Here is a 288329-nt window from a genome sequence, read left to right as displayed (position 1 = left end):
CCGTGAGCGCTCGCTCAGCTCACTACCCCTCCCCTAGTTCACGGCCACTAAAGCAACCAAAAACGTCATGAGGGAGGTTATTTTTTGCTTTTTTTTGTAAATGCGAATTTCTAGAAATGAAAAGTTTGAGTTACTAGGTTCAGTGCGCTCAGGTTCGGTGCAAATTAAAAACCAGTAAAAAAAGTCTTTGCAGGGTACAGACAAAGTAGTGACCTGTCAAAGTTGACCAAAAATCGACCTGAAAGACGAGTTTGACATTTTATTTAGGAAACAATACAATTTCTGAGAATATTTGAATACGTCAAGGTATCTTTATACTTATTAAATGAGGAGAAAAAGTTAAAAGAGTGTAGAAAAAACACTAGCGTCAGCAGAGGGTGTCAAACACGCGACCTGCGACGGCAGGCAAAAACACTAGTTTCTGCCACTGCGGCTTCTACGCTTCGTAACTCGAGAACAAAAAATCTGGGGAACATGCGGTTTGTGCCCTCCTTCATTTGAGAAATGCCCCCAAAACATTTTTTTTTCGTCAAAATTATAAATTAGACCCTTTTAGCCAGCCCGATTTGAGATGAAAACACCCATATATAGTATGTACTAAGTACTGAAATATGATCTGCAGCAATGTACCAATTAAGTATTAATCTATTTATTGTAAAAGTTTTAAGCAAACACAGAGCGGTTCTGTTGTGGAAATTTTTTCTTTAAAACGTCAACAACCTACATGTATTGCGCTCTGGCACCTCTTACTAATAAACCCCCCAATTTTTTTAAATTTTTTTTTTTTGCCAGGCAATTTATTATGGTGCCAGAAGACCACCCAGTAATTATTTTGGTACAGCGAGTCAACCCAACTGCTCAAAACCGAAACGGAAACTCAGCTGGGGAGGAAGAAATGTAGGGGAATCGCGTAACTACACCCGATCGCGTTTTTTTTTTTTTTTTTTTTTTTTTGCTGTGGTAAGCAGACAAAACACGTGCACGTCGCATTTTTTAAGCTCTTACCAATTCGTGCTTGTAATAGCGAGTTCGTTTCACACGCACTGGCACCGTTCGAGTTCTCTCCCAGAATGCATCGCACTCACAGAGTGTTGCACGGAAAACTGGACTCAAACGAACTCGCCAAATGCACCGAGTGCAGAAGACTGATACTGCCGCCATCTATGTCGTAGAAAAGGTACCGACTTCAAACCGAAACTAGCGCCTTTGTTCCGAGTGATGCGTGGGAATGCGAGAATGCAGTCGGCTACCAACGTTTATCTACAAATGTTGGCAACTGCAACTTGTAGTTTATAGTTGCGATGTCTTCAAGCAGCTCGGCTGCCGTAGAGATAGTTACAGACAGCGTAAATTTCCGCAACCAGCTGTCTACAAAGCAGCTGGTTGCGATCTTTCAATCCTTATAACCGTTTACACTGAAGAAAACTGATGATGCTGTCCGAGCAGAAGCTTGATCCGTTTGAGCATGGTATTATGCGTGAACCACTGTAAGGGTACGGCTTAAAACTAGCCTGTTGGAATATCCAGCAAAACTGGGACTTTCGATTTATTAGATATTAGCCTTGGTGAGGGCGTCGAGCCCTTGGGTAAAGTCACCATCTTTAGCTTTCTCTGATGCTTATTGGGCAGTCAGAGGTGTCTGCTAGGGGAGTTTTATCTACGAATGTTAAATTTTTCACCCGCACACGGATGGTGATAGACATCTCGGGGGCCGCTGTTGCGTTTGTTCTGAGCATTTCTTTACACACTGGTATGTTTCAGCGTTTGTACGGCAACAGAGCGATGTAAAACCTGCAAATAAATCACGGGTTGTCAATTGCTTCCTTCGTGAATTAGCAGACGCTCACAAATCAAGCTCGCGTTTTTTTTTTTTTTTGGTTCCGCGACACATCGTAGCAGACGAACCATCGTCTGCTCCCGCTCCTCGCCGGCCCCGCCGGGGCGAGGCATGACGGGATTGCATTTTGGCGCACTCCCGATTTTCTCGGTGCAGCGAGTGCATGCACGCGTGGGGTGCCAGCGCTGAAACGAACTCGGAGAGTGCAACCACTCGTGGAGCGCCGGCCGAAATGAACCAGTTCCACGCTGCGAGTGGGCACGCGTGGGCACGAGTGCCGTGAAACGAACTCGCTATAAGGCTAGCAATGTCTTCGAGTACAGTCAGGGCTCACATGCAGCGATTTTGGCCCTAGAGCGGCGCGATTTCTGCCGTCGCGGCGCTCGTGCCGCTCAACCTCTGGTGCTAGCCAGAGTGCCGCGACGGCAGAAATCGCGCCGCTCTAGGGCCGAAACCGCTGCATGTGAACCACATTTTAGACTAGGGGTGTCGCGAACCGGTCGCTGTTCGAGTTCGACCAGGTTCGACTTTTTCGAACTTTTAGTGAAAAGTTCGACGAACCTTGTATTGAGGTTCGACTCGTGTGCGCATGCGCGACAGGCTGGCCAGTTGGCTTCGGATTGGATGGTAATGGCTAAGAGATGAATTAAGTGCAGCGCTGATTGGCTATTTCAGTCAATACAGTACTAAAAATTAAGTTATTAACTTCTTCGGTGATTAGAATTAGTTTCTTTTAATTGCAGCTGTTCACAAAATAAAATAACCCCTTGCATAAAAAAAAAAATTCTCCAAACCTAGACATGCTTGTATTAAGGTCTGGCCACACTGTCTATAAAGTCGAACCGGTCGAATTTGGTGAAAATTTCGAAGGTTCGTCGAACCGGTTCGACTCAGTCGAACCCCGGAAGTTCGACCAAAAAATTTGGTTCGACAAAAGTTCGCGACACCCCTACTTTAGAGCAGTAAGCGCCCGGGGCAAACTGTGGCTGTGGCGCCCCCCCCCCCCCCCTGCAACAGCACGTTGTAAGTAAACATGCCAGAGTGACCCAGCGCGAATGGTTGCGACTTCTTTCGTTGCCAGTCGAGAACCACATCCTAAAAACAAACGACGTTCGCGAGTATTGAGTTTTATAGGCACCGTGATCAAATGGTTCAAAATACATTTATTTCTCAGATTAACCAAATTTCAGCTGTGGGTCTCCCATATAGCAAGCTAACGTCTGATAGAAGGAGAAAACAAAAACAAGTTAACCATGTCAAATACCCTAGAAAGCAACCGTCCGAGCCTTCAACATCGCAAATTGGGCTACGGCTTGCGACATATCCAGGCTAGACGCTATCCCGTTGTCAATGGACAAAATTGCCAGTGACGATAACCTGTCATCTTCCATGGTTGATCTTAGGTATGTCTTAATAAGCTTTAATTTTGAGAAACTCCTCTCAGCGGTGGCCACTGAATTAAAATTAACTGTTGGGCTAGTTGGTTACAGATCGTAATTACAAAAGCGCAAAGTAAGGTGGCCACTGACACTGGCAAAGTGAGGAGGATCTTCAATGACACCCACGTATAAGTTAAGTCACGTAGATGGCTGAGCAGAATGAACTGGAGGATGTCCTGGGGATCACTGCATCCAGTGGGTAGCAGGCTGCATGGGTGGAGCAGCTCTTTGCAGAGATCTGTACTGTCGATATCTGCACTTTCTAGGTGTCTCAGTGCATGGTCAAAGCCTTGGCACAGCTTAAGAAGTTCTGCTTTGTCGGGAAGTAGGGTGAGGTCCTAAAGGGACCTCCAGAGGCTCACGTGCTGCTCCATCTGCGTGAAGCGTTCTTCAGTCAATATCTTTACGGAGCCAATCATCTCGTAGAACTCTCGCTTGAATTTTATCTCGACATCATCAACCTCATATTGGCGGTTTTTTCGCTGCAGTCGAGGGGCCGGTTTCATCACTCTGTCAACACCCATGCTCTCGGCAAGATCGTTCGCAGTTGCCAGTGCAGTTTCGTACCCGACTTCGCGATAATTGTCGATGTAATCACTGCATGCTTTCAGCAGCTGGGTGGTTGCTACGTAAGGTCCGCGAGCTGCCCTGCAAGAGTTCGAGCTTCATGTCAGATGCCAGGGTCTGCCTGCGGTGATTCGGCCACTGCTTTGCAACATCATAAATTTAGCGGTTTTCGGGATTCTTGTTTCTGAATTTTGAGTTGGCAACACTAATCGGCATTGGGAGTCCGGAGTCGTCACTGGTCGCTCACACACAAGAAAGAAAGAGCTGCGGATCCAAAGTTCTTTACACAAATTTTTGGTCGGGTTGAAGCCTCTGGGCACAGAGGCTCACTAGATGCTGAGGAGGCATTGGTTTGTTTAGCCTACTTCTAGAGACTCCAGAGTGAGTGTTGCCCAAAGCGCAGCTCGAATGCCGGGAGAAATCGGGTTCAATTTATCCCCGGTCAGACCTCCTGAGCGAAGGAATGCTTCAGCTCAGAATAACTTGGCAAAGGGGCGAAGCTTACATTTTCTGTGAGCCAAGCAGAGCCTCTGAGCGAAGCACATGGTAACTAAGAGGGAAAATCCGTTCCAATAGTATTTTGTCACGTGACACGCGACGTAATTGGCCCTCAAAATGAGGGCCAATTACGGCCCTCATTTTTGAAATATTTTATATTGGATTAAACCTGTTATACTGTCAGGTGGTGCAGGTAGAGAGAAAGTTTATTTCCTTTTTTTTTAGCTTTCACTTAGAAATTTAGTATTTTGTCACATGACTCGCTCCGACACACTGATTTGCTCGCCGATGAGCTTGGCGCCACCGTTTGGTAAGTATCGCTAAGAGTGCGGCATGCTGACTCCATCGCTTTTTGCGGGTCAGGTTTTGCTCCGCTCGTAATTTGAGAGCTGTGCGGAGGTGATCGTTTGCCTAGTCGTTTATGATTCATTCCATGACGCTTGAATCTCAGGGAGGAGAGGTTCTCTATAGTAAAACATCCGCAGGTGGCTGCGAGTCGATGGACGCAAGTTATAACAATAGCCTACACTTGGTTGCAGCTGTAGCTTAGGTCCGAGCGTAGCCGGTGTTATGAGCCGAAGGTTCAATCAAAGAGCGCAAAAAGTGCAACGTCATGGCATTCTCCGCTCTTGATAGGACGAGCCGGCAGAAGAGCACGATCTGAAAGACCGCGAACACCACTGGTCCTATCAACTGCGGAGAGCACGCCATGACGGTGTGCCTTTTTCGACGTTAGATTGGCCCTTCGGCTCGTAACATCGGCCACGCTCGAACCTAAGGTGAAACAAAGTATAGTCGCTGGTTTTGCGGCCGAAATGCCAAAGAGCGAGCGCCATCAACTTTTTCTACATGTAGGGGGTCCCTCAGGAATCCGATTGTTTTTTGTTTTTATCCCCTCGAGATACACGAGTCCTGCATGAGCTGGCGGCCCTTTCGGCGTCCCCCTATGACCTGTGCGGCTGCACAGGTCGCCCACCCCAAAGGCCGGCCCCGAGACAGTGTTCTATCTTCGAGCGACGACTCAGCGACGTCTTTGTGCATATCAGCTTTGTAGTCGGGCGTGTCGTACGGAATAAATCCGTATGTTTTGATCGGTAAAATATTTCCCTTTCGTAGCTAGACAGATTCGCCGGTATCAGCTTTCATCGCCCGAAGATACTATTGAGGTTAAAGAGAGCATGGGCAATCAAACTAAGGATGGGAAAGGCACCGTCAACGTCGGCCGTTGTGTGCCGTAAGCACTTGGAGGAACAAGACCTTGTTTACCCAGTGTACAACAGACTGGGTTAGGCCGATACCGACATGCTTCCGCACCTTCTCCAAGCGTGTTTGTCACTTCTACCTTTATAATTAGGTCACAAATCCCGAAAGCTATTGGGGAGGGGTCTGTGAAGCGGTGGCGTAAGTGTTTCCGAAGCTGGTATTCTGTTCCTCGCATGTTGATGAGGTATGTGAATAATACATCCCGCTTTGTGGGCATTTCAAATGGCATTTATATCAAAGGCCTCTGGGCGGTCGGCAAATTAGCTCGCGACCCCGACTCTGCGAGTGCCACTCTGCACGAGCTGGTTGGCAGATGTTTCAGAGGTCACGGGTCTGAAGGCCCTTGAAGTGCTCGTGGAACAGGGTTGTTTTCCATAAATATAGCTTCTTCGTGAACTAACAATATCGTTCATACACGTCTGCAGGCATGATTTATTTTTTAAAAGACAAACAATTACTGCAAATTAGTTTCTATGGTAGTAGGAAAAACGGCCGAATCGCCCCCAGTTGCCTGTACGAGTTGTATTGCACTGTCCAAAATATGCTAACAATAGTGCACTAATTTGGAATGTTTATACTTTTCCCTCTCTCTCAAAAGCGGCGTATCGTGCCAAATGCACTGTTGCCCCAAAGGCGTCTTCGACGTCCTACTGGGACGAGCGTTCTAGGGACTCCAGGCAAGGGCGTCGACAAACGAGGGATGAAATCCAAAACTTTATTAGTCTCTGGGATAGAAAGGGTGCCCTCAGGCGGTCTTGGCGCGGATGGCAGCGCGCTTCCCGGTCACGGCCTGGAAGCCAGACTTGATGCTCACCACCGAGCACCTCGAGCCGCACTTCTCGCACTGGAGGAAGAAGAGCCGCGTGTCCTTCTGCAGAATCGTGTCCGGCGACCGGCAAGTGTGGCAGGTCACATACTCCTCTGCAGAATGAGAAGGAAGAGGTCACAGAGCACTCGGTAACAGTCGTGTTTTGCCCTAGCACCCCAAGCGAATTTTGGAGTAAAAAAAAAAAAAAATGAACTTAAAAAAAAAAGAAAATTTATATGGGCTCGATTGTGCTGACAAAGACCACAAACAATGTGTCCTGCACAAACCACACTCAGTCTGTCGTTTGCGCTAGATTTGACATTATTTTTATTAACTATTTTTTTTCTTTTATTTATTTTTATGTCTCTCATCCAGAACTGTGCTGTTGCCGCACTTTTGCATTGAAATAAAAAGATTGACCCCTCCAGACTGACTGCGCTAGTAGATACAATAGTAAGGGTGCAGGTGAGCTGGTGGATGTTAACCATGTTGAATATACCTGAGACTGGGGTAGAAAAGAACATAAAAGTGGAAGAAACAGAACGGGACAGGACGACGTCTCAAACTCAGCTCAGAGCCGAGTTTGAGACTTCGTCCTGTCCCGTTCTGTTTCTTCGACTTTTATGTTCTTTTCTACCCCAGTCTCAGGTATATTCAACATGGTTTGCGCTAGTAGCTCAGTGGCTGTGGTATCCAACTGTCAAAGCACAACCCAGGTTCGAGACCCGCTGAGGGCTCAAACTTTATATAGGGTGTTTGAAGTCACCAGGTTCGATCTAAAATAAGCCATAAAAATCAACTTCTGCACGAAGCAATTTAAGCTCGCTTTCTGTAAGAAATAAGGCCAAAAAAGGTGTCGGGGTCATTGGCGGGCAGTGACGCAGACAACCCGAGCCCAGCGGCAGCGCGCGTTTGGCACACATGCTGATAGATGGCGCTACCTCCTTATCGAGACTGCTCGCGACGACCCCAATTTAGTAAAATTAACATAATCTTTTTGTAGTGCACCTTTGGTTTAAAAATAAATGCAAACAATAAAAACAAAACAATGTTAAAACCTTTCAGCCTTTCCACTCTGGTGAAGAAGGAAGACCAGTAGAGCTATACAAGTGAAAGGAATGGCCCGCCGCAAGTCGGCAAGCAAGAGTGGAAAGGCTGCCGCCGTCTATGAGCGACGGCGGCAACCAGATACATGGCTTGCCGCCGTCGCTCATAGATGGCGGCAGGTGTCAAGAGTTCGGTGTCTTCATTTCTTTGCGGGGGACACAATCCTGGGGATTGTGTACCCTGCTGATGCATTTCGTCTTCGTGTCGTCTGCTTTCTTTCGCTGGTCGGTTACACCTTCCGATGCTGCTCCCAACGCCATCCATCAATACGCACACCAAACGCGCCCCGCCACTCCACTCGGTCGTCTGCTTCGCTGCCCGCCGTTGATTCCGGCAAGTTTTTTGGCCCTAGTTTTTACAGAGAGCCAGCTACACTGCTTTAATTTTACAAAAAAACAAAGAAAAAAAATGGACTCGTGAAATACACTTTCGACAAAAAAATTTAATGGCTTCCTGCAGGCGTCGATTTTTATGGTCCATTTTAGATGGAGCCTGGCGACTTCAGACACCCTATATATTACTTTTATATATCACCTTAAAGGGGCCCTGCAATCATATTTAAGCGTCTACCTTTTTTGCGGTTTCCAAGTCTCTTGGGGTTCGGGCAAGCCAGCGGGCACGGAGAGAGTAACTAAATATCAGTGAGTCATATTTTAACCGGATGACGCGGAAACCTCCTCCACCTACAAGGGCGACCCGCGCTGTCGAAAGTGCGCGATATGTGACGTCTTTGGTCCTGGGCTTATTACTGGTCAAAGCCGCTAAAAGCTTTTTTTTTAGTCGAGATACAAAATACAAGTGTCGCGAACCGTTTCAATTATGTATGAAAGCAGTTTTTGTTTAGTATTTTAGATCAGAAAAGAAACAAATGCAGTTCATAAAGTACGAAAACAAGAAAAGACCTGTCAACAAACCCGCCACCAAGCAGCGGAAAAAACGGCGCATACTAAAAAGGGCTAGTGGGATGAGGCTCCATGGAACGGCGAGCGTAGAAAGGTCCCGGATGTATGCGGCGGCGCTGCGGTCGTATACCGGCTCGAGGATCCGACCGGTTCAGAGCGTTCCGAAGGCTTTCGGCGCGGGATTGGCTCGCGATTTGGCCATTTGGCGGTATGGTTGCACGAAATGGCTCCCGTTCTGAACTGATCTTTACCCCGTGTTTGCTGTCGTTTGTGGCCAATGAGTGTTATGCCGAATTAGTCTTTAATCGCGCAGCAAATGCAATCCGAGCCACCCTAGCCACCCGCTTCATACAGCCTATCCAACACGTGCTTTAGCGGCGCCCTCTCGAGCCGTCGACACGGAGTGCGGCAGCCGTGAGCGCTCAATGAGCTCACTACTGCTCCTCTAGTTCACGGCCACTCAAGCCAGAACCTATGACGTCATGAAGGAGGTTATTTTTTGCTTGTTTTTGTAATTCTAATTCGCCTAGAACTTATAAAATAAAGCGAAATTCGAGAAAAGAAAAGGTTCTTTAAGTTACTACGTTCAGTGCACTCAGGTTCGGTGCAAATTAAAAACCAGTCAAAAAGTTGTTGCAGGGCCCCTTTAAAGGACCCCTGAAAAAAACAGAAAGTTTTTTTAAAACAATCTGGGTGGGAGACGTGGAGACACGCATGTCCAAAAAATAATTTTATGCAAAAATTTTTTTTAGAGCAACACTTGCGGTGCAGGATTTATTTTAAATTCTGCGCGCAAAGTCTATGACGTCACAGAATGGTCATACAGTCTTTTCACCTGAACAAGATGGTCATACACTCTCTCCACCTTAACGTGATGGCCGAGCCGATCCACCTCTCCTCCACGCGCCCGAAATGCCGAGAGAGAGAACAAGTGGAAAGGAGGTGACTACCGACTAAATCGCGTCTCGCGCCGTCAATATTGCTCTAAAAAAACTTTTTTCTTGTAAAATTAATTTTTTTTTTTACACGCATGTCCCAGCCAAATTGTTTAAAAAAAGAACACTCTTATTCTTTTTAGGGGCTTTTTAATGTAAGTAAGGCTCCCGGCATGCCACTCGTTCGTTACGCTCGTTATAATGCTTGTTTGTGACAATTTTCTCATCGAAAATGACCCATAAAACGATCACCCGTCAAAATATTTTTTGAGGGCTTGGATAGGTGCTTCTGTCTTGCAAAATAAATTTTCCCAGAAAAAAAAGTTTTGCCACAATATTTTTGTTGCATAATGGGTACCACAACAAAAGTATAGTGCTTTATTTTGGGGCCGATGTCTCTGAATAAAAGCATGCTTTGAAATTGTTCCTAACTCAAAATGGAAGGGAAAGTTATTTTTTTTACATACTGTATTTAATCGCATAATAAATGCACCCCCCCTCCCTCCCACCCCAACGGGCATAAATATTTGGTAATTTTTTTTCCCCTCGCGCAATGCATGCACCTTCGATTTTGTGCTCCGCGAGTCTCGAACTGCATCCAACTTAGCTAGCCGCCAAGCCCACCAAGCCAATTTTCTTTTGCCGCTAAGCGGCCAGGCCAAGCCAAGCCACTCTCATAATCGCTGCAAGTGCGCGGTTGCGGGACGGATCAACCGAGAAACCAAGCGTCGCGCACACCTAACGAAGAAGTGGGGTCAAGCAACTGCCCAGCCCCGGACACGCTTCGCCCATTACATGAATTGATGTCAGCAAACATGCCGTCGTCTGTGGTTCGCTTTCAAACAGTAAAATCATGCAGGGTTGGGCAGAAATACTAAAAAATGTATTTGGAAATACAAATACTGGGATACATGAAAATAGCACCTAAAATACTGATACTCAAATACATCTGTAAAAATGTATCGCGATACGTATCAGAAATACATTTTAAAAAGAGGCAAAAAGTCTTTGGAAATACAAATACTACAGGAATACATTTTAGTGGGGGCAGAAATACAAATACTGAAATACTGATACTGCAATACAATACAAGTTACATTCCCGCAGGCTTGGCACTTCGCCTTGAAGGTAGTGGTTCCGGACAAAGAGGAGTTTTCGATGGGCTCAAAGAACGTTCCACCAAGGATTGACTGCGGCCTCTTCCCTGACTTTCTGTCTGTCTGACGAGTGATGCGAAAGGCTTCGACCTCTAAATAAATTCCATGTCACCCTAAATCCCATCAAAACGGCACCACGCTCGTGTCCAATAAGGGCACCCCTGTCAAAAGTGATCACGTGATATCACAGTGGAATGAACTGGTATTCTTGTATCTGTAGGTGTGGCCTTGAACAGTGAGCTGACAGAACTCGCTCCTCACAAATGTGGAGCGCTAGGCAAGCGCTCCATCTGTAGTCACTCGTCGCATTTCTGTTTCAATATTTTACGCTACCGTTTCCGCCACAGTCACGACTGCTACACCGCCTATTTCTTCGGAGGTACCTCACGACGGAAAGTTACAGCAATAGCATCGGATGAATGTGGCATTGTTGCAAGCCAACGGACGAGCTGTTCGACGATCGAAGCGGTACAGACACCCACATTCCCGCCGACGGTTGCAATCGTTGCGAGAGCAGCGCTCGCGCTTTGTACGTGGGCGTGCTTCATTATTGTTCTATAGTAAGGGTACGGCAATTTATTGCTTTGGCAGTGAATTAAAAACTGCACATTTCTGCCTCGATCGAGAAGGCTTTTGCATCAATCGCAGGGCCAGAGAGGCCACTCGGGAGGCGTTTGCTATAGCGAGTCCGAGTTACTCTAGCGGGTCGTGTCTCGTGTCGTTACAAATAGAGAAACGCCAGCTGTGGGTAGACTTCACCCCACCCGCATCCACGAGGTTGAGTAAATTTTAGTCGTTACTGTGTCAGTGCCAGAAGCGTATGTTTGCGTATTCGCAGTTCCAAGATAGAAACGTGACTGACAGTTGCTCTTCGACAACTCAAGCAAGCACTTTGAGTGTGTAGATCTAAAGCGATAAAAAATGAATAATTTTTTTTTTTTTGTTTCTGCAGTTTTTTTTGTTTCCGTCTATGTGACACGTTTTCCTTGTAGCGTCCGGTCGTTGTTGGCTACTGATGCCAACCGCGGTGGGCGACGTGGTGAGCATCGCCTCCGATGTTTGCTGTGCGAAGGAACTTTTTCACACTTCATTTCCTGCGTAGCGTGCGGCCACGAAACACACAGGCAAAGTATGCAAACCTACTAAAAGGAAGTGCTCCGAACGATCGTAAATACGGCGAAAAGCGAGGCGGAGTTGACAAAGCGCAAGAGTATAAGCAAGCGGCTGCAGCGGACGATGCGAGCTGCACGAGCCCGTGGTAGCCACGGCAAAGGAGGAAGAACAAGCGTCGTGGCCAACGGTGGTTGAAGCACGCGCTTTGGCCAATCGCGAGGCGGAAAGACGCCGATCACGCCGACACTACGTGGCAAACACCACTTTGAAGGGTGGCAAAAAGAAGAAGTCGCTTCAAAACAAGACCAAGACGGCGGCCGTCTGCCAAGTTGAACGCGGATGGCAATTACACAGTCCGGATCGAGTTTGTGGCTTGAGTGAGATTCGGAAACCGCCAAGATCTCGTAAATATATATACAGGGGTGGGCAGTATTTCAAATACAAGTATTTAAAATACGTATTTTATACACTTTGTGTATTTTGCATTTGTATTTAATTACAAATTGGGTAATGTATTTGAAGTGCATATTTAAATACTAAAACGTGGGTATTTCAAATACAATTGTAATTAAATACAATTTTGTGGGCGAAAATACATCCCTCAAATTTACTGTCACTGTACAGAGCATGAAGAAAACTATGTTCTGCACCGAATGCAGTGTCTCAATCAAGCACAAGCGTTTAGTGACTTTGTGATTACGGTGCTAGTCCAGGGCAAGAATAGTGACGAAATCGACATTCACAGGCAGACTGGCTCAATAAGTGCCTGTGACAACTTGTGATGCTTTCCAGCCTGATTTCCATCCATATTTTTGCCTGGAACATTCTAAATGCGCGGGTCGTCCAGATTTTCGTAACTGGTGCGAGTTGCAACAATAAAAAAATTTTCTAGCTAGTGCTGCGCGTCTTGGTCGTCTCGGTTCTTTGTTGGTTTATACAAAAATGTAATCGACAAAAAAGCTGCTTGAAGCTCAGTACTTTTTTTTACCTATTACGCCCAAGCTGATTACATCTTTTAGTGATTATATTTCTATTACATTACTACATTACTAGTGATTACATTATTACATTACATCGCACACTAACTCCCGAGTGTGCGATGCAAAATTAAAATGAGATACCCAGAAACCCTTTGCAGGTGCCCTGAAGTCGCTGACGCAAATTTTGAGGAATGTACTTGGAAAAGTATTTGGAGGAGACCAAATGCATTTCGTTGTATTTGTATCTTGTACTTAAATGCTTTTTGGAAATGTAATTAGATTTGTAATTAAATACATTTTTGACGAAGTATTTTGTATTTGTATTTCGATACATATTTGCATGTATTTTGCCCATACCTGGTATGGAGTATACATCCCAAAAAAGTGGTTTCCCAAAAATTGACTTTTCTTTGATTCTTCATTTACAGTCTCCAACCGATTTTTCGGACGCTGAAATTTTGGACTTGCTCGTTATTTTGGACATCAACGAAGAATTGTGACTCACCCAATCGAAATAGTACATATTAACGACCAATTTTTCGGACAGTTTGCAGTCCGAAAGTGCCATTCTTCACACTAAGATAGTTACGAGTGGCAGCCGCAAGAGAGGCTGCCATCTTGGATTTTTCACTGGCTTGGTTCTAGGGATGTCACGAACCACCCTAAATTTGATTTCGAAAGGTTTCGATATTTGCGTAGCGAACTGAGGTTCGATTTCGAAAAATTTCGATATTTTCGTACCGACCGAGGTTCGAATTCGAAAAATTCACAACTTTCGATCGCAGTGGAGTTTCGAATTCGAAAGGTTCGAAGCTTTCACGGTTTCTAAAATTTCGGATTCGAATAATTCGAATATATTTTTTTTACTTCAGGTTCGATAAATTCGAAGATTTCGAAATTCTTTGGAAATAAAATTCAAAAACTTCGAAAGCTTCGAATTTTTATAGACATGAAGTTCGAACAATTTGAAGATTTCAAATTTCTTTCTGCATAAAGTTCGAAAAGTTCAAATGTTTCGATTCTCTTTTAACGTTACAAAAAAAAAAAAACTTAGAAGATTTTGAATTCTTTTCTAGTCCAAGTTTTCAAAGTTTGAAGTCCGGTTTTCAAGTTCCTCCACCAGTTTCAGTTTCAAATAATGTTTTCACGACTCACTGGTTTTCACAAAATCAAGTTTAGAAAAGCTATAAGGGTGTGATATCTAAATTCTGCAAAGTTGGTCAGGCAATTAAATGAGACGACGAGTGTCCCGGATGTGCTGGAATATTTGCCAGTGCAGAGTGACGTGTGACCATAGATCACTAATTGTGACCGCCAGCCCGGGGGGGGAGGGGTCTTTAACCTGCATCACGCAGTAGTGATCACACGAACACACTGTTTGACAAGACTCATCCAGTTCGAAACGGCCAGGGGCAAGCAGGAGGTTGAGGCTCAGAAAAACATTGAAGCGACCTGGCAAACTACCTCGCCACCCCTTGCACGCTGGTAGTAATCCGATCGAACGCCGCCCGAGTGACGCTGGCATATATTAAGTTTGTAATTGTCCTGGAGGTTTATTTTCTGAGATGGAGGAATCGCCTCGCAAAAAGCCGACACAACTCGAGGTCGAGGAGCGTTCTACCATACAAGTGGCATCAGAAGAGGAAAAACGGGGGGAAAGAGGGTAGCGGGAGGAGGGGGGGGGGGGGGCGGGGGGGGCTTCAGCTTCCTCTTACCCCTTCCAGATATTTCAGACTGTTAAAGAAAACAATACGGGGAAAGAGGGCATGATCGAGCTTATTTTAATCTGAAATTATTTATGCATATGTATAGCTACTGTCGCTCTTCACTGCATAAAAGATTGCGTAGATGGTCATTGTTAGAAACTCGTTGTTAGAAGGCACTACTTGTCACATGCTTAGTGGTTCGGAAGTTCAAAGCTATGTCTTTTCGACCTAAATACCTGTGCCAATAGTAACAAAAAAAAAAAAAAAGAATAAATGTGGGGATAAAAAGCTGGAGAAAAAAAAAACTATGAAGAATTCGCCGGAAGTGTTGTATTCTTGCATATTCAGAGGTTCAGAACTTCGAAACAAGTTTCTTTTACCAAAATGTGTACAGGGTTCATAGTTATGTAATTAAAAAGAGCATTTATAGTGCTACAGTTTGATATAGTCCAGGGGTGGCCAAGCTGTGGCTCTTAGCGCATTGAAGTGCGGCTCGCGGCTTTCTCCCCCTCCAACTCTCGTCGGTCACACGAGCACTTCCCCAAAAAGAGAAATGGACTGTGTTTTAAATTGGAAGACAGGTTGCGGTTTGGTAGTCTTGTGCTGCGGCACCTTTACATAGTCTTCTTTTGACTCGGATAGATTGAAAGTAGTTAAAGTTTCGTTTATTGCTAGATGGACAAAAATTTGCCCCCCCCCCCCCCTCTTTTTGCGGCTCTTGGAAGTATCGTGGCTTTGTTTTCGGCTCTTATGCCGGCTCAGCCTGGCCACCCCTGATATGGTCCAACAAAATTTAGAAGCATATGTTTAAAAAAAAAAATAAGAACACAGACTTTTTATAAATGGTCAGTTTTCCCATGGTAAGGAAAGAGTTAAGTTTGGATTATACAAATTCCCGGACAACAAGTTTTTTTGTTTTTTTTCACACTTTTTTTTTTTAAACATGTTCATGAGGTTCTACTGTACTGTTCGATTAATACCTCTCAATTTTTTTTTTTAATATAAAACCCGGAAACAAGGAGTTTTATGTCTAAATTATCGAAATTAAGCATAAAACGTAAAAAAATTCAACATGAACCAGGAAAAGTTATCTGGATGGGGATTCAAACCCGTGTTTTCTAAGCCGGAGTAAACTGAAACACATTCAACCACCTGCTCACAAATTTCTTATTTTTTTAAACACAAAGCCCATGCACAAAGATGGGGTAGCAGTAATTTTGAGATCTCAATATTTTCCGGACTATACCAAGATTTTTTTTTTGTTGTTTTAAGATAGTTTATTACGACGAAAGGAGGCAGATTTTGCGAAGGACAGTTTCTTTACGATAATCTGCGAGCTAATTAAGCTTTATTTCTGTGAAGGGTGATTTATGGTAGCACAAGCTTCTGTGTGTTCCAATAAACCAGGCACTTTTCAAGGTGTGCTGTGTATGAGAATCTTTTCAGGTTCGGACCATATACCGATGCAGACTACAGTCCAGAAAATGTATCTGTTTAGAAGAAGTATTCTTGGGTCGTGGCGGTTTTTAAAATTTACTTGTGGCTCTCCAACTACGACAACCTCAAAAGTTAATTTTCGTTCCCGACATTGCTTCCCGCACCTTCCGTCCCCCTTCCTTTCGCTCGATCACAAAATAAATGAACGACTCTGAGAGGAATGAAGTGTATAGACCAGTTGTTAGCAAACCCCAGCCCGCGGGCTGCATGCGGCTCCCGGCATGACCCCAGAAAACGAACCCCCCCCCTCTGCAGCTTTCTCACGCAGATCCAAGAACCACACGGCACAGTTAGGACCTCGCATGGGGTTAGCAGAAACAAGGACCGCTCCCAATTGGCATTGTCCGGCATCACCATGCTTGGGCAGAGAATGTCTTCATTTCCTTCTTGCATTTGTTTTGTCACCCCCTTCCCCCCCCCTCCCCCCCACCGCCTTCCTCTACGCGACTTGCTGTCCGGCCCTCTGTGTCGACTTCATGACAACTCAGCCCACCGCTGCGAACGGTTGACGACCCCTGGTATCGACCATTGCAATAATCGTCCTCCGCATGCTGCCATCTTTGTCCGCCGACCGTGGAACGCACTCCGAGCATGCACAGTAGCTCTCGTGAGTCTAATACTCCACGCTGCACATGCGAACACAACTTGGGGACGCGTCGACTTTTGCTTGGGTGACAGATGCTGGAAATGGCCCCTGTTCCTCCCCCCTTAACGAGTTCCAAAATCTGTACTTGGCACGCTCGGACAGCCAATTGACAGTCTTCCTATGCCAAGTCTAAGCAATGAAAAGGGCAAGCTATTTTTCTGCAATGGCACGGAGGTCTCGGCGGTCGAAAACGGTAGTAACGACACCACCTAGATAGAAAACCATAGTGCCGAATGATGATGCGTGACGCAGCACTCGCGTCCAATATGCGACCCGCGCTAGTTCTCACTATCACAGAAGAGTCAGCACTATGGCTTCTTCATCTAGGCAGCGTTTGTGATAAGCGCTCCGACCGATTTTTCGGACTTCGTGGGGGCCTAAAAAGCGACCGAACAATAGAACAGTCCGAAAAATCTGCAGACTACAAAACTTAATAGTCTGCAGACTGAGCCTAAGCGGGATTTAAAAAGTCGCTCAAGAGTACCTCGTGTCCTGTTACGCTCACGGGCGATCGTGTCCGCTTGCGTTTGTGTCGACGTCATGTCCTCACCCGGCGGAAGTGTAAGAAGAGGCCATGGGCTCCAAAGCACGTGTCGACGCAGAACCAAGTGACAAAATCGCGAGACATTTAGGGGCGAAGTTTAGAAGCTGTCAACAGCGCACTCCACACTTATCGGATGGCAACTGGCACATAAACAGAACAAAAAGCTGGTTGGAGATGCAAAATCGACCGAAGAAAAAAATTAAGACGACGAAGATGGTGCATAAAAATACAAAAGGCGCAGCATAGCACGCCTAGTGGCTCGTTTCGCAGCGCTAAAATAGTGCTGCCAAACTTACAAAACTCATCTAAAACATCGAGCCGAGCCAATGGTCAAGCCAGCAAAAAATCCAAAATGACAGGCAGCCGCCGCCACTCGTAACCATTTTAGTCCGAAAAATCAACCTTTCAGACTGCAAACTGTTTGAAAAATTGGTTGTTAATATGTACTTTTTCACTTGGGTGAATCACGGTTCCTCGTGTATATCCGAAATAACGAAAAAGTTTGAATTTACGGCGGCCATAAAATCGGTTGGGGACTGCATGATCAAAGTCGGTTCGGAGAGTGGGCGGGGGTTGCACTCACTGATGTAACGCCTGAGGACGTTCTCTATCTGCTTCTGCTGGAACCTGCCCTTGATGATGAGCTGGTTGTTGGCGTCCACAGAGCCACTGCAGAGGCAAGAGAGAGAGAGAGAGGTCAGAGGGGTGCCCCCTTTCCCCTTTAGGGAGACCACTTACCTGGTGCCCAACTCGGCCAGCAGGAATGCCTGTACGTGCTTGGGCTGCCTGTGCAACCTGAAATATACAAGGCACGCATGGGTCACTTTTAGAACACAGCTTTTAGGCGCCTGTTTCCGGGTTTCGCGGCGTCGGCGTAACCACGCTAAATTCAGCAGGAAAATTGGTGTCACGTGACCTCAACACCAACTCGATTCTTCGCTAGATTCAACAGACAAATTCAGTTTCTCTGCTAGATTCAGCGGGGAAATAGACGTTATGGGACATCATTTTCCCCGCTAAATTTAGTGGGGAAACTGAATTGGTGTTGAGGTGACGAGGCATCAGTTTTTCAGCTAAATTTAGTAAGGAAACTGTGGGAGGAGGAGGAGGGAGGGTACAGAGGAAGAGGAGGGGCACACCCTCCCCTCTGTACCTCCTCCTCCTCCTCAAGAGCTGCATTCTAATTTCACATTAGAGATTTGTAAACGTCTCATTTTTTCTTTTCTTTTTATTACTTTGGCTAACTGAGGTGTGCGGTGGACCCCTGACGTTGACAAAGCTTAAAATAGGTTTAGGTATTAAACTCTTTTCACACAGAATAGACGCAGAGCGACACGTGGCTTGTTGACGTGACACGACAACGAATTAAGGTGTCGCAAGACGTCCTGCAGCACCGCGAGTCTGTGAAATACAGTGTAGACCGCATATAACGTATGTCGCGGGAGTCGCGAAAATCCCCACTATAAGCGGTACCGCGCTATAACCAAAACATCAATTTTTCAGGCCAAAATACATGCCATGAGACAACTTACCTTTGTAAAAGAATTTATTTTATGTTAGATGAAAAAGAAAGCTTAGTTTGAGGAAAGTCTTTATTTCACCAGACTAGTACAGTTCTGTCTCAAGTGTGTCACACATTTTGAAAGAAATGAGCGGCTTTTGCCTGGCGCAGCCTTTGAAAGGCGTCGCGGGTTGCGGACGGACGTTGCGAGCGTTCAGTATTGGTAACCCTAATCACTTTTCTCCGGAGATGAAAACGCGTGAAAATTCGCATCCTTCATACAGTACGCGCCAGTAATACCTTGAACTTGAGCACACGCATAAAATGCGCCAAATAAGAAATCCGGGCGATGTTCGAGGACATAAATGCTTAGAAATCACCACTGTAGTCGAAGTAAACAAACACGACGACACGGGCGTTTCTGCTGTCTTGAGAGCGCCGCCACGACATCGCCGCACGAGTAGATGGATCTTCCCTTCTAGTGTGTGCTGGGTTATCATAGCGACACACAACGAAAATTCACAGTCAAGGATAGCGCTTTTACGCGGAACGATGAGATGAACGCCGTCTACGACGACGATCACAACCGACGCCATGTTTGCAGATAGAAGCAGCTGGCCCGCGACCGGCATGCAACGCGCGCGAACACTTCTCCTCGGCCTGCGATTGGTCTGTCGTTGCAGTTTGTTTCCAACGCAGCGGAGTGACGCACGCACGTGAACGACACGCGCGTGCGTCCCTCCGTCACTATGGCAACTGAAGCCTCTCTCTTCGCTTCTCCCCGCTCCTCCGAGCAACCTCCTTGCCCCGCGAGTGCCGCTTGCGCCGTCGGCGCTGTTATCTAGTGTCGCACAGGGGAGCGTGCTCGCTGCTCCGGTCGTCGGCGCGATCGGCGGTCTGTACCAGAAACCGCACTATAACCGGTATTTCCCTTCGCGCGCCTGCATTTTAAGCGGTATGTAATTACATGGAGTTCTATGGGAGGCGAACTCGTGGTTTAAAAAAAGCGCGTTATACCCGGTCCTGCACTATAAGCGGTTACGTTGTAAGTGGTCTATACTGTACAGTTCAATATAGAGTGGAATCTCGTGAATTCAAACTTGCTGATAGTAGTTCAAAGTACCATGCAGGTCCCGTCCTATATGTTTCTAGGAAGAAAACTCTTGGTAATTCAAACTTTGCATTGTTCAAACAAAGTTCTGGTCCCCCTTGGGTTCAAATTAATGAGATTCCACTCTAGTACAGTCAAATTCAATATTTAGCTAATTATGACATACAATAATTTTTCCACAGAAAACACACGCAGCACAGATCAAAGCACTTAGGACCGTTGGCATATTCACACAGGGTTTAACCCCAATGATGCCGGTGATGACAATGAGCAGTAAATATGACACGCAACTATATCAGCAGGAGCAGACTCAAAACAGATACCAAGCGTTCCAGCGCCGTTTCTTTACTACCGCTTATTTTTGCACCAGTAGCAGCAGACCCGCTGGAAAGCGCCGCGGACTGGCAAGAAGGCAAGCCGGATCCGGCGTGTGGGCCGAGGTCTGCGACCTTCCGGTCCAGAACGTGGGTTCCTAAACTGGGTTCCTTGGAACTTGGTGGGTTCCCCCAAAAACCCCTCAAAGCCTTCCCCGAACTCCCTATTTTCCCCGACCGCAGTGTCTGAATGTCCTGCCAGTTCAAGCCCCATTTGATGTGATCCGGGTCATCTATCAAGGTTTGCACTTGTCTTTCTGGGGTTCATAGCTTTCTGCGGTGCTTTATTGTGCCAATGTCGGACCAGAAGGAGTTCCTTAGCTGCCATCTGAGAGAGGTTGCGTTCCTCAAGATCAAGAAGTCCGAGAATTCACAATCTTCACCGTGTCACTCCGATTGACTCACAGGGGCCGTAGCGCTTTCCCTTTGCCAGGCTGCGGTAAAGCAAAGTGTAGAAAACAACGAGGAAGTGTGGTCGTGCGTAAGGCGGGAAGGCGTGTACTTACATCTTGCAGATCTCGAGGAAGTTGGCGAAGGAGGACTTCTTGGTGCCCACCTTGAGGACCTGCGGTGGCCTCATGACCAGCTTCTTCTTCTCCCCGGCCACCATGTCCGGGTTCTTCTCCCGCATCACGTTGAACACCCGCTGTAACAACTGCACAAAGAAGTCTCAGTCAGCCTTAGTAGTACGTAATCGAGCCTTTGATTGTGCTCTGACCTAAAATGAAATAACTAGACTTAGTACAAACTATTTAAAATTGCATATTTTTACCATTTCGCTTTCCTCCTACTTCTCTAAATATTAGAGTGGACTAATAATAAAATATATTAATTTTTTTGCTTTGCTTAAGCCTGTTTTGGTACAGGTGTGACACAATTCTTAGCAAAAAAGGCACTTCGGCGCAAGATGTATAGAACTCGTTCATGGCACAAATGGCACAGTTCTTCCATCACTGCAAATTACAGTTACACGCTTAGGATTGAAACTCGGTAAAGTTATTAGAAAATGTAACTTAATGACAGTCACTTAGATAATCTAATTAGTTATTTCACAGCTCTGGATGACACCAGCCTAAGCGGTAAACTTTGTTACCGGGAGATTTTTCCCATCGATAGTATGACTGCATAAAATGGTCAGAACTTGTACGTAACACAGGCAGTCCGGGAGACTTGGCAAGTATGCTGGTACGACATGAGACCGCAACGCTACAAAGTGACACAACGCAACAAGTGGACGATGCACCGCCGTCCGCCAAGCTTAGAGGGAAAATATCATCTACCGCTTTAGCCCCTCGGTCTGCATTCGCATAGTTTTTACTTTTCTTTATCGGGATTTCAAGAAAGACTGCCTCGCCCGAAGCAGGCCGGCCCGGGTTTTTCCACAAAGGCCCCCACCTCATCGTATGTGTAGTCCCGGTCGCTGCCAGACCATGTGCTGGAACCCGTGGTGATGCTCGACTTGGGGTCTGCGTCGTCCGCTGCAAACCAAAGTCACCACTCAGCCGCAGAAAAGGTGCCGCAAACTTTCCTTCGACGGTTCCAAGCAATTTCAGTAAATGGGTTTCTTTCCACTGGGTCAAACAACCTCGTCTGGACACTAGAAGTTTCGACAACGTTCCTGAACGCAGTCAGAAAGCGTCCGGTAGCGTTGCACATATTGTGTAAGTGCTAGAGTGCCAACGGCATTCTTCAAAAGTATCATTTCAGCGTTCCAAGCTTACCTCTTCATGTACTTGTGGCCTTTGCTGACAGCAATTAGTACTCCTTTCGAACTCGGACCTTAACCGAGTCAATATTCTTCAACTCGGCCTTCCAAAGTTTGCAACGTGCAAACAAACCTTTGGGAGGCTCACGGTATCCAATACAATAAAAATACTTATCAGTGTCTCAGAAACAATCTCCACCCTATCAGCACCTGAATGCATGTACATACAAGATACAAGTACTCTTCAATTCTGCCTCACTGCATCCATGTCTTTACTATACTGGTTTTTATTATCCAGGGCAGCAGTTCTCAAACTGTGGTCTGCCAGACCCCAGATGTCCTCAAGAGCATTTATGGGGGTCCGTGCCAAACCAAAAAAAAAAAAAAAAAAAACGCCCTAAAAAGAAAAGAAGAAAAGCTTTTTTATGTTGTTGCACAAAACCTCCGATGCTGAAGGCATGGGGATCCAACGGCCTCAGAATGGATCGGGGTGTCCATGGCAGCCAAAAGTTAGAGAGCCGCCGATGTACAGGTTCCACTCTGTACCCTAACACCCGAAATTTTCCACATTCAGATTGGATCGATGGAAAGGTTTGAAAAAAATAGCACATCTCCTAACTCTCCCGAAATCAGAGTTGTGATCTGTGTCCAGCACAGGGGCAGATCCAAGGGGGGGCGGGGGGCGATGGGGGCAGCAACTTTCCCAAACAAAGTCGACCCCCTCCCCACTTCTCGGAGGGCAATTTGCCATGGGTGGACCCCTGGTGTACAAGAAAGAGTGAGAGAATAGTATCCTTACAAATCCCCCCCCCCAAACGGAGTTCTGGATCCGCCCCTAGTCCAGCAGTGCTCTGTATCTGTTCTCGTGTGATTCTATTCGCAGGACTGGCTCAAAGCTCGAATTCTATTGTTTCCGCAATAAAAGTGGCAAACGTGGGGATAGAAGCCACATACTTCGTGTATCTGTGCTGGAATATGCCTCCATGACATGCCTGCATGTTCATTGGTCTGGTAACTAGTACCGGACGACATTTTGCCAGTGCCAGCAATTGATCAAATCTGCAGAAGTGTTTCTCACTCTTCTTTTTATAAATTGTTCTTCGCTCACTGGCAGATCGAGCAGGTTCATCAGGAATGAGGTGATTATGGCTGCTCAGCGCCATGAAGGGGATCCGTGTTTTCCGTTTCCATATATGGCGTCATTGAAGTTAGCGCCGACCGTGGCACGGAAAGTTTTTATATGCAGGCGCAAGTTCGTCTGTTCCTTTTGCAGGGGTTGTGGTGACATCAGAACGCTGAGCTCTGATCGGCTCTGATTGAAGGATAGTGGGTAGACGCCATGGCAGCTTGCTTTGAGGTCTACCCACTATCCATCAATCAGAGTCAATCAGAGATCGGCGTTCTGAAGTCACCACAACCCCTGCAAAAGAAGCAGACAAACTTGCGCTCCGCAAGGCACAGTGCTAGCGTAAGCCGACATTGGTTAGAAACTACGGTCGGCTGCCACACGCGACGTGCGGCAAAATGCTTCTGCTAGGAGCAACTCGGTGGTGCACGCTTACCGTGCGATAGCACATTTCTGGCTCGTCGCTCAAATTCCCTTGTACATGTAACTATCCCTCGCCCTCTATATTTTTCTCTGTCTTCTTTGTCCAATCTCCACCTCCCCATGCCTCCATTCAAGAGGGCTACAGTCAAGCGACATGACGGATCCTTTCGGCTTCATGTAAATAAGCATGTTTCAACAACAACCACATGATAAGGGTTTGCCAGACTGAAACAAATTTGGAACCCCACTTGAAACACACTTTTGATATCCGCATGCACTTGACCGATCGGTATGGCCTGTTAAAGTTAAGAAAAGCATGGCAAGCTCCTCTCGCAATGCCCTCCATGCCTTTCCACTTTGGCAGAGGGAACACCGGAGAGGAGGCAGGTCCCTCCTCGCCTCGTCTCACCACCTCTCTGGCATTTGCTCTGCTGAGCGGAGAGTGGAAGGAATTTGCGGGAGGAACTTGTCCGGCTTTTCTTAACCTGCAACAGGGTATAATAATTGGCCAAGTATACGGCTATCAAGGTCAAAGGAAGGCAAGTAGGGAGGGGTGCTGCTCACTGAAAGTGGTGTCGTCGTCGCCCTCGGCGTCCCCGTCTGCGTCCACGAGGCCGAAGGTGATCTTCTTCTTCTTCTTTTTCTTCTTGGGCAGGTTGAAATCCAGGTCGTCATCGGCACCACCCTCCTCTTCCTCGTCGCCCACAAGCTCCTCCTTCAGCTCTGCCTCCTGGGTGGCCATGGGCGGCAGCGGCGTCAATTCACGAACCTCGCATGCAACAGTCAAGTTAAGGCCTCGACCCTTTGGCGGTCGTCGCCGTTCGCGTACAGCGCAGATTACGCATTTGAGAGTGCCCGCCTAATTGCAAAACTGCACTCCCTCATTGCGTGAAGTGCTACTATTTGTTACGTCTTTGGCAAATGATAAGCGTTATATTTGCACTGTGTTTTGCTTTGCTGGGGCTATTTGTGGTTATGAAATGGGACACTCCACGCACGCGATATGTGCGAGATGGACGCTTCGCGTGTCGGCTGTTCTGACGGTAGTGGCAGTTGGAGTGCCGGTTCTTCTGATTTGGGACTGTTAACGCTCCTTAAAATTTAATTCAGAGGACGAGAGTTCACTAACCAATGGAGAAGCTTCGTTAAGTAACTCGGGTTCGGAATTCGAAATCGTCAAAATGTCACGGACACACCAAAATGACACTGAATGGAAGAAAGGTGACACCTTTTTGCCTTCACTATTTCCATTTGATGTTTCTAAACCTGAAAAGCTTGCAAGCACTGTTGCCCCGTTAGATAATTAAGAAAAAGACTGTTGACCTTTTCTTTACTCTGTTCTTTTAGAAACAAAACCTGAACACTGGGAAATATCTTGTGAGAAAAAAAGCTAGACTGTCAAAGGGTTAAAGGTACAAACAGTGTAACGACTTGGACAGAGTAAAAGAAGACTGACAAACAACAACACTGCCATCCAAATAAACTTTATTGGTACTGACATCGAGCATGTCAGTGCTGTCAATAAATTTTAGTATGTCAATAAAGTTTAGTTGTAAGTCAGCAGTGTTTTCTGTCATCCTCCCTTTTTGCTCTGTCGGTGTAATCACGCTGTTTGAGCTTTTAAGAATAAACCAATCTGGAAAAAAGTAGTGTTCTTTTCAAAATAAAATAAATCTAATTTATTTGATTCAAGTTAGTGTAGCGAGAAAATAGATTTTTTTACCTCTAGATATATTTCTCATAACAAATTGATATATCAATTCATTCAATCACTGATAACAATGTGGAAAAAACAATTACCATATCTTCCGGGCTATAGTCCGCAAACTATACGTGTTTAAAAGTTTAAATCTTACCCGATCGGGCCTATCTACACGTGCGGATTATACAACGATTTGTTTTTTTCCTAGGTCGTTCATTGCTACAAGACGTAAAGGATTTTATGGATAACGGAGTATATTAATGTTTATTTATATATGATACAAGCTTCTTCGTGAGCTAATACAGCAGGCATTTGTCAAGGTGTGCTGTGCATGATAATTTTTACGTTCAGATTAGGCGCCAAGTGGGCACTATGCACCGGGTGTGGACTATCTATGCAAACACTTATTTTTTATCCCAAACTTGCGCCTGCCGATTATAGCCCCATGAAAACACGGTAGTTGGAATGTAAACTACAGTTTAATTAACAATGTTTTATTTCTGTTTCTCCAACTACAACAAAAGCCGCTTAGTTTTTTAGTTATTTATAAAACTTTCATTTTTCCTTAGAGTTCTGATTTAATTGCAGTGAAACATCACTTTTATAAATTTAATTTTTTTCTGCATTCCAATTTTGATGCATTAGGAAATTATGTAGCTGACAAAAAAAAGTGTACATTAGAAATCAAGCTCAATGCTCCAATCTGTTTAAAAGAGCACTTCTTTTTGCTTGTGTTCAGTTTTGTAAACATTTCTTGCTTGATGACAGTTTGAGTTGAAGACAAAACAGATGCACAGCCTCCTGGGAAGCCGTAACAGCTACACTAGTGCAGTCTGTGCAGGGGAGTTAGTTATACAGCCCGGGAGACTTAATATAGAGGAATAATCGTCGCGATATGCCAGTTAATTAACTATGTTTCTTAAATTACTTTTTTGGTTGGTTAAGATAAAAACATTGTTCCAATTACGAACTTTCTGAGCATCATTGAAAACCAGAAAAAAGTAAGTTATTTAGAAAAATTTGAGGTATGTTGAAGTGCGGTGGTGCACTAACATAACCACCTGTGCAAGAGGCACAAGACAAGTGGTGCAAAAACATGCTCGCACAGTTTTCCTGCCTCTTATTATCAGCATTCTTGCACCGCCAGCCTTGCACCCGTTGCACGAGTGGCGACTTGAGCGCAACACCGGACTTCCCACTCACTTCAAATCTTTCTAAACTTTACTTATTTACTAGAGGTTTTCCATAACACTCAGCAAGTTTCTAATTGAAACAAGATGTTTACTGTCACTAATAGACCATTCTCTAAATTACCTACGCATCAAAGAGATTGCTGAAAACATAGGTACATGCACTGCACATTCTTGCCTTCCTCTTGAAAAAGATTCGAAGTAAATAACCACAAACTAAAGCGTCCTTGGAACGTGCGTGCGAAGGTGCCATTTGTTTTCGATTTTTGCTTTCAGACAATTAGAGCTGAAGACGCCAGCACGCGCGGAGCGTGTACCCACGTTCCCAGCATTCTTTTTGATGGTCGGGTAATTCGGCAAAAGGTCTATTCCTCGTCTTCTAGGTAGGTCTTCTAGAACAAAAAGGGCGCCCAAGAAACAGTACCGGCACTCCTGCGTCCAGTTCCTCGAGGCTGAAGGGCTTCTTCTTCTTCTTTTTCTTCTTGAGGCCAGAGAAGTCGTCCAGGTCCAAGGCCGCATCTGGGTAACGTCCGAGCGGGACACCATTTTAAAAGCTGAATGCTTTCACGGGCTGGTTTCCAAGTCTAGAGTACCGCGAACGGTCATAGCGAAAACACGGGCGTACAACCATCACATGGCCACGTGACATGACGTGACATCAGGCTGTCGTGCAACAGAGTAAAGGCCTGTTCCGAACAGGACACTTCAGAAATCGTGAGGCGATACGACTCCTTCAAAAATCGTGGAAGTTGAGGCGTCCGGCAGTCCTATGTCTGTCTGACTGCTACTAAGCAAACGTCACGATTTTCCTCCTCCCTTCCTCCGCTTTTCGTTGACCTTAATTGACCTTAGAGGAAAAGGGGAGTCTCAAAATAGCCCGGTCAAAGCTGGGGTGCGTGACCGCAAGAAGAGCCAACTTCACATTCTGCTCTCGCTCGGGCACTGGCTTTGGCAGGGCTTCCTTTCAGAAACGCTACGCAGAAATGTTCGTGCCGTCGAGGCACAAAATCCGTACAAGGTTCTTCTGTGAAAGATTACAAGGAAAAGTGTGACAAAGACAGCGTTACCACTGTCTTTGTCACGATAATTTCGTTCTTGATGGGTTCGACTTGTCGAGCACACAGAACCCAGAGGAGTTCTTGTCCGAATCGCCCACAGAACAGCCCTCTAACCAGTTATGGGTCCATTTGCTTTCTTGTTACGAGTATATGCCTTCCTGCTAATAAAACTAATTCAATTGAAACTTGAGGTGTCTACGTGCCAAACCAACGAAGGGCACCACTGAAGATTAGTTTCGACCACCTGGGGACCTTTCGACGTGCAACTGAAAGTTTGGTTGCTTCCTCTGCAATAAGCCTCCGTCAGATTCTGGGTGCCTGGGCCTGGATTCGAACCCACCACCTGGGGATCAGTAACTAAATAATAATGATGGGTCGAACTTTCGCCGAATCTTGGGATTCGGCAAAGCCAAACTTTTCTAAAGGTTCAGCAACAATACATTGTTGCCAGACTTAACGTTGATGTTTAGTTTTTTCTGGCAAAAAAAGGTCTTACGTTGTTTTTCTTTTTAACTTAAATAAAACGTAATGCATATTGACACGGGTGGTTCCCGATTCAACCCATTCCCAATTCAACCTTCCCATTTCGACCCGGCTCACAACGACCTCCTCGTTTCATCCTTTCCCATTTCGCCCTATCCCAAAACAACCTTCCCGATTCGGCCATCGTTTGTTATTAGTTGGGTGTGGGCCAGGGGGCACAAGTGGGTCAGCAAGGACCGCAAACTATGAGAACTGGAGTGTCGCCTTCGTGATAGCACGATTTCCCTGTTTGCCTTTAGCCCCTATCCTAAGCCCTAAAATTTGGTGCCTGCTAATACCATTTCGAAATAAAATCTTAAAAAAGCTAAAAGGTCGTCTTTGCAGTAACAATGTCGCAGAGTGTACATAAACCGTTTCGCGGTTGCACGTTATGGGGATTATCTTAAAATAACTACAAAACAAAAACACTTTAAGTGGTTGAAGTAAGAATAATATATTACTTCGAAGCTTGCCTGAAAGAGTGCATATTTTTAAAATGCATTATTGGCATGAGAAAATACTTCAGAACATATATTTTAAAGACATACTTCAACGAAATTTGAAATATACCCGTCGTGTTCACAGATAGGCTGAATATGATCCACCATATCCGTAAATGACAATCGCAGGTTTGTATTTTGAGCCCGATAACTATCTTTCGTAATAAACGGCCCATTCTGGCAAGTGCTCGGAGAACAGCCAGCGGAGAGCACGTCACATCCGCCGCAATCGTCACGTGGTTTGTCTCGGGACCTTACGTCCGGACGCACCGGACGCTCCGAGTTATCTTAGCCGATCCCGCTCTGCGGACGTAGCCCGTGATACGCTTTCCGCACGTCGTTGTGCCCCCTCTCCAAAGTCGCGGGACATTCGCATGGCCTTGGATAGGCCCCGATGGCTCGTAGCATCCGCTGAAAGCAGCCGAAGCACTCCAGCGATCGGACCACCGCAAGTAATCCCGAAGCTGTAGTTGAACGAATTTTGAGTGACGGGTTAATCTTCTATAATCTTGTACAGGGAGAATAGCGACTTCTGGGTCACACACAAGAGAGTCTCGGGTAGAGGGGAGTTCCTCCTTCAGCTCTTCTCTCGTCGTGGCCAGAGGTGAGACAGTTATCGTCACTACCTGTCAAGGTTCCTAGACGGGCATTACAAACGAGGCGTAAGCGACATCCACCAGGTGCTCTTTGCTAATCGTTTGATTTGTTTTAAAATTCCTTTTCGTGTTTTTTTTCAACGAGAGATTGGTGTGTCTGATGTGATGATGCTCCCTAGAACACGAATAGGCCAAGAAATAAGCAGACCAAGGTTAGAACAATTTGACTTTTTGCGAAGAGGTTGTGATGCGCAGGGTCTTATACAAATGGGTTGAAAAAGGGTGGGTTAAAATGCAAAAGGTCCTTCGGGTATCGGTTGAAACCGGACGGGTTCAAATGAGAAGGCTGTTACGGGAATGGGACGAAACGGGACGGGTTCAAACGGGAATGTCGTTTGGAGAATGGGTCGAAACGGGACGGGTTCAAACGGGAAGGTCCATTCGGGAATGGGTCGAAATGGGACGGGTTCAAACCGGAATGGGTTGTTTCGGGCTACACCCATTGACACAGTTATTACTAAATAAGGTGATATTCTACAACATAATTGTATCGGTGCAGTTTTTGTCTGTTTAATCGCAATTTTACAGTGACTTCTTGCAGAAATGACGTGACAACAAGGTTGGGTAGTAGCAGGCAGTCACGAATTATGCTATGAGAGTTTCAGTTTTGAGGCCGCATCTGCGTAAGCCTGCAAGTATATGTATGTTGTTAAAATAAGGCAATAGCGCTGCATTCTTACTTTCAATGGAAGTCACTGTTTCGTGCGCAAAAACGAATGCAACGGTTCCTGAGCCTTCACCAGAAGGGAAAACAATATTATTGTAAACATCTATGTTTTTTTATTTGGGTCACTTGACGTCAGCTTTGCACGAAAGTGTTCGTCCCATTTTCGCAACGTCTCGTTTTTAACCTTTAAAATGCCGGCTTCAGATGTGAGGACACACACGGACGTTTAGGAAGATGTGGAGAGTTAGGAATGTCGGATGTGCAACGTCCAGCGTGATAGTTCTGTGTTTAGTTTTATGCAGATACATGAAAACCTTGAAATAACGCTAATTAAAAAGCAATATTATTTTATTTTGGCACAAACTATACTTGTGAGCTGAAAACAGGATTGCTATAATTGCGAGAAGTGCTTTAAAATAGTTGTCAGCCAATGCTTCAACTTCCTCGTTGCATCACTGGAAAGATCAAACTGCATGACCACACAGCGTCCATTTGCAATCCGTGGCCCTGTCACATTCTCGCGCATGCACAGACGTTTGCCGAATTTTTGTTAAATCTTTGCCGAACTTTCCTTCAAAAGTTTGGCATGTGCCAAACTTGCCGAATCTAAAGTTCAGCAGATTCGGTCCATCACTACTAATTAATTAGAATGGAATTGAAGTCACCCACCCTCATCCCTGTCATCGCGGTTCTCCTTTTCGGCGTCCTCCTTCTCCTGTCCGTCCTGGGACGCATCCTCCAGGGCGCTCGGGTCAAAGGGGGTCTTCTTCTTTTTCTTCTTCTTCTTCAGCGACGGGTCGAAGATCTGCACATGCAAAATAACATTTGTCACGATTAGGGCCCGTCCACACCTACGGCGCAGCGCCAACTCAGAACTATAGACACAGCATTGACTTTGCACTAATTCAGTGCTTTATCAGCCCTCCGCCGCATGGGACATGGCCTTTTCTAGTTGACACACACAATGCAGTGCTAACTTAATGCTGGCTAACTGCTATCTCAATGCCATGCTACATGTGTGAACTGACATTTATGTGGCCTTGAAATGGGCTGTTGCACACTATAGTCGGTTACAAGTCAAGAAGGTAGGAGAAGCTCCTCCCACAAGTGTGATGCGCCCGTTTCAAATCTCTCTGCAGTCGAAAAAAGAGTTCACTGGAAGCTCCTTGTTCCGCTTCAATGGATTCCCACTTGTCTCCGATCCCACTTTTTAAGAAAGCGACCTTTGTATTCATCGGAGAGGGAACCGAGCCCCTGAAAGCAGCCTTTGTATCCATCGGGAGGGGAAGCTAATCCCCGAGAGTCGTATTTGTTTCCGTCGGTGGGGAGAACTCTAATCTCCCTCTCGTGGCTTCCACAATGCTAAGTCAAAGTCGAAAGATAAAGCAAATATGTACAGAAAGGCAAGACCCTCCTCGCGCGTTGCCCGCGACGTCACGGAAACGGTGGGACGCTATTGGATGCAAAGGTGGTGGAGGGATATCTGATTCCCTTTGAGGGGCATTTGCCGCTACCTTCTTAAAGGGACCATGAAATGATTTTAAAATCGAGTTTCATCCACCGCACGTCGTAAAAGGTGTGAAAAGAAACACAAAAACACAAAAATAGGGAGCCCCAAAAAATTATTTGCTATAGAACTTTTAAAAGAAAACTGGACTCTTTTGCGCCTTCCTTCCTTCGCCTGTTCACTACGATGCATACGCGGAAATGGAGCACGTCAGCCAAATCCAGGTCGCCTATTGGGTAAGAGCCTACCTCACCAGCACCGCGATCGTAAACAATAAATAGCCGGCGAATGTTTCCTAAAAGTTTTGTTAAATAATATTCAGATCCACATTTTGTAGCATAATTAGAAATGTGTGGCGAAAATTGCCAAATTTGATAATGCTGAGAGCCAAGCGCCATCTATCGTGTGGTAAACGAAGCAACTACTGCGCGTGCGCAGTAGGGCAGGGCCGCCAGTTACTTGGGTGACGGCGACCGACGAACATTTATTTTCTTTGTTTTCCTTCCTCTCAAAACTCTGACTGACTGAACGTTTATTTTTCTACGTGTTCTTCCCGCGCGTGCCGACTTCAAGCAGCAAGAAAACAGTACTTAAAACAGATCACGACGAACAAGAACGCTGGATTCACCGACTCCGACGAAGCGTATAGGCCTAGCAGGCATTCCGACTCGGCGCTGCGTTGCTTCGTCGCAAGACCGTCTGCCTACGACCGGCTGGCGTGCTAAATGGAATATGCCCGCGCGACCCTTGTGGACCCTTCCCGTATTATAGTTTGATCACTGACCTCAATTCTAGATTAAGAGGTGAGGAGGTCAATCTCTTCCCCTTGTTTTCCGAGGCAGTGTTGACGAACACTCGTCGAAAAGGGACTCTCGTCGATTCTATCTTCTTGTTTTGTGTGATATAGAGCTGAAATAAACGCCGTATGGATTGCCTTCGTAACACGGTATGTACACTTTGTTATTGGTATGCCATTTTTATTCTGACAGACTGCACGTCACTGTCGACCCCGGTCCAACCTTTCTTTGCCGAGTGTCGCGTCAGTATCGAGTTGCAATCGTAAAAGAACGGTCCCGAAGCGCTTACCAACAGCGCGAATACAAGACTTCCATCAAGCGCGCGCGTCCGCTCCGAGTGTAAACAGGTATTTACGTGGCTCTTGCTGACACTCGTAGTTCAAACGTATCTTTTTTAACGTCGGCTCGCTCCTGCATCTCCGAGGCCGCGAAAAACGCCATCTACGTCGCTTTGCAAACGACTGACACGGGCCGGCCCTTCTGCCAACAATGACGGGGTGGTTGACAAGACTCGCTGCACTTCCCAACAGGCATACCGGCGTATGGGACTAGTCCCATGCTGTCGCTGTAGCGCAACATATCTCATTGAATTTCGCTCAGCTGCGATGCGGCGATGAGAGGCGCCGATTCAGGAAATACGTCGGTGACATCAGCGCAGTAAAACCTACCGGCGCACCCCAACTCGTTGCCGCTAACACTCCCATCCTCCTACTGCCGAGAGAACTTCCGGTTCCGGAAACGGTTACGTCACGGCTTCTTTTGCGGTCAGTTGGAGAGAATGAAAAAGTCGATATTTCAATAATTTTTTGTGTAAAAGTTAATAAACCGAGACGAAAACGGATGCCTGTTCGGCATTCAGTGAACATTGACGGTTTAATGTAAACGTTATCTGGAAAAAGTAAAAAGGTCATTTCATGGTCCCTTTAAAGGGATACTGAACCGAAATTTGGATTTTGTAAAATAAGGTGGCAGAAGCGTTGAACGGGACGCTACGAACTCCAACACATCGCTCGCACAGCGATATCTCAAACGGATGGCCGTACTTTTGGAGAAGAAGAGCGCGATCGAGCGAGTTCTTTGACGTAACTGTCCTCCGAAAGAATTTGAGAACGAGGGGAAGCGGCCTCGCTTCTCTCCTCCTCGCTTCGGTTCACCAGCCCGACGGGACGTAGCGAGGAGGAGAGGGAATGGGGAATCGTGACGTCGCATGCCTCGTTGGCCGTATTCAATCGCGCACTTATTTTCCAAAATACGGCGATCCGTTCGAGATATCGCTGTATGAGTGATGTTTTTGGGTGGTACACCGTCCCGCCTATCCGTCGAGCCTTGCTTTGTGAGCTCGAAATTTCGGTTCAGTATCCCTTTAACCTGTAACTTACTATAGTTGTGTTCGTTTTTTAAGTGCTGTGGCCAATCAATTCGCCCAAACCCAATGCACTTACCGTTGTGCGAGAAATTTAAGTTGCACAGGCGTGGAAAGTTTTTTAAAAATCCGAAGTTAAAATTATCAGCAGACCCACACGAAATATAGCTGCCACTTCATCAGCATTTTGTTACAATAGAACTTTTGTCAAATTATCCAAGAACCAAGGCCTATCAGCATCAAAGCTTCTAAGTAAATAACTAAAATAATATGTTTGCAAACGTTTGTGCAAAGTGCCATTTGTTTTAGGTTTTGGCTTCAGACCAGTTATTGCTGCAGATGTCAGCATGTGCACAGCGTAACACTTGCAGTATGCTTCGTGACAATTGGATAATTTAGCAATGGCTTCATACAAGACAGGACAATCCCCTTTTTGATGCGTCAGTAGCTGTCACAATGACATGGAGAACAACAAAGCCCCTCTGATGTGTCAGTAGTTATCCCAAAAAAATCGGCTGGATGACCAAAACAAACAAAACAAAATTCCTCTTTGAAAACTGATACAATCACTTATGTCCAACACGTGGACATGAGAGACTAGAAGTTAGAAGCTAAAGTCACAAGGCCGGCAACCTGGCAGAGGGCCACAATCTATGACAATTAACATAGAAGTTTGGGCTAGTTTGTATGCAGACATAATTAAAAACAAAACAGCGCAAAGACGAGGACAAAGTAAAAGGTAACCGACAGGACACAGCGCCGTGTCTGGTCAGTTACCTTTTGCTTTGTTACATACTAATATCTTCTTTCAGCTTAGTTGCAAAAAGAAACTAGTTTAGAAGCATATGGTTGATGAAACACTTAAGTGCCCAATAAGTTGAAAATATTCATATCTCACTTCACGAAGGGCATGAAAACCTATGCAAACTAAAAATTCACAAAGGAGGTCCAGATTTATTAGTTATTTAAGATTGCATTCGTTTTAGCACAAAGGCTGGTCTACAAACAGTGTAGTCGGCGAGGCTCCAAATGATACGTTCGATTAATTACGACGAATCGGACAAACCACATCCTTCACTCGCATTAGCAGACGCACCATCTACGAACGCTATCTTTGCTCGCTTCATGAGGCAAATTACATCATGCTCTCGTGACCGAAATTGGACCCCTGGAGTGTGACCGACTACATTGAAACCACTCATAACTGCTTATAACGAGAGAACACACTGTAAGGTAGCTCTGGAACTCTGCTGATCTGCATTTAACTGGTCTGAAAGATTTTCTCTATCTGCAAGATCAAATCTATGCACTATTGTGAGAAATGGTCGCTTCTAACATGACCAGGATAAGTTCCAAACTCATGGCGGGAGAATCGTGCGTAAAATGCACTATTGGTGACGAGACGTTTCGGCGGCTTCCTCTTACAGTTCTTACCTGGGACGTCACGACCGCGATTATGATTGCCAAAAACAATTTTGACGGCGCGTGTAAAACATCAGCAGGAAGCTTGGAGTCGTCATCTCCTTAAAGCAACACCATCAAGGTTGACAGCTTTGCATTGCTCTTACCTCCATCAATAAAAACAGAATTTGTCGTACACGAGACATCATGGTGAGCGTTTGACTAATCGTGGAAGGCAGACCACAGCAATGCTTTTGGTCGCGCACATCACCATTTCGGATGGGAAGTGTTTTCAGGGCTACACAATAGGTGGCGGCAGTACATTCTCTCGTCAGTGTTCGCAGACATTTGCGATGCAATCTATCGCACTCAAATGTGAATGCACAAACCAACCGCAGGTGTGCGACTGAAGAGTAGTATTTGTAGACGGTCGGTTTGCAGAGGTGCTAGCACAGCTGTGATTTCTGAGAGGAAGCTTACCATGTACTAAAGCAACGAAGCTGGCTCAACGAGTGTGGTGCGTTACCGACTAAGTCTCAGAATCCCACGAAACTGTCACCTTGGCGGGACACTGAGGATTAACTCTGACCACCTGGGGATCTTTTCACGTGCAACCAAAAGCTCGGTTGCACAATGCCTCCTCCGCAAAAGCCTACGTTAAATTGTGGGAGCCTCGGCCGCGATTCTAAATTGCCAACTGGGGATCTCTAGAGAGCTGGCAGCGTTGAGGCCAAGAGCTTTGGCTGCACGTGCAGTCAGGGTGGAAATACAGGCAGCGTTGCGCTTAATCTGGCAATAATTACCCGACTTCAACGCGACGTAACAGCGGCTGTGTTCACGACCTTCCGAGCACAAGAACGCAAAGATTTCACTTCCCTCATACTTTTGGAAGTTCCTCTTTGAGCCCTTTTCTAAATTCACCTCGATAAAACAATTTCCCTACCACTCTAGAATGTGAGCACCCTCCCCGTATTGAAGATCACATTTGTTACAGAATGTTTGAGACTGTCATTAGACCATTGTTTTCACGAGGGGTCTCTAGGAAGCTAGACTCTGTAACAACTTTCAGCGGCAATGAGGAAAATGCAATCGGAGCCCGTGCGTGAGCTCACAGTGAGCGCCGATCAAAGCTGTGCACGCGCACTCTTGAATGCCACAGCAGGTTGTTCCGGTGTATATTATGTCAATCGGCGAAATGATATTTTCTCGACCGATGGGGTTTCCGGTAGTATAGACCAACACACTGTTTACAAACAAGCCCGCGTTTGCCCACACCAGGTGTGGGCACTGCGCAAGCGCATGAACCAGATTCGCGAGAGGTGAAGCTTCTGCGCATGCGCAGTGGCGACAACAGCGCCACCGCAGAGATGTGACGTCAAAGCCGCGTGTTGGTGTATAGAGATACTGATCTAAGCGTAACATCCGCTGGACAATACCGGCACCGCCAGGAAGATTCGAGGGTTTTTAGTTGTCATTTCTCTCCGCCAGCATAGACTGGTCAAGAGCAAGCATTCGTGCCAGTAGCTCGCCTTCGGGATCCGAGTGGAAACCCACTTCGAGCGATTGTTAGAGCTTGGCAATGCGACCTTAAGTGCAGCCGGTGTAATTCCTTGCCGAAAATTGCATCAGCCACTGGTCAAACGGCCGAGTGGCCGAAGACTGGCCCCATACGGCGAGGTTCCGTCAAGACCCCTTTGGGCCCCACGTTAGCGAGCCGGCGATCGAAAAGACATGGACTCCGCAAGTGAGGGACTCCTTGAAAACCCGTACGGGATAAAATGCTTCTCGAAACAGAGTAGCGTGCACAGATGGTGGTTGCATGGAGTTGCCGGCCATGAACGTTGAGCGGGCAGCGGTGCAACGCGTGGGAACGGAGATGTTTTTTTTCTCGGGGTGCTTACGTTCTCGTCGTCCGCCATGATCTGAGTCCGTCGACGATGAAAGCGTGGTTGATCAGGGGCTTGTCTTTAGTCCACAACGTCCGTGTGAAGGTCCGACACTCCGTGAACTCGGTCGGTTGGTCACGGCTAGGCCAAGCTTTTTCGCAAAAAGAGAAAAAAGACAAGCGAGGATCGACTCAGTGACGTCACAGCCGCGAAGAATTCTGGGATTTCCGTGTTTGTTCTCGTGCTTGAGCGAGCTCTTTTTCGCTTTCATACTCGGGAAAAATCAGTGCACTGAGATTAGTTAAAGTGATTAAATCGGATTAAATTGGCGTGCACATCATTTATCGTAGAGCAAAGCATGCGCAATGCACCAAGGATACTACGTGGCTAAGTGACGCTAGGTGGCGCAAGCCATCGACCAACCCATGATTGACTCGAAATAAAGTCACCATGTATCCATTTATTTATTTATCAACGTCTGCGTCTACCTCTGGATCGCGCTTGCCGCTCCCGCAAGTGAAGCCACCGGGCCTCACTCGCTTGGGATACGATTTGCCGTTTTCGCTAGCCTTTGCTGCGGTTTTCCAGCGTGCTGACGACACGTTTTCTACTCGTTCGTCGTCATTCGCCGAAGAAGTTTTTTGAAGACTCTGTGTATTGTTGAGACTTGCCGTTGTGAACACGTGGAAAAGTTTACGAAAGTGCAGTGTCGCAGGAAAAAGGCACAACGCGTCGAAAGGAAGGGCTGGCGGCGTGTTCAAAGCATCCTTGGCACGCCGAAGTGCCGTGTCTCTGTGCCTTCGCGCGCTTGGATACCGACCAAGAACCGACGCCGTGTGAATGTGTTTAGCGAGTGCAATGTGCGTGAAGCCGTGTCAAAAGGTACAACTCGTCGAAAACGTGTCGCCGGTGTCGCGGCGTGATCAAAGCTTCCTTGGCACGCCGAGTGATGCATCTTTGTGCCTTCGCACGCTTGGATACCGGTCAAGAATTGACGCCGCGCCAAAGTTCTGAACGTGTGTCGCGCGTAGATGCCTTTAGATCATTTATATATATCGGCCACGGAGTTCTGGATCGTCCAGCTGTTCCGGTGAGTTGCTATCAATAAAAGGGGGAGATCTGTACGTGTTCTTATGTACTATATTAACCATGGCTATGTCCCAAATCTACTCTAATAGATTCCGTGGGAGCACGAATAGGGCAACGTTGTGGAGCCAGGGGGGTTTTCGAAAGCAAAAGTACAAGACGACGAGAATGAAAATCTTTGAAGCCCGTGTGCAATCTGTTGACCAATTACAATTAGGCGAGCCGCGCTCAAACGTCAAGTGCAATTAAGTGGGTTGATAATAAGCCAGCACTGATCAGTGATGAGGAGCTGTTGTGCACGGTATTGTGGAAATCGTCTAAGGACGAAAAAAAGACGTACCTTCTCCCCATCTTCCGTCGCTAGTGGACGCTGGATTAAGCTCGTTCCTAAACCGCGAGAGGAAAAGACGCTGATCCAGAGGCATGAACAGCTTCACGCACATTGCACTCGCTGAACACATACACACGGCGTCGGTTCTTGGTCGGTATCCAAGCGTGCGAAGGCACAGAGACACGGCACTTCGGCGTGCTAAGGATGCTTTGAACACGCCGCCAGCCCTTCCTTTCGACGCGTTGTGCCTTTTTCCTGCGACACTGCACTTTCGTAAACTTTTCCACGTGTTCACAACGGCAAGTCTCAACAATACACAGAGTCTTCAAAAAACTTCTTCGGCGAATGACGACGAACGAGTAGAAAACGTGTCGTCAGCACGCTGGAAAACCGCAGCAAAGGCTAGCAAAAACGGCAAATCGTATCCCAAGCGAGTGAAGCCCGGTGGCTTCACATGCGCTGCAGCGAACAAGCGGGGAAGCGCGATCCAGCAATTGTCATAGAGATCAGTGGTCTACCTGGTCTACCTCGGCTCTGGTCTACCTCAGAGGCTCTGGTCTACCTCACTGATCTCTATATCGCGCTTGCCGCTCCCGCAAGTGAAGCCACCGGACCTCACTCGCTTGGGATACGATTTGCCGTTTTTGCTAGCCTTTGCTGCGGTTTTCCAGCGTGCTGTAGACACGTTTTCTACTCGCTCGTCGTCGTTCGCCGAAGAAGTTTTTTGAGACTCTGTGTATTGTTGAGACTTGCCGTTGTGAACAAGTGGAAAATTTTACGAAAGCGCAGTGTCGCAGGAAAAAGGCACAACTCGTCGAAAGGAAGGGCTGGCGGAAAGCAGGGTCTGGCGGCGTGTTCAAAGCTTCCTTGGCACGCCGAAGCGTGCGCCGAAGTGCCGTGTCTCTGTGCCTTCGCGCGCTTGGATACCGACGAAGAATCGACGCCGTGTGGATATGTTTTGCGAGTGCAATGTGCGCGGAGCCGTATGTGAAGGCACAACTCGTCGTTTGCAGGTGTCGCCGGTCTCGCGGACTGATCAAGGCTTCCTTGGCACTCCGAAGTGCTACGTCTCTGTGCCTTCGCATGCTTGGATACCTATCAAGATTCGTTTCGGCGCCGTGTGGATCTGTATTGCGAGTGCTATGTGCTTGAAGCCTTATGTAAAGGCACAACTCGTCGAAAGCAAGTGTCGCCGGTCTCGCGGCCTCAATAAAACTTCCTTGGCACTCCGAAGTGCTACGTCTCTGTGCCTTCGCACGCTTGGATATCTATCAAGGTTCGTTTCGGCGCCGTGTGGATGTGTTTTGCGAGAGGGATGTGCGTGAAGTCGTACGCACGTACCTCTGGAGCAGCGTTTTACTTTTACTCTGTCTACTGTATTTGCAACTTGCGGCACTCGCAGTTCAGAAACCGAGCTTGATCCAGTGTCCAGTGGCGACGGAAGAGGGGGAGGGGGGGGGGGGGGGGGGGTGAAGTGGGCGGCATGAGCGGCGTTTTTTGTGTTTTGTTTACTAGACGCTTATGGCAATCAAATCAGTACTGCAACATCTACATTTCTGTGCAACCTCTCTCTCCCCTCCCCCCCCCCCCCCCCCCCCCCCCCCTTCCCCTATTTTTCCAACCAAACACCTCCGATGCCCGTGGCTCCATTGTTTTAAAAGTGGCAATGTGATCTTGCCCTTGCGATCTTGGTTTCATGAAGTGGTGATCGATTTGCTAAGAGTTGAAAGGAGGCTTTCTTGTGTGATATACGCCAAAGGCACGAATAAACACCGACCGAAGTGATCGAATTCTCAAGTAATTGCATGAGGCTACAATAGAGTAGTTCACTGGAACTATTAAATTATTTTAATAAACAAAACAAAGTGTCCAAGCCATAAGACATTCAGCAGTTCGAATAAAAGCAGCGCAGTAACTTCATGCATGCTTATTGTTATAAAAATGAAGCACAGAAAACATTACTCGGAGTCACTTTTCACTGACCCAGAAAAATAACAGTACGCATATTATTGGACCTTATGTTTGGACCCACACTCTGTTCTGTAAATCGGCGTGCCTGGTGGTGCAGCCTGATCTTCGAGTAGCAGGAAGCTGTGAGCTTGGTTAGTTCAACGACATGGTTATTCTGGGGTTCAGTATCGAACATGTGTTCATGTATGCCTCGGAAGAGTTCAGCCTGGTCCTCGGCGAGGTCATGCAGAGTAGCGCACACAATGGCAGCTTGTAGGTTCGGTCGCTGGATTAGCTTTCTGCAAGTGCTGTTACTGGCCTCGAGCCTCCTAAGGCATTTTTCAGTACTTTTGCATATAACCACCACACTTGACGAGGGAACAAGTAGCCCGCCCCGGTTCTTTCGCCTAAGAAGCAGGCCACCACTTCCTTCTTGCTCTTGCAAGGCTGCCATGCAGTCTGGGCAGGTTATCTTCCTTTGCAGCATGCGGACCACATAACCGGCGATGTAATCTACCACATTCTCCACGTACAGGGACAGAGTTGTGGTGTTTGGAACATCCGCATAGTCATGGTCCTCTGCTCTGGGGGAGGCGATCATGCCAAAGCGGCGGGCTGCTGCATGGTCATCCAATGGAGCATCGTGGGCCACGTCTTCATGGTGGTTGGCCCTCCTGGTCACGTGCAGGATGCTAGTCTGGTCTTGCATTGAACAGTTCCCTTTGGTCTGTTGCACCTCGTGACGCACAAGGAGCCTCTTGTAAGCAGCCATAAACTGCAGAGCCGTCGGATTGTTATTCCAGCCACCCCTGCTTCTGATGGCGCCAAAGAAGAGCTCAAGATGATCCTGGCTGCACTTGTAGGTGAGCAGGTACCTCATCAGAGGTTCTTGACCACCCAACAGGTCTTCGCAGAGGCCCTCAAAGCTCTTTATGGCCATAAAAAATCCCAGAAAAGCAGTCTTCCTTCTAGTTAGGTAGAGTGGCATGCCAGTGACGTCCTTCAAGCCGAGAATGTAGCTGGCTGCTTCTTCAAAGAAGGGCTTCCATAGGTGATGTGTGCTCATTCTTAAGGGTGCTTTGAAGTTCTTGGCTACAGGGTTCCTTGAGTTCATCATGTCGAACAGCTTGTCGAAGATCCTGATGAGCTTCACTGTGGCCTCGCTGTCGGCAAAGGTCCTGTCCTTAAGGTCAATGTTGCAAAATTCCAAAGCATCGGCGACGCTTGAGCTGATCGCTTGAGCTGCTAGGTTCACTTTCATCTTTTGACGCCTCCACTCCACATGTGCCGGTCGCAGTTTGTTGCCTGCCCTGAGACCTTCTTTTTCTTGAAGCTTGTTTAGCTCCTGAATGTAGAGCCACCTGACGGAACATCCGTCGGGATCCTTGATCACCTGCAGAGACGAGAGAGCATTGCGCAATAACTTGAGCATGTGGCAAATGTCAAATAAAATGAAAACTCTCTGGTTAGAGTTGGCTGGATGAGGGAACCAGGGCTTCATTCCTTGGGGTAAGACAGTGAGGTCAACCCCAAGCGCTTCAATCATGGTCCAGTTCGATTGGAGCCCGTCGCATGTTATGGAACAGACAACAACACCAACGTCGTGTACCTTCATTAGACACATGTTCACCAGGTTGGCCTTCTCTGCACCACTCATGCCGTGGATCAAGAAGTACCCACAGGGCAGCTTCCAGTGGTCGTTGAGAGCTACGAGCATGAAGACTAACGCTTCGGTGCCAAGCGGTTGACTGTCATCGTCCACTGCAGTTCCAAGATCGATAAGTCCTCTGAACCTCTTCCCATCCCGCTCGGCGTGCTTTCAAACGCTCATTTCGTCCATGAGCAAGGCACAGAGGACTTTTTTCCCCTGCTTCGCATTTGCTTCAACAGTAAGTTGCAGGGAGTGAAATGCCTCGGAGGTGAACCCAGGCTCGCCGTCAATCGAGCGGTACCATGCCCGCAGTGACGACACATGGGGCAGTGCTAAGTTGAATGTGCTTCTTACGTATTCATAAGCTTTAGTCGAATAGAACTGAAGTGTTAGAGCAAAAGCCCTTAACTCTGGTGGATATTGCTCTCTCGTTATGTTTCCTTTCGTGTTTTTCATTGCTCGAAGACAGACTTCCAGCGGCGTGCCAGAAAGTGACTTACTAAGAACAGAGGCAGCATCACTGCTAATGAGTTGCTTTTGCTTGAGGTCCTTGAGGATATCTTGCATGTTAGAAACCTTTCCTTTTAGCCGCCTTGTAGCCTGCTGTGTGTATTTCAGCTTCTTTCTCACTGCTTCTATGTGGCTCACCGCATTGTTCATTTTACGCTTCTGGGTCCGAGGGCTTTGTAGGGTGTATGTGTGGTCCAGTGTTGCTGACGTGGATGGCTGTGCATCAAGGGTGTCACTTGTAGGATTAGTAGTGCCAGCGCTGCTGCCACGGTCTCTTGGAGGCCTTCTTGTCTTGGGTTGCTGAGAGAATGCCAAAAATGAACATAGACACACATGTGTCCCTACACTGAGGAAGAAATAAACATATAGACACACATGTGTCCCTACACTGAGGAAGAAAACAAATTCTAGGTTTCTTTTACTGTTTCTGGCAAAGTTACAGGCCGAGGCCAGCAACGTAACATCTACAAAAACACATTGTGTCTTTCTGCCTATCGGTTTTGAGAATTTTGTCTTCAATTTGGATAGTGAATAGTGGGCGAGTATTCCATGTCTCACAACCAATCAAGCCTTATTGGGAGCTCAAGATGCTTTGGACATGTACTTTCTGAATCATTTGCGGTTTAAGTAAACATTCAATGAGATGGGAGGAATACCGAAAAAATAGCACAATTCAGGGTTCACAATTCTGCCACTAACCAGCTTGCCTGCCCTCTGTCTGTCAAGTAGCCAGGGTTCAGAAAGACATAACAATATCTGATTACTAAACAAGGGTGTGCAAAATATAAAATTTCAGCTCGAATTGAATAGTGCCAAATAGTTACCAAAAACTTGTATACCAACTATTTTATAATGTGCAGAAACTAAGCAAAAACAGCTCAAGCATTGTTAATGCTTGGTAAATTTATGAAATAGACCGAAAAAAAAAAGTAGAGTATATAGACTGCGCTTAAAAAAAGTAAGGTCCAGCCCATTACCTTGACAAGGTGTTTAGGAAACTTGAAGAGAGTTGGGATGGCATCTTCTCTTAAGCGTACAGTTTGACTTGTTTTCTTGAAGCACGCCTCTTCAAAGTGGTCCGAGCAAATACGACTTTCTTTGGATGGCTGCCAATTTTGCCTTCGGATGTTGCGCACCCATTCTTTACAAATTTCTGGCCGACTTTGTGGAAACCTTGAACCGAAACAAGTATTGTTACAGGTCGCACTCCAGTGAGACGTTCTTCTCAAAGCAATATGTGATACTTACCGATGGTACGTCCTTTTGTCGTCCTTAGACGTTTCACAGAACACCGCACAACAGCTCCTCATGACTGATCAGTAATCTGGCTCATTATCCTCAATTCCACGTGACATCAAGTTTGAGCGCGGCTCGCCTAATTGTGATTGGTCAACAGACGCACACGCCGGAACAGCGGGACGATCGAGAACATCTGCGCGCGATACACCTTCAAAACTTTGCCGCACAGTCGATTCTTGATAGGTATCCAAGCGTGCGAAGGCACAGAAACGCAAACCTTCGGCGTGCCAAGGAAGCTTTATTGACGCCGCGAGACCGCGGCGACACTTACTTTCGATGAGTTGTGCCTTTACATAAGGCTTCAAGCACATAGCACTCGCAAAACACATCCACACGGCGCCGAAACGAATCTTGATAGGTATCCAAGCGTGCCAAGGCACAGAGACGCAGACCTTCGGCGTGCCGAGGAAGCCTTGTTGAGGCCGCGAGACCGGCGACACTTGCTTTCGACGAGTTGTGCCTTTACATAAGGCTTCAAGCACATAGCCCTCGCAAAACACATCCACACGGCGCCGAAACGAATCTTGATCGGTATCCAAGCGTGCGAAGGCACAGAGACGTAGCACTTCGGAGTGCCAAGGAAACCTTGATCAGTCCGCGAGACCGGCGACACCTGCAAACGACGAGTTGTGCCTTCACATACGGCTCCGCGCACATTGCACTCGCAAAACATATCCACACGGCGTCGATTCTTCGTCGGTATCCAAGCGCGCGAAGGCACAGAGACACGGCACTTCGGCGCACGCTTCGGCGTGCCAAGGAAGCTTTGAACACGCCGCCAGACCCTGCTTTCCGCCAGCCCTTCCTTTCGACGAGTTGTGCCTTTTTCCTGCGACACTGCGCTTTCGTAAAATTTTCCACTTGTTCACAACGGCAAGTCTCAACAATACACAGAGTCTCAAAAAACTTCTTCGGCGAACGACGACGAGCGAGTAGAAAACGTGTCTACAGCACGCTGGAAAACCGCAGCAAAGGCTAGCAAAAACGGCAAATCGTATCCCAAGCGAGTGAGGTCCGGTGGCTTCACTTGCGCTGCAGCGAACAAGCGGGGAAGCGCGATCCAGCAATTGTCATTGAGATCAGTGACCTCGTTGATCAACGTTGTTATTTGTTTACGATGTTTACTCTTGTTTGTACGAAAATAAATTAAAAAAAATAACCTTGAATTGTTACAAATGACTACTACGAGTGTGACCACTTTCTTGTCTTGTTTGTGTGTTTTCTAAATATTTGGAGGCCGGCTAGCAGGCGCACATGCGTAAGTTGTAACTCTTGTGCTTAACCACGCACGCTGCCATCACTGGCTGTCATCAGAGCCGGTTGTCATGTACACACAATATCCTATCAAGATAAATTACAATTGCAATTACAACTTGCAGTCGTCCTGTGATAGAACCACTGATAGAACTCACTGGGTGGAAAAACAGAAAACCGAAACCATACCAATCCGTATTATGAGAAGCCTTTCATCTGCTGTAGCCATAAACTAATAATATTTTAATCAATTACGCATTTTTATAGAATAATTACAGGTTATTGGATATGATTCGGTTTCATTTGTGTTACTTTAAAGCAACTCCTCCAAATTTGGGGACTCAAGATGCTTCGCGCGTACCGCTGTCTGCAAACTCTGTACTCGGATTGTTTTGGTTTTGGTGCTCTTTTCTTGCGGAAACAGATTTTTCCTGTCCGTGCGTGTCATACCCCCGTGCGTCCGACCAAGCTTTGCCCTGTGTGCCGTCGCCGTGTGTTTCAGCGCCTGATAATCCCCGATGTTGGTCACTGTCCCCAGGTCGCTACCGTTCCAAAGGTAAGCTGACGGACGGCTGAGCCCTCCGGGGGTCACTCCGCCATCTGCGAGTTAGGCGACTCAAAAGAAACAAAAAAACCTTGAACTATTACCTGTGCTACATTGCGCCCTTCCACGGCTATTTGCGTTCATATTATCACCGAGGTGTTCTTCGTTAGCCCCTTTTCATTACTTGGATTGTTCTTGTAAAAGAAGAAAAATAATCGGCCGAACGTGCGGTCACTTTTGTTGGCCGGAAGTTAAGCCGAAATGTATGTCATCACTCTTATTTTCTTTTTATTTATTTTTATTTTAGTAATACCTGTTGTTTTTGCTTCTCCTGTGGTGTTGTCTGCGCCCATCGGGTTCCCACCCTAGCCCACCGTGCTGCGAGCACGTGCAGCTCGTGATTCAACTCAATCCACGTCCGCTACGTGCGGTGGCGGTTTCCGTTCCGTACTCTCGCTAAGCCTCGTTATACGACCTCGACTTCTTGAATGGGCGCTGGCTGCCTCAATGAAAGCTGACGCGCTTCGTTTGCTTTCGGCGCCGTCCGTGTCGATGTAGCCTATCTCGTCACGGCGCTTGAGGCGTGTACGGGGGGTTTGGGCCGCTGATAACGGTCTTCAGCGACCGCGGGGGAAAATGGACGGAGAATTCCCCTCAGTGGGCAGCTTTCCTCAAGTCGTCTCCAAGCAGCTTTCACAGTGGCAACGCGCCAAAACCTCCTACTCAGAGGACAACGAAAGCGTCTGGGGGAACTCGCTCGGTGGATTGGCAACGCTTGGGCGATGTGTTTTCGTTTCTGGGTTGTTCGTCAATTGCAGAAGTAACTGGATTGGATTCGACACATTGGCACTGCTTAAGGCGAAGTGTTTTGTTTCTGGAGTGTTTGCCAACCGCTCTTTGCAGAAGTAGCTGTGGAAACCGTGCTCACAACCCCTGTAGCTCCGGACCTTGCAGGTTCATTATAAAAGCATCGATTTTCTTGCATCTGACAATGGCATTGCGATGGGTAGAAGTGGATGGGTTGCTTTCCAATTTGCATTCGAGTGACCACCCTATGGTTGAATAGTATCCCCGCTTGCAGGCATTCCCAACACCCATTGGATTGCAAAGGAACCAACTATACTTCGTTTCATGTTAAGTCGAGACGCAGCCGATGCTACGAGCTGATGGGACCAGTGAGATGGCATCAAAAGTGCACCATCATAGTGTTTGTCATGTTTCTGTCATCGCTGTACCAATCATAAATAGAAAAGGCTTAGTGGCGTGCACTTTTGAGGCTCTTTGGTTGGCTGATTGGCTGAATCTGGACACTAGCAGAAACAAAGTATGTATTGTTTTCTGTCTGAAAAGTAGTTACTGAAAAGTTCCTATATTTTTTTTTTTTTTGAAAGCGGTAATCCTCTACCTTATTCAATAAAATAGCATGGTTAACTCAATCAAAGGCTTTACTTATATCTAAATGAATGACCGTAGCAATCTTGTTGTCAACTAGAGCTTGACTGAGAGACTCAATTAAATCTACAACTGAGGAGAAAATGGATCTTTTTAATCTGAATCTGCCTTGTTTAGGGCAAAAAATTCCACACTTGGTTATAAATTCCCGTACTATGCAATTGCAAAGTATCTTCACGGAGACTGGGTTAATTACACTTAAAGGGACACTGACAGGGTATTTATGCTCGCCGAGGTTTTTAGTTGTATGTGACATACGAGAGCCCAAGTACCCATAACAGAATTCGCAATTGAAATTCGGGTTCTGTCCTCCCGAAAATCGCCGGTTAAGAAGTGGCCGGTTTGAGTCGCACTCACTCCACTCTCTTTTTGTGGTCACGGGCTGTTTTCTAAGGTTTAGACACAACCACCAAATTTAATCAAAATTGTTGGTCATTGAAGGCACACACTGAATATTGAAAATAGAAAAGAAATATGAAACCTATTTTTTGTGGCCTCTAAAAAGCTGCAAATAGGTTGATTGAAAACAAAGTTGCACAGAGAACCGGAAACATTCTTTGCGTTCTCTGCACAATTCTCAACATGGCGTCGTTTCGCGTATCGTCGGACTTGAGGGTACGGTGATGGCAGCGGACGACGGGCATGGAACGTCCATTACAGAACTGTCGTTCGCGGCACCAGCAAGTTCTGTCTTCATTTGAAAGATAAATTTTGAGCCAATCAAAAGAATTGGTATTCATCCTGTACGACACGCCCGGCCACCAAGCCAATTTGCACGAAGACTTCGCCGAGCCATCGTTACCTTCTCGTGGCTGAAGACATCGCTCGCGCAAACGTCAAGCACAAAGTTCGTACTTCGAGGGGAATATGCACGCTTACGATTTCTTTACTAGGTGCGAATGTGGCCAATGCGTGGTGCTCACCAACTTCGAGCCGGGAGTGCATGTCCTAAAGGGAAATCGGCAGCAAACTTTCCGACCTACAAGCGACCGCCTGCATTACTAAGGACAAAAGAGTTCTCCCAGTAGCTCAGTGGGAAGACGTCCGCTTCACACGCAGCGGGCGCGGGTTCAATTCCTAGTGTAGATGACTATTTTTTTTTGCGTCAAACATTTTGCGATGTTTACATTCCTTTTTTTACAATTGTCACTGAAAAAAAAAAAAACAATTGTTGTGGATGATACGTTGCTGAACTAAATGGTATGGAATTCCCTTTTTGACACCTGCAAACTCAATGTACTAGTCACTTTCCACAAAATGCAAGGAGTGTATGAATCGGGTAGCATCTGCTTTTTGAGGTGCCCGTAACTGTTCTACAGGAATTGCAGCCATTGGTCCCGATCCCGTCGATCTTTCGGAAACGTGTGCAGACTCTGCCGCACAGTGCCACTTTCAGTTGCAGGACATGTGAGGCAGCTCTTCACGCCATCAGTGAATTCACCACGGGCACTCATTACTAATTTCTGACATTTAAATGTACAAACAAACTCATCTTGAAGTACAGAACAGCAAGCGGAACAAATATAACTGCAAAGGAATCACCATGCCAAACAATTCCTGCAACACATTTCGTCTGCTGCGTGCAAAAAAAAAATTAAAGCGTACGGTTGGGTGTAGTTATTACAAGCAGTTGCGTTTCTTGGCTTTATTAAAAATATATGTGACTCTATAGCAAAATATTAATTGGGTAGTCTTTCGACACCATAATGAATCGCCTGGCAAAAAACGAAAAAACATTTTCACGGGTGTCAGTATCCTTTTAAAATTTATTTTTGCCTATGACTAGACGACCACAGTGGAGTCCCCATCCTTTAAGATTGGCACCATTTTAGATATTGTTAGAGTGAGTAGGCAAATTTGGTGAACCATGTTTCTAGAAAAAAAACATATCCACTAAAAGGAGGCTCATTGATATTTTCTCTAAACTGAATCTCTCTATAGGAAGGATTCAGTAAAGAGAACTAGCTAATAGTATTAACAATAATAATAATTTTATTCATAACAGTTTATAAAGAATCTTGGCCCACAAAGGCAAGGACCATTAATTAAAATTTTAACACTATCCAGGTGCTTTCACCACACTGCATAACCATAACATATCTAACACAAGCACTTGATGGTTGAACACCTGCTGAATAATGCAAAAGAATTCAATACAAAGCATTTAAAGATTGAATGCAGAAGACAGAAGGTTCATACAAATTCATATTATATTGTTTTCCTCACTTTTTTTTTATCAGTTTTTTTTTTTTATGGAGAATAACCCAACAAAGTCATCTGATCATTTATTAGAGGGAGGAACATCGGTGTGTTTTATTTTTTGCCCTAGTTACGTAGTCAATATGCTAGGTACAATGTGTCTTTTGTTATGTCCCAGGTTTCTCTTTCTAACCTCTGTATTTAAGCCTTTATCATACATAATGGTGCATTAACGAGGAAAGCAACGACGCTTCAGTTACTTTCCCTACTTTTTTTTTTTTTTTTTTTTTTTAGGAATTATGATTGCAATAAACTGTACAAGTGGACATCCTTTCTGAAACGTGTGTCACCGCATTGTTAGAGTGTATTCTGGCCAGGTGAGCCAAGGATTCAGTTGACACATGTGATCCAATGCCCAACAAGAGTATGCATTAAAGATACTGGACAGTCAGCATCAAGGAAAAAACACGACTGACAGGGCAGACGAAACACTATCAACAAGATAGGGGGTTCGGTGGATGAGCGCATTAACTCACCACAGCTGTGAGCACACTGAGCAAAGGCTCGCGCTGCAGAATCAAGGGATCCCAGATTCAATCCCCATCTCTGCTTTTTTTTTTATCTAAATGGGGATTGTACCGATGTGCAGTCATGCATTGCTACTCCATGATGCTCATTAAAATGCCAGGCTGGTTATGGTACTACACTGGCTAAATTTCTCATCTGTAGCAGAAACAGCAGGCGCCCATTGGTGCTAACTTTTCACCGTCTAAATGAACACACAATGTGGTTATTGCTGACAACTAGGTCCACTGATGAAGATGACCACGCTTCTTTCCTTCAGTTTCCCTTTCTCTACCTGATCCAAAAAAGAGTCGTTGCCTCAAAACTTTCCCAGTGATCAAGCATGTGTTTGTGTGACAAGTCATTTCACCAAGTGCAGCTGTCAGACGCTTGTTCAGCAAAGTTGTGGGTGTATTGGGGGGATCGGTGGCCGAGTGGTCTAGCGCACACCAGCTCGGAGCACGTGAAGCGAAAGCTCGCGCTGCAGAACCCAGATATCCTGGGTTCGAGCCCCACCCCTGCCCGTTTCGATCTGGATGAGCATCGTACCGGCGTGCGGTCGTGTATCACTACTGCGTGATGCACGTTAAAGACCCCAGGCTAGCGGCTGTACCGCACTGGCTAAATTTCTCATCTACAGCTGGGAGACTCGTCGCCCCTGTGAGGCAGACCAAGTTCTAGGCTGTATAAACACACACACAACCCAATTTTTTTGTGGGTGTATTCGCCATCAAGTGAGGGAAGCTGTAGGATAAAGATGAAAGGAAAAAGCGGCTACTGACAGATCAGCCAAAAGCATTGCTGGAAGGCAAAGAGACGTAGGACGACGTTCACCGACCTCTGTCTATCTTCCAGTGATGTTCTGTTGTTCTTGGAGCGCGAGTGCCGCTCAAAACACCTCGCTCGACTCGACGTGCTACTTTGTTGCTATGATCCTTCCGAATCATTCCAAAGGTCCACTCCAGATCTGCAGAGTTTGACGCAGAAATAATGCCCGCTCTTTGCTTTGGTTTGCGGATCATGCTGTAGTCGCCGATGTGCTCGTGCATGGGTTCACAGAACAGTGCCCTTTCTCATAATGACACAGGAAGGCGAAGATGTAGTTGCATTATTTTTTGGGAGGGGCTTTAACTGTAATGTGTTTCTTATCATTTTGCTAACTCACTGTGTTTTCTGGACTATAGTCTGGAGACTACATGTCTAAAGGTTGCTATTCTGTGCTGTGCAGATCGTCTACAGGTGCAGACTATGCAAGAAATTATTTTACAAGATGGTTGTGGTTTGAACACACAGGTGAAGTGTGATTGTTACGATCACAGTTTTATGCTGGGAATTACTCATCATCAGAAGGTTAAACAGCATGCGCATTTCCTCTTAATGCCCCCCCCCCCCCCCCCCCCCTCTACCCCCCTCCCATTTCCTTCCTCTGGTTGGCATTCAAAGTATAAATGCTTTGCAGCACCTGTGCATGGGCGCTGCCATAACCGACCTTTATCCTTTGTTTTCTCTTATTACGTTTACTTCACTTCATCATTACCAATGCAGAGGAGGTTATTGCCATTTTAGATTCTCCTGTGTCCCTCTCCTGAGCATTGCCCTTTGTGGAGGCTCATCAACGCCCGCTTTAGTGGATGGGCGTCTGGGTAAGACATGCGAAAGTCAACAATGGTGTCTGTAATCTGGCGTGTGTGCGCAAAGCGCCTATACCATAGCTTTCTGTCGAAGTTGCACCTCCCTATGAATGTCAGTTTTTTTTAATGCCGCTATATAAGTTGTATCTTTGTACAAATCACACTTATTTGTATGGACAGCACTGCAAAACTGTATTAGAAAAACTTGTATTAATGTATTGTGACCATAATTATGTGCGCAAGCGGGAGCAACCATTTCCAATAATCTAGCCAACAAATTGAACGGGAAATGTGACCCCCGTGGTTATATTAAATCGCAGCTCATCCTGTGGTTACTTGAACAAAACATCAATATGGGTATACTAAATTATTATATTTTAACATTACTTCAGTGGAATACACTATTTGCTTTATCCTTTGTTCTGTACCGAAAATAACTACACACTGCAGTTGATACTGTCATTCATCCGTCAGCATCTTGTTGCAGTGTTTTTGCCTCTATGCAACTGAGCACTGTGCAACTGATGCTAACGAAAGGTTTCACAAAAGTGGGAAGGCAAAGTAGACACTGTCTTTCAGTTTGACGGGCCAACACACGAATCTTGACATAAAATTTGCAGTGGTGTGGAGAAAAATGGAGTCTGTGCTTATGCTTCAAATGTCTTTTTTCTGCTCCAATATGGACTTTTGGCTGCTCCAGAGATGCTCCAAAATGACTCCAGCCAATCAGATCACTGCATTCCTCGTTCTATTTGGCTCATTTCTCAATGGCCGCAAAGTGGGTTTGGTTCGGAGCTTGAAGTTGCGCAGCACGTATTGCACATTGAAGCCAACAGCCTCTAAAAACCACTTCAGCAGTTCAACAGACAAGGTAACCACGAAATATTAGTGAAGTTACTGTGGCTATTATCTTAAGCATTCAATTTCCTGAACTACTCAAATAAGTTTTTCTCTTAGCCCTTCCACTGTACCTTGTTGCCTACTTTTTCGACTGTTGTTTCCGTTAAAAGGGCACTAAAGTGGGATAGTGGGATTTTGAGGTCGTATTTTTATGGCACAAACTCCATCTAACTGCCCTAAGTATAATAGAAAACCCAAAATTACAATCACACATATTCTTTTTTTCTCTTCAAAAGGCAACCAAACACTGCAACATGTCCTTTTTTCTGAGATATCTCAGAAAAGGGAGTGTGTTGCGGTGTTTGGTCTCGTTTTAATGCTGAAAAGTGCCGCACGTGATTGTAATTTTGGGTTTTCTAAGGATTGTTAGGGTGCATAGATTTAGTTTGCACCGTAAAGATATTAATTTAAAATTCACTTTAGTGCCCTTTAAACCCTTTGACAGTATTTTTTTTTTCCAAATGATGTTTCTAAGGGTTTCAGTTTTGTTTCCAAAGGAATAATATCAAAAAGGGTCAACGCACATGATGTTTTTCTTAATTATCTAGTGGGAGGAATAATATTGCTTGCTAGCTGTTTAGCGTGAGAAGCATCAAATGAAAATATGGAAGGCGAAACGTCACCTTTCATCCACTCGGTTTGATTTTGGCACGTCCTCATCCACTACATTCCAGTGGCTTCCAATTCCTAACCGAAGGCACTTTACAGCGCTTCTCTGTCGGACGATGAGCTCTTGTTTTCTGAATTTAATTCCAAAAAGCGTTGAAGTTTTGAATCGGGAGAGCCAGTGCTCCCTTTGGCACGACTGCCAGAGCGGCCGGTATGCGAAGTGAGCGTCACGTGCGTGGAGTGTCTAACTTTAATACTGCAAAAAGCCCAACAAAGCAAAACACTGCATGAATAAAACTTTTATGGCTCTCCAAAGAAACGACAAATAGCAATACCTCTCGCGGTGTGCGCAGTTTTGCATTTAGACGGGACGGGATACTTTCAAATCGGTCATCACCTCCGTACATATACTGCGACGACTGTGAAAGGGTTACTATGTGAGTGAACGCTTGCAAACTACAATTTTGTCACACCCTGTTTAGCGGCATCATGCAGGTGTCGAACATATATGTGTCTTGTTCATTCCGTGGCCCCTGCAGCAACTCTTTCTGCGAAGGCATTCTGGGCTAAAAGGGCATGTTGGGGTAGAGTCTGGGTCAAGCAAATATTGTCTGACGCTGTACATTTTCCAGCTCATTTCCAATTGGACTATGATTAGGCCGTAGACTGCTGTGTTTTTTGTTTTTTTTTTTGAGGAAAATGGGTTGATGCTTTTTTGTGTTTATTATTTTTTCGAAAATCTGCACATTTAAGTGATTTGTTTTGGACGGATGTTGAAAACTGATTATCGGTGAAAAAATTTAAATGAAAAACTAAGAATTCAGGAGAAGGTTTCGACAAAAGCAGTCCTAGTTGGAAAGAAAATTTCTAAAAATTTGTATTTTTTTTGTTTTAACCAACAATTGTTTATCATTTTTTGTTTAAAATTAAACAAAACATTGGTGTTTTTTGGTTAAAACCGGAAAGCCTAACTATGATGGATCTTGGAAAGATCAAAGAAATAGTCTGGAGCTCATGCAACCTTTTGTATTAGGCAGAGTTAGCCAGAATATTAATTGGCATACACATCTTTAATAAAAGAATTTGGAAAGAAAAATTCCTCATTGGTGCTCTTTTTTTTTAAAAAAAAAAACATGCTTGTACCTCAAGTCTTTTCGGCAAATATTGTTGTGCAGCAGTACAAGTGGCAAAGTTACCATACTCGGCATGGACTACTTTGTGCTACGTTGTAAAGGCTAGCTTAGCTTTCAAAGTGCTATGCATCTCCTTTGCACGAAGGCGAGCGCAATTAAGACTCAAGACAAGGCAACATGCTCTTATAGTAGTGCGGAGCTGCAGCACTGTGGAAGCCGCGAAGGCCCCAGCATCACAGCACAGAAGAGTTGTTGCCGAGTGTAATGTACACAATAATAAATGGAACTGAAAATACCGGATACTTTGCGTGGCACCGTGGCAGCACTTTTTGCAGAGTTTCCAATCACAGACCCATTCAGTCTCAGTCGTGCATGTGACCTTTTCTTGTTGCAGATGATGCAGCCTCCCCTTGGCACGTGGCACTTTCGTCCCACAGCAACGGCTCAGAGACGGTGACGCAAGATTGTTGGCAGGAGCCCCGGAGCGCCATGTCGGACACGGAACGGACGGCCGCGGACGCGCCAGGTGCCAGAGGCGAGGTCGCCTCCGCGGAGCGTGACGGCTCCCCATCGTCCTCGTCGTCCACGGCTACGCAGACCGAAGAGAAGGGCGTCCGCCAGAAGCTGAAGACAATGACATTCGGACGCCGGCGCAAGGCCGCCACCACTGCGCCGAAGGATGCAGCGTCCTCGCGGGACACGCCCAAACCCCGCCGGAACGCGTGGGGCCTGCGGCTGGGCGGACGCAGGGAACCCGCCGAACCGCCCACCGGCTGTGCCAGCTGCATCTGCACCGGCTACCGGCGCACCGAGGAGAAGGCGCCGGCCGCGGATGCCAAGAAAGAAGAGTACCAGGTGGACGACTGGGACGAACGTGCTCGGAAGGAACGCGCCCGCGAGATTGAGGAAGGCGTGGACCCGCCGCCGGGGTTCCGATTGGACGACGTCCCTGTGGCGCCGGAGCCTGTCGTTGCGGCTCCGGCGGCGGAGGTGGCGGCGATAGTGCCGACGTGGCCGCCGTGCCCGCAACCCTGGGAGTGGGAGCCGCCCGTCCACACGCAGGTGGACTACATGCACTGCCTGGTGCCCGACCTGCTGGGCATCACGGCGTGCGGCTTCTACTGGGGCAAGATGGACCGCTACGAGGCGGAGCGGCTGCTGGAAGGGCGTCCCGAGGGCAGCTTCCTGCTCCGCGACTCGGCCCAGGAAGAGTACCTGTTCTCGGTGAGCTTCCGGCGCTACGGCCGCTCGTTGCACGCCCGGGTGGAGCAGTGGAACCACCGATTCAGCTTCGACTCGCATGACCCCGGCGTGTTCTCGTCGCGCACGGTCTGCGGCCTGGTGGAGCACTACAAGGACCCCGCCTGCTGCATGTACTTCGAGCCGATGCTGACGCGGCCCCTGCACCGCACCTTCGCCTTTTCGCTGCAGCACTTGGCGAGGGCCGCCATCTGCGCTCGCATCGCGTACGACGGCGCGTCGCGGCTGCCGCTGCCGCGTAGCCTGAGGGCGTACCTGCGCGAGTACCACTACAAGCAGCGAGTGCGGGTGCGCCAGATCGACGACCTCGGGGGCTATGCCGTGCTTGCGGACCGGCCCTGACCCGGTTGGGACGTCCCGTTCGGGGAACGGGGGCTGTGTTGGCACCCTCGCGCTCCTCGAAGCCTTCCGGGTGGTGAGACCCGAAGAACTTTGAAGGGTGGGCACGTGAACGAGGAAGTGCGCAACCACCTTGGCTTCGACTTCAGTCGCCACCGAAGAAGCATAGGTCGACGCGCTCTGCAGTGAGGAAAGACAATGTGTACAACGACGGGAAGCACCACCGCACGCAGAGTGGAGTTTTCGGGCGCCCTAAACGAAATCAACCTCTAAGTGTGCGGCAAAGACTCAAATGCGCTATTTGTGAGGGTTTCGGATTGCATCAATCCACGGGGATGCGAACATTGAACAGAAATCACTCTTTCTCAGTTCTGCAACGGTAGTAGAGGAAGCCGTGCCGGCAAGGTGCATGCAATATCGTCGCAAGAGAGATTCCGCAGCCTACTGACTTCCTAGGTCTGGACCTGTGTGTGGTAAAGTGCGCGCATATTTTGATCAAACCGGACAAGAACTTGCGTGGGAAAATATCTGCCGTTCGTTTCCTTGCCACTCGCAACTGAAGTTGACTGGGTTGCAGCTTTGTTGGCTGCCCCTCTCGCAGTCTCTAAAGTGGCCGTAAGCTGTGCTGACCAGCAGGCTGCGTGGGGGAAGAGTTTCATGCATCCGTTTCGTGCATTTGTCTTGATTTCTTAAGGTGCATTGTCTTGTCGTTGTTCGCGTGATGTGCCGCAACGGTGCAAGCATCTGGGTTCTCACCACCCCTCAATTGTGCTACGATATCCCTGTCTGTTTGGTGTCCAACGCCATTTTGATTTCTTTCGAATTATTAACTTCTTTGCCAGCTGGTCTAGGATGTCAGCTGAAACAAATGTGGGGTTGTCGGGGAATTTGTTGCAGGACATCCTGAGAGTTTGCGAAGATCTTCAAAAAACCGTTATTTTGAATTGCACGCTCCCTTTTACTTGTATGTTTGGGAGACCCAGTCACGTTTCATTCGTGTCCAGGCACTCTTATCAATGCGTCTAGGCTTGCGCCAAGTTCTATGTCAATCAAAATGCAAAATAGAAATATCTAATGGAGTGAAATGGCACCACTGGTCAGCATGCGCTGGCAAGTGTGGAAGCTCCGGAGAAACACTGCTTCGCGGAAGGAACAGCTAGTGAAAGCTTATATTAGGTTTGGCAGGCATAAAAATGTCACAGTGGTGACACATTACGCACTCTGAAACACTCACGTTTCATTCTCTAGTCTCGGAGGAAAAAAGTTTCAATTAGGTTTAAACTTCCCACTCGTGGAAACATTTAAACTTCCCACTCATGGAAAAATCCGCTCGAAGGTCATAAATCTTGCAAGTCGCAAACGTTGTGGTAGCCCGTAGAAGACAACAACTTGGCTGCATTTTTTGTGGGTTCTCACCTGAGCCGCCTTTTGCGAGGAGAAATTCCTGGCGAGGTTTTTAGAGGTTTGTACTGCAGACCGTTCAGTCTGCAGTAGCCTTTTTCCCAAAGGGACTCGCTGCAACTGCAGTCGGTAACGGGTTAGAACTGCAGGAAGGTCCTTAACCAGTGCCGCCTTCCGCATCACCTTCCTACCTCCGATAATGCCTAGGCGTCGCGCGAGCCCCAAACGTGCACGCGAGGCCAACGCACACCGGAAGGCAATGAGCGCACGCCGCAGGTCAAGCGTCCGAAAGAGATGCCCCGCCGTTTTGGTCCTGCTGGCGACTGGTAAAGAACACCACGAGTGCGGCTCCGGCAGGACTTGCTGAGGGAGCATTGCTCAAGCTTTGGCGCGCTCTCCTTTGCCACATCTCTAACACGCCTTGCGGGCCGAGCCATTCGGACACCATTGTGATAACAGATTCGTCCTTGCGAGTCTCGCAGACTTTCGTGCCCTGGGTTGCACATGTCGGCGCGAGTGAAGCTTGTACATTGGGACTTCCGACTCGAGCATCAACACTTGATAAGCTCTTTTCAGAACCTCCTCGAGCAGCATTGGTGGTCGATACTTTTGAGGCATGAAGCACGCGATTCGATCCGAACGTTGGTGTGACACGGGCTCAGCCGAGTTCACACCGATTGTTGACATAGCCCTCGTTTCCAATGCATGCTCGGAGTTTGTGCCCAAATAATGATGGACTTGGATATGAAAGGCCGTCTGGCAGGCACCTCCATCCTGTAGCCCAGTAGAGCGAGCATAATTGGCAACAGTTTCAACGTGAAAATGCCACTTCCTGCGCTTTGAATGCAGTGCGAGGAAGCTTGGGTGATTATGTCTTACCATGTCGCAGACTGTTTTCAACGTTCCTTGAGGACGGAGCAATGCTTCTTACGATTTCAACATTTCTTGAGGACGGAACAATGCTTCCTACGATTTCAGATAAAGCTTCGGGTAAATGGCAGCAACGATTTTAGGCAATGAGATGGCTAAAATGTCGCGACTCTGATGCGTAGATTATTCGATGGCCTCGAGACAACCAGTTCACGAGTAACTGCATCAATTTCGAGTCCGGGTCGCACGTAAATCGCAGCACTAATTCGACGCTATGAACAGCGCTGGTTGATCCAGGGGCCCTAACCTTAACAAACACAAAGTTGAGGCCAAAGTTGACAGAGCACACCTATTGGCGTATCATGGCGATGACTTTACGCTTTCTTCGCCGACGTCCAATCAGCTTGCTGCGTGAACTTTCGGCTCCAGCTTTGTGTGTGACGAGGTTAGGGATCCTGGATCACCCAATTGGCACGAAGTCTGTGCTACATCAGCAAGGTCAACGCTATTTTCAACACTGAGGTAGTAGTATGTGTGAACGAGCCTTTGATCACTTCTAGACAGGAGAGGATCTGTGTGATTGGGCGGCTGTTTTTTGGCTCCACTCTTGCTCCAGCCTTCGACGTAACAGAATGTCTGCTTTGTCCATGTCGCCGAACGTTGCACGTGCGAGTGCCCGGCGGGAGGTTGAATGCCGGTCAGCGTTGCAGACATACCCAAATATGTTAGATTCGGTTTAGGTGCATCCGGCATTGTGGCTCGAAAGTGGGCCTCGACGCTGGCACGAAGGTGAACGCCGTGGAGGTTCCGTCATGGGCGAAGGAAAGGCGAGGGACGGAGTGGCAGCCGCAGTGTATCTGCAGAGCGCACCGGCAGCGAATGCCCAACATTCGCTCCTCACAACCTGTGGAAAATTAATCGCTTGAAATTGACTCTTGTCCTTTTGAATGGGGACGTCTAAACTGAACTTTCTTTGAGTGAGAAGCACTGTAGTCTGTTGCAGGTTTAGAATAGGAGAGCGAGCCTCTCCCACACTGCTTTGCACTCCTGATGATTGGGGGTTTTCTCCACTCCAGCATTCGCTCCGATACGGTGAGAAGAGCAGAGGGTTTGGTTGGAAGAGCTTGTCCTGCTATTCGAAACCTGCCACATACTACAAATGCAGTTTAAAACAAAACGGGCAGTCAATAACCGATTAGTCGGGTTGGTGTAGTTACTGGGTCTGCAGATTCCTTTGCGCTACCGCTCCATCGTTTGTGAATTTTAATGTTTCACAGGCAGACCTGTTGTCTGCAAGCTAATACGAACTCTGGCTGTTGCTCAAGTATACAAACAACTGCCTCCCACATTTGGAGACTCGATTTGAGGCGAGTGGTGTTTTGAGCTCCTCTTGTCTTTTTTCCAAGTTTTCTCTATCCGTGGTTTTGTACAGAACACTTATTTATGGTCTAGTATTTATCGTTCCAAACATTATGCCCCAGGCACCTAGAACTGTATATATGTAAGTATGTATAACCTCTTTCCTAAGAAATGCGTGTAGGCATGTTTCGGTAAAGTTGATGTAACTGCAGAGTGTGCACCCTTCCCTGTTTTTATTGCCTTGTACAGAATAAATACTTCTAGGAAGTGCTACCAATTCGTAATATGTTCCTGTATTTTTTACCTGTGACACTTCTGTGTGCTTGTATGAGGGAAAGTCAATACGCAAATGCGTGTCTGCACCGACTAAAAATAATTCAGCTCCAATTTCTTGCCCCTAGATAGCAGCACCAGTAGCTGAAAAATCGGACCCTTTGTTATATACCGGCATGCCACTGTTGCTCAACTGCAGCCAGTTGAAAATGGTGGGTACGTTGCCGGTGTGTGTAAGAACAACACCGTGGAGTTGCACGTTTCCTGTGGGAAATGGAAACGGAGGAAGTGCATAAAAAAATCCTTGGAAGTGTATGACAAGAAAAGCCACGCAAAATTGGTTGAACAGTCACCACGGGGGGGTGGGGGGAATCGTGGTTGTCCCACGCAGGTTGCAACCAAGGCCACGGTGTGGCGTGCGGAGTCTATCTGTGCCGACCGACTTGCGTTGACACACGTAACCGGTGTAGTCTAGCACCGCCCACAGAGCCCTCCACTTCAGCAGAGCGAATCCTTCCACCATTTGCTTTGCTAAGGTGGAAAAAATGTGTCTTTGTGGGAGGTGCTTGTCCTGCCCTTAACCTGCGACGGAGTGTACTGCAAGTTGCTCTCGTGGAACTGCCTACACTAGTGTGCGCGACTGGCTGAAAATTCTGCGAAGTTATATTTTACATCTCGCTTTGCGACATACATTGACCTCATCCCTCGTATTCTCTACGCAACAACACTTCTCGAGCAGGATTGGTGCCGTGCGGAGGAGGTGTGGTGCAACTAGGATCGCCACCCTACGCTTGCCCCTCCTTCGTTGGACGACGCGACTGCACGGAGAGCAAGTCGTCTGCTTCTTGTGCAGGAGTTGTGGCGACGTCAGAACGACGCCGAGTTCTGATCGGCTCTGACTGGAAGGATAGTGGGTAGACCTCGGTGCTAGGTACCTTGAGGTCCACATACTATTTTTTTTAATCGGCCAATGAGAGCTTGGCGTTCTGACACCATTGCAACACCCCCGCAAGGCGCGGACAAACTTGCGCTCAGCATAGCTACTGACAAAGTCAGAATGGCAGGGAGGAGTTTCAGTTGTCCCGCTTCCAGCGGGAGCTTCCTGCCTTCGGCAACGCCCCTGCGTCTTGAGCGCATGGGCGCAACATAAGCTCGTCGACAGGCGCTGAGCGCATGTTGGAGGACAGGCGTTCGAAAGACTCGCCTTGCAGTTTCTGTTCTATCGGCGACTACAATGAATGTGGCGCTTTTAAAGGCCTGAAACCGGGGAGAACAAAAACTCTGAGTTTGACGATAGGATTGCCCTTTTCCCGAAGGATGGTCAAGAAGCTCTTGCACACAAACGAGGGATAAATTTGTTGGCTGCCTCTGCAGCAACTGTAGCCAGCTGCATACTGTGCCTGCGAGCCATCGAGCGCAATTTTAAGACGTATGCCGATGCCCCGCTCGACTCGTTGGTTGGTGGCAGGCCATACGGGCTGCTCCCTGCATCGGTTGTGGTGCATGTGCAGTGCACGGTTGCCACGGCGACCTGCGGTTGCCCGGGTTGCAGTGCCTGCGCCTGCACGCTCTTGTCTGAAAAGCATTTGTAATATAGAAGTTTGCAAGTAGAACCTCTGGGTGCCGCATTCTTGCTGCTGGTGGGGGTAGATCGTCCGGTGGTCGAGCATTGTGGAGTCATACCCACAGCCTCAACAATGCTCAACTATCGGACTATCTACCTACACCGGTGGCAAGATGGCGGCATCCAGAGGCTGTACTTGCAAACGTCTATACGCTACGAAATGCGACATATTCTGCATCTTCTTCCACATTATCGTGGTTCTTAGAAAGAGCAAGGTGGTCCCCCTTCCTCTCAGTTTCTTTGCGCACTTCATTCCGTACCTGCCTAAAAGCTACAGGTAGAGAGAAAAGTTTAAAACCAACCATTCATCTAATCGTTTCTCGTGGCATTTCGGCTCCGACTTCTTTTAATGACTAGGTGCCACATGGACATAGTTATTATGCCTCGGACTGCGGTTCATGGTCGACGAAGACCTCTGCCTTCTCCGCGAGGTTCGAGCTGTAAACCCTTTTGTATCACCCGAAGGCTGGACTCTTGTGTATGCACGAGTCCAGCTGGGGTAGGCCAGAGGCCGCAGCATAATGCAGAGTGCCTCGTCACACAACAACACCTTGCACCGAGGTGAAAGACTCGGGGACCTCGAGTGCCACAGAAGGGCACCCAGGTCTGCTTTCTCAAAGCAGAATCGCCTCCGAAAATCCTCTTCTCTCATGTGGAGGATGTCAAGCAGCCCGTGCCTTGATTGAAGATCACCGCGCTTCTTCGCATTTCTCAAACAAACCAAATCTACTTCTCTCCATTTTGACTGGCACAGCAGAAGTCTTTTCTGAAACGTACTTCGCCGCTTCATTGCCTTGGTTCTTTGTACGTAATAGTCATGACACGGAGGAGGAGGAAGACAGCAAGCTTGGCAGCCATCAGCTTCGGCTTGCCTTGCCTACGGAAGCATCATACCTGGCCAGCAATCTCAGGTTTTCTAACTCGCTTTCTAGGTGGCGTTCCAGCTCTGCTTTGTGGAACACACAGTTACGAAACTAAAATCTAGATGGCCCTTCAAACGACGGGAGGCAGATTGAAGTGAGTGGGGGGGGGTACCCCCTTTCGCAGAAGTTTCACAACTGACCTAATCTAGCAACGTTGGCTCTAGCTGCCATTAAGGTTGCTAGCAGCGGTATGTGGTGCGTGGAAAGCGGTCTACTAAAACTCGTCTTGGAAGCTCAGCTCTGCACCCCTGCATAGCAGTTCACGCATGCGCAGTTTGACATGCTCGGAACGGAGGGAGAAATAAAAACGGTCTACCGAACTTGCTATTATCACGTGCTATAATCGCAGAGCAGGATTGGCCAAGATGGCTCGTAGCGTCTGGCGCTAGTGTGCTATTGCAAATGAAGTCCCTTGATAAAAGACGAATGCAAACACAGCCAGACGAAAGTTGAGTTTTGGTAATGTATTCCTATGAAAAAAAGCAAATGCATTTTTTTTTCTGCACTTATGTTATGAATAGTTAAGCGGTAAATAGTTTGGAAAATTTCTCAATCATGTAAATCAAAAACTTTGGTCAGTTAGTGTTTTCCTAACAAATTTGTCATTGAACAGTGCTAAAAGAGCTTCATACAAGTATTTATGTGCACTGTCGGGCACCATTAACGCGAGCACAGCGTCGACGATTTTCTGCGTGGAGGATTTATATAGGTAGTACCGAGCGAACGAAGGACGTGGAAAGCCAAGAGACAGCAAGAACTATGCAGCAACACTGGATCAGCCACTCCCTGTATGTCTAGACAAAATAAAATGAAGGCCATGTTGATATGGTCCGATTTGCAATAAATATTGCTTTATTCTCTCTGCCCATGCTTATGTGCAAAGATTCTTGTTCTGCATTCAAAACATCACCCGTATGCTCAAACTCTTTGAAAATAGGGAGAAGCCAGAAAACAGGTGCCTGATAAAAGCTGTTTGTCATGAAAAATGATAAACACGGACACCTCTCATAGCCCACACATAGTTTATTGTTTGCACTTCAAATGCTCTTAACCGCTCAAAAAGGTGCACAACAGGGTCATTTTCATATCTTGTGACAGGGCTGATTCACTTCACTTACATAAGGGGTGAGGTGTACAAAATAAACAATTGGAAAAAGTGCAACATGAATTCACTGTGATAGATTAATGGTGACATTTTCTATGAAGCTTGGTGGGCAGGTGATGGCAGTGATGTTGTAGGAAAGGTTGTTCCCGTCTTTGGCTGCGCGGGAAAAAAGGGAGGAAGAAAAGGTGACAGTGTGGGACTGTGGGCGGGCGACCTGGAGCAGATGACGGGTGCACTGGGACCTGCGCGTTGGGGGTACAATGTAAGGTCTGGCACCAAGTGGAAGGGAGAGGCTGGAAATGCGGCAATGACAAGAGTTAAACATGATTTAGCTTTTAGGGACGATACACTGACATTGTATGAGCATGAAGCATTAGTGAATCTGGTGGCACGATTATGAAGTGCGTTGATAAGATATACTTGGTGTGGACTCCAGATTGGAAGTATATTAACAACAACAGACTGGATGCAGTTTTTAAGGAATTCGTGAATCCAGCTTAAGATGTCTATAATCAGGTTCAACTGTGCTGGTTTATACATCAAGCACTTATGAGGTACTTTATCAAATGCTCTTGCAAAGTCTAAAAATATGGTGTCATTTTGTATGTTATGGTCAAGATTAGTATGCAGATCATGAAGGAACAGAATCCCGGAGAAAAGCTCACCGGAGAAAAACTTGCTACAAAACCGGCAGGTGTGGAGAAAAGCTCACCAGCCTTCAAGCAGATGCGAAGAAAAGCTCACTAGAATGTCGGATCGTGCATTCCATAATTAGAAGTAGTCGCTACTAAGTTAAATTAAAATAATTAAATTGATTAATTAAGCTTTGGAATGTGATGGACGCTACTCTTCAAGGCGAGGGCAACACCAACAGCGCATGCGAGGGGTAGAATGACGCATTCAAGCACCTTGTTGAACATTGCCATCCCAGTGTTCTACAACATTGCTGGCAAGTCAATCGAGAAGAGCCACCCACCAAGAAGACAAGGAGAGGGACCAACCACCCGCAGAACCGACTATGAAACCTCTGCAATGATTATCTGCTGCACGAGCAGCTTCCTGCACTTCTTGGAACAGTTGGCGACTGCATTCGCTTTTGAGGCAAAATGAAACAAGCTCTTGTGATATCAAAGCTGTCAGTAATATTTTTGTCATTTTTACGGTTGCAACGTGAGGGTGATTGCTCATTTGAGAGCAATATGCTTAATAAGCAAAAAATGACAAATTAATTTTAATAGTCCGACTCATTCTAATTATGGGACACATGATCCGACAGCCTAGGTATGAGATGATAAAGTTTTCAGTGAGCTTTTCTCTGCACCTGAAGGTTTTGGGGTCCCTATAGTTTCTTCGAAACACGTTTCGTGGATGTATGTTTTGAGGACAACTTTTCATGGACACAAGTTTCGTCAACACGAACGTTTCATCGGCATTCGTTACGCGAATTGCGCGCTATAGGGACATTTCTTCATGCGTTTATCACTAGAGTGCATGTTAACCAACCCCCCCGTGGATTCATGCCGCTTGACGGCGACAATTTGTGGCGGCTGATTACAAAAATGTTAACCCACCTGACCCTACAGAAAGAAGCTAATCTGAGCTGTCGATAAAACAATCTGTCGATGAAACAGTCCGTTGATGAAACGTCGTTCGATGAACCGATTGCTATCTCCGGTTTTGCAGTGAGCTTTTCTCCACTGCCCGTTGGGCATAAGGCGAGTTGTGCTTCACAAGAGAAGCCCTTGCAAAATCCGTGTTGCGAGGAATTGAAGAAATCGTTCGAGTTCCAAGAAATGTATGATCTGGGAGTAGATGACATGTTCTATGATTTTGCAGGGCACGCTTATTAAAGGGCAACTCCGCTTCATTTCTGGTTTTGAAAAAACAATGCAGTCCTCTTCAGTATCGCCTAGGAAGACCACACGTGAAATCTTACGACGCAGTTCTGTCTAAATGTTTCTTAGACGGTCCGGCAAACTTTGCAACTCGCCAAGTTGCCGAAATCGGCTGACTTGAGCGGGCGAATTCAGGCGCAACCAACAGCGCAGTCAAGGCTACGGCATGGGCGGAGCCAACATTGAGCTAAACGCCATCTACATGGCCCCCTTTTGCTTGTTTTCACTTCTCCGGGCGAGCGTAGCGCATGACGTCAGCAACGTTGCCTCTCGGCGCTCAGCAGTGTCCACGTGATTGGCGTAACGCGCCTGCGCAGCGCGTTTCTTGGGAGCCGCCCGGCCGCCCGCCGTGGTCCCGCCGTTACCGCCGTCTTCCGCGTCACAACGGCCGTCGTCATCTCATTGATTGTGATTATTGTCTCTCGGAGTTTCGTCCACACTACGGACACCACGTGCGCGCACACTTATGCCGCAGTTGTGCAGACGTCGTCGAATGCCGTAGACACCAAAACGTGGCGAAGAATGCGGTGCAGACGACACTCGCGCCTGCCACACGCCCGCCCCAATCCCGCCAGTCGTTGGGCCAAGGATCACGTGACATCTCGTACCACGTGATGGCCATGTACTTGGCGACCCGAGGCCAATGTTGCCGGGTGGAGCCGAAGTTTCGGTTTCGATTTCCGCTCGCGTTTAAAATCAGATTTAAAAATATATATCCCATTCTTCACGAAGTAAACGACGTAGTCTGTTTTACTAGGGCTTTTTAATTCGAAATCAATCATTATCCCGAAATCTTCGGAATTGAGCGGAGTTTCCCTTTAAAGAGATAGGGCGGTAATTTAATGGGGAATCTTTGGCACCCGGTTTGTAGATTGGAACGACCTTTCCTGCTTTCCAATCTTCCGGCACTGCCTGTAAGGAGAGGGACTGCGAGAAGAGCAAAGCCCAATATTGTGAAAATATGAGTAAAATTTAAAGAATATTATGTAATTAAAGCAAGTACACTCTTACAATGAAAATACTATTCGGTACATCAGAAATAAGTGATCCACATTATTTTGCGTTGAAGAGACAAAATGCGTGTGCGTTTAACCACAGGAATGCACAGGAGCACCGCAAAAGTAGACTGGTTACTGTTTGCCTCAATCTTCAATTTACATCCCGGAGGTTGCGTAGACACCATAGTCCGTTGCAACTCAAGAATGTAGGGCGAGGGAAAGAAAGCCCGGGGAGCAGGAAACAGACGAAACGCTAAAGAGAGGAGGAGGTTTTCCCTCCCTTCTCCAGCGTTCCATCTGCTTCCTCCTCCCCGGCCTTCCTTTCACTCGCCCTACCTTCTTGAGAATAGGGGGCCCCAAAGAAATGCGGAGAGGAAGTTGTCTGCTTCTTGCGCAGGAGTTGCGGTGACGTCAGAACGACGCCGAACTCTTATTGGCTGACTGAAGAAAATAGCGGGTGGACCTGAATAGTGGGTAGACCTACTTTTGTTCAATCGGGCAATAAGAGCTCGGCGTCGTTCTGACGTCACCTTAACTCCTGCGCACGAAGCAGACAACTTGGTCTGCGCATACGTGCCCACCCCTGCGCATGCGCCGAACCCAAACTGCATCTTGGGTTGGGGCTGGTGCGGTGCGCTTTCCGTTCGCTCCGGAGTAACTTCGTCATGGTTGCTACACTATTAGTATGGTGCCTGGAGCGCATCTCCAACTGGTCTGTTAAGCGTCCTATCCCGCCCATACATCAAAAGTGGTCCCAAAGTGGCCACAAATGATGTCGAAGAAGCCGGAGTGTCACGTTGTCGGATGTCGCCATCCTGGCGGTTGGTCGTAGAAATGCTGGCGAAAAGCACGAGCGAACGCGAGTGTCGCTGTCGTCACAACGTCCCAACTTCATGCTGCTGTAGCTTCTGTGGACTGTCGAAGTGAAGAGCGACCTGCAGCAGAAGAGGCGTCTGCCACATCCACCACAGCTGCTGAGACACCGCCAGGGTCGCGACCGACGACAGCATGACACTTGTACGACGTCATTAGGCGTTTGTCCCTCTCGTTCTAGCTGACCATTTACTTAAAGGGATACTTCAACGAAATTTGAAATATTCCCATCGTGTTCTAAAATAGGTTGAATATGATCCACAGCATCCGTAGATGACAATCGCATGTTTGTATTTTGATCCTGGAGGCTGTATTTTTCGTTATAAACGGCCCACTCTGGCAAGCGCTCGGAGAAGGCCCAGCTTAGAGCACGTGACATCCAACGCAATCGTGACGTAGGTCGTCTCAAGACGAGCAAAGCTACGGCGAGGCTGACATCGAGAGGATGGCCTAGTCGTTCCAGCCACCGAAGCGGCTGCTTTTGTACGAATTTTGAGTGACGGGTTAATCTTCTATAATCTTCTAGGGGGAAAATAGCGACTTCTGCGACACACAAAAGGGATTCTCGGGAAGAGGGGAGTTCCTCCTTCCCCCCTTCTCTCGTCGTGGCCGGAGACGAGAGAACCTCCGTCACTAGCTGTCAAGGTTCCTAGACAAGCATTACAAACGAGGCGTTAGCGACATCCACCAGGTGCTCTTTGCTACTCGTTTAATTCGTTTTAAAATTCTTTTTCGAGACTTTTTTAACAAGATATTGGTATGTTCCATGTGACACTGCTCTTTTGAACACATATAGACCAAAAAATGAGCGCCGAAATTTCGTTGTAGTATCCCTTTAAACCGAAGGATATCGAGGGTCCACTTTTTTGGACGCGGTAAACACACCAGTCGGAGACGCGTTCCAGGCACCATAGTATTATATTCTACGGTGGCAGCGCAGAGAAACAATGACACACCAGATACTCAGAGTATCTGGTGTGTGATTGTCTCTCTGCGCTACCGTAGAATATGGTTCGCCAACTCGCCCAAGCATCCATCCTACCATAGTATTAGCCACGTTCATTACCAGTGAATGGTGCAGACGGCTTTCGCTTTGCTTTATCTCGCTCATGTCACAAAGAACGAGCGGTGGGCTCGCCCCATTTGAAAGATCGTCTCTGATTCTGGCCGTTCCCAAGTCTAAAGAGACGCGGAAACCGTTGACATGGCAACGTATCGCTACTCCGAGGCTCTGAGTGGATTTCGCTCGTGGCACGATACCTGTAGCTTAAGAATAAGTCTTCCAAAGCTTCAAAGTCGCTCCAGCTTAGACATAAATAAAGCTACTGCTCGCAGAGTATGGTCGCCTGCGTTCGTCTCAGTTTCGGCTTAGTTGAAGGACACGGCGATACGCACACGAACGGCAAAAAATACGAGGACGAGCGCCAAATCTACGGATTGGATTGTGTACAATCCAGACGCAGCCGATGCTACAAGGCCGAAAATTTCGTTTTTTCCTGCGATTTCACATACTTATACGTTTTACGTTCTAAATTTTTTTTAGCATAGCTATGTTCCCAAGATGTCTAAGTAAAATGAGGACATTGTCCAAATTTTGAAAATTTCGAAAAATTTTAAAAGCTTGCTGTCAATTCATGTCTGCCAACTATGTGCTTTCTCCTTTCTAGTTTTGTCTCTCTCTCTCCCCCATTCTTTATACATTTTCCCAGAGGAGTGCAACTTCCTATACCGCCCATGGAACGCAAATTGAAAAACCCTGGGAGGCTGCAGCGCCATTTGAATCCCCTGGTATCTGGTGGCTGTACTAAAATCAACATGGCGGCACAGCGAAACCAAAACCGAAACTGCACGGCAGCGCCATTGTGTTTGGATGGACGGGCGGTAGCTTGCGCCACCTAGAGTTAAAAGTATATATATATATTGTAGCTTTTTTTTTTTTTTTGCCCGGTTTGCGCGTTGCTTTGCTAGGCTTCTGCTGCTTTGCGGCTGGTTTTCGCATTTCAATGCTGGTTAATGTGCGTTGAAACGCACACAAGCCAGCACTGAAAAGCGAGACCAGCAGCAAAGCAGCAGAAACCTAGCAAAGCAACGAAAGTGACACATACACAAGAAATATGCAATGCTTGTCCTTTTGCGTTCATTTTTATTCAACAGACAGTAGAAAATACAGACGAAATTTCTCACTGTTTTGCACACGAGAAACAAAGAAATGAACAACAAAAAAGGATAAAACGTTAAGGTTACGTGCGACGAAGGTGATGATATGCGTCCTTGCAAATTTGATTATATAAGCAAGCATATAAGTAAAGACCGACGACGGTGTCTTAATTGCAACTAAAGGAAACTAAGCAATGAGTACCAAGAAAAACAGCTCAGCTCTTTGGTATTGAGTCTTTATCGAGAACCTGCCCATTCGTTTTTAATATTATCACTTAAATTTAGGAGTGGGTCACTGCTAAACGAAACGGGAAACCAGAGCGGATCGCTCCATCGCTCATCCTCAGTTAATCGAAAAATATTTAGGCTCATATTTTCACTCCTCGCGAACAGACGCGTGAATCGCTGACAACAGAAACAGCTCACAGCAAAAAGTTTGCCATCTTTTAAAGTTAGCATATGTGCTCGATCTTGATATGAAAGAGTCTACCCAGAAGTCTCCAGTAATTTGACAATGACATATTTCTCACGGCGAGTAGAGCAATCCTGAACAATGATAGGATTTGGTTTTGTGATTGGAAACCATTGTACCTATTGCCAAAATCAAACAATACTCACTACCACTGCGACAGTTAGGTTTTGTTGCAAACATCTAATCAGAAACTTAAGCAAGAGAAGACCAAAAGAGCGTACCGCACGTCCATTAGAACTCGAAACCATTGATATCCCGGCTTTCGGCAGTCATTGTCTCCCCACTTGGCACATCAGTGGTGTGTTGATGACGAAAATCCATGCTTGACCACATTACACCAACAGCAAGTTCCTACGAAAAAGAAAAGATAGCCGCGCGCGCACGAACGCGGGACGAATCTCGCGCGGCGACGCACTCCCAGAAGCGAAGCAACTCACCGGCTCGCGTCCCTCGCGCGTTCTAACGGTCCATCGACTTCCCGGCGCCAGCGGCCAGCGCATCTCGAGGCGCGAGGCGCGGGTTCGGAGAGAGAGAAAGCGCGCCCAGACACGTTGAAAGTGTGAAAGAGAAAGTTACGATAACAAGCTTTAAACCCATTCACACCTTCAAAACAACTTCACCTTTATTTCGCTTCATTAAATATATGAATCATATTTATTTAAAATAAAATAACAAGTGCCAACAGCCGCTGGGAGCGCGGCAATCGGGAGCAGTTCGCCGGACCGGACAAACGTCATAAGTATACGCGGCGGGACGGAAGTAGCCGAGAGCTTCACCCCACTGATTTTCCCGCGTTCTCCCGCACCGGCTTCATTCCTTCGATTGTCGTCGTGTGATTCCTTTGGGCGAAGCGAAGCACCCTTCTAGACATGTCTGGCCGTGGCAAAGGAGGCAAGGCGAAGGCCAAGGGAAAGTCTCGTTCGTCCCGCGCCGGCCTGCAGTTCCCTGTCGGCCGAATCCACCGCCTGCTCCGTAAGGGCAACTACAGCGAGCGCGTCGGCGCCGGGGCCCCCGTCTACCTGGCGGCCGTTCTCGAGTACTTAGCCGCCGAGGTGCTCGAGTTGGCGGGCAACGCGGCCCGGGACAACAAGAAGACGCGCATCATCCCCCGGCACCTGCAGCTGGCCATTCGTAATGACGAGGAGCTGAACAAGCTGCTGTCCGGAGTCACCATCTCACAGGGAGGCGTCCTGCCCAACATCCAGGCCGTCCTCCTGCCAAAGAAGACCGGGCAGACCAGCACAGCCGGCAAGCCGGGCAAGAAAGGTGGTGCCAGCCAGGAGTTCTGAGCAGCCAGGCCATCTCAAGAAACACCCTCCTTCATTCCCTGCGCAAGCCTTCATCCCTTCCACATCAAGGCCCGTGTCCCTTTAGGCCTAGCGTCCCCTTCTTTCTCTTCCACCGCGGGTTTCCCGAAGTGGTCAGAAGACAACCGCATCCCGCCTGAAATGACTTTTTGTTCGCTTTCCTCCCTTCATGTCCACCGTTCCTCGCCCTCAGCCACCCCAAAGGTACATCAGTGATTGTAAATGAACACGGCTGCTGTTCGAATAAACGCTTTGGGATTGTGTAAATGTGCGCTCGAGTTTCCCGCTTTTTTCTTTGATACGTTTGCGCGCCCACCCTGTTGTGGTTGCGCGGTTACAGTCCACTCCTGAGTCGGAGCATCTGCGTCCGCGAGCGTATTTAGCTTTTACAATTCACTTTCAGCCTGTATACCACACAAGCTGAAATTTGCCGTAAGTGCCATAACTTAGTTTCGTGGGCGCGTAATTTTTTTATTTTGTATTTCCGCTGGTAACTGATGGCGTGATGGTTCAACAGGCCTTTCGGTGGTTTGGGCCGCTACAGTCCGTCTCGCTGCCGCGTTTATGTCAACTGATGAGTTGCCGCGGGCACGTTGGGACCAACATTCTTTGTTTATCTTTAGTCTGTTACAAGTTAGGAGCAAAGCTGGCAAAGCGGTAGGAATGATGCTCGCGAGACTTTCGAGGGACGTTGGAGAAGTCCAGTTATCAGCATGGGTTATGAATAATTGTAGATTTCAGAGATGTCTGAGCCTAGAAAAAAGGGAAATCCTTCCTTTATCGTAAGGAACAGGTGATATTACCAATATTACGTTTACAGGCAATATTATGAGTTTCGTTGTCTTAAGCATCCGGGCTAGATGGCGCAACCTACGGTCCTTACGCTAATGCTCTTCAGTCATCCGTCTATTGTCATTTGCAGCCGTTTGCAGCTAAAAAATAAGATGGCGGACCACGATGAGCTTCTTCAAGCCCACAGGAACGAGAGAAGAGAGCTGCAAGGTAAGCTTCTATTCGGCCCGTCCTCGCGAGCATCGGGGGAGCGAATTGGGAGACCGCCTCAGCGTGGCACTTGGGTGGCCTCTTCCTGCCCTATGCCTGTGACTCGAGGTGTGTTCAATAGCAGCGGGATGCGATCTCGGGGATGATTGATGCACAACGCTGTCGCCGGTGGCTGGGCCGCGGCCGTCAAGAAAAGCAAGTATGCGAGCGGGCTAAACTCTGGAGCGTCTGAAGGCAGAGCACAACATGACCACGCAACGTTTAAACTGTTGTTGTAGCTTCGTGCTACAAACAGGCAACTTTTTGGCCTTGTTTGGTGCTTTGTGCCTGTGTTTGTGTTGTACAGTGCTCCCCAAATTAAACGCCGCCACTGGGTTCCCAAACATTGAGCTGGTGTCGGCTACTTACTGTTAAATGTAAATGTGTCACCAAAACGTCCGGGATGCCTTCCCAGGATGGGATAGAAATCGGGAACCCAAACATTCGGCCGCTGCAGGGACTGTCAGAAACGGCAAATGCCGTGGCGGCGTTAAGTTTGAGGTGCATTGTATATAACTCCCTGTGCTCGAAGAAACGAGGAGGACTTTCAGATAGTGGTTCAACAGTTCAATAACGCGTAAAGCAAAAAAAAAAAAAAAAAGAGAAAAAAGTCTAAAGTGTTTTTGTTTGCAGCACTGACTATATTCCAGGACGGACGTTGCTTTGCTTTCAGTGTGGCTCCTTTGACGGAGTGAGTTCCGCCTTGTTACCGTCATTGGGCGCCGGAATGGGACTGTAAACGGGCAGGCTGCCTATCGCACCTTTAGCTCACGGGTTAACGTGCCCACATGTTCCGGCTGCACTTTTGGTTTTCTGTCAACCATCGGTGTGACCCCAGCCGCCCACACTTCACATGGTTGTTCTTCCGTTGCTTTGTTTGCTCCGCTCGTGTGTGTATGTAACATTTTACGTATTCTTGATCTAGTAGTTGTATATGTGCAGCTCACCAGAGGATGCTTAAACAGGAAGGAGCCAGCATGACGTCGCTTACGGTGGGCCAGGAAGAGCTCTGGATCTTTCCTCTTGCTCCTTTGTTCACGCTGTGACTCGCCCTCCACTCCCATTTTTGTTGCTTCCATGCCACTTGCCGCTACTGCCGCGGAACAAGTGCCATTGACCCGTCGGATCATAGTATCGCAAGATCTGCCGATTTCTCCTTTCGACCAATGCCATCCTTTTCTCTCAAGAGAGGCTGCTTCCAGCAGACTCTGCTGTTGGTAGGGGATGGACATATTCCCTCTTCTAATCTGACCTTTGTGGGATCAAGTCCAGCCTGCGTTTGCGATGGTGTCGACATGACTGTCTGCTAAGAGTGACTCGACGATGTGTATGTGGTTATTTCTCAATTATATCTGCAGTTAGGGGGAGTATTTACTGGTGGCCATAGCTGTGTCCAGAACTGCTGAGCGCGTTCTGATGGCGAGCTTCCACAGTTCTTTGCAACATGGATTCCACACTATCAAGATTGCCAGTCTTAAGCAGCCTATTAATGTGAGCTTGTTCTGAGCATGCATTCTAAACAGCACACTCCACTATCGCATCTAATGAATAGTGACAACTGCCCTATAGTGACAACTGCCACAATCTTTTGTAAATGTGGGGAGTCACTTAACACTGATGCAGCAGTGGCTCAGACTAGTACTCTCAAGTCATTTCGCCAGCAGAAGGGTAAAGAGAGCCGAGTTAGTATGACTGCAAGCTGAATGATGCAACGGGCCTGCGGTGAAAGCCTTAGTTACGTGGGAAGACTCACTTTTGAAGCCAAGATCTATACAGCAAGCCCCCGAATCTTTTGGAATTGTTAATACTGAGCAGATATGCAAGAGTGGACCTGTTTGAGCCGATAAGCATGCTTGCCATCCACACCTGTTTCAGAAAGTCCTAGCCTTTTGATTAGCAACCATCCTGACGTCTTTCGGAGAGCCACTCGGTTGGCGGACATGGAGTGTTTCGTCGTGCAATTAGCAGTGACCGCTGCTATCATGATCTTTTAGGGGCATCTCCTTAATGATAGCACAAATCTTTGTGCTGTAGTATGGCTCATGGATGTCCGTGCAAATGTCTTTGACCTAGTGCAGTAGCGAACACTAAAAGCGCCGAATAGCCAGCAGTGGCCACCAGCCGGCGTCTGATTACATGCACGGGGGGTCATTGTGCCAAGGCAGTCCCTTTATTGTGTTAGTTTTACGCCATAGGGAGAAATGACCTGCTGCATCGCAGAATATTGCTCTGTACCCTCAACATATGCTTGGGGATGGTGCAGATGACTGTGCATTGCCATTAAACCAAGTGTCAGTTAGGTTTCACTATTGTGAGCGAGACATGGTGACAGCCCAATTTAATTTTGTTCCAGCATAACACAAGCACCCTGCCAGCAAGAAGACAGCATTTTTGGTTCACAAACTTGCCTGTGCTCTATAAGGTGTAGCTCATATGTAAAAAGAATTCATGAACTTGAATTTCAAGATACGGCTGCATTTGAAGAAGGGCTCGTTCGGTGGCACGACGTCCTATCGCCCATCCGGGTGAGAGAATGCGGAATAGGAGAGTCCGAAGAGGGTGAGCGTTGCCCGGCAGCGCAGTGGTCTGACGAATGGTGCGGCCGCCATCGCACCGCGAGACGAGGCTCGCCCTGCTAAGAAGGCACCCCGGGAAAGGAGAGGGGGAGAGGAGCTCACCCAGGTGGCAGCAAATGGGGTCGGGCCCAATCAATGCCTCCTCCATAACCAGGCCGTAGTGCCAGATTTTCTACACTGGCCGCCGGAGACCAGCGTGGGAAACAGACTGGACACGGGCACTGCGTTGGCATTCAGACTCGCCTTCGGTCGGTGGATGCAAGTCCCGGCCAAATGCCGACGTAGCACTTGCATCCAATTCGTTTCCCCCACGCTGTCTTCCGGTAGGCGACGTGACAAGATCTGACGCTAAGGCCTTGTCATCGGGGAGGCGCCGGGGCAGGCCCAATGCGAGCACTCCCCGGTAAAGTCCTGACGCTCTCCCCCTCTCCCCCCGCAGGCCGAGCCGCCCCCCAACGGCCAACAACCGCCCAGTTCGAGGCGTGCTTCCGGCGCCTGCAGTCGGTGCCCTTCCCAGCCAACAACATTGCGTCGCTGCACCTGCACGAGTTCCTGGCCGGCTGCGCGGGTCGCCATGGCCTGGCCGAGGACGCCCTGCTCCTGAGCCTTGCCACGTGCGCCGCACACCTGATGGCGCTTTCAGACTCGGCGCTGCACCTGTCAGCTGCCTGGCGTGAGCGCCCTGTGCTCTGGTCGGCTGTGCTCGTGCCGCGCGCCCACACCTGCCGCAACTTTGCCTGGACCCTCCAGGGGCTTCTCTGCCGTCTGCACGGCGAACTCTCGGCCCCCGGGCCACCTCCGCTCGTCGTAGATGCCCTCGCGTCGCACGAGTTCCCCCGCCTTATCAAGCGTGGCGGCCCCGTGGCCGGGATGCACACATCGCTGGAACCGGTACGGACACTGTACTCCGCCGTCGGAAGCTCCGTCTTCTCGCAGGTGGCGCTCGGCGTCCCCGTGCTATCACCACCTCCAGCAGACGGGAAGAGCCAGAGCGTGGCGGACATTCGATACAACGTCTGTTGCGTCGCCGAGCCTGCGAGCTTCCATGCGGCAGTCTCGCCGAAGCTCGGAGACGGTGGCTCGTTCGAGGAGTGCCTGTGGCCCGTCCTACTGCTCTGTTGTTGCCGCGAGAGGACGGTCGACCTCTCGACGCTCGACGACGCAGCCGACGACAAGCTTGAGCAGCTCCTCCGCACCATCGCGAACGCCCACCGCCGTCCGGTGACTTACCGACTGTCCGCAGATGCGAGATCGGTGCTGCCGCAGATCTTGGCCAAGTTCAAGAGGCTGTCGTCGACGTGGAACTGCAAGATCGCGCTCTTCCGTGCTGCCTCGAGCCAGGTCCTCCGACTGGCCGTGGCGCTGTTTGTCCTGGACGGATGCCTCAGCTACGCGGTGCGGTCGGAGACAAGGGAGTACGAGATCCCGGCGGCGCACCTCTGGGAAGCCCACGACGTCGTGATGCACTCGCTCCGGCTGAAGGCGGAGCTTCTGGAGCGACCTCTCCGCGACGATGTCTTTGGCAGCTGCGTGAGGAGCATCGCAGGGCACGGCGGAGCACAGCACATGTCCATCTCGGCGGACGGCACCAATGGCGTCGACCTGGGCGTGGCGCAGGTATTGCGGCTGCCGCAACACGAGATGGACTACGACCGTGCGCCGGTGCAGCTTCCCCGCGAGATCTCGGTGTCGCTCGTGCGATCGCCGGCGCGTGACAGTCGCGATAATGACGGGCACGACAGCTTGCCTGCAGACAGTCTGGTCGCATTAAGCAGCATCGTGCCCGAGTCGGAAGAGGAGTTTGTGGACAAGTTCCGCTACAAGATCAGGCGCCTGCTAATCAGTGGCAAGGCACTGCTAACACCGACGCTGGTGGCACAGATGAAGTATGTGTCGGTGCCAGACGCCACAGGCAAGCCGCGCTATCCAACCCAAGCAGCAGCCCTCTTCCTAGAGCGCGTGGCGGCGCTGGGCTTTGGCACCATGCTGACGCGGCACGACAGCCACTCCAAGAAGCTGCTCTTCCGGAAGACGGAGCATCCACAGCTGGGGCCCAGGCAACTCCAGCTGCTCCAGGGGCTTCGGGTCACGCGGGAGCAGTACACCCAGGGATGCCAGCGGCACCAGGCCATCCCCCACTGGGAGACGGGTGCAGGATTGCGTGTCCACCTGGCACCTGTGGTCCCCGTGGCACCTGCTGCACCCACCCCAACTGTCAAGCAGCAGGTGGCGGGGAGCTCTGAGTGACGAAGATCGAAGCTTCTAAGGTCCACCCGGCACCTGCAGTCTCTGGGGCACTTGCCTCGAGCAGGAGGTGTCAAGCCTCAGGTGACTCACCGATGCATGTTCCTGTGGGACGAAGATAAAAGCTTCGAAGAGGTTACAAGAGGCTAACCAGAGGAGCTTGGTCCTGTTACGGTATGGATAGAAGGACTCCACAGCCTGTTGGGTCCCTTTGTGGTTATGGCCCTTAGGACGGAAATCAAAGCTTCCAAGAAGTCTCAGCTTGCTAACCGGAAGGGCCCAGTCTAATGCGGTACAAGTATAAGGATACTTTGTCCTGCAAGGTCCCGTGTGGTCTTTCAGGTCGTGGCTCCTCAAGGGTGTGGTCTTTGAGGTCCTGATGCCTCGAGGATGTGACCCCCGGTGGTCCATCCATGTTTTCCATCAAGAGTCGCCTGCTGCCTCTGCTCGGCATCGATGATGTCGATTGAAATGCGTTTTGGGTGGTCCACAAATAGTGCCTCCAGGTCACACAGAAGGCCATCAACCTTTACAGACATTTTCAACGGGTCGGCACTCCTCTACTCAAAGTGCTGTCCAAGTTCCTATGCCCGAATACTCTGCGAGTGGCTTTGGCGCTCTTTGAACCTCTGCTGTGGTCCAACGAGCACGTGAGCCTTTTCACGTGGAGCGAGATCAAAGAGCGCGATGTTGTGCCGTTTTCGGGCGTTTATCGTCGTCGTCTTTTCTTTACGCTCCAGTCGTATGATGCTCTTTTGAATACATACCTTTGTCGGGCTTTTAGACAAACTGCTTAATTGGCTTTTCTAAAGTAGAATTGTAGCAGTAAAAGCTAGTTTTGTGCTTTCAAGGTAGAGAGCAATATTTTAGAGCTGAATGTAGGAACAAACCTATAGCCATTTTCAGCCATCTCTGGTATCGTTTTGGAGATTCGAGGCATTTCTTTCGGAGTTACCTGCACGAAATAAAAGGGCAGGGTATTTTAACCTTTTACTTGATGACATTGAGACATTTTCAACCCCAAATATTTGTCTCTTCACTGCAGCTTGCTGCAGTTTGGGCACAGCTCTTTAAAGACTCCTGTGTGCACTCTGTCCAATAGTCCAACAACTTGTTGGTTTCCTTTAGCAAGGCCGGTCCTTGGGGATGCGCCACATTACAAGATTGTGTCCGATTCTGTTTGTTTTGTTTTTTTGTGAAAATATTGTTTAATATTCGGTTTGGTGGTGTATTAATCAAGCCAGCTGTTGCAGTACCATTAGCTATGTATGTTTGCATGTACGTTGATTTTAATGCTTTGCCCTATTTATGAGCATTTTTCACGCATCTAGCAAAGGCCGCGTGGCGGAAGGGCACTTGGCAGCCAAAGCAATTGTCTCATCACGTGCATGTTCCATGGCAAGAGTTACAATTTGTGAGGTCAGTGCTGAAGTGTGAGCATCTGGCGCTCTTGTGTTTCCCGGTGGTATGATCACGCTCGCTGCCATCTGGTACGAGGTGGTCTAGAGATGAGCCTGAAAGCTGAACCTCTAAAAAAAGAATTTTCTCTAAGTGCCCGGATAAGGCAACTATGTCACAAAATAAACGTTCACAAAAAAAAAAAAAAAAAAATGTTTCAGTACGATATCTACGTTGTGAGATTAATTTAGCTGAGTGGTTCCGAAACACGCTTCTACTTCTGGGTCAATGTCTCAAAGCAGAAGCAGGTTTCAGAGTTGCTCCGAACTCAGAACACGTCTTGCGTCATACCGTATTTTCCGGACTAGAGCCCGTGCTCGAAGCAGGCCGCCTCGGTGGCTCCGAGGCGAGAGCGCCGGCCTACGGATCCCCAGGTGGCGGGTTCGAATCCCGACCGAGGTGCCCGCAATATGACGGAGGCTTATTGTGGAGAAGGCGCTGTGTAACCGAGCTTTCGGTTGCACGTCAAAAGATTCCCAGGTGGTTGAAATTAATCCTCAGTCCTCCGCTGGCACGTGCCAGATGCCCGTTGTAGGTTTGGCACGTAAAACCCCCAAATTTGACTTTTGACTTTTGTGCTCAAAGCAAACCAAAGAGAAGCACATTTTATTTGAAAAAAAAAAAAAGTCGGGAGAAGCAAATTTTAGTTGAAAAAAGGTTTTTCCTTTGATAATTTGCACCTGTTGCATAGTCCGTACCTTGTGCCTAGCCTGCACGTAAGAAATGTTCAAACGTCATGCCTTGACAAACGCCTGCTTTATTAAGAAGCCTGTATCATACATAACCGTTACTAACATACTCTAGCATTTACAAAATCTGCCACATCTCATCACAGTGAATGATCGTGGAAAAGCCAAACCTTGTATAGTCTGCACCGCATAAAATTTCAACTTTTAGACATTTGCCATTTTCCAAAAAAATTTAAATGTTCCGCAAAAACAAATATTTTTGAAGGGAAGTAAATTTTTGTGCCATGTCCTTTCCAGGCACTAAAAAAATATTTTTAAGGGTTCAGGGCTCCTTTAAGAGACATCAAATGAAGTTTTTACACATCCGTTCAATGCCGGAATGCGTGAGGTCATTTGTTTGAATGTCGCCTAGAGGATTCCCGACGTTTGCCCTGGAATTTGTGAAGCTGGGCTTTCAGCATTATCAATAAAGTAAGCAGGATGTTGTGGTTCTTTGCCAGACAGCAGCGGGGTAGTGGCACACTCAACGCTTTGCCGTGTGGCAAATTGACGAAAAAGTACTATACTCCGTTCCACCTTCAGTCTGAGCGCAGTGGACGCCACAGGCCATCCCAGCCGATCCAGCGCCGGGAGAAAATCGCGTGACCTGCCGGTTGGGAAGAGGGACACAGGGAGCTCAAGGTCACATGACACTCTCCCCACGCTGGATTGGCTGGGATTACTCCTAGCGTCCGCTGCGCTCGGACTGAAGGTGAAACGGAGTATAGGAAGGGGAATAAGTACGGAAATTACATACCTGAGATTTTTTAATTTTTTTATTTATTTATTTATACTGTTAACCCGTAGGGGCTGTTACAGGAGTGTAACAGATAGACAAAATAGAACACTAAGTAGTACATATGAAGGCACATTTTTGAACACTAAAAACTCACGAAAGACAAGAGTACACTATTTTGGTAAATCACACTGAATACACAACAAAAACATTTTTACGTATAATATCTTCTCAGTGCTAAAACTTACAAGAGCGTACGCTGCTGAGCGCGCAAAAACAACATCGAACAAAGGCTGATAAAAAAAACAACAACAAGAACACATGAGCAGATAATAAATGGAGTCACGGAAGTCCCAATCCATTTAAGTATCAAAAACATAGAATCTAAATTATCCAGTGCCAGAGGGAAAGGTTCGTTAGTATTGATTATACAATTTAGAAATGCATGTTTCAAAAGAAGCTAGGGTATCACTTAATACTATTTCTTTGGGGAGGTTATTCCACTCTGATATAGTTCTTGGAAAGAAAGAATACTTATAGGTATCATTATTTGGTTTCTCTAAATTTATTTGACATGGATGAGTACTTCTTAGATGCCTAGATACACGGGGCGTTATATAGTTACTTGTATTAAGGTTAAACATTTGATTTCTCAACAGGAATAGGAATTTTAAACGAGCTATTTTCCGGCGATCAGAAAGGAGGGGAAGACTTAACTGTTTAAGCATTTCATTTACTGATTCAGTTCTTCGATACTTCGACACTACAAACCTAGCATACATTCTTTGCACCCTTTCTAATTTGCTTATTTGGTAACTTCTAAAAGTAACTTCTAAAAGATACTACCGTAGTTGTCTTCAAGATGACATTGAACGGCTATATGAAAGGTTTGCATTGGCAGCCAGAGTCCAGTGACGTATGTTTCAAGATGCAGAGCGAGTGATGTAGAGGATGACTTATATGAAGCTATACCAAAATGTTTTTCGGTCTCGTCGTATCTCACTTTTGTTTTTTGCCGAGTAAAAACTCTTAAGCCAATGTTGAATTGGGGAGCAAGGATGCTAGGTCGCTGACAAAGCTGAGGTGCACTGAATGTGATGAGACGTATAGTAGGATAACCCAAATTGGTGTATAATAATTCATTCTAATTTTCTAAGTTTAGTGGGGAAGTTATCTGTTGCACTTTTGCAATACACTTTTTTCAGTGCAGTTTTGTTTGCAAAACCCTAGCCTTAAACACATTTCATGTAGCATGCTGTTCGTTCAGAAGAGGTGGCACAGAAAAGTGAAGTGATTGTCGTGATATACAATTACTATAATATGCAGTCGTGTGTACGCTTAGAAGTACTTTTTTTATGAAAGTACCGCAATGTTTGTTACATTCACATGTTCGGCAGAAACATGCCCGACAAATCAATTCCGGAGTGTATAAATTGTGAACTTGTACTTCATTCTGCCTCGAGCTTCATGTATAAATGATGGCGGGGGTCTCGCTATGTAAAGAACAACCAAATCTCGTTTGTCGTTCCTGCAAATGAACATGCTGCAATCAATTTTGATTTTTTTTTTTCTTTTTTTGTGTGGTCACTTGTGTTTTATGTTATCATTGTGCAGAAAGCACTGCATGGGTTGGAAAGACAACATTATTTTCTTTTTGACAAGCACCAGAGGTGCCGTTGTGAAAGGGTGTTGTGTATAGTAGGACGGTTTCACTAGAGTCACTCTCCAAGGCAATCTGACACTTTTTCCCGTGACAACTTACCACGGTCGTTCAGAAAGGATCCTATGCCTTATGGGAACCGTCCAGGCTGTCTCGGTTTCCATGGCAACGGGCGCCACCGAGGATTGCTCGTTGAGATTTGGGCGTCGTCTGCTCTCCAGCGATGCCTCTAGGAGAGCCCCTTTCGGCTCGCAATGCTTGCAGCAAAGTTTATCGCCAAATTGCTTCCCCACCGAAGTTCGACACTCCAGGCCTCTGTTGACATTATCACATCATGTGCCAACTACTACAATTGTGCTCAAACAAACTAGGCAATCAGAGTTGTAGAATAGCTGCTAGGGTCTGCAAGTTGCCGTGGTAATTTTTGAGGTAGAAATGGAGTCAGTCATTGTTATTTCTGACGTCCTGCTTCTAGCATCTTTGCCCAGTATCATTACTCTGGCAGCTGGGACTTCCATGGGTGGTGGCCGTAGCATGTGCGGTAGGCAATGTGAGTGAAGGCAGAAGACATTTTTGTTTTGGTGTGTAACCCACCAGTGCTTGAAAAAGACCCACACTCTTTCAAATAAATAAATAAACCAGTTTGCAGGAAACGAAAATGCAATGAGCACAAAGCTCCAAATATTCACACCCTGGGTGTATTTTGTTGCAGTTAGAATACTGGTAAAATTTTTGCCCGTGGATTTTCTAAAGATCTTGTAATACAAGAGGCATACTATAGCATAGTTCAGATGTTATAAATGATTTTCTGAAAATGTCAATGGGAAAATGGTGGCTAATGGAGCTCTCGAATACATGGTGCCCTATGGCACCAGAAACTGAAAACGGGCGAAAATGGGCCCCATTTTGCCATTGAAATATTTAAAAAAATCTCACAACTTCTGAATAAAATATATTGGTTTGTGCTGAAACTTTGGCATCTGGTTGGGACCTCTAACGCTACCTTTGGGCGGAGAATGAGCGTTCGGCCACGCATAGCTTAGTTTTCTGGTGAAAAAAAACCCTGTACATTTTTTTATGGAACACCCTTATGTCTTTTTAGAGTGCAGCTCCTAGGCGCCCATTTCCGGCTTGAGCGGCGTCACCATTGGCGTAATTGTGAGGTGATGTGACCCCCGTGAGGTTACGTGACCCCGGTGACGTCAATTGACCCTCGGGAGGTTACGTGAACTCACAGTTACGCCGACTGCGACACCGCTCGGAGGGAGGAGGGGCATACCTTCCCTTTTCCTCAAGAGCTGCACTCTAATTCGGCGTTACAAGAGTTGTAATTGGCTTTCATTTTAGAGCGCAGCTCTTAGGGCTCATTCACACTGGAAGCGGATCCGCGTTCGCAAAGCGGTTGCGAACGCGGTTGTATAAGGATTCAGTACAATTGCACGCGCATTTGATGTCATCGAGTGCGCGTGCAATTGCACTGGATCTTTATACAACCGCGTTCGCAACCGCTTCGCGAACGCGGATCCGCTTCCAGTGTGAATGGGGGGTTAGGGGCCCGTTCCCGGCTTGAGCGGCGTCGGCGTAACCAAGGTCACCCCAAGGCCACGCGACCCCCAAGGTCATCCCAAGGTCACGTGACCCCTTCCCAGAGGTCACGTGACCCCCCTGAGGTCACGTGACCCCCCGAAGTCACGTGACCCCCCCCCCCCCCCCCCCCCCCCGAGGTCACGTGACTACCCCCCAGGGTCACGTGACCCCCGCGAGGTCACGTGACCTCCCAGATGACGTCACCGGCATCGTCATCGTCATCATCGCTGATGACGTCATCAGTGACATCACTTATGACCTCACCGGCATCCGCATCGTCATCGTCACTGATGACGTCGACGGCATCCGCATCGTCATTGTCATCATCACGGATGACGTCATCAGTGACATCACTGATGACGTCACCGACATCCGCATCGTCATCGTCATCATCACTGATGACGTCATCGGAATCCGCATCGTCATCGTCACTGATGACGTCATCAGTGACGTCACTAATGACATCATCGGCATCGTCACGTGACCCCTCAAGGTCACGTGACCCCCCCAGGTCACTTCACCCCCCCCCCCCCCCAGTACCCTTCCCTCCTCCTCCTCAAGAGCTGCGCTCTAATTCGGCGTTACAGGGAGTTGTAAACGGCTTTCACTTTTTTTTTAATAAAAAAAGAAGAAAATTCATCTTGGGGGTAAGTATGCTGCACATTCAAAGATTCATAAATTTTTATGCCTTGTTTAAACAGTTGCATTGGCTGCATCCAAGGCTGGCTCACACATTTGCAACAGGTTAACCAAAACGACAGCAACGACTGGGACACCGACAACCTCAAATCATGATTTCTTCATGAAGCTACTGCTTGCGTTGCTTGCCACATTTTGTGCAGCGAACAGTTACCCTGGTGATTTTGCTGTTGCTGTCTGTTTGGTTAAAGCCCCTTGTTGTGTGTGGCCCTTGGAAGCAAATGATGGCACGGCTCTGAAGTAAGCGGCCTTAGGAGGCGAATGGTGGCAGGGCACCTGCTCGTGGCACGTGTCTTGCACGTTCGCAGGACAATGGTTGGCAGTACTTGCAAGAAGCTCGATGCGTTAATGTTATTAAGGGGCTTCGTTTTGGTTGCTCTGTGACGACCCTTGTGAGGTGCACAAACAGTTATTTGGACTCGTTGAAGTAGCAACTAGTGCAACTGTGTCTTGAAAACTAAGTTACTCGGTTCTTGGAACAATTAGTCTTGTCAATAGAGAACAGTTCTTTTGGAAGGTATGTAGGAAAGAGTGCATTGATAAAGGCTATAAACCGGGTTATCATTTCTTTCATCATGGTATGTTTTTCCTTGTGAACCAGGGCTCTTGGTGAGATAGATACGTGGGTAGGGTTCTGTGTTTTTGGATAAATAAAAAAAAACTCCATAAAACTCTTGCCGGTCTAATTTTCCCAAAACTCAGTTTTGAGGTCATGATGGCAAAACAAAAAGCAAAAAAAGATGGTATTATACAAATAAATTTTATAAGAGCACAGAGTCAGTGGGCCCGAGGAAAGGCCACTCCATTTTCCTTCAACTCGACAAGTTACAAACAGGACAACGGTTCATTGTACAACTGGGCCATGACAAAAGCCATTGTTTAGGTTTCTAGTTTTGACCATACAATTTGTGTGCTTCTTAGAGGAAGGAAGGGTAGTGTTTTAACTACTGCGATAGCTATGAAGTTTGAACCTATATATTTAAATAGAGGGGAGGGCAGCTAAGCTTCCATGCCTCCCAGCGGCTACGTCCAGGACTTTCTCTCGTTTTGATTGCTGTGAAACCAGTATGGCACAAATGTGTGAATCGGGCTTGAGCCAGAAAAGTAGAATGGGTTAAGGCCCGTTCACACACTTGCATTTGCTTTGGAGCGAGTTCTCGCGATCGCTGATGACGAAAGAACACACTGGCGCCATCTATGAGGTGACCCTGGAACTGCACTTCACTAGAGTGAAAGTTTTGAAGTATTTTGTGAGATCAAATGTACATACTATCCACGAGAAATGGTCGATTATGACATTGTCAAAAGTTTTTCAAGTCAAAAAAGAAAGAATGATGTGAGAAAAAAGATAGGAAATATGCGGAAATGCAAAGTGTTTCATAGCTACCCGATTTGAAAGGCACAAATGGTCGTAAACAGTCGCAAGTGTGTAAACCAGCTTTTACACTAAAGTCCGTTTTTCCTGCAAAAACTAGGAACCAAATTTTTCTCCACGATATGAGAAAGATACGATATCCTCAAACATTGAGCTCCGTATGTCTCCATTACTTGTGTGTCGTATCGCTTCTCCACAAGCCCTTCGTTGCCCGTGTTGCAGCCAAGATCCAGAACCTGAAGCACTCCGTGCCCAAGGGCGACAAGAAGAAGAAGCGCGAAGTCATGGCCGAGGTGGCCATGTTGGAGGCGCAGCTTGAGGAGAAGCAGAACAAAGAGCTGGAGGACCTGGCTTCCCAAAAGGACCTGGCCAATGGCAGGACGCAGGTGACGACAGTGTGGTGCAGCTTTTTAAGCCACCCAAACTAGACATATTTTGCGGAATACCCAGGCTTTACTTTTCAAGGCACACAATTTGTTATCTCTAAAATCGAAATAGCTGTCGAGAAAATGGAAAATGAAGGTTATGCCGAAACTAACGTTCAAATTTTCCTGCGCTTTCCAGTGGGGTGATGTCATACGTGTAATTTGTAAGACGAACAGGCAGTCTTGAAAACACAACATTTTGTGTGTTTCTTGTTTGCAGGCGTGAGCTTTTAATGTGAAAGCATTAACTGTCCCATGGAGCGGGCAGATGTCATCAGCTTTGAAGCCGTGCCAAACGGCACCTTAAATCCTTTCTCCAAGTGAAGCCGTCTCCCAACTATGAAACCATGCAAAAAGCTTAGCCAAACGGCACCCAGTTTCCCTGATTCCTAAGGAGCTTCGTGGTAAAGCTGATGGTTTTCGGCTTCAATCCCATTGGCTGGTGCACGTCGACGAGGCTCCCATTGGCCACTGCGCGTCAGTTTCAATTACCGCCACCCCATGGCGCTGCATGTCCGCAAGGCAGCGGCTCCACCGCTCCTGCCCCAGGTCAGCGCGCCGAGGAGAGCTAGCACGCATGCTCGTCTGTCGACGCAAGTACGCCGCAGACAAAAGAAGAAAGCGGAACAGCGGCGTGCATGCTTTTGCATTCACAACTCATAAGAAGTGCTTAGGTGTACCTCAAGCCTTTTTTTTTTGGCATTCATGTTGTACCATCAAACTTTAGACCCGTCGGGAACAAGCTGTAGCGCTCCCATATTACAACATTTGACGTCGCATTTTTGGTGTGGCCAGTAAAACCTCTCAGCCTTTCAGACTAGATTTAAAAATTCAGTAACTTCTATAAAAAAAAAGTTGTTGTGACTTGTAGCTTGTGATACTATACTCCGTGTCACTACTTGCGTGCAGTGTACGCTAAGGCAACGCCAGGCCAAAGGAGAAAGGGCAAGCACTAAGAAGGCTGGGAACGAGGAGAGAAACCTTCTCTCCTCTCTAACCTTCCTAGTGCTCTTTCGTTCTCCGCTCGCCCTCCATTGGCCTCCTCTCTCATTCCGCCTTCGTAGTGCTCGCCCTTTCTGTCTTCGCCTGGCGCTGCCTATGACTGCACTGCACACAACTTTTGACGCGGAGCATAGTTAAGATCTGTCTACTAATGTGTTGAACTTATTTTGAAGCAACTAAAAAATATAGGAATTTTTTCGGGCTCGCCTTTGAAATGGGCATGCCACGAAAATTAAATGGTTAGATTATTTTTGAAGTGGAATGCTCATAGGCTACTTATCATATATGCTGCTGTGATCAGTGTCAAAGACTGCGACGAAGAGGTTGTGCGCGGCACCGATATTTCATGTACAGTATGAAGAAAGTGTTTTGTTGCAAAGATATGTGCTTGAATGGGTAGAGAAGTTGAAAGGAGGATGCACACGCGTCAGTTATGAAAAATGTCCATGTCCATGACCAATGACAACATTGAGCGTGCACATGAACTGCCTCTGTTCGATACACGAATGACAGTGGTTGATGTGGAAAATCATTTTCAAATCAGCCAAGGCTCTGCCTATACAATAATCCATGACAGACTTGGGTTTCGAAAAGTTTTTGCGAGATGCGTGCTCATATGTTTATGCGGATAATTTTTAATCATCCTCCCACATTAACATTATGTTGCAGGTGGATGCAGTCACTGAGTCGCTGGAGGACATTGCCCTTGTTGAAGGGGGCCTTCCTAAGCAGAGCCGAACAAGCAAGGCCGAGAAACGCAGGGTGAGCAGGCACACCGCAATATCGCCAGGCATTGCTGAGTTCAGCCTAGGTCATGTTTATGCCGGCCTCTTAGAGCTGGATAGGGTTCTGCACACTTGGAGAATTTTTTGTGCTCTGTAAACAAGGTATGAAATTCTGACTCAGGTCCTCCATCTATGTTTTGGGGAACGAAATGGGGATGGGTAGTTAGAAGTGAAAAAGATAAGACAAATTTATACTTTAAGGGGAGCTCCAACCAAATTTTGATGAAGCATGTAATATTGGGTCGTTCGCATTTCAGTCCACACTTGGGGTATAGCTTGCTAAAGCAAATTTTGGCTAAAGAAAACTTGTTTTCTTTAGCCAACATCCATGCAGTGGGCCTACAAAAAGTAGGTCCACTGCATAGACCTACTTTTTGAGGCCCGACCCAACTTGCGCCCGTTGACTATAAGGCCGTGGTCCCAAATTGACTCTATCTTACTCCAGAGTAAGGGTTTTGTACCTTTGCGTTCGAAAACCTGCCCGCGTCCAGCATCGCTCTATCCGTGTGTCACGTGACACGACCTGCCAGAGTTACTCTGATCTATTTAGGTAATCTATCGAACACAGCCTAAGTCTAATCCGACCTGGGCCCGACCTGATGGGATGCATAGCTCGTCTGGCCCAGCCCCACTGGATGGCCGGGCCAGGATGGGACTGGCCCATCCAGCTAAGCCGGTATGGATGGCCCAGCCCCACCCATCCTGCTTAAAGGGCAACTCCGGTCCGTACTTTCGATATTGGGATTATGACTGTTTTTAGCGCAGTCAGCATCCCTGAATTGCAAGGTGTAATTTTTTTCTCGTTATTGTGCTTAGTTTTAAAGATATCGACGCCTCAAAATTTTGTTTGGGGCGCGGCCAACAAAACCAAAACTAGCCGCTCGAGGCCCCGGCAACACTGGAAATCATCCGCTATGTGAACTTGACGTCAGGATCGTTCTCGTTCAACGAGTAAGCAGGCCGAGCGGCACCTACCTGTTGCGCTAGCCGTCTAAAGATAGGAGGTAAGCTGATTTTGTTTTAATTCTGTATACGTGGTAGTTATCCAGCATATGTAGCAAGAGTTAGTGCGTATACCCAAAAGCTAGCGACTGGAAAACCCGTGAACTCGTACGGTGCCATACTCGGCATCCACCGCCGTGCGTGCGCTATGCCGTGCTCATCGCTTGATTACCCAAAAGCTAGCGACTGGAAAACGAGCGAACTTGTTCAGTGCCGTACTCAGTGGCTGTCGCCGTGCGTGCGGTCTTCTGTACTCGTCGCTAGGCCTAAATTGTCATTACGGCTCCGTGGATGGAGCGGCGTTGCTCTACGCCGCACTGCCGGTGACGTACAGTACTGGGTGCCCTCTCGCTTTCGCGCTGCGGGTCAGTCTCAGACAAGAAGCTTTGGGGCTCTCCGGAGTGGGCCGCGGTGCTTGAACACGTGTGTGCTGGGCTCTACACATCAGTTTTTTTATTATTTTTTCCTCGGGCGCGTAAAAGCTGAAGTCCAAAGTCCACTCGTTGAACAGTGTTCACCCACACCTTCTCCAATTTCCGGTCCGTTGGAAACTTGTGAAAAAGCACCTCTGGGTTGCGTAGCGGGTTGTTTGAGCAGCCCACAGCGCTACAAGTTGTACTCGACATCTTTCGAGGAACAGCTGGGCAGTCTTGGGCGCACCGAGTTGCTCTCTAAAACAAGTCGTGGAGTCCTCACAAGCAAATGAGCAAAAGGCTATACCGAAGCTACATGGGCTACAGATAAAAGCAACGGCTAAACACGCCAATCACAAGCCGAAGTAGTGGTTGTGGCGGCTCAAAGAAGCGCACTCCACCCAACGCCCGGACCGGAGGAAGAAAAGAGAATGATACTGACGTCACGGCCCAATGTTGCGTTAGCGATCGGCAACCCGTTGGCCTCCCGCTAAGGAGCAGCGGCTTGCGGCGGGCCGCAGTTTTATGATCGGCATTAGTTGAGAATGCGGCGTCCCCCAGACGTAATATTTTGGCTGGGGTCGTATTTTGTGTCACTACAGCGATGCCAATAATTTATTTCATTTTGAGTTTTGGCCGGAGTTGCCCTTTAAGGGGGAACACTGGTCTTGGAGCTTTTTTTATAGCGGAGCTCTTAAGGGCTAGTTTCCCCAGGATCATGTCCGGTACCAAACAAATGTCAACACCCGTGGTCGACACAACACTCTGGTTGCTGCCGTCGCTCATAGATGGCGGTAGCTGTCCAGAGTGTTGTGTTTGCCGGTTGTCTGCTTGCCGCCGTCACTCATAGATTGCGGCAACCTCTCCAGCCTCAGCCACCAAATAACTGGCTGCTGCCGTTGCTCATAGATTGCGGCAACATTTCTTTGAAGGAAAAAGAGCAGGAAAGGAACAAGCGGCAATGTGCGCAGCAGCGCGAATGGTTCCGCAACTGCCGCGAGGCCGCTGTCACCACAAAGTTCCACTGTGTCGAGCGCTTCAGATTCTCTTGCGAAAGAAGAGCAGATCGCTCACCTGGAAAGAAAACTGCCGAGAACAGAAGCTACAGCTCTGCTGCTCTTTCTTCACCAGAGTGGAAAGGCAGAAAGTTTTTTTCTTATTTTATGACCAAACCCAATAAAACTGCACAAGCTTATTCAGCTTTTTGTGCTGATTTCAAATATCTGGTAATTTCCTCAGTCAGTAGAAGTTTCCTCAAGCTAATTAAAACTCACCTACCTTTGTTTGGAGCAACAATAGGGGGTACACTACTCAACAGAATATTCTCTTTAGCTGATGGCTAGATACTATGAAGTGTAGAGAATACAATGTTGGAATTGGTAGCGGCGTGTACGAGTAAATCAGGTGAGTTAACATTTTTGTAATGAGCCACCGCAGACTGCCGCCGCGAAGCGGTGAGAGTGCAGGGGGGGCATGGCTTAACACACGCACCAGTGATACACGCGAAAAGTAGGAAAGCCTTTTTTTAAAAAGCGTCTTCTTTTCGATAAAGGGCGTTTCTCTAAACTGAGGCTCTGCTTTCTCTAAACCGTGCTTCGATAAAACGTGCCCATTCTCTAAAATGTGCTTCGATGAAATGGCATTTGATCAACCGTAGTAAACCCTTTTGGAATCACTTTTAAGATTAACCCAGTTTTAGTGATTTTATCACACATTGAAGTTCAGTGCCCAATGTGTGACTTACAAATAACAAAACAAAAGATCAATTAAAGCATTTCTTAAACCTATATTAAGAAATCTGCTCTCAACATTGTATGCTTCACACATTAGTGCCACATATAGGGGGTGTTTGTGCTATCAGAATAAAGCTTGACTCTCATTATTCTCCTCTTGGGTAGAGACAACCTTGCACATTACTCATTAAGACATCAAGGACAAAAGCAACACTGATTAATGTAGAGTGTTTAACAGCATGATCTCAAAAATCACTCTGGGCAATGACTGCACTGATAACAACCGATTTTGAAGAATATCTTTGTATAGTTTGCTTCTGTAGACAGTCTGCGCAGCATGGACTATCAAATTTTGAACATAGTCTGTGTATCCGAAAAATATGGTACACAAACCAATCGCCTAACACTCCTTCCGCACTGAACGGCGGGGAACCTTTCGGCACGCAGGAGAAGAAGAGGCAGATGGACGCCCAGCGCGAGAAGGAGATTGCAGAGCAGGAGGTGAAGAACCAGTTCCTTCCGCGCGCAGTTGAGGACCGGGCCTTCAAGACCCTGCTAGCTCAGCAGAGGCTGGCCATCCACGAGGTGGGCATCCATCGTCATACCCTGGATGCTCTCATCCATTCAGTGTGCCGCGTTGATGTATGGCACTGGCAGTGTGGGCTGGTATTGCCGCATGCATGGCCGAGGGAGCAGCACGCGCGACTCCTGCGCGGATGAATTTGGTTTGAATCTCACCGTCCATTTCGCATTTTGCCTTTCGTTGCTTCACTGGAAAATTCAAATGCATTCTCAATATTTTTGGTCTCCTGGATAAGAAGCTTCATGAACGTAGGCCGTGCGTAAAAACGGCCGTAGCACGCTGCATGAAATCTGTTTTTTGGCAGTGCTTGATCCTTCCGCTAAGCGAACGTAAATGCCCGCAACGCTTCTTTATTGTATCTTTTGTTTTGGCACGAGTTTGTCACGTCAAACCCTTAGTTTCTTTAATTATTCGTTGTTTAGTCGTTTGTCGTCCATGGTGACTGGGAAGAGTGAGCTGACCTTGCGTTATCTAGGTGCTGTTATGGTGCTTGTTAGAGACAGTGAAAGAATGAATAAGTGATTGAGAAAAGACAAGAGCAAAAATAAAAGGCAAAATCACTCTAAGAAACAACAATATGAACAGAAGAGATCCAGTGTATGTTCCTGGCTAATCTGTGCGACAGGAGCTCACCAAATGATAGTAATGACATGGCCGCCTGACCCGAAACGCAGAAGTATGGCCTGCCAGTTGCGTCGCAAACGGCAAGACGCGCCTAGTACCCCGGTCGACCACGGCGGCACTTTCGGTCGATGACAGCTAAATAATGACAGTGGTCCATCACCGGCACTGGTTGGTCTGTTCCGTTGTATCTCTTCGCTGATCATTATCTCTCCGCTGCTGCTCAGCTGCGCGCAACCCCCGGAATTGCCCGGTGCGTACCTGACCACCAGTGCTAACGCAGCCAGCAGTGTAAACTGATCAATCTTGCCTTTGCCTACGAGCGGCGGCGCGACGTGGCGGGCCGTACCTTGTTTTTTTATGGAGCGGCTGTGGTAATAATGATGCGTGTAAATATGTTTTATTGTATTAATCATACCCTGCAAAGCACTGGAAACATCCACCAGTGGTCATTCATTAATTAGTGTATCCAGTGCTAAATGCGAGTAGTATCATGTCCCATCTGGTCTCAATGGCAAAAAGGCATCCACCCCTTTTGCCACTGAGACCACAAGGTCATAGGGGCATGATAGTCATCACTCTTTTCGTTGGCTCAGCTCAGCAAAGCAAGATAAACTATGGTCTTTCTAGAGCATAGCGGGCTAGGCGACTCCTCGGTGTGCAGGAGGAGCGTATTCTTTTATAGTAGTATGGTGTCTGAAACGCGTCACCGTTTGATCTGTTTACCGCATCCCCATTTGTGGTCCCTCAATGTCTGCTTGATGGCGTGGTGGAAGTGTCATGCTGTTGCCCCAAAGCCCTCAAAAGGGGAGCCTTTGAACACATGTGCATGACTTAAAAGCTTTTCTTTTCACAGGTGGCGATAGAAACCTTTTTTTTACGGTTAAGTTTCATCTAGCTTTTCTTGTCTCACTCAGGCATTATACAGAGAATGGTCTTATTTAGTATAATTTCATCCTCAGTCCATTTGACAGCCTAACCTATGCCCGACAACTGACTGCAAAGGTTAAGCATCGAAACTTGTTTTAAAAATCTTATTTATGAAACTTCTTGTCTCGTTTTCTTTACAGGTCCCTTCGGACGGAAATTGGTAAGCAAGCGTTTTTTTGCTGGTGCCTGCCGATTCTTTTTCTTATTTTCTCCCATATGGCACTGTCGATGATGAGGGTCAGCACATACTTCATTTTAAAGATACGTTGGGAGTGGGTTTTTTTCTCGAGCAATTAAGCAATAAAATGGAGGAGTACACAGGCACGACTGCAAAACACGACGGCAGCGCAAGCTGGTGGTAGGAGGTATCCAAACAGAATGTATATCTTACCAGCTTTTCACCAGAATACTCTGAAGGAATGAATGGGAACTTCATTGTTTTCTTTTCCTCGATATTTAGGTTTACGTACAGGGCACAAGTTAGCTTCGTCAAAAGCAGAATTGCCAGCGTTGGGCATTCCCGTGTCGCTTCAAACTTGGCAATGGATGTGGCTCCGATTCTCTTAGTGTAACGTAGGCCGTTGATTCGAGATTCCCCTGGAGATTCTCTTTTTACCTGCGAGGTATTACCACAGAACATGCCTTGCAAATTCTGCTGGAACGTTTCATTCACTTGCACCAAGATGTCTCTGCCAGCTGGTGCATCTGTGGTAATACTGTAGGATTACGACTAAAAAACCTCTTGTAATTTACAGTGCACAAGAACAATTCACACTCAAATACGCACTCCAGTAAAAGTGAATCACTCATTCAGGGCTGACTATCAACCAATGTTACTAGTACCAACTCAGTTGGGAAACTGCCATAGGAGCCTGCTTTGAAAAAGTGTCTCCAATCTGTACTTGAGACCCGAACTAGACGCGATTGCAACGCCGCCGTTTCTCCAGCTGCGGACACTCCAGGAACTGCACTGCACGGCTGGCACGGCTGCACGTATCGGTCCAGTAGAGTCCCACGAGTGCGGTAGTGCTAGAGTTACTGTATAGACTCCCTACAGGAGCCAGAGTTGTGCGTTCAGCCTTCTTAAAATCCTAAGTTATGCGAAAAAACTACTCCTCGTGGGTGTAGAAGCCGTGCTCCATCGATTGCGGCCGGTCACGTGACTGAATTCGACGAATAGCGGCGCACTGTGCGCCGCCGCACATGGAAAACAGGAAGGGAAGAGAGAGGCAAAAGCAGGGGAACATACGCCGGGGCGTGTGCAACGTCGGCGAAGCAACCGTATCAGTAACTTTCCTGCACGGCATAGGATTCTTTGCTCCTCATGTGATCGATCTTTGCGGTTAGCGGTGCGGCAGCACGTGGAAAACAAATGTGCAACTCTGGCTTCTGTGGGGAGCCTATACAGGAATAAAGCACTGAATGAATTTTATAAACAAGTACCGCCAAGCTTGTGCATGCTGGGACACACTTGAGACAAAAATGGAGGAGTGTCGATGCCAGTCAGGTTTGGCGCGGCGCCGACATCTACAATGAGACCAATAGGAGCGTGTTTGCAAACATCGCCACCTCACCGGCAGCCACAGCAAACAAATAGGAGCGTGCGTGTCTGGATGTGGAGTGCTCCATGAGCCGAAAAAATCATGAGCCATTCCACTCTGTGAAGGTCCAGCAGACCAGCAAAGCTGTTTAGCACACGACACAGACGTTACACAGAATTTTGAACAAAGGTACACACACACATTTATTGTCTTAATCGGTGGTCATTATTTCGCATGGACGACTATCGCCACCCCGAGGAGCCGGAGGAAACTAGACACGCGTGACGGGACCAAAACACCCCAGGAGAGCGGAAGGAAAGGAAACTAGGAACGCAACCGGGCTTGGAACGATGACAAAGAGAGAGTGGTGCGAGCATAGTACGGTCACGTGTCTACTGGTTAAAATTGTACAATATGGCGGCAGCCAAGTGAGGCTCACTTTTGCCTGGTGAACGGGATACCAGTTTATCCCTCTAGAATGCCACCACAGTTTTCTTTCAAATCTCGGACCATTGTCAAAAGGGGTCTTGCCACTTATCTCGTCAACGTTCATTCTGGACAACAGGTCATTGTACCTTCGGGTCACGACAAAAGCCACTGTTTTAGTTTCCAGTTTAGGCCATACTAGGTATTTGTGCTTTAGAGAGGAAGGAGAGGTTGTGTTTTTGTGACAGTGGAAGCTATGAAACTGTAGGGATTGCATAAAATGGGGAAGAGGGGCAGTTGAAACTTCTCTATTACATCCTTTACTTCTACACCTTGCGCGGCCGTGGGGTAGGTTGATGGAATAGAGTGGGATCAGTACGTGCTTTCCAGGGACTACCTCCGGGAGTTCATTGATTTTAAGGTATTGACGTTTATCAAAGGAACACTCATGTGTGACTTTTGTCATAGGACAAATTAGTATTGCCAATGGCAGTGGCACCAACGCTAAATCCAGCTGAAGAAATATTAATTGATACAAGCTCATGTTCATTGTTATCACTAGTAACTTGTTACGAACTGTGAACTGACGTGACGCCCCTCCTCCGTGCCATGGCAGCATGTACAAGGCGGTCGAGCACCAACTTCACCTCGTGGGAACCAAGGTAATTTTTGCTACATTAGTGAATATTTTTACATCGAGATGCCATTCTTCAAATAATGCTTAGTCAAGCCACGAAGTAGAACTTCTTTTTGTGTATGTGCTAAACGTCAAAACAGGATGAGGTTTCAACCACGAGTTCAACCATGTCGGTTCATTCGGCGCAAATTGTAAAACCCGTTTCTTCGGTGAGACAGGCTAAACAGCAGCTGTTCCTTTGCAGTAAGGTCATCTTTATTGGTCAAAATCTTCACTGTGGCCGTCTCTGGTTAAAACAGTATAATATAGCTGGAAACATCTAAGCAAGTCCTTCTTCATGTAAACTTTTGCACCGTTCATTTGTGCAACATGCATAGTCTATATTCGGTACACCCTTAAGCTTACAGCACACTAGAAGGCACATGCCTGTTGGATCAGTCAAACATTCATCTTCCGCCGAGTGATCACGCTCTCGCACCTACCCATGCGCAGAGAGTGGGTCAGGTGACGAAGGGAAAGCGGTTGTTAGGTCTGGCAAGCATGTAGCTAGCACCACACTGTCAGCTCGGGGGTGATTGAAGTATAGCACCACTTGTAACTTTATTATGCTCCCATATACTAAATAAGTACAGCAATCCCTCATTATAACAAAGTCAACGGGACGGCAAGAAATTTCGATATAGGCAGTAATTCGATAAAAGCGAGAGAGCCAAAAAACAGCGAAAGCAGCCTTGAAAGTGGACCGGAACGGTGCGGAACACTCTGATTGTATATTTTATTGAACAAACCTCGGTTATAAACAACTCGTAACAGCTTTACCGAGTGAAAAAAAAAAAAATTAAGTGGAGTTTGCCTATAATTTCACCTGGGCATCAGTTCTCCTTAAACAGCTTCAGGCATTGCAAGAACACTGTCACCGCCGCTGCACTCTGCTTTGTTTTGGAACAGCCGTAGGGTGTTTCATGTTGCCGCAGTCGTTGACGTTTCGCGAGGTGCCTCTCCGACATCGCTTCGTGTTTACCCTAACCGCACGCAAGGTCTACGATCGTAGCATTCCGGACAGGAGTAACAACGGTAATGTCCGCATCGGCAAGCGCGAATTAATCAAAGTTATCCTCGGTGGCTTCGCCAACATGTTTCCACACACTCCTGTAGAGATTGTTGCAGCTCTGAGAATTGTACGCTGGCTGGAAAGCATGCTAGCGCGAAAAAAATCCGACGTGCGCGAAGCACTTCGCTATCTTTCATCTTCTTACGATCGCCGTCATGAGATGGACGGTCACATTTGCTGTGCAGATACTTACGATGCCTCCCGCACGGCAAGCGGAACATCTAATGAATTTGATTTTGTATGTTTTGTGAAGTCGGTGTACGTAGTTATGATGTCTCTCTGCCAATGAAGTACTTTTGGCACCTATTTACTGACTGGCTCTTCACTGCAGAAAAAGGTAGCACAATGGTGTTGTCTTCTGCAGAAGTCGATGAAGACTTTGCGACGCGATGCGGCAGAGTACATGCTGGCCAATGCAGAGGAGTTCCTCCCGTTCCTCACCAGCGCATCGAGCGGGGGCGTCATGACTCGAGGTGAGTGCCCTGAGCGGCACATGCTGTATCGAGCGAAATGTTAAGAAACTTGTGAGAATTAGTTCTTATCCTTAGAGCCTGGAATGCTTCTTAATGAAAATCTCCTTCCCAGAATTTTGTCCGTCCCACAGTCGATCCATGCATTTCTCCACTAAATTTAGTGGTGAAATTTAGGTCACTGGACCCGATGTCATGTGACTTGACATCACAAAACATTGTGGTATCACGTGACAGCACGACTTGACAGCATGACATCGGGTCAGGTGATGTGATTCATGGAAAAACTTTCCCGCTAAAGTTAACAGGGTAATTAAGAAATTAACAAACAATGTTCTTCACTCTTCGAAACAACCCTCTTCTAAACAAATCTGAATGATCGCTCCTTGAATGCTGCGTTCTACACATTATGGTACTTTATAGAACACTGGTCTTTTTTTAGTGTTTGTGCTCCGTCGACCAATTATTAATGCAGCGCTGCTGTATGTCCACTGCGGTAGAGACCACAATCAAATAATTGAGTGTGCACTTGAACTTCAATACAGCGTACTTCATTGGAAAGCAATCTTTGATTTAATAAAATATTGCTCCTTCCTAACATTTTTTTCATGAAAAATCCTGTGTTTTCTTCCTGACCACGGGAAAAGTATTAATTTTCAAAGGATCTGTGCAAACGCTTTTGTTTGCCTAACTACTTTGTATATCGGGCAATATGACAGGTCAAAATGTGGCCAATTAGTAGTTCTTTCAAAAGAAACAGGTTAATATTATGTGGAAAAAAGATTTTAAAATTTTATTTCTTGAAAATACAATGTATGTGCAGAAGGCGTATACATGCTGACACTTCTGCAGCTATTCAAATTAAACGACAAATAAAACAAAAATTTTGAACAGACGAAGTGTGCTCGCACCCACGGCTATTACTTCTGAAAATTAGTGTACTCTAACCGACGTCTATTTTTGGTTTGTCGGAGGGTTAGCCTTCATCACCCTCCATAACATGTCGCTTCTTAACGAAGGAATGTTTATATTAGTGAAACACAGGTAGTACACCTCACATCCCCAGCAGAACACTTTCTTTGTGTTCTACCTTGGTTTTGTCATAGCCTTGATTGCAGATCCTCCTAGAAGGTGTCCCCAAAAACATCTGTGGTTGAGAACCACTGCTTTAAAGCCACGTATAGGGGCAACAATGTGCTCTGCAAGCCTTGTGGCTCTGGAGCTGGACATGATGCTGATGCCACTACACTTCATTTCAACCGAAATCCAGACGCAATCAACGCCACAAACTGGTGGGACCTATCAGATGGCTTCAAATGCGCACCATAACAGTGTTTGTCATGTTTCTGAACATGTTCTGTCATCGCTCAACCAATCATAAGCAGAAAGGTCTAGTGACATGCGCTTTTAATGCTGCTTGAATGGTCCCATTACCTCTTAGCATCGGCTTTGTCTCGACTTAAGTTGAAACAAAGTATATCTAAGAAGCCTCTAACAAGAGTCAAGGACTACTTTCCTTGCCAAATATTAATATCGGTAGGTGTTTACACCCACAAAACATAAATCACTTTTTAACCTAATAACTGGCTGCTTCCGAGATGTCTTTTCCTTTTAAATGACAAGTGCGAAATTTTAATGTACTAGTTAAATTTCAGTGTAATGAAATAAATTCAGAATTTTATTCACTTCGTTAATCGAGGTTGAATTGCATTACACCAGATCTGCCGCTCACAATTTTTCTGTCTCTTACAAGTACAGTATAGACCACTTACAACGTAACCGCTTATAGTGCAGGACCGGGTATACACCAACTCATGTTTACAAACAAACCGGAGCGCCCCTAGCGGACGCCACCGGCGCCGCGCATGCGCGATGGGGGTGTGGGCAAAAAGCTCGCCGTCGCCCATAAACAAACCACCGAAATGCGATGTTGTCGGCGCTGGTGTGAGTCCCCGCGCTCTTTTTCGCGTTGGAATTGTTGATTCTACGTCCTCCTAACGATGTCTGACTACTTGAGCAGCGTCAGTGAAATTAACGAGGCTCGTTACACCGCAAAACTTCGCGTGAATCATCTGACATGTGGCGATTCATTCCGCGTGGACGCCGCAGAACGTACGCTAAAGCCTGATTCGCATGATGAGATTTCGCTCGCAATTTTCAGTAGCGACGTCGCTCGGACTGCAAAAGCGTGAACCGTAGCTGAGATGGTCGACGTCGATACTGAAAATCGCAAGCAGAATCTAACCAAGTGAATCAGGCATAACAAGTCGGTGATGGCCAGTGGTAACAACGATTAACATCTTCTTGTATCTACTGTTTACGTCGAGCCTGCTTACCAACCTTCAAACTTAAGTCTTTTGAGGCCTGCACTTAATTCTTATCACAAGTACCGGGCCCACGTTTGGTCTACGGGCCGGTGTCCTCTAAAAGAGCAGACGACAAGCAGAAACGTTTGAAAGAGCAGACGACAGTTCGAACGATCAGGCGACCTTTTGAACTTGAAGACGCACTGAACGTAGTTCGCAGGTGGTCCGTACAACTTGACGGTTTTCCGGCGTTCATTTTGGAACAAAACAAATAAATTTGATGGCCGTGAATCCGTGAATTTAACCCAAAATGCTTCCCGCCCAAGCAATCGTGGTCCGACGGCGTCTGGTTTTCCCTTTTCACTGGACATATCCGCGTTCTCGGACGAACCGAGCGCATGAAAACTGACCTTCAAACCTTTCTCGACACTCTTAGTACAGCCCCTGTCGCAGCATTTTGACGAGAAGGCACATTTTTGTCTGGTTCCTTTCAAAACAACGCAGGAATACACGTCTCAAATAGGCACTTCCGCCCACAGCCCCGGACCGGAAGTGCGTCCGACGCGCCACCACCGCGCCGTGACGTAACAGAGATGAGTTTGTGTATAACGCGGTTTTTTCAAACCACTGGTTCGCCTCCCATAGAACTCCATGTAATTACATACCGCTTAAAATGCAGGCGCGCGAAGGGAAATACCGGTTATAGTGCGGTTTCTGGCACAGCCCGCCGACCGCGCCGACAATCGAAGCAGCGAGCACGCTTGCCTGTGCGACACTAGATAACGGCGCTGGCGGCGCGAGCCGCAAGCGGCAATCGCGGGGCAAGGAGGTTGCTCGAAGAACCGGGGAGAAGCGAAGAGAGAGGCTTCAGTTGCCATAGCAACAGAGGGATGCACGCACGTGTCGTTCACGTTCGTGCGTTCCTCCACTGCGTTGGAAACAAACAACCGCAACGACAGACCAATCGCAGGTCGAGGAGAAGTGTTTGCACACGTTGCATGCCGGTCGCGGGCCGGCTGCTTCTATCCGCAAGCATGGCGTTGGTTGTAATGGTCGTCGTAGACGGCGTTCATCTCATCGTTCCGCGTAAAAGCGCTATCTTTGACTATGAATTTTCGTTGTGTGTCGCTATGATAACCCAGCACATACTAGAAGGGAAGATCCACCTACTCGTGCGGCAATGTCGTGGCGGCGCTCTCAAGACGGCAGAAACGCCCATGTCGTCGTGTTTGTTTACTTCGACTACAGATTTCTAAGCATTTGTGTCCTCAAACATCGCCCGGATTTCTTATTTGGCGCATTTCATGCGTGTGCTCAAGTTCAAGGTATTACTGGCGCGTACCGTATGAAGGATGCGAATTTTCACGAGTTTTCATCGCCGGAGAAAAGTGATCAGGGTTAGCAATCCTGATTGCTCGCAACATTCGTCCGCAACCCGCGACGCCGTTAAAAGGCTGTGCCAGGCAAAAGCCGCTCATTTCTTTCGAAATGTGTGACACATTTGAGACAGAACCGTACTAGTCTGGTGAAATAAAGACTTTCCTCAAACTAAGCTTTATTTTTCATCTAACATAGTAGTAGTAGTAAACAATATTTATTTGCCCAAGCATGGGTTAATGACTGAACGGGAGACCCCTAGGGTCGCCCCGCTAGCCATTCCTCAGACGGCGGCCTGAACCCTCTGGGTTTTGGCGGCGTCTTCGGCCAGCTGGACTAGTTGGTTCTGCACCGAGGGGTCGGAGCAGAGGAGTAGGGTTTCCCAGCTTTCCTGGTTGTCGATCTTCTCCAGTAGGGGGTGAGTCTTGCGGTCGATCCTGCTGCACTCCCACACCATGTGTCGGAGGTTGGCGTGGCCGCCGCAGAGCTTGCAGTTTGGCTTGTACTTGTCGGGGTACCATTTATTGAGTAGGGAGGGGCTCGGGAAGGAGCCCGTCTGGAGGCGGCGCCATGCCACCGACGTCCTCTTGTCCAGCGAGGGGTGCGCGGGTGGATAGCGTAACCTCTCGCCAGTGTAGTGATCGAGAATGTCCCCGAATTTGACCAGCCTGTCACTAACATAAAATAAATTCTTTTACAAAGGTAAGTTGTCTCATGGCATGTATTTTGGCCTGAAAAATTGATGTTTTGGTTATAGCGCGGTACCGCTTGTAGTGCGGATTTTCACGATTCCGGCGACATACGTTATATGCGGTCTACACTTACCAGTACTATATTTAGGGAAACCCCCAGCAGGTTGAGAACTGCAGGGAGATTCTCTGGTTGCCCCGTCTCCAGCGTGAGCTTCTTTCCATTTGACACATGCGACCGATGCATGATGAAACATAGCAAAACGGAGGCCGATTGCGGAGAGGGCGGCGTGTAACCGAGATTGCAGTTGCTTGTCAAACGTTCCCAGGTGGTCAAAACTACCTAATGTTCAACCTTCTGCTGGGTTGTGCCAGATGCCTTTCGTGGGTTTAACACGTAAACCCCAAAATTTGATGGAACGGAACAAGTGCGTGCGGGCGATTGAGCGTTTGAGAGAGACGCCTTGCCGTTCTTGTCCTGTCAGTGACTGTGCAGAGCGCAAGTTTGTCTGCTTCTTGCTCGGGGGTTGCGGTGATGTCCGAGTGCTGGGTGTTTTGACGTCACCGCAAGCCCTGCGCAGGAAGCAGACAAACTTGTGCTCTGCATAGCCGCTACCGATGGGGCTATCCAGTTTGATCTTGTATAATCAGTATGGAATGCTTTGTAAACACCGACGTCTCTGCAGCAGGGGAAATTCTGCACGATTTTGTGCCTTGCTTTCGATTTTCGCACATCCTCCACGGCTTACATTCGTGACCGAGCAATTGCTAAGGAGAACTTAGTAGTTTTTAAATTCTTTCTTTGCAGAAGAATTTGAGGAGTACTGTGACAAGGTTTCTGGAACCACGACGTGGGGTGGACAGCTGGAGGCAAGACATTTTATGATTCTTTGAAATATGCCGGAACTCCTTTCTGGTTTGAGCGTCAGCCAAGGAACCCGTACTGGTGTTGGCAGTGATGCAGTAAAGGAATGTAGAAGCCCGCAGACCTTGTAAACCATAATATGCACACTAGAGAGTGTGGTTCATAGTTATGCACCAATTGGTGGCGCAGATTTTCTAAACTCGAGCTTAAACCGAACACACTCTACTTACGGGCAGGGACATACGAGGAATTTTGGGAGCTTGAGGAACCCTAATAGGCACCTAGCAACACGGGTCTTAGAAACCATGTTATAGAACCTCTAAAGCTTAAAGGGAAGCTACGGAGGTTCTTGAAAAAAATGAGTCAGAAGTGAATTCTAGTGTATTTTTACTCCGTGAACCTGAATAGCCAAACCATTTGCTGCTCAAGTATTGTTAAATGCGAGAAAACACGAAAGACAGTCGCTGTACGTGTCGTCATCGACGGATCTTTTGGCTGCTCAAGGCTAGAGAGGCGGGGCTTCAGCCCTATTTTGAAATTGCTCTCATGGTGCTGCGGTGCATCGCATTAAAATATAATTGTGATATGTGTTACTCTAAAGGCCAAATGAATGCAATTCAAGTGTTTTTTCTCAAATGCAGAATTGCCCCATCTTCCCTTTAATGGTGATTTTAAAAACATTGATTTCTCTGTGCTCTTTTCGCCACTCTGCGATCCACTTCCCGGACGGGGGGGTCACCCCATCGTTTGCGCAATCCCTCGCAGCTGCGAGCCCTGTCCCACGTCTGCCAAGTCCCCATCCGGGTGGTGCAGGCAAGCGGTCCCTGCATCGAAGTTGGTCTGGAATATTCCGCACCTCCACTCCTGCTGAGGTTCGGCTACCTTTGGATTGCCTCCGTGTCCTGGCTAATGCTCACTCTAGAGCCACTAATGAAGCCACTAGGCAATCAAGCAAAACAATCAAGCCACTAAATACGCTAGACTCATTTAGTGGCTTGATCGTTTTCTTTTGTCCCAGGCCATTTTGACATTTTTGGAGGACCAGTGGTGGAACTGACAAGCAGTTATTTGGAGCAGCTTTTGTAGCAGGGAAAAACGGGTTTTGGAGCAAAGATTCCCACTTTTGGAGCAGACAATTTTGAGCTTTCATGTCCAGAAATTTTTGCACAATCTCTTCGAAATTTAGACCGTGGAAAAAACTGCAGTTGTTGGAATGTTGGGAGACTAAAGTTTTATACCTACAGGGGACCTAACCTCTACAGATAATTATTTATTTATTGAACAATCATACGCCGGAAATTTTGTAATGTCTTAATTAACCTATTAGGAGTACAGGTGGCATCTTTGGTTTGTGTTTGACGTAAGAAGATGTTTTTGGCTACTTTGTAGGGTTTGTATCACGGTGACGTAATTTTCGCGAGTTTGACATCAAGTGGACAATTTTGTTGAATGTGTCTCACACTGCCCTTGCTCGTATGCAACCTGCTACTGTTCGCAGAGCAGCTAAGCGGAGCACCTAGCTACGCTAACCGATCACAACGAGTAGCTCTAGCTATTCATTGCGATTGATGTGGCCACCTTCCGCACAAGAACCAACAACTCTTGGTTAGGCATGTGCAAATAATGAATTTTGGGTTCAAAGAAAATTTAAAGTGAATCGTGGTTTTGGCCAAATATTTTTTAATTGAATATTGAAAAGTTGTGGCACCTTTCTCCACGCCTTTCACTACTTTTACACCACGCTTAAACGAAAATTCAGCGGAACTCACAGAGGTTGTTCCCAAGCTCCTAATTGCTCACTCGTGAGGTCTGTTAAATTTAATATAGCTATATTTATAGACTGAAGCCTCAAAATGTGCAATACCTACATTGGGATGGCATGGAAAAAAACAGATTTTACATGCAATTAAACTTACAAAGGAGCCCAGCCATACCTAATTGAGGGGGATTTATAAATCTCCTTGGCCATATGATAATTTTTTCTTTTAATTTGAAAAAAAAAATTAGAAGAAAAAAAAAAGCACAAATAATTAACAGAGGTTTTTAGAATATTGTTGCCTAATATATACTCTTGCATAATAGACACAGTTAAATTTTGGAGATTTTACAGCAATGTAATATCAACAATTACAAAATTTCCTTTTTTTTATATATACATTAGGCGCGCGCGTGCATGATATGAGTTTGAAGGCGTGTTTTTTCGTCTAAGCGTGCGTCTGCGCTGCGGCGAAGCGAGTCGCAAGGTCCCTGTGTCCACTCCGCAGGTATTGCTTCTCCGCAGTGCACTGGTGCTTGAGGAGAAGCGCACTCACGGCAGCTAACCCTCCACGATAAACATTTCGAAAAGTATGAATATCGCAGTTCATTTGGAGGCAAATATCAAATAGCGTATTATTTGAAACTACTATTAGAAATATTAGAACATAGTACTTGGGTAGACATAAAACAACTCACAAAAAAACTGTACTTTCTTAGTTTTCAGTGGCATCGCCAACGATGCCACGTGCCAGAGGGGTTCAGTTTCCTTTTCAAGAACAGCTCCGTTTTGGCACAAGCATGGTGAAAATTGTGCACAAATACAGCCTTTGGAGCAGCATGTAGCAGGTTATCCGTTCTGGCTCAGTTTGGTGCAATTGGCGCAGCAGTTCCACCACTGGAGGACGGAAATGCGCTTCCCGGGATTTCAGATAAAGCTTCAGATAGCTGCCAACTATGATTTTTAGAACAAAGATGGCTGAAATGTCGTTATCGTGATTTATAGTGGCTCTAGCTCGGGCATGACTTTGGAGACAAGCCTCAGGGTCCCAGCAATTTATTTTGTTTTATTTATTGATGTAGAAATAGTGCTAGTTTCGTTTGTAGTAATATTAGTAGGGTGGTTACATTATTTTAAAAATCGTACGTAGTTCAGGGCAGCCTTGGGTAGTAATGTGTTACGAGTAATGCGTTACTGCAGCTTTGTTACTTTTTGGTGACTTCTAACTAATTCGTTACTTTTTTAAACTGTAACTTGTAACTAGCTTTATTACTTTTTCTGAAGAAACAATGTAAATAATGACATTCCTTTTATTGTTACTTCTCAGGTGTTTTCAATATTAAAATATTGAATAACTACGATCTAGCCATTCCTTGGGCTTTTTGAATGATGTGTTCCAAGATTTGGAGTGTCATGTTTACCTTGCGCCACTTGCGAATAAGAAGTTTCTCAAGAGTCGCAGCCCGGCTAGAGCCACGCGTGAATGTGATGCGAAAGGCCTGGCTATCTTTACGCACCTGTTGTGCAAAAGCAACTAAAAAGTAATGCCGTTACTTTTTTTAAGTAACTGCAACATTAAAAAGTTACTTTTTTATTGTAATAACTGTAATGGTAACTTTGCTACTTTTTTTTATGAAAGTAACCGTAACCACCACGAGTTACTTTTTAAAAGTAACTTACCCAAGACTGGTTCAGGGGTCACTAAACTTTCTGATCTCGAGGAACGCCAATCTCTCTTGATCGATATTCGAGTAGCCCGTCTAGGTTCTTGGCATTGAGGCAATAAAGAGATGCAGAAGTCTACGAACCTGGTGAGGAACACTGCAGACATTGGGTAGTGTTTAATTGGCACATACTAGTTATGCCTCAGTGTGTGGCAGATCTTCTAAAATTGTGCTTTAACAGGAAAAACACTTTACTTGGGACAGGGACTTCCAAGGCAATTTAGGGATGCAGGGAACGTAAGAACCAGTTTGAGAACCCTTGCATTTGTTGATGGTACAGAGTAAAAATAATACGAAATCTATTTGTAAGTGTAGAGTGAACTATCATGAGGATGATTGCATGGCTGACAAGCTCTTTGACAGGAAGAGATGCGCATTTGAGGTGATCTGACAACATGCACTGCCAACATTTGGTGAAACATTGCTCCCTCTTGTGGCACAGCTATCATCGGCACATGTACGAGATGGGCGAGCACTACAACTCGCTGGTTCCTGCAGCAGAGGAAGCAACTCAAGACGACTTTGTTACCCACTGATTAGCACGCTGCTATTAGTCAATAAACAGCATAGCATTCTCTTGGCTCTCTCTAGAGAAAGCGATGGGACAAAGTACCTTGTGATTTTCCTATGATGGCAAGGCTCTGCCATGAAAAGCATCTGGTAAAGACTGAATGTCTTACATTCTTGTCTCGATTCTTCACTCTTAGAGTCGTAATAGTTTAGTGTTTGCTTGCTGCAATTGTTTATGACGCTTGCTGTGATGATCCTAAGGTGATGTAAAAATCACCATTCCTTTATTCGAGACAGTCTTCACCTTTAAGCACGGTTTGCTCATGTTGCTTACCTCTTACCAATAGACCCTTTCGAAAACCCCATCAAGCAAAATTGGCGGTCGCCATTTTTTGGACGCGAACTGCGTATGTAGATACGGTTCGTCGCAAAAGGCTGACAGAGCACTTGTTTTCGATGCGAGCGGAGGCGGGATCACGCCAGATGCTGACACAGCCGTTATGTCCAATACATGCTCGGTGTATGTGTCGAAACAGTGGTGAACTCTGGTAAGTGGCGCAACACCTGCTAGATGGCGCCCAATTCTCCCAGTTGCGGGTTAATTAAATGTCACTGGGAACGCCTAAATTGACTAGGATATCTGCACATGCACGCTCAACTCACATTGTGTTAGAAATTGACACGACCTGAGCTCTCTGGAGGTTTTGGAGATGCTGAACCGGAATTTGGATTTCGGAAAATAAGGCTGAAGAACACTACAAACTCCAAGTAATCACTCATATATCAATATCTCAAGCGGATGGTCATATTTTTGAAAAAGAAAGGTGCAGTCAAATGAAGATTCTGATGTCACAATCCTCCTGGAACAGTTGAGAATGAGGGCAAGCGGCCTTGCTTCTCTCCTCCTTCACCTGCTCGAGGGGACAAAGCGAAGACAAGAGGGAATGAGAACCGAGATGTGAGATGTCTCATCAACCTTGTCGGTTGTGTTCAATCGCGCACTTCTGTTTGTATGATAATGTTTTTGGGTTCTGCAGTGTCCTGCCTATCGCCCCAGCCTTGTTTGTGAGCTCCAGATTTCGGTTTAACATCGTCATTTTTTTTTGCTTTTTGTAAAGTGGAAATTTTTAGAGCAAACCTTATTTTATAAAAAATCATGTAAAAAAAATCTGTGACAAACATTGGGCCGTGTTAGCGATTTTCGTCGACAACAGTTCACACTGTGGCGTACACGGACCCTCGTGTGAAGGAAAAAAGTAAATGTGCTTGTTCTTGACAAAAGAAACAAAGCCAAAAAGAACGAGTTGTTTGCATGTAACAAACTAAGAGCATAAGCGAATGGGAACAATTAAGACAAAGGATCTGACATGTTTCTTTTTAAAACTAATAAAGTTTCAGTTGTCCCAGTGGCACTGGTGCTTTGAATTTAATTTGTGATATTTGACACTGCCCTAATCAACTCTTTCTATGGCAAAAATCCCGTCGCAAGCCTTGAGAGGTAAGAAACAGAATGTAGGGAGGATTCAAGATATCTTTCGAAAACCTGCAGAGCTGGCCAATCGCAGCAGGCGGCGATGTCCTAATCCCTCTTGGTCCTGCAGTGTAGATTAGGGCCCCTGGTTCACACTTTTGCAACCAATTACAATCGAGTCTGGCATGACCGGTTTCTAACTGCCACCATCGCTGCTGCCAGGCCCATCGTAAGCAGTCGCAAGCGCAAAAGTGTGAACCAGCCGGCTGCTTCACACTTTTGCACGTGTGACTGCCACTGGTGACTACTTTGAGCAGCAGCGATGATAATAATAAGTTTATTTTTCCAACAAAAAGTACAATGTTGGTAGGGGCTTAGGAAAAAAAGTTGATGAAACAGCTTGCGACTGCCCCTATAACTCCAGCAGCAAGAAGCAGTGTGCATGGAAAAAAAAATGAGACATTTACAAATCTCTGTAACGCGAAATTAGAGTGCAGCTCTTGAGGAAGAGGAAGGTATGCCCCTCCTCCTCCTTCCCTCCTTCTCTTCCCTACTCCTCCTTTTTTCCTTCCCCTCCTCCTCCATACCCTACCCTCCTCCCACATCTTCCCCACTAAATTTAGCTGAAAAATTGATGCCATGTGACTTCAACAGCAATTTTATTCCCTCTAAAACGTGACACCAAGTCATGTGATATCATTTTCCCCACTAAATTTAGCGGGGAAACTGAATTGCTGTTGAGGTCACGTGACGTCAGTTTTCCCGCTAAGCAGAGAAACTGAATTTGTTCATGGCTAACGTGAAACCAAGTCATGTGCCGTCATTTTTCTGAAACTGAATTGCTGTTGAGGTCACGTGATGTCAATTTAGCGGGGAATTGAACTGGTGTTGAGGTTACATGACATCAATTTTCTTGCTAACTCTAGAGGAGAAACTGAATTTGTTTTTAGAATGGATGCTTGGGCGAGTTGGGTGTTCATAATGTAGGAAATAGCACAAAAGTAAACTTACTCACACTGAAAATACACGCACACCAGAAAAAAGATCACTCGCGTTGCGCTAACTTACAACGCATTTTGTATTTTCGTCTTCTTCATTTTCTTTTACCCATACAAAAACTGTCATATCTCACTTCATTTCATTGTCTTCTGTACAAAACAAATGACAATGTCGATCACACATTACCTTCGAGTGTCAAGATATAGCAACTCTTTTTCTGTAAACGTAATGGACGGACTACTAACACAAGTATCAATCATCTTCATGATGTTAGCTGCCTCAATTATCTCATGCGTTAATTGGTGATAGTTCTTTCCACTTACGGTGCTATTCTTGAAGTCTGCAGTGCACCCATAGTTACGGCAGTGAATACCCGAAAGTCCTGCGTTAGCTATTGGGTGTTGTTATGTTCTTTTAGTCTGTCATTTATACATCTTCCAGTTTGTCCTATGTACTGTTTGTTTGCCACATGAAAGGGGAAAGGAAAAAATCACTCCTGAGCAAGGGATGTGGTATGTGGTTCTATGCTTTTTAGTAGAGCCTGTAATAGGTTTTGGTGAGCCTATAACTTTTTACATAAGCCCGAGAGTTTGTTGGGTGTGGAAAAGACTACATCAATATTTGTGCGTTTCCCAATCTTCTTAAGGTTGGGTTGAGCAGCAATGCAATATATGATTGTCGGTCGTCGTCCAAGGGCAATAATAATTTGCCAACACCACTTATCTGTGTCTACTCCACGAAGCACACGATTTCCAACTTTGAGGGAGAATGCCACTCAGTGGCTTGAAGAAATAAAATGGAATGGTTGGTCCTTCTCAATGACTGAATATCAAGCATCACCCGACTACACTTTGCCACACGAGACTTGCACAAGCCGGATTGGTTGCAGCGTGCAGAAGAAATCACCATTGTGGAATGGAAGCGAAGTAGCTTGGATAGCAAACAAACATTGTTGCGAGCCATCAAGTCAACAGTACAGCAAAAGGCCCATCCAAGTAAGCAACACATGCCCAAACTTGCTGTATTGACGCAGAAAACTACCAGAAATATTTGCAGATTAGAAGCCAGCCCTGCTGCTTCAGTGTGTCAGATGTCAGCAGCGGCACATGATGCATGATCAAAAGACGACATCAATCAATCAAAGTCGCCACTCGAGCAAACTGAACACCGACATGCCAGGAGCGTCATCCGACAACAAGGAGCACAAACTTTACGACTAAGTGCCTGACACGAGACTGTCGCAGAAAGAACTCATTAACCCCTTGCGCACAAAATTTTTTCTTCAAGCAACAAACAGCACAATTTTATTTTCAATGGGAAATTTGCAATAAAATAAGCAAAAATAATTTTCTTTACTTCCAGGTTTCAGATCTTGCCCCAAATCAGGACTTCTGATCCGAGTCCCACTGACATGTAGATGCCGAAGTTTATGGAATGTTTACAGGATTCACATTGTTTTCATCACTCCTGTCACTGCCCATCAAACTATCACCCAATTCTCAAAAATCAGAAAGGCCGAAGGATTCGTCGTTACATATGCCTGAGCATTAATCCCATTCAAAAAGAAGGTTTTGTATCTCCTTCTTTGCTAAAGTGGACCTCTGTGCCAAAGCCACGCTCGCAAGCGACTGCTCTTTTTTTTTTGGCTAATTGCAGCATTTTTTTTTTTTTTTTATCCAACAGCGAAACAAACGAGCAAACTGCCCAAGGTAAATGAAGCAACAGGGGTGGTTCAGCCGTCTGCCAGAGAGCGCGCTACACAAACGCCGAAACCGAAACACTAATCAAACTCGTGGTCAGGATTTCTGGTCCGAGTGGCACTCATTTATTAGGAGGCAAGAAGTTAAGGAACCGTTTAATAAGAATCAATAACTATGTAATCAAGTGGAAATAAACCTATTTGATGTGCTAACCAAGTATGCATCATATTCACACTCCAGCCTCTGCGCCTCCAGAGTCTAAACTTGCGTCTCTCAACCCCGAATATTAATAAATGGGACAAACCAGACTGGCAGACTCGTTGCACGAGGCTGCACTCCTTTCACCTCTCCTGAACATGTGGTGCATCCGATAAAAAACTCCAGTGTTTTTAAAATGTTATTTATTAATTTATTCCCTTCAAGGACCCCGGCCGCTGACCCTTGTGACGCCACTGTGATGAACAACTAATTAGCACAACTGGGGACAGGCGGGACCGGGCGGCGGAGAAAAGCTCACCGGAGAAAAGCTCACCGGAGAAAAGCTCACCGGAGATAAGCTCACCGGAGAAAAATGCGGAGAAAAGCTCACCGATATTTTTTTAGCTTAGCTTGATTCTCCGTAAAACGTAGCAATTTAACACAACTCGCATTCGTCACTTCATTAAAAATATGTCCTCATTTTTGTAATATTCTTGAGGTTCATTGGGCATATTTACTAATTCCTCAGACATTCGTAATCACCCATTCTGCAAATTAATGAAGTCGCAAGTATCAAATCAAAACATCGTACACCGGTAAAAAAAAGGCAACAATTTATTGGCAGCTGAGGGTGCGCCGTCGGTAGCTCTGTCAGATAAAGAGGTTTGTATTTTGCGAGCTAATATGAATAGCGGTGTGTGAATAGCTTGAGGTCCAAATATTGTGTAGTGCCTAATCGATAAGTAGGTGTTTGTGGATGTAATCAGTGTCGGCTACGCTGTTTTCTTTCTGTTAATTTCACTAACAAAACTTTAGTTGCGAGAACAGCATTCGTCCTGTCGTGTTTTTTGTCTTCACTCCGTGGTCGTCGTTTGAGCGTTTTGTATCATGTATACGTTTACCAACTCGCCCAATTCGCTACCTACCTTACAAATGACTAGTTCTTATATAGCTCACGAATAACAACGGAGACAGTGTGCACCTCTGAAGGTCATGGCTGGCGCATCGTAGAAGGACACTATCACACAAAAGGAACATGTGGAAACACCAGCACGAACGGTTAGAAAGCGTGCATGTCCGCGGAAGAAAGAAGCCTCGATATCCCATTGACTGTTTTATCCTGTTTTCAAATGTTAACAAAAGCTTCAAAGAGAATTTCAGGCACCGCGGTGTTGCGCGTGCACTTTTTAATTTTCGGCATTTACACCTTTGATTTTTAGGTTTTAGGCAGTCATCATTACCTTTTTTTTAACTTTTTCCTGTTCTTCAACTTCAAGTTTTCCTGTTCTTCAAGTCTCTGGCGGGACAAAGGACAATTGGGACTCCCTCCGGCGTGGCTCCGGCCCAAAGTCTCAACCCTGTCTCCCAGTGGGTCCGGTGCTGGGATAACGCCGACAAAGTTTGACCAGAGGAAAATTGGCGACTCCCTCGCCGGGGTAGAGGCAGGGGGAGGTGATGTTTTAGCGTGTTTTGCCCGATCCCCCAAGGATCATCCTGGTGATATCCCACACTGCCTGGTGATAGTTGGGGAGAGAAAATTGGTCTTTCGTCTTCTATGTTATTCCCCACAAACACCGTAACTTAAGCACAACGAGGTAGAGGGGCTTAGAGCGATAAACCACGGTTCCGGTCTGCACTCGAAAGTGACCCCCATAAGGAGGCTGCCATTGTACGCAAATTTGACCACACGTCACATGACCAAACCAAATACGTGACGTCACAGGAAAGATGGCAGCGCCCATGCAGCGGCTGGCCCCAGCTGGGCCGGAGCTTGTCGGATGCTTTGTTGGTTGTCGTTCGTCTCGGCGAGTTGATTTCAGACGCGGAAGCCGTCATATGAGGCCGGTCGAAAGCGAGTTCAGAGTTCAGCGTGGTGTTTGACGTAGGTATAACGTGAAAATACGGAGAAACGGTGTGCATTTCGCTGGTGACCGACCGGGATATTGCCACGGAAGAGACAATCTGACCTACGTTGCTCGGACCTCGGATTGATTCGGATACCGCTAGGATAAAATTTAAGGCGACGTTTCTGTGCACTCGTTGACCATCGGAATCTTCGAGGTTTGCAGTGAAGCGTGTGCAATATATTTGGATACACAGTTTAGCGACGGAAATTGCGTGAGTCGTGCTTGGCGGTGTGCAATCGTGGTGCAGCTTCGATCAAATGACCGAGGGCTCACTTCGGTTGTGCGGCGCACCGGAAGGCTGCCTCGAAGCTGGTAGTTCCCGTGCCGTGCTGAATGATGCTGTGCTGCTTACAAATTGTTCCGGCGTAGAAGTGCACTTTCACGGAGCACAGGTGTGCGGCGCACCGAAGAGCTGCCTTCAAGCTGGTAGTTCCTGTGCCATGCTTTAGGTGATGCTGTGCTGCTTCCGAAATTGTTCCGGCGTAGAGGTGCACTTTCACGGAGCACAGGTGTTGCAGTTGGCATTGATCCCGCTGGTCTGTCGCACGTTTCGTCAACACAGACGTTTCATCCACACTCGTTACGCGAATTGCAAGCTGTCCGGACATTTCACCGAGCGTGTTACGTACCCAGCTCACGCCGCTTTGTGGCAACAGTCTGCAGTGGCTCATTACCAGAAAAGTGGTCCCACATCTATTTCAGTTCAGTTCGTCCACGGCAGTCGCCAAACCCCGAAGGAGAGGATTTATTCGGACAGAATGCCACTAAAGCGCAATGCAGCTTCTTCAGTGGTCAGGATAGATTCTCTTCTGCTAGTTTTGTTATACTGTCACGGATCCTTGTTCCAGTCCTATCTTCTATCAATATTCACTATTCTGGGACACTGCAGGTCATGCTCAGCTGTAATCGTGTGTTCAGGTGGAGGTGCTGGGCACTTTACCCGTAGCCCTTCACTCTGTGTGAACCCGGCGGCTCTTCAGCCGAGTTACCCGATAATGGGACACGGCTGGCAGACTATTCTGCGTCTTATACCCCTGTCGAGCCGTAGGCAAAGTCCTGACCCGAGCCTGGCAGAACAACCGCAAGACGACCCAGTACCACAAGGAGTAACCTCGGAAATACACCACGAAGCACCTGAAATCCGAGCCAGTCGCTGCTACCAGGAAAAACCACCAGAATTCGGTCTCCTGTCAGAAAATCCGAAGCTGACTCAGCCAACAATGACAAACCTGTAGCAGCAAACCGTGTCCCCTCCCACCATTGTTTGCATGCCCGTCGCAAATCACACTCCGACGCTTTTTCACGCAAGCTGTATGAAGACGTCAAGGACTGGATTGAACAATATGACAGTGTCGCCCGCCACATTGGGTGGACAGACAACCAGCTCCTGCAGAACCTATACTTCTCGTGGAAGCAACTGCCGGCGCTGGTCTGAGAACCATGGATCCTCCTTAACGTCATGGGAAGTTTGCAAGATCAAGCTGAAGCGCGCATCCGTCAGCCAACATCAACGAAAGAGAGCCGCATTCTTGATTCTGTCCAGGACACTGCCCCAATGAGAGCGCCACCGCACTCGTGGAGGATGTTTTGCGCTTGATCGAGCGCCCACGCCGACCTTGATGCTACAGAAGACAAGAACCAAAGAATCCCATGCGCCTCACGTGAGGGACAACACCTTCGGCAGCCTTGTCCGCAACCCCCCAACAACAGTCGAAGTGTTCATATCACTGAGGCTTCCAACATAGAATGTGCACTGCATGCCCGAGCCTGCCACTATGAACAACTTCCCGGCGTCTCGACACTCGAGTTGTCCAGCTACTACTTCGTTGCCAGCCTCCCAGGCATCCACGACATCACCCACGACGTTGTCTGGGAGGAGATCAGGAAGCTACTTCCTGCCATCAGTTGCCCGGCTTTTATTTTGATTGCCGAGATTGTTTCGGAACAAGTTTGACAGGTATTTCAACCGAGACTTCTGCGAGCGAAGCGGCATCTGACAAACCAAGGGCAACTTACACCACAATGGCACGACGATCGCCACCGGCTGCCCCTTAGTATTCAATGCCAATTCAATGAGACACTCTAACGCCGAAGCATTCCCGACATCGTGTGTAGGACTGTGCTCAACAAAGTACACCGAGGAAAACGTAGGTGATGCGAATGTGCGACCGAAAACCACTTTGCTACCACTGCATGAAGCCGACCATGTCTACCAAAGCAGCCCGTACCAACGAATTGGTCGGCGAGGGTTCGTGCCAAACGACCCTGAATTACGTCTCGAGGAGCGACCACGGGAGATTAAGGATTATCTTCGGCAACCTTTGTCCCTGATTATCCCAAAGCTCCTCATGTCCATCACCTCAACAAGAGGTAAGCACGACAAAGCAGGTGAGCGGCGATGCAGTGACAGTGGATTTGGTGTCGGTTGTCGTCCAAGGACAATACCTAAAAATTTGCTGACACCAATTTTCTGTGTCCACTCCACGAAGCACACAATTTTGAACTTTGAGGGAGAATGCCCCTGAGTGACTTGAAGGAATAGAATGGTTGGTTGCTCTCAAAAGTGAACTGCAAGCATCACCAGACTTGGATAGCAAACAAAAATTGTTGCCAGCTTTCAAGTCAACGGTACAGCAAAAGGCACAGCCACGGAAGCAATACATGCCCGAGCTTGCTACATTAATGCCGAAAACTACCAGGAAAATTTTCGGATTAGAAGCCAGCCCTGCAGCTTCAGTGCACATGACGTATGATTACAAGACAGCATCAGTCGGTCAAAGTTGCCACTCGACCAAACTGAACACCGACGTGCCAGGAGCGTCATCCGACAACAAGGTCCACAGGTACTACGACTGAACGCCTGACACGAAACTGTCGCAGAAAGAACTCGTTATGGAACCATTTACTAAGAATCAATAATTATGTAATCAAGTGGAAATAAACATATTTGATACACTAACCAGATAAACATATTTTCGCTTGCCTTCATGCATTGAGTCTACACACCAAGAATTGTGTCCATTGCACGCTCTGGACCTTACGAGGACACTCGCTTCTCTGACCCTTCAATATTAATTAAGGGGTCATATCAGACTGGCAGACTTCTTGCAAGGGGCTGCACTCGTTCAACCTTTCCTGAACATGTGGTGCATCCGAAAACCAACTCCAGTGATGTGAAAATGTTATTTATTAATTTATTCCTTCCAGGGGCCTTCGTAGGCATTGCAGAGAGGATACTTAATACTACACACATGATAATAGCATTAAAGCACACTGCTGTAACTTGTTAATTGGAGAAACAAACACACCTCTGAGCATATAGTTTAATAGTATGTGTTGATGCATTGTTATATAGCATGACACTTCCTATATATATATGACACAATAGACCCTTTGCAGAACCTTATCAAGCAACACAACCGTCACCATTTTTTTCGGCGCAAAGCACACGAATGGGCCCCAGTTCACGTCGAACGCCAATGCAGCATTCGAGTCCAATAGGTGCTGAGCCGAATTCACAGGGATGGCGGACATAACATCCTTGTCGAACAAATACCAAAAGTATGAAAGCCTGGGGTAATTACAGTAGTAGCTACTGTAATTTGCTTCATCAGAATTTGGCAGACGGCAAAGGCTACGGTCTCGGTGAGTCAATACACACATTGGAGAGAGGCACATGACAGCATATCACCAGAGTGCTCGTCTGCACAGATTTGTCACACACCTTCGCTCCGTCTCTCTGATTGGCTCGAGGGGGCTGTGGCGGTTGGCCTTTTCCAAGTTACGGTGATGCGAAGTATAGACAGCCCACACTTTTAAAAAGAGTCTATTGAAGAGACCGAAAGGAATGGTAGTCAACATTTTTCAACAAGACTGCTCTCCAGGCAAGGGATGAACACAAATATGAATCATCTTATCCAGGTAATTAGAACAATTAAATAATTGACCGACTAATACAATGCACTCTTGATGGAAAAGAGTATAGCTGCAATAAATCCTACAAAACAGAAAAAATGCGCAGTTAATCTATGCATGCAACAAAACAGTTGTTCTTATAGCAAGTCGAATAGCTTTGAAGCAGGTGCCTGCAACGATTTATTCTTCCCCATACTCAATAAAACGCCAACCTCGTAGCTGAAAATAAGGGTGCACTTCGCACTCACACACACACAAAAAAAAAAAAAAGGAAGAAAAGCGATCGAATGTAGAATCGTGGATTAGCACAAAAGGTTAAAATCGCAGGAGCTTCCTCGCTAAAAGTTGCTAAGGTTGTTCGGTGACGGAGGGCTGAAACAACTTCCCTTAGGCCCTAACGCGACGTATACACTTCGCGTAGATTCTCAGATATTTCAACGTTCAAACAAAGCTAAGAGAATGCGAAAATTTCATGTTAAAAGCACTCAAAGTTCTATCGATCCTCGGACACATCCCGGAATCCAAGCACCAATACGGCGATGCACATCACAGGCGTTAATATCCAGATGATCCAGAGCGATCTTGCGCAAAAACGGTATAAAGTCTCATTCCTTCATATTTTCACATTATACCTGCGTCAGCGAGCACGAAGAAGCCCGAAGTCGTCGGAAAGCAGCTGCACATCACGGCTACCGCGCGCCGAACAAACCCGCATCCGCCAGCTCTGGGCGCTGCCATCTTACCTGTGACGTCACGGCTCTTGGGAGGTCACGTGACGAGTGGTCACATTTGCGTAAAATATGGCGGCAACCGGGGGGGTGCCACTTCCGAACTTCCGGTTTATCACTCTAAGCCCCTCTACCTCGTTGCTTAAGCAGTACGCTCCATTTCGATGAGAAACAAAGTTTTTGTCTTTTTAGACTTAGGCTAGGTGGCGCAAGCTATCGCCCGTTACAAAGGGTATGGCCATTAACATCTGATTAACATCTATCCATCCATAGGACGGATGCATATATCCGTCTATCTGTGCTTACAATTCGTCGAAAAACGTGTTGGTGGTTGGTGGTTCCGTTTGGGGTCGGAGTTGCGCTCCACTTAATATTTATCAAACAATTAATAGTTTCCTAATGACCGGAATGAATGCAATGATATCTAAAACAGCCCTGGGTGTCGCCGCCGGTGTCTGTGGCTCGCTTTTTGTTGCCTACTGCGTATATTTCGACAACAAACGGCGAAGCGATCCGCTCTTCAGGCAAAAGCTCAAGGAACGTAAGTCCCCCGACCTTTGAGCCGGTCTTTTTGCCTTGAAAAGTCCGCTCACGCTTTGTCTTCTTGTCTCTCAATCTTCGCGGTGCGGAGCTTCACACGCAGGTTGTTGATCTGTTAAAGATACCGCACTGAGATGAAGTGTGTCGAGTCCAAACTTGCATGTGCAGTCCGTCGTCGTCGTAGTTACTGGTCTGTGTTATGACGAAATAAAGAGTGGCGCCTCTTTTCATCAGACTGCGGTTGGTGTAGCTCCTTGGTCTGGCTGAGGATCTTGATATAAACAAGTGAACGCCTCTAAAAACTTGTGGGATGCTATCAAGAGCTCACTTACCGGTTCAACCAATGCCGGGTAGCCCTAGAGGTGTAGGACTCGTGTGGGCGCAATTTTATTGTTTGCTGTAGAACCCTCATAGTAAGGTTGCCCGTGCGTGGCAGAGTTTATTAAATCGCGTGTTCCCATTCGTAAAGAGTCGGATGATCAGCACGCCCGATACAGGGTAGAACCGCCCACATAGACATGAGAATTAAAGATTTGGCTCTTTCTTTTTTTTTTTTGATCTTGTGTGCCTCGTGGAAGCTTCGACTCCACAGCCACAGAACTCGGCCATCAGTGCTCTGTAGAAATTTGATGGTCACTAATTTTCGTCCAAACTGCTCCATAGCTTCTGGGCAGTGAACACGAGGCACCCCAGTTGGCTGCTGGTCAGCACGACCGGTGGCCAAAAGGGGCATCTTCGGGCAGGACGTGCCACCGATTGATTGGATGCGAGAAGCGGGTCGCAGTCCCGCAGGGCACTCTGCCATTAGAGCTCGAGATTGGGTTCAGTGATTAGGGCTGTGGACCGTCTCAGAGTTGCAAGAATTTCGCATAAGATGGCAGCACCTGTCGTATCAGACTTTACTGCCCGCCTGGTTTGAACCTCCAGGAACCGTCTAGCCCAAATGCTCGTTGTCTGGTGAATGACGTCTATGACGAAAACCACATTGTTTGCGAGAACTTCTTGGGCAGCTCCAGGCGCAATGGGCCTCTGTGCAAAATGGATTGTTACGAATTCAGTTTTTGCCCAATTAAAGAGCTCTCAGGGTCCACTTTATGCAACTCTGGCAATTTTCTATAAATGATGCATCTACAGGGCATCCGTTTCACTGGAGTCAATGCGAGGTTCCAACGAAAAGGAGTGTTACAAACCGTGTTGAATCTGGGCCATGACTGAGGGCTGTAGGGCGGCATCGATGCTTGCTAATAAAATCTGTCTTGGAAACCCAAAAAGGAGGTGCTGGATCACAGACGTTTGCTCCGTTAGGCATTTTCTCTCGGCAGCTAATCCGTCGGAGGAGACGCCGATGTAACAATAACTCGGGCTGTAGAAACAGTCCGCATAGTACCCGCTGCCCGGTCTATATTCCTCTTCGAAAACGACTGCGGCAGCTGAACCCAGCGCAGTTTACCGCTGCCCCCATTGACGAACGAGCCAAACAACGCTTGCCTCAACCACCGGCATTGTTGACATGACTGCAACACATGTGCTGTAGGCGCCGACAGGATGAAAACTGCGGGGCAAGTCTTTCGAACGCCTCCAGCACACACTTCAAGTCTGTTGCCATGCATCGGCAGCACACATGCACTTGAGGCAAACGAGACGACGAAGCTTTGTTGAAGGTAGGAAGCTGGCGCTAGAGGGAGGACAACTGAAGGTCCTTCCTGCTGTTGTTACCATGTCAGTGACTATGCTATTGATCGCTTCCACAGACGTGCTTGTTCCGTCGTTTTGTTGTCACGTTTCGTTCCTATTGGGCGACTCTCATGACGGACTGATCTGTGGACAGATTGGTCACGTTATGACGCGTCCCGCAGTTTGTCTCTGTCTCCCAAGCACATCAACATGGAGGAGACTACGAGCAGACGACGGCAAGGACGGACCAAACCTGTTCGCGACCCCACGGTGCTGCAAAACTCCGATGTTGCGTGATCGCACCATGGCACCGTTGCCCTAGAGCGAAATTGACACTTGCTATCGCGAAAAAGAATTGTGCGCCGCTGTTGCGTGCATAGTGAGGCAGAAACAGCAATGAGAGGGGTCTTGCTGGGTGAAGGGTCGATTGGACGTGCCCAAAAGGTTCTGGCGTGCTGGACGAGTTTTGAGAGAAGCTCGACAGAAGTCGGCCGGGCAAAGTTTCTGCAGGTTCTTTGACATGTGGAACCGAGAATCGCGCGACAAGATGAACCGGCGAACGCGCAAAACACAATAATGCGCCATGTTTGTTTTAATCATCCGAAAACAAACAAGGAAAATGTAGCGTCGCCAAACTAAACACTTTTCAAGTCAATTGACCATCAGAAATCCGCAAGTGAAAAGGAGCTCGGCCATTTCACTTTGTGCGTCCAAGGACAAACTTTGCAATTTGGTCCGTCGTGTAAATTGGGCATAAGGTACAACTTTGAACCTTGATGGCCCCATCACATGTTTTCTCCAAGCTTGAAAGCCGTGATGGCCTGTAGCTGAGCCAGTTGGTTATCCATGCTTACTGATTACCAGCTGAACGTTAGGAAAAGCGACGAAGAGAGAAAGAAACACACTGCTGGTGTTTTGGTGTTTGAAAGCCATAGCGAGAAACTGGCCGTGAGCTTGGGGAACGCTGACCTTGCAGGAGGAGGTGTGTTTTCTGTGCTTGGGGGGTTTAAACGTTTTCGCCCATGTTTTTTTTTTTATTATCCGAAACGATTGAAAACGGTTCCGGGACATTACCCTCAAAATTCGAAACTTGGGAATTGAGTACTTGTGAAGTAAAAAAAACGATTTCCAAATGCCGAATTCGAAGTCCCCGCGCGATCTGCGCCGGTGCGTTGACGTTAAATGTTGCGGAGTCCTGAGAGTCCACTTTCTTTCATGACTCCGTGTTGTTGCCATCGCAACCCAAAACGAGAAAGAAAGGAGCGAGCGCTGGCAGACTGAAAAAAAAACCCCAAAAAGACGGCTTTGAGCGGTGTCTCCTGTTTGCCGAGGGAGGATACAAATCCAGGAGGCGGTGCCACAACGGACTCAGATTTTTGGTATTTCAAAAAGAAAGGCCGTAGTGCATTTGCAATTGCATTAAAAAACGTGTTTTACGATTGAAATGTTATAGAAATGTCGCCTACAAAGCTTCTAAATTTCATGACTTTTGACGTCACGAATCAAAAGAAGCGAGGAGCGGCAGAGGAAAACGCCAAAAATAAAAAGGCGCGCGCGCGCGTCTTTGTTTTTGCGCTTTTTTCGCTATGCATTTTTTTTTTCTTTTTGTGACTATGACTACAGTGAACAGGGACGCCTGAGCCAGGAGCGGCACTTCAGTTTTCTGCTGCTTGTAGTCTTGCTTGCTTGCTTGCTTTCTGCTGCTTGTAGTCTCGCGGTGCTTAGCACAGTTTGGCCGGGGAGGCATTTTATTTTTAAAGAAAGAATAAAACGGGTGCATTTATTTTCTTGCCCCAAGCAATGGTGGCCTGGCCAAAGCAAATCCAGCACAGCCTCCCGAAAGTACCTCGTCTAATTGTTCTTTCATATTAATGGAAAAGTACACCAAGGGCTTCTGCTGTAGGCTCAGGCGCGGCCAAAAGTTTCGTATGGCGTGTCAACTAAGAAAAAAAAACACAACATTGTTCTTTTTACTGCAGAAATAAATGCTGCATCGCTGAATGCTCATCCTTCTCCCAAACATAGTGCTAGCAGTCTGAACCTGATACCAAAGTTTCAGCACAAACCGTTAACTTATTCGAAATTTATAAGTGATTTCTGAAAATTTCAAAGGGAAAATGGGGCTCATTCTTGGTAATCGGAGCAATTCAGCATCATATATTCAAGGAGTCGGTCGGCCGCCATTTTCCCATTGAAAGTTTTGGAAAATCAACCTTTGAATGAGATAATGGTTCATTCTTGATCTTTGGCACCTGATTTGGACTGCTATTGCAACATTTGGGCAAAGAATGAGCATTTAGAAACATACATTATTTTGCAAAAAAAAAAAAAGTTTCTTTTTTGGGGGGGGGGGGGGGGGGGTATTTATTTTTTGGTATTAGGGACCTGTCTGAACCTGCACACATAACTAGTGCCTAAATATTCTGCTAAACTCTTTGTCAGGTCGTGCCAAAGCCAGACAGCAGCAGGACCAAGCTCGTAGGGGAACTGGGAAGGTAAGCGTAGATGGTTGAGCGTGTTGGTTTCTAATTTACACTAACAAAAGAGGTACATTGAAGGCAAACAGACGACGAAAGTCTGTCTTGTCTGTTTGTCTTCAATGTCCCTCTTTCGTTATCATAAATAAAGGTAAGCATATTTTGACATCCTCCCAAGTGCTCGATCATTGTGGACAGGAGTGTTTTAGGAAGGCTTTGCCGGCAGCAAGAATCGAGTTCCTTGGTATTCAGTGAATATCATCATGCCTACTTTTTTTTACTTAGGTCACTATTGGAAAGAGGACAGCATGTATGAATGAAATAGAAGAAACCATCTTTCGAGTTCGACTACATTTATTTCAGTCTTGGACCACAGTCACCTATGGGCCCTACAAAAAAAGAGTTAATGGACTGGGGTGTGAAAGAATGTGAAGGCGAAAGGTTTAGGATTTTCTGCGAAGATTTCGGCTTGGCTGCGACCTGGTTGCTCCTACGAGGTTGTCGGGTGGCACAATGCCCAGCTTCGACTTGAAGAAATCTAGCTCTTTCCTTAAAACACGAGGAGCAGTGTGCCTACAGGTATTATTCTGGTTGCTATTCAGTATGGATCGACAGTCTCACCCGAAGTGCTTGTAAGTTGGGGCACCATAGCCGCAACTACTTGTGCGCGACTATGATCCCATAGTCGCGCATAAGAAAAGTGCTGTGGAGCATTCCCCTTTTCCCTGCGAAGCTTTTAGAGCCGGTCAAAATAGAGCGTTCAAGAAATTTCTAATTTTGAAGTTAATTTAAATAGCTGAGTTTCTGACGCATATATAACTTCTCGGACATATCTGTTATTGCCTCTTTTATGTGGTGAACATAGCTTTTATGTGTCTGTGGGCTGCACAAAAAGAAGGTACACAGGGGTGCGTGGCAGAACTATGACAATTACACACGCAAACTGTCAGAAAGTGTCCAGTTAAGTTGCTGCCATGTCGAGTAGAGCTTGAAATAAAACTTTTTTTTACAAAAAATTATCAATCAGCAATGCAAATTGAATTGACCGGCATCTTGCCAAGAACAATCCTCAACAGCCAGGCTATGCCACTCCATTCTTTACAAGAAAATGTTCACTTGGGTAAGCTCTATTTTAGGCCAAATTCAATCTGAGTACCGTAAAATCCTGAAATAGCGCCCACACTCGATAGATCGCCCACTCCGCTTTTATGTTCGAACACGTGTTTTCCTCGAATACTGATAGGTCGCCCACCTTCCAAAAATAGCGATGCCCGAAGGTTGAGAAAGGTGCGGGAGGGTGGGGGAGAAGGTTTGGAAAGCCTAGGATTCCCTTCACAAAGAGAAGAGGCCACACACAATAAGGGAGATAAGATAACGAAAGGAACCCGGAAAGCGGTCAAGGTCACTTATTGAATGACATCAGGAAAGCGTTGAAGGTCACTTAGTGGTTGTCGTCAGATCGCCCGAGAACCCCAGAAAATTTTTCGACCAGCAAACTGTGAAGACGCTTCTTGTGTATACTCGGGATGAGGTCCAGCTATACCATCCAGAAGAAAGTGGAAGTCGTGGAATGGCACCGCAAGAACGGAGCTAACGTGAGCAAGACTACGCGCCATTTCGAAGTTGACCGGAAGCGTGTACGGGAATGGAATACGAGCTACCAAGTACTTCTACAACAGTGCCATGGAACGAACAAGTTGAAGAGAGCAATAGGTAGGGGACGACCCGTTTTTAGTGAAGAAATCGACGACGCACTGATGGACTTCCTGGAGACTGAGAGATCCGCCGGTCGAGCAGTCAGAAATCGCCTGCTTCAAGAGCATGCGCGGAAACTGGCAGAACAGATGGGCCTAGGAAACTTCCAAGCGTCATGCCAGTACATAGCTAACTGGAAGAAGCGATTTAATGTGTCTTATGCGGGTGGGGACCAACGAAAGTCAGAAGCTGCCTGCCGACTACGTTGAAGCAATTACGGTGTTCCGAAAGGCTGTGTCAACTCTGCGCCTGGAGCACAACTACTCGGACTACAACATAGCCAACATGGATCAGACTATGGTCCGGATGGATTGCCCTGCTGCGAGAACCAACAATGCTGTCGGCGAGTCGAGTATTCGCATCGCCAACACCGGCTGTGCTCGGCGAGGGATGACGGTGGCCTTGTGCGCGACGGCAGCGGGCATCAAGCTACCTGCTTTGATCGTACTGAAGGAGCCAACCGGCCGGATTCCCCCCAGAGTGCTCTTTTCTCTAAGGATTCCAGGTATGTTGTAATTAATCACCATTCAGGGTATAAATGTCGAAACAAAGCCTTAGAAATACGTAAAAATAAGTCTGACAGCACTTTTTTTTTTTTTTTTAAATAGAGCGACTGTTGCGTCATCCATTGACAAAACGCCACTGCCCGTTTTGTTTTGTATCGCCCCATTTCCGAAAGATGGCGTAGCCATTCTGGCCGGCGCCATCTTGAGCGCACGAGCAGTTGGCGCGTGACTTGCTGGCATTCCGAAGCTTACTCACTTGCGCGTGCTTCGGCGCTCGGCCATAAAATCGGGCAATTCGCATCTCTTCACTCATCGGCGTAGCATGTGTAATGTGCGTTTGGGGCCCGAACTGTTATTTCATGTTATACTTGTTGCACTTGCAGCAAATGTGCGAGTTACTTCTTCCAAGAACGGTTGGATGAGCTCTCCCGTCCTACTGGAGTGGACTAGGAGAGTTTGGGGCCCGAACGCCGACGACGTGAGGAGGCTGCTCATACTGGACCAAGCACCCATACACAAGACAGAGGCGGCCCGAGAAGCGCTCGACGCAAAAGACACCGACGTCGTCTTGATACCGGGCGGTTGCACGTCCATTTTGCAACCCGCGGACGTCTCATGGATGAAGCCCTTCAAGGACGCGCTGCGTGGAATTTGGGCATCGTTCTTCCGGAAAGGTTCGGTGACTCCAAAGGGCAACCTTCGCAAGCCGTCGCGTCAAGAGGTTGTGAACTTCGTGGCTCAGGCGTGGGCCTCCGTCTCCGAGGATACCGTGCGGAGTTCGTTCAAACGGTGCGGAATATCCACAAGGCTCGATGGTTCCGAGGACGGCGAGCTCAACGACCGTTTGGCTTCGGTAACCAATGGACCCGAGGATCCCGAGAGCCTCATTGACGAGGCGTTAGATTTAATCTTCGATAGCGAAAGCGATGTGTCGTTTGACGGTTTCAGCGATGAGAGCTAGGGAAATAAAAACCCACGCTGCTTTGGCGCACGCGTTACTCGATTTTTGTTTGTGATTTTGGTTATTAAATACTGAAAGATCGCCCACCCCACTTTTTTTGCCAATTATCTACGGCGAAAAGGGGGGCGTTAATTCAGGATTTTACGGTATGTAGGTGCTTATAGACTAGATTGGACAATTTCAATTGCTCCTTTCAGCATGATTCGTCGCCTGCATCAAGGTGCTGAGTGTAAACAATCTTGGTATGAAAAATAAGCATTGTAAATGCCGCTTAGTGTTTCTATAAAAAAAAAAAAAAAAACACTGAAAAGACTTGTCCTAAAACTTTCTATACGTTTTAAAAGATTTTATTGTTTTTAGCTCAGTTGTGTCATCTTCATATATATATTTTGTGAAACATATTTCATTAACCATAGTTCATGATATATATGGTGATGAGGTGCCCATTTCATATCATTTCCACTATAAGTAATTCCTTTGGTCAAGGACACAACCACGATTTAAGTTTTAATATTGTGACACAAAGTTTTACCAATCACGGGTATTTTAGGTGACTTACCACACCTCGCCACATTTTGATTCAGGTAAAATATATGCGACTCTAATAAACAAAAAATAAAAAAGATGTTGAGTCGTCTAAACACAACGTTTTGTATGTTCCTGTTGTGTTGAAATTAAATAACGGAATGTCATACTTTTGGTACCTGAAAGTAAAAGTGGATTGTACCAACGATAGAAAAACAGTATAGTTAATCGTTTCACAGCATAAATAATGCCTATTGCCAGAACAGCACGGAAAATGTATTCTCAATTTAGCGGTTCAAACCGGTTTGAACCATTATTTTTGCTCCCTGGAACTGAACCCGAACTGAACCAATGAAACCTTCGGTTCGATACTCTGCTTAAAATAGACAGAAAATATGATACCCATTTTTTGTGGCTTCTAAAAGCTGCAAATGCGTTGATTGAAAAAATAAAAAGTTGCAAAGCCACGTGACTTCCGGCAACGCTCTCCTACTCTAGATTTCTTTTTCCTCCCCAGTCCAGTTTCGGTTTCGAGCAGTTGCATTTTTTTACTTTATGAAAAAATATATGCGACGCTGTAGCAAAATATTGATTGGGTAGTCTTCTGACTCCATGTCAAATCGCCTAAAAGAATAAATAAAAATTTTGGGGGTTGTCGGTGTCCCTTGAAGCTTTTCTTTTTCCCCCAGCCTCCACTTGATCAATTTGATGAGAAATAAAAAGTTAATGTGTAAGCATAAACACTGGTAAATTTTATAATGCTGTGCATAAAAAGAATAGTTTGGCGCGAGTGTCATAAAAAAAAAAATACATTGCTAGGGAATGCTGCTTTTTTTTTATTAAATATTATTTTGTTGATATTTTAAATTATTTTATTTGTGGCACCCCAATCCAAATGGCAATAGTTGATTTGTGAGCAAAATGAGGCATGATAAAGCCTTAATATTTGTAGACAAAGGAGAGCGACAGTGACATATTATATTGACTACTTCCACAAGTTTGTGAATAAAGTATTTATTAGGGTGCCTCAATGCCCTTCTGTTTAGGGTGATGCCACCCTTTGTAGTACCCGATGCCGACAGCACAAGCTCACGGGGAAAATACGAAGAAATCGACAAAAACAAAATGTCACCATAGCACAGTCAGCGCCACAAACGCGTGCAGGGACACGCTCTTTCACGCGCTCCTGAACAAAAAAGAAAAATAAACGTGTGGGACAAAATGGCCAGATGTCTCCACCCTAAGCAAAGTGAACATGAAAGCACCCTAGTATTTATGTAAGCATCCCACTGCCTATGTTAAAAAAAACATTACGCTTTCTTTTGGGCTGGTCTACTATTCCAGTCTGGCCACTACCAGTTTTTAACGTATGATTTGAAACGATTTGTTGATTTATGGGTCTAAATACAATAGCTTTCGTCTAAAGACATTTTTCGAAGACTGCATTTCCTGTACTTATAAGCTCATGCAAACCTGTCGTAGACAGGAAATGCTAGTGTCATTTGCATACATGATAAAGTGTAGTTTTTGGCATACTGTAAACGACTTAATTTTCGCAGGCTCAGATTTTTGCGAATGCGGCCAAAGCTGAAAATTCGAAATTATTTCTGGGTTCTAATTTTCGCGATCGAGTGCAGCTCCCGTAGTATTCACATATTGCCCGAATTGTTCGCGGGATGTATTTTTTGCGAAAATTAGGCCCTAGCGAAAATTTAGTCGTTTACAGTATATTGCTAATAATATATACATTGAACAAAAGAGTGGGCCAGGTATTTTGCCATGTGGCACACCAGACTAGAAGTGGCTAGCAAACATAGTCATTCTCTGAAACACACTGCTAATGCCATTTTATGGATGAATGAATAAGTTAATAATAAGAGTTTATCAAGGACCAGTGTATGTTGTGGACAGTGAAGCTTTTCTGAAATCATTGAAGAATTCAAGCATCGTCTGCTTAGGCTACAGTTTTGTAATACTGATTTCTTTTGCGATAATAAGGCATATTCCACGAGCTATTTCTTTAGAAATCCACACTGTGATTCAGTTAGCACCGAATGATTGGTGAATGAGTCGTCTGAATGCCGCAGAAGGGCTTTTTCAACTTTTTTAGGAAATATGAGCAAGCTAGATATGGATCAGAAATTTGTAACTACATTTTTAGTGCCTCCTTTTTGCAAAACAAGCTGGCTAGTTTTATGCTATCTTTCAATTTGCGGGTAATATTAAACCACGTGAACTAAAATCTAAAAAATTGTGAACTACTTTTAAGGTTGGTTTAATTATTTTCTCCCGAGTGTGACTACGACACGCTGCGCGGACCTTCGTGCAGTCATAAGCAGTCATACTCAAGTGCAAATTTCTAAACCAGCCTTAATTGTTCCAAAAGTGCAACATCTTAGTCACAATCAAAATAGTTCTGTTTCTCAATCTAGAAGGGTGACAGTGGCGCCGTTCGTTCACAAAAACCCGCACAATCTTTGCAGCTTCCCGACCTGAAGGACTATGAAGCAGTGCAGAAGTTCTTCATCCACGAGGTGCAGATGGGAGAGGAGCTGCTGGCACAAGGTTTGCAAACTGCTTGTTTGCTTTTTCTGTTTTTTTAGCTGTTTTGTTTGTGTTTTTGCACTGCCTGCTGATTTGAAAGCCCTTGCCAGTGTGTCTAGCCATTCGGGAATCCGGGAATGGTCAGGGAATTCTGCAGGTCTGGGAAAGTTGAGGCAACATCGGGGAATTTCTGCCCTAATCACCATCGGTTGGAGGACGTCATGCTTACTTTTCTCCGAGCGACGGCAGGAGACGCGCTCGTTGCACGACGCATTGCAAGCGACTCGGCCTGCGTGTCAATGAAAATATCTGCTGGGAAACTATAGTGTTCGGGGAACTTGCAGAGTCTTGCTGAACCACCTCGTCTTGATGTGCCAAGATAGACTTTGCCCTTTGCATTGTCGCATGCCTAAATGAACTGTTCTCGCGTACGGCTCTTTCACTATGGTGCCTGGTACGCGACTTCTGCTGGCATGCTTAGCGCCTATCTCCCCCCACCCCCATCCCTCCCAGAGTGGGATGTTGCATATAATTCCTGAATTAAACTTGGGCTAGGATATATGATAGACTGCATTGTCCTGGCAATACCTTTCTTTTTTTTTTCCCCAATTTGAGATTTATCGAGGATACTTTGGTATTGCAAGGTTTACATGAACTTCTGTTGGTGGGAGTAAATGAAAACTAAACTAGCAGGACCAGTGGATGGAAGCTTCTAGATATAAAATGTAATTTGCATTGGTATTAAAATGATAAATTCAGCTTTATTACAGCCTCTAGAACCTGGTGGAAACAGCTAGCTCTGTGTTTGGGGGGGAATCACTTCAGCTGTGCAATTGATGTTAAAAGGTTGCCCATAGCTGAGAAGTCAAAGTGGACATTGCCTTTAATTGGACTTGCACATGAATCTTAATATAATATTTGCAGCGTTATAAACAAAATTAAAGTGTAAGCTTAAGCTCCAAAAGCTTTTTTTTTTTTTTCTTGCTGCTTCGAGAGGTATTTCAAAATGACTCGAACCAATCACATTACTGCTCTCACCTCCTGCTCTCCCTCAGTCTTTCCCCGCGTAGACTGTTCTCTATGTTTATTTTTGATGTCAAACACTCTAGGCTAGCTACAACTAGGGTTCCATGTTTTTGGATAAATCTGAAAAACAATTGCCGGCAAAATTTTCGTTAATTTCGAGGTCACGATGGCAAAAATAAAAGAAAGCAATAAAATGAAAAAAGACGGCGCTCTCGAATGAATTGTTTTAGAGGACGGGTTCGGTGGTCCTGAGGAGAGACCACTTCATTTGGTCCTAGGAGAACTCATCACAAGCCCAGTCGTAACAGGCCAACTGGTCGTAGGTGAACTTGTCCCATAGGTCAACTCGTTGGAGGGCATCTCTTACGAGGAATGCTTGTCATGCCAGAATACTCGTCACAAAACGCTTGTATCGGGGCTCGATTTTTTTTTTTCAACTTGACAAGTAACTTTTGTTTTGCAATAGGATTACTCAGTATCGGAAACAGTGAAATCCACGATTTGAGTAGCATGCGAAATAATTGTATGAGGGCCGTTAATAAAGTTTGTATTATTGTCAGGAAGGAATAAAGATTGGGCAATAAAACTCAGGTGGCACGAGTGACATTTGCTATTAATAGGCAATCAGTTAACATTCATTTCTGTGTTTTAATGCTGTGCTTATTCATGGTCAGTTTAAGGTCATGAACGAAGTCGAAGCTCCTCCCAGCCCTTCCCATTTTAGCAGAGAAAATGCTGGAGGGGAGGTTGCCTCGTCCAGTTTTTGCTCTGCTAAAGTGGAAAGAGCTGGGAGGAGCTTCGACTTCGTTCTTGACCTCTCACCTACTATAGGTTTATTTATTTCGTTATTCCCCTTTTGTAATTACTCTTTCTTTTTCGGGCCCTCGAGGCCATGATAGATCCCTAATCCCCAGCCCCTTAGCCAAACAGTTTGGAGACCCCTGCTCGGGATCATGGGTTCTCAAACTGGGTTCCTAGGAATGTTCCCCAGAGTACCCTCATGGGTTCCCCGAGTTCACAAATTTCCTCGGTCGTCTTTTTCCTAACCATGGCATTTTTAAGTGCTATTCCAGCAGGCCTGAGTCACTCAGTGATGCATACTTACGAGCCAAATGCTCCCCAGTGCAGTGGTTCTCAAATAGAGGTCCACAAACCCTTTGGGGTCCCTGAAGGTTTCCTTTGGTTCCCTGAAGCCCTCAACCATCAGCCAGGCCAAGCAATAAATATTAAGTTTTCATATGCTGGCTTCTCTATAGAATTAAATGGACCAAACCATGTGTTCTCCATGCTAATCTCTTCCTTTGCACACATCTAGTTTACTTAAATTAACAACCCTCTTTAATGCCCCCCCCCTCCCCCCCCCCTCCCTCCCCCCCCCGCCCTGTGGATCGCATCCACTGATCCAGAAAGGGTCCCTGAAACATCAATGCTTGAGAACCATTTCCCTAGTGTGTGGTGCCTTGTTGTACACAAGGTCTGTAAGCTTCTGGCTTCTGCACTGTTTTCTTGGATCAATGTTGAGACTGAAAAGAGTAGTTCAGCTGCCATTCAAATCTAATAAGGGTTCCTCGAGGTTTAAAACTCTGAGAACCCTTTCCCTAGATTCATTCTGTGAACTCTGTGGTTTTTCTGATGCAGGAGATGTGGAAAACGGGGTGGAGCACCTGAGCAGCGCGGTGGCGGTGTGCGGGCAGCCCCAGCAGCTGCTGCAGGTCCTGCAGCAAACCCTGCCCCCGCAAGTCTTCCACCTGCTGCTGCAGCGCCTGCCCATCGTCTCCCAGGTGGGGAGGGCTTCTCTCCCTTACGGCTGTCTCGGAGCCGGCACCCAAAGCTGCCAGACTGGGCACGGCGGGACTCGGAAGTCGGGATGCAGCTTTGTTTTGGTTTCCAGTATTTGCACTCGGCCGGCAATTCATTCCTTGTAAACGGGGGAGTTGGGTAGGGAGTATTCACCGCGGCCGTAGCTGCATGCTTTGTGGTTACGCACATGCTGACAGCCAGCGTTTGCTAGTGTCTTTTTGCACCTATCAATTTGTTATTTGTGGCAGACGGTAAGTTGCTTTACCCACGGCTCGTGCTGATGACGATGTGCAAATAGCTACTTTTGCAAGTTGCTGGAAGTAAGCTCATGCTCGGAGTCAATTATTTTGTACTACGTCGCCGAGGATAGCATAGATTCCGGTGCTGCGAAGGTTACTTACATAAGCACGTGGGTTCGTTTGGCATCTCCTTGGCAAGAGAGGGTACAGGAATAAAACCCAAGATTAACTCGCATGCTCTCACAGCAGTGCAAGGCTGCAGCACTGCAGGAGCTATGCCAGCCTTGACAATGTAGCACCAAGTAGTTTATACCTAGAATAGGTTCTGTGAGCCCACCCGTAATAGTTCTACATGCACTGTGACAGTGTTGGGAGGCGCCCTTCCGAAGCGAATTACAGCAATGCCAATTTGAAAAGTAATTAAGCCGCAGGGTGCTCGCTTTGTGCGTCTGCATTCCCTGGGTTGCTTCTTGGCCAATACTTCAGCCTTTTGTCGTAGCAGCCGAGCATCAGGTCCAGCATCAACAGTCGCCTGCTTTTTTGCATCACCAGGCCTGCGCCTGTTGCACGGACGGCAACTTTAGTGCACCACTGCACTTCCCACGTGCTCCAATTTTTTCTCAAATTTAGTGATTCTTTGCAAGTTTCCGATTGGTACGATGTGTTTATCTTCATTAATAAGAAAGAAAAAAAAAAGAAAAGGATTTACTTAAAGGGGTACTAAATTTTTTTCTGCAATAGTCTATTTATGGTCATAACTCAATCTATGGGCCCTAAGCGTCCTAAAAATAGCCAACCATTACATTCCTGCGTGGCCCATTTCTCTTTTGAAATCGGTATCAAAGATTGATTACCTCGCAACTATTGCTGACACCAGATGGCGCCATCGGATGAGAAGGGCTTCTCCTCGTCCGACGGCGCCATCTGGTGTCTGATTGTTCTGAGATCCTAGAAAACCAAACATCAGATTCGTTCGTGACTGATTTCTCTATTGAAATCGGTACCTAGTTCTGCATCAGGATGATAGAGGCAGTCAACAGCATGGTCTGTAATATGGTAGTTCGTAATATGCTAGAAAGTTCAATGACTTGGTGGTACATGTTTGAAAAAAAAAAGTAAAACAGCGCCAAAAAAACGGAGGACAAGAAGACGAAGTGTACAGTGCTCTGTTTGTATACTTCGTCTTGTCCTCCATATTTTTGGTGCTGTTTTACTTTTTCTTCAAACAAAAAGATAGTTTAAAGGACCTAGGCGGTATTTATCTGACAGCGCCGGGCGTACTGCGCATGAATAGTGCATTGTCATGCGAGGCGTTGCACATAAGCCCGATACATCTCTTCATGGGTAACAAAAGGCAAAGTACAAGTTCATGCCACTTGATGGAAGTCAAAGTCGTAACGGAGACGCTCCGGAGGCTTCACTGTGCAAGTCGACTTCCTGGCTTGTGACGCTGCCACACCATCGCCTGGAGGTTGCTGTTGGCGTGACGGTGCTAAGGGCTGCGTCATCATAACGGGCCAGGCTGCTGTTGCCCTTAGGTGCCGCACTGCCGTTAAAAGTTTTCTGGACGTGTGACGTCATTGAGTGCTGTGACGTCGCCTCGTTGCTCGGAGTCGACCCTGTCTGGACTGGTAGCTCGGTGCCACCACTGTCTGGACCCGACATACTGCGGCCATTGTCGCTGCATCGCCTTGGATGTTGGTAGTGCAGGGTTACTCGATTTGGCATAGTGCTCACTGGTATGTAGCAGGTGTTGCCGGTTACGTCTGAGCATTTGGCGATCTTCTGTTATTACATGGTAAGACATGGGAGCGGCCGTATCAACCACCTTGGCTTTCCGCTACCATGCATGGTCTCCAATCCTCACAACGTCCCCTTGAGCTAATGGTTATAGAGGTTGCCCTTTTCGAGTTTGAACATGTTTCTTTATTGTAGTGGCTGTCATCTCGCCAAAATCTGGAATGTTAGTCCGAAAACGCCTGCCTTGAAGTTGTTCCCTGGGAGATTGGCAGTCTTCTAGTGGCGAAGAGCGGTAGGCCAGCAGGCCTAACCAGAAGTCGTCCCTTGACTCTTCAGTTTTCTTCAGGATCTGCATGACAACCTGCACCCCCACTTCTGCGAGTCCGTTAGACTGAGGGTGGTGGGGGCTAGGCGTGATGTGTTTGAAGTCATACCCATTCAAGAAGGCGGAGAACTTGGGGCTGGAAAACTGCGGTTCATTGTCGGTGAAGATTTCGAGCGGCATGCCGTGCCTTGCAAACGTGGAGCTGAGTGCCGTTTTCGGTTCTTGCACTTGTGTCCGTCAGCTTTTCGACCTGTGGGAAATTGGAAAGTGCGTCAAACGCAACGAGGTATGAGTTTCCTCCAAAAAAAGTGAAAGCCGTTTACAAATCCCTGTAACGCCGAATTGGAGCGCAGCTCTTGAGGAGGAGGAGTGAAGGGTACTGAGGGGAGGGTAGCCCCCACCTCCTTCTCCTCCCCTCATTCTTTAATATGCTCCGGGGGGGGGGGGGGGGTCACGTGACCTCGGGGGGGGGGGGGGGGGGGGGGGTGTCACGTGACCTCGGGGAGGCGTGACCTGGGGGTCACGTGACCTTGGGTGTCACATGGGGGTCACCTCAAGGTCACGTGACCCCCAAGGTGACCTCAGAGGGGTCACGTGACCTTCAAAGGGTCACGTGGGGTCATCTTGGGGTCACGTGACCTTGAGATGACCTTGGGAGGGGTCACGTGACCTCGAGGAATCACGTGACCTTGGGGGTCACGTGATCCCAAGAGGACCCCACGTGACCCCCAAGGTCACGTGACCTTGGGGGTCACATGACCTTGGGGGGGGTCACGTGACCTTGGGATGACCTTGGCGACGCCGACGCCGCTCAAGCCGGGAACGGGCCCCTAAGAGCTGCGCTCTAAAACAAAGATATCAACCCCGAACCTGCACCATGCACATCTCGAAACTGGGCGCATTGGTAGCGGTTGTACTAGTTGCTTGTAAGAGAACCTTTTACACGTAGAGCAGTTTTGTATCAGCAGAGTGATGTCGCTGTTTCGACCCGGCCAGAAAACGGGACGTCGTGCCCCTTCTTTGCATTTCTGTAAGCTGAGATTATCGGCGTGAATTTTTGTAGAATTTCTCATTGCATTATTCTAGGTATGAACACTTTTGTTCTCTTAAAGAGTATTCCATTCACCACAGATAGTTTTGATGCAAAAGCTTTGAGTTCACCTTGGAGTGGCTGGCTGGCTGACAAGCTGCTGATGCGCTTCTGGTAGTAGTGGTTTGAACAGTTCCTTTGACCAGCTTTTCTAGCAATGCTTCCGTCATTATGGAACCCAGGAGCTGAATTGCGTGTGTCTTCTGTGGCACCAGCCTTGTCGACCTGACCGACGGGAGACGCTTGTGACAGCATGTCTGCCAAGACTAGGTGATTTCCTGGAACATACTGCAGGACATAGTTGTAATTCCTTCCATTGCAACAGACAAGAGCGGCTTGTGCTCTGTCTCAATGAAGACCTTCTGTCCGTAAACAAGCTGGTGAAATTTGTCGCTACCAAAGAAAATGCTAAGCGCCTCTTTTTCAATTTGTGCGTAACGTTGTTCCACTTGCGTTAGCGCTCAGGATGCGTATGCCACTGGTCACCAGTGACCGCCGTGACACTGCAAAAGTGCCGCACCAACGTCGTCTTTCGATGTGTCACACGGTATTTTCGTCTCCTTTCGAGGATCGAAGAGTGCTAATGTGGGCGTTGTACTGAGAATCTGCGTGATACTGTTATACTCACTCACATGGTTTTCGGTCCACTCAAACACCAAATGAGACTTTATAAGCGCTCTCAGCAGCTCCATTCTTTCAGACAGCTGCGGCACTTAGGTACCTTCCAAAGTGGTTAATCACACCTTGCGTACGCTGAATGTCTGTTTTGTTCTTTGGTACTGACATTTTCAGCAGACCTTGAACCAGCTTTGGGTTGGGCAAAATATCTTTTACTCCGATGATGTCACATGAAAATATATTTTCATTAAGTCAAACATACATTTCTGTGCGTTAATCTTTAATCCAGATTTTTCAGCAGCTGTCAAGGCTGCCACTAAACGGTTATCATGCTCTTGCTGCATCGCGCCCCACTCCAGAATGTCTTCAGTATACACGTGCACGACAGGTAGACCATCGGATACTTGACTCGGTGTCCTTTGGAAAACTTCTGGCGCCGATGAGATAGCAAAAAGCAGCCGGATGTAATGGTTTCTGCCAAAAGGAGTTCCGAAAGTACATATTTTTGATGTTCGCTCGTCCAGTGGTACCTGGTGGAATCCAGAGTTTGCGTCTAGGCAGCTAAAGTAGACGACGCCGGCCAGTTCTCCTTCTATGTCTTCCTGCTTGGGAAGCTGGTAATGCTGCCTCTTTACATGCTCATTAATTCTTGGGTCCTTGCAGACCCGAAGTCTGCCATCTTTTTTCTTGACTAAAACCGAAGGGCTTACACAATCAGTGGGGGAGTCTTCCTTTTTGACGATTCCCGCTTGCTCCATTCTTCGGAGCTCGTCGCGGAGAGGCTGACGGAGCGACAGGGGTACCCTCCGGGCCGGCTAGACGGCTGGGGCGGCACCAGGCTGCAGGACCATACTGTAGGGCTGCTTCAGGCAGCCGAAACCTTCAAAAAGATGCCTGAAATTTTTGGTAGCCTGTACTCCTCCGAGGTGCTGATAGCATCCACTGTGCTCTACACAGTTCCTAAGGCTTTGCTTGCGTCCAGTCCCAGTATGGCCTGGCGACCACCTTTCACGACAAAAAACTTCACACTTTTAGTGTTTCCGACGGTCACCTTCTAGCACGTTGTTCCAAAGTTGCTCATGACTCCTCCTGCGTATGCTCGCAAGATAGAGCTACTGGGCTTCAACGCTTCTGTCGCTCGCAGCTTTTTGTGCACAAAAAACGGTAGCAGGCTGACTTGAGATCCGGTGTCAACTTTAAAAAAGACTTCTGCTTCTCGAGCAGAAACTTGAGCTTTGATAATCCATTCGTGGTTTCTGTTTTCGCTGCCTCTCAAGAATGTTTAAAGTCATCGTCGACGTCATTTTTGCTTACATCGGCCACTACGGTCGAGCTAGGACAGCAAATCGCGAAGTGATTAAGCTTCCGGCATCAGTTGCATTTTTTTCCGTAGGCGGTACACCGTCTGACTTAGTGTTGCCGATTGCATTTGTCGCAGCGTAATTGCTTTTTGTCTTTTTGGTCCGCCTTGCTGCGTTGTGATACCGCTTGTTGTGAGATAGCATCGATACGGTCGGCCGCCTTGTTCCGGACTTCGTTTTGTTGCGCCAGAGTCTCCGCTACTTTGCACATTTCTTCTGCCTTTAGCAAAGTTAGGCCCTTCTCCCAAAGCATTTTCTCACAAAGCTTCGAATCATACGTGCCAGACACATTCTGATCTCTGATCATTTAGTCATGCAGTTCTCCGAAATTGCACTGGGCGGCTAGCTTTTTCAGATCTCGAATAAACTTTTTGACAGGTTCTCCCTCGGCTTGCGCTCTGGAGTGAGATACATAGTGTTCATGCACTTCATTGCTCATCTCAATGAAGTAGGCTTCAAACTTTCTGACGAGGGCTGCGTAGTCGTCCTGGTCTTCTCCGTCTTCAAACTTTAAGTGGTTGAAGACGTTAAGGGCTTTGTTGCCAGCAATGCTCATCAGGACTGCAGCTTTTGCAGCTTCACTTCTTGGACATTCTTTCGATGCCATAGCCTTGAGAAACATCTCAAACTCTGCTTGAAGCGTTTCCAGTTTTCGAAGAGGTTGTCCGACAGTTGTAAGGGCTTCGATGTTTTGAGCAGATCCATCGTCGTCGCTGCGCCGTCTGACTATGCTCAGGCCCGTACCGGCTACTTCTCACACAATGTATCAGGATGATGAAGAGGCAGGCGACAGCATGGTGTGTAGAGCAACAAGAAGACAGGTTAATGGACGTAGGTGGTATTTATCAGATAGCGCCTGGCAGACTGCGCATGACTAGTGCATTGTCATGCGAGGTGTTGTACATGATAAGCCCGATACAAGTTCTAAGGTAATCAATCTTTCATACTGACTTTAATAGAGAAATCGGCCACACATCAATGTTATTGTTCTGTTAGGATGCTTGGAGGCCATATATTAAAGGGCAACTCAGCTCAATTTTGAAGATGTCGGGATAATGAGTGATTTTGCATTTAAAAGCCCTAGTAAAAGACTCCACATTGTTTGCTTTGCGGAAAATGGGATATATATTTTTAAATTAATTTTAAACACGAGCGGAAATCGAAACCGAAACTTCGGCTCCGTTCGGCAACGTCGGCCTCGGGCTGCCAAGAACATGGCCACATGTGGTGTGAGGTGTCACATGATCCTCTACGGAATGAGGGGCGGGATTGGGGCGGGTGTGCGAAGCAAGTGACGTTTGCACCCTTCATCACGTTTTGGTGTCTACAACATTCGACGACGTCTGCACAACTGCGGCACATGTCTGCGCACGTAGTGTCCCTAGTGTGGACGAAACTCCGAGAGACAATAATCACAAACTGTGAGACGACGACGACGGTTGTGATGCGAAAGAGGGCAGTAACGGCGGAACCATAGCGGGTCAGCTGCACGGCTCCCAAGAGGCGCGCTGCGCAGGCGCGTTGCGCCAATCACGTGGCCGCCGTTGAGCGCCGAGAGGAAACATTGCTGACGTCATCTGCTACGCTTGCACAGAAAAGTAAAAACAAGCAAAAGGGGGCAATGGTGATGACGTTTAGCTCACTGTTGGCTATGCCCACACCATAGCCTTGACTGCGCTTTTGGTTGCGCCTGAATTCGCCTGCTCGAGTCAGCCGATTTCGGCAACTTAATGAGTTGCAAAGTTTGCCGGACCATTTAAGAAACATTTAGACAGAACTGCATCGTAATATTTGACGTGTGGTCTTCCTAGGCGATACTGAAGAGGACTGCATTGTTTAAAACCAAAAATGAAGCGGAGTTGCCCTTTAAGTTATGACCATAAATAGACTATTGCGGGAAGGGGTTTAGTGCCTCTTTAATTATTCGACTTACCGGGACAATATTGTGTCCCCGTGTTTGTGTAATTCACCCCTGCAGACCGCTTTAGTTCACCTTTAGATATGTTTGAATTCAAATTGATCACCTTGTACATTTCACGCTCCCTTTGGGTGCACCAAGCATTGACGTGTGCCTATGTGCTTCCTCTGCACAGCGCCTGGCTGACAGTGCTGGAGCGGCGGATCCATTGGTGGAAGACGACGTGGAGTAAGTGGAGCGTGCAGAGCGGCGGACACCAGTGCACAGTGACGGCGGACTTCTTCCCTTCCCGTTTCCTCGTCGAGCAATGGTTGTGCACGCCTTGGCAGGACCCCAGGGTTGAAGCACCCCAGGGTTATCTCTTCGTGGCAGTTGTTTTTGGAGCAGCACATTGTTGTCGGTTTGCACCTGTTGGACTGATGGGAAGTGGAGGCACTGGGGCATTCCTCCTTTTTTGTAGTGCGATTGTAGAATTGTTGTACAAACATCGGAGATGTGGCACTACGAGGACGTTGCGAGCTGAGGGGGAGCTAGGGGCTCTGTATTAGCGATTCCGACAAAGCCGTTTTCCGATCTGCTTTCACACATTCATTTTCTTGTTGTGCTGGGTGTGTGGTGTCTGTGGGGCCACAAAGGGATTGCTGTGACTGCACTGAGGGATAGAAGCAAACGGCCAAAATTGATAGAGCCATCTACTTGTAACTGCACCTGACTTCACCGTGCCTGGCAGCCAGAATATGAAGCTGTGAAAGTAGAATGAGGAGACAGTACTTAAAGGGATGGTGAACTGAAATTTGGATTTCAAAAAAACAATGCTGGAGATGTAGGCGGGACGCTACAATCCCTACAACACTACTAGGAAGGCGATATCTCAAATGGACGGCCGTATTTTTGGAAAAAGAAGTCAAGATTGAACCAGGCCGACGAGACGTGTGACGTCAAGATATTTAGTTTTCTCTTCTCTTCGCTTCGCTCCCTCAAGGCCGCGAGGCAGAGAAGACGCGAGGCCGTTCCCTCTCCTTCTCGGAGAAACACAACGTCAACGTTCCTGCCAAATGCGCCTCTTTTTTTGAAAAATGCGGTCATCCGTTCGAGATATCGCTGTATGAGTGATGTTTTGGTGTTTGTAGCATCCCGTTGCACGCTTTTGCCGCGTGTTTTGGGGAATCCAGATTTCGGTTCAGCATCCCTTTAACATCAACTTTTTTATGCAACACATGGGCAGTGGTTAGTGGCATAGCCAGGAATTTTTTTTTGGGGGGGGAAGGGGGGGGGGGGCCCTGAGGTGGCTTGGATGTTTATGACTTGGGGTGCGGAGGGAAGGGGAAATCAAAGTGCGTGTGTATATCGAAGGGTCGGCTGGATTTGGGGGGGTGGTAAAGCCCCATCGCCCCCCCCCCCCCCCCCCCCCAGACTATGCCACTGGCAGGGGTAGCCCAGCTTACCAGTAGCATCGGAAAAGGAAAAACAGGAAGGAGGGGGGGGGTCCAGCCTCCCTTTCCCCCATCCAGATATTTCGGACTGTTAAAGAAAACAAAATAGACTGCTAAAGCCAAATGGTTAATTGTGTAGGGCATTGTGGATACTAATCTTACTTCACTGTACCCAGGGACAACTGCCTGGAGAAATTCAGTCAAAGTACAGGAGCGTGTGCTTGAACGCCAATTCAAGCTGGTCATGTGCTCTCCTCTAAGGCAATGCCACAGGAAGTTGTCCCTGATTGTAGCGTTGTCCAACAAAAGTAGATGCCAAGTTTGGATCTTGTGTGCTAGGAAAGGTCTGTCTGCCACCTTTATTGTACGTGTTGGTGATGATATGTTGTGGGTCAAGATTGGCATTCTAGCCATCACTCATGAGGGCATCAGTGCATAGGCAAGGTAGTTAGCAATTAGTAATTAGCATTAAGTTGGAGCATGGCATCAATCCTGGGCACCTTTGTGATTACAGAAGGGCATTGATTGTAGTTGAACGTAAGTGTTGCAGCATATGTTTAGGTTGGTCTTAGTAGAGAAGAAACGCAAGTCAAACCTCTTCTTCACTGTTGCGCAGGTATCGAGCACGACTAAGAACAAGGTTCACTTTTTGAGATGACCCTCGGAACGATAGCACACCTACAAGTTTAGCCAATCACTGCTGCACCAAATCCCTCCTTTTGAGCGGCAAATAAATTTTTTCCTGCTAGTACTTTGTGGTGGGCAAGCTTATGATGAAGAAGAAAAATGTATGATTGATTGCTAATGTGCCTTCTGTCTCAATCTGCCATGCGTCCTTGTCCATATGTTTGTGCAGTCATTGCAAGCACATGAATGTTGCTTCGAAATGCCGACAATAATAGTTGTCTATCTTTTGAACTGCAAGCAAAAACTTCCTCGTTGACAGTCTGTTTTATAAATTTGTGCATATTTTTGGCGGTGTTCGAAGCAGGGACAATGTTGTTGACACTGAAATATGTAGGATGATGAAACTTTTTGGGTTCCTCGTAAATACAAATCTTCGAAGTACACAAGATTGATCGTAGACAGGTGTTGAAAAACACAAGGACAAGAAGAGACGTAAACACTGGCACTGGCACACAGCGCCAGTGTTTAGCTCTCTTGTCCTTGTGTTTTTCGGCGGCTGTCTACAATCCTGTTTCAACTGGCCCAAATTGCCATATTAACGCAAGATTGAGTCAGCCTTCTGAGGAAAGAAAATAAAAGCACTGACCCCATTGTCAACTTTTGTGCTGTGTGACCTTGATTGCAACTGGAAGCCAAGTCAGGTAGTTCAAGCTTTACTTTTGCGTGTGTGCAAGGCACTAGAGCAGAATTCTGCTGGTCGATATGGGACAGCCGAGGTCAATAGACCGATGTCACCAAGCGAACTGCGCAGGCGCGCGCATTCCGGAAGTGGTGCCGCCGCCATGCTACTTGTAGTCATCCCTTCCCGGCTACATACCGCTGCGCGTATGTACATCATCATAGATTATCATTTGGCACGCCACGGTATCACCTTGATTCTCTGGCATGTTTTTACTTCATAAGATTGTGTTGTTTGTGATGCCTTACTTTCCTCAGCAAGTGCAGAAAAGCAGTTTCAGTCGTCTTATCGCTTTAGAATAGCTTTGTCTTCTGCTTCGTCGTCGTCTGCTTCTTCGTCTTCGTGAACGCGTGAGCTCACTGCCGTTCACGGGGTAATTCCATTGCGGCCGCGGAAAAAACAAAAACAAAAAAAACAACGGCGCCACTACTCGAGCATTCTGACTCCTCGGACATCTCAATTACCTTGCAAACAAGTGAGCGTCTAGTGCAATAGCAAGGAACAAGAAAATTCGAGGGACCATCGGCTCGGTGTAGCACCACGGAACAGCATCAAATGGGATGAAAAACTGAGCTTGGTGGTGCTCATGTCTTGTGCATAACGTTTAATCAGCCATCAAGTAAGAGGAGCTAAGTAGACTTTCTGGCTCAGCGATAGTTTTCTAAAAGTTGTTTCATTCTCGTTGATAGCCGCCTGTGCGACAGAGTACAGATGAACAGCGGGAGAGGCCTGCACACAAGGGACTGATTACAGAAAGGCCATGCCTGACGCGCCGTAATAATTGGCATCTATCAATGCCCGACGGGGGAGGCTTTTTTCTGCGGTCTCGACTGGTGCTTGTGCGGAATGGATCAGTAACACCAGCCTAATAGACCACCACAAAATGGATGAGGTTCGTTTGTTACATTTTTGGCGGTAAGTACGTGTTGCACTTCTAATTTGCATTATGTAATCTTTTCGCGTTGGTATGGAAAAAAACAAATGAAGGCTGCTTCTGAAAAAAATTTGTTTTATATCAAGTGGTGCAAATCGGGAATCGCTGGTCTTTTTTAGTGATTGTCCTGATCATTTAAAGCACAGTTGTGCTTGAAACATGTCGTCGCAATAACAATTATAACCACCAAAATACACCGAGTAAGAAGTGTACTAAAAACGGCCTCCGCAAACCAGTGCGGAGGTCCTATTTGAGATAGACCAACGAATAGGCCGCTATGGAGCAAATGGTCAGAGAGATTCCAGCTTACGGAACACTTCGGCACGCTGTATGTCTCGTGCCCTGTAATCTTGCATATTTTAGCTGACGTGCAATAATTGGATATATATTATGAAGCAAATCGCGAAACAAATCGTAAAACTCAATTTTTCCTGCCGCTCTGTCCGGCTCTGTCGACCTTTCTTTGCCATGCTTCTTGCGGGAAGACATAATATCCGAGGCCTTTTTGCCTGGTGCTGTTGTTGTAGCTCCGTGGCATACAATATGTGAAGCCACCGATTGAAAACCATGAGTCAACACCTGGCTAAAAGTCTCGTGCTAACCCGAAAATTTCCAAACGCCGGGCGTACAATGCGCGCCGACGCGGCCCGAAAACTGGGGAGAACTACAGGTACCACAATGCACCGCGGGAGCGGTGGCGTCGCGCAACCCCTCGTGAGATCGGTCTATTCAGGCATTCAGGAAGTATAAAGAAGAGGGCTTGGGCAAATAAAATGCCCTGGCTTGAGGCCTATGCTTGTAGGCCTGTCCTGCCTATGGGGTCATGCAAACTGACCCTTCTCAGAGTCACTCCCTTGTGCCTGTGTCTCTGACATCGCCGTACGCCACTTCTGAGAGGGAGCAATACCACCTCTTGCGAGATAGATGGTGAGAATGTCCGAGAAGCTTCCTCCTCCCTCCCCATCCTCATTGCCACCAGCCACTGTTCCTCCACGACGCACAAATAGCCTGCTACTGAGGCTGGTGTGTATTAATACATTGCATTAATGTCGCATGATTCATGCCTACGGCTTTTTTTGGTTGGCCAGCAGGGCGATTCAGTGCCGTGGTTTGTATGCGGTGATGTTTACTTAGTACATTCTTGACTTATACCCATTATATCATTCGGCTGTACCTATAAGAACCATTCCCAGCAGTTTGCGCTGTCCTTCATCAATCCTCACCTTGTTACCGTGTCTGGTGCGTCATGCAACTAAACAACCAGTTCTGTGTTTGGGGAAAGCGCGTCTGCTGTGCAATCGATGCTAACAAAAGGTTGCACATAAGTGAGTGTAACCTCTTGTTAGCATCGTCAGAGGAGCATATAAAAGAGTGCCTTTTTATTATACAGTCCAACACATGAAATAAATAAAAGGGAATCGGTACATTAAGAACTGCTTATGGAAGGCGCCACTGACGAGAAGGCCGTCATGACTGGGATCGAAACCCCGGGGACCACGCAACAAACGGAGTTTCAGCACGCGCTTGCAAGCTTCGAACAACTCGGCCAGCTTCTTCGATCTCGGCCAACACCGAGAACGGGTACCGTCGCTTAGCCAAGCAAGCGGAGAAACGATACTATACTCCCGCTCCACCTTGGCCATCCATAAGGCGGAGATTATAACTCCTGATCTCATTTTGGAATTCATTATTTTCCCCCAGAGGGGGATGGGCCGCTCCCGGAGGTAGTGCAATACCGGGCCAACCCTGGCGACCTCGAAGCAAGCTTCGGAGGAACACCATTTACAAAAATAAGTTTAATATCTTGGACCAATTAGGTCCATATCAGATATTAAGCTGATAAGAACAGATTTTTATTGATGCTTGTTACATAAAAAATTACATCTCTAACACTTGTTCATTGCATAAAATAAGCTGTAACATTCAAAAACAATAAATGAAAAAAAAATGAAAAAAAAGGGGAGGGGGAAGTTGTGTGAACATCGATGGTCCTCACTTCCCGACGTGTTTTACGTACATGTCTCTCGATTTTGCTATAGTCTCGCTGACTATCAGTCTCTTCAGGGTCCGTGCATGTGGTTTGCTACACAGGCGACGCATGACTCGGTCGTTAGCAGGGTCCCACGACCCGAGCGCCCCCACCACCACGGCCTCCACTGCCACCCTCTGGAACCGCCGCAGTAGAAGCTGCCGCACGGGCTCGTACTTGGTGATCTTCTGTAGGCGAGCTTCCTCCAGTGCGGCGCGACGGTTCTCGAAGGGGCAGCAGACGTCGATGATGAGGGCCTCTTCACCCCGGACGAGCACCAGGTCAGGTCGCAGGCTTGTGCCGCCGACGGGCTGGTTCTCATGAGTTATGGTGAACCGGCCAGCGGCTGCAGCCCTGATACGGCTCACCACTTGGTCATGCCTGTCCGTGAGGGCCCGGCTCTGCACCATGCAGTGGCAGAGGACGTGTGGCAGCGTCTCCCGGGGGTAGCCGCAGGCTCTGCACCGCTGGTCGGCAGCTCCGGCCCACGGGCGTGCGCCGTTCAAGGGAAGCAGGTTCAGCCGGGCACGGTGCACAAACCTCCAGTCGGCAAACCGAGTGTGCCGCCCTGACCTCATGAAGTGGGAACTGGTTGGGTCAGAGGCGACACACTCCATCACCTTGCCCTGGTTGGGCTTCTGCTGGAGGGCCGTGTCCCGTGCTGCTGTCAGGATGAGCCGGAGGGTCCGGATCACCCTGTGGCGATGTTTGGCGGAGACCGAGACGTCTCCGCAAGTGATTCGGGCACCGTCGGGCTGCAGCTCCCACCCCACTTCAAGGCGGCGGGAGGCCTTCCGGGCCTCGGTCCACACAGACTGGACCTGCGTTGAGGTGGCCCGGAAGTCGCCCTCGGTCTCCCCGGTCAGGTACCTCTCGACGTCCTCTGCAGCCGCAACCCGCCGTAGGCGTTTTGACACCACCTGGGTCACGGCTCGGAGGGCCATGTCGCGGATCTCGGCGTCGGCGGAGGAGAGGAGCTTGAAGGCTCCGTCGACTCGGCAGGCATCGCTTGTGTCCGCCGCTACAGGTATGCCCGCCGCACCTGCCGCCGCGCTCCCATACAGGTATTCGTTGCAGGCGTTGCTTGGCAGGTACAGCGTGCGCTTGAGCAGCGGGCGCAGTGCGTCGTCCAGTCTCCGCCATTCCACCTTTCCTAGGGTGCCCGCCCTCATGGCAAAGTTGAGCGCGGGAAAGAGGAACGTCTTTACCGCATCCAGCCTCTGCCACGGAGCGAGCACAGAGTTGAGGAGGCGCTTGCCGAGGTCCACGGCATCGCTGATGGTTGCATCGTCGTGGAGCACCCTGTACCCGACGGGTCTGCCCAGGAAGGCGTGTCCCACGAAGTCCCCGATGGCCGGGACAGGCTCACGCTCGATGAGGAAGCGGGTGGGTCTCGTGCCGACAGGGTGCTGGCCGGAGAGGTGAAGGGTCCTGCACTTGGCCGGGTTCAGCCGGAGCCCAATCCGGGAGGAGAGGGCCGCCACGATGTTGATGCGCTGCTGCAGTGTCCCTGGGTCGTCGGCCAAGGGGGTGAGGTCGTCGGCGTAGGCGAGGATGTTGTGCTGCCCTTCGCCTCCCTGCACCGCCCTGATGACAGGATCAAGAACCAAGTTGAACAGCAGCCCGCTCAGTGGGCAGCCCTGTCGGATCCCGGCTGAGATGTTGATGGGCTCCGTGATGCCCGCCTCACCGACGATGGATGTCGTGTTGCCGCTGTACAGGTCTTCCACTATGGAGGCGAATGCCTCCCCGGCACCAGCTCCCCGGACCGCGTCGACGAGAGCATTGTGGGCGACCGACCCGAAGGCGTTGGCATAGTCCAGGAACGCCACACAAAGGTCTCCACCGCCCGTCCGGGCCGCATCCAAGCGCTCCTGCAGCACGAAGTTGTGTTCAAACACTCCGTCGTGTGGCATGAATCCTTTCTGGCACCGTGACAGGACGCGGTGGTCAGACAGCCACTGCTGCAGACGAGCCGCAAAGCATCCGGCGTAGAGCTTCGCGACTGTGCAACCGAGGGAGATTGGGCGCCAGTTGGTGGGGTCTTGCCGATCTCCCTTCTTGTAGATGAGGATCGTTCTCGACTCCCTCCAGGTGTCTGGCACGCGGCGATGACGTAGGCAGATGTTGAATGCCGCCGCAAGGAAGGAGGCCTCGGGATCGACAGTTCGCCAGTGTTGGTAAGTCAAGCGGTCGCCCCCCGGTGCCGTACTCTCGCAGCGTCGCAGGCGGGTCGCCACCTCGTCGTCGGTGAAGGCAGCCATGGATACCTCGCCTGCCGCTGGCACTCGGGCCATGAGGAGGTCCGTGTCGACCTCCCTAGGGGCCCATGTGGTGGTAAAGTGGGCCTGGAGCTCGTCCAGTGGGACTGGACACTGCGTGGAGGGACCCTCGACGATGAGTCTCACTGCCCGGCGGCGGTTGCGGCGGTACAGGGACTGGATCTGCTGCGGGCAGTTGGGATTGACTTCACGGCGAGGCCTCCCTCCAGATGTTGCGGAGGGGAGCTTCACGGCTGTCGTCACTGCCTCAATTGCGGCCTCAAGAGTGGTGGTGAAGCTGCTCCAACCCGCAGCAGACACCGGTTCCCTGAGTAGCCTCCGCAACCGCTTTGTGTGTTCATAGAGCACGCAGGACTCGTCAGTTGGTTCCCATGGCGCTGAGGTGCCGGCAGGGTCTTCACAGTGGCCGACGTCACCGGTCTCGGTCACGTTGCCGGCGTCAGTTTGGTCGTTGGGGGTTGAGCTTCTTGGTGTGCTCGTGATGTCTCGGTCCCCGGTGTTGGTGGGGACTTCTTCATCGGCAGCATCGGCCCCCACGGTCACACTGCCGGCCTCGGTCTGGTCGTTGGAGGTTGCACCCATTGGTGTGCTCGTGGGATCTTGGTCCCTGGTGTTGGAGGGGGCCTCCTCGTGAGCAGCTTCGGCAGCTTCGGTGTCACTGCCGTCCTTGGCGGGATCGTTGGCGGTGAGACCCAGTAGTGGTCTCGCCGCAAAGGTGTCCCGGTCTTTTGGTGTGCTCTGGGTTGGGGTGGTGTCCCGGGTCGTTTCTCCGAGTGGAACCTCGGCCTCTGGTGGTAGCTGGGGGTTGGGGCTCGGCAGTGCCATGGGTGTGAGCTGCATGTCCGGCGGCTCCACAGATACTACACTTGATCTTAGCCAAAAGGCCGAGAAGCGATACTTTTGCTTGAAGAAAATGTAGCCCCACTCACAACAAGGTTCCCACGATTGCGAAGTACCTCATAGTTTAATATCGTATTTCTCGATTTCTTCAAACGATCCAATAACAATATTCTAGACAGGAATCTTGCTACAACCAAGCTAGCTCTATCCATAAGTTACATTCAATTACAAAACGAACCCTAGAGCTATATTTTCGATATTTGTGGGCAACCACTGCCCGGACAAGTTTTTTTCTCGCTCTCTCTCTCCCTCTCTAGCCCGCCGCTCACCCTCTCGCGGACGAAGGAAGAACCAGAGGAGCGGGGAAGGCGGCGGCGGCGGTGGAGACGGTTCTGATCGGCGATTTCATGCGTGAATCAGTTTTAACGTCCCAGACGTTGCGCTCAACCCTTTCCGATTTCTAAAAAAAAAAAAAAAAAAAAAAAAAGAAATTGTGTTTTTTTGTTGCAATGTCCGTAGCCATGCCCTGAAATATTTTTGGCGACAAAATTTTTTTGATGACGTGAGCGCAGATGACGTGAGCGCAGTTTTAGTTTAAAAAAAAAACAGCGTGAAACTAGGCATCACTCTATAATTGATGAAAAATCAGCTGTTCAGTGAAACACCCAACAATATTTTTTCTTAAAGTGGCTTTCGACCTACGATGCGGTTGGGCTTGTAAAGTTTTGTTTAATTTAAATAATAAAAAAAAACTAAGAAAAATGAAAAAATTCTGCATTTATGTTATTTTATCAAAAAATATTTAATTGCTACCGGGGCTTAATAGAACTTTTTACCGGCTGCCCTGCAGGTATATAATCTATATAAAAATGTTTAAAACCGCTCAATTAAGTATCTCGCTGTAAACAAAAATCCTGAAGTTGCAAAAAAGTGCGTTTTGACGCATAAACGGCCGTTTATAGCACCCTGAGGGGGTCCAAGTAAAATACAAAATATGGTGTGTTTGGAAGAACCATTGATAATCTTTTTATTCTGAAAGTTTAATCAAAGTAATTTTTGTTTAAAGCGAGAAAACAATTTTGAAGTTGAACTCTCGCACCGAATTCCGGCGTCGCTTCTTAATGCGTCTTCGCCGCACAGCACGCCACCTGCGACGATAGCTGAGTCCTGACACGATTAGGTCCAAAGAAGGAACCGAGTTTTCTGCCGCTTCCTCTTGTCCGTCTGTTCGGCTGCAAGGGAAGAAACGGCAGGTATCGTGTAATAATCGGAGGTGCCGCCAGCGCGTAGCAATAGCAGGCCCGTTGTGCCCTTTGTACCCGAGGGCGGCTCGAAACGCGATGCCTAATATGGGCGGCATCAGCTGACGTGGACTTCTCCTAAAAGGGAAACGCTATAACATCGCCGCGAAATCTAGCTGTCATGCATACTGCGGTGAAAAGCGGAACTATCCAGCGACGCAAGAATTTGCCGTTTCAAAGCCGAAATTAAACACAAACGAGGCATGAGCCTCCAACTGCGCGCATTCGTTAACACCACATTGCCTCGCCGTTTGAGATTGCATGCCCGTTCACGGGGCCTTTGTGTTGCTGTCTATCTGTCCTGACGTCGAGAAGAGAGGGTGATTGCGATGTGTACGTAAGAAACAGCTAGCTTACTAGTGGATGCTCTTACCTGGCAGCACTAAGCATTTGCTGATATCAAGACAGTGGAAGACCACAGGAGGACATAGCCGCGCAAAACGATAGAAATAGGAAAAGCCATAAAGCAATAGAAGTAGAAAAAAATCCTTTTCCCACCAAGATGTACCCGACAACTCGAGGTCTACTTGCGTGCGCACACCGTGACACTATCGCACGCTTTGCCGGGCTCGACGGTGGCGTGCTTGACGGCTCTTTAAACGGCAAAACGCAATTTTGAACAAATTTAGTTTTTTTTTCTGCAAGATATTTAGTTGTACGGACTAAAACCTTTTTTTTTGTACAGTATACCTACAGGGCTGTCAATAAGAGTATTTACAGTCGCATGCAGCAAAGCCATAGTTTGTAACAAAACTAAAAATATGCTAAAATGCTCATATATCCTTATTTTTTAAAACTGCTTCGAGCATACCAAATTTCATGACCATGATCCTTATTACATAGCAATCCAAATACCGTATGGTTTTTTGGCAAAAATATTCCATTGTTCCGTAAAAAATCTTACTTTTCATGAAATATTGAATGACTCCTAGTTCCACCCTTTTACTACTTCAAACCGCCATCACACAATGAAATTTGTTTTTCGTCAAAAAAATGCGTTAGGCACCACAAATGTTACGGTGAAGAGCATTCAACTTTATTTTAGGAATCGAAGGTGGCCGTGGGACCTTTGACGTGGCATGGAGAAGTCCTGGACACTTGATGCCGCCCGTCGTTTAGGCATCGCGTTTCGAGCCGCCCTCGGGTACGAAGGGCACAACAGGCCTGCTATTGCTACGCCCTGGCGGCACCTCCGATTATTACACGGTACCCGCCGTTTCTTCCCTTTCAGCCGCAAAGACGGACAAGGGGAACAGGCGGAAAACTCCGTTCTTTCTTTGGACCTAATCGTGTCAGCTATCGTCGCAGGTGGCGTGCTGTGCGGAGAAGAGGCGTTATACACCGTTCCACCTTCAGTCTGAGCGCAGTGGACGCCACAGGCCATCCCAGCCGATCCAGCGCCGGGAGAAAATCGCGTGACCTGCCGGTTGGGCAGAGGGACACAGGGAGCTCAAGGTCACATGACACTCTCTCCACGCTGGATTGGCTGGGATTACTCCTAGTGTCCGCTGCGCTCGGACTGAAGGTGAAACGGAGTATAGGAAGCGACGCCGGGTTGTGGTGTGAGAGTTCAACTTCAAAAACTTTTTTCTCGCTTTAAACAAAATTACTTGGATTGAACTTCCAGAATCAAAAGATTATCGATTGTTCTTCCAAACACACCATATTTTGTATTTTTACTTGGACCACCTCGAAGTGAAATAAACGGCTGTTTAGGCATAAAAATGCACTTTTTTTGCTACTTCAGGATTTTTGTTTGCTGCGAGATATCTAATTGAGCGGTTTTAAACATTTTTTTTATAGATTATATACCTGCAGGGCAGCCGGTAAAAAGTTCTATTAAGTCCCGAGAGCGATTATATATTTTTTTAATAAATAAACAAAAATAATAAATTTTAAAAAAGTTTGTTTTTTAAAAATTATTTAAATTAAACAAAACTTCACAAGCCCAACCCCATTGTAAATCGAAAGCCGTACACATTAAAAAAAAATCGTTGGGTGTTTCACTAAAAAGCAGATTTTTCATCAATTATAGAGTGATGCCGAGTTTCACGCTGTTTTTAAAAAATAAAACCGCGCTCACGTCATAAAAAAAAAAAATCGCCAAAACTATTTCAGGGCATGCATGGCTACGGACGTTGCGGCAAAAGGCCGTGAATTTTTTCTAGAAATCGGAAGGGGTCGAGCGCAACGTATGGGACGTTTGACATAGAATGACTCAGTAGGAATTATCGTTTTCCGCCTCGGAACAGCGTTGCACAAAGGGACCGGAATGTCTAATTTTATTAGAGGCTTTTCGTATATCGCATACGCTGCGGATTTTTGGTCTTTTGCTCGGCAGCTCAATTTGTGCTCAACGTGACGGCAAACACTCCCGCTAGTAGTGTAGACCTCTAGCGTAAGGTCTACAAACAAAATCTATTTTTTGCCCTAAGTACGAGAAATCTGGTCGCGCAACTGTATGTCGAGCGATACACACCCCGAATGGGCTCGCGTTTTAAGGACGTTACAAGGAACATGAGTTTGCTCCAGGTATTTAAATCTCTATATATGTATATATATAACGCGTACTTGCCTTAGGTAACTTCAAAGGCAAATAAAGAAATGCTGGAAACATTTTATGTGCGTCTATAAGCCCGCAGTTCGTGACGAGAGCTTTTAACGGGCAGTTTTGGCGAGGCGGGTCGCAACGTTGCACATAACACGGTACACAAATGTACGGCATATTAACGTATTTCGGTTTAATAGGGCAATAAATAAAACCATAAGCACACCGATGACGTTAATAGGCAGCTTTGGCATTGCGTTACTGCAGGCCACCGTGAGCACGGCAATGCTCCTGGCGCGCGCTGAAAATTAGCGATGGACCGAATCTGCCGAACTTCAGATTCGGCGAAGTTCGGCACATGCTGAGCTTTAGAAGGAAAGTTCCGCAAAGATTCGGCAAATATCTGCGCACGCTCGAGAACGCGACGGGGCGTGGATTGCTAGTAGACGCTGTGCGGTCGTGCGGTTACCATCGTACAGTGTAGTGCAACCAGCGGTTACGGCGAGGTGTGGGGTAGGCAACACGGTAACTGTGCGTTCGTGAGCCTTTTTGAGTGTCTCTTCCATCTATTCAGTATTAATAATGCTTTATTCGGTTTGTAAAAACCCGGATGACAAAGGAAGGGATTTTGCCCATTCCATGGAGGCTTACTGTACCTTCTACTAAGATAACTAAGATAAATAGTAAATCACTGTGAAACTACACTGGATTAGGGTCCGAATGTCTCATCATAGTTATGTTAGGTGGAGGGTCCTCAAGAACAGAAGATAGACCAGCAGTTTACGCAGTCTACTGCGCAAGTGACAAATGTTGCGGTACATTCTGGATAACGTGATTTTATTTGACCTTTCCAGTGATGCAACGAGGTAGTTGAAGCTTTACTGACAATTACTTTAAAGCACTCTTCGCAATTATATAAGAATCTAGTTTTCGGCTGACAAGTAGTTTGTTCCGAAATAAAATAATATTGCTTTTTAATTCGTTATTTCGTGGTTTCCATGTATCAGCATAAAATTAAAAACACAACTATCATGCTCGACGTTGTACATTCGATACTCCTAACTTTTCCTATCTTCCTAAACGTTCTTGTGTATTCTAACACAAGAAACCGGCATTTGAAAGGTTAAAAAATAGACATTGCGAATATGGGAAGCACACATTCATGCAAAGGCGACATCAAGAGACTCAAATCGAAAAACAAGCATATTTACAATAATATTGTTATCTCTTCTGGTGAAGGCTCAGCAACCGTTGCATTCGTTTTCGCACGAAACTGTGGCACCCAGAGTACGTAAAAGCTCAGTTTTATTGCCTTTATTTCAACAATGTACACACACTTGCAGACTTCCGCTGATGAGGCCTCAAAACCGAAACCCAAGTAACTTGATTCGTAACTGCGGCCGCTACTACCATACCTCGTTGTCATGCCACTTCTGCAAGAAGTCACTTTAAAATTGCCAGTAAACACACGAGAACACCGATACAATAATATTGTAGAATAACACCTTACTTAGCAATAACTGTGTTAATATGCATTATATATGTTGCATTTAAGCTAAGAAAAAAAAAAGCCCATTTTCTCTAGAAATAACTAAGTATCAACGCTAACTCTGATAACAATGTATTTTTGACGAATCTTAAGAAGGTTCGGCAAAAGTTCGGAATTTCTTTTAACGAGTTTCAAAAGTGGGCAAAAAAATTAATTTTCCACTTCTTCATCAGACGCGCCTAGCGAAGAGCCGCTCGAGAAAGCGCATGCGAAGTCAACGTGCCATCATCTTGCACTTCAATTTTGCTGAAAATTGGAGTGTTGTGATCCAGCGCGCGGAAGAGCAAGTTGGTTTCCATCTTTACCTGCGTGGCTACATAGTGAGCAACAACATCGTCCATGACTCGTCCCATGCGCTCTTTGCGCTCAGCGTCGTCGAAAGGCGGCTGGAGGAAGTATTGCCTATTTTCACGCAGACGGTGCTCCAAGCCACTTCAAAAACAAGCACCAGCTGTACGAATTAAAAAAAAAAAAAAAGGAATGTCGTCGCCAAGTGGATATTCTCCGCATCAGGGCACGTGAAAAGCTCGTATGATGGAGTGGGCGGCGTGCTCAAGCACCTGGCATCCTTGTATGACTTGAAAACTAAAGAATTGTACTCCATGAGGACCATAACGAACGCGCAAAGTTTCGTTGAGGCACTCAGACCGAAAGTCAAAGGGATTGTAGAGAAGCTCACGCGTTTCCGGGAGCTCAAGAAAAAAGTGTGGGAGAAGGTAAACCCACCAAGACGCGTCCGATGCTCACACGTGTGGACAAAGACACTGGAGGAAGGCGCCTTGAACGTTGCCCCAGAAGAGATCTGCGAAAGCACAGAGTAGCTGCATACACGTGTCAAGGCGTGCACGTATACCGCTTTGTGTCCCGAAATTAAGAAAATCATCAGTGAGTGCGTGCCGATGCATGTTCAAAACTGCTACTGTGGACTGCGTGGCTCTTACACAGTATGAAAACTGATTCACAGTTACGTTGAACTAGTAAAAAGAAATGTAATGACTTCGGAAAATGTGCCATCGATGTTTTTGTGCCTTTTACTGATTCTGCGCGCGCGTTTCTACATGCTCGAACTGTGCAGTCAACCATAGGCGATCAGCAAGATGTGAGGATAACGAAACCCGGCGCATATTTCCCGAAGATTTATATACAAGATTTGAATGGTGTGAGCATTTATTATTCGATTGTAATAGACTGGGTAATGAGTAGCCACCCTCGTTTACTTTGAACCGTTCTCCATAGAACCAATTTTTGTCATGTTCGTTGCCTTTTGATTTGTATACACTTGTTACTCATTGTTTTTTAGTGCGCTTATGCGGTTTCTCTCTTATTTCTATTTTTAAATTACAATGAATATCACAATTTCGCCTACTTTACCTTTTTTTTCTTGAAAACGTAAGCAAAAATAAAAAAAAAAATATTTACGAAATCGTAGAGGCGCACAATGCCGGTAGGTTGCTGTATTTTAGTCAAATGGGCACACATTTTACGCGATTGCGGCTCAAATAGAGGACATACAACCAAAGTATTACATCTATATCTTGTTTTTTCTTGTAGTCGACTGTTATATCGAAAAGAATTTAAAGAAATAAAAATGTACAAAAATAGGGTTTTTGAGAAAATCGATCTCTAACTTTCAACATTTCTTTTTTCTTACAACGTTCACGTGAAGGTAGCGGAGCGGTTAGTCAACAAATCATGATATCATTATATGTATAATGGGCTTGCGTCGGGCTTCATATAGAGCTAAAGAAAGAAAATTTACCCCCAAAATCGACTTGAGTGACGAGTTTGACATTTTTTTAGAAAACAATAAAATTCCTAAAGATATTTGAATTCGTCGAGGTATCTTTATAGTACCTATTAAATGAGGGGGAAAAGTTAAAAAAGTGTGTAGAAAAGACACTAGCACCAGCAGAGGGTGTCGAACACGCGACCGGCGACGGCAGGCAAAGACACTAGTTTCCGCCACTGCGGCTTCTACGCTTCGTAACTCGAGAACTACAAATCTGGGGAACATGAGGTTTGCGCCCTCCTTCATTTGGGAAATGCCCTCCTTAAACATATATTTTTTTTCGTCAGAATTAAAAATTAGATTCTTTTAGCCTGCCCGTTTGAGATAAAACCACGATGATGAAACGGTATTGTACAAAATGAGCTGTTGGGCTAGTTGGTTTTGCATATTTACAATGTAGCGCAAAGACAAAAGAGAAAGGAGAGAAATAGGAAAGAAGCGTTCTTTCCTATTTCCTATAGAGTCTGTCTCTTTCCCGTTCTGTCTTTGCGCTACAATGTAAATATGTAAATAGCTATTGTACAAATTCACTGTGTGAATGCTGACGATGATGATGGGATGGTGAAGAGGGCAATGAGCGTCAGGCATAGCAGCGGCCTTTGCGACGTGATCTTCGCTGGGCTGCCATGGGCTGCTGACTGTAGAAGGCCAGTCTCGAGCGCCTGGCGAGGGCTCCCTGCGTGACCAGCTTGCAGACAAACCGGCCGAATTGCCGGTGACGCAGGGAGTCCAGCACCCGCGTGGATGAGCTCCAGTTGGTGGCGCCGATGTTGGCCGGGTGGCGGTCTTCGCGAAAACGGGCCTTCATGACTCATGTCGAGCCTGTAACCGAGCAGCTTGAGCACCCTGTCGATCGAAGACATAGTGGTGCCACTGTTCCGGCTGGCTCTCTGACGACGGAAAAGACACGTTGTCCTGCTGGCTTCCTCTTCTGCGCCGTTCTTTCCCCCCTCCGATTTGGACACTTACCCCTTTACCTAGAATTGTTCCCGTTATGAGCGGTCCGTCGCGTTCTCATGGTTTCCAAAATTGCGATAAAGGTGTGAGATGACGACGATCACGACGATATTGCTTTACAGGTCCTCGCCACACGGCATTGCGTACACTCATCCAACTATAGTCACTGCAACGGCCGCCTCTAAAACAATGGCGCTTCGAACGACGGGAGGCAAACGGCGGTGAGTGAGGGGGGTTCTGCCTCTGCAAGCAGCGTCTATGAGCATTTCCGTAATTGAGCCAACCCAATAAGGTTACCGCACGTACGTAAGATACGTAAGTCAAACTTAATTTTCAGTGTTGCGCAGGTATCGAGCGCGACTAAGAACAATATTCACTTTTTGAGGAGACCCCCAGAACAATAGCACACCTGCAAGTTTAGCCGATCACTGCTGCACCGAATCCAATCTTGTAAGTAGCAAATTATTTTTTCCTGTTAGTATTTTGTGGTGGGCGAGCGTATGGTGACGACGAAAAATGTGTGTTTGGTTGATTGCTATTGTGTCTCAATTTGCCATGTCCTCTTGCCCATATGTATGTGCGGTCATTGCAACCGCACAAATGTTGCTTCGAAATACGGACAATAATCGTTTTCTTTCTTATTTCAAACCGCGAGCGAAAACTTCCTCGTTGACAGCCTGTTTTACATACTTGTGCACATGTTTGGCAGTGTTCGAAGCAGTGACAATGTTGTTGATACTAAAATATGTAGGATGACGTAACTTTTTGGGTTCCTCGTAAATACAAATCTTTGTAGTATAAAAGATTGAGTCAACCTTCTGAGGAAAGAGAATGAAACGACTGATCAGCCCCGTTAACAACTTTTGTGCTGTGTGACTCCTCGTAAATACAAATCTTTGTAGTATACAAGATTGAGTCAACCTTCTGAGGAAAGAGAATGAAACGACTGATCAGCCCCGTTAACAACTTTTGTGCTGTGTGACTCCTCGTAAATACAAATCTTTGTAGTATAAAAGATTGAGTCAACCTTCTGAGGAAAGAGAATGAAACGACTGATCAGCCCCGTTAACAACTTTTGTGCTGTGTGACTCCTCGTAAATACAAATCTTTGTAGTATACAAGATTGAGTCAACCTTCTGAGGAAAGAGAATGAAACGACTGATCAGCCCCGTTAACAACTTTTGTGCTGTGTGACTCCTCGTAAATACAAATCTTTGTAGTATAAAAGATTGAGTCAACCTTCTGAGGAAAGAGAATGAAACGACTGATCAGCCCCGTTAACAACTTTTGTGCTGTGTGACTCCTCGTAAATACAAATCTTTGTAGTATACAAGATTGAGTCAACCTTCTGAGGAAAGAGAATGAAACGACTGATCAGCCCCGTTAACAACTTTTGTGCTGTGTGACTCCTCGTAAATACAAATCTTTGTAGTATAAAAGATTGAGTCAACCTTCTGAGGAAAGAGAATGAAACGACTGATCAGCCCCGTTAACAACTTTTGTGCTGTGTGACTCCTCGTAAATACAAATCTTTGTAGTATACAAGATTGAGTCAACCTTCTGAGGAAAGAGAATGAAACGACTGATCAGCCCCGTTAACAACTTTTGTGCTGTGTGACTCCTCGTAAATACAAATCTTTGTAGTATAAAAGATTGAGTCAACCTTCTGAGGAAAGAGAATGAAACGACTGATCAGCCCCGTTAACAACTTTTGTGCTGTGTGACTCCTCGTAAATACAAATCTTTGTAGTATACAAGATTGAGTCAACCTTCTGAATAAAGAGAATAAAAGGACTGATCAGCCCCGTTAACAACTTTTGTGCTGTGTGACTCCTCGTAAATACAAATCTTTGTAGTATACAAGATTGAGTCAACCTTCTGAATAAAGAGAATAAAAGGACTGATCAGCCCCGTTAACAACTTTTGTGCTGTGTGACTCCTCGTAAATACAAATCTTTGTAGTATACAAGATTGAGTCAACCTTCTGAGGAAAGAGAATGAAACGACTGATCAGCCCCGTTAACAACTTTTGTGCTGTGTGACTCCTCGTAAATACAAATCTTTGTAGTATAAAAGATTGAGTCAACCTTCTGAGGAAAGAGAATGAAACGACTGATCAGCCCCGTTAACAACTTTTGTGCTGTGTGACTCCTCGTAAATACAAATCTTTGTAGTATACAAGATTGAGTCAACCTTCTGAGGAAAGAGAATGAAACGACTGATCAGCCCCGTTAACAACTTTTGTGCTGTGTGACTCCTCGTAAATACAAATCTTTGTAGTATAAAAGATTGAGTCAACCTTCTGAGGAAAGAGAATGAAACGACTGATCAGCCCCGTTAACAACTTTTGTGCTGTGTGACTCCTCGTAAATACAAATCTTTGTAGTATAAAAGATTGAGTCAACCTCCTGAGGAAAGAGAATGAAACGACTGATCAGCCCCGTTAACAACTTTTGTGCTGTGTGACTCCTCGTAAATACAAATCTTTGTAGTATACAAGATTGAGTCAACCTTCTGAATAAAGAGAATAAAAGGACTGATCAGCCCCGTTAACAACTTTTGTGCTGTGTGACTCCTCGTAAATACAAATCTTTGTAGTATACAAGATTGAGTCAACCTTCTGAATAAAGAGAATAAAAGGACTGATCAGCCCCGTTAACAACTTTTGTGCTGTGTGACTCCTCGTAAATACAAATCTTTGTAGTATACAAGATTGAGTCAACCTTCTGAGGAAAGAGAATGAAACGACTGATCAGCCCCGTTAACAACTTTTGTGCTGTGTGACTCCTCGTAAATACAAATCTTTGTAGTATAAAAGATTGAGTCAACCTTCTGAGGAAAGAGAATGAAACGACTGATCAGCCCCGTTAACAAGTTTTGTGCTGTGTGACTCCTCGTAAATACAAATCTTTGTAGTATAAAAGATTGAGTCAACCTTCTGAGGAAAGAGAATGAAACGACTGATCAGCCCCGTTAACAACTTTTGTGCTGTGTGACTCCTCGTAAATACAAATCTTTGTAGTATACAAGATTGAGTCAACCTTCTGAATAAAGAGAATAAAAGGACTGATCAGCCCCGTTAACAACTTTTGTGCTGTGTGACTTCTCGTAAATACAAATCTTTGTAGTATACAAGATTGAATCAGCCTTCTGAGGAAGGAGAATGAAAGGACTGACCCCTTTAACAACTTTTGTGCTGTGTGACTCCTCGTAAATACAAATCGTTGTAGTATACAAGACTGAGTCAGCCTTCTGAGGAAAGAGAATAAAAAGACTGACCCCGTTAACAACTTTTGTGCTCTGTAACATTGATTGCAACTGGAAGCCAAGTCAGGTGGCTCAAGCTTTACTTTCGCATGTGTGCAAGGCACTAGAACGGACTTCTGCTGGTCGATATGGGACAGCCAAGGTCAGTTCAGGCAATAAGGAAGTATGAATAATAATGCTAGGGCAAAGAAAATGCTTTGGGTTGAGACCTATGCTTGTAGGCCCGTCTTGACCGTGGGGTCACGCAAACAGATACCCTTCTCTGAGCCACTTCCTCGTGCCTGTGTCTCTGACGGCGCCGTACGCCACTTCTGAGAGGGAGCAATACCGCCTGTCGTCAGATACATGCTAAGAATGTGCCAGAAGCCCCAACATCCTCTGCCACCAGCCACTGTTCCTCCACAATGCACAAAGAGCCTGCTATATTCCGCGACAACTTTTCTTGGCAATGCAGTGGAAGGTACAGGCCCGCGTCCCCTCTCCCATTTTGAGTGTGCGCGGGCTCTCCTCCTCTCCCCGAAAATGGGGAAGGAGGAGAGCCTGCGTTCACTCAAAATGGGAGAGGGGACGCGGGCCTGTACCTTCCACTGCATTGCCAAGAAAAGTTGTCGCGGAGTATAGTGAGGCTGTTGTGTATTGATACATACCGTTAGCGTCACATATTACTCATGCCTACGGCTTTTCCTGGTTGGTCAGCGGAGCGATTCAATGCCACGGCTTGTAATGTGGTGATGTGTACCTGGCACAGTCTTGACTTGTATCCTTCCACAGAAGACAAGCCTCTCCTGCTCTAACGTCATCGCTAGTGGATTCATGCAGCGCCTCTTGCCTTTCTTCACATAGTCGCGAGAGTCGCACTGCGTCTCACTATGAGCAGGAAGCCAGCAGACGGCGACAGCATAATGCATACGTCTGCCATTCTGCCACACGCTTCTGTCCAGCTTTAGCGTGTCTGCCGCTGAGCAGGCCGTGTCTTTGAGGTGGTATTGGATATAACGTATAGCTACTCCTCACAAGCCGCGAGACAGAGCCGTGCACTTCATATTGTAGCATAACTGTGTCGAAACCATTCGCCACATGCAGAAATAAGTTGAATCACGAGAAGCAGTATATCCCGGCCTCACTCGGCCGGTCGTCAGTGTTTCCGGACGGAAACTTTATTCCGTTATGCGATGCAGTGTCTAGAGGAGCTTGATGGTCCCGTAAGAAGAGACTGAGCCCAGCATGAGGCCAAGGCCCAGGAAGAGGGCAGCCATGGAGCCCGCCGTCTCCTGGTTTTCGGTCGATGCGGATCTGGGACAGAACAATGAACACTTTTTCGTAACCCCATCAAGCCACAGTGGCATTCGCCATTTCTTGGGCACGAAGCGGATAATGGTTCGAGCCCTCGCCGAACTCTGACAGTATGCGTCATCGATACGAGCTCAGCCGAATCCACGCCAAGGATGAAGCACGAACGGATAATATCTCGTCTGCGTTTGTTCCACTACATTTAAGCGCGAGACACATGCGCGTCAAAACTGTCCGATCCGGCGTGCGAACTGTCGGGAAGATGGCTGCTCCGAATCGCCGCACAGGACGGTTCGCGACACATGGTTTCCGACGCGTCGTTGCGTCGCTCCGTTCAGCTCCGCCCAGTTTCGGGTGTCCCTCTACTAAATGGATGGATGGATGCTAATGGCTATATTTATAACGGGCGGTAGCTCGCGCCACCTAGCCTAGAACACTAAAATACTTCCCTCGCCCTTCTTGGTTTTTCTGACTTTAAAACAAACATAATATTTTTATTACCTTCTATTAAAGTGTGCGTGTGTGAAGATTTTCCGTGAGGCTGTTTTTCTGCTCAAAATCACTTAATCGCGAAGGACCGCAGCGGACCTTAGAGCCATCCCAGAGAAACGAGCACTGCGTAAAAATCACGTGACTACGTACCGCGCACATAACTGCGTCTCTCCCGAAGCTCACATGACATTGGAATGGCTCGTAGCGTCCGCTGCTGTCCATCGTAAGGTGAAACGGAGTATATTCGGGTTTCGACGGGCTCGATCGGTCCCAGAAGGCAGGCTTGCTTTGGCGCTCGAAATCAGCGGCTCGTTTTGTGCGCGCGGAAAAACTCGATGGCGTCCGTTTCCTTCACAACCACGACTCGCCGCGCGTGACGCACCGCGCACCGCCACATCCGCTTCCCCGAACCACATTGCGCCTCCTCGCCCGATCGGTCCGAAAGTCACTTGACAACATGACCTTCGCCATCCGTGCTCATTGGCTGCGGCCACTGCGGCCTTCCGAAAATCGGACCGTGCGTGCGGCGATATCTGGCAAGTTGGACGCACGCCGGCGCCGGACGGAGGCCTCGTCCGACGCTCCGGTGCGACGAAAACCCTCGCCCTCGGACGTCGTTCCGGCGGTTCGCACGTCGGATCGGATGGCTTTTTCGCGCATGTGTCTCGCGCTTTATCACTAACCAACGCTTCGCCAGGCGCTATTTTCGGAACAAGTTTACGCGTCACGCACGAATCGTCAACTAAAAGTTAGGAAAGCCTGAAAACAAATTAAAGTATAATCATTTACAAACGAGCCGAAAGCATAAGAAGACAAAACGGGATCACCAGACCTTGATTGAATCGGCTGTGGCACACAACGAAGGCGACTTCAAAGGCCCGTTCACACGCTTGCAACCGAGTACGACCGAGAGAGACAAGGCCGGTTTTTAAGCCTCTTGCGACGGTGTACGACCAGATGCGCTGCTGCGGAGCAGGTCCTACGCCGTCGCAAGAGGCTCAAAAACCGGTCTTATCTCTTTCGGTCGTACTCGGTTGCACGTGTGTGAACGTGTGTCCTATATACGTCACGCGTTGCTATAAAAAGCACACACACACTTCAGCCGTCTGACTCGGATTTCGTCTTTGCGTTGTTGCAGTGAGAACAGCGTTTATTAATTTATACGTTTTGTGAACATATCGTAAAAATTGGATTTATTCTTATTCTTGTGGTGGGAATAATGTTAAACCAATTAATCGTATAAATACCCAAAAACTCATTAAAAGGCCTGCAGTTCATTGTTTTTTATGCCAATTATCTGAGCGAGAAAAGGCAGCGAGAACGCACAAATATCAGCACTGATTTTTTCAACTAGAAATATCAGCCTGGATGCAACACGTATGTCACAAAATAAAGTTTCTGCGAACAACTTCACTAACTAAATATTTAGGATGCGAGACACATCTTGAGTTATGAAAGAATCCGAAATTAAGATCTCTACCGAAAAATGAAATTCAAAATAGAGTTTGGTTTCGGTTTCGCTCCAAAACTAAAACGCGCATCCTTCCGTAATTAATACGCTAAACACCGTTCTTGTTTTCGGGTTAGAGGGGTGACCTGCGCTCATAACACTCTAGCTTCCTCGTATTGCCAGAAATAATTTGTGTCGCTCAGTGAAGCCAGCACACTAGGCAGGCCCAGCAGCGGCACGCATCTCCGACCTTCACTATAACCGACATTTTGGAAAATGAGTGGCGCCATCTATAGTTAGTTGGAGTCGTGAATACGCCGGCACGCCTGGACGCAGACGTTATATATTTCGAGTGCGCTCGTCATAAACACCGTCGCTGATCCTGAATCCAATATTAAAATGAAAACCGGCTGGGAACCGTCGTAGTTCGCCTGTATGCTTGCTTGTTCAAGTTGTAGCCTGGAGTTTTGTAAAACAAAAGTACGCACAGACGTCTTCGTGCTCGAGTACACCCAAAACGCTGCACTTGTCCGTAATGGGGTTTGAAGGCTGCTACATTAATTTGGTAGCATATACAAGTTATTTCGATTGTGGACTGTCATGGAGAAATTGCAGACGATTAGTTTTTAGATTGCATTCAAAAATATATGAAACGATTTTTTTTTCCTTTCACTTCATATTGTTAATAACAAATCGACGTTACTAAACTGCTATCCGAAACCCTGTTAGTCGCTCAAGAGGGGGCGATTAAGCATAGTCGGAATACTGACCTCACCCGAAAAGTTTCAAGTACAGGAGAAATGGTTCTCTTTCTAGCTCCAATTGTATTTATATATTAGTTATGATTTCTATATATTATTACTTATCAACCGGTATAGCTCGCGCCAGCCCACGTCTCAGTCGTTTACGAGGAGCGCTATTTGTCTTTTTAGCAACATGATTTGTATTTATACGAGTAAATAACCGGGGGGGGGGGGGGGGGGGCAGGGGGGGGGGGGTAAGCTTCAAACCTAAGTAATACAATTTTTTTTTTATATATATGCCTGCATGCGCGTGCGAGCATGGAAGCAGCTTTTCTCGCCCGAAGAAATTAAATGCACAAAAATTTTTGTATCTAACAAAACAAATCTTGAAGAATTGTAGACCGTTTAATTAAGTTGCATGACCGCGCCCTTTCCCCTTCTCAAATATAGCGGGGGTATCCGATTAGGCTGTGATTAATTACAAGTGACGTAGTTTGAATACCGAAGGCAAAATAACTACTTACACCAGTAGGCTATATATTTATTTGAATTAGTGAAGGCAATTTAAAATTAGTATTAATAAAAAAAAGAAGAAAAAAAAACTAATAAATGAACAAAAGGTTAGGGCGCAAGTGAGCTGGTGATGGTTAAACATTTGACTACAAACCTCGAGACTGGGACGCGTGAAGGGACGGACAATCGCAAAGTCTCAAACAGAGCTAAATTTTAGCTGTGTTTGAGACTCTGCGTTCGTCCGTCCCTTCTTGTCCCAGTCTCGGGGTTCTTAGTCAAATGTTTAATAAATGATTTTCATAGAAAACACAACTGTGAGTACGTAGTTTTTAAACATTTGTATTCATCATATTAACGAATTTGAATACAAGCAGCACACAGTGTCTGAGCAACAAGAACACCGAGGGAACATGACACCGCGATCAGGATTTTATGTCAGGATCCATAACGGTTAGTATTTTACGAGGCACAGTGCCAGTAGATTTGTACGTTCCAGTTTTGATTGGATTGTACCGTGCAACAAAAAAGGAGAAACGCGACAAAAAAAAAAAATCCTATACAACAGGAGATCAGGTGCCTCCAGCGCGTTCGTGACGTCATGTTTACCTTCACGGCCAAGGCCTGCGTGGTTGTGCTTCAAACCACGGAGATGTTGAACAGGCTCGCGAGAGAAGGAAAATCCGGTTCGGCCGAATTCGACAGGGATCGCGCGCATGCAGTTTGCCGCCGTTCTCCCATCATTGGAAAAGACACGCGTGGTCGCTGCAGGCATTGTGACAGAGTCATGTGCAGACACGCTTCAAGGATGTTCGACGCATGTTTGCTTCACACATAGACATGCTTCGAAAATGTCTGCAGATAATGAGACAGGGCCGTCACACAAAGGAGACAAACACGCCCCAGACAGGGTCTGCAAACTGTCTTTTGTACGATGCATTAGCTGTGTGGCGAGCGCGGCTTTCACCCGCAGCAGGGTTTTGGCGTTGACTCACTTGGATCCGTAGGTGAGGGCGGGCGTGGTCAGGTATCCGTTGGAGAGGGAGAACAGGACCATGATCACGACGAACGCGATGTCGCTGTCGAGCAGGACGGGCAGGTGGTTCCGTGGGTGGGCGTTGCAGAACAGGAGCAGAGGCACGAAGAGCACCCGGGCGATGCACAAGCCGAACAGCACTTTCCTCCATCCAGGAGGCTGGCGCACAAATGGTGGATTGGGGGGGGGGGGGGGGAAGAGGAGGAGGAGGAGGAGGAGGAGGAGGAGGAGGAGGTGGAGGAGGAGGAGGGGAAGCCGATCAATGCTTACACCAGTATCCACGCGGACACTCGAGACACGAGTTCGGTCACGGAACAATACACTTTTCCATTGTTTATCGCCCAGGTAAAAAAAGCCGATGGATAGGTTGTGGATGCATGCACGGCGTCAGATATTGGCATCGTGCGCAACCTAAGATGTCGCTGTAGTTAACGTTTCAGGATTGGTCAAACGTTCATTATGGCGCTTAAAAGTGATTAATATACCTGTATCACTGAGCGCTCGGCGCATGCCTGACGCCGCCATAACTTTAGTTTACCGGGGGCAGAACTTGAAGAAAAGCGTCCGCCCGAAACGTCATGTATTCCTTTCTGTCCACGTATTTTTTTTCGTGTAGAGCAACCATATATCTGCGATTTCGTGTTTCAGCTCATTGTGCTCGGCAGCGCCTCCATTCTCTTAGATGTCAGTGCACGAGAAGGTTCGTGTTGTCTCCGGATATACACGTGCAGAGCCCCAGCGAGGTTGTCGCAAGGGCAGAAAGACAATAAAGTTCACTCAATGCATTGCGGCAGCGGTGACGTAGAGTCCAACTGACTGGTGATATTAGTCTATTCTCTATTCTGCTCCGGAAAAATAGTGCTGGTCACTGATTCTTATAAACTTTTGACCCCTTATTAAATACTTGTAAGAACTTGTACGCAATATTTATTAATAATATTCATTAACTTTAGAGAAAATGAATTTTGAAGTTTACGCGTATACCTCCGAATCACTTGCTGCCACTCTAATTGCAACAACGATCAAGGACACTCTTGACGTGAAATACTGTATCCGAAAGCAGACGATGCTCCCTAATCCATGGCGTTGTACGTTGTAGTGATATTGAGCGTCTGCGGGTTTACGAATTGCGATCTGGTTTAGGATGTTTGCGGCATGCGATGGAAGGTGGGGAGAATTGGTGATGGGCTAGGGTGCAATAACACTACGAAGAAATGCAGCCGAGTGACATCTTCCTGGTTTACGACCGAGAAGTTTCTGCGGCGGGCATGAGTCCGATCAGTCCTACGCGAGCGCTCACTACTAGCGCTCGCGTCGTGCTAGAAAACATTTCACACTAATTGCTAGCTAATAAAACCTTGCATGCCATTCTGCTTTGAAGTAGCATGTGGATCCACATATCGGCGGATCGCGAATGCAGCCCTTACTGTAGGTCCCCTCGAAGGAGATGCCGGCGGGTCGAATGCGAACGGCGAATCGTGTGAAATATCTGGTAATTGCTTGACTATGACGAGCTTGATGAATCGTAGTCTATTATTTCCTACGGACGATCGCGACGGCCTTCTAACTGCTCCTGTCGCTGGGCAAAACAGACACAAGCTGGCAATGGGCTGATGTTCATACAACATCTGCCGTCACAACAATACGGCGGACCAGTAAAGTTGTAGGTTAGTTTCGGTTTCGGTTATATGTATCGTACTTGTAAGATTAAAAATTATCGAAATCTTTTTGGGGAAATTTACTTGCTGCTTTGGGTTCAGTTTCTTGTGCTCTTTCAGAAATAATATTTTGTTGAGAACGTTCCAATTGACGCCTTTAAGTGAAACTTACCATTGGGAAAAAACCAGAGATTATTCTACCCACGAGGTCTCCTACATTGAAGACCAGGAAGCCTGCCACAGGCAGGAAAAATTTGTCTGCAAACAAAAAGATGTCCACTTTGAGTAACCATATAATAGTGCAAACGCGGCAATTCTTCCACTTTCTGATCCCCACCCCTGTCCGTTTTGATCTGAATGAGCATCGTACCGGCGTACAGTCGCGTGTCACTACTGTGTGATGCACGCTAAAGACCCCGGACTATTACTGGCACTGCGCTGACTACATTTGTCATCGAGAGTTAAACACCAGATCGCCCACTTGGGCTGACTAACTTCCCGCACACAACACCATTACTTGCACTTTATTAGAGTTCAGAGTCGTTGCAGTGTTGAAACTAGACAGCAACTATGGATATGACTGCCGCGGTGCATCACAATGTTTTCTGTAGAACGCACTTTTTGTCAGTATCATTCAGTAGTGTATTCGCTACCACGCGATGCCCTATTCCAGTTTACTGGTTATAATTAGGGTTCCGTGTTTTCGGAGTTTAGTTATTTAATTTTTCAATTCGGGGGTTTTGTCGGGTTTTTTTTTTCCCGTTCATTGGGTAATGTTTTTAATGGGAAGGAGCTGAGCTAGTTGGTTGTACATACTTAGATTGTGAAAACCAGCCGAATACAGAAAAGGGTGAGGAGAGAAAGGAGGAAAAAGCATCCGATCGCTGGTCCCCACCCCACCCCACCGGATGCAAAAAGCATCCGCCAGCGATCGGATGCTTTTTCCTCCTTTCTCTCCTCACCCTTTTCTGTAAGTTCAGCTGGTTTTCACAATCTAAATAATGTTTTTAGTTTGAATTTTTGGTGTCGGACGCAAAATCGGAGTTTATCGGGTCCCAGGTTGAATAAAACGGCACAGGGTCACGGGATTCCAAAAATTCCAGGGAACATATACTCGTCTCCGGAATACTTTAAAAACGTCCCTATACCGATAGGAAAATGAAACGAGATAAGATGTGTGGTTCCGAAGCACAGAGACGCGCCTAGCTCGCGAACAAATCATTGGGGGCAGTTTTGTTCCGAACCCGGGTCCACCCAAAATAAAGCTGTAGACAGAAATTCTCTTCAGTGAAACTTGACTTTTTTTTCCTTTTTGGTGGAGCTTCATTTTTTTTAGATCTTCCCAATTTTTTGAAAACCGGCTTGGGCAGGCCCGGGGGGGAGGGGGGGGGGATTTTTTGTGTTCATCAGTTTTTACTGGAAACGCATAACCCTAGCTGTAATGCGCTGGTTCAAGGTTTTATGTAACGACAGAAGCTGTCACATCTAAAGGCAGACAACATATTTTTCTCTGAATACAATCCTTTATTCAAATTTACCTTAAGTTTTCTTGATTTATGAAAATCGTTACAAGGCAAGGAGGCAGTTGCAATATAACGACATCAAAGCCACTCATATTAATGATTGTGCCCTTTATAACGAGCTACCATCCATTAAAAGGGTATAGCCGTTAATGTATTATTCTATCCGATGGCTCAAGTGTCGCTACTCCAAAGCACATTCCATATTTAGTGGTTCTAGTTTATCCGAATGTGTGTGCTTCAACGTGCTTCATGAGTGAACTCTAGAAATAGGGAGGGGTTACTTGAGATGGCAGATCCGTTGCCTGCGTCTGTGGACACCACCAGGACCATGATGGCCGGGAAGACGGACAGCGTGACCCAGAAGATGAGCACGATGGACAGGAAGTACATCCAGCCCTGCCATAAAGGCGAATCAATCTCAGTCCGCATGCAGCAGTAATTCCGCCCAGGAAACTTGTAAGGGCCAACAGTGACAGACACGAAGCGGACACAGACGCGTACGCTCTAGCCTTGCCGACATGTCCATGTCCCCTTTCATGTGCTTGTCTTGTTTTCGTTCACGAACGGCTCATGCATCGTGCAAAGAACACAGTATTCGCTGCAGAAACGGTTACAAAATTATCTGCGTACACGCCTCAAGTGTGTTCGAAGCAGCTTCATATGTGCTTCTAGCCTGTCTGCTGACAGTCTTATTATGACCAACGTGACAGGGCCGTCATGCAAGGAAAGAACACGTCTTGGGCAGTGCCTTTAGGCTGTCTCTTGTATGATGAACGAGCGGTGTGAGCGCAGCCCTAAAAGACAGATCGCGTATCAAACACCCCCAGTCTCACGGTTGACCATCACGTTCGATATACACCAGCTAGCCTGCACTCTAAGCACTGCTTCGTTAGGTATACCATTAAGCAGTATTGTCACTGTCCGGGGTACATCATCTCGATAGACCCTTCCCAAAATTCAGTCTGGCCACTTCGCTTACTATCATCATCCGAGTGTGCGACATCTGTGGCACGAATGGAGGCTCTCTGGCGGCTGACCTAGGACGAAGTTGAAGACATGCACCGGCGCGACTTACAGACATCCCGTTCATTCTAAACGTCAGCATAATGAGAAGCACTGGTGGAATCAGAGTGCCGAGTCAGAGTTTTGTTTCTGACACGCGTCCGACCAATCGGTTGGCACTCACTTGGTTCACAAGCAATGGGATATGTGACGTTTATTAACGATTCTGATCCCGTAGGCACTTCGTACATACCGGTCATTTTGTTTGGCGGGTACCAAACTCGAAAAAACTCGAAGAATGAACTATATGCCGTTGATGTATAAAATCGCTACATTCTCACTACCATTAGCGAAAGAAAAGTTAGACTGCTCTATGAGCCACAGATGGCACTGAGTTTCATGGGAAAGTCTATTGCGTTGTAATTAAAGAAGAATGGCACACCGAGCCAAGGGACAGACGCTAGCGTTTGCACGTTGGTTCAGTGTAAGCTGCGTCATCATGAAGCAAATCCGTAGTCCCGGCAATTGGCGGAGGAGCGAAGGCACAGTCGCAGCCGCGTCAAGCAAAAACCGACACGAATCACAAAAAAAAAAAAAAAAATAATTCTTTTATAATTTCGTTGTGATGTGTTGAAGTCAAAGAAGAAACATTCACACGTACATGGCTAGGCGCGCGGGGGTGGTCCATCAAGGCTGGCATATAAAACAATTTTCGTAAAGCAGAAAAAGAAATAGGTTTGGACTTTGGAAATTGGAATTGGCTTTGAAAGACTGTCATCTTGGAGCACCTTTGGAGCACTGCATACATACGTTTGTAGATATTCGGTGCAGCGTCCTATTATCGTCCTCGACAGAATTAGAACGGCTGAGAGTTTTTTTTGAAAACTTGGCCATTTAGATTGCGCTCGTTGCCTTCCACCATGCTTTGGCTGCGCGTGCGCTAAGGGTGCACGAGGCGCAGAAGCATTGTCGAAGTCGGGAGGCTCGCGCTGGAGTTGGAATAGCTAAAGCTCCTCCCTGCAGTTCTCACTTTGTACTACTACATGATTCTCCTTAAAAACAGGCTTAGGCTAGGTGGCGCAAGCTAGCGCCCGTTACAAAGGGTATAGACATTAACAGCCATTTATCCGACTGTGAAACGGTCTCACAAACTTAGTCAAGTTTTGGTTTTCGTTTATTGGTGCAGCAGGACAACGGTTAGCGGGATTTGTGTTGGCATACTATCATCATCTGAAGTTAGTGTAGAGTACCAAATTAACCTTATATTTAATAAAGAGAGTAAATCAGCACAGTGGAAATTTATTTCGTGCCATGAAAAACACTAACTTTTGAGAAGTTATAGCTCATAAAGGCCAGAGTTTTTTGTGATATATAATATTGTTGGTGACACTAATTGACAACATCTCATCGTGTAAACATTCAACATATGAATTGCTTTACTTTTCCTTGTGTCGTGATGGTGATCTAGGTCTTCGAAAATCCCAAACTAAAATTATTAAGCAAACAAAAGGTTAATCGATAAAAATATTCAGGGTTTTCGTATCCATAGACGTTCAAGAAAGGACGGCCCAAAATGCCAATGGTTTGGCAAAAAAAAAACAAAAAAATCGCAAAAAGGAAAATTTTTACGGTCTTGTTTGATTGAATGTAGAAAGGAGAAAACTGGGGAGTCTACTTACTTCCATGACGTTCTGCATAAAAACGCTTCTTCATCGAAAGAAAAAAAAAATATTTTTCATGCAGCACTGTGATGTATTAATTTTTGTTTTATGTTTGTTCCATGAATAATCAAAGGTAGCGAATAAAATGTCACAAACCTAAGCAGCAGTTATCTGGTCCTGTGCCTATAACTTTATATAAGTATTTTCACAATTTCTCAGACTGGTACCATACGCCCACTTTATTTATTCTTATTTGCAGTTCACAATTACTTAGAACCAAGGCAGTTTTTAAATGTCTCCTTTTTTGCCGCAAAATATGGCTGCGAGGCAAGGATGTCTGACAGGACCTTATCTTGTTCGGTACCTTTCTTCCGTGTGTGTTCAGTACAATATATAACCAGTCCGCTTTCATGGACATGTAAGATTTTACAAAAAAAGAAAAAAAAATACGTCATCATCATTACGGGCGCAAAAAAAAGCTACTTGCCATGAGCGCGATCACATAGGTATCCCAGCGTTAGAGCTATAAGTAAGGTTCCGCGTTTTCGGTTTCCATTTATTTAAGATTCGGCGTACTTTTTTCGGTGTTTAATTTAAAATTTAAATTTCGATTATTTTCGGCGTATATTTAAGCCCACAAAATTTTAACGGCTTTTTTCGGTGAATATAAAATAAACACCAACGGACACCGGATCACATGATCCTTGTAGCTCTGATATTTGTGATCACTCAAAGAATAACGGCACAGATATATTAAAAAAGAAATCGTCACTTCATTTGGAAATGGTGTGCAACTGTAAAAGAATCAAGAAAAAATACTGCAGTACAAACAAGTCATATATGAAGCCTATGCCAAAAAAACATGGAACTTCACCTTCTCCATATCAGGATTACGTGATCTTAATATAGTACACACACATGTACTTTCCCAGGTTCTCCTCGTTGATCCGTGCTCTTTCTTTCCAGATAATATGACCCTGAGCTTCGAGAATGCCCTCTCAACGCTAACACTGGACACTGGCAGGCTGAGGAGATGAAGCGCTGCCTGAGCCAAAATCGGCCAATCAACCAATTGTGGCCGTCAAAAGAGACACGCTGTGACGTTTTGAAGCACAACACAACATGCAGAGCTCGCATCAAGTCAGTCTTCTTTACAACGAGTTTGAAAACACGCTCGTTTATGGCGAAGTCATACATTTGAACACGTTTCGATGACTGTCGTTCTACTTTTTCGTCATGGCTCTGCGGTACAACTGGAAGGTTAAAGTGACCTTTTCCGGTTAAAACTGCATTTTATGAAGGGGGTTCGACGTACTTTTATCGGTTTTTATCTGTTTAAATCGAAAAGGCCGAACCTAAAAACTGACCTTTTTCGGTTAAAACCGAATTTACGAAATGAATTCGGCGTACTTTTATCGTTTTTTTTCGGTTTCAACCGAAAACTCCGAACCCTAGCCTATACGGCAAAAATTGGTTCCATCACGCAACTGCAACGGCCATATCAATGCCGCGGAACCGAAAATCTGGATTGGATATGTGATGGCTTAATACTAATGGGTGTGCCCTTTAAAACGGGTGGTAGCTTGTGACAGCTAGCCTAACCCCCCCACCAAAAGAAAAAAAAGAAGTACCAGAAGTATGATTGTTTTCCACCTACCTAACTCCCCTCGCCCTTCTAAGTCATTTTTGTTCCCTCTGAATTTTTGAAACATCACTTGGCTGTGCGGGATATTGGCAGGATGATCTTTGGGTGATCGGGCAAAAAAACTAAAAACATCACCCCTCTGCCTTCTCACCCCGACGAGCGAGTCGGCAATTTTCCTCTGGTTAAACCTAGTCGGCGTTACCCAAACAGCGATCCCACTGGGAGACAGGGTTCAGACTAGTAGCCGCAGCAACGCCGGAAAGGTGTCCCAATTTTACTCTTACTTGCCTGTCCCCAGCTGTGCTGGTTAGTTTTACTTTATTCAATATTCCATAGATAATTTCTACCAATCTTCTAACCTCCTCTTTGGGTACCGCTGTCAGAACTTTTGAAGGGCTCCGTCGCGCAAGACCAACATATTCAGCACCTATCTTTGTGCTTATTTGGTACTTTTCGACAATCTGTTTTTTGAGTATCGGTGGTAGGGGGCATAAAAACTTGAGCAGTTTTTGTGTCAATCGACAGTACAGTCACAGTGATAGCTGCGATAAGTCAAGGCGAAATTGTTGGGCATCGGCGTCACCTTCAGGCTTCGCGGGGTGCGTGCCATCTGACCATTTTGTTCCGAACGCTTTTGTTTCTTTTTTTAGAGCGCAGCTCTTACCGCTCATTCACACTGGAAGTGAATCCGCGTTCGCAAAGCGGTTGCGAACGCGGATCCGCTTTCAGTGTGAATGAGCGGTTAGGCGCCCGTTTCCGGCTTGAGCGGCGTCGCCGTCGGCGTCGGCGTCGGCGTCGGCGTCGGCGTAACCGCGAGCCCCCTCCCCCCCCCCCCCCCCCCCCCCGCCCCGAGGGCCTCGGGGGGACCTCGGGTTCCTTCGGGAGGACCTCGGAAGGACCTCAGGTTCATTTGGCAGGACCTCCAAGGGCCTCGGGTACCTTCGGTGACCTCGAGGGAGGGGGGTTCACGTGACCTGCCCCCCGAGGTCACGTGACCCCCCCCAGGTCACGCGCCCCCCAGTACCCTTCCCTCCTCCTCCTCAAGAGCTGCGCTCTAATTCGGCGTTACAGGGAGTTGTAAACGGCTTTCACTTTTTGTTCCGGAGCGCGTGAAAGCGTCCCACGGCGCGTGCTTTTGGCATTGACAGCGCTACACTTGACATGTACACGTTACCCCCCAAAACACAACTACCCGTAAACTTCTGAGAGAACGCCCCCCCCCCCCCCCCCCCCCCCCCCCGAGAGATCGCCCATCCCGTTTTTCTGGCTAAATCTCTGTAACAAGAATTCCGAAGCATCGCTGATCGCTCACTCCCTGATTCCCGCCGGACGTTACGCGATGTCAGACGGGAATCGCATCCGCCGCGCGATCTGCTGTACCGGTACGTCTAAAAAGTGAGTTCATAGCGGGTCCCAGCGTTTTCGTTCGCGATCTGCGCGCGAGACATCAGCTCCCGTACCACTCGAATTGGTCCCGCGTGTATGTTGCATCGTGAAATACGATTCTGCTGCGTCCGCGGTGTGCGGTATTCGTTCCCGTGACACACGAGTTTGTAGCGGATTCCTGCGTTTTTGTCCGCGATCTGCGCGCGCGATTTCGGTTCCCGTTACAGGCAAGTTCGCAGCGAATTCCCGTGTGTTTACCACATCGTGAAACGCGAATTTGCGGTGTCCGCGATCTGGACTATCAGTTCCCGCGTCACGTGGTTTGTAGCGGGTGCCCCGGTGTTTATCATTATTTTGATAAAGTTTTGCTGTGGCATCTGCTAAGATATCTTACCCCATGTTTTTCATCATTTATTTTTTCATTTTGGTTGGTCGTTTTTAGGAACTTTACGGTAAATACCTTTACTCGTTACTCTCTCAAAAAGTAACTAAATACGTTACTCGTTACCGATTTCCAAAAGGAACGCGTTACTTTACCTCAAAGGTAGCGAGTTACTTTTCTCGTTACTTTGAGGACCAAACACAAAACCCCTTTTGTTTGATGTGTTATTGTTTTCTCTCCAGTAGTCATTGCACTTAAGCAGTAGCTGCTTCTCGACGTTTTCATAAGTTATGTTTCCCCGCTTCATTGAGAATACATCTCCGGTGAGGCTGAAGAGTCGTTCTACTGACGGATGTATTTATGTATGTTTATGGCTATACTTTTTGTAACGGGCTTTAGCTTGCGCCACCTAGCCTAAGAATAAGAAGACAATCATATGATTCCTCCCGCCCTTCTAAGCCAATTTCCACCGTAACTATATCAGGCAGTGTGGCATATCACCAGGATGACGAATAACGATGGCAAAAAAAAAAAAGAAAAAAAAAAGAAAGGGTAGCGAAAAAGCTAAAAACATCACTCCCTCCTTTTTACCCCCCGGCGAGGGAGTCGCCAATTTTCCTCTGGTCAAACCTTGTCGGTGTTACCCCTGCACCGGACCCACTGGAAGACAGGGTTGAGGCTTTGGGCCGGAGCCACGTGGGTGGGAGTCCCGATTTTCCTCTGGCCCGCCTGTCCCCAGCTCGAATGAACGGCAGTGTTGTGCTTCAGGAAGTACTGGTGAATCTGGGATTCCCCTTTCTTTTTGTTCTTTCTGCTTCTAAAGTTCTAAGTTGACAATGGCTTCTGTGCCTTCCCGCGTTGGTGATCTCCGGGTTTACATTCGGTTTGTACACGATTCTAGAATGTTCTCTGGGTGGAGGACATTCCCAGTTGTAGAGTTCGACTGACCTGTTCACCGATAAACGTTGCTATACTGTCATACTGTTTAGTTGTTTTTCGGGTTGCCCATCTGCCTTTGTCGCAATACACGCATACTCAGGTTAGAATTAAAACGAGGCTGCTTAAACGTCGTTGCAAACGTTACTCTTCAAAAGTAACGAAATACCGTTACTCGTTACTTGTCCTTAAAAGGTAACTAAATACGTCACGCGTTCCTTTTCTAAAAAAAAACGTAACTAAATACGTTACTGGTTACCGAAAATGTGACTACGTAGAAGTAACTCGTTAGTAATAACGCGTTGCGTACGTGTCAGTACTACACCCCATAAGTATAAAGCGGCTTGTTAACGCTGTGGCGTAGCTCATTGCTAACGCCTCCGTTTTGCTCGCAAAGGACCCAGGTTCGATTCACGCAGACGGCGGGTGATATTTCTGAAGAATTCGACAGAATCGACGTCGGACGCCCAACATCGCCAGCTGCAACGACAACAGCTACAACAATTACACCAACAACAAAGACAACGGACGACATTTGCAGTGGTGGGAAGGACTCACAGCTATCGCTGTAAAAGCAATGAAAATCAATTCAACGGCCCAGTGCCATTGTGTTTTAACGGCGGAGACATATTGGGCTGCCCTTTATTTGTAGTTCGCAGACAAATCTCCAGACGGCGCTTGTTGCTCGAAAAAGTCCACTACTGTAACTTTTATGCCCGTGTCCCACTAGAACGACGGACAGAAACAAAAGACAGCGACAAGCCTCAAACCCATGCAGTATGCTCGCGGTGGTACCTTTGGCAGGCGTTTAGTCGTTCGGTGCTCGTGAAGTAAGCACGAGCAGGTCTGCCAAAGATACCCTCGCGCGCATGATGCTCGTGTTTGAGCATAGCCTCCTTTTTTTAGAGCGCAGCTCTTAGGGGCCCGTTTCCGGCTTGAGCGGCGTCGGCGTCGCCGTCGCTGTCGGCGTAACCGCGCGGTGCATTATGGTTAAATGTCCCCGCAAAATCTAGCGGAAAATTTTCCCCGCTAGATTTAGCGGGAAAATTTTCCGCTACACTTAGCGGGGAAATTTCCCAGCTAAGTCTAGCGCAAAAATTTTCCCCGCTAGCGGAAAAACATTTTCCGCTAAATCTAGCCGAAAAATTTCCCCTAAATCTAGCGGGAAAAATTCTCCGCTAAATCTAGCCGAAAAATTTTCCCGCTAAAGCTAGCGGGAAAAATTCCCCGATAAATCTAGCCGAAAAACTTCCCCGCTAAATCTATCGGGAAAAATTCCCCGCTAAAACTAGCCGAAAAATTTCCCGCTAAATCTAGCGGGAAAAGTTCCCCGCTAAATCTAGCGGCAAAATTTCCCCGCTAAATCTAGCGGAAAAATTTTCCCGCTAAATCTACCGGAAAAATTTCCCCGCTAAATCTAGCGGAAAAATTTTCCCCCTAAATCTAGCGGAAAAAGTTCCCCGCCAGATTTAGCGCAGAAAATTCCCCGCTAAGCCTAGCGGAAAAATTTTCCCGTTAAACCTAGCGGAAAAATTTTCCCGTTAAACCTAGCGGAAAAATTTTCCCGCTAAATCTAGCGGAAAAATTTCCCCGCTAAATCTAGCGGAAAAATCTTTCTGGGGGGTCACGTGACCCCCCCCCCCCCCCCCCCCCCCCCCGAGTACAGGTGACCCTCAGTACCCTTCCCTCCTCCTCCTCAAGAGCTGCGCTCCAATTCGGTGTTACAGGGAGTTGTAAACGGCTTTCATTTTTTACAAAGCCTCTCAAATCGCGAAAGACTCTGGTTTGAGGCTTGTCGCTGTCGTTTGTTTCTGTCTGTCGCTCTAGTTGGACACGGTCTTTAAAGGGATACTCCAACGAAATTTCGGCGCTTATTTCTTAATCTATAGTCATGTTCAAGGGAGCAGTATCACGTCAGACACACCAACCTCTTGTTGGAAAAGACACGAAAAGGAATATTAAAACGAATTAAACGATCAGCAAAGAGCACCTGGTGGATGTCGCTAACACCTCATTTGTAATGCCCATCTAGGAACCTTGACAGGTAGTGACGATGCCTGTTTCGGCTCCGACCACCACGAGAGAAGAGGGGAAGGAGGAACTCCCCCCTCCCCGAGACTCTTTTGCGCGTCCCAGAAGTCGCAATGGCCCCTCTACAAAATGATAGAAGTTTAATCCGTCACTTAAAATCCGTACAAAAGTAGCTCTGGGGTTCCAGCCTCTTTGGAGGCTGAAACGGCGAGGACTTCCTATCGACGTCAGCCTCGCCGCAGCTTTGCTCGTCCTGAGACAATCTACGTCACGATTGCGCCGGATGTGACGTGCTCTCTGCTGGCCGCTGTGCGAGCGCTTGCCACAGCGGACCGTTTATAACGAAAAATACAACCATCAGGCTCAAAATACAAACGTGCGATTGTCATTTACGGATATTGTGGATCATATTCAGCCTATCTTTGAACAAGGCGGGTTATTTCCAATTTCGTTGAAGTATCCTTTTAAGTACGTAGCATTTACAAGCACCGTGCTGGTTGTAACTCCTTAGTAAAAAACAAAGCCAGCTGAAAAGAATCAACCGATGTCTCAGTCTGGAATGCCAGTTGTATCCTTCATTTGTTTATGCGACACAAATGTGCGAACCAGATTTATTGAATTCGTACCACTCACCCCTTTAAATATTTCCCACATTGAAGCTTTGCCCTTCTGGGACACCGCCGGATGATTGTCCAAGGCCTTGTAGGACACTGCGAGGCGCAAGAGGTGATATCTCGAGCTGAGAGGGTGGCGCGCCTAAAAGGGAAGATTCTGCGGTTTTGCAGCTACAGAAACTACGCATGTTTTCAAAACGCCGAGACTTTGCCCTTCGCGGGAAGTCATTCACTATCTCTAAATTCAGAATAGCTATTGAAAAACGGCAAATGAAGGTCATGTCAAAACCAATATTTGAATTTTTGTTGCGCTCTCCTCCCGTCGGGTTACACCACGTGTTGTATAACTTGCAAGTCAAGCAGGCAATCTAAAAAAAAAAAGAAAAAAAAAACAATATTTCTTGCGTTTTTCTTCTCGTGTTGTTACAGTGAGTTTCTTCAGCATTCATTTAACACCATCAAACTTCTTGTAACCCGTCGAGAACAAGCTGCACTACCTGCACATTACGTTTGACGTCACGTTTTTAGTGTTGCCAGTAGAACCTCTCATATAAAAATCGAAAATTCAATAACATCTCAAAAAAAATATTATGGCTCGTAATTGTGGTCAATGGTTCCGATATGTCTCAAATATGTAAGACAAAAAGTAAAAAATAAAGACAACCACATATGAGGCAAATCACTGACTACCAAAAGTTTGCCGGGATCGACTATTTAGAAATCGTTCAAAAACCGTATCGGAAAAAAAAAGAAAAAAAAAAAAAAGAAAGAAAAGAAAATCGTGTTTATCATATCAAAATTTTGCCGGGATCAACTAGATTTGTCTAAAAGTCGTTGCAAGGACTCTTCTAAAAATTAAAAAAATGTCGTGTCCATTAACTTCTCGAAATTGATGCCACATGACCTCACGTTACGATGATCCATGGTATTATGTGACGCAAAAATCTGACGCGGTGGCCTCACGGTGTCATGTGATCTGACGTCACGTGACGTTAGAGCACGTGACATTATTACGTTGCTTGACTTGAGGTCACATGACCTGGGTACATAACACCTTGACGTCACCTGGTCACGTGACCCAAAGTCACACGTTTCGAGTTCGCGTGAAGTTATTTTCCCCGTTAAATTAAGCGGAGAATTTGACATCTCGGTGTCAAGTCGTAGTGCCACGTGACTCTTGGACGCCCCGTGGCGTCTATTTCTCCACTAAATGTTTCAGAGAAATTCGCAGGCGGACCGAAGCACGAGCAAACTTTTTGAATTAGGGGTCCGTTAAAAATGCTTTAATAATGTTTGGTCTCCCGCCAAACATTTATGAACGGAGAATTCGTACTGATGAGCTCTCGTCTTGTGCGAGCTTCACTGCTGGCTGTTCGATGGTCACCTAGCATGTTTGGTTTATGGTACGGCACTTTGGCACTTACATGGCGAGCCAGACAAAAGCCAAATTTTGGCCCTGACTAGTGCCTCCTTGGAGACGAATGTTATTGGGCCAACTTAGGCACCTTAAAGTGCCAAATCTGGGCCAACTTAGGTTTTTTCGCTGGAGTGCTGCCTAGGACGGTTTCAAGCGCAGGAGCTGCCCCTCTACACGGCGGCCCGCCTGTCTGCGGGGATGGAAACTTATTCATGGTTAATCGCAGCAGCAAAAGATGGCTTTGTCGTCACTTCTCGACTTTGTTCAGGCCGTCGATCTTGAAGACCACAATGCCGGGCACATCTAAATCTGGTGACAACCACTTGTTACATGGTCACGTGACCTGACATCACGTGACCACTTGACGCGACAACACGACTCCTGTGAACGAATCCTCTGTTCACATGAATTTGGCGGGAGCGGAACTATTTCTTTAATTCATGGCTTCCCACAATCAATGTTCATACCGGACCTTAGGAAGGATTGTTTTGAGTTTGGCGCAATGCTCTGCATTTTTAGATTATGGCAATTGTTTTAGCACTGAACAAATACGTACGTTTTGTCCAAATTCCCGTGTGTGTTAGCAGGTTCATACAATGCCAGTTTCTTACCTGCTTGAGTAGAGACGTAGTGATGGTAGAACTCCTACAAAGAAACGATCCGGCAAGTTAGGAATACTTCGCGAGAAATGCCAGAGAAAAACAGCTCCTTCACTGAAGCGATGTGTTGCCCGTTCAGATGAAACTGCTGTCCCACTGATAGCCAATTTGCGAAATACTTTTTTTTTTTTACTAACTTCGTCAGTTTTATAACCAGCAAGTGTGCTTATTTGAATTTCGAAAACGACTTTTAGACCATTTCTCAAATGTCCCTAAATAAAAACAGAATACATGAGAAGGTGCCACCTATGAACGTCATCAGATTACTTGGGACTAGAAGTCAGCGTCACGATATACTAAGATAAACAGAAACCAACAAAAATACACATATGTACACATGGCGACACTGTTAGCGCGAACACGATATCGATCGGCGCAATTTCGCATTTTCCTTCTAAATAGTATTAGCGAGCACGAAATTTTTTCCCTTACATCATAGAACTAAATTAGCTCTTTCCGAAGCAATAATAACTTGGATGACATCCCGTGGTTTCAAAAAGAAAAACTGGAAAAACCGGCGACCGCTTGTTCGCGCTAACAGTGTCGCGCTCTGTACATACGTTGCGTACTCAGTAGAACAAAGGGATATGAATAAACACGTCTGAGCACGAATACATCTATCGAGCTGAATCCATGCCACCAGCAGGAAGACAAGGCTTGCGTCTCTCCCTTTCTAGCGTCGTCCCTAGTGAATCCACTCAGCAGCGCCTTTCACGCGTCCGCGTCGCTGCGAACGGATCTCGCGGCATCACACAACGAGCGCAATGCTGGCCCGCGGTGACACCCAATGCAACGCGTCTGCCACTTGACCGCTTACTCACGTCGAATTTCAACCTGTTTACCGCTTGAGGCGGGTCGGACACGCACTACTTTTTGTCACCGCAACTTGGCAGAGGGCGATGGCTACGTCCCCAGCGGACCAATCTGCGCGTCGGAGGGAGATACATGACTATACTGTATCTCATTATACTCATTTGACCTCAAAAACCGTAGTAAAAAAAAAAAAAAAAGTCAAATATTTTTTTTGAGCATTTTTAATTTTTTTATTTTATGTCGATAATAGACCATTTTCAAAAGTCCGCGCCATCACCTGTCCGCCGTTGCTTGCCCACGTATGCCCTGAACATGTACTGGACACGAAGACGTGAACTCGGGTTCAATTACGCGCTTCGTGGCCAAACAATGCCAACCACCAATGTTGCTTGATGGACTTTTGAAAAGGGGTCTATTAAGATATATGTAGGGGAAATTTAGATAAGATATATATTCTCTGGTCAAGACGCACACGTTTCAAACACCGAAAACGTCGCTTCTTCTTGCGACAACCAAATTTTGTAAGAACTACTTCGCGCGGCGTATAAACAATGCGCAAAACTTCCTTTCTTTGTGGGGTGATAATGAGTATGGTTGCCGGCAGTGCTGTTGAAGCCACGAGTGGGAGAGAGAGGAACACCGCATTCGTACAACTTTTGAGTAATTGGCCAATATCCGAGGGGTATAAAGGCGACGTCTGGGAGACAGAAAAGGGTCCGGGTCGGGGGGACTTTCTCCTCCCATTCCTCTCCAACGGCTTGGTTTACGCTTTCGCCCCTGTACCTTCGTTAAGGATGTGACGTGCTTCGCCTGCGTCGCTCTAATTGGCTCGTACACTCTAAAAAAAGAGGGTATCATCTTACACCCTTTTGTCCCATATAATACACCCCAGAATTTCAATTCGACGTACAGTGCCCTACAGTCGAACATTGGGCCCGAAACTTTACGAGGGGCTTGATAACGGTGCGATATAACTTATTAAATTGCTAAAGTACGTATCAAAGGCCAAAGAAAGAAAGCACAGAGCTTTCGCAGTACGGCCAAGAAAACTCCGATAATCTTTTTTGTAGTCAATAATACGTACATTAGCTATCTTAATAAGTTGTACCACACGGCTATCAAGCCCCCTCGAAAACTTTGGGGCCGCCTGTTCGATTATGGGGCGCTGTACGTCGAATTGAAGTTTTGGAAAGTATTATATGGAACAAGGGGTGTAATAATACACCTTTTTTTCTGAGAGTGTAGGGGCCCTAAGCGTTCGCCCTCTGCCAAGTTACAGCGAAACGAGCTATAGCGAGGACGTAATGTACAAGCCTTGCATGTTTGTCGGTTCAGGTTAAAGACCGATGACTAGTTGCCGCTTTCCACTTTTTCTTCGCTTCCTCCTCGCCCCCCTTCTAGACAGTCCACCGTTGCCTGTTTTCTCTTTCCCCATGGTGAGGAGGATCTTCTGCCTTGCAGAATCTCGAGTCTGGTCGTCGGGCTTTCAGTAGAGTCATGCGGGGCATACTCACCGTCTTCACCAGGACTCCGAAGCAGATTTGCGTAAAAATGAGTGTGACAACGGCCAAGATAAAGTAGAGCAGGGCGCTCGTTGTCGGAGATGCGTCCATGAGGAGGCAGAGGATCTGAGCCACCGTAGCGAAGATTCCTCCCACAGCCTGAGGAGGAGGAAGAGAGAGGAACATGTACTTGGAAGCTAGCTTACGTTCCGAGTGAAGAGCGCGAACATAGGTTACGGACAGTGTTGTAGGCGTTAAAAAAAAAGAAAAAAAAAGAAAGGAAATAAGTTACCTGCTATTGGCAAATAAAAGGAAGGCGGTACCATCCTGCGTTATATCGAAATAAAAGGAACCCGTTACCGCTACCTTTACCGATAAAAAGTAACGCACTTTACTTTTGGGTTAGTTTTTAAATTGTACATTAACACGTTTTACTGTTTTGAGGTTAGCAATATGCACAAGCGTATTGCTTATGCATAATGCTTAACAAAAAAAAAAAAAAAAAAGAAAACTGCAGAAACTCCGAATGAGTGCCGCGGAAACACATTTTGTGGATACCCACCTTGCCCGTAGGTTCAAGATACATTTTTCACCGCATAAATTAACTACACATTGCCGACCGCTCAGCCTCCGCCCAAATGTAGAGCTATAGTTGCGTACATGATGAGCGTGTTGGTAACAGTATCAACCACGAGGAAGGTAACAAAAAAGGGGAGGAGGGGCAAGTCATCCCCTTCTCTGTGTTACCTCCCTAACGGCTGATGACGTGGTACTATACTTGTTTTCAGTTGAAGTACAGACGCTGCTGACGCTATGAGCAAATTGAAGCGATTAAGCAGCTTCAAAAGCGCAAGTCACTAGACTTCGTTTTTGTTTGTTCAAGATTAGGTGATGGTGCCCTTTTCACGCCCTCTTGTTGTGTCCATAAGCTCGTAGCGTCGGCTGCGTCTGGGCACTAAAATGGAGTAAATATGCGGTCCGAACCGGTTGCCAAATTTCTAAAGTTTGCCGTTATCTAAATCAAAAGTCATAAGTGATTTCTGAAACTTTCAATGGGAAATTGGGACTCTTTCCCGGTAGTGGACGCCATTCATCTCGGTGTATTCGTGCGCTTCGTCGGCCACTATTTTTTCCTTTGAACATTTTCGGAAGTCGCGTATATGTAACAACTTTTGAATTAGGTAGCGGCAAGCACTGAAACTTTGGCATCTGGCGCAGACCGCTTGCGCTACGTTTGGGCGAAAGAGTGAACGTTCGGCGATGCGTAATCTAATTGTGCGAAAAAAAAAAAGAAGAAGAACCAAAAACTGTAATTTCTTTTTGGTGACACCCTGTACCTTATTTTACATCATTGGTGCGCTGCTAATGAACAAGACTTATGAATAGGGTTCCGTGCTTTCGGAGGTTTAATTTCATTGAAATTCGCGAATGTTTTTTCTTGTTGGGTTTTTCTCACAGGTTCGGTGTTTTCGGATGTAAATTCCGGGTGTCGGACAAAAAAAAAGAGAAAAAAAAGAACGTTATTAAATATTTTGGTAAAAAAAAGAAAGAAAAAAAAAGAAGGCAGGGGTGTAGGATTTCCTAACCTACGTGAAGGTGCTTACTCCGGAATTTTAAAACACGTCCCGGTGCCGATAAAAGAAGGAAACGATATAATGATCAATTTTAGCCGAATATTCCGATAACAATACCCGATTCTCCGCCTACCCCTTTTGCGCATGCATCATTTTGTTATAGCAGGATTCCGTGTTTTCGGTGTTTATTTCTCGCGGAATTCGGGTTTTCTTTTCTCTGAGCTTTCTTTTTCACCGAAAATTCGGGATTAGTCTGGGTTTATTTTTATTGAATTTCCTAGTTTCTTTATTTCAAAGTTTAATTTTACTGCATTTTCAATTTTGCAAAATTCAAAAATAAAATAAAAAGTCTGAACAAAAACTTAGCCCAAATTCCTCAGAACTCACCTGCTTCGAGTGATATTTCTGCATATGCATTTGCCGTTGGCACCCTTGCCATTGGTATTCGTAGCTATTCCACGACAAACATTGCAGTGAAGTGTTGCTTCAATAAAAGTCAATACTTCTGAAATAACTGAAGTCCTGAACGTAGTCGCTGGGAAGCACCAAAACTTCAGCTGCCCTCTCCCTATATTGACGTCTCTGGGTTCCTGGCTTTCACTGTTATAAAAAGGACTACCCCTGTTTCCTCCGAAAAGCACACGTAGTATGGTACAAACTGGAAACGATGCCTTTTGTCGTGCCCCAGAGATACCATGACCCGATAACCTGAACAAATTTTGACGAGCTAAAAGTTACACCCATATTTTTTTCAGTAGTTAAAGATTTCAAAGGAACTAAAGTGGCCTCTCGCGAAGACTACTGACCCTGTGGTATTTAAAATTTATTTTTAGAGCACCGTATTTTTATTTCTATTTAGTCTTTGAGACCTCGAAATTCATTTTTTTTTCTGGAATAAACTCGAATTAAAGGAAATTTTTAATTGCGAGTGTTTTTCGTTTGTTTTTTTTTCAGATTTATTCGAAAACACGGAACCCTATACTCCGTTTCAAACATCGCGTGCAACGCTGGGAAAGCTACTGAAGTAGTGCGCATGAAAAAACACACAAAATTGTGTTACTCCGCGAGATTTCGTGGACGAGTGGTACAAGGCGCTGCTCTGGCGATGCCGACATCTCGGTGGCGGTGGTTCGAATCCACTTAAGGCGCAAAGGTTTTTCTTTTTTTTTTTTTTTTTTTTCCGACCGATTTTTTGTGCAAGATTGTGCGTATTGCGGAAGTGCATATTTCAATTCCTCTTTTCTTGTTGATTTTTATTTATAAGGTAGACTAGGGGCTGGTGTTCCGCTCGAACTTGCGCCGGCCTCGTCAAAACGGAAGAACGGTCGAGATCCAGGGCGTCTCTATTTAAAGCCGTTTATTTACATGGTAGCGTGAAAATCAGAGAGTACCTTGAGAGTGTGGTGGACGGTCCTTTATATATAACGAATATTGTGATTAGGGGACCGCACTGCCATTGTTCAGACGGCTTGGCATTCCCTCACGTGATGTGACTTCATGGAAGTTTCCTTCAGAGTCAGAATACTCGCCGGTGTATGGAAGAGGTCATCCAGACGGCAGTATCTCGGTGCTCTGGTGCCGGCGCCCCCATGAAGCGGGAGTGATTCACAATAGACGCGTACACAACACACGGCACTCGAGATCAGGATCGAGTGTTGTTTCCTTTTCGAGGAAAGCAGAGGCCTCGGAATACAGGCACGGGCATGTGCGTCGTTTACTTAGCCGACCAAGGTTAAGGTGCCTCAGGCAGACGGAGCCGACCATGGTTACGGTCCCGCAGGCAGAAGAACCCAGACGCTTCGGAATGCAATCACGGGCACCGCCTGCTGTAAGGTCCCGCAAGCAGACGGAGCCGTAGGCACGATTCATCACCGACACAGTTCCTTCTTGAGGCTTGTTTCACTTTGAAGCCATAAGGCCGATTTCAACACCAGAAATGACAGGTGGCAGTTCACAACACTGTCCGCGAGCTCGGAACTTTCACGTTGCGAGGTCTTCGCTTCGGGGACGCCACCTTGCCAGACACTCCGGTGTCGTTACTGACCGTCTCCAGGACGTCACGGACCGACGTTTCCGGGAAACACGTTCTTGAACTCGCGTACACGTTGGCGATCACCTGCTTGCACTTTTGCGAGATCTTCACACAACGAATCTTCGAAAATATCCGAGCAGGAAAAGAAAGCTTCCCGCGTAAGACGCCATCTTCACGAAACCGGCGAGGCAGGGGCGGGGCAGGGGCAGCCGCACAACCCGAAAACCCGAAGCGAGTGCGAGTGCCGCACGAACGAAAACGGAAAATAATTTGGAGTAGTTTACATTATCTTTTCCTTTTTATTGAAAAAGAATCGGTGTTCCCTCGAAATCATAACGCCACTATTAGTTACTAGCTACAAAAATGTACACTTTTCGACTTTTTTTTTTTTCAGGGGCCGCACTATCTTGTGGAGCGAACGTAGTCGCGGTCGGCTGTGCAAACCGGCGCGCTAGCTTTGACTACGTTGCACGCTATGTTTGAAACGGAGTATAGTTTTAACTTAGAGGGTACCATTATCGAAGGTATCGAAACGATCCACTAAAACTCTCTAATACTAAGTCTGGAAGCGTCCTTCCCAAACGTTCAATGCGGGCTGTGTTCCTGGTCGACACAAAATAAAACCGCAAATACAAAAAAAAAAAAAAAGGGAAAACGTTTTTTTTTCTTAAACTTGGTTTTCCTTTTTCAAAGACAGCGCTGAATCCGGAGGTTTGTTTTTCCCCGGTTTTCACCAATTCAATTAAAACTGACCCGGGAGTTAATATTTTCTTTGTGTTATTGGTTGTATACCAAAAACACGGAACCCTGAATATGAACAAGGAACGATGATATGTTGAACATGTAGAACAGCGTGCGTACTTGACCGTAAACGTTGGACGCCATGAATTTTTCCGGAAAGCATCCTGCTAGCCCCGTTCCGCCGCCTTGCAGAAAGCCGGAGAATACTGCAAAGAGGCGAGCGTTTAGCCAACGGTACTTGGACAACAAGGACTTGGAAAAAATACTTGGACAAGGTTGTCAGTAATCATAGTAAAAAGAAAACAATATTTTACAATGGCCACTGACAACCTTAGAAACGCAGGGCATGGCTAAATATCTTTACGCCCATTGGTTCACGCCTATTCGTTCACGCCTTTTGGTTCACGCCTATTCGTTCACGCCTTTTGGTTCACGCCTATTCGTTCACGCCTTTTGATTTACGCCTATTGGTTTACGCCTATTAATTCACGCCTATTCGTTCTCGCCTTTTGGTGCACGCCTTTTGGTTCACGCCTATTGGTTCACGCCTATTGGTTCACGCCTATGGGTTCATACCTATTCGGTCACACCTATTCGTTCAAGCCTATTAGTTCACGCCTATTGGTTCGCGGCTATTGCTTCGTTAGCGTTGTTATCGATTAGGCAGCACTCTCACTGACGCCGGAGCAATAATGCTCGGTGCTCTCTGCGCTCCGCGTCAACTTAAAGGCGCACTCAAGTGCTTTCGTGGAAGCTCGTTTTCGATGGCATATTGTTTGTTGGGCTTAATTTAGTCAATAAAAGTAACCGGTTCTAGAAGGCAAGACGCCCTAATAAACTCACAGCAATTTAAATACACGGGCGTTATTTTCTCTTGTGGGGGCGGGGGGTAGTGGAGAAGGGGGGTATATCTGGGTTTTCATTACAACCGCCATTAAATTTGACCAATGAAATAGTTAATCTAGAGAAGATAGCGAACCTTACTTTTATCGTTCTTTTTAGGCGCGTTCTAGATTATGTTTGGACAAAAAACGTGAAATCTTTGAAGGTAAACATGTTTGAGAGAATTCTCTCTGGAATCTTTGGGTGTAGGAGACGTACTAAAAAAATATTATTTGAAAACGCCGTCCGACGGCGTCCCCTGGTGTCTGCTCCAAGCCGCAGGAAGATGGACGTGTTACGATCTTTGATTAGATGTTTAATAAGAAAATCGGCCCCCAATTAGTGTAAATTTGGCGCTTATAGGATGCCCAGAGACAGTAGATTGAGTCATCACCATATGTAAATGATCTCAGAATCCGCTTGAGTGCCCCTTAAAGCTTTCGGTGAGTATGGAGATTATTGCTTTGTTCTGTAGCAATGTTTCTCCTTACTATCTAAAAAAAGAAAAACTATTGTACGGTGGAACACTTACTGTTAATGAGTACCACGATGGACAAGGTGGCGGCCAGGAATGCTAGCTGATCTAAAAAAAGAGAAACAAAAAAGATGGCGGATTATTTTGAGAGAAGGCTGTCCCTGTTGGTATTCTTCTACCCCAAGTTACACGGGCACCTTTAACCGCAATTAGGTGTGACTGAGGTCAGACTGGGCATCCCAAGCCGCAGTTATGCTTTCGTATGTTTAGCAGGCTCTGCCAACTATACCCTAGTATTCTTGACCGAAGTTAATTCATACTTCAGTTGCATTTAACTGCGATTAAGGTGCCCGTGTAAGTAGGGCATAACTGTCACATGAGGAAGGTGTCAGCCAACCAGACACTTGCCTCGATGTAATCTCACTTAGTCTAAGAACTCCTGTGAGCACATTGACCGGCTTGGAATTGTAATTTGTCTAAATCCTTCAACTCGACCACATATTCAGAGGCTCCGGAAGTCTTTCTTTAGAGGGGGGGGGGGGGGGGGGGGCTCGACATCTCCGAAATCCTCAAGGTTAGGTTGGTTTCAGGTTGACATTAATTGACACATTTGAATCAAAACATATTAATGCACCGCCTTCGCATATTCACGCACATATCCATGGAAAACAAATTAAAACAATGGTTCAGTAAAATAACAGTAAGAAGCTTGCACTGACAACTCATACAATGATTGGATAATCACTGAAATCAGCCGCACCATGTGTTATTTATTTTTTCTTTCCTATACCAACTGTTACATGTCAACCGCAGCTGTGCCTATGCCAAATTGGCTATGTCTAAAAATGAAAACCTTCCTTCATTTAGAGATTCTCGGGGAAGCATGATGTATTAACGCAGACGTAGACAAACAAGTGTTAAAAGTTTTAGACAAAACCCCGAGGCTCGGGGGGAAAAAAGGACAACACAACACGGAGTCTGAAACACAGCAAGTTGGGCCATCGGATGTCTCAACTGGAGGCAGAGGTTGCATACATCGGTATGTACCTCAGGATCAAGTACATCGACCGTGATCGCTTCGGACTCCTGGCGTCAATGCAAGTTGGGGGACATCACAAAAGGAAGGTACTGAAGGATAAGAGCTGTGTTTCAGACTTCGTGTTGTGTTGTCCTGAGTTTGTAAACATGTGTCGCCTCATGCCTCACCACCCTGCGGGCACGACGCCGTATGCGCGCAAAGCTTTCGCCATCGAAGGCGCCTTGTCAAATTTGGGAGCTCGTAGACTTTCGCCTTTTCTAAGCACTCCCGAATCCCCACTCAAGCTCACCAGCCCCCCTCCCTCTCCAAATGATGGCCTTTAAGCGCCGCGGTAGTACCGCCTGCCTGTTTTGTCCGCGGGCCAGAGAAGCACCATGCATCTTCTGGGCTTCTTGCTTCAACATGGGGGAAGCAGACAAACGCTCGCCGACGTCGTCTTGTCGGAATCCATTCATTTCGCTGTCCCCTCTTTGCTCGCTTCAAACTGGTTGTCAATCAGGCTCATGAGTCCTGCCTGTCATTTTCTTCTGGTTTTGACTTTTCAAGCAAGCCTCTTCGTCGCCCCGGTGCTTTTTGTGCTTGGCGGAGGTGAGGAGGGCGGTAGGTCAGCATGCATAAAGAGTCATTTCATTTATTTCGGCTTAGGAGAGACGGAGGTACAGCAGATAGGCCGAAGGCCCATACCAGATAACCTGCAAACACGCAAACTAAAAAAAAAAAAAAAAAAGAGGGAGGGGGAGGGGGGGGGGCTCGGCAGCTTTGTCCTGAGGACAGGAGGGGCTCAAGCCCACCCAGCCCCCCCGCTTCCGGAGCCCCTGCACATATTTTAGCTGGGCTTCAATGTTCTTTAATTTGGGCAGACACCTCAGTTCAACAAATACCTGTTCTTGAGTTTTCTTCTTGCTATGCGTTCTTATACAACCCGCTTCCCTCTGTAACAGCCTATGTCCTGAGGGTAAACGGGTAATAAATAAATAAATAAATAAATAAATAATAATATATCCGAAGGAATGAAGGTCTCAGGGTCGCTGCAGATGTAATGAATCGCGTAAATTTCTTGGCAGTCTCAGTGCAAACGGTTAGTCATGCGTCTGCGTCCACATGACGGGAAGAAGTCGTCTCAGGAAGCACCCGTCAACTCCTGGTGGTTGGTCTTCCCCGTGATATTATAATAGAGCGTTCTAGAATGGGGGGCCCCAACGCTTTAGGTCCCGCAAGCAGCTTGGGGTGTCTCACTGCGCGTGCGCAGAAGTTCTGTGCATACGCCGTGCGACGACCCGGAGCGCTGAGGTCCCTTACTCTAAAACTCTTAGTTTACAACGTTGGAAGTAAGACGAAGGGGATTACTCCTGCCCAATCGATTGTAACACAAAAGAAGATGTTTGTACGTCGGTATTCAATCAAAGCACGTCACGTTCGACCGTTACGCTCATCTGTAACCCTGGGCCGTTACACGTAGGTTCAAATGACAAAAGATAGGCGCCCCATGGAGGCATTTTTAAAAGACAAATACAAGAATAGTGGTGAGGGGAAGAGCCAAATCTTGGTTTATACATAATTTGATTATACCGACAAGAACTGGGGAACGCAAGATACGTTGAGCTAGGATACCGTGCGGTGTGTAGGTTGATCATGCTGTCAGTGCGTGATGGAGGTGGCGCTTGTGTGTGCGGAGCTAGCGCGCAGACGTACTTCATGCGGATGGTCGTTTACCCACACCTGCTTCATAAGAAAGCCTAAGGGCGTTCCGGCGTCACTATAAAAGTCTACCGTAGGTCACAAAATGGGTACGGCGTCGGCATTCGGCTGGAACTCGTGTGCAATCGGTAAGAACAAGACTGCTAGCCGAACGCTGACGCCCTAGTCGTTACATGGATGGATGGATGATATTGGCTGTGCCCTTTGTAACGGGCGGTAGCTTGCGCCACCTAGCCTGAGAAAGTGCCTTCGTCTCCCACTCGTGTCCAATTTCTGGCCCACGGTGGCCTTTTTTAGCGACGAAGGAAACCACTTGGGCTTTCTTAGCTAGGAATTGTCGGTTGAACCATACTATGATGCGGTCGCTCACTTCGGTGAAGGCAGGTTAGGTGCAAGTGCCCCAGTCGAAGTAAACGATTGCCTTGCCACCCCTAAGGCGTGTCCAGGGCTTGAAACGTAGCGCCGCGGTCACCCGGTAAATCTTCCTGTCATAGCCGTTATCGTCGTCCACGAGGCTGGTATCAGCATCATAAACAGCTCTGTGCTTTACTCTCTTTTTGTTGGGCAAACGAGGCCTGATGGCCGAGGGAGATATTTGCTCGCGGAAAATCTCGGCGGCTAGGTTTACCGTTTACGCAGTTCTAGGGCTACATGATTGGTGATGGGTCAGCTTGAACATACAGAAACTCAAACTTACGGAAAGGTTCGACCTGATGCATCACTAACACGCACCAACTAGCTCAACTCGAACCTACATGATTGATGGTGCCATTGTATCAGTGTGTCTTATTATGAGCGGTTACAACTTTCGAGCGCACTCAAACCGCAGCTGTGTGAACGAGCCTGAAGGAGCGGGCGAAACGTGACGTACGCTGGTCGGTGTTCACCTTGACGAGCGCCGCCGTGGCGACGAACAGAAGGGTGCAGCCCAGCAGGGGCCAGCCGATCCTCACGGCGGGCCTGACCCTGCAAGAGACAAGGGCATGATGGGACACGGAAATCCGACTGTTCCACCGTGGTCTGTTTCGCTCATTCATACATAGCTCCTTTGATTTGAGGAGTTACCACACCGAAGAGGGACACAAACAAGGTTCCTCTGTTTGATTTTAGAGCGATAGCTTTATGTAAGAACCCTCCACGCTCTTTTTTTTTGGTCTGGCCGCATTACGTCACAGTGTCACCTGACGTCACGGCGCAGTGTGATATTACGGTGTCATGCGACGTCCCGGTATCATGCGATGTCACAATATGGTGCCTGGAACGCGTCTTTGACTTATGTGTTTACCGCATAAAAAAAAAAAAAAGAAATGTGTTTTTTTTTATTTCCACCTTGTTACGTCATAGACGTGTCATGCGGTCGCCTGTCGCGATCCTGGCGGTGTTTCAGCAGCGGTTCCAGCAGCTGTGGTGTATATGGCAGACGCCTGTTCTGCAGCAGGTCACTCTCCTGTGTGACAGTCCACGGATGTGCTGGGCAGCTAGAAGTGGTGACGCCGTGAAGGCAGCGACACTCGCGTTCGCTCCTGCTTTTGGACAGCATTTCTACGACCGACCGCCAGGATCGCGACATCCGACAGTGTGACAGTTGGTTCCCAGGCGAAAACATTCCCCACGGCTTGGCGAAAATATTCCGGACCGGGGAACCCAGAGAACGTGGTGGTACTGATACAGAGCAGTAGAGCGAGCTTTAAACTTTTCCAGTTTTGACCGCTACTGAAGGATCGGCTTCGGTGAAAGCACTCACCATTGGCTCAGGTAGGCGTTTGCCACCAGGGAGATAATGTAGGGCACCTTGCTAGCGATGGCCAGGTAACTAGTGAACGAGGCCTGTAGCTCGCTCTTCTGGGTGAAAGACGCGTTGGAGTTCACATCTCGGAACTTGTACTTCCAGTACTGCGAACAGAAAGCAAACGGAGGCCGTGAATTGGGACAGACACGCCGCCATCGAACATTCTCGCTGAATTCTAGTATAACTCGTTATAACTCGTTATATGTTTCAGAATTACATTATCGTCACATTTTTTGGGGCTCTACGACCAAAAGAAAGTTGAGCAGATTAAATTTCGCATAGAAAAGGGTCCTCTTTTTAACTTTTAGACGGGTTTGGCCTTTGGTTCGCGGTAAAGACTTGGTGGAAACACTTCACATGGTGGGCAACCTCGAGAGGAAGGCGCACTTTATGACGCGAAGTTCAGAACGCGCGTATTGAGCCGAGGAATTCGGAACGTGCGCTTCAGGCCTAGAGAATCCGGTAGTTTTGCCTGGCACAGTTTAAAGGGGCCCTGCAATCATATTTAAGCGTCTACCGTTTTTGCGGTTTCCACGTCTCTTGGGGTTGGGGCAACCCAGCGGGCACGGAGAGAGTAACTAAATATCAGTGCGTCATATTTTAACCGGACTACGCGGCAACCTCTTCCACCGACGAGGGCGACCCGCGGTACCGAAAGCGCGCAAAATGTGACGTCTTTGGTCCTGGGCTTGTCACTGGTCAAAGCCGCTAAGAGCTTTTTTTTAGTCGAGATACAAAATATAAGTGTCGCGAACCGTTTCAATTATGTATGAAAGTAGTTTTTGTTCACTATTTTAGATCAGAAAAGAAACAAATGCAGTTTAGAAAGTACGGAAACGAAAAATGACCCGTCGACATACCCGCCACCAAGCGGCGGAAAAAAACCGGCGCATACTAGAAAAGGCTAGTGGGATGAGGCTACGACAAACGAGGAGCGTAGAAAGGTCCCGGATGTACGCGGCGGCGCTGTGGTCGTATACCGGCTTAAGAATCCGACCGGTTCCGAGCGTTCCGAAGGCCTTCGGCGCGGGCCCTGTTGGCGATTTGGCCATTTGGTGGTGCGTCAGCGCGAAGTGGCTCCCGTTCTGAACTGATCTTTACCCCGTGTTTGCTGTCGTTTGTGGCCAATGAAATGTTATGCCGAATTAGTGTTTAGTCGCGCTGCAAATGCAATACGAGCTGCCCTGGCCGCCCGCTTCATACAGCCTATCCAACACATGCTTTAGTGGCGCCCTCTCGAGCCGTCGACACGGAGTGCGGCAGCCGTGCGCGCTCGATGAGCTCACTACTCCTCCTCTTGTTCAAGGCAACTCAAGGCAGGACCTACGACGTCATAAAGGAGGTTATTTTTTGCTTGTTTTTGTAATTCTAATTTGCCTATAACTTTTAAAATAAAGCGAAATTTGAGAAAAGAAAAGTTGGATTAAGTTACTACGTTCAGTACGCTCAGGTTCAGTGCAAATTAAAAACCAGTCAAAAAGTCATTGCAGGGCCCCTTTAAGGGCAGTTCAAACTCTCAGACAGGGCGTCGGCATGCGGTGAGAGGTTCACCGAAACTTTCTATGGCTTTGAGGACCCGTGGCGGGTCGATAGTGAGCAGAATAGTGTAACAATTGAAGGCGACCACAAGGGAATGGGACAAGGAAGAAGGTAAGGTTCCAGAAGGTGCAGCGAAAGTACCGGGCGACATGCCCATGGGACTCATCGACACCATTTCCACGATATTAATGAAACCGGTTTTGGGGTTAGTTTTCGGGGTTTATTTGTATATATCGAAAACAGTAAATCCTGATTATAACCATCCTTACTGTCTGTGTACACCTGTTGAGGATGCCCAACAAATTTGCATCTTAGTTATACCCAGGGTTCGGCGTTTTCGGTTTAGACCGATAAAAACCGATAAAAGTACGCCGAATTCATTTTCGGAATTCGGTTTTAACCGAAAAAGGTCAGTTTTTAGACGCGGCATTTTCGATTGAAACCGATAAAAATACGTCGCATTCATTTTCTAAAATTCAGTTTTAACCGGAAAAGCTAACTTTGACCTTCCAGTCGTACCGCAGAGCCGTGGCGAAAAACTGGAACGACAGTGTCTATCGAAATGTACCCGAATTTATGGGATACACGGATGCCATCACGACGTTTTGGTTTGAAAGTGCCGCATCGTCGATCCGAACGTGAAGTCTGAAATGCCCCATGACTCCCCATATACAAGCGTGTTTTTTTATCTCATTGTAAAGAAGACTGACTTGATGCAAGCTCTGCATGTTATGTTGTGCTTCAAAACGTCGCACCGTGTCTCTTTTGGTGGTCACAATTGGTTGATTGGCTGATTTTGGCTCAGGCAGCTCTTCATCTCCTCAGCCTGCCAGTGTCCAGTGTTAGCGTTGTGAGGGCATTCTGGAAGCTCAGGGTCATATTAACAGGGAAGAAACAGTGCGGATCAACGAGGAAAACTTGGGAATGTACCTGTGAGTGTACTATAATAAGATCACGTAATCCTGATGTACATACGGTGAAGTTCCATTTTTTTTTTAAATAGGCTTTATATCTGACTTGTCTGTGCTTCTGTTTTTTTCTTGTTTCTTTTACAGTTGCACATATTTGCCAAATAAAGTGTCCATTTCTTTTTCAATGTATCTGTGCCGTTATTCTTTGAACGATCACAAATATCAGAGCTACAAGAATCATCTGATCTGGTGACCGTTGGTGTTTATTATATATTCACCGAAAAACGTCGATAAAAGTTTGTGGGCATAAATACACGCCGAAAAAACCGAAAATTGAAATTTAAAATAAACACCGAAAAAAGTACGCCGAATTTTGAAAAAATAGAAACCGAAAACGCGGAACCCTAGACTTATACCCCTTCAGCTGGCCTCTGAGCTTTTTCTAGTTTACATTATCATTAAAACTTTGGTTTGGGCTGGTTGGTCCATGGTAGGTATAAGGTTTAAAAGCGCAAACAGACAGGGACAATAGAAAATAACACAAACGACAGGGACAAGGCGCTACTCTCAACATAGAAAATAACACAAACGACAGGGACAAGGCGCTACTCTCAATAACACAAACGACAGGGAGAAGGCGCTACTCGTTGAGAGTAGCGCCTTGTCCCTGTCGTTTGTGTTATTTTCTATTGTCCCTGTCTGTTTGCGCTTTTAAACCTTATACCTTTACATTATCGCTCGCTCTCTTGATGTCTAAATGAGCTAACTGTAAAGGACTTGGGCTCTTCATTGCTATCTATGGACATCCAGTGATGATGAATAGGTTATATTCTAGCTTTCAATCTCTCCGGAATTAATCTTGAACCTGAACCAGAATTTAGATTCCCCCCTTGTGCCCCTCCCTCCATTCATCGCTTAGTCTTGGCTAATAGCGGTACAACTTGATGTTGCCTTTGTTTTCTCCGCCTTTATATGTCAGTCTCATTTCGCTTAGTTTCCAATCGATGGTTATTCTCTACATATTCCGGATAGTTCCTGTAAAGTATCGCAGTCATCTGCCTCGAGTACTATGTCGTCCGTGCAGTTCAGTCCTGGTACTGCTAGTATTACATTTCTCCCTCCTATGTATAACTCACATCAAAACCTAATTTGCTCTGCTGCAGTTCCTGATTCATTCCACTGAGGTATATTATATAGAGGAGGAGAGGTGGCACTGAACAGCCCCGCAGTAACCCTTATTTTATTGCTAATGGTTGTGACGTTTCTGCTTCCCACGTTATAACTACGGTTCCGTGTTTTTAAGATTTATTTTTCTTCAAGTTCGGAAATGTTTTTTCTTTTTTTTGTGTGTGTGTTCAGTTATTTTTTACAGATTCGGTGTTTTTCGATGTAAATACTAGGCTTCGGACAAACATTTTTGTTTATCGGGGCCTTTGCTGAAGAAAACATGACACGGACATGCGATCCCCAACCATCAGGGAACATCCGTTTAACCCGATTACTTGGAAAACTTCCCAGTACCGATAAAAAAAAAAAAAAGCTTTTTAGACAGTTTAGTGTGGGCTGCGTTCCGTTTCAACACAAAATAAAGCTGTAGACAGAAAACAAACAAACAAACAAACCAAGCGCTTTGGAATTATAATAGATTTGAAGTGGTCAGGGGCCTATAAAAAGGAGTGATGGTGTCAGGGCTGTCTCTTGGCAATGGAGTACTGTGCGTAAGATCAGAGGTTCAATCTCGATTGACTGCAAATTCAACAAAGCCATGTGGGCAGATTGTCACGGGGGCGCATGAGAACATGCCAAGCGAGGGAGTGCAGGGGGACATGGGCTGGTCGTCCTTCGAGAGCAGAGAGGCAATGAGTAAATTGAAATTTGAAGAAAGGGTAACTGGAATGGATGATACCCGGTAGGGCAGAGAAAGTATTCAAGTATTTGTATATAAAAAGTTTAAACACAAAATAGATAAACCGAACCCGTCAGTTGACCTGCACACTAATGGTGGGGTGGAGCAGACCAGTTCATGAAAAAGGGAGTGAAAGAGGCAGAAAGGACAATGTGGGAGAGCATAATAATAATCAAAAAATGCTTTAGCAATGTACAGGTCACAGCAACAGGTCAAAAGAAATGAAAATGTGTTTGGTAATTTACGGGAACGTTCTTTACGGATTGAGGGGATAACGGGTGTGTTAAAAAGAAAGATGTATAGGGCTAAATGCCAAGAGATGAACTTTGCGGGGGCGACGGATTTTGTGGGCGAGGAATGAAAGAATGGAGGAACGAAAGATTACAGTCACAAAGAGGAGTTTAAACGTTTGATGAAAGTTATCCAGGAAAAAAAAATAAAGCCAACTAGCACAGCTGTGAGAAAGGCGGAACGGAGAAAAACGGTACTCTCTTCTGCGCGTCTCCGACCCAAAGTGTCAATCTTAAGTCGGAGCGGGTCCGGGGTTGACTTTAATGCCGACAAGGTTTGGTCAGAGAAAGAACTGGTGACTCCCTTGGCGGGGGAGAGGACGGGGTGCGTGTTTTTTTTTAAATTTATTTGCCCAATCCCACGATTGTCATCTGGGCGATATCCCACACTGCCTGGTAATGGTTACAGAAACGGAGAAGAGAAGGAAATTGGAGGGGGAGGGGGGGGCGTGTAATTGTGTGCTTTGGTTTTCAGGCTAGGTGGGACAAGCTACCGCCCGGTATAAGGGGTACAACTGTCGACATCCATCCATCCATCCATCCGGTGACCCCAGAACCCGTATACTAAATTTGTTGCGAAGGTGAGCAGATCCGGTATGGATAGCCTGACCTCGCTTTTGAGATTTGAGTGTGTGTTTGATATCCCTGTCGTTTAGGCGTCCTTTTTATGTAATGGTGGTGGGCTGTGGGTTTCCGTAAAGCCTCTCGATCCGGGAAAGTAACGACATCGTTTCAGAAGTGCGGCCTCCTATCTCGGGAGAATCAAAATGGCGCCGGCGTGGAAAAAAAAACATAGCAGATAAGAAAAAAGTGTCCGCGGCGGAGGAGGAGAGATGAGGTATCCGTACACACCAAGAGCTACACCTACTCTAGCCACAAGCAGCTTATCCCTGCTGAAAAATTTAATTTTTATGAAAAATTTCTGTGTCCAATGAAAAAATATGAATCATAAAAGGTATAACAACATGTACAAACCATATAAGAACTGTATAAGATATATAAGATCACATAAGAACCATATAAGAAACTTGTGAGAAGTTTTTTGTAAGTTTTTGTATATTTCTTATATGTTCTTAAATACTTATATGGTTCTTATATATCTTGTATGATTCAGATGTGTTTATTGGACACAGGAAATTTCTCATTCAAATGGCTTTTTCACTAGAAATGGTGAATTCGCATAGCGCTGTCTAGAGCGCTCTTTCGAGAGCGCGCCAGATCAGGTGGTGGAAAAAGGGTGCGGCGACGGAATCGCGTGGTCCATTCGGAGCGCTCCCGGAGAGAGGGAAGCTTTCGGAACGAACCACGCGATAACGTCGCCGCGCTCTTTTTCTACCACCGGATCTGACGCGCTCTCGAAAGGGCGCTTTGAAGCGCGCCAAAAGCACCACGAGAATTCACCAGTAAAAAAACGCATAGCGCGGACAACTTTGATCACGCTTCCCGCTCAGTGATCGGTTCTTCTGCGTTCTCAGCTGCGAATGTCGCACTCTCATTGGCTGAGAAGCGATACTAAGATGCCTCGTCACGCCCCTTGTTTCTGAAGCCGCCAGAGATAAGAAAACCGGAATGCTGAATTTGGGAGTCATCTATAAACCTTTTTATCGATAACCATCCGGGCGAAAAATGCTGAGTCACTGAACTGTGGGCGCATGCGCAACATCTAATATGCCTCACAGCAGAGCAACAGCGCAGGCTCGGGAGGCGTTTTCTCAGCCCAGCAGACAGAAATAGCAGCTTGCAGAAAGCGATTTTTGCAAAAGTCAAGAGAAGGTCAACGCGCGGAAGAAGCAGATGGGACACGACTAATGCGCTGCAGCGTTTATAGCTGGGACTCGCGTTTTGACCGATAGAATGCGAACTCCAGCCCAACACTGACGAAGCACTCGAAGACCAGTGTGTGGCCCGCTTTGGCCATCTTTAGGTGACTAATTTCAGCGCTACGGCTTTCCTATCGATACTTGTTTTCAGTTAAAGTCTAGATGCAGCCGACGCTAATGGGTGCAATCAAGGAGCATCAAAAGCGCATGGGCGTTTTCTGTTTACAATTGGTTCTGGGATGATTAAACACGCAAAGAATCGTGATAAAACACCGTCTTTCGACGCTGTCTGGTTGCTCCCATGAGCTCTTATACCGTCGGCTGCGTCTGGACATGAAGGGAAACGAAGTATAGATCTTTGCAGCAATCGCCTTCTGCGCGTCTGCCATGTTTGTCTGCTGGGCTGTGGAACGCCTTTTGAGCATGCGCTGTAGCTCTTTTGTGCTGTATATCAAACGCTGCCCATGCGTCCACAGCTCAGTGGCTCAGCGTTTTTCGCCCGGGTGATAAGCGTGGGAAAGGTCTATAGACCTTCCCAATAATCGCCTTCTGTGGGTTGCCATATTTGCCTACTGGGCAGTAAAAGGCGTTCTGGGCGTGCGCGATAGCTCTATTTCACGAAATATATATATAAGACGCCGCGCATGTGTCCGAAGCCAAGTTATTTAACATTTTTTCGACTGGGTGATAAGCGCTAAAAATATGTCTATTGGAAGGGTTGTCCGCAGCCGTTTACACTGAGAGAGCTTCAACGACGAACGGAGCTTGTGATGCGTAACAAGCCGACTTCGCGATAACACACTGTGACGTGTTATCTTATGGAGAGACGGTTATGATTTGTTTTTCCTAAACAACGCGAGGGTATATATATGTAATAAGTTAGAGGGGAAGTCCCCGAAGTGGAGAAGGTTTACGTAAGAATAATGAAACTTCTAGTTGAGATGTCGCTCAACTCGCTCCTTCTAAGCGACTAGTATGTCGCTGAAAAAAAAGGAAAAAAAGTCACTTGTTTTTGGCTTGGATTCCGGGACGCGTATCCGAAAAATCTGGTTGAGTCAACAGGTGAATTTCGGCACTTTAAATGGCGCGTTTGTATAAACGCCACATCGCCTAGTTTACGGGGGAGAAAGAGAGAGGATCACGGGGGCCGCAGCTTGGGCAAACACGGCTCAGTGATTCGTTTGCTAGCTTTAAGCCGGCTCTGAGATGTGCCCTTAGACATATCTCAAACCCGGCTTATATATAGCCGTATTTACGTACTTCTATGGCCTCATCTGGCAGTATTTGCGCACTTATATGGCAATATCTGGGCGTATTTTGCTCCATTTATAGCGGTATATTTCCATATTTGACTGCTTATATTATCATATATGGCCGTATATAAAATGTATCAGGGCCATACCTGACATTTTCGTAAGGCAGGCATATCGGGTGACCAAGTTTATGAGCCGGCTAAAGGCCAGTGCGTGAATCACTGGGATGTGGTTACCTAAGCCTCAAGCTGCCTCCCCCCCCCCTCTCTCTCTCTCCTTTAACCAGACGATGTGACGTACGTGAAAAAGCGTAAATCAGAGCGTTGACTAATTACTTCCCAAGCTGTTCCGAATATGCTCCCGAAACCTTCTTAAAACTAACGTAGCGCTCTATCAACTATCCACTAACTGAACACATCACCAAGTGACTACACCAACTGCGTCACGACCGCTTCTGATTGATTTCAATGAAATGGTTGCTATGGCAACCGATGTCCGCTCAAGGCGTCGAAGTTGAAGGCAAGGGGTCGTAAAGGCTGGCTCGGACATTTTATTTGGGTGTAACCGGCTGCGCCACGATCGCTTATATGAGTGCGCAGACCTTACTAACCGTAACGTAACGTAACGAACGAAAGCACGAAGACAAGCACAAGGAGTACGCGGGACAAGTACTAGAAAATTCAGTACTCGCCCCTGTGTGCACATGCCATTTGTCTCCTGTACTTTTGATTGAATTTTGATTAACGAATAGAGTTTCATATTTTAAATAAATAGCAATAAACCGTGAAGACAAACACACACACACACCCGAGTCGGTTTTATCAAAATCGGAGTTGACCAAAAAACCTCGACGAAAAATCTCAAGATCAGGAACAACTGAAAAACCTCGACGAAAAACCTTGACTTGTCGGGAACAACCAAAAAGCCTAGAAAAAAAAAATGCTTCGTGGGGAGAAGTTTTGTTTTCAGCTGACCCAGGGCCAGAATACATACCGCACTCAACTGTCCGCGAGGCTGCTTTTTCCTTGGTGGCCTCAACCCTTTCCTCATTTTCGCTTTTTATCCGTACCTGGACGGTTTCCAGGTATTTAGTTGACGCGCATATTCGGTGCAGGTTGGCGGACATCACGCCTGTGTCTTGTTATCTGCCACATAAGCCATGATGAGCATAGGCGTGCTCGGGTTTCCGCATGAGAGGGGGCCTATTCTCATCAGAGCGCACCTTACGCTATCTACGCAGGTACTTGTAGCTGGTCGGTTTCCTCGCTACCGCCCACTTCAGTGCTGCTGAGACCACAGCAGAAAAAAAAACTATTTTGTTTTTTAAAGCGCGTATCTTCTGACGTTGTTGAGCAACAAGCGAATGGTTCTGCGAGGTTCAAAATTTAAGCGCAAAAAGTGAACTTAATGAAGTGTACAAATCAGAAATATTTTGTAGTTACGAGCAATTTTGTGGTTTACAGTTGGTATTATTAACCCGAGCAGTTCAACTGTAAAGAAAGGATGCATTTGGAATTTTTTGTCTCCAGGATCTTAAAGATTGCTTTATCGCAGCATACCCAACATAGCCACTGTCTTTAACTCCACTAAAAAAAATTAAAAAAATAAACCCACCGTTTATCAAGCAACCATTGATTTGATTCGGCACACAGATTAGGCATGGGGGATATTCGAAATGCTCCAGTGGTCAGTTGGGTGACAGTGTCAAAGTAAATGATGGTCTTCAGCGTACTGTGACACCTCAGCCTTAGTGCTTTCACATGTGGGCGAAAGGCGAAGTTGCTATTAAATTCTAAAGGCTGAACTCCATGGAGAAAATTATGCGACGAATAACTGACGAACTTCGGTCGACGGCACGCTCGCTTTACGGGCGACGTAGCAGCCACTATGCTGATGCCACGCGCACAGCAAAAGCCGCCGGGCAAAATTCGTCGCTTTTTCACAGCATATTCGTCCCATTTTCGCCTTTAGTATAAAAACTTACGTTCAAATATGAAAAATTTGTGTACTTTTGATATGTAACAGCGGATAAGAGGATGCTCCGCCACAGTCTTGCTAGCAGAAAGTGTAAAGCCAGGGGTGCAAGCAACAAAATTAAAACAATTTTTCTTTAAAAAAGTCTTACAAGTTTTTTTTTGTTTTTTCCTAATAGTCAGGTCCCCTTGGCCCTCCAGTGTGCACGCCTACGCTGCTAAGCACCGATTTCTTGCCTGACGCCGAAAAGTGACACCAGAAAACTCCGAATCTATGGAAAATAAAATAAACCCCGAAGAAAAAAACAAACAAACAAACAACAAAAACACTACCGGATTCGATGAAAAATGAGCTCCGAAAGCATGAAACCACAGTCATAAACTTACTCGCCCTGTTGACGCGACGAACCTGCGTCATATACTCGGTAGCAGTGGCCAACTTCAGACCTGCGTATATGCTATATTTTTATTCTTTTACGGACTATTATATTACCGTGGGTTTAAAATAATTCTGCCAACGTTATAAGCGTCCATATCTCGCAAATAGCGCGTGGATTTTATCTCACGACTACAGCAAAGCCCACAGTCTGGTACAGAAGCGCTAATTGTACGCTGGGGGCTCCACTTTTCAAAAGTACGCAAAGCGTAGTAGAAGAACGCAAGGAGACCTAATGCGGTCCGTCACACTCAAACGCAAATGTATGAATCGGTGTTTAGAGCGCAGCGAGCGATATAGATGGCGCCAATCAAAGAACGACAAAAGCGTAACGTCTCGGCTTTCATTGTCTTTCGTTGGCTGCGTTCTTATAATTATGCTGCCATAGTGTCTAAGAGGCCGAAAGCGCCACATCATGACAATGCGCTTATAGTTTGTGTGTACGCGTTGGCTTGTCTTCTTTCACTTCGCTTTGGCACCCAGATAAAACCAGCTGTGGGAGCACCGCAAGCTATCTTGCGGCAATCAAAAGGGTCCGTGTGCGAGAGAGCGAGGAATAAAGATTAAACTATGTACGTGGGACTAGGAGGTTGACAACATGGTCACTTTTTAATCGGGTGCTTGGGTTTTCGGGGAATGTGTGTTAGGCCGTGACCGCCGTGCTTTAAAGGCGGGCGCAGTCTCTCGTCGCTATGTGATGCTGATGCTTGTCCTTGTCGAGCGGAGGTGCTGTTTCATAGGGCATCCAGATCAGATAACGGTATCTATATTCGGGCTGTGTAATCTTGATGACTGAATGAAGCAAACCGTATAAATTACCTTTCTGTGACGTGTTACGTAATAGTCTAGTTTTAAAGCATGGAATGCTTAAGAATTTTCGTAGTTTAGTTTTAGTTTAGTTTAATGGAATTATGACAGCTCAAGACACGTCAGCAGGTAGATCCCTTTTGAACGCCATTTGCCGATTGTTGGAAGGTCGAAATTACTCCATAATGGCGAAACAACCGAGACTTCGCGGTACATGCACATCTAAAACCGACACACAAGTACACATACTAAAAGCGCACGGTGCATGCCGGCGCTTGGTCGGTGTTGGCACTGATCTCTATTGTAGTAGGCTGGATCGCGGCCTCAGTAGCTGTGGCCGAGTGTTGCCACCGGCTGCCATTGATTGACACGACCGAATGCATGGGACTTCATGGAGAAAAGGACAAGAAGTGTCATTTACCCCGCTTCTAAGCTATTTTCGGCACTGAAACTTTTTGGCTGCTTTTCGATAAGCCCGTCAAATAGCTTGCGTACAAACATTAAAACTGAGAGTCCTCGCAGTTTTTATACATAAATAGTTTGTGGTCGAGAGTGACTCCGCTGGGGATAGATGTAGTGCAGCTCAATGAGGCGAGAGTTACCTAGAGCTACCGCGGAGTCGGTGGCGGTTTCATTGCGTTGGGTTTAGCAGACGACAAGCTCGAAGGCTTTGCTAAGCGGAATTCGCTCACTTCCGAAAAGTCGCTGTCGAGATGGAACTTCTTTTTCATTCATCAACTTCTGGGCTTTCCCGATGACGGTCTCATTGACGGCAAGTTTCTTTGTTTACTCCAATACGAGAGCAAGCTTGCCAGTTTAGCCGTACGTGGTCTGGTACGTTTGATTTTTTTAATCGGCGTTCGAGCGTTTGACAAATACCGATTCGATCGCCAAACACACAAGGATCGCAGCACACCATATAATACTCGCCTCCGAGCACAGCGTGCGTGTTTGAATATTCTTACTTTTGTGCGTTTCTGCCATGAACTTGCGTGTATTGCCTGGTGTGAAGCAATGGCCGCCGGTGGCGACACCGACAGGCTCTCGATCCGCGATCCAGCCTACTACAATAGAAATCAGTGGGTGTTAGCACTGATTCTGGTTGAGGTTGTGCAGACCAACCCCTCCCCCTCTCTCTCTCTCTCCCCCCCCCCCCCCCCCCCCCCCCCGGTGACGTGGAAAATCCGGCACTACGGCCTTGACACCTAGGAAGGGTTGCGCGGATGCAGAAGAGAGCTCACGTCATCCGCCGTGATGAAGAAATTCCAGGGCAGTAGAGATCCGATACCAAACAGGAACATGGTGAAGCTCACGAAGTGGTACCTGGAGGGGAACCCGAAAATCTCATGGTCATTCCACTGCACAAAATAAAACGGGACTACATCATTAAAGGGGTAGTCCGGTGTTTTCTTGATATTTCCCGATTTGCCTGAAAATTTGCTACACCCCAAGGAACATCGCAGAAATGGTAATCCAAATAATGGGCCATAGTAATATTTTTTTCGCGATGGTGATGAATTTACACCTTCGGTCCTACCGTGTTTTTCAAAGTGAAAGTCTGTAGAGGCAACAATGAAAAAGTGACGTCAGAGGAAAGAAGGGGTTCACTCCTCTGATCGTAGACTTTGTTCCCAATTGTATACAAGCAGTTTCATGGTGTCAAATGAATGCTTTGAAAGCTCGCTCCAGCACCCGAGCAGCAGCATGAAACAAATGCTCGGCATAGTCCACTTTTTAGACGGCCCGCACCACTGGCAAGACTTCCTGCCATTGACGTCAAGGCACTGGAAAGCGCGGGTATATTTGAATGTTGGTTTCGGCGGCATCATTTTCACTTGCCGATTCCAAAGTAACTATTCTTAATTTCGCGATACTAAATACCATACCGAGAAGGGCACAGACCGACGATTCCGAAAATATAATTTATTTAGGTAGTTCAAGAAATCGCCGGAGAACCCCTTCAAGAAGCGTTGTCCTCGCTGCGTACATGTTGCGCGGTTTGTCAGTTGGTTACAGCAAGAGTTAGTGCGACGTGCTGAAAAGCGTTTCTAGCTAATAATTTTGTTCTCGTTCTCTTCATTAGTATTTCAGTCGTATTCCTTATTATATCGCGTCGCTCACTTTATACTTCAGACGACCGATTTCATTTTATACCCACCCAAAGTAGTCAACAGGCTGTGGTTTATCTGTGATTTTCGACAACGGAAATGCGCCTTCCTGCTAATAAAAGGAACTGAATGGAACTGAATAAGCGGGCAAGCGGGTTGATAATTCTTCCGCCTGATTTGTGCTTCTGTTAATTAAGTTTTCGAAGGTCTTTGAGTGTACTTCAGAGATAGGTTCATGAGAATATTTCCCGAACTAGGTATAGAATTGGCCATAATATTGCTTGGTATTATGAAGTAGCTTTCAGGACTTTCGAATAAAACACTCGCCCTTAACGCTTATATATTTCTGATCTATGCGAACGTATATGGTTACTTCAAACCAATAAAACAAAAACAGATGGTGTACCTATACTCGGTGTCACTAGTTGTGTGCAGTGCAGGCGAAGGCAACGCCGTCCGAAGAGAGAAAGGACGAGGACTAGGAAGGTGGGACGGTAGAGGAGAGCAATGGAGGGCGAGGTGGAGAAAGGAAGGGCACAAGGAACGCTAGAGAGGAAAGGAGGTTTCTCTTGTAAGCCCCAGCCTTCCTAATGCTTGTCCTTTATCCCCTTGCTTGTCGCTGGCTTCGCCTCTACTGCACGCAACTGGTGAAATTGAGTATAGTTTTAGTAGCCTTACATAACCAGCTAAAGTTGTCAACTGTCACTTTGCAAGAGGAATTTATGGTGAGGATTCTGCGTCGTTGGCGTTTGCTCTTCGACAAGAACGTTTTTGGAGTTATTTGGAGTTCGCACTTCAGATAAACTTCTTCAGATGTTCACGAAGTTTTGCTCTCCAAACTCTAAATATACTCGAAGTTTTACCTGCCAAGCTGACGCACTCGCTCTTTGACCTTGTTCCATTGTTTCACATCGCACACGTTCATAATTCGCAGAGAAGTAGATTCCCTGTAATGGGTTCCCTGTACTGACCCATAAAAGAATGCCTTCTCACCGAACGATGGGAGAAAATAATTATTTGATTTTGCGTGATATGTCACACAGAAGGCGACGCCACAAAAGTGAACTGGTCTTGTTGAGGAATATTGATACTCTCACATCCTCTGGATCGCTCAACTCTTTACATTAGGTAAAATAAATCCAAATCGTAAAGACGTCGGTCTTTGGAATTATTAAATAAAATAAAAATGACCAAATATAGGAAAGTAACCGAATAATTGATAAATAAAAAACAGCTCCTAGAAGTCGTTAGGTTACTTGTAGTGAGTTATTGCCGCGTCAGGTTGCACGTCAGAGACCACAGTGCAACGGTCGCACTTTGTCTGGCCACATTCGTACTCCTCTGCTGACGTTACGTTTCAAGGCATACCACTTTCCCTATCCTCGTCCCTACCATTCACCTACTCGCAGGCGGGGAGTCCAATGGCGTCAACTCCAAACCAAAACCTTCCCGACGCCCCTCTTCTACCCTTACGCGTTCCCCTTCCGCGGTCCGCCTGAGTGCCCGCACTGCGGAGAGCGTACCACTCTTCTTCACAAGGTCTGGCAATGCCAGGTCATTCCCTATGTCTTGCCTATCTCCAACCCCTCCTCCAGCTCCTGGGACGAGCGGCTGACCGATGACACGCCACCGGCCAGCAATGGCTGGTGGACCGTGCCGAGGCGGCAGCCGCCACTTACGGGGTTCCGGACTACGGGCTCCACCCGGGAGTACTGGGACGCATCATCGCGATAAAGTTCATTCATTCACTAATTTTCCGCTTTGAAAGTATCCCCACAGCAGATGCGATGTGACCTGACCGCACTTACGAAGGTGCTGTGGCATTTAGTGGAAAGGTCATGGATGATATTTTCTTCTGAGCTACGCACTTAGTTTGTCCTTCCGTTTCGCTTTTTGTGTGACATTATTCATTAGCTTACCCTCTTACACGTCGTGAATTTATTCAAAAGGACAAGCGCAAACAATGCCTGCCCATGAGTCATTATTAATCTTCCGGTTGACTTGTTCCGTCTAGTCTTGCTAGAATATCCCTTCCCCTCCCCCAATATTTTTTTTTATTTACTGCCAGGCGATTTAATATGGAGTCAAGATATTACCCAATGAATTTTTTGCTGCATAGTCACGTATAACTTTAATAAAGCCCAGAAAAAAAAAAAAAGACTCAACTGTCCAAAACCAAAACCGAAACACGAGCACGGAAGCTCATGGCCGGAAATTACGTAATACACCCGACCGCGTTTTGTTTTTTCACCGCTTGTCCGGCGTGTGAAGCAGACGACGAAGTTGCGTGCACCGTTTATCGTGCGATTGTTTCGCACTTTTATTCACTTCCGCTGGATGTTCTGCGCTTGAAGATTGATCGGTCGGTACCACGAAGGACAGGTCCGAAGCAGCTGCCCCTCATCCGTCGCAACGTTGGTCCGTCGTACACCGCTATCGCATCGTCCAGCCCTCGGTATGCCCGCGGTACGTCGCCATGTTGAGAACGACGAGCACATTTGATGTGTGCAACTTTTTTTTTTGTCAGATCAACGTGTTTGCAGCTTTTTGGTGGCCACAGAAATGGGGTTCGTATTCCTTTCTATATTTTTAATCTTAATTGTGCGCCTTAGATGACCCACGACTTCGAATACAGTATGTGATACCCATAGTTTGAACGCCACGTGACTATGAAGAAGAAAGTGAGTGCGACTGAAACCGGCCGATTCTCGACCGGCTGTTTTCGGGCGGAAAGACAACGAATTTAGACACAAATTTTATCATGGGTAGTTTGGCTCCTATAGGTCATGTTCAAATAAAAACCTCGGGGAGCATACATACTCTGTCTGTGACTCTTTAAATACTTCTGCCCGCTTGCCCATCAATTTGCTTTTTATGGGTAACGTTTTTTTCAAGTTGGCACTTTTAAGAGCGCGAGGCAACAGTTATTGTCCTTTTAGTAAATACAGCTTAAAACTGTTCGTTGACGCTTATAACTTATGTATGGAACACGCGTAAGTTGTTTGTTTTTTCTCCACGGAATAGCAATCGCAGAATAATATTATTAACAAAAAAACAACAGGCTTTACCCTTTGAACTTACAGCCAGAACAAGCGGCCACGTGGTCTGCTGCCGATTATATGCCGCCAATGTTTCTCCTAGCCACTCGCTGGGGTTGGCCAATCACAAGGCACGCGTGAAGTTCCACACATTGTTAACGTTGGCCTATTCCCGTCATCTTAGCGATAGCGCACGAATAATTACCCAAATGCATGTCGAAGCATTGATTGTCACGCGTCAAAATCGAATGCTAACACAGTGACAGTGGCCACTGCATCAGCGGCATTTAAATATCGTCACCCCCGCGGTGACCATATTTAAATGCGGCTGATCGCAAAGCTCGATGACAAGAAACTGGGGATCGCACTGTTGACAAAGCCAGCGCTGCAATCCCCACGACTTTACTCTCGAGTTTGCAAATAACTTATTTAAAAAAAGAAAAAAAAAAAAAAAAAGATCCGCTTCTATTTTTGAAGTTATTCCGCGACAAAAGCTTCTTGCTCATTGGCGATGCGTGCGAACGAGTATACTATTCTCCCACTAGTGCCAGTCGGCTCGTGTAAAGTGAGACACATTACCGCCCACTATCGTTTTGCACGGCCCCTTTGAAAACTTTGTACGAGCGTATCCAAAATCCAAAACAGCAGACACAAAAAATTAACGGCTACCCACGAGCCATTGTTCAACTGCAGGTTGACTTTTCGCGTCTAGTTCTGCTTTGGCTTTTTGTACCGGGCAAGCTGACGTCATTAGCGGCCTTTTCAAGTTTGTTAGTGTCGTTGTAAAACGTATGAAACCTTTGTAGAGGCATTATGTACTTTAACTTATTTTTTATATATTTCTGCATTATACTCCGTTTCACCTTATCATGAAGTGCAGCGGACAGTAACTAGCCATCCAAGCCAATCCAATGCCACGTGAATGTTACATGACGTTCGGGAAGAGTTGCATGCAACGCCTGGGCGTGTGGGTACGTGATCTGTTCACACGTGCCAGTTCGATTGTCCCTACTCGCAGTGTCCGCAGGGGTCTATCGTGCAAGGCGACACGGGTTCATTAGTGTTGTATGGTTTGTTCGTTTGCTGAGAGGTATAAGCCTACCAAATGTACTCACTGACACTTGATATCTGCCCGTTATTGTTACACCTAAGATTAACATCATCTTCATTCCCATCAAATAGGCCAGCATCAACACCATCAACACGATCATCACTTCTGGTGCTGAAGGACTGAATCGGTTCGAATCTGACCCCCAGCGCGCGCAGTCATCACATTTAAGCACTCCTCGTATTTTCAAATGCTGAAGGAGTGGTGGAGGAGCCGTGTATCTAACCGCGCGTACCTCTCGCGTACTATAGACTAAAAAAAAAAAAAAAGAAAGAATGTAGCCATTCTACCTCTTGTCATATACGACACTACAAAACTTCATTTCGACGTACAGCGCCCTATAGTCGAACAGACGGCCCCAACTTTTACGAGAGGCATGATTACGGTGGAATATAACATATTGAACAGCTAAACTATACGTATCAAAGAATACAGAAAGAAAAACACTGAGGTTTTGCAGTAGTGCAAAGAAAACCCCGATTACTTTTTTCTGCAGTCAGTCACACGTATATTATTCATTTTAATAAGTTATCAAGGAGGGGCTATCAAGCCCCTCTTTGAATTCGGTACTGTCGGTTCAACGTCGGTGCGCTGTACGTCGAACGAAGTTTTTGGGCTGTTATGTATGACAAAGGGTATAAGAATATACCCTTTTTTTCTGTGTGTACATGTTTGTGCGAGACGTCTCATATAGTTGTCTTTGTTGTAGGGTGTTGGTGGCATGTCGCCGCTTGCCAATTGTAAGGCTGCGGAATAATCGTCATGCTATTTGGACTTTTTGTTTCTGCAGTTTACATTGTTGTCTAATGCGAAATACATAATGAATTAATTAGTTTACTTATTTATCTAAGAGACAACACAAATTTGCTTACCGGTCTTCGGGCCCCGGAGCTGCCGGCATCTTGGACGTTACCTCTGTCGAGCTGAAAAAAGAAACAAATGTGTGGCTTATTTGTTTCAGCTTCGCCGAAAGTGACAATGCTCTACAGCCCTTTGAGGGCCGACGTGGTGCCAAGGCGAAGCCTTTTTTTACGCAAAATGTGCATAGGGTGAGGGGGTTACATATAAAGCATAAAATAACGGCCTCATGACATATAGCGTATATCTCACACCCTATAAGCTACAATTTGGCGATAATATTAGTATTTCAGTCGAAGGCCTATTTAAGTCGCACTTCTCTGTACGCTCTGAACAAAGTTTCTGCGCCCGCGGAGATGTCGCAAGGCGACGGCCCGTCTTCGAACCGTCTAAAGGGCAGGCCATTGGCGGTGTTCCTCTGTTCCTCCTTTGTCGTAAAGGTCGATGCGGCCTACATCTTGCACAGTTAAGGTCCATGCTTTAAAAAAAATCATATTAGCGGCACCTTTGCATAAAAAGCACTGACAATAATGTTTGTTAAAAAAAAGGAAAAAAACAACAAACAAACAAACAAAAAAACGCCATATATACATTGGAATTAGGTGTAACGCGGAACTGCAACACATGAAGTTTAGCGGCATGACAACCCCCCCCCCCCCCCCTCCTCGCCCCCATTTTCCGTCCTACTCCCCTCCTTTACTTCCTTAAATTCAGGGGAAGCGTTTTCCCGCTTAATTTAGCAGAATTTAGCGTGACTTCCAAGCCCAGGAAAGCTGATAGATAACATTGCTACCTCCCTGCCATGTTACATTGGCAATTAAGTGTTTTTTGAAGCTTTCAGTTTTCATGGCATAGTGTGTGTTGGGCTTTGATCTATAACAAACGACCACTTTTAGATGTCAAGACGTCGCGGGCACTTTTTCCTTTTGGGGGAGAAGGGGGGGAGGCCATCCTCGGGTCCCATTACCTTTCTAAATGTTTACCAATGAAAATATTTAATTACATGGAGATTCCGAACGCTGCTATCATCGGTCTTTTCAGACGCATTATATTTTGACAGAAAACGTAAAATCTTTGTGTGTAGGAGACTTAATACAGCAACTGCTTACGGCGCGCCTTACTTAGTGCCTGCTTTCAGCGCCTTGGTGCCTGCACCAAAGCGCTGAAAGAAGGGCGTGCCACCATCTTTGCTGAGACCTTCATTAGGGAAATCGACCGCCCATAAGAGTAATTTTGTTTTTTTTTCTTTTCAGGATGCTTAGAGCCTGTAGGTTGAGTTATCACAAGAAATACACAATCTCAGAACCCACTTCAGTGCCTTTAAGGTTATTTGTTTGTTGTTTTGCCGAAGGACAATACGTTTGAGCGTACTGCGGTCATTGAACCGCTTTCCGTCACACGGCCATTTTAAAAGGCAAGAGTCACTGACAGCTAGTAATGGAAGGGCTCGAAACAAACAAAAATATTTTGGGAAACATGTTTTCTGGCATAAAAAGCAAAACACGAAAACGAAACGAGACCCAGTTTAATTTAAATATCAAGGGGACCATGAAATGAATTTCGGGCTGGGATATATACATTGGAATTTTATTAACCGAAAGCTCTCCGCCGTTTCATTCTAATGCATCCGCGGTACCCAAGCACGTCGGCCGAACCCAGCTTACGCATTGGACACGAGCACTGCGTCACTTGGACATATGCGCTCGTTACCAATCAATCCGTCGACGACCATTTGGATTCGCGTTCGTGGCCATTGAGAGTGCCGTGACAGCACTTATCATCACTTGCGCGAATGCCAAGTTCCGTGGCGTGATTAAAAAGCACGTCGGAAGCTTGGAGTCATCACTTCCGGTGTCCAAGCACGTCACGACCGCGTGATTTCTCATTTCGCTTTTGAGTCGAGGATTAAGGCTAAGGAGGAAGTTGAAAAATGATTTCATGGTCCCTTTAACGAGCCAATTAAGCAAATTTCTGCAACATACGGTAAAATTGACATTAATTACACGTGAAAAAAAAAATAGCAAGTGTTCTCAGACATGAGGTGGAGGATTAAACGGAATATACCAGATTAGATTTGTTAGTCCATAAAAAAAAATGATGCGGTAACAGAGCAAGGGAGAAAATTGGAGAAAACACAAGTGCTCGTGGTTGTCTACTACCTCTATCCGTTGACAAACTGCCTGCATTGCACTAAAAGCACACACCAAATGTGAATTGTTCTGCTGTTCACGATGAACTGTCCAGTAGTATAGCTATAAATGGAACAAATATATCGACGTAGAGTTTTGAAAACATTAATACAGAGAAGTGATACCTTACTGTTGCCTGAAACGTGTTCGTGCAGTGTGTGCGTGCCCGCTAAGAAGACAATTTTTCATGTCATCCATCGCATATTTCCCGGTTAATACATTTCCACATCCTTAGTCAACGAAAACCATGGAACTTGTATAATGCGCAACCGAGCCACCGCGACTACATCACCATATGGACATAGTTTTGTGCAATATACTATAATATTTGAAAATTAAAACAACGCAAAGGACGAACATAGTCACAGGCACAGCGCTGTGTCTGAGTCTTTCTTCGTCCGGTCTCTCGTCCTTTTCGCTGTTTCTATTCTCAAGTATGTCTTACCAACTCGGCCTAGTTTCAGCTATAATAATATCATCACTGACGAAAGTTGGGTGTAAGTTAACCGTTACAATAAATACAATACAGCCTTGAAGACTATCGCCATTGCCAGATGCGTACAGTCAAAAATCTGCTAAATGGACGAAGGTCTCATGAACATTTCAAAAATAATATAAAGTAACAGTACTACCGGAACTGTCTGGCGAATAACTGTTGCCCTTGTTTATCTGTCTCGGTATCTTTCAAGCGATCGCTGGATCGCTGTTGCGGAGACCACTTTTCAAATGCTTTCAAAATTTTCAAAACAGACAAACAACCTAATTTTTTTAAATTTTAGTAAAGTTTGCAATCCTACAGATTAGAAAAAAAAAAAGAAAACAAAGGGCGGGGCTTATTTTATTTCCTGATTTTCGTTTGTTATTGGTTCACTGGCGTTCGTGTCGGCTAGTCCGTTAATCCTATTGGTTGCGGAGCGATGAGAATATGCCTGGGCTCGCCATGCCCAGTGCCCTTCTAAGTCGTCAGCGACTGCGTAAAGCTTTTGCCCATTGCCACACTCAGGGCTCGTTCACACTTATGAGGGCCGTGTTAGTGTACACTGTAAAAGACGACTAGCGCGTGACGATTAACGTTTGGCGCTGCTTCACTGACTTTGTCGGCTGCGATCGGCCTTAGAGCAAATGTTGGGGTACGTAATTCAGCGAGAAATTACGAACTGCCACAAGAAGAACAGACTTCCCGGGCATTGCTCGAAATTTCCACGTAGGAACAAACTGTGGGAAAACGGGACAAATAAACACGAGCGGCAAAATCCTAGCAATCGAGACGGTCCACGTCTTTCTGGGTCTCAAGCGCGGACAGATCGCCTTTTACGGCGCAGATACTGCGGCCGGACTTTTATGATGTTCCGACCCGCCGTTCTGCTTTTACGAGTTGGCGTCTTTTTGTCTTGTCGTCGCACGCCAACCGTAGCGTCGAACTCGAACATGCTGTAGTCGCCTTTTCTTTTATTTCTTGAACAAGTTGTAGTTGTCTGTCCGGGATGTGTGCGTTGATAAGCGCTTCTCTCTTTGCTAAGGGGAGGAGGCGAAGCGTCTCGGGTTTGCTTTTATGATATATTCCGCTTTGTTTCTGAATGGCCGGGTCACTACCGTAGCTCGAAGTGAGCAAGGAAGCACGTCGGAGAAGCCGAGTGAACTGCAATGTCTCCGGGCTCATGAGGCCGGCTCACGAGGGCGTGATGAGAAAGTGAATTGTACACAGGCCCCTCTCTCCGTAGAACTTCGTGCTCAAAATACAGCGTGTCCCCCCCCCCCCCCCCCCCCTTCAAAGAAAAAAAGTATTGCAGAAATAAACAACGCGCCGCTGAATGCTCAGTCTCTACCAAAAGGTGGCGCTACCGGTACGGACCGGATGCCAAAGTTTCAGAGCTAAACGTGCTCACTCAAATGTTATGAGCGTTTTTTTTTTATTTTTAGAGTAAAAGTGGTTGCCTAGGATGCCCACGGAAACATGGCGATAAATAATAAAATTAAGTGTAATATCTTTATTACTCCATTTTAAAGCAATGCATTCAACCGGGCCCGTGAAAGCCACAGGGGCTTGTGGGACGGAACCCGGCAGCCAGCTTCGCGTTCATACCTTTTTTCCTTTTCTTCTTATCTTTTATTTTTTTTACCGCGTCTGGCGGTAAGATACATAATAGGAACAACAACAGAACAAAAAGAGACAAAGAAATAACAGTGTCATTGGCTGAGCAAATCATGCCACAACGGAAGAACATGGACAGATAATATGTACACTTTTACCAGTGTTTAAAAAAAATACATGTATACAATACATTACACAACGATATGTAGATATTGTATCTGTTTAAAATGCTATACTGCTAGTCTGTAAAACCGATGTCTCACGTGTCTTGATTATCGTTGTGAAAGCACCGCTTTTTTACTAATAGTTTTACCTCCTTTTGTGATGTAGGACTGGATAAATCACGCGGAAGTTGATTAAGGTGATAGGGTATATATTAATTTAATAAACGCTTTCCGTTATCGGTATGTATTCGTGGTAGTGCAGTGGTCCTTATGTCATAGAAGTTTTGTTTTTAGGTGTTTCTTGAAATCGCTATTCGAATAATTGTTATAGTAACGAATTGCTACAGTTTCTCGAGCGGCATTGTGTTCAGACAAACGTGTTTCTGAAGTGGTTCTAAGTTCTCATATTGTGATTCGTATGCAATATTGTTAAGTATTCTGAAAATACTTTTGTTAACATGAAGTAACTCTCTATCGCTCTCTGACATGCTACACGTGTTTTTCCCAACTCATGTACTTGTAAAAAAATAATCCTAAGTACTTAGCATTGGCTTCATACCTCTTGACATAGATGTCCTTACCACGATCCTGATTTAAAAACAGTGATGTAGAAGTATAAGTGTGTGCGAGTTTCTGATAGACATTAGTTTTTTATCGAAGTTAACAAAGACTTGATTACTTAGAAACCAGTTTAATTGCGTATCTATATAATTTTGAAATAATAAACCTGGAGTCATGCATAAATAATGATTTCTAAAACAAACAAACAAAAAGACTTGTTTGCAGCGAAGCATGTTAAGTGACTTGATCTGGAGGTCAGGGGATGATTACAAATTACTTACGGGTAATTAAACGAAACGAATAGGGCATAACGCGAATCACAACGCTAACTGTGCGTGCCGACTGATTACCCAATGTTGGCCTTTGCGAACTGGCAGCTCGCAGTTCAGATGCCAGAATGGACCGTGCCATTTATATTGTCATTCTGCGTGCCCTGCAAACGCGCACGTGTTTGCAATGTAGGATCAGTCACTAAGCAGTTGCCGCAACGGCGACTGACCGCCCGCCAGCAATAATCCTCCATACGACGATGAAATGCAAGCGACGTGCCCTTCCCCATGTATTAATGCGTTATAATTAAGCGCCGTTCACAGATATGTGACCGAGTAAGACCGAGAGAGACCATACCGGTTTATAAGCCTCTTGCGACGTCTTAGGACCGGATGCGCTGCAGCGGAGCTGGTCCTCAGACATCGCAAGAGGCTTATAAACCGGTCTGGTCTCTCTCGGTATTACTCTGTCGCAGAGTGTGAAAGGGCCTTTAGTCCCCACACGCATGACAGGGAAAAGCTGGCGGCGTCCGTCTATGAACAACACAGTGGAAATGGAAGCGCGCCGCGTAGAGAGGAGGAGAGCAGTGAAGGACAAGGGTGAGAGGGAGGTGACGTCACGGGGTGGAAGCCAATCCTAGCGCGGATGCTGGAGCGAATCTGAACGCAGGTTGCGTTTCCCGAAAAGGTTCATGTGTGGCGTTTCCCAAGGATCATGCTAACGCATTACCTAAAGATCCACCAATGGATTTTCCTTTAATTTATTTTCAGGTTTACGCTCGTCAAGCTTGCTCCATCCGTGACAAACTTATCTTATCTATCTTATCAATTAATCGGAAAGAGTTGTATCAAATGAGATGCGCCTAGTGTACTTGAGGGGAGGCCAATGATTCCCAGTACAGTACTCTGGGAACATGCGAATACAAAATAACTCAAATGGTCCGAGCGTCGGAAATATTTTATCACCCAGTAGACAATTTTCATTTTAATGTGAAATAGTCCAGAAGTGAATGAAACACAAGTTTTCAGGTCGTTGTAGCTGTAGCCTCGATGTTTCTAAAAGAACCTTACTGTATGCTCCTCAGACGTGTATTTCCGAGGTTTTATTAGACCTAAATATGTCTTTACTTCATTCTCATTGCCAGGGCACGCAAAAAGTGATCTCACAAATCATTCAAAGGAGCATTCCATTACGTTTCCAGTTTCACGAGTGGCACGCTTCATTGTGTCTAAAGTCACCTTTCGACGAACTCAATCAAGACCTGGGTCTTCAGTTACGGGGAGCAAAGGTATATCCAACAACCGTATCATGCACTGAAAGGTCACATTTATCGAAATGGTCCATGCTCTCTATAGTTTGTTGCAAAAAAAAAAAAAAAAAAGAAGGAAAAGCTTTTTGCACAAAGCGTTCTATTTTTTTCTCTTTAACCAAACGGACGCTGGAGAGGAGAAGAGTGGAGTCACCTCCTCTCTCGTTCCCTCTCCAGCGTTCGCTGTGCTAACGTGGAAAGAAGGAAGTGCTTTGTGGGAGAAGCTTAAGTGTCCCGCTTTGCTTGACCTGCAGACAACTGTCCAGAGCCATTTATAATACCCAGAGAGTTTTGTCAATGGGCGGAGCTTGTGGCCTTCAGGAGCAAACCTACTTTGTGATAACATGTCGTGGCGTGTTACCTATCGAGCGACGATCATGGTTTGTTATGCGGCCATAAGACAAGAAGGAGTAAACACGCCTTTTCCCGGTTGCCAGACTCTCAGCCGTGGTTGCTAGAGTGCCTGCATCTCCACATGACTGCTGAACTCTCCCAGTACAAACGGCGATGGGGCTTCAAGTTGGACACATGGCGAGAAAGTCGGCCAGATCGCCGACCGCCGTGATTGAACAACGCCAACGTCAAGTGCGGTGGTAGCCTATTGTGGCGGCCCGCGATCACGGCGACTTTCTCGCCGAGGGACCAGAGTAGAACCCCTGGAGCTGTGAAAGCAGTCGCGCTGCTTTGAGCAGATGTTGTAGCGCTGGTTGATTTGCCGATTGCAGAGGTACCTACGTAAAGGTGCATTTATGCCAGCCGTGTAAATGGCGTGTCACTTCCCGTGGTCTGAACTTCCCACCATAAATTGCACTTGAATGAATGTGAGTGGAACCATAGCTCTAAGTTGTAACCTCTCTGTCCAGTGAACTGCTGCCTGTTTACGTTGGCTCGAAGTCAACACGTGACAGGGCAACGGGAATCACAGCTACAGGAAGAGCGGGCCCCCCGTACTGCACTCATACATTCTTGAAACTTAATACGAACGTAATCAAAAGCAACCCGGGAGAGACGCATGTCGGGCACGCGGTCGCTGACGAAGATGGAAATTTTAATGTAAGGTACGAGGACCTAGAAGATAGAATTGCTGATGTTCACGAGTAACAATATCCAGCTTACTTGGTGGAATTACACGCAGAAACCGCAGATACAGCCGGCGCCAAGAAAGTTAAAATCGAAAAGGCCCCACTGGTGCGCGCAAGTGAGGAATATACAACTCCTTGATGATAAGGCCGCAATAGTTGAATTTCTACGTCGCATGGCGTAGGTCCGCGCACAGATTGGATACGGACTGTGCTTCAGCGTTCGGCATTGGATCGTGTCCTCGATGACTGAAACACGAGTCCGAGCCGAAAACTGATGCAGTCCTCAGGTCCAATCTCTACCGTGGGCTGACCTTCGGTATATGACGTAGAGAGCCTAGCCCCAAGGCCTTATCTAGCATATATCGTACAAAAAGGCAAGAGGGGAAAGAGAGAGGAAGGAGGTCGCGTCTACCGTAGTTCTTGAAGGTCGAAGCACTCGGCCGGGATGTCTCCTTCATCGCGGAGCTTCAACCGTTCCTCGGCGTTGCCGTTGAGTGCTTCCCGTGATCTGAAAAGCACCGTTCGGCCTTCACATCTTTATAGGCACCGCGAACGATAACAAACCGATGATTTCTTAAAGTTTATGCGGAGTGCAAGTCGTCTGCTTGTTTGGCAGGCGTTGCGGTGAAGTCAGAGCGACGCCGAGTTCTGACAACGTTTTGATTGGAAGGATTGTGGGTAGACCTCAATTCTAGATGCCTTGACGTCTACCCACTATTTTGTTTTTCAATCAGCCAATAAGAGCTTGGCGTTCTGACATCATCGCTGAAGAACTTGCGCTCCGTATTGTTTGCAGTGTGTTTGACACTTTGTGGCTGCATGCCCACATCGTCAGGTATATATCTATACTGTTCTCTCATTCAGTTGCAGCGACCTACATAGAGTTTCTCCAGAACTCGCCCTTGTACACATGGGGGACTGTCCATCGCCTCGACGCTTGTACAAAACAACGCCTCCTGGATAACAAGGTAGCAGTGCTGAATTTTCAGCGACACCTAAAGGGGCAAAACGCTGGGCACTGATTGGACACGAGCTCTACGTCAGCGTTCGGCTGAGACTGTATCCAATCAGTGAGGACACAAGTTTCGGCCGAACACCAAGGCAGCACTCGCGTCCAATCAGCGGCACCCGTTTCCCTCCATAGGTGATGTAGCTCAGCGCTACAACCTTCTTATCTAAATGTTGTAAAAAGTGGCCCGCTTCCCTCTTTGGGTACATTTGCATGGATGCGACCGTCGCGCACTAAATCGAGATTACAGGACGGCGATAAGGCAGAAGAGGAGGCGCTTCGGTTGCATCCATGTAAACAGCCCAAGCTTGGCTAGCGTGAATGGACCCTTATCAAAAGAGTGCGCCACCTAGTAGCTGCTGCAGCAATTATCAGAGTTTTCTATTGCTTGATCACGTAATCAGAGCATATATTGGACACGAGAGCCGCGCAAAGCTCGGATCCAATCACGTGCCTCGTGCCTAAGAAATGGCGGCTGCCAATGTTGCTTGATGAACTTTTGAAAAGGGTCTATGGAGATAGGGTTAAAAAATGCCCCTTCCCTGGAACCCAGCTGGCTGGGAGAGCTGGAGGCACTGCTCGGGAGAGTGACCAAGAGCGGGAAGCAAAGCTCAAACTCGGCTAAATTTTTGATCAATGTAGAGGGTGTCACAAAAGAAAATTTATATGGCCTTTTTTATCGCAATATTAAACTGGGCATCGCCGAACGCTCATTCTCCGCCAAAAGGTAGAGCTAGAGGTCACAACCAGATGCCAAAGTTTCAGCCCGATCTGATGCCTGTTTCAAAAGTTATAAGTGATTTTCTGAAAATTTCATTGGGAAAATGGAGCCCATTTTTTGCCCGTTTTCGGTTTCTGGTGCCATAGAGCCACATGTATTCGAAAACTCCGTCGGCCGCCATTTTCCCATTGATATTTTCAGAAAATCACTTATAACTTTTGATTAAGTTATCGGATCGGGCTGAAACTTTGGCATCTGGTTGTGATCTCTAGCGCTACCTTTGGGCGGAGAATGAGCGTTCGGCGATGCCTAGTTTATTTTTGCGGTAAAAAAGACCGTGTAAATTTCATTTTGTGACACCCTGTATATGTGTTCCTTTCTGAAGTTACTAATTTTGTGCCATATTCCATTTAAAAAGTCTCAATCAATAAAATAATCAATCTGTGCAAAGTTTGGAGTTTGCGGAATGCAAAACGACACACATCGCGAGCACCACAACCTGAGCTCCACTTGGCTCACGTACATGCATGTGTGCAAGAAATGTATAGACCATTCCAACGGACAGTCCTGCAATAGTAACAAACAAGCGTTGCGTGTGTTGTGCTCAGTGTTTTTTCAGCTATCCGTCTTTTTTCTTCTTTGGTTCGAAATCTATTCTTAAAGAATAGATCTCGTATCTATAACAGCTGCCAAAAATATAAAAAAAACGAAAAAAAAAAAACGATGAATACCAGCGATTGGGCGAATGTTGCGTACTACGCCAGCGCGAGATTTTGGAAACAAAAATACGTTAATGACTCCCGTATTTTTTTTACTGGAAAATTTTAAAGCTTTTTCTTTTAGTCATCAGATAGGTTCAGTTATGATAAGGGTAAGAAAGATACGCTTCTACCTGTTCTCATTTCTTCGTGCTCTTGAACGAATATTGACAGCACAAAGTTGCCAACGCGCAAAGGCCGCTGTCAACGACATGGGCAATTAACTCTTCACCAAGTCTCTGCCTAAACTTTTGGGTACTTAGAGTTCATAGCCACCGACTGGTCTGTTACGATAATGCTTGTTGACTCACGATTCATTCCTTCGTTTTGAAACGATAACGTTATTTCCTTAAGCGTTTGTTAAGCTGTCGGCGGCTGTGGTGAGGATCGCAGCGGTGAAACGAGCAGGGGGCGTTCCAAGAGGGCGCATGCAGGAGAGCCTACCTCTTCATTCCATAGACCCAGGCGTACGGCGAAACGAAGGAGGAGATGTCGTCCGAGCGGAGACCTCTGCTCATTAGAGCCTCATTGCGGGATTAGCGTCGGACTCGCTTCCTTCGGAGGTTATCTGCGCGGCTTATCTCCAGGGCAAAAAAAGAAAAGAAAAAAAAAAAAGGAGCCCGCTTCGCTTGCTTCTTGATCCCACCTAGCCCTTGTACGCTGACTGATTTTTCTGCGCGCGGATGTGAACTCGGTGAATCAAATTGAGATTTTACTATCCATGGCAAAATTTAAATTCGGTTGTAATAAAAAAAAAAAAAAAAAAAAAAACTGAAATATTTATTTTCGTTATTCCGATTGAATTACTATTCACGTAAACTTTCAAAGCGGAGCGCAAGCTCGTCTGCTTCTTTCCCAGGGTTGTGGTGGCGTCGAAACGACGAGCTCCGATTGGCTCCGATTGGCTCCGATTGGCTTTCATTGAAAGATAGTTGGAAGTAGACCTAAAGGCAGCTACTCGAGTTCTACCCACTATCCTACAATCAGAGCCAATCAGAGCTCAGCGTACTTCAGAAGCCACCATAACCCCTGCCAAAGAAGCAGACGAACTTGCGCTCCGTATAGGCCCTAGGCATTAACCCTCAGCAATCTGGAGCGTCCACTTTCCCACAAAGCATTTAGGAGAGCCAACCACTCCGATCTACGGAGCCCCCTGCATAGGTCGAAGTGATTAGCGGTTTGCGTTGTGACAGTCACAAGGGTGATTCACCATGTTCAGTGTCACAGCGCAAAACTTTTTTTAATGCGATAGCGTTTTTTTTGTTTTGTTTTTTTTAAACGCGGGTGAAAATAATATCTATCATCCGCGTTTTTAGACGGACAGCGACGGACATTGTAGCCTGCTGCACGAATGGAAACTTTAGCGCTTCCACGCGCTTACCACGCTCTTCAATTTGTTTTTGTTCTGAAATGATTTGGGGGTTTAAGATTGTGCTCTGGAAGTTTCTAATTAGAACCACATGTTTTGTTTCACTAATTCAAAAGTCAATTAATAATTTTTAGTTCATTATTTGACTTATAACGACGATTATCCCTCTGTAGTATGCCCGCGTGACCGTATAACTCACCTGCACAGACCGTGTTAATGTGCCTTTTACGGCATTTTTCAAAGTAAATCTCTTCGAAATAAAATCGAACACCGTGTATATGGCGTGACGTTTTGCTTTTAACTCTGCTTGAGTTGCCCCGCCTATAGCCCCTTCATACTTTTTTCATAAGTAACGAGGATCATCGCTCACGACGAAGCACCTTTCGCCGGCACAAACTGGCGCCTCTCAGATAATTCGTGCTATCCTGCGTATCAGCCGTTCGCTTCTTGCAAGGGGCTTTCGATAATTTCTAAGCGCCAATACGATGCGATAACTTGACGGTATTAAAAATGTTGCAGGAACACTGCGTCATTCATTGCACCAAAAGTTGTAGGTCACGTAGTTCTCCACTCTCAGTCGATCTCCCGTCGCTTTACGTTGAAGTTCTCCAGGTGGGCAATGACTGAAGCCAAGGGCAGCATTAAGCACCATGTCGTGATCGAATTTTCGGTGAAAGAGGGAACAGCGTCGGCAAGTATCCATGAGCGCATGAAGTTGCGTACGGGAAGAGTGCGCCGTCGTATGCTACTCTCAAAAGATGGGCAGCTTTGCTTAAGCACAGCACGGGGTCTTTGGAAGACGACCCACGGGCCAGTCGTTCAGTGGAAGTCACCAGTGAGGAAATGTGTCGCAAAGTGGAAATGATGCATAGGCGTGGTACAATTCTGCAGGTTGCTATAGAGATTTGGCATTAGTAGTGGGTCTGTGGAAACGGTTTTTGACGAACATTTTGGTATGCCCAAGGTCGGTGCGCTTTGGGATCCCAAAATGTTTACGCCTAAAATGAAGAAGCATCGGGTGGAACGTTGTAGTGAAAAGTTAGCAATGATGAATGCTGATGAGAGCTGCTTTATCTGATGGCTGATGACGGGGGACGAAACCTGGGCCAATCACTGGGATCCCGAGAGCAAGCAAGATAGCATGGCCTGGACGCGCGAGAATCCTCCCCCTCCCGTAAAAGTCCAGATAGTCTCTGCGCGCAAGATCACAGCGATAATTTATTCAGATGAGTTTGGCGTTCTGCTTTTCGATTACCTATTAGCCAAAACTACGATAACAGGATCTATTACGCCCAAGTATTAATCTGTTCGCTCTTGGCCATCAAATTAAAAAAAAAAAAAATGAAAACGCCGAAGAAAATTATGCGAGAGAATGTTGCTTCCTCACGAGAATGCTCCAGCGCACACGTCTCACCTCGCACAAGACACCGTACGGGAATGCGGGTTTGAAGTCACCAATTATCTAGCTAGCGGTTCTCAAATGGGGGTCCGCGGACCCTTTGTTTGGGGTCCGCGATGGCATTTTTCGGGTCCGCGAATTCTTGCCACATCAGTGAAGCCAGGCAAAAAAGGCTGTATGTTTTCGGGTTGTGAAGTGTTCCAATTTTTGGGTGAGTTTTCTCGTGTTTATCTCAATGAGAGAAGACTGCGCCAAACTAACGCATTGTTATATCCTCTTAATAAATCATTATCATAATTAAGCTATACCATTTCCCTTCCCCTCATCACAAACCGGGTCCTCCATCATCTCCACCGATTCGCAAGGGGTCCGTAAAGCATCAATGGCTGAGAACAACTGAATTCTAGCCTACTGCCCCCCCCCCCCCCCCCCCCCCCCGTTCCCCCCAGTAACTTCTTCCTGTTTCAACATTTGGAAAAAAAGAAAACTTTTGCAGATGCCGATTTTTCAATCATGATGGCCTCGAGGAGGCAGTAGATGAGTAGATCACTATTTTCAGGAACGTAACAACGATCTCTCTCTTTTTGTTTTGTTTTTTAGGAATGAAATAATTTGGAAACGATGTGTTGAGTGTGTTGACGTTCAGGAGGGATGGGGGAAAATGAAAACAAACAAACTGTGTTTTCGCTTCTATCTTAGGCTTATTACTTACCCGCCAAAGAATCAGAGAGCCAATCTCTGCGATCTATGAAATCAGCTCAGCGAATGATGAGGCGGAACATCTGTTTGGACCTAAAAAATGAAGTCTGCGCTGTGTCATTACGCGATGCAAAGCGTCATGCTTGCATTGCGTAATGACACAGCGCAGACCTAATTTTGAGCTCTAATCAGATGTTCTGCCTTATCTTTCGCTGAACTGATTTCAGATAATGCAGAGATTGGCTCTTCGAGGGTTTTGCGGGTAAGTAGACGTGCAGGCATTTCCTAGAATGTAATAGACGCCCCTCGTAAAAAGAAAAAAATAAAATTTTACCGTTACGCAGTCAGGGTCTCAAAAGAGACGTTGCTGCTCGCGCAAGCAGCACATCGTGTATTTATGCACTAACACACTGTTTATAAGCAAGCCCGCGTTTGCCCACACCGGGTGTGGGCACCGCGCGTGCGCAGAAACGAGATTCGCGTAAGGCAAAGCATTTGCGCATGCGCAGTGCTGACAGCAACGCCACCACAGTGGTGTGACGTCAGAAAGTCTAGTCGGCCCAAAATAACGGAAAGTAAAAAAAAAAAAACAAAAAAAAACGTCGCCTGGCGTTTTTTTTTTTATCACATTATCGTCTCGCGGCCAATGAGATGGCGACATTAGCCAATACGAGCGCCAAACGACCATTCACGAAGCATGAACATGATAAGCCACGCCTTCCGTTTAGGATTGGGCTGATCGTGGCTTGAACTTTAAGCCGCGGTCCCACCGCTATTACATTATACGAGGGACAGTCTGCAACACTCTTTCAAGCGTGTTTCTTTCTTGTACGATGGACGTCCTGTCACATTGATCATACAAAAAGAAGAAACTGTATGTTTACATGTCCGAAGCAGACATACGTATGAAGCAAAGCTGCTTGGAAATACAGAGCGGAAGTTGGTCTGCTTCTTTTTGCGGGAGTTGTGGTGACGTGAGAACGCTGAGGTTTGATTGGTTTGGCTCTGATTGAAGGATAGTGGGTAGACCTCGAAGCAAGCTGCCTTGAGGTCTACTCACTATTCTTCAATCAGAGCCAAAGAGAGCTCGGCGTTCCATTCGCTTCAGCCACTATTCGCAGACCCCTACCCGCGTTCCTTAATCCACCTGCGACTATTGAAACGTTAGACCCATCATTTCGTCCCATTCCTTGCGCTCGAATGTATAAAAATGAATACACTCGAGCATAGGTACATTTTAGGAAAGGTTACGTGCGCACATTCTTGTACCTTTGTAGAGGAAGACGGAACAACTGTTTTATTATTTGTGTGCATATGATATTTTCTCACGCACACGCATAAAAAATGTTGTAATATTTCTTTTTCTAGAGAACATTTGTTTTTGCTGACGCCTGCAATCGCGTCATCGAATATCCGGCGTGCAATGTACTCAACGGCGAGGCCAATGTCGGCGAAAAAAAACAAACACTGTAAGCTTTTAACTCGCTCCAGCTGTTCGATTCATTACAGAAACGGCACCCGGAAGTACGCAGGTGCCGGGACTCCTGCATGTTGCACGCGCCAGGCTGTGACGTCAACAGGCGAACAAGCTAGCCATCGTGCCAGCGCTTCCTGAGTATCCAATTTAAGCTATGATGCTTGTATACATTATTTCTTAGTCACTCACTCAGGATTACTGCTTAATTTTACTGTTGAAAAAAAAAAAGAAGTGAAATGGTCACGTCACATGAGCACTTTGCTTAACAACGGGTCATGCTACGTAATTTTTTTCCGCTAAATTTAGTTCATGCGAGGTCCCGTGAGCTGACATCACACGTGGTGGCCACATGATGTGACGTCACGTAGTCAAGCCATGGTTTCACGAGACGTCAATTTCCCAGCTGAGTTTAACGAGGAAATTAATTAAAAAAAACATGTTCTTCTTCACTCGCTGAAACGACAGATTGATGTCTTTTAAACAAATTCAATGAAGGAAAAACTGAAAATGCCATAGAAAAAGAACGAAAAAGTGACATTTGTAACTTATGCACTTGAAATGATATGTCTTAAGTTTTCTTTCAATTTTATTTGTAGAAGATTCGTAATCACCAATTAAAATTTCGAGGTAGGCCCGCACGTTGCGGCTTGCCAAGCGTCACAGCGGAGAGAAAAAAAAAACTGACAAACGTGGCGTCTCGGGCGGTACTCATTACAAGTAGGGTGTGTACTTTCCGGTGTATATTTGTGAGAAAAATCGGCGGATGTTTTTCGGTGTTCATTTATTTTCAAAACACCGGTGTATTTCGGTGGAGCGTCTCACGACGAGGCTAAAATCGGTGACTATCGGTGAAAAAAAGCGATTGATCACAGACAGAGAGTTCCAATTTTATTCACATAGTTCATACACTTCTCTAGGAAGCAACTATTTCTCACACTTGGTTATTACAATAGATGCAAGCATTATAGTATATGCAAGCAAACATGCCTTGCGTGGAGATGCTTGCATCTACACGCAAGGAACGTGCTGCCGTCATGACAGCACGTTCCTTGCGGTTCGCAACCCGCAATTATGAAAACGCACGCTCCTGTACGACATGGACGTTGGCAGTGTTCCAGGAACCACAGCAACCTCTGAAAACATGGCTTGCACCGACATCACTTGGCCAGACACAATGTGGAAAAAGGCACGTGAGAGCCTACCCTCTACTGCGTTAATTTTTCCACAAAAGGGGGCCATGGGACATACAATAGGGGAAAGGCGTATGAGAGCTTAGCTTCCACTGCGTTCACTAGACGCTTTTGACCCCCAGAAAGGAGGGCGGACTGGCGCCACCTGCAAGCCATGTATAAACACTGGAAGAATGCAGGATCCACGAGATAACACGCTTGACGAACCTCTACGGGGGAAGGGTTTTGCTAGGTCGGAAACTAGCAACCACAGGTGTTTTTCTGTTTTAACCAGGGCGAAAATATCCAACCAATGGTGTTTTTCGGTTTTAATCGATTTTATATTTTCGTCGCCGACGGATGTTTATCGGTGTTTTTTGATTAAAACCGGAAAATGCACACCCTAATTACAAGTAGTCAAATTACTCGTAATCGATTAGCTCTTAAAATAAATTTGTAATCTTTTTATACATTTATGAGAAAGTAATCTCGACCGAAATCGGTTTACCGTCTGGAAGTAATAAAATTACTTGGAACCCTTGCTATTTTCCCGTTTCCTTACGATTCCTAATGGCGTCCTCGTTTGTAAAAGTTTCCAACCAAGTCCAAGTCTCCTACTAGAGGATAGTTTGCCAAAATTGATGAATTAAAGAGATAAGTACTTAATAGTTCGGTGATTGTAGTCTAATACTGGACTCGCGAAAAAATTCGTTTTCACACCGGCAGAAAAAAAAAAAAATTAATCGTTTCGAAACCCCAAGGAATCGGAAAAGCAACGGTTACTTTTAGAGCGCGGCTCTTATGGTACGTTTACACCTGAGAAGAAATCCGCTGCCGCGGGAGCGGATCCGCACCCGGCGGCGGCGGCGACGAGCGGGTTGCGTTTACATCTGTTTCCTTCGAGCAGTGGCGGCAGCGCCGCCTGCGGCAGCGGTTCCCGTAACGTCTCGTCAAATATGACGAGAAGGCGCGAGAGTTCCCGCCTCGGCTCTCTCTCTCCCGGCGTTGCTGCTCCCGGAAGAACGCGTACTCGTGACGTAGGCAGCGTCGCGCCGCGCAAGAATGGCATATCCGGTCAGCGAAACGCCTCGTTCGGCGGCAGAAATAGATCCCGGACCTAAACGGCTCGCCGCCGCGTTTTCCGCCCAGCGTTTCGCCCCAGCGGCAAAAGCTGGGCGGATTCGCTGGCGGATCCGCAAGTGTAAACGTACCATTAGGCGCCCGTTTCCGGCTTGAGCGGCGTCGCCGTGGGCTATTTGGTGGAGGGGTCACGTGACCTTGGGGGATATCTGGGGAGGGGTCAAGTGACCCCCCCCCCCCCCCGAGAACACGCGACCCTCAGTACCCTTCCCTCCTCCTCCTCAAGAGCTGCGCTCTAATTCGGCGCTACAGGGAGTTGTAAACGGCTTTCATTTTTTTCCAAGTAACAGCCAATCACTTTTCTTCTCAAGTAATCGAACAATCTAATTAAATAATTTTTAACCTAGGGTAACTGTAGTTGTAATCTTTACTTTTTTCGTGTTACGTGTACAAGACTGCTCGCCACTAAGCTTGCACGCGGATTCCGACGATGACCCAACGATGCTTTGGACAGATAACAGGCGGCAGAGAGGCTCGCCGTGTGCCTTGCGGCAATGACTGCTCGCATTAAAAAAAAAAAAAATCTGCTGTTTACGTTTACTTCTGCACGAGTGAAGTGCGATAACTGAATTTACCAGACGCAACAGCTATGGAAGTCCGCAATTAGCTCAAATTTCTTGAAAAGCGCTTCAACTCCCCTTTAAATACTGCGTTGCAAGCACTACAGGGCTTTGGAGGTAAAGACAATTATATTTTAAACTTTTTTTTTTTTAACAGAACCCTTAATTGCAATGCTTTGTCCGTCCGTGTATTTTGCGCTAAATTTAGCGGGAAAAATAACGCCACGGGACTTGACGTAACGTTCCTATACACACATTTAGTTTCCCCGCTAAATTTAGCGGGTAAATTGACACCACGCGAGCTATTCACCAAATCAGATTCCTCGCCAAGTTTATAGGGGAAATTGATAAAAATAAAGGTTCTTCTTCACTTGTCAAAATGATTGTTCAATGTCTTGTTCAATGTTCAATAGCTCCCTAAATACTGCGTTCCATACATTGTAGGACTTTGGAGATAAATTCGTCCGGCGATTGTTTCTTGATCTCGCAAAAGCGGTGCCCGAACTTCAGACAAATGTCCCTGGAACAAAGGGCGACGTGCCCAATTTCTCAGTGCATAACTGGAGTGAAAGGGAGACGGGTACAACACGAAGCGTGTCCTGTCTCTACTTTTGTCCCTGTTTGACGGCGCGTATTGTTTTGAAAATCGTGTACCGATTGCCCGTGTCTCTGTTTTAACGTAATTGGAGGTCGGCGACAGACACCCAGTGTCCGGTCGAGCCAGACGCGCGTCCGCCGCCCTTGCCCCATATCCGCGCCGGCAATTTGTTCAATCGACCCGACATTGGCCCCGTGGGCACAGATGCGACGGAGAGCGGAGGCGTGGATTTAGCAGTTGTAGTTTCGTTGGACAATGATGTACTTCCACACAAATTGGCGCTCTCTTCCGTAGACGATGACGTATCGGCATACACTGGAGCTGGGGAGAGCCACGATATAAATCATATTTTTTTTTTATTCTCCGAAATGCGTTAGTTTTCTTGAAATTTATCAGTTTCAGCTTTGTTTTCGTCTCTTTGAAAGTTGTAGCTTCGTGTAGTACAAAGCAATACGTTTTAAGTGGAGGCCGATAAAACCCATAACTGCATTGTTAGCTCCTGTATCTCTGAGAACATTGCTCATGAGAAGAACACCCACTTCCATATGTTCTTCCGGAATTTAAACAAAAATTTTAATCGGGGATAAAACTCTGGTGTCATACAATCAAATGCAATATGGAAAAAAAGGTAACAAAGTGTTGCAAAAAGTTTTTTTCTTATTTTTTTATTTTTCGATACAAGGGCTGTAAATTTAAATCTGTCCGCCACTGTCTTCCATGGGCAACAGCCTTTTCTCTCACTAAATATACTCGTGAAGTGACGCGCGTCCCAGTAACAACTACTGATCGGAAAAACTACGTAGCCGGAAAAAAAAACTTAACGAACCCCAGGCGCGGCCAACTCCGAACATCTAATAGACTCTTTTCAAAAGTCCGCGCCGTCGCCTGTCCGCCATTGCTTCAATCACGTACTCTGATCACATACTCTAATTACGCATTGGACACGAGGGCTGCGACAGCGATCGGCGTGAACTCGGTCCGGCTCATATGCGGAGCAAACGTTCGTCTTTAACGCGGTGTAACCGGCATGAAACCCTAAGAAATGTGGTCATTAGATATTTGCTTTCGGAGTACCAGAACAATTGCCGTATTCCGCGCTGTATAGGTCTCGGGATATGTTTTTGTACATTTTTTTTGGTGCGTTTTTTACGGGGAGCAGATGTAGCAGTGACTAACACATTTCCCATGCCTTGCAAAATTTGAATTCCAAACTTACATTCGTGAAATTGAGCATGGAACGTAATTTCACCGGAAGTTAAATGTTTCTTTTTTTGAAAACTCAATTTAGAGGTGGTGAAACATTAAAAATGAAGTAAAACTGCAGGCCGTGTATTTCTATGTCCTATACCAGCGTGTTTGTCGTCTGCACATTAGTTTATGAGCTTGCTCGCGGGTGGCGTGCTGAACGAAAAACGCTAAAAACGATTAGCAGAGGCTGGCGATGCGCAAGATAATCGCGATATTGAATACTTTGAACGAAAAATATGAACAAGGACCACCTGGGAGCTAGCTCGTAAACCAGTGTGCAGAAACGAACATCCGGTATAGGGCATAGCGAATGCACGACCGCCGTTTTTCCTGTATTTTCAAGATTTTATCACCCCTGATTTGAGCTCTGTAAAAATAGTCATAAAACTTCTTGCGGAACTGCAATCGCGTGCACAATTTCAGGTACGTACGTTTGAAATTTGAATTTTGCAAGCCGCCCCAAAGGTGTTAGTCCTTATGGCCGCACCTTGTACAATGATTCGAGTTATATGCGTTTTTTTTTTGGTATAAGTATGGACCTGAATTGCTCAAATTTTTCGCGGGGATTATATTAATTTGATTCGTTTGCGAATCTATTGAAATTGGTTGCCTTTTGCGCATATATCACGACCGCACACATACGCGGTCTTATGTGTGCAGTTCCACCGCGCATGCAGTACAAATATCGACTAACACAAAGGTGCGTCTTACAAAGTTCCTTTTATGACAACAGACGTTTACAGGCCAAGTACGACATATGCAATTGTGTAACTTCTAGACAGGAGAATGCGGTAAATTCTTGATTTAGATTTGTACTCTTTATCTCATACACCACTATATATGCAAATTACCTGGTCACACAGATGCTCAAAAACAGTACCAAAGGAGAGTATATACTCACATGCGTGGGCAATCAAAAAGCAGCGGAACCGTGCACCGTACTCTCAGACTGCCCGTCTTGGATAACTTGAGTTTCCCAGCGGAAAAAAAGGAAGGTTTTGTTTCCTGAAGACTCGTAGAGTCTGTCGCGGGATAAATATCTGTGCCCCTGCCGTTTCTATTTACGTTATCGATAAGTTGAAATGCCAACTCGAGGCTATATTTTAAGAGAACTGAAAAGGAGTCAAAGAAAATGAGGAAAACTAACACAAAAATAATTTCGGCTTCGAAAAAAATGAAAGACAGAAAGAGGTACGTTGGTAGCGAAATAATGACTGAACACCTCCATTGCGTTTTGTCGACCGCTGGAGCTGATGTGTGTGATATGCAATGAAGGCTCATTGAGCGCTATCAAACGATGTTTACGTATAACGCCGAGCCAAGTGCAGACAGAGTTCGCAGGCGGATCTTATCTTCACTGCCAGAAGAGCCGATGAGCTTATCGCAAAAAAAAACAAAAAAAAAAAAAAAAACCAACAACATGGATATATCACTTCATATCTAGAATACCACCTGAATAATACGAGTTCACAGTACAATATCCCTTTCCAAAGTGCGCTCCTTTCAGTAGCCATTGCTTCGATTACTCGAGGCCGCCCTATTTTTGGCATCATTCTGAGCATGCACCGGACACGAGGGTTACGTCAACGCTGGGTTTGAATTCGGATCCAAACACACGATTCGCGTAGGAAGCGGTGCTCAAGGTGGATGGATGGGTGGAGGCCAACGGCTGTGCCCTTTATAACGGGCGGTAGCTTGCGCCACCTAGCCTAGAATATGGCGGGCGCCAGTGTTGCCTGATAGCTTTTTGAAAATATCCTATTATAGAAGTCTTTGAAGCGTGTGCACAGCCGACGGTAACACGAGTTGATGCAGCCGAGTGCTAGCCAAATGTTTAAAATTCAGCATGGGGGGATTCCGTGATGCTAAGTCATGGAACTTGCTGATTTGGGTAGTAGCTTGCGGTGAAACTGACCCGAAGCTACTTGATAAATTCAAATATATTCCTAACAATGATCAAATGTTGACCTGACTTGAAGCTTATCTGGTTGGTAGAGAGCAGTTTGTGCAGTTGAATAGTTCGATGTCAGACAACTTATCCTTTATACTATGAGTGCTTCAGGGGTTTGTTCTAGAGCCGCTGCTACTCATCCTACATATCAGTGAAATAAGCCGAGGACTTCAGGCTGGTGTCAAAATTAAGCATTTTGTCGATGACACAACAATACAATTATAAATATAAAAATCGGGGGATTAGAGGTAATGAAATGAGCATTTACAGATATTGACAAGCTGGTTTGACGAATGGCAAATGGAAATAAACTAAAACCTAACTGAATTTCAACTGAATATGAACATAACGGGAAAAAAATTACTAGCACATTTCAGCTATGGTGTTGGGACGATACCTTTAAATTGTTTACAGAAGTACAAATGCCTATGCGTTCTTTTTTGTTAAATCGAATCGAGACTGAATTGCGCACATAGGTTATGTTTCCAAGAAAGCGGCGAAAACTTTGGACACTTAGAGGGAAGTTAGAATTGCCGGTCTAGAGCTCAAAGCAACGTCTTACAAGACTTACCAACGATGAAATATGCGAGCCCAGTAGAAGCATTTACGAGAAAAAACATTTACACAATAGAACGGATACAAAGAAAGATTCATTTTCAATCGCTGTGGAACCACAGACTTTGTCTTCCTACTGAAGTCCGATGCGAACCTTCTGCCGATAAGTGTCAGAATGATGTGCACTCCAATAAGTTTTTTTAAAAATTACTACTAGGTCAACAGTTTATTAATATTCAAATATATTTTACGTCTGCAAACTCCACTAACGTAACTGGAACGAAACGTAACAAATTTAGTGCGACCCATCGCTTTGTATGGACTAGTTTAGAAGCACTGTTCTGTTGTATCGTTAAGTGTATAAGATCAATGGAACTGCTTAACCACGGATTCTGTAAATAGTGAACATGTGCGCGGCTTTATTGATAAGATTTTCTAATACTAAAGTACGGTAGTACTTTAAAAATAGCTACCAACCTGCTTTTGCCTTATGGCTGTCGTATGTTAAAATAAATAAATAAATAAGCATTGCGACAATATAAAACGTATACGTTTCTATCATCGGTTAAGGCAATCACACAGAGTAGATGCCGCGTGAGCCCGCGCTTTTCTTTATGCGTGCTTGGCTTAAGCGTGGTTAGATAACGCATAAATGCGATGAGCGCCGTGACAATGCACTTCCGGCGCTGTTTGATTGGCCTGTCGCACCGTAGCTTTGGCTGCGGTTGAACTCATGAGAAAGTTTTAGGGAACCGTTTTCGCACATCGGATAGCGTGCGATGGGCCCTCCATTGCGCATGCGCTACCGCAGAAGACTTCCATAAAACGGTTCCCTAAAACTCCCGGAGGGCCCGTCGTACCTTATCTGATGTGCAAAAACGGTTCCCTAAAACTACCTAGTAGGGAGTTTTAGCTAACCGTTTTTGCACATCCGATATGGTACGTTGGACCGTTCGGTACGAACTGCGCGTGTGAGTCTTCTGCGGTGGCGCATGCGCAGTGCGTACCGGAGGGCCCATCGTGCCGTATCGGATGTGCACGAACGGTTCCCTAAAACTCCCCGTTAGGGAGTTCTAGGGAACCGTGTTCGCACATTGGATACGGTACGATGGGCCCTTGGGTACGAACTGCGCATGCGCTACCGCAGAAGACTCCCATATGCGCAGTTCGTACCGGACGGCCCAACTCACGCGTTTGTGACACGGTTTGTAACCAACGCGCCAGGCTGCAAGCACCTGTTTTATATATATTCTACTTCAATTAGGCGTACAGGGGGTAAAGCTGCCAACGAATATGATATGAGATATTAGCTCTTGAACGACCGTTAAAATTACCGAGGACTTCATTATATTTATATACATGTCATTTGTCTACATGAAGCAAGGTAGAAATATTTGAATTGCAGTAATACGTCAGTCAGCCGATTGTGGCAACTTGGCGCGTTTCAAAGTTTTCTGGACCGTTTAAGAAACATTTGGACAAAAATAGGTCGTAATATTTGATGTGTTGTCTTCCGAGGTGATAGTAAAGAGATCTGCATTGCATAATTTCGAAAACAAAAATGGATCGGAGTTGCCCTTTAAGCAGTCGCGTTTTACAGCGGAAGGCCCGCTTGTGCCACTCAATTCACGTTTCTTTGTTTGGCAACCAACTCGGTGGCGCCATCAATTGGGTAGCTCTGGCAGACTTACGCTGCCCGTATATTGCTAATTTTTTGTACCCATCATTTCTTTTGCTATAAGAGCGAATTACGTGTCACAGTGCTATAAGCGACCATTCCCCAAATATAGACTACATTTGATATCTCAAAGACTGCTAAGCCCGCCGTCTAGCTCAAAACCGGAAGTGTTTAAGGGATATTGGCACACTAAGGCCACCACATTTCAACTCGGGCAAAAAAAAAAAAAAAAAGAAAAGCCAAAAGGTAGAATAGGCATGTTACAAAACAAACGAAGGCGGGGTGGACAAAGTACTTTCAGAATGAAAGGAGATGAGGGAAAATCAAGAGGCCGCAGATGGGAAACTTGCTGCACTTGCAGCTCGTATTGCTGCAGGTTTGAAAAAGAGCTGGCGTCCGTGAAGGAAATAGAAGGAGGAGTTACGAAGCTCAAATGCCCAAAGTGATAGCGTGACTGCACAACTTAATTCAGTTATCATGGGGCAAGATGACCTCGAAAAGGAGATCTCGAAGAAACGATCTGGTTTTCTATGGGCTGTCAGATTACGTCAACGAGACGTGGGATGAGTAGAACGAAGTATGACGTCGGTATGCAGCGATAGTCTCGGGATTCAAATCGGACCGCCGCCAATTAAACGCGCTCATAGAATTGGTCGCTTTTCTACAGCCAAAAAAAAAAGGCCAATCATTGCACAGTTCCGTTCATCCAAGGATGAGCAAAACATCATATCCAACGCGCACAAACTGAAGGGCAGTCGCTTGTCTCTTAATGAAGACTGCTCGTTACGTGTAATGTCATAAAGGAAGAAACTCCTGGGGGCCCTAAACTCGTCAAACACAAAGTTGGAGCCGAAAGTTTGCGGAGTGCGCCGATTGGACGTCGGCGAAAAAAACGCGAAGTCATCGTCGTGATAGGCCATTCAGTGCGCTCCGTCAACTTTGGCCCGAACTTTGTGCTTGACGAGTTTAGAGGCCCTGGACTTCGCTAAGGAACGTAATGAAAAGCGTGAACTCTGTTTTAACAGGCTTATTATAGCAGGAAAGACTTTTCCCACTGATTCAGCAACGGATCGTGTTGTGGAAAGTATCCAATAGCAATCAAACACTCGTGTCGAACACCGTAAAATTTAGCCACAAGACCTTGTTTTAATTGTTGTAAACTGTCACAATGTTCAAAAAAAAAAAAATCCGAGGAGTTTGCCGATCTCTTTACTCTTACTAATGCCGACATAGTGATTGGTGTCGAGTCGTGGTTGAATGACACCGTTTGTAACGCGGAAATATTTCCCTCCCACTGCAACGTGTATTGCAAGGATCGCAACGCTCGTGGAGGTGGCGTTTTCGTTCTGATCAACCATCATATCAAAAGCATTGCGTTAAATTTAGATGTACCTTCATGCGAAGCCGTACGGTGCAAAATAGAATTCACAAATGTAAAACAGCTAGCCATTTGCTCCTTTTACAGGCCACCTGGGAGCAGCTATGCGAAGTCAATTGAGACATTATCGAATGCTTTGTCCGAGTTAACATCTGGTCTCGTTGTCGTAGGTTGTGATTTTAATTTTCCCGAGGTTGACTAGGCACATACACTTCCTATATCACGTCGCAAAGCTAACCTTTACTTGACTTTTGAATCACTATTTAGGGAAAATGGTCTCTCTCAGTTTGTGGACTCTCCAACAAGATTTGGCGGGACAGGCGCATTCACTCCAGATCTTGTGTTTCGCCATCACCCTTTGCTTGTGCGGTCCGTTACAACATCCGCTGTGACCCTCTCACCACTAAAAGCCGCCCCCAAGGAAAGTGTTATTTTACGACAGAGGCGACTTTGAAGGTGTTTCGGATAACCTATGTTTATTCCTCCCAGAGTTTGAAGAATGATCTCTACATATGCATTTTAATAGCCTGTGGAACCTTCTCAAGTGCGAACTTGGTCAATTTGTCGGTCGTCATGTACCGTCCGAAATTATCACCGGAAAACGCAGAGTTGATGAACCGTGGGTAAATAAAGAGCTGTGCTCGCTTATCAACAAGAAACGACGACTGTGCCGACATTAGTAAAACACAGTATGATGACGTACGCGATCAACTGGAGAAGATCGGCTCTAACTTAGAAATACAAACGGAAGAGTCAAAAACGATTTTTTTGTATCTCCCTCAAAGAAAAATTGGTGACTAACGCAAAAGTTTGCAAGTATGTAAAATCTAACAAAAAAGACGTGGTCGGTATTCTCGCGATTTCTGTTGGACAGGGTATCGCATCTGACGACGTCGAAAAGGCAACGTGCTTCAACCTCCTATGTTCGGTCCGTCTTTTCCCAGCACTTTAATGGTGTAATGCCATCCGCATCGAAGTTCATTTCTGAGGTAATGTCTGACATTGCTATCTCAGAGGACGGTGTGTTTTCCTAACTGCAGGGCTTAAATCCGGGTACTGCGCCGGGACCAGACGGTATTTCAAATCATGTCTTAAAGGATTGTGCCCGCGCATTGACCCCCACTCTGGTTATACTGTTTAATAAATCATTAGAAAACAATGAACTCCCCTGCGAATGGAAGACTGCCAATATTGTTCCAATACACAAATCAGGTCCCAAAAACTGTGTCATGAACTATAGGCCTATCTCGCTCACCAGTGTGTGCTGTAAAACCTTGGAACATATTATTTATTTTAACATTATAAAATATCTAGAAGCTAACAAATTTTTCACACCTTACCAACATGGTTTTAGATCGGACTTGTCTTGTGTCACCCAGTTGAGTGAGTTCACCCACGACATTTTGGCAACATGTGACAAAGGTTTTCAGGTTGATTCTCTATTTTTAGATTTTCAGAAGGTTTTTGGTGCCGTTCCACTTCTCTCCTTATGCGTAAATTGTCGTTTCTAGGATTACCAGCGTATGTTCTTGGATGGCTAGAAAACTATCTATCCGGTCGAAAACAGCGTGTCATTGTTAATTGTGGGACGACGTCTTACTTCGACGTAACCCCAGGAGTCCCTCAAGGTTCAATCTTCGGGCCTTTTCTCTTTCTTGTTCATATTAATGTACGATATCGCAGACGGAATATCATCTAGTATGAAGCTTTATGTAGATGATTTTGTCATTTACCGTACTGTTCAAAATGCATCGGATGTCGTAGCCCTCCAGTATGACTTGAATCTTGTCTTAGCATGGTGTGACAGGTGAAAATGAGATTAAACACACACAAAAAAGCGTTGCTTCATTCGTTTTACCAAAAAGCGTAAGCTTCTCCTACGAAACTATCATCTGGGCAGCCACCTGCTTGATCACGTTGATAATTTCAAGTATTTAGGTATATACTTCTCATCTTATCTGACGTAGAACAAGCACATAGATCACGTGACTAATAAAGCAAGCGGGGTACTAAAGCTTATTTAACGCAACTTCAAAACGGCGCCAGTGTCCCTGAAGAACGTGCTCTATACAACAAGTGTGCGACCAATTCTTGAATATGCCTGTACAATAGAGGATCCTCGTTCCAGATATCTTATTTATAAAGTGGAACGAATTCAAAAACGTGCAGCAGCTCGTTTTGTAACAAGTAACTATGATTTTCGTTCGAGCATCTCGAACATAAAAAGATCACTTGGTTGGAGTCTTCTTTGCCAACGTACAAAAATTTTACGGTTAAATTTCTTTCACGTTATTCATAATAACCAAACCGGAATCGATAAAGACATGTATAGGCAAGCCCCACATTACGTATCAAGAAAAACTGATCACCAGAAGAAAGTTAGAGAAATTAACTGCCGAACGGATGTTTTCGCCCACTCTTTCCCCCCCCCCCCCCCCCCCTTACTATCAATACGTGGAATAGTCTGGACAGCACTATTGTCAGTTCTCCACAAAACATGTTCTTCTCAGTTTTACAAGACTTTTGTTTCCAATAGGTGTCTATTATTTCACGTCTGTTTTGTATTGTGTTTTTTGTTCATGTAACCCCCCCCCCCCCCCACACACAATAATGGCCCCTGACCCATGTAGGTATCTGCATAAATAAATAAATAAGTAAATAAATAAATAAATAAATATTGGAAAATTAACGGTTAGCGCAACATTGGCGTCACGAGGCTCATTTTGAGTTGGGAGACATTCCAAAACATGCCTCTCTTTTGAGACCTAAGTGATATTTTTGTCTCACGGCGTAGATACCGTGGAATTATATATTTTGTTCCTGCTTTTCTTTCTTTAGCGGGCCCCCAGGAAAGGGGGAGGAAGATATTTTGGGACATACATATCCTATCCAGAAACATTGCGTTCCTTTAGGAGGGGATCATTCAAGTGCGGCTCAAATGACACGTCAAATTTTAAATCAACCTTGTTCTGAGAATGTGCCTTCCGCGAGGAAACAGATAACTAGACATTGCTCACTAGTTTCCATTTACTTCATTTTCGGCTATTTACTTGGTGCTAGAGTTACTATTATGTGTTCGCCAAGATCGTATCCAGAATTCGAGCTCGGCTTTACGTGGTCTCTTTCTAGACGTGGGCCTAAATCGGGATGGAGAATGGGGCCTAAGGACTTGACAGAATCGAATTTGTCAATTTTCGCCGACGAGTGCGAAGTACCACATTGTCAAGACAGCCGTTCTCAGTCCCTATTATTTTTAGGAATGCTTCCTCTTTTGTTTTTATTCATGTATACAAATCTGCAATTTCACTCGTTATTTTTTTATTTCCCTTATTGCAGACTTTACATTTATGCTCGTCAGTTTCCCCACACGTGTACATGAATACTCAAGCTGCAGCGATGTTTTTTGTTTGAATGTACCACGACAAAAGCTTGTAGTTGCGAGAGACAATCAAACGTTAGATAATCGTTTGAAGATAAGAAAGTGTGTGCCCGACCAATGAGCAGAACCGCAACCAGGATAGTATGCAGGATTTCAGTTTGTGTTGTGTTTTCGACAGACCACTCCCTTTCAATGTATAAATAATAAAACTATTCAATATATCAATCTCAAGGTAGCAGGAATTGACAAGGCAGCCATTTTTATCTTTGCTGTAGTTGTTCGCTCCTCGTCATATGAAGACATAATATCAGAGAGCTAAGCAAAAGTTTTGGCATGCCTATACTTAGCAGAAAACTTAGATAAATGAAACATGTCCCTTCACAAACATTAAGGGTTTTTTTTACCGCAAAACTAAACTATGCATTGCAGAACGTTTATTCTCTGCCCAAGTGTAGCGCTAACTGTCCGAAGCAGATGCCACAATTTCAAATCTAGTGGCCTTTATCTCATTGAAATGTTATAAGTGATTTCCTTAAACCTTTCAATGGGAAAATGGGAGCTGTTATTGTCCATTGTTGGATAGTGGCGACATTCAGCTCCATGTACTCGAGAGTTTCGTAGGCCGCCATTTTCCCCGTTGAAGACATGAGAAAATCTATAATTTTTAAATAAGATAACGGTTAGTTCTGAAACTTTTGACCTGTGGTTCGGAGCGCTAGCGTTACATATGGGATGAAAATGAGCCTTCGGCGATGCGGAGTTTATTTTTTGCAGTGAAAAACTCCTCCAAGCGTGTAGAAACGTCCTCCAAAAATAGGAAAGACCCATTAGACAATGCGGTTTGAGGTGGTTGTGCAGAGTTCGTGCTAGCCAGTTTCACATTGCTTGGGGTTTAGGAATAAATGAACATTTATTTTGTCGCTCTAAAATAAAGTGCCCGGGGCCAACGCACGCTTGGTCCCACGAAACAGGCGGCGTTAGAGAAGGGGTCTATTATATTATTGAAGAATCTACGTGATATAAAGATTAATACATTTACTGTTGGAACGCACGTAATAGCCTATCTCTAGAGAAACGTTTTCGCGAATAGCCGTGACGCAGGGAAACCAGCTGAATGCAGTCTTCTGAAGTTATGAAACTGGGTGAGACTAATCCTTACGGGCATTTCACTGCACAAAGAACGACGGAAGATATGCAGTTTTTTTTTTTATTATTTTCGTTAGCTTCCACAGGCGTAGATACCGTATATCCCCTTATCAACAAACATTTCGCTTTATGATAGAAAAAAAAAAGTCTGGATTGCAAAGCCTTGTTAACTGTGCGATACTCTTTGCGCTAACACGACATCGCTGATTTTTCGCATTTTACTTCAAATGGGTATTTTCGGGCACCACATTTTTCTGCGTAGTTAGTGCCCCTAGCCAGCCTTTCCTAATACTCTAGTATTTTTGAAAACAACCGTTTGCATCCAACAACAAAACAAACACAAAGAACACTGTTATCACTTGTTTTCGCCGACAGCGCTGTACAGTGTGCGTGTTTATTTTTTTATTTTTTAGTATATTATTAGACGATGACCTAATTCGCTCCACTTTATTATTTCCAAAGCCGAATGAATGTGCAAGGCTATTTGAGCTGGTTGATCCTGACCACAAACAAAATAGGCACTTTGATGAAGTCTGGGATCTTGAGAACTTATAGAGTATGTAGATTCTGAAGATCCGAACCTTTATCGTCACCAAAACGCTTATTCGGCAATAAGCACGAATGTTTTTTTGGCCAGAACAATCATGCTCACTACTCGATGAACGTTTCGCAGATATTCGTGTGAAAAGCAAGACTCCCTATTTTATCCAGCGCAGTATTGTTACGAATAAAAATAATAAAAAAAATAATCGAGAACATAATATTAAGCCTTGTTTCTCTCTGCAAACGAAAGCAGAAAGCTCCGAGCATCCTGCATCGGTGACGGAAGGGTGACTGACACATTGTACGTTGAGGAATGTTGTGAACCAGAGCACACGATGACAACCGACAATAGGATGGAAATCTTTAGAAGAGAAAGAATCAAGCTGAGTAAGGTTCGAACCCAGTGCTTCCGAGTGCCAGTCGTATGCGTCGCCAACCCCGCCACGCATGTGGCAATATGAACTTCAGTCGCGCTGGATCTCTCGATTGAACACCCATGCTTTTTCTATCGGCGTGAAAAAAAAAAAAAAAATGTGCAGATTCACTTTGGATCTGATAGGAGTTTAGTACAACTGCAGAAAATTCATTCGAATGTTCAAATTCAAAGTAAACAAATATATTTTAGAGCTTCAGCACGGTTACCAGGCATCGACTCAAAATCCGGGCGCACCTGTGTCCCAAAACATAATTCGACTGCACTGAGACATAACAATACATAAGTTACTACATACCCCGGCGCTATATAAAAAAAGTGTGAGTATTTAGACACCAGAAAGCTCTGCTTCAAGGGGAGTGAATGAATCATGCTCCCATTACAGTGCGACCACCGACCTGCAGTCTCTGAAGTGCAACATGCGGTAGTAATCACGCCATCTCATTTTCTTTTCTATCTTTTTTTTTTCAGATTGTTTACGGTGTGGCTGTGCACAGGTTAATTCCGCCGAAGCGCTCGGTACCGTGCTCACGGATGCACTGTGCGAGCAGCTGCGGGCCATATGTTGCAAGTGCTTTTGTTTTGTTTTTCGCCCGACGATCACCTCCATGGTGGCTGTCGCATATGGAGTGCGATCAGACTAGTACGCAACTCGTTACTAGTAGCCTTCTGCTTCTACCTAGTTACTTTTTTCGGTAACGAGTAACGTATTTAGTTACTTTTTTAGTAAAAGAAGGAGTAAGGCACTTTGTTACTTTTAAGGCCAAGTAACGAGTAACGGTATTTCGTTACTTTTGAGGAGTAACGTTGCCAACGTTTAAACAGCCTCGTTTAAATCCTAACCTCAGTATGCGTCTTTTGCGACCAAAGCGGTATTTGTGCGATACTCTTCGCGCTAAACCCAGTACGAGTGGAACCGCAGGTTCCTCTCGTACTGAATTTTGGGAAACAAGGCAACAGGAAAACAAAAACAACTTAACGGTATTACAGCGTAGCGACGTCTATAGCTGAACACGTCAGTCGAACTCTACGGCTGGTGATGTCCTTCACCCTTGTAGAAGGTTGAACCTTCAAGAATCGTCCACAGACCGAATGTAAACCCAAAGGTTGCCAACACGGGAAGGCACAGGACCTGTTGTCAACTTGAAACTTTAGAAGCCGAGAAAGCAAGTAAGAGAGGGGAATCCCAGATTCATCAGATCTTCCTGAAGCACAACACTGTCGTTCCTTCAAGCGTATCAGTAGAAGGACCCTTCAGCGTCACCGGAGACGTGTTCCCAAGGAAACGGGGAAACGCAACTGATGGAAACGTGCTACTGCTAAAATGCTACGAATACTGAAAAAAAAAAAAAAAAAAAGAATGTGAAACGAAAGCAGTTAGGAATTTGTTGGTCAAAGTAACTATACCCGTTTTTATCTCGAGGAAAAAGCAAGTTTTGCGCATTGTTCATAAGCGAAGCGAAGTAGTTCTTACGAGATTTGGTTGTCGGAAGAAAAAGCAATGCTTTTGGCGTTTGGAACGTGTACGTCTTGATAAGATAAGATATATTTAATCTAAAATTCACCTACATATATCTTAACTATCAACATAAAGGAGGAAATTAGTAATGCTCCGCGAGGTGCCGTACTTTTTACTTCGGTTCTGGAGGTGAAAACGGGTTTAGAAAAGTCATTTGTTACTTTAGAAATGAAGTAACGCGTTCTTTTAGAGAATCGGTGACCAGTAACGTATTAGTTACTTTCTGAGCGAGTAACGAGTAAAGGTATTTAGCAACTTTTTTGGGGTAGCGCGCACGTGTCTGATAGCGATGCACTCCATTTGCTACGCATAAAGTAGGAAACATGTGTCGATGAGCTTTTATCGACGAAATGAAGAAACCAGATCACCAGACAATCAGCATCGTTTTATCAATCCGCGGGCAATGAGAGTGTGGCACTAGCCGATAAGCACGCTGAATAACGAATCACACAGCAAGAAGCGCGCGAAGATAACAACCTACACTCTTCGCTTCTTAAAGGCCAACCTACAGAATCGTCTTCTGCCGGTTAGGAAATCGGTTTCCAGTTTCTTTCTCTCCATTCCCTCTCGCGTTCTACTCTCCTCCTCTCTCTACAGGAGCGGGACTCTAAACTACTCCCAGCAGAGAGGAAGGGGGTGTCTCCATCTTTCTCAAATGGTTAGGAGGAATTAAGGGAGAGTTTCCTCCTCTCAGGCTCTGGCCTTCAAAAGGAGACTGCCCCCCCCTCCCCCCCCCCCCCAATTTTATTTTTTACTTTTTGCCAGGTGACTTTTGTATGGTGTAAGAACACTACCCAATCAATATCTTGCTTGAGATTCACATATATTTTAGAGCGCAGCTCTTAGGGGCCCGTTTCCAGCCTGAGCGGCGTCGGCGTCGGCGTGTCACGTGACCCCCCCCCCCCCCGAGGTCGCGTGACCCCCCCCCCCCCTACCCCCGAGGTCACGTGACCCCCCCCCCCCCCCGAGGTCACGTGATTCCCTCCCCCGAGATCACGTGACCCCCCCGGGGTCACGTGACTACCCGCAGGTGACGTGACCCCCCTCAGTACCCTTCCCTACTCCTCCTCAAGAGCTGCGCTCCAATTCGGCGTTACAAGGATTTGTAAACGGCTTTTATTTTTTAATAAAGTTAAAAAGAACGCAACTGCTCAAAACCGAAACATGTGCACGGAGGCTCGGAGCGGCTCGGAGGACAAAGTTGCCGGACGGCACGTGGCTATCGCCCCCTACCCAGTTTTTTTTTTTTTCGTTACTCCTCTTTTTGGCCTCTGAAGCAGATGGCGACGACGACAACTTCCATGAACCGTTTGCCATGTGGTTGTTTCGCGCTTTTATCCCTTCCACTCGGTGTACTGCGCCTGAAGATCGATTCGACGGTACCACGAACGACAGCTCCGAAGTAGCAACCCCACGTCCGCCGTAACGTTGGTCCGTCGTGCACCGCCATCGCGTAGACCAGCCAGCGGTACGTCGCCATTTTGAGAATGACGTGTGGATCTACTACCTGTGATCTGCGCAACAATTTTTCTTTTTCATGAAACGTATTTGCAGCTTCTTGGAGGCCACAAAAAAGTGGGATTCATATTCGTTTCCATTTTAATATTAAATGTGTGTCTTACATGACCCACGGCTTTGAATATATTTGGTACGGATCCTTTTGAACGGCACGCATTCGTGAAAAAAGAATAAGCGCGGTTAAAATCGGCCGATTCTCGACCGGGGGTTTTCGAGCGGAAATAGTACGAATTTCGATATGCAAATTGCGTTCTGAGTAGTTGGGTTCTTCTTAGTTCATGTTCAGATAGAAATCTCGGCGAGCGTAAACACCCCGTCAGTTTTCCTTTTAAAGGGCACGTCAATCAAAGCGCACTGCAGAGCAAAAGCAAAGTAATTTGGGTTACGCGGATATTTATAATTTATACGGCGTGTAGTTGGTCAGCCATTAAAGTTGCGACGAGTCACACGCTGTAGATGAGCAATTTAGCCAGTGCAGTACAACCGCTAGCCTGGGGTCTTTATTAACGTGCACCACGCAGTAGTGATACACGACCGCACGCCGGTACGATGCTCATCCAGATCGAAACGGGCAGGGGTGGGGCTCGAACCCAGGATCCCTGGGTTCTGCAGCGCGAGCTTTCGCTCCACGCGCGTCGAGCCGGGTGTACGCTTTAGCCCACTCGGCCACCGATCCCCACACCGCAGAGAGAGAGAGAGAGAGAGAGAGAGAGAGAAGCGTTGTGACAGAGGTTGAGGGGGGGGGGGAGGGGGGAAAGGAGAGGCGACAGACAAATTAGAAATAAAATGAAAACATACATGAGAACGCCAAGATACGTAGAAATACATAACTAATTTTAAAAAGAAAATTATTAAAAGAATAAAATTTTAAAATTGTTTCCAATTCATTTTCTTATATATTCCAGTACGAAAATTTTAAAGAAGACAACTTCCTCGTCGTCAAGAACACAGAAGACAAGAGGCAGGACCAAGCTGAACAACTATTATTAACTTAACACCAAAGGAAAAAAAAAAAAAAAAACGAAACAAATACTCATAATTGCTCGCAAGATTCTCCAAGTTCGTTCCAATGCTAACGTTCAGCTGTCTCCCTGTTTTTCTTTTTTAATTGGCTTTAAGGACTAAAGAAACGTTTGGTCAATTACGGCCCTCATTTTTTATATTATATTGGATCAAACCTGTTATACCGTCATGTGGTGCAGGTAGAGAGAAACAGTTTATTTCCTTTTTTTTATCTCTCACTTAGAAATTGAGTGTATGCGCACTGGGCGCTTTGTCACTGGCTCACACCACCGCAGAGAATGCGGGATGACGAGGCAGACAGGCTCGTGTCGTCATTGGCTCAGGTCGGGGGTAAACAAAAGCACGTGGGCGCATTTGGCGGGTGAACAAACGCACGAGGAGAGCAAGCAGCAGAAGAAATTGCACGCCATGTAGGGTCCGGCGGTTTCAGAGAGAGGGCACGGCGTGGCGATCGGTTCCGAGCGGCCCGTTATCGCTTCTCCTTCAATCGCGGCATTCGCCGCATATCGAACGTGGGAGAGCAAATCATAAAGCGGGAGGCGTGGTAGTAATAGGCCATGCCATGCTTATTTCAACCTGTCTACACTCTAAGAAAAGCCCGGGTGTCTGCTTTCTTACACAACACTTGGAGAGCCAGTCACTGCAACTTATGGAGGCAGCTCAGCGAATGACAATGCCGAAACATATGTTTAGACCAAAAACGCAGTCTGAGTTGTGACATTAAGCAATGGAAGCGTGACGTTTTGCATTGCTTAATGTCACAACTCAGACTGCGTTTTTTGGTCTAAACATATGTTTCGGCATTGTCATTCGCTGAGCTGCCTCCATAAGTTGCAGCGATTGGCTCTCCGAGTGTTGTGCGTGAAAGTAGACGCACAAACGTTTTTTGGAGCGCATGACTGTACCATAACCTTTATGTTTACTTCTTCGAATTGACGCGTAAAGTTATCCACATTCAAGTTCTTTATGTACCTTCACTCGGAGAGAGAGAGAGAGGGGGGGGGGGACGGGAAGAAAAACAACTTGTGCGTTGCTTCACGAGCCACTGCTCCCCCTCAGCAGCAAGGAAACAACATGAACATACACACTATTCAAAGTTATAATACGAATGCATGCAAATGGTATAAAGTTAATACACAGGTGTACAGAAAAAGAGATTAATTATTTAATGTTTTTGCCATCTACAGCAGCAACGGGATCCTCTTTAACACACAGCAAAGGCACATTTTTATTGGTTTCACGCAATATATCTGTATTCAATTTGGTCCAACTGTTTTCAAAAGACTACGTTCTGTAAATCTCAGCACCCTTCTGCCGAAGTATGCTCCGGAGTGCGGCACTAACAACGGATTGCGGCATCAGCCGTTAAGAACGCCGATGAAGGAATTTTGAAACGAGAAGTGTGACCGTAATGACCCACGACCTGCGTGTCTTCAGCTCTCAGTGACTAATGGGGACGATGCGCGTTTATAATGACGTGCAATTGCGAATTATGTCAAAGATGCGCAAAGTAAAAATCCTGGAACCCACGTGCAGTGCCCGGGAAAGGCAAGGCCGGACCTACCACACTGCTCGGTAAGAATACGTACATCGTACGTCTCGTTGTTTATTTGCACTGCAGTTGCGCGACTAAAGAGCATTCGCACGCCCGGTGCGTTTCTCGACTGGCACATCTAAATTCACGAAGCCGTGTTGGAGTACATTTCGTCGCGTCACGTTTAAATGGCAACTCCGATCAAAAACGAAACCAAAATAAATGAGTCTTATCGCTTTAGTGGCGTGAAATATGATAGCAGCCGAAATGTTACGTCAGAGTGAAGCCGCGTATTCCACTAAAACTGAGTTTAAAGATGCGACCAGCTGCTCTTCAGCAGGTGGCAAGCGGGTTAGCTTTTAGTCAAGCAACACTGGGTGACGCGCACCGCAGCACTGCCGTGACATCACGTCACGGAGGCGTTGCGGCTGATTCCGCAAGTTGTACCGCGTACAGCAGCTCCCCCGTGACGTCACGTCGCGGTTGTACAGCTGATATCAATGCTGCCTTCACTCTGTCGCGGATAGTTTAGGTTTTGCCGTAGACGCCGAAAACCAAACTTCGGGCCGTGATATTTATTAAACCACACACAATATTGAAGAAAAAAAAAAGAAAATCATTGTAGCTGTAACTGAATGAGTTAAAAACAACGCTGTGGCTAGCGTTACGTCCAGGCAGAGCACTGAAACGCGTATACCTAACCCTCCCCCCGCCCTCCTCTCTCTCCCCCGTGAACCTAGGGAAGGCGGAGATTTGGACGTAACTTAATTACGTCGGACGCAACGCTAGACACTTCGTTAAAACAATTGTAATCCCAAAATAAAAAAAAATAAACACGCCAAAAACATTTAAGAACGCTAACGTGTAGGAATGCTCTTGCATTCCTACACGCAACGTATTCCCAGCGCGCTACGCCCTCCTTTCGCACACGGCGCTCCGGCGGTGACATCGCGCTCTCCCACTGCGCAGGCGCGGCGCTCCCGCCGGCCTCACGGCTTCCGTGACGATGCATCTGCGTTGCTGCGCTTTTCTTTGTGTTTTATTTCTGAGGCGTGCCCGCTTTGACCTTGAGTGGCGCGTGCTTGATGACGTATGGTGTGACCACCTTTCGAGCAAAACGCCGACGCTTTTTTTCGTAATGGGACATATAGGCCTTCGCTTAAAATATGCGGAAAGCAAGTCGAGAGTAGGAACCTATCGAGATTAAGAAAGGCGGGCGCTCAAAATTTTCTTCAGCGTGGCAGAAGATTCCCCCTCTTTTATTTTTTTCCTCCTCCCCTTTCCTCCTCCATTTTCATCCTCGCTTTTTACGGCCTTCTCGCACGAGTGCTAATGGGCTTACCGGCCCCCCGACAAAATCTCTGTAACCCTTCAAGGTTCTCTGCTTCAATCCCAAACACCAGGGATTAGTTAGGCAGGCTGGATATGAGCTCAAAAGGGTTCGGGCTGGCTCGCTTTTCTTCTTCTTTTTTTTTTTTCTCTTTTTCTGCAGTTCTAAAACACACTCAAATAGTCAACACCAATAACTAGCCCAACAACAAGTTCTTTTACATTCAGATACTTCCGCATGCGGCCACACACGCTACAACACCGCATATTCATCTCGAGTGAACGGAACTTGAACATTGCTTGCTCCAAACTGGTCACTCCATTTCCTTCGTATTAATCGTTTCATTTGTCTGGCGACCAAGCAGTGTTTCATGCCATCGACTAACTGGAGGCTTGACCAGAGAACAGTATTCTTCATTACAGCCTTCTTAACGACTTGGTCCTCGTCAATACGCATATTTATACCAGTTGCTGATTATTTCAGCACCTGGTACCTATTCGTCAGCAAAATACACACACTAGGGTAGAGAGTTCAAGTTAACAGTCAGGATGTGTTGTCTGGTTTTAGAATGGATAATGACGATATCATAAGAGGTATCACGAACTTCCAAGCCAAACTTATCTACCGGTGAAGATTTTATCCCAAGTTTTATAACCAAGGGTTGCGATGACTTGTTTGCATTTATTTTGGAGCAAACTTTTAATATATCACTTAGTTCTGTCGTATTCCCATTGTTACGAAAGAGAACAGTGGTCGTGCTCATCTTAAAGGGGATGATACATCGGTTGGCAGTAACTATCGTCCGGTTTCATTATTGAGTGTTTTTGAGAAGTGTTTGAGAAGGTTGTGCATAGACGCGTTACGTTTTATTTTCGTCAGAAACTAATTGCTTCGCAGCATCGATAAATTGAAACCATTTGTGCTCTTTGTTAAACTACTCTGCACCTGATGTTACATGTGGCCGACAAGTATATTCGTTTTATTTTGACATGTCTAAAACATTCGACAATGTTGATCACGAACTGTTATTGCACAAACTAGAGTAATACGGCTGTTGTTCTGAATTACTTTTGTGGTCTCATATATTTAATGTAATTTAATTAATTTTAATCCTCTAACGCCAGGTTAGGGCATTACCATATTTACTCTAGTGATAGCCGCACTGTTTATGAAGAAAACCTGAGGGTTGGCTTCTCCGCGGAGCACGTGAATCGCCAATCACTGCAAACGACAGCATGCTTCCAGCGGTTTACAGGACAAAGATAACGTCTTCGCGCGAAGATACCATCTGTGAAGATTGCATTTGTATGGAGAATCGTGTTCTCTATCTGGTTATTTGCTATGTAATTTATGCGCAACGCGATGATTGGGCGTATATGTGTTCTGCGGGAAAGCAGAGGCAAGGGCCTTGTTCATAAATAGTGCGGCTATTACTCGAGTAAATACGGTACATAGAAAGGTGGGTTGAAAGTGATGAATGATGCAATAGTAACACCGACACAAAAACAAAATATACGAAAATAAACACAGCAGTGGTTAATACATTCACTCAATTTAAATGGGATAATAAAATTTAAAAAAAAAAAACAAAAAACTCCGCTGCATTAGTGACGTTAACAATGGAGGATGGCAGTTTCTTCCATTCAGCGATGGCATGAGGAATGAATTGTTCGTTAAACGTATTAGTTTTACCGGAGATTCATTTAATTGGACAAGCAATATTCAGGTGGGTTGATCTTCTTTCGGGGAGTAAGACGAAGGTGCCTCTTAGCTCTAGTTGGTGGTGGTAACTTTTATCAAGAAGGCAAAGACGAGAAACCTTCCTCCATGTCTGAAGGGCTGCAGTGCAAGTTGACTTTTTACAGAAGAAATACTAGCAGAGTAGTCGTAGGATGATAAGATGAATGATTAGATGAACCGGGCGGCTCGGTTTTGGGTTGACTCTAGATGGTTGATTACGTAAACTTGATGAGGCTTCAGATGGAGGTTGCATATGCTAATCTAGGTCTTACGTCGGATTCGTAAGCGATATTTCGAACTTAAGATGGCGCGTCTCTTGAATCCGAGTGCCCGGGAGGTTTCGACAGCAATGGGGGGGGGGGGGGGGGGGGGGGCTTTTACGCGACGTTTCCATCAAAGGGTAGTCTTATGCCAAGATATCTACGCACTGGAACAGCTTGAATGACGTCTTTGTTAATAGTTTATTGAAAGCTTAAAAAGAGTTTACGAGTGAATTTGATTATTCTGCACTTCGATTTGTTAAGCGACGCCAGCCACTTTTTGCACCAGTCGTTACTTTTTGTTAGCTCAATTTGAAGCTTGAGATTATCGGCTTTAGATGAAAGGATATTATAAGTGACGCAGTCATCTGGGAATGGACGAATTTTACAGGAAAGGTCTCATGGAAGGTCGTTAATGAAGATAACAAAAAGCACGTGATGTGACTCCTGTCAGGTTTGATTTATGGTTGTAATTATGACTGTGTATTGCACGTGAGACGCAAAAAAACTGAATCCATGCAAATACAAGCGGATCTAATTGCAGGGATGATAGTTTCAGAAGAAGACGTTGATGTGGAACACGGTGGAACGTCTTTGAACAGTCAAGAATAATGCCGTCAGTCTGTATGTGCTCTATGGCATCCAAGGTTAGTTTGTGGCTCATAAACAAATTCACAGAGCTGGGTTTCACAGAACTCCCTACAAAAGCCATGCTGTTGACGAAAGACAAACATGTTTGAGGATATGTGAGTCATAATATGAGGGTGCAAGATGTGCTCGAGAAGTTTAGATTCGATGCAAGTTACAGAGGTGGGTCGATAGTTAGAAGCGGAGGGCCGTGTTCCCTCTTTCCAGATTGGGACGACTCTCCCAATCTTCCAGTCGAAAGGTATCCAACTTTCGGAGAGAGGCTGGTTAAAGAGGAGATTTAGAATTGCACAGAAAATACTGGCTGTATATTTTTATAATCTTAGCGTTAATATTATCTGGTCCTGCCGAGGAAGCGAGTTTTAGGTTATTTATGTAGTTGGCTATTTACTGATGATGTTAGAATTTCCAACATTCACTCTTGGCCACGGCTCCATTCTTGGGCTGCTCCTATTCTTTATTTGAAAATAACATAACGTTATTTGGGAAAAATGCTATGATGCCGATGTTCGCCGGTGATATCAAGATTTTCTGGGGTGTTGATTCTTTTGTTGATTGCAATGCTCTTCAACACGATTGACTAGCATACTGCAGAAGTGTACATCGAATTGTTTGTTTCTTGATCCCACAAAAACTAAGATTTTTGCCTATTGGTAGGCATCATGATGTTTGGAATTTCACCTATACTTTGGGAGGAAGACCAATCTAACGTGTGACTGTTGCAAAGGATCTCGGCGTGTACGTTGTTAGTGAGCTCTCATTCAATGCTAACGTGTCTTTTATTGTTTTTTCAGTGCATGCAGTGAACATGCGAGGTTTAATATCTAGTCTAAATCAGCTGTTCAAAAAATCTGCGTGTATCATACGAATATCTTGCTCGTTAGTTCGATCAAGGTTTGAGTTCCCATCAGTGGTTTGAAACTCGTTAACTGCCGCGCATCCTTCGAGCATTCAATTTGAGCAAAAACAATTGATACAACTTGTGTATGATGGAAACTTCCAACGTCGTTTTTGTTTAATTATAAATTTATTCTTTATACAGTCTTACTTGAGCATTTGTCAAATAAAAAACTTTTTTTTTTTTTTTTTTTTTTTGCACAGCGTTGTCAATGGCGCGTTTGACTGTGACCTACGTTTGAGCTGTGTCAGTTTCCAGGTTTCTTCATACATTACTAGATATTTTACTGTCTTTTACGTTAATTTTTTCTGTAACGTCTCGCCAATGTCAAGCATGCAGATATATTTATTATGATTGCGTCATCTAGCTAAGATGTATTTAGTGAGCAAGCACTTTTTTGTAACCAGCTGACATGTGTATATGGCGAGCATGTTGCGTGTTTTCTACGATCTATATTAATAATTTTTCATGCTATTTAAAAAAAAAATTATATTATCTATATTTCAGCAAAATCACTATTTCTTTTGTGCACCAAGGGGAACACGGATATGGTTGCGTTGGGCACAGAAACTATATCCTTGATAAAATAGTAAGGGTGCAGGCGAGCTGGTGGATGTTAACCATGTTGAATATACCTGAGACTGGGGTAGAAAGGAACATAAAAGCCCAAGAAACAGAAAGGGACAAAACGACGTCTCAATGAGACGTCGTCCTGTCCCTACTTTTATGTTCCTTTCTATCCCAGTCTCAGGTATATTCAACATGGTTAATTATATCCTTATTCTAATTAATAATAATAATAATATTATTATTATTAGTATCATTATTACGACAACTACTGTCATATACATATGTTGTTCGAAGGTGCAGATCCACGACCGTGTTGAGCACATCAGAAGATGGTCAGAATATAGAATATGGATCTAATTCTGCGCGGTAAAATCACCGCATTTTTAGGTGTAAGAGTCACACCTTTTGTATAAGTTGCCATTTTCAAGAAACTGTTGGTTTCAGAAAAAAATTTGCGGTGGCTTAGCTTGGCTGTGCCAGGCCAGGATAGACGTAGCGTGAGCTTATGCGCACAAAATGAGAGGCGCTATCAAGCGGTTCCGGTGCAGCGTCAGACTTGGCTACCGCGCAACGGAGGCGCACAGCTGGGCACGCGGCGGCGCCAGTGCATCTGCCGCGGCTATGACGTCACTCCTCTGGAACGCGCAGACCGGCGATGCGGGCGAGGCGGGCGCGGCGGTGGCGGAGCGCGCGGCGGCGGCGGAGCGTGGCTCTCATAATGAGCCGTGCTCATTATGCGGAGCTCCGCCGCCGCCGCCGCGCGCTCCGCATAATGAGCACGGCTCGCATAATGAGCACGGCTCATTATGAGGGCCACGCGGAACTGCTCAACCTCGGCCAGTATAGCTAATGCTACAAAAGTTGGTATATAAGTTTTATCTATATACAGTATTTGTACGGTCGGCGCGGCGAAACTGAATTGTAAAGACCGCCTACATGAGTATTATGATCGCAGTATATGCGCAAGCGAGACGAGCTTCAATATTCTCGTAACCGAATCGAACGAGAAATATAACTGCTTTTCCGAATTTCCCCAGTGAAGGTCCATACTTATAGAGAAAAAAGCATGCAAGTCTCACCATCATATGAAAACACCAACGGAAATAAAAAACAAAACAAAAAACTTCACATTATATTTGAAAAAAAAGAAAAAAAAATATTGTAAGAATGCCATCACGACGGTCTGTCAAAGCGGGATCACAACGAATTGAAAGACCGCGATAAAAACTTATTGTAAGTGCGCGGTTAATGGACGGAATACGGATACACACAGAACAAAACGCAAGCTTATGGTATATTCAAGGCGCTTGACTGATTCAGTTGATTATTGCGGGCGGATACATAAGGAGATGACAAATGTCGTGACTTTGCATTTTTGGAGCTTCTGGTTGGCTCCACGGGTCCGTTGCGTCCGCTGTGCTCTGATTTGAGGCGAAACGAGGTATGTAAAGTCCCATGATTTTGGTCGCGGTGTGCTCCCATTGTGCTTAGACCACCTTTCCATGCGGGCGAGGGCAGCCACAACCAAACGGCATGAGAAAATTAATCTCACGATCGGGGGGCAAAACGACTTACGGGTTATACGCAACACGCTCAACAGCAGCCAAATATAGTAGGGCAAACTTGTAACAAAAGTGTGCATCAGCTTCCCTAAGCTATTGTTGGAACTACAGGAAGATAGTGGCGAGATATGAGGTACTACAGTGAGAGAGAAAAAAAAAGTTCTTTATTTCTAAACGTTGAGAATGATGTTCGTTTCTTTTTCATCTTATAATTTATAATATTGATACTCATGGTGCTTACGCCTTTATGTGGAATCTATCATTAAGTAAGACCTTATGGTTCCCAGGTGCATGTGTCTACTTGAATGCATTAGCCACTCTGCGTGACACTGTAAGCAGGGTTGTAAAAGTTACTTTAAAAATGTACCTAACATACAGTTACAGTTACTCATACGAAATTGTACCTAGGTGCGTATCTAGCTACTCGCTTAAAAATGTACCTAGGTACAGGTACAGTTACTTCAAAGATACTTTTTATAGAAATTACAGAGAAGATGCAAGCGAGCTGGTGAACTTTCAACATTGTAAAACCCGAGACGTGGGACAAAAGGAGAAGAAAAAAGGGGACAACACAGACACAGTTGTCTGTGTTGTCCCCTTTTTTCTTCTCCTTTTGTTCCACGTCTCGGGTTTTACAATGTTGATACTTTTTATTTTCACGTCACGTATTTTTCTGAAATTTGTCACATTATTATTGGAAGTAAATCCTTTGTATACTGAGATGTACACAAAAACAAGTTTGATAAACGTGCTTTATTGGTGTCAGCGTCAAGCGCCTTCCGCGCGGAGAGCCACCTTGCCTGCCAGACAGAGACCCAGACAGTCGACCAAAAATTTCGTCCAGCCCGGGCTTTCCCATTGCACCTCCGTGGAGCCCCCAGAATCGGGCCCCCCGGTTTACGTGACCCGGGCGGGATTCCGAGGCGAGAGGAGCGAGGCGTCGGGTTACGTCTCACCGAGGAGAAGCCCCTTCGCAACAGAGACGACTCCGGGACGCTGTACGATACGGACGGGACGACCGCTCTTCCTTCCTACATTATGTAAACTTGTGTAACCGATTGTAATCCCAGTTAATAAACGTCTTGTTAATTTTAAATCAACCCCAGTCTACGCATTAATCTTACGATTAACTACGAACTCCCAAAACCCCAACGGATAACCTGACATGGCGCAGCCGACATCAACGGAGGGTACGAGCGGCCACACCCCGTCAACGAGCGTCAACGAAAGCAGAACCAAGGAACGACGCTTTGCGGTCAACGACGCTTTGAACGCAGTGAACGCTGATGATCTTCACCTCTTCTCCAAATACGAGCTGGTGGAAGAATTGAGGTCTCGTCATCTCCCATGCAGCGGACCGAAAAAGCAACTCATCCGCAGACTTCTAGACGACAACGCGAATCGACGAGGAGCTGAAGGCACGGTGGAAACCCTCACGTCCGTCAGCGAGACTCGCAACGAGCAGCAAGCTCGCATCGAGGAACTCTCCACAGCCAACGACAAGCTCCAAGCCGATGTCGAACGCCTACAAGCCGAGATGCAACGCCTCATCCAAGCTGTATCTTTGACGAAGGCATCAGACGTTCCCAAAGACGTAGCAACGGCTCCCAGCAACGGCCCGACAGTGCAACGGCTGGAGCCAAGCGACATTCCAGCGCGACCAACGCCCACGCAGAGCAACGTGATTATTCCCAAACTTCCCCCGCAAACGTCGACTCCACACGAAAACGAACGACACGAAATCACCCATCTTCTCGGGATGATCGTCGAGACGCAAGCCCGAATCTCAGAGTCCATGGCACGACAAGGGCAACCACTGCAGGTTCACTCAACGAGCGACACCTCAACAGCAATCCCCATCTACGACGGTGCCATCGAGACCAATATCAAGCACTGGATCGCCGAGGTGGAACGTATCGCAGCCCTAGCTCATTGGACACCTCAACTTGCCCTCGTGAACGCCATTTCATGACTCCGCGGATCAGCGAAACATTGGCAATCATCATACGGATCAAAAATCAACGATTGGGACTCTTGGAAAAACGAAATCACCGAGAGGTTCAAACGAAAAATGACCATGCAGGAATTCCTCGAGTTCCAAGAGAAACGACAACTCGTCGAAAGTGAGTCGATCGTCCAATACATTTACTCTAAAAACGCGAAGCTCGACATGGCACCATATACGCTTGCTATGGAAGAACGCATATCCCTCATTTTGAACGGGATAAAGGACGATAATTGGGCTAACCCATTAGCCGCGCAGTGCTGCAAAACGGTTATCGAACTGATCGAACGCGCAGCCATGCTCGATTGTCGAAGACGCACCGAAAAACCAAGCACGCAGGCACAGCAATCTAGATCGTCAGGAAAGACCAACATTCAACGCCAAACGTCAGAATCCGCACCGAGCAGCCTATTCAAGAGGCCTTCCTCCCGACAGTGCTTCAATTGTAGTGAATCTGGTCACCTGTCACGCGATTGCACCAAACCCAAAACGACCGCAACACTCCGTGCAGAAGAACGACGCAACACTGGCTCAACGTCGAACGCTCAGAGCTCAGTTACGAACCGACAAGCGAACTGCTTTCTACGATCCACTGGAGGCAGCCTTCCAATTGTCGACGGATTCGTGCACAACGATAGGCCCGTTAACGTCTGCATTGACAGCGGTGCTAACGTATCCATCATCGCACCATCCGCGCTTGACGTAGGGACGAAAACGAGCCCATGGAAAGGACAAGAGCACATCCAAGTCCTCGATCGCAAGCTTGAACCGAAAAGCACAACAAAGCTGGACATCACTGTTGGTACCACACGAACGCAGCTTCCCAACGTAGTTATCGCTCCATTGCCAGCGCCTTTGGATGTGATACTGGGATCTGACTGGCGCCAACAAGCCAACGTTGATGTGACTTTCCATACATCGAACGATGTCACGATCGTGCAAATACCGAACGACGACAACGAGCAATCCGCACGCGACATGCGCGATTCAACGACATCCACGCATCAGAAAGGCAGAACCGCAGAGACACTAATCGTTTCGTTCTGCAAACGAGAATCCAGTACACCGACCGCCATCGAAGAGACGGAATACGTAAGATTCAACACGAAAAAACAGACCCCAAGCAAAGAGTTGCTTCAGGACATCGAGGAAACGGTGTCAGAAATGACAAAAGACGCGACACCCGATGAAGCGGACAAACTACGGTGTATTCTCATCCGGCACAGCGAAGCCTTCGTGTCAGAGGGGGAATCACTCGGACTTTGCCCACACGCCGAACACTCCATCGATTTACGGGACGACATACCAGTCGTATCCCGGGCATACAGGTGCTCCCCAGCGGACAGAAAATTTATCCGCAATCAGGTCGACGACTACATCCAGAAGGGAATCATACAGCCAAGCGAAAGCGAGTATGCCGCACCGACGATTGTTGTGGATCAACCGCACCACCCAACGACTCCGCGAAGGATGGTTCACGACTACAGGAAGCTGAACGCGAAGACTGTGAATCCGTCCTATCCCATGCCCATCATGGAAGATGTGATCGACGATATCATGCGTGACCAGTCGAAGTACTTCAACATAATGGATGTAAAGACAGCTTTCCTCACCGTACGCGTGAAACCGGATGATATCCACAAAACGGCATTCGTAACACCTGACGGAAAGTACGAGTACCTCCGAATGGCATTTGGATTTTGCAAAGCTCCACAGACTATGCAGAAAGTGATGCGACGCACATTCGACGGATTGCCACGAACCTCCACTTACATGGACGACGTAGGGCAAGGAGCAACAACGGTCAAGGAAGCACTAGAACTCCTCGACTCAGCTCTCGACAGAATCGTTACCAACGGACTGAAAATGGACATTAAGAAATGCCAACTCGTGCGCGACAACGTCGCTTTCCTCGGATACGAAATATCATCGGACGGACGTACGCTTGACCAAGCTCGAGTCGCCGCAGTCGACAAGTTTCAACCACACATGAACGCCAAGAAGCTGTACTCGTTCCTACAGTTCGCCAACCACTACCGTAAGTTCATCCCTGATTTTTCAGCACGTACTCGTATATTGAGAGATCTGATCGCCAGAGAGACACCTTTTATGTGGACGCATGAACACCAAGACGTGGTCGACTCTCTGAAGCACGCTCTCAAACACCCTCCACTTCTTGCGAGCTTCCAACCAGACTGCCCGACGCATGTGCACGTTGACGCATGCCAGACCGGCCTCGGAGCCATACTCAGTCAGATGCAAGACGGCAGGGAACGGGTGATCGAATACGCAAGCCGATCGCTGAACAAACACGACACCAACCTTCACTCCAACATGCTCGAATGCATGGCGCTGCATTGGGCAGTGACAGAGAAGTTCTCTATTTACCTGCGGGGTGGACCGCGTTTCACTGTGATTACGGACAACTTCAGCGTGGCGTATTTGGCTCAGAAGGGAGCAACGAATCGCCGATTCGCTCGATGGACGCTCGACCTTGCTGAATACACGTTCGACGTTGTTCACAGACCAGGAAGATTGAACACGGCAGCCGACGCCCTTTCACGACAGGGAGAAAGCGAGAGCATGCCAGGAGACATCCTCAAAACGGTACCGGCGGGTCAAGGGTTGACGTGCTACGCCATTGTGGCAAGAGATCACAGTCACCTGAGCAACCTGCAGGCATGGGACGCAGAATGCCAGAAGTTAGCGTCACTGGCGAGCGACGAAAACAGCCCGTACAACAACGAGAACGACGTCCTCACGAAAGAAACCACGGAGAAAGGACGCATTGTAAAGAGAATTGTCGTTCCCGCCACGCTCCGAGACTCTGTGATGACGATTTTTCACGACAACTCAGGACACATGGGAACGGAAAAGACGAGGGAACTCATCCTACGAAAGTACTGGTGGCCGACTTTGCTCAAAGATGTGCGTCGTTACGTACAGTCCTGCCACACGTGTCAGACGATTAACGCGCGCACAACACGGAGCAAAGGCTGCTTGAGTCCTCGAGCCATCCCGAACGAGCCCAACGTGGTGATCTCGCTCGACCACCTCGGTCCAATAGACACGAGCGAAGACAAGGGCTACATTCTCGTATGTGTTGACCACGCCACAAGATACATGGACGCAGTGGCAGTACCGAGCACTGCATCAACGCACTACGTGGACTTCCTGATGAACCGATGGATTCCTCGATTTGGGGTGCCGGAAGTCATCATTACCGATCAAGCACGAGGTTTTGTCAACAAACGCACGACAGCGCTCCATCGTCGGCTTGGCATCGAACATGTCAACACTCCACCCTACTGGCCGCAGTCGAACGGTCTCGTCGAGAGAATGGTTGGATCTCTGAAGCAGGTGCTTCGGAAGATCGTCGGACAACGACATGATTGGAGCAGAGTGCTGAACGACGCGACGCTGGCCATAAACGTCAGCAAGCACAAGCACAGCGACTGGAGCCCCTTCTGGCTTATGCACGGATACAACCCGAAGCTTCCGGGAGAACTGAACATTGGTTCAGTCGACGAAGATATATCCGAGAGCGAAAGGCTTCACGAGCTCGCCAAAAGCCGAGACGAGACAAGGGCCAGCCTGCGGGCAAGCCAAGAGTACTCCAGGCTCCGGTACGGCAGAGAAAGAGGAACTCCAGACATTCGAACAGGAGACACCGTTCTTCTCCAGATAGGCGCCAGAAGCGGCACCCTGGACGCGCGATTCGACGGACCCTATGAAGTAACCGACCTCCTCGGAGACAGTCTGGTAACGATTCGCCGAATTTCGCCAGCGCATGGGAAATTAAATGTGAAGACAGTCAACGTGGAACAAATTCGTCTCTACAACGAACGGGATCTGAATCCGGCAGAACTCTTCAACACGGCCGAGGGACCTGGTGATCTGAGGACAGATCATATTTAAAGGAGGGCGTGTCAGCGTCAAGCGCCTTCCGCGCGGAGAGCCACCTTGCCTGCCAGACAGAGACCCAGACAGTCGACCAAAAATTTCGTCCAGCCCGGGCTTTCCCATTGCACCTCCGTGGAGCCCCCAGAATCGGGCCCCCCGGTTTACGTGACCCGGGCGGGATTCCGAGGCGAGAGGAGCGAGGCGTCGGGTTACGTCTCACCGAGGAGAAGCCCCTTCGCAACAGAGACGACTCCGGGACGCTGTACGATACGGACGGGACGACCGCTCTTCCTTCCTACATTATGTAAACTTGTGTAACCGATTGTAATCCCAGTTAATAAACGTCTTGTTAACTTTAAATCAACCCCAGTCTACGCATTAATCTTACGATTAACTACGAACTCCCAAAACCCCAACGGATAACCTGACATTGGTGTCAATGTTTTAAGGAAGGAAGAGAATATTTTAACGGCGAGCGCGTTTAGGAGCTCGTGTCACAGAAAATCCGTCGGATGTCGGTGGCGTCGGTGGCGTGACGGGAAATTCCTGAATGGTCAATAGGGTCGTGACGTCACAGCCACATGAATTCGCGCGGGAATTTCAAACAACCCACAACGCTCATGTGAAACGTGACGTTACGCGTGGAATGAAGGTGGTTAAAGACACACGAATTAATGGTCGCCACATGTTTCAAATGATCCCACTTGATAAACTAATTCATTTGCTTTAAAGAAAAATTTGAAGAATTTACGCAGGATCGCAGCCACGACCCTTCGGTTGCGAGCCAGACATGATACCGACTAGGCAACGGAGGGCTCGGGAATGGCACTGCGATCCTGCCGTTATTGGAGTGCCTCGATGTCTGTCTGTGTCAGGGTAAAAGCATTATCGCGTCGAGTGTTGTCCGCGCGTGCCGAGCAAACACATAAATAAACTTTGCGAAGTAAAATGGCATCAAAGCACTGGCAAAAGCTCCTCGATCGCGCCGGGAGTGTTGTATCATAAGAACTAGGTCGTTGTGTGACTCAAGAGCATGAGAAGCGATCGAGAAGGCCATGCGAACGGGGCCCGATAACTCTATCGCGTTCAACTCTTAAAGGCGAAGGTTAATCGTCCTCCCAGTTTTTTTCTTCACAAACATATTCAGTTTTGTTAAGTGCAAAATTTGAGTTCGATTTATTGCATGGAAACACTACGTGACGTTAAATTGCTTTACAACTGTAATTATAACTTATTTTCAGTTATATGTTATATTGTATTTTCTACGATTTTGACGAAGCAAATAGAAAAGTACCTGTAAAAATTAACTTCAGTTAGTTACAAGTTACTGGAAAATGTACATAAGATACAGATACAGATACTGAGAAATGAAAGTACCTAGGTTTGTACCTCAGATACAACAAAAGTACTTAGGCACCGATTTACAGTTACTTGTACCTAGGTACTTTACAACCCTGACTGTAAGTGTATACACGAAATCGGCGCTTCTTCGCATTTTACTTCGAAAGGGTATTGGCGGGCGTCAAGATTTACAACTTTTGTTGGTTCCCCAACAGAGCATTTTACAACTTTATAGCAGTTGTGATGACAGTCCTTCAAAACCAAAAATCCAAAGTAAAAAAAAAAAAAAAAAAAACGGCAATGGCTTGTTCGCGCTAACAGTGTTGCGGGCTGTACAGATTTCATAATTGCAGTTCATATATCATATACGTACCATTAATTCCTGAAGTTTGAAGTAGTCGGTTCGAGAATTTGAAAACTAATTCTTCCCTTCGTAAAACAAAACAGCAACAAGAAAAATCGCACACACACACAACAGAGCATTGCAGACTTGCACGGTGCTCGATACAGGTAATAAAAATATTTGTAATGGATAACATTTGGAGTAATGCTGCCATCATGCCTCCAAGGCGATGCAGGTAATCTAAATAAATAAATAAATAAATAAATAAATAAATTTGATTACATTTATTAGGAAGTACCCACGGGAGTAATCTGAATAATTTTTGAGGTACTGAAATTACTTGTATTTTTTCCCTAGTCGTTTCTAATGACGCCTTTATTCGTACAAGTTCCTTTCCAAAGAATCCTCTAACTGACTCTCTGACAGGAGAATGCTTTAGCATAATTGATGGATTAAGAAACTAAGTAGATTATAATTTGGTTATTCTAATCAATTAACGAACAGTAAAAAAAAATTCACGTTTTCAAACCGGCAGCAAAATCTGTTGCTTGAAAAATATGAAGTAACCGAAAAAATTAAGTTTTTTTTTTCAACTACCGACAAGTATGTCTCTTCTCACGTGACGAAGTAATCTAATTGAAGTTTTAAACCAATAATAATTGTAACTGCAATGATCACATTTTTTTTAGCAACGTGTATAAGACTGAGTATTGATCTCACCAGCTCTCCTCGATGGTCGAAAGCCTGCGCACCCTCTTCAAGCGCACTCCCATCATGCCTGAAGTTACTCCTCGGCACCGGCGGCGCGCTGCCTCTTCCCACGGTATACGCCTCGCTTACTTGGCAGCGCTGCGCCGCGCTACACCGGCGAAGAATGATCCTCCGTTCATATCGCACGTTTCGTCGTATCTGCCAGTCGTTGCTTTTTCGCTCATCGCCCCCACGGAGCTCTTCCTTCCCGCCAACGCACATGCGCACATCCTGTGCCGCCGGCGCGGTCCGCCATGCGCACCGTGCTGCCGTTGCGTAGCGCTGGGGGAGCCCGGATGTAAGAGACGGAGCAACTCAAAATCACGGCGAGCGCTTGCAACCCGATGGCGGTCGTCTTAGGCGCGATTTGGTCGCAAGTGCGCGTGCGTTGCGCAGGGAGGCGCTCGCAGTCGATGGGCGCTTTTGACCCTTCCTCGCAACTCGTATTATTGCAAACGTGGCCCGCGAGACACATGACCTCGATCGAGCAGGTGGAGACACTCTGCGATCTGGGCGCACTACGTAGTCGCGGCTCGGACATTTACGGGAGTGGAAACAGAACGCGTTTGTTTGCGTGCCGCGGCTGGCCGGGAACACATGCCGGGAGAAAAGACATTTGCTTCCGTTGCGTGCGGTAAAAAAGTGTTCAGCTGTATGAGTAGGTGTAGACTGAAAACAAAGGAAATGGAAAAAAATACCAACGTTATAGTGGAGATTTGCTAAATTCCGCGTATAGTCTTGAATCTAAAAGGAATGCACCTGTTAGGTAAGGAACATGAACTCGGAAACGGTGGGTTCAGAGGAAAACGTAGTGGAGAGAAGTTGCTATTGTTATCACTGCCGATACAATGGTTACTCTGACTCTTGAGGTGACGCCTATTGTTTCGCACGTGTGGTCTACTCGATCTGACTCGAAAGTCATAACACCACTCCGAGAATGCACGTAAGCATTCTCGGGAAAAAAAACAAAAAAAGCGGCGCAAACAAGAAAAGTAATTTGTTTTTACTTTTCGTGTATGTCTTTTGGTTGCGTACAGTTTCTGTGTTGTGTTATGTCCCATCTTTCAACAGCTTGTTTGCACGCTGGCATCCTGTACTCGAAGGTCGCGTTATGTTTTGCCAAAGGAAGATATATATATTTTTTGTTTTTGATTTGACTGAAGATGCTTTTTGCAGTTTCAACATTTTTTAAAATGACAGTTGCGTCATTCGGAAGAAAAAACAACAAAAGAACGAAGGTTATTGAGCTTACAAGGTCGTTGTGACGTCAGCTATATCCGGCCAGTGACGTCACTACGACTTTGTTATCTAGAAGGTAATGACCAAATTTATTTTTGTCGACGCCAAGCTCGGCGGTAATAAACTAAACATCTTAAAGGGCCCCTCCAGCCTAAAAAATCGCGATCGTAGGTTTTCACGCCTCGCGCAAGTTTACATAATGTTAATAACGCCACTAAAATAGCAACCAAAATAACAAAGATTTTATGAGGAAATTAATTCGAGAATCTAAGACTTTGATACACACATTTTCGATTCGTAACCCGACGAGACCTGTGGTGACGTTACAAGAGACTACATTCACTAATCGGGACGTCACGCCTTTTTCGGTTCCCCTCCTCCTGCAACATCGAGCCGCCCTCCTGAGACACCCCATTTCTATATCGGACAAAGCGGGAGACGTCTGAACGCAGGGCTAGGAGAGCATCATAACAACACGAACAATACTGTATCTGGCCATCTAGGGAATCACTGCCGAGGAAACTGTGCTTGGGATCCCGATTTCACAAACGCAGAGGGCGACCCTTTAATTAGAGTAATTATTGAGGCAGAGAATAACGCGCGACTCGATGACAATCCAAGCAGCACAGAGTTGGCGAATCATCGGCCAATGGCTGGCAATGGTCCTTGGCCAAGTGGCCAGACAGTGGCCAGAGACTGGTCGGTGACTGGCCTTTATCTGGCCATTGGCCAATGGCCACTGGCCATCAGCCATTGGCCAAGCATTGGCCAGTGAATGGCCACTCTCTGGCCACTGGCCAAAAGACCATCGCCAGACATTGGCCATTGCTTGGCCAAAATCCGTGCTGCTTGGGAAGTGTCTCATCGCCCCTTCCGTTTTTTTGCCAAAGAATTGGCAAAAAAACGGAATTGGAGATCTGGCGCCGACATGGCCGCTAGAAACTTACGCCTCGTATTCCTTCAGGTGGTGCGGTTCGTGGCAGCCTTCCATGACGCTGCAGCGACGGCGTGTTTCGTCTCGGATGACAATGCCTTCCAAGAACAAGTTTGCCCGGCCTTTGTGTTCTGGGATGACCCCTCGCCGCTGGTCATGACAGCGCTACCGGCACTTCTCGACCATCACATCGACTGGCAACCCTGGGCATTCGATCACGGCAGAAAACTACAAAAGCTGCTGTCGCACCCTGTCACTTCGGGATCTGGCGCCGACATGGCCGCTAGATCCCGATCCCGACGTGCCGCTTCAGGTGTGTTATTCTTACCTTCCTATTAACGGTAAACCTATGAAGAAATCGGCGCCAGAACCCACTACGGCTGTAACTGTGATTGCACGTTTCGTGACCTCGTTTTGTTTGGGATGTACGCGTCTTGTCCAAAATCAACTTTTGCTTGCTGGTGACGTAGAGCGAAACCCAGGGCCCCTGTCTCCCGAGCAGGAAAAGCAGATGTTTGACGTTATCATGACCATACCGTCAATGCAACAGAGACACTCGGAAATTCTTGAAGAAGTCCGTTCTATTAGAATCACCAACAGATTCTCGAACAAAAGGTGACGGCGCTAACAGACAAGATAAAGCAGGTTGAAGATAATGTAGCATCCGTACTCCCGCTAAAGGCTGAAGTGGCACGCCTTGCAACTCAATCCGATAAGCTTTCTTCAAGTATCACGACCTTACAGGACTGTCACGATGACCTAGATAATAGGTCTCGCAGAAATAACTTTATATTTTTTGGCATTTCAGACGTTCAAAATGAAACATGGGCTACATCGGAGGAAAGGATTGTGTCATTTTGCTCCGAAAAACTGAACATCCAGATTGATTCTGCTGCGATCGAACGAGCTCATAGACTAGGGCGTTTTACGCTCACAAAAAAGCGGCCCGTGATAGTGTTCCTATTATTTCAAGATAAGCAGCGAATGCTCTCAGTCGTTGGAAGGCTAAAAGGATCTGAGTTTGCGATTAGTGAGGACTACTCGCAAAAAGTTCGCTTGGAAAGACAAAGGTTGCTTAAGTTTGCTAAGGACCGCGGAGGGGACTTCAAACTGCATTTCAACAAGCTAAAAAAGGCTAATCAGACTTACATGTGCAACAGCACTACAGACACTGGGACAAGGAAGGAGAGATAGCCACTACCGATTACTAGGCACAAACAAAGAATTGTCAATAAAAATAACTCTGTTTGCATTGTCGTGAATTGTCGGAGCCTAAAGAACAAAATAATAGAATCTGCCTCCCTCTTGGAAACAATAAAGCCACACGTGGTCCTTGGCACAGAGTCCTGGCTCGATAATACAATAATGGACAGTGAAATGTTTCCGTCCACGTATGGCTTTTACAGGAAAGATCGCAGCGTGCAGGGTGGAGATGTCTTTGTCCTTATTCATAATAGTCTTAGTAGCCTCTCTGTCAATATCGAATGCAACGCATCTGAAACTGTTTGGTGTAAAGTTATGCTCCGGGATGGCTCCTCTGTAGCGTTTGGTTCCTTTTATAGACCACCCGGCGCAAACACTGCACAGCTCCTCCTTCAACTAAGCAATATCCTTTTGAGCCTTGAGGCAACATATACCATTCTTGCAGGCGACTTTAACCTGCCAAATGTAGAATGGGTCTCTTTTCAGCCAATCATTCAGACCACGTCTCTTCTTTATACAGCGTTTCGTGATATGATCAATGCACACTCATTATTACAGTTTGTGGAAACGCCAACAAGGCTTGGTCCTACGAGTGCTAATGTGCTAGATTTGTTTTTATGCAGTGACCGTAATATTGTGTCCTCTGTTCTTACAATACCCGATATAAGCGATCATGAGGTTGTTGTCGCAAAAATGTGCTGTAATGCAACGCGCCGTCGCAGTTCACAACCACGGAAAGTGTTTTTCTATGAAAGCGGGGACTACGGTTCGCTATCGCGTGACCTGGATGCATTTTTTCAAGAATTCCAGCTGCATACTTGAGCTTTAGATATTAATTCAGCGTGGAATCTTTTTAAGACAAAAATTTTATCTTTAACCCAGACGTTTGTTCCATCACGTATCATATCGGCAAAGCGCCTAAACGAGAAACCGTGGATGAATAGAGAACTTCGAACATTGATAAGCAAAAAGAATCGTTTGTTTTGTCGGTATTGTCAATCGAGAGAAACTCTGTTGTACTTTAAGATGAAAGAAATGAATGGGAACATAACAAAAGAAATGTGCAAGGCACAAAACAAGTACGAAGGAACTCTCTCTGAAAAACTCAAAAGAAACCCTAAGGGAGTGTGGAAATACGTAAAAAAACAAAAAAATTCTAGTATTACTATCCCCGATGTAATGGATGGTATAGACTATAGCAACGATCTAGGAGGCAAGGCTGAAAGCTTCAACTTGTACTTCCAGTCAGTGTTCACTAAGCCAGGCAGCATGGTTGGTAGCCTACGGAATTTCAATGGGTTTTCACTTATGAATGACATAGAGTTTTCAGAGCACGGCATCACTTTGCTCTTAGAGAAGATCAAGATAGGCTCAGCCCCTGGCCAAGACCGCATTTCTAACTATATTCTGAAAAATTGTGCCCCCTCTGTCGCTTCATATCTAATAGTCTTGTTTAGAAAATCATTTGAACAAAGTGAGTTACCTCTTGATTGGAAAAATGCAAATGTAGTCCCTGTGCATAAAAGTGGAGACAAAACAAAAACTTCTAACTATAGACCTATCTCTCTGACAAGCGTTTCCTGCAAGACACTAGAACACATTATTTACACTAACTTAATTAGTCACCTACAAGGTAATAATTTTTTTCACTCAACGCAACATGGCTTTAGGACGGAATTATCTTGCGATACACAGTTAGTAGAGTTTACCCATGATATCGCTACATCGATAAACCATGGTAGCCAAGTTGATTGTGTCTTTTTAGTCTTTCGGAAGGCATTTGATTCAGTATCGTACACTCTATTGCTGCAAAAATTATCTACCATTAATCTTCCAAATACACTCCTTAAGTGGCTTGAAGCCTATCTCGTTGGAAGGAAGCAAAATGTTGTCCTCGACGGTTTGAATTCGTCATATGTAAGCGTCTTATCAGGTGCCCCGCAAGGATCTGCGCTCGGTCCCCTTCTTTTTTGATATACATAATTGATTTAGCTGTGAATATTTCTAGTCCCGTCAGATTATATGCCGATGATTGCTGCGTTTACCGTGACATCACATGTGAAGCGGACTCTGAACTTTTGCGAAATGACCTGAACTCTATTTTATCCTGGTGTCAAACATGGCACATGACTCTGAACCTAGACAAATGCAATCTGGTCAGGTTTACTAACAAACGACGACCGCTTCTCACGGAATATTTCCTTGGTGGCACAAGCTTATCTTTTGTTTAAGAATATAAGTATCTAGGCGTTCTTTTTTCCAGCCAACTATCCTGGAACTCTCATGTTAACTACCTGTCCTCTAAGGCCAGCCGCACATTGAACTTCCTTAAACGTAACTTTAGGCAAGCACCTGCAAAACTCAAAGAAACTTTATATATGGCAAACGTGCGTCCGATTTTAGAATATGCTTGCGCCGCGTGGGATCTTTACACTAAGACAAGTATAGATGAGCTCGAACCAGTCTTATACACGTTACTAAAAAGAAGTAATCGATTACAATTACTATTACTCTTGGCTAAAACGTATTTGATTAGATTACTTGATTACTCGACGGCAAAAGTAATTGGACATTACTTAAAGAAGTAATCGTTACTTTTCCGATTGCTTTATTGTGTGAAGACACATCTTTAGCGCTCATAACAATGAACTACTTCCAACCCATATTTCACATTTGCACAAGTATTGAAGAAGAAAAACTGGCTCCCTCTTCGTGGTCGTTGCACCTTCACAATGCGGACACAAGCATAAAATTCGTTTGAAGACGTTTAATGATTTGGGCGGTCGCCAGTGTGTGTGTGTGTGTGGGGGGGGGGGGGGGGGGGCAGCGGATGGGTTCTAGATCTTGTTAAGCTTGAGCAAGGGTTGTCGCTCAAAGTTTGCGTCGCTCATTTTTTTTATTCACATGTGGATGAGCTCGCATGTTATACAAAAGAGCAGCAGCTCCAGGATTTGAAACGGATCATGTGTAGTATCCATTAGCGGAAGAGATCGCCCCGACCACTTCTCAACTCAAAATATTAGGGAGTTTTAGTAGACCGTGTTTCCCCCTCCGCCAGCCCTCCACTACGAAGAAACCGCCACTGCGCCTGCGCGCCGATGGCCTTGGCTGTAGAGTTCCGGGTAGCGGAGAGGCTTAGCGGAGCGGGAAAAACGGTCTACTAAAACTCGCTATTGCTTGTCACAAAGACCACGTAGGGAAAATGGGGAAATATTTCAACTGCCTTTGTTATATTTTGCATCCACTTTAGGCATTCTTCGGTTCTGGTTCTCCTACGGGCTGCGAGTAGGTACCCTAAGCAGGATTTTTTTAATTTCTGTGTGTGTGTGCGTGAGGGTGCTAGTTTGAACGAAGCTACATTCTGCTTCCTCAAACTTCTCCCTGAATGGCCTTTGTCACGCACTGTGCCTTCCCTGGGGCTTCCCACTCCCAGTCCCAGCTCGAAAAAAAAAAAAAAAAGAAACGGACATTCCACAGAAACTGTACATAGAAAGAGATTGACCTCGTTTCCTACAGCTCCGCAAAAATCTCTTCTTTCCGTTCGAAAAAAAAATAAGCAAATTTTATTTTTGTCATTTCATAAAAAAAAGGCGTGCGACGGGGGAGGGGGGGGGGGGGGGGTGGGTCCTGTGGGCAAATTGTAACGGTTACAAGTAATTTTATTACTTCAAAAAGTAATCAGATTACTCTTGTGATTACTGCCTAATAAAAGTAATCAACTGATTACAAAATTACTCCAAAAAGTAATCTATTACAAGTAATTTGATTACTTGTAATGCGTTCGGTACCAGTCTGGCTCGAACGCATACAAAAACGTGCAGCGCGGTTTGTGACTGGCGATTATGATTTCTTTAAAAGTTCCTCTGCTATATGTACCAAATGAGGGTGGCCTTCGCTTGCTGACCGCCGAAAATATCTTAGACTGGCTTTATTTTATAACACATTTAATAACAGAAATGGCATTAATAAAGAACAATACATAAAAGAACCAACTTATGTGTCTCCCCGTACAGATCACCCAATGAAAGTCCACGAATACAGGTGCAGAATAGACATATTTAAGTATAGTTTCTTTCCCCGTACAGTACATGATTGGAACAACTTACCAGCTGAAATCGTCTCTGCTCCACGTTTCTCATTTTTTACAACGCTACAAAATTTTCTGTTAAATTAGTTATCTCTGTTTTGCTGTCAATATCTTATTATCTTTTTCTTGGTGTTTATGTGGTCAAGTTGCTGTGGTGTTATCTACATATTTGCCATTGCTGTCATTGTCAATGTTCCCGCGTCACGCAGCCTGCTGTTTATTATGTACTATGCATTTGTGTATATCTTGTACTGTCTTACACCCTACAATAATGCCCTAGCAAGGGCGCTGTAGGCAACCGAATAAATAAATAAATAAATACTACTTGCTGAAGTACTCAAAGTAATGAGAGCAAATTTTCAGGTTGTCTTTCCGTGTTTTTTTTTTCGTTTCTTTTCACACAATGGTCTTGTTTCTTAGAAAGAAGTGGAAGAAGAAACGCGAGTTGTAAGTAGGAGCTGTCTTTGTCCTTCTATGTGTCCTCTTTTGTCCTTCTTCGTAACGAGCTGTTGCTGCTAATATGATTCCGAGATGCGTTGAGCGACGCGACGCTATCGACGCGATGACAACAGGCGGGACCGAAAAGGGCGGAGGAAGGAGAGCCCCAAGGAGAATCCTAAGAGGACGATGTCGAGAAGCTATACCTGGTGACCACCCGATATTTTCACGGGTGGTGACCAAAACAACAAAAATAAATAAAGAGGAAGAAATAAACGTTTAATGTGGCGAACTTGAGCCAAAAATGAAGGGGTACAAAAGATAATAACAGAGCGTCGCGGGCGTCGAAGTCGGCGTAACAGTAGGGTCGACCGCTGGGGCGAGACTGACTCCGGTTCGCAACGAGGAGCCCCTTATGTACCATGCGTAAGCTTCTGCAATAATCAGCGTAGAATGTTCGACGCGTAGAACATTCGGACCTCGAACACGCACAGGATTCTCGAATTTACCAGAAAACTAGATTGCAGGAATAACAGAAGATGCGTCGCTCCCAGGGATCGAACCCTGGCTTTTCGCGCGGGAGGCAGGCACGATAACCCTTAGGCCACGCGCGCCGCGGACTCCTTGGCCAGCTGCGCGCGCAGCAATATGGCAAATGTATGCGGGAGTACTATGTCTTGTTTTTGTTCAACGCCCTCCATGACTTTATTTACCAAGTCACATCATCGAAGACGCTGAAACAGGAACTCAAGTGCTTCAATTTGGACACGAGTTAACTGCCTTTCAAAATGAGTGTATAGACTAGCTGTTTGTGAGATGCTAGCTGTGTGCTAGTTTAAATATTATTCTTTTATTCATTTTTTTTGGTTTTAATTGTGTGAATTTTATTTTACCTTTGTACCTAGGCAGGCAGATATGTCCTTTTTTTCAGGGTTTCATCACACAAGCTTTTATTGGTTTTGATGTACCCGTATTTGCATCCCACTTCTCCCGTTTGAGTGGGTCAATAAATTATTATTATTATCATTATTATTATTATTTTTATTAATATTATTATTATCATCTTTATCCTGTTACGTCACGGCCCGTTTATCGAGTGAGTGTCAATATTGGAGGTTCGGAGGCATTTTATATGATGTATTCTTTAAATCGCGAGCTGAAAGTTCGGGGGCACTTCCACGAGGGGGTCCTGGTATCTGGCGCAACGGTTCTATACAAAAGGAATGACAATCTTAGAGTGGAGGGGCCCTTTAATTGAAATATCTGTCAAAAATATTTTACGCCATATGTACATGGTGTCAATTAAAAGAAAAAAAAAAAACTAGTTTCCTCAAAATACACTCACACGTGGCCCCAAGTAAGTATACAAATATGCTGGCACCATATGCGATCCAAATAAACAAAACATCAGGCACATTATTGTAGTCGTACTGCGCACCAGTACGATACTACAGCACTGTCTTTAATAACAATGTTCGAGTCTCGTGACATAGCTCAAACGCATTCTGTCTTCCTCACCTCAGAAGTGAGGAGTCGGCAAGACGAATTGATTACTTAGAGACTGAGCTGTATTGTAGACTTCCCCATGTGTTCCAAGATTTGTGTTGAAGTAGCGTCGCATTATAAATATGAACCAGCCCCTTTATCTCATCCATTAATTAACCGGCTATGAAATAAAGAATGAAAATTTAATGATTGAGCGAATTTGAGTGAGGGACTAAGTGCTTCTTGACCGAAGGCACAGGTCTGAGCGCGAGTGAGAAATTGAGTGGGATCACGGATATGTTATAAAAAGCACACATACCTAGTACTGTTTTTACATAACCGGTCATAAACACTGGAGTTTAGTTACGTTTCTCGGAAGCAGCATTGACGTTAGACACTGCGCCTCTAGGTGAGGAAACATTTCTATCGAAATTCATCAGTTTAATCAGCAGGGAAGCTTTCACATCTAAATTAAATTGCGCATGGAGGTAGGAAGCTTCTGGAGGGGACGTGACGCCACCAAAGGTAAAGCCAGAAGTGCAGAGGTACACACCCCTAACGATGAGCAATGCAATAAGGTGGTTTTGATCATCGTTAGGGGCATGTCCCTCCATACTGCAGGCTTCACGTTCCTTACTCCATCAAATCGTGCTGCATGTATGTTTAAACTTCGGGAGGTTGGTCAGTCTGAATGGGCGTCTGGTGTATCCGCTATAGATGACAGATCTAGTCAGAGTAGTAACACTGTCAAGTCAGGCTAATTCATCACACAGTGGTTATTCGCCTCGAGATCGAACAGAGTCGCCACCGTGTGGCCGATGTTGGAAACACTGGCAGTGTCGATACCGCCGCACGTCGTCTGCTCTCGGCGCACGTTGAAACATGGATCCTTGCGACGATGAAGGCTTGTTTTCGGGTAAACTGCGCTATTTACGTTGTGAATGCTTGTTTCTTCGAAAAGGTTGTGTCGTTCCACAAGAGTGAAAGCACTCGAAAGAGAGATCGAATACCAAGCCGAAGGCTTATATAATGTTGCTACTGTGGTTGTTGGTGTGATGCCGTTATTTGTTTGTTTCAGTGCCATTGGATACCATTATGGAGTACATTGCCTACGGAAAGCAGTGCCTGTCACTCAAGCCTACAAAGTTTTCGTTTGCTATAGTAAACTAAAGTTCCTGGGTTATGTCTTGAGCAACGAAGGTGTTACCCCTTTACCAGATAAGATTTCTCGGACACGCTCTGAGAAAGAAGCCTTGAATACCAAAGCAAGCAAGTCAAATCGCTAGAAAATTGTACATGTCAGGGACTCGCGTCGTTCTAAAAAAAGCACACACAAAAAAAAAAAAAAAAAAGCTTGGCAAATCTCGCAGTGAAGCTCGGCGCGTACCTTCGGCGACTGGTGGAAGTAGGTGCCCATCGCCGATGCCTTGCCACTCACAAAGCAAATAACGCGTTTAAGGACTTATAAGTTTTAAGTCATTGTCACGTATACGGCCAGGCGGTTCAAATAGGTAGTCGTGAAAATGCTCTCACGATTTGGGGTGAGAAGCTGGCGAGGAGTGCTTCTGTTTTTCTCACTATGGGTAATGCCCAAGCTATGCACGCGGTGACGTTTTAATTTTCATCTTGCATAGAAGCTTGGCACTGCACCTGCTTGCACCAGCAGAAGAAGATGAAGTGCCGCCACTCTGGGCTGTGAAATAATTCCAACAGGCGCGGATTGCCAAACTTCTCGCCGTGAATACCTTCGGCAGATTTGTCATTCCTTTGAGGAACAAGTGTTCGCTCTTCTCATGTAAGGGATAAGGAAGGGGTGTCGGTCCAGCATAAGTAAATTCTGGAGGTACCGCAGTTTGTCCTCAGGTCTCAAAAAACAGCAAAAACAAATGGCCAACCATAAGCAACATACTCTCCTCAGACGTTCGGCCATGATTTTATGTTTAGCGTTCAACACCTTGTATACGATACGAGTTGGAGCCACCAAATAAACTACGCTTAGAGTGTCGGAAGTTCATTCCCCTACTACTTTATGGGCGCCGCCATTTTGGTGCTTAATGCAGAGCGGATACGACTGGCGGTCATTGCCATTTGAAAATGCGATTTTTGCAGCTTCATATACGCTCTCAAGAATCTCAAGCAATATCGTTTCTCTCGTCCAGGATTGTTTTAACACTTCTGGAGGACAACAAAGCGTTCCTTGCGAATTCGCGTAAAACTTAAGACAACTGGCAACCGCGATATTTAACACCAAGGTGGTTGGAGTGTCCTTACTCTGAAGTGCAGCTTATTTAGTGAAATCACATTAAAATAGCGTACGACCAGAGAGGAAGCGAAGGCAACACAGAGCGTTGACTCCTAACTGATATGTATTGTGAAGGAAGGATGAAAACGAGGCGTCAGAAATAAAACACACAAGATAAAAAAGCGTCGGCTAGGAAGTAGCCTAGGAAGTAGCCTTCCTAGCCAACGCCTGCAACGATCAACTTCGGCCGGCCTAAAATTTTGTTTTCTTATTTTTGTGTTTTTCTAGAATTTAGTTGGGTTTCTTTTTGTGGTGTTTTCTTGTTCTTCTTCCTTTTCTAGCACAACTCAGTCGCGTATTGCTGGTTTTCCTTTTTTTATCGTGAGTGTGTGTGCGCGTGCGTGAGTGTGCGTGTGCGTCGTGTGTGCGTTCGTGTGTGTGCGTGTGTGTTTTAATTAGGAAGACATATTATGCGAAGAGGTTGGCCACAAACTTTTCGTGGCCGTCTACTTTAAATGTAAAGGGGAAAGGGAAGAAGAGAGATACGCAGGAAGGATAAGAGCGCATGAAGGGCAAGAGCTCGGAACTTCCCCGTAAATAGGCGAATATTTTGCGGCGGCTTGCAGTAATTAAAAAAATGTGTTAAAATCACTTAACTACAGTCCGTTGCAACCTAAGAACGAAGGGCGAGGGTAAGACGGGCCGGGGAGGAGGAAGCAGACGGAACGCTGGAGAAGGGAGGGGGAAACCCCCTTCTCTTTTAGCGTTCCGTCTGCTTCCTCCTCCCCGCCCCTTCTTACCCTCGCCCTTCGTTCTTGAGTATGGGAGAATACTTCAGAGTATAGGAGAATAATTCTTACGGTGAGTAAACTAAATAACATTTTAATACACTTTTTATTCAGTAAAAATAAACATATGGTTAAAAGAAAAGCTTGTTGAGCTTCATTTAAAACCATACATTATGTAAACTTGAGAAAGATTTGGGGTGCGTGCGAAACGGTGTGGTGCGTGAAAGGTTTCACTCGTGCGACAGGCGCTATGGTAGCGGCCCAAGAAACGCGGATGATAATCTTCTTATCCGCCTTTTCGCGCCGCCAGTATTGCGATTGTTGCAGGAGTGGAAATTAAAGCGTACGTCTGTCCTTACCACGTGCTTCAATGTTTTCTAAAATTGATATAAGGGTTTTAAATGACGTTCTACAAGTTTTCAATTAAACCCACGTGTTAATTTTAAGTTGTCGAAAAGTTAAATAACAGATTGTAGTTAATTATCCAACTTATCGTGACGATTATGCAGTCCTATAATATGTTATCTTGGTCGCATACCTTACCTGCACAAACCGCACTAACCTATTTTTCATGGAAATTTAGAGCGCAGCTCTTAGGCGCCCGTTTCCGTTACTTGCGGCGTCAGGGTAAACGCGCTAAATTTAGCGGGAAAATCGACGTCACGTGACCTCAGCACCAATTCCCTGCTAAATTTAGCGGAGAATTTCAGTTTCTCAGCTAGATCTAGCGGACAAATTCAGTTTCTCCGCTGAATTTAGGATAAGAGTTCAGTTTCTCCGCTAGATTTAGCGGGAATTCGACGTCACATGACGTCAACACCAATGCAACCTCCTGCTAAAATGGAGAAACTGAATTTGTTCATAAGTAACATAACACCATGCAATGTGACGTCATTTCCGCCGCTGAATTTAGCGGGGAAACTGAATTAATGTTGAGGTCTCGTGGCGTCAATTTTTCAGATAAATTTAGCGGGGAAACTGTGGAAGGACGGGAGGATATGGAGGAGGAGAAGGGAAGGGTACGGAGGAGGAGGATCGGAGGGTGCGCAGCATGAGGAGGCGAGGGAGTAGAAGAGGAGAGGGTACGGAGTAGGAGGAGTGTCACACCCTCTTCTCCGTACCCTACCCTCCTCCCCCTCAAAAGCTGCGCTCTAATATCGCGTTACAGGGATTTGTAAACCTCTTTAAATTGCTTTTTCATGATAGTTGTTGAATTGAAATTTGTTTTGAATTTGTTCGAATTAAAAATAAAAGATGCAACCCACGACTGTCCGTTTCACGCATCAACATGAACGACTGCTTCAACTGGCGGCTCCTACATAGTAATCATATTGGACGCGCGAAGGAAAGAGTGCAATGCTTACCTTCGCGATGCACTTAGAAAAGTTTGAAAACTCGACAACCAGGCGCACGCTGACGTCAATAAAAAGTCAATAAAACATCGATTGCTGGAAAGTTAGTAAAAAGCGGCGCTCTTCTGGGCAAATCGGAGTGTTGATCGAGCTTTCGTTCTACATTCCCACTCCGTCAGTAACGTAATGTAATATTGCAAGAAAATCAGAACGCTAAAGAAAAAGAAAAATATGCTTCACAACCAAATAAAAATCAAGCCACATTTCTTCTAGTATGGCGGGGTTTACATGGAATAAAACGCCGTCATTAAACTGTACTTTACATTTAATTGGAAGTCTTTCTTTATTTCTTCGGTGATCGCAAGAATTTATAAAAATAATATGCGATGTTTAAAATACATCCCGTTTTAAGATATCACTGTTTTCTAGTTACGGCGGTTTAAATAAAATAAATATAATTATTTTAATTAAAGGAATATATAATTTTTTCTCCACCAGCATTTAAGGCTGATGGCTCTGTTCCTCAGCTTACAAAATATAAAAGCGCCGAAAACAAGGGAAGGACAAGAAACGATACAACACAAGACGCACTCGCAACTGTGATTTATTCGGAAAGAACACACATAATATAGGTGCCATTAGCTTGTCTATTCACCAGCATGTCGGTGGAAAACTTTCTGATCTATTTTTTTATAGGGCGATCGATGACTTAGTTATCAACCTACTGATCTATCTCAAGTTTCGCATGCCTCAGAAATTTCTCTGCTTGTTTTGTTTCTTCCACCTTGCTAGAATCTTAATGTCATGCAACTCAGGCGTATATGGGCATCTACTTTAGTGAATGGCAAGATGGCCAGAGGGGCTAGCTGGCTAGCACCAGTGGCAGCCGCTTGCTGGCGTGCACGGTCATTCAGTCAGCAGCCCGTCTGGCCAATGTACGCAGCGCCGCCTGCAGGGAAAAGGTATCTCGTAAACAACACCCTACGCTCACTCAGCAAATTTAGTTTTGGGCTTTATTTTGCAAGGATCAGACGGCTGCTTGGGGCTGCTGATTCTGAGGCAAAACGCAGAATCTTATTAGGCGCCGAGAAACTATGTGAACGTTGAAGCGCTTGGACGTTTTTTGGGGGGGACACGCGCAAGTGGCCTGAGGTTTACTCAAAAAACACCCGCTTAAGGGAAGCTACCGGTCTTGGACGTTAAACTAAGGCTGCTTGTGGACCACACCTGTTGGGCTTATCAGTTAAAATCTAAAAAGGGCATTTTTCCGTTTGGGTCGGCTCACTCAAAACTAGTTAAAAAAATTACCGCATCTCCACGTGGTGAATGATGTTGAATGGGGCGAAGCTCGGGTGGGTGCTGATGATACTGATTTTGGTCATAGGTTGTGCTGATGGTGCCGTTTTCATTCATGTCCGTAGAAGAATGTGTGGTTTTCTTCTTTTTTTTTTTTTTTAAGAAGACAGATCATAGAGCCCCCTATTTTTTTTCTTCTTTTTCTTTTTTTTTCACCTTATCTTTTTTTCTTGCTCTCGCTGCTGAACTCGCCAGCAGGGGCACGCCGGACGGCGGACGGACATACGGACATGGCTAGCCCCTAAAGAGGTATTCACACGAGGGAGAAATCCCGGGGATCTCTCCACGGCACGAGCATCCCGCGACGAAAACGTCAGGCTTTGCGATGTGCAAAACCCTCGCGTTTTCGTCTCGTGATGCGCGCGTGCCGGGGAGAAATCCCCGGGATTTCTCCCTCGTGTGAATACCACATAAGGAGCTTCGCCCCTAAAAGCATGGCCAACACGTGTGTGGAGGCTGATTTCAAGGAAGCTTGCAGACATGCTATACAGTATAGCTTTGCTCTACAGATTGCACGGCTGCAAGAAACGGGCTTTTCGCAGGTGTTTAACCGAGGTAGCGGAAAGTTTGGTGAAAAAGTTAGGAGGCACAAGAAAACCCGCCCGTGAGAGGCCCAATGTAAGATCTGCTGTTATCCCGTACTTAAACTCAACATCCACAATAAGAAAAAAAATCGCTGCTGCCGTTACGTTGATTTTCGAATAAATGTGTAGCATTTCTCGCCGCGGTTATATACAACAAAGCATGATGAATACAGCTTCTCAGCACTTTTCCGCGCGGTGAACACTCCCGAAATTTCTCTCTCCAGGGTGCAAGCAGATCAGGTCAGTGAACGGGAACACGAAGGACGTGCGCGCTATGCGCGGAAAACGACGGAGCCATTTCGTTGTTTTGTGTACGTGTTGTACATACAGGAGCGACGACACCGTGTGCAGGCTGCCCAGTGACATAGTAAGACGACTGCGCGCCCAGAACCGTGTTGCAGGCCGAAGAACGGAACCGCAGCCTGTGTGCGTCCAGAGGCCTCGAAAGCCGGCGACAGAAGATTCTAAGGGCGTCCAAAGCGCGCACCCGCAGCTCGACCGCTTATATCGAGAGGCTAGACGACAGGGCGCATAGCAACGGCGGCCACACGGGGTTAGCTGATTGTGGAAATCGACGGCGTGATGTTACACCTAGCAACCGAGATGAAATGGGAAACACGGGGCTAGGGAGTACTTTGCCAGCCGGCGGGGCGCCGCGAGGCTGAGGGTACGGATCGCCCAAGGCGGGTTAATATTTTGCAATGAGTTATCGCGCAGCGCCGATATTGGCGAAGGGGGACGCCGCAGGCGATCTTCGGTTGCTAGGCGTTACGTCAGTGGGGTGAAGCTCTCGGCTACTTCCGTCCCGCCGCGTATACTTATGACGTTTGTCCGGTCCGGCGAACTGCTTCCGATTGCCGCACTCCCAGCGGCTGTTGGCACTTGTTATTTTATTTTAAATAAAATTGATTCATATATCTAATGATGCGAAATAAAGATGAAGTTGTTTTGAAGGTGTGAATAGCTTCGAAGCTTGTTATTGTAACTTTCTCTTTCACTCTTTCAACGTGTCTGGGCGCGCTTTCTCTCTCTCCGAACCCGCGCCTCGCGCCTCGAGATGCGCTGGCCGCTGGCGCCGGGAAGTCGGTGGACCGTTAGAACGCGCGAGGGACGCGAGCCGGCGAGTTGTTTCGCTTCTGGGAGTGCGTCGCGGCGCGAGATTCGTCCCGCGTTCGTGCGCGCGCGGCTATCTTTTCTTTTTCGTGGGAACTTGTTGTTGGTGTAATGTGATCAAGCATGGATTTTCGTCATCAACACACCACCTGATGTGCCAAGTGGAGAAACAATGACTGCCGAAAGCCGGGATATCAATGGTTTCGAGTTCGAATGGACGTGCGGTACGCTCTTTTGGTCTTCTCTTGCTTAAGTTTCTGATTAGGTGTTTGCAACAAAACCCAACTGTCGCAGTGGTAGTGAGTATTAATTGTTTGATTTTGGCAATAGCTACAATGGTTTCCAATCACAAAACCAAATCCTATTATTGTTCAGGATTGCTCTTCACTCGCCGCGAGAAATATGTCGTTGTCAAATTACTGGAGACTTCTGTGAAGACTTTGTCATATCAAGATCGAGCACATATGCTCAATGGCAAACTTTTTGCTGTGAGCTGTTTATTTGGCACTGTTGTCAGCGATTCACGCGTCTGTTCGCGAGGAGTGAAAATATGAGCCTAAATATTTTTCGATTAACTGAGGATGAGCGATAGAGCGATCCGCTCTGGTTTCCTGTTTCGTTCAGCAGTGACTCACTCCTAAATTTAAGTGATAATATTAAAAACGAATGGGCAGGTTCTCGATGAAGACTCAATACCAAAGAGCTGAGCTGTTTTTCTTGGTACTCATTGCTTAGTTTCCTTTAGTTGCAATTAAGACACCGTCGTCGGTCTTTACTTATATGCTTACTTATATCAGATTTGCAAGGACGCATATCATCACCGTAGTCGCACGTAACCTTAACGTTTTATCCTGTTTTGTTGTTCATTTCTTTGTTTCTCGTGTGCGAAACAGTGAGAAATTTCGTCTGTATTTTCTACTGTCTGTTGAATAAAAATGAACGCAAAAGGACAAGCATTGCATATTTTTTGTGTATGTGTCGCTTTCGTTGCTTTGCTAGGTTTCTGCTGCTTTGCTGCTGGTCTCGCTTTTCAGTGCTGGCTTGTGTGCGTTTGAACGCACATTAACCAGCATTGAAATGTGAAAACCAGCCGCAAAGCAGCAGAAGCCTAGCAAAGCAACGCGCAAATCGGGCAAAAAAAAAAAAAAAAAAAGCTACAATATATATATTTTTAGCTCTAGGTGGCGCAAGCTACCGCCCATCCATCCAAACACAATGGCGCTGCCGTGCAGTTTCGGTTTTGGTTTCGCTGTGCCGCCATGTTGATTTTAGTACAGCCACCAGATACCAGGGGATTCAAATGGCGCTGCGGCCTCCCAGGGTTTTCCAATTTGCGTTCCATGGGCGGTATAGGAAGTTGCACTCCTCTGGTTACGTCACGGCGTAGCTCCCTATAACCAGCAAATTCAGTGCGGCCATCGTTGCTATGCGCGCCATCGCCAAGCATCTCGAGATATGCACCCCGACGTCAACTGTCGGCGCGTACAGAAGGAATTTCCCAGCCAGTTTCCAAAGTCAGTGGGGCTGCGGCGCCATCCCGTGGCGATGTTGCGAACTTTATACACGTGTGCTCCAAAGCCGTTCAAGGTCAGCGCATGTTCAGCGTGCTCAACTGTTAAATGTAACGCGGGAGCGGTGTCCGAAACTGATATCACAGCTGTCTAGCGATTAAATTAATGAAGCGGCAGCGAACACGGCGGCTTTTCTTGCGATTGTCACCACTCCGCAATACAATTATCGCATGACCTCCTCGTTTCTTTATCACCCACGCTTTAAATTTTTACTTGTTTTTTTTTGTTGTTTTTGGCACTCTGTTTAGTCACACCTACGCATTTACCATGCAGGGCTACAATTTCTTGGTGATCTTGCAGTTTCTCTGATAAAGGCCACCTTCTTTAAACAACAAAAAACAAAATCAAAGAGCAACATTTTTTTATTCTTTTTTATCACCGAGTCATGCATCGATGGTTGTCTTGGAGCTGGGAGTGTAACTCCAAAAAACAACAGCGGCATACGCTGCCAGATTGAGCCGGTAGATGACTCATGCAGCCTCTCCGGCCACCGCTCCCGCGTTATGTTTAACAGTTGAGTACACTGTACCAGGGCACTATAGTCGGTGACAGGTCAAGAACGAAGTTCAAGCTCCTCTCCCCCCCTTTCCACTTCAAAGGAGCGAGCGGTGGAGAGGAGGTCGCCTCCCGTCCAGCGTTCGCACTACTGAAGTGGAAAGATGTGGGAGGACCTTCCACTTCGGTCTTGACCTGTCATCGACTGTAGTTCTAAGTTCTAACATATTAAATGTGGCCCAACACTTCAACGTTCTCATAGTTTTCTCGGCGCCTAATAAGATGGTACGGTTTGGCCACCGAATAAACAGCCCCGAGGAGCCGTCGGATCATTGCAGCATAAAGCACAGAACTAAATTTGTTGAGTGTGCATCGGGTGCTGTTTAGGCGATGTCTATGTCGTTCGGCGCTGTGTACATTTGCGAGACGGGCAGATCAGTGTATGACTGTGCACGCGCGCATGCGGTTGCCACGCGTGCTAGTCCTTCTGGGCATCTCGCTATTCACTCCAGTAGATGCCCGTGTAAGCCTGTGTTACATAACATTACGATTCTGTAGCCTAGGTACAAAAACAAGACAAGCAGAGAATTGGATGAGGCATACGAAATTAGAGATAAAGGGGTAGGTCGCTTAAGTGAGGCATCAATCGCCATATATCTATATATCTATACATATATATATATATATATATATATATAATTGAGAAGGGAAAAACCCTTGGTGAAAACAGCAACAACGGACGATTTATTCTTTGACGTTTCGACCGGAGTCCGGACTTCACCAGAAAGAACTTTTACAGATGAACGCGGGTGGTATTCATACACTGCTACGGTCGAGTCCAAGTTTCAAAAATGGCGGGATGACGGCTCGAGTTTGCAAAGAAATGTAGGAAGAGTTCCAGATGGGCAAACGTTTATACAATGCTACGGTCGGGTCCAAATTTCGGGGGGTGACGGTTGGAGCTTTCGTGAGAGGGAAGCGTAGGGCAGTTCGTATCCGGGTGAAGAAGCTTGACGGTCGGGGCCAAGTTTCAAGAATGGTGGGATGACGGTTGTAGCTTCTTGAGAGGGGGCGCTGGGTGACTTTGTGTCCGGGCGGGCAGGGGTGACCTGGACGTTAGCGTACAATAGACGAAAGATACCCGCGCAAACTAAAATGCTGTCTCAAAAAAATAAATAAATAAATAAATAAATAAAACGAAAAACAAACGGGGTCTTTTCCTTTTGTGTGAAAGTCTATTTATTGGTATGCTCCTATCAATAAAACCTCAGCTGCGTTTGAGATTTTGTTGTGTTCGTCCGTTTTTTTTATCGTTCCCCATCTCAGGGTTTACAAGATGTCGATTGGTTACCAGCTCGCCTGCACTGCTGCGAGCTGCTGGTCGTGTTTGTGTGCTGCATCTGTTTACAGATCAGACATCCTGGGTGCATGCAACTCCTACATTCTTTAGGTGGTGGCGATGAATTCATCCAAGAGTTTACTAGCGCGTCTTTGAGGTTACGCGATCGTCTGTGGACTACCCCAGGGGCGGATGGAAACGCGCGTTTAAGGCGCTCGCTTTCTTCGAGAATGTTATAATGTCGTCTTAAGATATTATTTACATTAGGATGGTTCATGCTATAAGTTAGATATAGATTTGTGCGTTGTGTGTCGCGTTGCATGGGGCGCGGGCTGATAAGGCACCCTCGGTTCAGTTGCTTGGCTTTTCTGATTGCATCGTCGATTACACGTGGTGGATACTTCTGTTTCTCTAGCACTGACTTTAAATTTTGGCTGCTCGCATCAAAATCTGTCTCTTTGGAACAAATTCGTTTGAAACGATGAGCTTGGCTACAGGGAATGCTGTTCTTGCAATAGTGCGGGTGGTCGCTTTGATAATGCAGGTATTGCTGTCGATCTGTTGGCTTACGTTACAGGCTCGTGGCGAGTTTACCTTCGTCTATTTTAACGTTTACGTCTAAGAAGCTTCTTCTGGTTTGAGAGTACGAATGTGTAAAACGGATTCTCCAATGAGCAGCGTTGTATCGAGCTATGAAGTCTACCAGCTCCTCCTCAGTGTGCGACTAGACGATAAATATATCATCTATAAACGTTTTGTATACTAGCGGCTTTACGGGACATTCAGAAAGGAACTGAGATTCTAATTTCCCCATGAATACGTTGGCATAGTTCGGGGCCCTTTTGGTGCCCATCGCGGCTCGGCTTACCTGCCTAAACTACCCATTGTTATATTCGAACGTCTTGAGTTCTAAGACAAGCCTCGCTAGAGTAGCGACGACGTGTCCGTCTGGGGTATCCGTTTGTTCGTGGAGTTGGTAGATGTCAATTAAAGAAATTATTCCATCATCGTTTAGGATATTCGTATACATCGATGACACATCCAGTGTAACCAGATATGATTATTTTAATATGCATAAATTTGATATTTCCCTTAAGAAGTGAGTTGTGTCTTTAATGTACGAATCGAGACTTGTAGGTATATGTTTTAATTAAACTGTCTACATATCCTGATATGGGTTCGGTTACTGTACCTACTCCGGATGTGATTGGGCGCCCTGGGGTACCAGGTTTGTGAATCTTAGGGAGCATGTAGAAGCGGCCGGGGGAAGGTTGTACCGGTTTCATTAATTTATGTTCGTTAGCGGTTATTCTGCCCTCGTCTAGGAGTTCCTTAAGGACCGAGGTCACAATCTGAGTGTGGTGCACCGTAGGGTCATCTGCGAGAGATTCATAAAAATGTGACTCATTTAGTTGGCGGTTTCCTTCTCGGATGTATTCAGAAGTGCTAAGAATCACAATTGCTCCTCCTTTATCGGCTGGTTTTATTTGTTATGCATGTCCTATCGCTCAGGGTTTTTAAGCTAGACCTTTCGGATTAAGTGAGGTTATCCCATTCTCCCGCCTGCCTGCGATATTCCCGCATTAAGTCTTTTTGCACAGCGGCTATGTATGTACAAGTTAAGACAATCGTTACGGTTAGCCTTTGGCGTCCAGTCGCTCGTTGCACGCTGCTGAGAGATGTTGGGCTAGACATTCTGTCCAAGAAGTATTCGTCAACAAAACCTGTGGCGGGACAGGAGTTCAATCCTCTCGAAAGGAGTCCTTTCTCTTCTGTTGATATAGTTACTCCAGATAGATTAACAATTGTAGTGCCACAAGGGGCATTTGTGCTTGACCTATCGTCTGTTATGCTAATGGCCGGTTGAGTATGCTCGCTATAGTTAAATGATGTGGTAAGCTGAGGTAAAACAGGGTTAGGAACCTTATCGCGCTGTAGCTTACGTAGCTTGATTGTTTCGAAATAATGGCGTTTCTTTTTATCGAATTCAGATAGGGTGCTAATTTCGGATGTCGATAAGGGGCCAATTGAACGGAGAAGTGTAGCGTTCGCGGTAGTTAACTGTTTTACTTGTTTTTCACTATGATGAATCGCTATTTGGACCAGTTTAAGGAAGCCTCAAGGAGAACCTATTGCCATTCCGATCGGTCATGTTGGTCGAGGTTTGTGCAGGCGGGAGGAAGGGAAAGGCGACATGCCCTTCGGGGTAATGCCTGCGTTAAAGGCCCACGTACACTTCGCGCTTTCCACTTTTGCCCCCTCCTCCTTTCCTATATCCTCTCCACTTTTTACCTTGGCCCAATATGGCTCCCTTTGCAGCTCAGGAGAGGGGAGTGCTAAGAGGATTATCTTCCCTGCAGAAAACCGAGGTTGGTACGCCGGCCTTTAAGGTACACTAGCAAGGTTGATTTATGAAGTTCGTGCCCAATGCGTTTATCTGAGAGCTTTCGTACTTTAAGAAAAGTGGTACTGCAGTTTGGAGCGGAGGAACTGGACTCACCGAACTGTCGTCAATCTTCTTTCGGGTGCGGGGAGCTCTTCGTGGCGGGCTTTCGCAGGTTGTAGCGCAGTCTTAGGGTACTTCTCGGCTGCTGCGGGCGTCGCTTGGGTGCCACACTCTCGGCAGGTGTTGGGTACTCATCGACGTAGTCGACGCTCTCGCTGGCTGCCTGGCACAGTACTCCCGGGATCCCCACAGGGGCAGCTGGGCTCTCTGGACTGGTGTTGTGGGATCTAAGACTCTCGGGGTGCCCGGGTTCCTCTGATGGGGCTCTCCTGGTGCAGTTGGCGGTGGCGGCGGCGGGGATCTCCGATGACCACCCTGGCGACGTCGTACTTGTTCCACGTTGCAAAATAGACTTCAGTCTATTTTGCAACGTGTTCTTTCCGAATAAACAACACTTGCGAGTGCGCCTTGTGTTCTCTCACTTGTTTGTCCTAGTCGTTTTAGGCGCTTTCATATGTTTCAAGCTATGAAGCAAACTAGACCAATGAACCACTTTGCTGCTCCTCGGCATACCGCATCGTCCATACACGCATTTGTGTTTGTATGCGCTTGGGAGCGCAATGGCACCCACGCGACTTCAAGCATTCGCTCGTGGCGCGAAGCGCGTGGTCGCACGGTGCTCCGCGGGGCGACTCAAGAATAGAACCTTGCTCGACTCCAACGCGGCGCGAGAAAAGAAAGGGAGGCTAATGTGCTCGCCCGCGCCTCTCAACAGCGCGCGTCCGGTTCCCCTTTCGGAGACAGAACCTTGTCTTTTGCTTGGGGAGCGTGGGTACACATAGGCAGCAGATTTTTTACAGCGAAGCTGTTTATGGCTAGGGTTCCGTGGAGTTTTCGTGTGCGTCAACAAAAGCTCATAGAGGACTCGTGCTGCCCTCTCTTTGTCGTCGTTCCAAGCGCTTACTCGCGCAGTTTTCTTTCTTTCCGCCGGGTGGCGGTCCCGTCGCGCGTGTCTAGTTTCCTCCGGCTCCTCGGGGCGGCGATACTCCTCGACATGTGTGTCTGCGTACCCTTCGTTACGATGATCACCTATCAAAAAATAAATGTGTTCCTACTTTTGCACAAAATTGTGTGTCACAGCTGTGTCGTGTGTTAAACAGCTTCGCTGGTCATCCACCTTGACAGAGTGGAATGATTCATTATATTTTTTTCAAGGCTGCGTTGGTTCAACTAGAACAGAAGCCGCGGAAGCCAGCGGGATGTTCCCAAGATCGGCCACCTCGACGCTGCCGACTGGGTGCCGCTTGTTGCCGTGAATTTCGGTTACTATTGGTGAGCCGCAAGCGACGATAGCGCGTTGGTATTGGATTTTGGCTTTCGTCGACTGCGTTTCAATGCGACTGTCTCCGCAAGCTTTGCGGAAGCGCTCTCCGCAACGTTCTGCAGCGGCCTGCCGCAACTGAACGCATCGCGCTCAAACGCGAATGTGCGTATGGGCCTTGAGGCTTGTATCATTTTGCTACTCAACGGACAGTTTTTGTGTGAAAGGGACGGCGTTACTCGGACTGGCCGGGGCTATGCTGGTCGTATCTACTGTCGTCTGTCTCACCCATATACGGGTGAGACACACGACGGTCGAGGGCTGATGCCTTAGTCTGCCTTTTCCGTGTGGCCCGTAGTGACAAGTTGCATGTAGTAGCGTGTCTGGCTGTTGGCGTTTAATTTGTTTTTGTTCATTTTGCAAGTGAGTTTTTGGCGGACTGGTACAACTCCAGAGTTCAGCATGAACCTCCCGGCTCACTGATAAGTCAAGGAGCCGAGAACAGTGAGGGGCCGATGGGACAAGATGATCTGCCCAGAATGCTTCTTCTTGTGCAATCATCGCCCTGCGTTGACAAGTGTTTACCTGTGCACAAACTCGCCCCTATAAAATGATTTTTGACTTTTTATTGAAAACGTGTTGACTTCTTGTTGACCCTGATTACTTTCTTCTGACTTTGATTTTCTGTTGACATGGTCAACAGAACGTTTGTTGACTTTCTGCTATTCTTCAGCCTGAGTAAAAAAAGTTGTTGACTTTCTATTGACTTATGTTAATTTTTTCTGCTAACTTTTTGTTGACGGTGTCATCAGAATGACTGCAGACGTTATGCTTACTTCGTGTTGAAAATGTTCATTTGACTCTGTGTAGCGAGTGTCAATAGAAAAGGCACGGACTTTTTGTTGACTTTCTATTGAACATTGTACACCTCGACTAGATGTCAAAAGTCGCTAAGTTTTTCAGTAGTCTCTAGCAAGGTGAGAACGGGGAGCAGCTTCAGTTGTTCCATTTCTAGCGCGAGCCTACTATCTTTGCCGACGCTTCGGCGTTCGTGCACCTCGAGCGCGCGCGTGCAGTCAAAGCACGACGGAAGGCATGGGGCACGTACTGGAGGCCAGGCGTTCGAAAGGCAAGCCCCGCCGTTCTGACTTTATAAGTTACTATAGTGACTTTAATGACCACATTAAATAGTCAACAAGTAAAGAGAAGCAAAATAACTATTCGAACGTGGAGCAACTGCCTTGACTCGCTTCGTCCTGAGTGCTGTTATGCAGAGAAGCGATCATATTTCTTTCAGGAGCCGTTTGTATGGATGTTGTTTTAGCAATTACGCCGAATTATTATTAATTGTACCAAAGCTTTTTAGTAAGGGATATCAACGAACTTTGAAACAATATTTTCCCTTTGACAGACTCCCGAGGAAAATATCGAGTACTTGGAAATTTAATAAGTGCTGAGGTGGTCACCGGCCAAATGATTACCTTCAATATGGAGGCTATATAAGGCTCTGGAGCAGTCAACAGGGCTGTAATTCAGGTGTTCAGTGCTTCATGGTGTTTGTGTTTGTGTTCGTTTCTAATGTGTAGCTGTGGGATGATGTAGTGGTTCCTTCAGATACAACAGGAACACCATTTACTAACAAAATAATTAAAAAAAAATGGCGCATTTTTTACGTTATTTTGCTGCAGCCAATTTAGAGGAGAGTGGAAAGCCATTGGTGAGCTTCCAAATCTTAGTTGAGAATAGCTAAGCGGTTAAGATTTTTTTTCCTTTTTAAACAGCTGTGGTTTTTCAATTGAAAAGTAGCAGAAAAAGCATCTTGGAGGTGACACAAAGTCGGTTGATTTTCTTATTACCAAGGTATTAGATTTTTATTAGTTAATAAAGTTATTATTACATTCAAAAGTAAGCCAACAAAAATGCTAGAGAAAGTCAGGTGAAAAGCTATTGTTATTTTATATCCTTTGATGACTTTTTCAACAGCCTTTCAACAGAAAAGCGTCGCAGTTTTTGTAAGGGCGGGCACGTCATGAAACCACAAGAAGCGTGCCCCAGCTTTCCACGCTGTAGTTGGCTGACCAACTACAGCGTGTAGTTGGTCAGCCATTTCAAAGTTGCGACGGGTCAATCAGTGTATAGATGAGAAATTTAGCCAGTACAGTATAACTGCTAGCCTGGGGTCTTCAACGTGCACCACGCAGTAGTGATAGACGACCGCACGCCGGTACGATGCTCACTTACCGATGTCACTACAAAATACAGTACTCACATTTTCAAATATGCTACTTTCCTAAAATGTATTGTACAGCAGCCATAACTCCTGCCCGTTTCGACCTGGCTGCTGCACTATGCATTTTAGAAAAGTAGCATATTTGAAAATGTGAGCACTATATTTTGTCGTGACGTGATGTCGGGAAGTGAGCGCGAAGAAGAGAAACCGAAACTTAGTGGCCAATGGGCACACAAGATGTTTCGCACGGCACCTGGCTGCTGCAATCGCTTCGATTGTGGAAGAGGTCTGTAAAGCTTGCGGAGAGTTTGACCTTAAAAATATATTTCTAATGTTCAGGCTTGCCGTACGTGTTGACATATAAGATGTTTTGACCAGAAATGTCTGTGTTCCTTAAAGATAGCAGAAATTAAAAGCTTTTTTTCTTTTCGAAAAGAGTTAAATCCATGAGAAGCGAAACTGAGATAAAAAGAGTATGTGCTTATTGGACTACCTTTGAGGACTGTACCGCGGACAAATTTTTTATATTGGGATTTCTCGCAAAATATGACCGATTTCAGATTAATACCTTTTTGAAAAGACGGACCCCCCCCCCCCCCCCCCCCAAATATACTCCGAATTTCAGCCACAATTGGCTTAATTTAAGTATCTAAATTTGGCTTTCTCAGAGAAAAATAAAATACAAAAGAAACTCGCAAATACTGCTACTCGTTAGTTTCTCAAAAAGTAATAAATACGTTATTCTTTGCCGATTCTCGAAAGGACCGCGTTTTTGTGCTGCAGAAGTGATGCATTCCTTACATGTTATATACTCTCAAGTGTTGCTATTCTGAAAAAGTAAGCTTCTCTAGAATCTTCCCACGGAGATGCCTTATGCGTACACCATTGGCATCTTGAAGGGAAAAATCACTAAATGAATAAAGTTGCCGGAATAATAATGATGTATCACGCTTACGCATAGAGATAAAGAGCTTGAGATAGTTTCGATGTACTGATATAGATGTAGTTTTTTTAACTCAATAACTGGTAGCTAATAGAGTGATTTAACTGTTTTTTAGCACAACACCGCGATATACAAATCGGTCATGGCGGGCATGACTGCCGTCTAGAGGCGAACTAAAACGAGTTATTTTTGGGGAAGATCACGTCAAACGCGGATTTTGCAAGTTGCGTTTGTTTTCTTCCTTGGGGTACACGAGCCGATGTTAGCGACGCTACACTGAAAAATGTTGCCCAACCAGTGAAAGGTAATAGTCGGACACTATGCCAGGGTGAAGCAAACATAAAAGAAGTACCAAGTTCTATAACAACAACACACAAGCAGGACACACACCCAAGAGACTCACAACGCCGACTTACAGCTCAATTGTTTTTTTGGGTTCTGCGCGAGGAACGAGAAGGATATATCGAAACCTGCTTCGCATTCTTCGTATTCGCGAGGGGAGCAACAATATTTTACGTACTGTTCCCTCCATTTGC

At 46.3% G+C, this 288329-nt stretch overlaps 7 protein-coding genes and 2 pseudogenes across 9 annotated transcripts; 4 read left to right on the top strand and 5 right to left on the bottom strand.

The window, feature by feature from the left end:
* Nucleotides 1-6305: 6305 nt before the first annotated feature.
* Nucleotides 6306-36938, bottom strand: LOC8029161 (eukaryotic translation initiation factor 2 subunit 2). Its single transcript, XM_029986515.3, has 9 exons — nt 36504-36938; nt 30204-30339; nt 26556-26650; nt 23804-23969; nt 21381-21463; nt 20492-20640; nt 17738-17794; nt 17583-17668; nt 6306-6525 (listed from the first exon to the last, which is right to left on the bottom strand). The coding sequence occupies exons 1-9, from the start codon at nt 36519-36521 to the stop codon at nt 6350-6352; spliced, it is 966 nt and encodes a 321-aa protein (XP_029842375.1). The 5' UTR covers nt 36522-36938; the 3' UTR covers nt 6306-6349.
* A 7992-nt stretch (nt 36939-44930) lies between these two features.
* LOC8029160 (suppressor of cytokine signaling 5) lies at nt 44931-59109 on the top strand. Its single transcript, XM_040502115.1, has 2 exons — nt 44931-45125; nt 53996-59109. The coding sequence occupies exon 2, from the start codon at nt 54091-54093 to the stop codon at nt 55201-55203; it is 1113 nt and encodes a 370-aa protein (XP_040358049.1). The 5' UTR covers nt 44931-45125; nt 53996-54090; the 3' UTR covers nt 55204-59109.
* Nucleotides 59110-69938: 10829 nt separating this feature from the next.
* Nucleotides 69939-70728, top strand: LOC8029157 (histone H2A). Its single transcript, XM_002403454.3, has one exon. It carries the CDS (start codon nt 70020-70022, stop codon nt 70437-70439), a length of 420 nt encoding a protein of 139 aa, XP_002403498.1. The 5' UTR covers nt 69939-70019; the 3' UTR covers nt 70440-70728.
* A 270-nt stretch (nt 70729-70998) lies between these two features.
* On the top strand, nt 70999-105553 carry LOC8029163 (deubiquitinase OTUD6B). 2 transcript variants are annotated; one of them, XM_029986513.2, is made up of 11 exons: nt 70999-71114; nt 71380-71459; nt 84784-84947; nt 86658-86750; nt 90369-90506; nt 92196-92215; nt 94639-94684; nt 96135-96243; nt 101421-101482; nt 102243-102349; nt 105400-105553. In XM_029986513.2, exons 1-11 carry the CDS (start codon nt 71032-71034, stop codon nt 105491-105493), a joined length of 996 nt encoding a protein of 331 aa, XP_029842373.2. In that variant the 5' UTR covers nt 70999-71031; the 3' UTR covers nt 105494-105553. The 2 variants fall into 2 exon arrangements, with proteins under 2 accessions (XP_029842373.2, XP_029842372.3); XM_029986512.4 differs by lacking the exons at nt 84784-84947; nt 86658-86750; nt 90369-90506; ... (4 more) ...; nt 102243-102349; nt 105400-105553 and adding an exon at nt 74514-79022.
* An 11052-nt stretch (nt 105554-116605) lies between these two features.
* Nucleotides 116606-140201, top strand: LOC115325814 (mitochondrial import receptor subunit TOM20 homolog). The gene is made up of 5 exons (XM_029986514.4): nt 116606-116926; nt 121042-121094; nt 127307-127388; nt 130032-130174; nt 137660-140201. The coding sequence occupies exons 1-5, from the start codon at nt 116785-116787 to the stop codon at nt 137714-137716; spliced, it is 477 nt and encodes a 158-aa protein (XP_029842374.2). The 5' UTR covers nt 116606-116784; the 3' UTR covers nt 137717-140201.
* Nucleotides 140202-142919: 2718 nt separating this feature from the next.
* On the bottom strand, nt 142920-143096 carry LOC115325851 (annotated as a pseudogene).
* Nucleotides 143097-143209: 113 nt separating this feature from the next.
* LOC120842469 lies at nt 143210-146368 on the bottom strand. The gene has a single exon (XM_040213602.1). It carries the CDS (start codon nt 146366-146368, stop codon nt 143210-143212), a length of 3159 nt encoding a protein of 1052 aa, XP_040069536.1.
* Nucleotides 146328-146424, bottom strand: LOC120842492 (annotated as a pseudogene).
* A 12467-nt stretch (nt 146425-158891) lies between these two features.
* On the bottom strand, nt 158892-260806 carry LOC8031802 (equilibrative nucleoside transporter 1). 2 transcript variants are annotated; one of them, XM_029986557.4, is made up of 15 exons: nt 260598-260641; nt 216886-216981; nt 208821-208871; nt 202936-203017; nt 190715-190863; nt 189842-189936; nt 186291-186341; nt 184997-185082; nt 180542-180688; nt 178167-178200; nt 176158-176234; nt 166763-166877; nt 165131-165216; nt 163260-163459; nt 158892-159072 (listed from the first exon to the last, which is right to left on the bottom strand). In XM_029986557.4, exons 3-15 carry the CDS (start codon nt 208847-208849, stop codon nt 158961-158963), a joined length of 1263 nt encoding a protein of 420 aa, XP_029842417.2. In that variant the 5' UTR covers nt 208850-208871; nt 216886-216981; nt 260598-260641; the 3' UTR covers nt 158892-158960. The 2 variants fall into 2 exon arrangements, with proteins under 2 accessions (XP_029842417.2, XP_029842416.2); XM_029986556.4 differs by lacking the exon at nt 216886-216981 and having other exon boundaries at nt 260598-260806.
* Between the last annotated feature and the right edge of the window lie 27523 nt (nt 260807-288329).

Source organism: Ixodes scapularis, unplaced genomic scaffold (genome assembly GCF_016920785.2).
Source record: "Ixodes scapularis isolate PalLabHiFi unplaced genomic scaffold, ASM1692078v2 PGA_scaffold10__122_contigs__length_95168666, whole genome shotgun sequence".
NCBI lineage: Eukaryota > Metazoa > Arthropoda > Arachnida > Ixodida > Ixodidae > Ixodes > Ixodes scapularis.
This window is presented reverse-complemented; position numbering and strand designations above follow the sequence as displayed.

Excerpts from the sequence above, each read along its gene's own strand:
- LOC8029161 (XM_029986515.3), bottom strand. Across the intron at positions 26,651-30,203 it reads CCGCGATGACAGGGATGAGG|ATGCGGCCTTGGACCTGGAC; the intron begins GTGGGTGACTTC and ends GACGTTACCCAG. Across the intron at positions 17,795-20,491 it reads TTCCTCGAGATCTGCAAGAT|GTTGCACAGGCAGCCCAAGC; the intron begins GTAAGTACACGC and ends TGTATATTTCAG.
- LOC8029160 (XM_040502115.1), top strand. The coding sequence starts at position 54,091 with ATGTCGGACACGGAACGGACGGCCGCGGACGCGCCAGGTGCCAGAGGC.
- LOC8029157 (XM_002403454.3), top strand. The coding sequence starts at position 70,020 with ATGTCTGGCCGTGGCAAAGGAGGCAAGGCGAAGGCCAAGGGAAAGTCT.
- LOC8029163 (XM_029986512.4), top strand. The coding sequence starts at position 71,032 with ATGAGTTGCCGCGGGCACGTTGGGACCAACATTCTTTGTTTATCTTTA. Across the intron at positions 71,115-71,379 it reads GGAGCAAAGCTGGCAAAGCG|CCGTTTGCAGCTAAAAAATA; the intron begins GTAGGAATGATG and ends TGTCATTTGCAG. Across the intron at positions 71,460-74,513 it reads CGAGAGAAGAGAGCTGCAAG|GCCGAGCCGCCCCCCAACGG; the intron begins GTAAGCTTCTAT and ends CTCCCCCCGCAG.
- LOC115325814 (XM_029986514.4), top strand. The coding sequence starts at position 116,785 with ATGACCGGAATGAATGCAATGATATCTAAAACAGCCCTGGGTGTCGCC. Across the intron at positions 121,095-127,306 it reads CTCGTAGGGGAACTGGGAAG|CTTCCCGACCTGAAGGACTA; the intron begins GTAAGCGTAGAT and ends CAATCTTTGCAG. Across the intron at positions 127,389-130,031 it reads AGAGGAGCTGCTGGCACAAG|GAGATGTGGAAAACGGGGTG; the intron begins GTTTGCAAACTG and ends TTTCTGATGCAG.
- LOC120842469 (XM_040213602.1), bottom strand. The coding sequence starts at position 146,368 with ATGCAGCTCACACCCATGGCACTGCCGAGCCCCAACCCCCAGCTACCA.
- LOC8031802 (XM_029986556.4), bottom strand. The coding sequence starts at position 260,653 with ATGATGGGAGTGCGCTTGAAGAGGGTGCGCAGGCTTTCGACCATCGAG. Across the intron at positions 190,864-202,935 it reads TCTTCATCACGGCGGATGAC|TACTGGAAGTACAAGTTCCG; the intron begins GTGAGCTCTCTT and ends TTCTGTTCGCAG. Across the intron at positions 180,689-184,996 it reads CGTCCAACGTTTACGGTCAA|GCTGTGGGAGGAATCTTCGC; the intron begins GTACGCACGCTG and ends CCTCCTCCTCAG.